The 288,358-nt window shown below is 31.1% G+C and overlaps 17 protein-coding genes and 3 long non-coding RNA genes across 28 annotated transcripts; 10 read left to right on the top strand and 10 right to left on the bottom strand.

Moving 5' to 3' along the window:
* Positions 1-26,554: 26,554 nt before the first annotated feature.
* On the bottom strand, positions 26,555-34,032 carry LOC142240851 (uncharacterized). 2 transcript variants are annotated; one of them, XM_075312596.1, is made up of 5 exons: positions 32,669-34,032; positions 27,305-29,564; positions 26,977-27,151; positions 26,663-26,919; positions 26,555-26,605 (listed from the first exon to the last, which is right to left on the bottom strand). In XM_075312596.1, the coding sequence occupies exons 1-4, from the start codon at positions 34,008-34,010 to the stop codon at positions 26,713-26,715; spliced, it is 3,984 nt and encodes a 1,327-aa protein (XP_075168711.1). In that variant the 5' UTR covers positions 34,011-34,032; the 3' UTR covers positions 26,555-26,605; positions 26,663-26,712. The 2 variants fall into 2 exon arrangements, with proteins under 2 accessions (XP_075168711.1, XP_075168712.1); XM_075312597.1 differs by lacking the exons at positions 26,555-26,605; positions 26,663-26,919 and having other exon boundaries at positions 27,021-27,151; positions 27,244-29,564.
* Positions 34,033-108,095: 74,063 nt separating this feature from the next.
* Positions 108,096-108,991, top strand: LOC142238894 (kunitz-type serine protease inhibitor taicotoxin). The gene has a single exon (XM_075310625.1). It carries the CDS (start codon positions 108,258-108,260, stop codon positions 108,627-108,629), a length of 372 nt encoding a protein of 123 aa, XP_075166740.1. The 5' UTR covers positions 108,096-108,257; the 3' UTR covers positions 108,630-108,991.
* A 15,811-nt stretch (positions 108,992-124,802) lies between these two features.
* LOC142238291 (dymeclin) lies at positions 124,803-129,056 on the bottom strand. Its single transcript, XM_075309898.1, has 5 exons — positions 128,183-129,056; positions 127,377-128,115; positions 126,827-127,318; positions 126,647-126,769; positions 124,803-125,050 (listed from the first exon to the last, which is right to left on the bottom strand). Exons 1-5 carry the CDS (start codon positions 128,773-128,775, stop codon positions 124,904-124,906), a joined length of 2,094 nt encoding a protein of 697 aa, XP_075166013.1. The 5' UTR covers positions 128,776-129,056; the 3' UTR covers positions 124,803-124,903.
* Positions 129,057-144,721: 15,665 nt separating this feature from the next.
* On the bottom strand, positions 144,722-148,089 carry LOC142237554 (uncharacterized). The gene is made up of 3 exons (XM_075308914.1): positions 147,897-148,089; positions 146,557-146,665; positions 144,722-146,075 (listed from the first exon to the last, which is right to left on the bottom strand). Exon 3 carries the CDS (start codon positions 145,879-145,881, stop codon positions 144,979-144,981), a length of 903 nt encoding a protein of 300 aa, XP_075165029.1. The 5' UTR covers positions 145,882-146,075; positions 146,557-146,665; positions 147,897-148,089; the 3' UTR covers positions 144,722-144,978.
* Positions 148,090-149,085: 996 nt separating this feature from the next.
* RpS24 (ribosomal protein S24) lies at positions 149,086-150,097 on the top strand. Its single transcript, XM_075310522.1, has 2 exons — positions 149,086-149,236; positions 149,497-150,097. The coding sequence occupies exon 2, from the start codon at positions 149,506-149,508 to the stop codon at positions 149,896-149,898; it is 393 nt and encodes a 130-aa protein (XP_075166637.1). The 5' UTR covers positions 149,086-149,236; positions 149,497-149,505; the 3' UTR covers positions 149,899-150,097.
* A 1,839-nt stretch (positions 150,098-151,936) lies between these two features.
* Positions 151,937-154,942, top strand: Dbp45A (putative ATP-dependent RNA helicase Dbp45A). Its single transcript, XM_075309399.1, has 6 exons — positions 151,937-152,093; positions 152,146-152,339; positions 152,399-152,746; positions 152,803-153,328; positions 153,397-153,550; positions 154,631-154,942. The coding sequence occupies exons 1-6, from the start codon at positions 152,018-152,020 to the stop codon at positions 154,908-154,910; spliced, it is 1,578 nt and encodes a 525-aa protein (XP_075165514.1). The 5' UTR covers positions 151,937-152,017; the 3' UTR covers positions 154,911-154,942.
* A 7-nt stretch (positions 154,943-154,949) lies between these two features.
* Positions 154,950-163,792, bottom strand: Nadk2 (NAD kinase 2, mitochondrial). 3 transcript variants are annotated; one of them, XM_075309401.1, is made up of 7 exons: positions 163,084-163,792; positions 157,493-157,799; positions 157,036-157,264; positions 156,627-156,970; positions 155,493-155,626; positions 155,297-155,422; positions 154,950-155,138 (listed from the first exon to the last, which is right to left on the bottom strand). In XM_075309401.1, the coding sequence occupies exons 1-7, from the start codon at positions 163,121-163,123 to the stop codon at positions 155,035-155,037; spliced, it is 1,284 nt and encodes a 427-aa protein (XP_075165516.1). In that variant the 5' UTR covers positions 163,124-163,792; the 3' UTR covers positions 154,950-155,034. The 3 variants fall into 3 exon arrangements, with proteins under 3 accessions (XP_075165516.1, XP_075165517.1, XP_075165515.1); XM_075309402.1 differs by having other exon boundaries at positions 157,036-157,261; XM_075309400.1 differs by having other exon boundaries at positions 157,036-157,276; positions 163,084-163,791.
* LOC142240754 (uncharacterized) lies at positions 160,991-161,954 on the top strand. The gene is made up of 2 exons (XR_012723377.1): positions 160,991-161,185; positions 161,279-161,954. It is a non-coding gene; the product is annotated as an uncharacterized LOC142240754 (long non-coding RNA).
* A 2,627-nt stretch (positions 163,793-166,419) lies between the features above and the next one.
* Positions 166,420-168,969, bottom strand: LOC142240589 (uncharacterized). Its single transcript, XM_075312281.1, has 4 exons — positions 168,818-168,969; positions 168,109-168,745; positions 167,111-167,528; positions 166,420-166,708 (listed from the first exon to the last, which is right to left on the bottom strand). Exons 1-4 carry the CDS (start codon positions 168,951-168,953, stop codon positions 166,589-166,591), a joined length of 1,311 nt encoding a protein of 436 aa, XP_075168396.1. The 5' UTR covers positions 168,954-168,969; the 3' UTR covers positions 166,420-166,588.
* Positions 168,970-170,479: 1,510 nt separating this feature from the next.
* Positions 170,480-171,006, bottom strand: LOC142241580 (uncharacterized). The gene is made up of 2 exons (XR_012723705.1): positions 170,731-171,006; positions 170,480-170,673 (listed from the first exon to the last, which is right to left on the bottom strand). It is a non-coding gene; the product is annotated as an uncharacterized LOC142241580 (long non-coding RNA).
* A 233-nt stretch (positions 171,007-171,239) lies between these two features.
* On the top strand, positions 171,240-173,237 carry LOC142240876 (uncharacterized). The gene is made up of 6 exons (XR_012723417.1): positions 171,240-171,338; positions 171,966-172,007; positions 172,191-172,242; positions 172,434-172,537; positions 172,802-172,847; positions 173,097-173,237. It is a non-coding gene; the product is annotated as an uncharacterized LOC142240876 (long non-coding RNA).
* Positions 173,238-174,236: 999 nt separating this feature from the next.
* Positions 174,237-175,457, bottom strand: Ctu1 (Cytosolic thiouridylase subunit 1). Its single transcript, XM_075312196.1, has 2 exons — positions 175,316-175,457; positions 174,237-175,251 (listed from the first exon to the last, which is right to left on the bottom strand). Exons 1-2 carry the CDS (start codon positions 175,361-175,363, stop codon positions 174,268-174,270), a joined length of 1,032 nt encoding a protein of 343 aa, XP_075168311.1. The 5' UTR covers positions 175,364-175,457; the 3' UTR covers positions 174,237-174,267.
* A 1,403-nt stretch (positions 175,458-176,860) lies between these two features.
* alc (5'-AMP-activated protein kinase subunit beta-1) lies at positions 176,861-179,559 on the top strand. The gene is made up of 3 exons (XM_075309945.1): positions 176,861-177,724; positions 179,017-179,247; positions 179,314-179,559. Exons 1-3 carry the CDS (start codon positions 177,107-177,109, stop codon positions 179,458-179,460), a joined length of 996 nt encoding a protein of 331 aa, XP_075166060.1. The 5' UTR covers positions 176,861-177,106; the 3' UTR covers positions 179,461-179,559.
* A 4,662-nt stretch (positions 179,560-184,221) lies between these two features.
* On the bottom strand, positions 184,222-213,302 carry Hydr1 (abhydrolase domain containing Hydr1). Of its 2 annotated transcripts, none has more exons than XM_075313478.1 (7): positions 212,957-213,302; positions 192,278-192,441; positions 192,047-192,216; positions 191,646-191,980; positions 187,580-187,666; positions 187,391-187,524; positions 184,222-184,854 (listed from the first exon to the last, which is right to left on the bottom strand). In XM_075313478.1, the coding sequence occupies exons 2-7, from the start codon at positions 192,380-192,382 to the stop codon at positions 184,387-184,389; spliced, it is 1,299 nt and encodes a 432-aa protein (XP_075169593.1). In that variant the 5' UTR covers positions 192,383-192,441; positions 212,957-213,302; the 3' UTR covers positions 184,222-184,386. The 2 variants fall into 2 exon arrangements, with proteins under 2 accessions (XP_075169593.1, XP_075169594.1); XM_075313479.1 differs by lacking the exon at positions 212,957-213,302 and adding an exon at positions 203,864-204,004.
* A 4,027-nt stretch (positions 213,303-217,329) lies between these two features.
* Positions 217,330-219,668, bottom strand: RnrS (ribonucleoside-diphosphate reductase subunit M2). The gene is made up of 4 exons (XM_075313480.1): positions 219,496-219,668; positions 219,173-219,424; positions 218,012-218,740; positions 217,330-217,945 (listed from the first exon to the last, which is right to left on the bottom strand). Exons 1-4 carry the CDS (start codon positions 219,547-219,549, stop codon positions 217,793-217,795), a joined length of 1,188 nt encoding a protein of 395 aa, XP_075169595.1. The 5' UTR covers positions 219,550-219,668; the 3' UTR covers positions 217,330-217,792.
* A 2,895-nt stretch (positions 219,669-222,563) lies between these two features.
* On the top strand, positions 222,564-224,056 carry rho-7 (rhomboid family intramembrane serine protease rho-7). 2 transcript variants are annotated; one of them, XM_075311025.1, is made up of 5 exons: positions 222,564-222,722; positions 222,779-222,992; positions 223,049-223,340; positions 223,408-223,828; positions 223,890-224,056. In XM_075311025.1, exons 1-5 carry the CDS (start codon positions 222,676-222,678, stop codon positions 223,972-223,974), a joined length of 1,059 nt encoding a protein of 352 aa, XP_075167140.1. In that variant the 5' UTR covers positions 222,564-222,675; the 3' UTR covers positions 223,975-224,056. The 2 variants fall into 2 exon arrangements, with proteins under 2 accessions (XP_075167140.1, XP_075167139.1); XM_075311024.1 differs by having other exon boundaries at positions 222,776-222,992.
* On the bottom strand, positions 224,027-224,857 carry LOC142239246 (RNA-binding protein 48). The gene is made up of 2 exons (XM_075311026.1): positions 224,672-224,857; positions 224,027-224,557 (listed from the first exon to the last, which is right to left on the bottom strand). Exons 1-2 carry the CDS (start codon positions 224,852-224,854, stop codon positions 224,147-224,149), a joined length of 594 nt encoding a protein of 197 aa, XP_075167141.1. The 5' UTR covers positions 224,855-224,857; the 3' UTR covers positions 224,027-224,146.
* A 1,491-nt stretch (positions 224,858-226,348) lies between these two features.
* Positions 226,349-227,102, top strand: Chrac-16 (chromatin accessibility complex protein 1). The gene is made up of 2 exons (XM_075312172.1): positions 226,349-226,561; positions 226,623-227,102. Exons 1-2 carry the CDS (start codon positions 226,457-226,459, stop codon positions 226,833-226,835), a joined length of 318 nt encoding a protein of 105 aa, XP_075168287.1. The 5' UTR covers positions 226,349-226,456; the 3' UTR covers positions 226,836-227,102.
* Positions 227,103-228,933: 1,831 nt separating this feature from the next.
* Positions 228,934-279,116, top strand: 14-3-3zeta (tyrosine 3-monooxygenase/tryptophan 5-monooxygenase activation protein zeta). Of its 4 annotated transcripts, none has more exons than XM_075310799.1 (7): positions 228,934-229,047; positions 264,762-264,987; positions 265,153-265,266; positions 269,451-269,577; positions 273,903-274,026; positions 274,216-274,379; positions 277,596-279,116. In XM_075310799.1, exons 2-7 carry the CDS (start codon positions 264,926-264,928, stop codon positions 277,749-277,751), a joined length of 747 nt encoding a protein of 248 aa, XP_075166914.1. In that variant the 5' UTR covers positions 228,934-229,047; positions 264,762-264,925; the 3' UTR covers positions 277,752-279,116. The 4 variants fall into 4 exon arrangements, with proteins under 4 accessions (XP_075166914.1, XP_075166916.1, XP_075166913.1 ...); XM_075310801.1 differs by lacking the exons at positions 228,934-229,047; positions 274,216-274,379 and adding exons at positions 235,421-235,578; positions 274,704-274,867; XM_075310798.1 differs by lacking the exon at positions 228,934-229,047 and adding an exon at positions 235,422-235,578.
* A 5,284-nt stretch (positions 279,117-284,400) lies between these two features.
* LOC142240563 (CWF19-like protein 1 homolog) lies at positions 284,401-286,984 on the top strand. The gene is made up of 8 exons (XM_075312260.1): positions 284,401-284,525; positions 284,611-284,780; positions 284,836-285,158; positions 285,214-285,317; positions 285,376-285,592; positions 285,654-285,762; positions 285,819-286,305; positions 286,803-286,984. Exons 1-8 carry the CDS (start codon positions 284,506-284,508, stop codon positions 286,939-286,941), a joined length of 1,569 nt encoding a protein of 522 aa, XP_075168375.1. The 5' UTR covers positions 284,401-284,505; the 3' UTR covers positions 286,942-286,984.
* Positions 286,985-288,358: the final 1,374 nt, after the last annotated feature.

Below are 288,358 nucleotides of genomic sequence, written 5' to 3'. Positions count from 1 at the left end.
TCTATAGAAAATTTTGTCAATATTTTATTTCTAAAGAAAACGTTGTCAAAATTTTATTTCTATAGAAAATTTTGTCAAAATTTTATTTCTATAGAAAAATTTTTTAAAATTTTATTTCCACAGAAGATTTTGCCAAAATTTTATTTCTACAGAAAATTTTGACAAAATTTTAGTTCTTTTGAATTTTTATTTGAAAATTTTGATTTTATAGAAAATTTTGTTAAAATTTTATTTCCATAGAAAATTTTGTCAAAATTATATTTCTATATAAAAATTTGTCAAAATTTTATTTCTATAGAAAATTTTTTCAAAATTTTATTTTTATAGGAAATTTTGTAAAAAATTTATTTCTATAGAAAATTTTGTCAAAATTTTATGTCTATAGAAAATTTCGACAAAATTTTATTTCTATAGAAAATTTTGCCAAAAATTTTATTTCTATAGAAAAGTTAGTCAAAAATGTATTTCTTTAGAAATTTCTTTGAAAATAATATTTCTATAGAAAATTTTGTCAAAAATTTATTACTATAGAAAATTTTGTCAAAACTTTATTTCTATAGAACAATTTTGCAAAATTTTATTTCCACAGAAGATTCTGTCAAAATTTTATTTCTATAGAAAATTTTGTAAAAATTTTATTACTATAGAAAATTTTATTTCCATAGAAAATAAAATTTTGTCAAATTTTATTTTCTTTACAATTTCACATTTTGGTCAGAATAACTCTATATAGAGTTATTGCGATGAAAAAGTACCAAATGGTAGGAGGTCGTGCCACGGTGCTTTTGGCATTCGAAATGTATCAAAAAAAAAGCATAAAAGTGCCAACTTTATCAACCCTGGCGACGTTTCATAATGAATATAAGCCCCATGGAAATGAGTAATTCATTTAGGGTTTGGTGCTAATTTGATGGGCTCCATATTCATAGCGCCACCCCAAACACCTACATGAAATAGGTCCCCAAACAATTATATGGAAAACAACTACACCAAATTTTTATGTGTTTTCGTATTGTATTCAGAGGTGCTTCACAAAAATTTCTATAGAAATAATATTTAGACAAAATTTTCTACAGAAATAAAGTTCTGACAAAATTTTCTATAGAAATAAAATTTTGACAAAATTTTCTATGGCAATAACATTTTGTTAGATTATTTTTGGCTCGAGTGGCAATCGTGATTATTCTGTGATTGGGGATCGGTTTATCTTGGTGCTATTTATAACTATAAATCGATACGAACCAATTTTGGCATGGTTATTATCGGCCACATACTAGCGCAATGTACCAAATTTCAACCGGATCGGATGAATTTTGCCCCTCCAAGAAGCTCCGGAGATCAAATCTGGGGACCTTTTTATATGGGTGCTATATATAATTAAGAACCGATATGGAGCAATTTTTACATGTTTATTAGAGACCATATATTAACACCACGTACCAAATTTCAACCGGATCGGATGAAATTTGCTCCTCCAAGAGGCTTTGGAAGTCAAATCTGGGGATCGGTTTATATGAGGCCTATATATAATTATGGACCGATATAGATCAATTCTGGCATGGTTGTTAGAGACTATAACTAACACCACGTACCACATTTCAAACGGATCGGATGAAATTTGCTTCTCTTAGAGGCTCCGCAAACCAAATCTGGGGATCGGTTTATATGGGGGCTACACATAATTATGGGCCGATGTGGACCAATTTTTGCATGATTGCTCGAGACCATATGCCAACACCATGTACCAAATTTCAGCCGAATCGGATCAAATTTGCTTTTCTTTGAGACTCCGCCAGCCAAATCTAGGGATGGGTTTATATGGGGGCTATATGTTACCGATATGGGCCGATATGGACCAATTTTTGCATGTTCGAGACCATATACCAACACCATGTAACAAATTTCAACCGGATCGGATGAATTTTTTTTTTTTTGAGGCTCCGCAAGCTAAATCTGGGGATCGGTTTATATGGGGGCTATATATAATTATGGACCGATATCGACCAATTTTTGCTTGTTTGTTAGATACCAAATACTAACGCCATGAACCAACTTTCAGCCAGATCGGATGAAACATGCTTATCTTAGAGGCTTCCCAAGCCAAATCTGGGGGTCCGTCTATATGGGGGCTATACGTACAAGTGGACCGATATGGCCCAGTTGCAATACCATCCGACCTACATCAATAACAACTACGTGTGCCAAGTTTCAAGCCTATAGCTTGTGTTGTTTGGAAGTTAGCGTGATTTCAACAGACGGACGGACATGTTTACATCGAATCAGAATTTCACCACGACCCAGAATATATACTTTATGAGGTCTTAGAACAATATTTCGATGTGTTACAAACAAAATGCACCCACCGTGCAGGTTTTGCACGGTGGGTCCAGTTAAAGTTTTGTTTCCAATTGGGCAAACTGACTTTCAAAATATTGCAGAAAAACTAAAATTTATGGGATGCTTTGGAGATTAAAAGCTACACGGTTGAAAAAGACTGTTTTTCATATGTTTGGCTATAAACATTATATGTTTGGAGCACTAATTTTTAAACACAATATTTTTGAGTGCAAGCATATAATGTTCATAAACTAGCATAACATGTTTGGGACATATATGTTAATATGTTAGAACATATTATGTTTGGGACATAAAATGTTTGTAAATATAATATGCTTGAATGCAAACATATATTAATTTAGAAATAGCCTATAAACATATATGTGTTTAGTAGCTTGGAGCGCTATTTAACAGGGAGCGATATTGAATTAAGTTGGTGGTTGTTGCTTGTTATTACAAAATTAACATTTTATTTTTCCTTGGGCAATTGATCAGCTACTTCTTTGATCCTTACAAACTGTGTGGTCCGCTGTTCGAATCCCCGTCCGGCAAAAGGTAAAATTAAAATAAAAAAAATCATACAATTGAATAATTTCTTCTAAAATGTTTGTACTACAGAAAAAGGTGCTAATAACTAAAAAATCTCGTGGAAGTGAGAAAGATGTGGGGGAATATACAATTGGGCAGAAACAAAATTTGGAGCATTCAGGTCGAAAACCTATGTTGTTAGCATCTATATTACCTGTTTATTTTCATAATTCGTTATGATTGTAAATATATAAATAAATAAAATTTTGAGCACAATATTGTTTGGGAGAATTTTTTTAAGCATATAATATTTTTGGGTGCAAAATGCTTCCAAACATATTATATGGTCACATAATAACATATTCTTTTTTGGAAGACAACATTATTGAATTTGGATGCAAAAATACAAAATGTTTGGAACTTAGACTACCCAAACATATATTGTTTAGACCAATATGCTTTCAAACATATTATATATTGGTAGAGATCAAACATATAAATGTTTGGGCAATACCCAAAAATGTATATGCTTGAAGCAAAATATGTTTGGGGGTATATGTTACAGAAGCGATTTTTTGTGAGGGTGTACTTGTGTTTGTATGTTATATTGCGTAGATATAGTGGAAAGTACTGATTTTTATTAAATATTTGGTCTCCCCAAATTGTAATTAACCCATTATGTGGACAGGCAAGAACTACCTGGTTTGTGTCTCGGCTAGATAAATTTACAATTTATCTTCACGCACATAATTTAAAAGATGGGGATCCTCACTCAACACGATACAATGAATAAAGGCTGTCATAAGGGTTTGTTATGTCTATAAAAAGATAAAATCATGTTAAAATTTAGTTTCCCAGTTTATTATCTCATTTTTCGCTTTTTAGCATTCTTCACATTTTTGTTTTTGTTTTTGCACCCGGAAACATTCTTTACATGTAATTGAATTTCACTCACCATAAATCCATAGAAAAACAACAATGCCTAACGAATTGTGAAATCATTGGGAAAATGAATGAAATGATTTATGTTAAACTGGTATTTCGCGTTTTGGACACCATCCGTATGGTTCGGTTTGTTTAATGGTTACAAATCACTAAAAATCCCCCCTCCCCCAATGAACATTATCTACAAATGATATCCTGCTAGTCCTGCATGGATAGAGAGAAGGAAACGAAAACAGAAAAAAAACTATCCACAAAATAAATGGTTGTTGAATGGACTTAGCTCAAGCTGAAGACTTAAAGGAGGATATGAATGAAGTTGTACAAACAAAGATAATATTGGCAAATACCACAATGAAAGCAAAAAACAAAAAATTAAAACATTCCTTTCTAGCATCTCCAATAGAGGATTAGACAGCTACTATATGCTTTTGTATGGGGTGGGGGGGAGATCATCATCTATTGTCTTTGCTAAGAACATTTAAATTACAAATAATCTGCTAGTAGTTCATCATTGTTTGGTCATTTTTGAAATGCCGAAAATGCCAAACTAAGTGAAGGAATCGCTCTATTTGCGGGAGTTATTTTTGCATTTATCTTCCATGAGAATATACTGAAAAAATTATTCACCCAAGAATAAAGATTATGCAAGCTACATTTTAGGATAACAAATTTACACAATATTAAAGACAAAATTAAAAAAAAAAAAAAAAAAAAACAAAAACAAACGGCCGTAAGTTCGGCCAGGACGATTCTTATATACCCTCCACCATGGATTGCGTAGAAACTTTTACTGAAGACTGTCATCCACAATCGAATTACTTGGGGTGTGGTATCTTAAAACTTCTTAACATCGTTTTCTAAGTTGTGAGTTAGTCCATACGTGGTATACAAAAAAAATTTCGAATCGACATGGACTTTTGCACGGTACGTAGAGAGCCAGAATTGAAATATTGGGGTCGCTTATATGGGGGCTATATAGAATTATGAACTTGATATGGACCAATTTTTGTCTGATTGGGGATCGATTTATCTAAGGGCTATATATGTATAACTATAGACCGATATGGACCTAGTTAGGTATGGTTGTTAACGGCCTTATACTAGCACAATGTACCAAATTTCAACTGACTCGGATGAAATTTGCTCCTCCTTGAGGGTCCAAAACCAAATCTCGGGATCGGTTTATATGGGGGCTATATATGATTATGGACTGATATGGACCACTTTTGGCATGGTTGTTAAATATTATATACTACCACCATGTACCAAATTTCAACCAGATCGGATGAATTTTGCTTCTCCAAAAGGCACCAGAGGTCAAATCTGGGGATCGGTTCATATGGGGGCTATATATAATTATTGACTGATATGAACCAATTCCTGCGTGGTTGTTGGATACCATATACTAACATCACGTACCAAATTTCAACCGAATCGGATGAATTTTGCTCTTCCAAGGGGCTCCGGAGGTCAAATCTGGGGATCGGTTTATATGGGGCCTATATATAATTATTGACTGATATGGACCAATTTTTGCATGGGTGTTTGAGGTCATATATTAACACCACGTACCAAATTTCAACTGAATCAGATGAATTTTGGTCTTCCAAGAGGCTCCGGAGGTAAAATCTGGTGATCGGTTTATATGGGGGTTATATGGGGGTTATATATAATTATGGACCGATGTGGACCAATTTTTGCATGGTCATTAGAGACCATATACTAACACCATGTACCAAATTTCAGCCGGATCGGATGTAAGTTGCTTCTCTTAGAGGCTCCGCAAGCCAAATCGGGGGATCGGTTTATATGGGGGCTATATATAATTATGGACCGATGTGGACCAATTTTTGCATGGTTGTTAGAGACCGTATACCAACACCATGTACCAAATTTCAGCCGGATCGGTTGAAATTTGCTTCTCTTTGAGGCTCCGCAAGCCAAATCTGGGGATCGGTTTATATGGGGGCTATATATAATTATGGACCGATACGGACCAATTTTTGCATGGTTGTTAGAGACCATATACCAACATCATGTACCAAATTTCAGCCGGATCGAATGAAATTTGCTTATTTTAGAGGCTCCGCAAGCCAAATCTGGGGATCGGTTTATATGGGGGCTATATATAATTATGGACCGATACGGACCAATTTTTGCATGGTTGTTAGAGACTATATACCAACACCATGTACCAAATTTCAGCAAGATCGGATGAAATTTGCTTATCTTTGAGGCTCCACAAGCCAAATCTGGGGATCGGTTTATATGGGGGCTATATATAATTATGGACCGATGTGGACCAATTATTGCATGGTTATTAGAGACCGTATACCAACACCATGTACCAAATTTCAACCGGATCGGATGAAATTTGCTTCCCTTAGAGGCTCCGCAAGCCAAATGGGGGGATCGGTTTATATGGGGGCTACATGTAATTGTGGACCGATGTGGACCAATTTTTGCATGGTTGTTAGAGACCGTACGCTAACACCATGTACCAAATTTCAATCGAATCGGATGAAATTTGCTTCTCTTAGAGGCTCCGCAAGCCAAATCTGGGGATCGGTTTATATGGGGGCTATATATAATTATGGACCGATATGGACCAATTTTTGCATGGTTGTTAGAGACAATATACCAACATCATGTACCAAATTTCAGCCGGATCGGATGAAATATGCTTCTGTTAGAGGCTCCACAAGCCAAATCTGAGGGTCCCTTTATATGGGGGCTATACGTAAAAGTGGACCGATATGGCCCATTTGCAATACCATCTGACCTACATCAATAACAACTACTTGTGCCAAGTTTCAAGTCGATAGCTTGTTTCGTTCGGAAGTTAGCGTGTTTTCAACAGACGGACGGACGGACATGCTTAGATCGACTAAGAATTTCACCACGACCCAGAATATATATACTTTATGGGGTCTTAGAGCAATATTTCGATGTGTTACAAACGGAATGACAAAGTTAATATACCCCCATCCTATGGTGGTGGGTATAACAAGTAAAGACTTAAGTGGGGCGTAGCCCACTATATTATAACCTGTATCACTTTCGATACGATCTCAAATCCTTCAAATTGAAACCTGCTAATGACTTGGGACGATGCACAATGTTAGTAAAATAAATCGGAATAAAACTATGGGCTCGGTGGTCATATGAGTGTAGATCGTGCCAAAGATATATGTATATGGGAGCTATATCTAAATCTGAACCGATTTGGTTGATATTTTTCAGGTTTGGTTGAAACCACAGAAGGTGACCTTGGTTAATAAATCAGGCCACATTTCCCACGAATTATGGTCTTCGAAAGGTTGACAAAGCAACCTCTGCATGAAAGTAGACCTGCCATTTTTTGGTCCATTCCCGGCGAAGCGTCGTCATGTTATAATAATACACATGTATCATCGAAGGAATAAGGTGGGAAATTTTCAACTATAATAGCACAATGGTAACACTGGCTGCCTTTTTGGAAGGCACAGGCAGACATATCATCTTGAAATTTTATGCTGATCGCGAAAATATAATATACTTATATATTCAGAATAGATAACACATAATGCCCACTTTCTTTTTGTCGATCTGTGCATAAAAAAGGTGTCTCTAAAATATTTACGATTATTCCACGTTATGCATATAAAAATTCCAACTAATATCAAAACCATAAAAGTGATGCTAAAGATTACAACAAATTGACTATTTTGAAAATAATTCATTTAACGATTATTGGTATCAACAATGATGGAAATAAACATCAAACATGTGATAAAAGCTATTCTAGAAGATTTACTCTATGGTGCGGTGTGGTATGGGAGGTGTAATCACTAATCTATAGCTTATGCATCATTCCTGCTCTTCAGAGAAATACAAAAAAAAAAACAAAATCTACAACACTTAGATACGGATACTTAACAAAGTCAAGAGTAACTTCTTAGAGTCATACTACACTCGCTCACTCACTCTTACTCTTTGGCACAAACTCTCACACATATGTGTTTTTTCTCCCTCCTTCTCTCTCATACTCTTCTTCTGGCAAATTTAACAAGGAGTTTATTTTTAAATTTGATGCTATTAAGAAGATAAGACAAAGATGCCATGAAACCATCGACAGTCAGTGTGTAAAGGCACATCACATCAGAGGAAAAAAGCAAAACCCCAAAGAAGGCTCCTTTTGGAAATTTTTGCTGACGAGGATAATGATGAGACCAAGGATGTTGATACTGAGTACTGGAGTAGCAATGAACAAAATAATGAAAGGGTGGCTATAAGAGGTGTTTAAATGGGAGAGTTAGTATGTGATGTGATGTGATACTCTTCCTTCCTCTACTTTCACACACAAACACACACAGGCTGGGGCATTCTCTCACACATGACAATGGTGTAAAGTCGCAAGCCATATCCTGGGTATAAAATAGTAGCTTAAACGAATATTGTCATTGTTTGTAAACTTGTAATTGGAATTAATTATGCATTCGCACTTCGAAGGCACACAACAACAAGCAAGTAAGCCAAAGTATAGCATGAAGGTAACGACAAAAGCGATGACATTTTTGGTGTTGTGGTGAGAGAGAGAGAGGTAAATGAAGAGCCACCCAGAGAAGTTTGTTGTTGCTTGGTATGATTTTTGGCCTAAGCATTGGCATTGAGACCATACTCGTAGTCTATGGTATTGTCCTTTAGTGAGTGGCACTCTAGCCTTGATTGCTTACCATACCACAAAAGTGTTAGTGTCAGTGAGCAAGAGATTATATCTTTCAACAACAACAACAACAACAACATCCAATAGTCATTTCCGTTCTATTCTTGAGAGCTCATAGAAGGCGTAAATAGGGTTGCGATATCACCCCCATCCCCCATGTTTTTGTCTCAATGTTGACTGTAGCCTTCAAACCTCCTATGGCTTTTGAAGAATACATGAATGTGTGTGTGTAGTTCACTGTTATTATGTTCATTTTAACTTTGTAATGAACTTAAGTGCAATTTGCACTAATCGTATATCTTTTCTTTGGGGGGTTTTCAGAGTTTTTTTTTTGTCTAAATTGTATTTGGCCAAATGTTCGATATTTTGTTTGCAAAAGATTTCCTAGGAATATTATAAAGTGTTATTATGGTAGTTTCATTAGCATCATGGATTATTATAGATTCTATTATGCTAGAGCATTTTTAAATTATGAAAAAATTCACATGAAACACCTGCGGCTAAGGTAAATAATTTTCTTTAAAAATGGAAAATGGTTCGGTGTCCACTAAGGCATGGATGGTGACTTCAATATGGAATATGAAAATCAATCTAAACGTTGAGTTGAACCTAAGTATTTCTAATCATCGGAAAATGATCGCCGTAATAGGTACTACGTAATAAAGAATTTCTTGTGTGGTAGCTGCCATGCTATAAACTGCCACGCCATTGAGTTAGACCGATGCTTTTTAATCATCGGAAAAAATATTTTTTAATTATCATCGTAATAAGTACCTATTACGAATTTCTAATGAGGTAGCACAAAAAGCCACCATACAATAAACTGCCACGCCACCTACTAGACAGTCCACGTTAAAGCCCTATTGTCGGGCTTTAACGTAAACAGAGCAACCGTTGTGTTAAACCGAAGTGTTTTTAATCATCGGATAAGGTATTTTTGGAATTGATTGTCACCGTAATAGGTACTAATAACGAATTATGTGCAAGCACAAGAAGTCACCATGCAATAAACTGCCACGAGGTTCAGTTAACCCGAAGATCAACCGACTTCTTGTATTTATCACCGTAATAATTACCTTTTGCGAATTCCTAGTGAGGTAACACAAAAAGCCACCATGCAATAAACTGCCACACCATCTACTAGACATTCAACTTCAGAGCCTTATTATCGGCTAAACTGAGCAACCGTTGAGTTAAACCGAAGTGTTGTCATTCATCGGAAAAAGTATTGTTGTAGAATTTATTGTGACCGTAATAGGTAATAATAACGAATTAAATACCACGTTGAGTTAAGCCGAAGGCGGCAAAGGTATTTTTTTAATTCATTAGCAATAGGTACATATTACGAATTTCTAGCGCAAAACATCAACATGCTACGAAATGCCATGCCACCTACTACACTGCCAATTTCAGAGTCTTATTACCGGTTAAACAGAAAATCCGTTGACTTAAACCGAAGTCTTGTTAATCACCGGAAAAAGTATTTTTTTTTAATTGATTATCACCGTAATAGGCACTTATTACGAATTTTAAGTGTAATACCGCACGGCTTACTAGACAACCAATTTCAGAGCCCCATTGTCGGCTTAAACGAGCAACTCCTTAGCAGTGCTGCCGCTACTACTTCAATCGAAGTATTTTGCTTCATTTTCACAAAATTTACTTCGTCACTCCTTCTTCTAAAAATCTGCTTCACTTTTTGTTCTGCTTCAAATTTTTAAAATTTTCCCCATATTACCTAATTGTTTTTCCTATTCCTTTAATCACGATGAACATAGCGGTTTTAATCATTGAATTATTAACCGATGTGGACCAATTTTTGCATAGTTGTTAGAGACCATATACTTATACCATGTACCAAATTTCAGCCGGATCGGATGAAATTTGGTTCTCTTAGAGGCTCCGCAAGCCAAATCGGGGGATCAGCTTATATGGGGGCTATATGTAATTATGGACCCATATGGACCAATTTTTGCATGGTTGTTAGAGATCGTATGCTGAAACCATGTACCAAATTTCAGCTGGATCGGATGAAATTTGCTTCTCTTCGAGTCCCCGCAAGCCAAATTTGTGGGTCCGTTTATATGGGGGCTATACGTAAAAGTGGACCGATATGGCCCATTTGTAATACCATCCGACCTACATCAATAACAACTACTTGTGCCAAGTTTCAAGTCGATAGCTTCTTTCGTTCGGATGTTAGAGTGATTTCAACAGACGGACTACTTCAATTTTATTCAATCTACTCCACTTTTTTCCAAAATCTACTTCACTCAATTTTTCACTAGCGGCAGCACTGCTCCTTAGGTTATGTTAGGTTATGTGGCAGCCCGATGTATCAGGCTCACTTAGACTATTCAGTCCATTGTGATACCACATTGGTGAACTTCTCTCTTATCACTGGGTACTGCCCGATTCCACGTTAAGCTCAAAGAGAAGGGACCTTCTTTCTATAGCCGAGTCCGAACGGCGTTCCACATTGCTGTGAAACCACTTAGAGAAGCTTTGAAACCCTCAGAAATGTCACCAGCATTACTGAGGTGGGATAATCCACCGCTGAAAAACTTTTTGGTGTTCGGTCGAAGCAGGAATCGAACCCACGACCTTGTGTATGCAAGGCTGGCATGCTAACCATTGCACTACGGTGGCTCCCATCGTCGTAATAGGTACTAATTACGAATTTCAAGTGTAGTAACACAAAATGCTACGATACCTACTAGACAGCCAATTCCAGAGCCCTATTGTCGACTTAACCGAGCAACTCCTTAAAATGAGAGGTATGAATTTTTAAAGCTGGCAAGAAGGAAGAAGGCTGGGACACCAACTCCTAAACGAGATCTCTTTTGACTCAGTTGTCAGAGATTGAGGAACCACAAATTTAAGAGGAATTAAGAGGCGTATACTTTATTGTGCTCGAAAACTTATCTGGTCCATGTTCTAGACGTCAAGATGCTAGTTAGGTTCGAGAACCTTTTGCGCTACTTCTTATTTGCGCACCTAAGCTGAAAGCTATTCGTTTATGAAGCTCCTGGTTCGGAGTTAATCGAGAACAGAGATATATCGATAAGACCAAGTGCAAACCATACCTTTGAGCAGCTGATTTGGAGTTAATCGACAACGATTACTTCTACACGCTGGGGGACTTTTTTCTCAGCAGGGACCTGAACTTGCTAAGATCTAGGTTCATCAGGGTTATCACGCCGTAGTTCGGAGTTAGGCTTCACCTCGGCAATTCGACCAGCAAGTATGAAGCGAGTGACTGCTGCGTTGATGATGTCCCGGAATACCCTCTGGAAGACGGGAGCTCACTAAAACGGCGATCCGTGTATTCTCTAAAGCCGTCTTGGTAAGTTTTCGTTTGGTTGGTAAACATCCGGCGCTGAGATGTTATGAAATCGGAGGGTCGGTCAATGATGAGAATTATGGGCAGGTGGTCTGGTTGCCAGGACACGTCATTTATCAGATCAGGCAACGCTAAGGAAAAATCTGGAGAACTGCTGCAATCGCCCATAGTCTTCGTAGAGGCCTCTTCATTGCAATGTGAAGTAATCGATATGCTCTGCCAAAGCTATTTCTCTCTGATCATTACCTAGGAGAGCATGCCAAAGTTCATGGTTATGCCCACACAATAGTCACTCAATGTGTTGCCTATGACCTGGAGCACAACTACCAACCGGCGGTATGTACGCAGAGATATACACTCTATCTCGACAGCCGCAGACTATATTCCATGTAGGGGTCACTAGTGTCTGGCGCAGGCGAGTTTGGTCTATGCAATATGAAAGCTAGTCCACCACCTCTACTTCTTGTGCGATACTGTAGCTTGCGCCATTGTGATGGATGCAATGGCTCAAGCTACAGGTGTCATTTAGCTCCCTCTCTTGGATCGCAGCGACCTTGATTCTCTTCCGATTCAAGAAGACTACAATCTCACTACCTTGGGGCCAGTTCAAATTAAATTGCAAAAATGACGCGCTTTCCCGAACTGATATTAGGTGTCAGCAGCTGCGGCGGAGAATATTGTTGTGCGGAAGATCTCGAGGTTGTCGCGTAGTCTTTTGACCCACTGCTGCTGTCGTGCCACAGCATTCTGCCACGTAGTCAGTATGACTATTCTCCCGCTGAAATGCTAATCCATAGCAATTCTGGTAGTGTACCCACTCCGGGCATCGGTTATACCTCACCAAAACCGAACGACTGTGAATCTGGTTTCGGCAAACTGAACAGTACCAAGGTCTGAGGGTTTTCTCTATCCCAGTTCGACCAAAAGCAAACGGAGAAGGCTTCCCGGGATGTACATCCTCATATACAAAAGAGGGAAGAAACAACACGTACACTAATGTGGCAGCCGCTTGGTAATGAGTTGGTCAAAAAGATAGGATTGTCAAGAAGCGGAAGATTGACGATTACTTCTACGCTCTAAGGAATTTTTTGCCAGCAGGATTCTGCAACTTTCTGCCTCCAAATCGGCCACAACTCTAGATAGAGCACTAGAGAAGTGAACCAGTTGCTCAATATCAATAACTGTGAACATAGCATCCCCACTTCATAGAACCCTCTTGCACCACGATAACGCATCGTCACTCGTTGCCATCGCCATCCGTGAACACTAAAAACGACACGAACATCTTTTAGCACCTTATCAACAGGGATCTGCAACTTCTACCCCGAAATCGACGGCAACCACTAGAGAAGTGGACCAGTAGCTCAATATCAGTAATCTATGTTCATGGTATCTCCACGTCCTACAACCATCTTGACGACCATGCTGTCGCCATCCGAGAACATTTGGCTAAAAACAACCTCCTATTCGGAAGACTCAAGAACGCTCTGCGGAATGCTTTTCGATACCCATCATGAGGTCATTGGGAAATGGAAGATGGCCATACCGCAAACGAATATGAAAATGTTTTGGATCAAGCACTAACATAAGTACGTTGCAATCGATGGAGAGTACTTTGTAGGGGGCATTATCGACTTTGATGTATAATTCTACTTTTTCTTTATTTAAATATTGACACGTTTTGTGGCACTATTTACAAAGTTTGAACGAAGAGGAATTTCCGCAACTTTTTAGCGATGATGACAGACGGCTACCATTGTCATTATCCCAGGTATCTCTATTTACCGAAACAGTTACCTCTATAGCAAGATGTATGGTCGAAGAATGGACGTTCGGAAAATTTGCACAAATAGGATGCATACTCAGTCTACTACGCTGCAATCAAATTCTTGGATTTTGGGTTCATCAATTAGACAAGGAAGATAAATTCCCTCAAATTTGTAAACGAAATGGTTCACAGGTAATTCATATATAAAGTCACATGTTATGAGTTATCGAAATGCACCGTTAGGCTATTTCCACTCTCCAAAACAATAGTCCTTGACTTAGGACTACATCCCTTTCTTTGCAACAATTTTGTAAAAATTCACAATAACAACCAGTGGTCCTCCAAATCCGAATTTCCAGGAACCATATCACTACTTAACATTCAACCATTTACTTCTCAGGTATCTATAGATCACCCACTTCCATGTTTTTGTTGTTTTCATAGCAAGTTAATATAATTTTTGCAAATTGATTGAATTTTCATCTTGTCTGTTTTTCTGCACAAACGATTTTCTGTAGATTTCGTGATAACAAACGTTTTTGGAGTCATTGCTAATGGATTTTACTTTGTTGTTTGTCAACGAAATCGATTACAAGAAGAAGCGAATAAACACAATGAAATTATAACTTTGTAACGACAGCAGAGTAAATATTCAAATCAAATTTTGAAAATCTGCCAGCAGGGCGAGGAGGAGAAAGAGATGGTAGGTAAATCACAGAACAACACAACAAGGCAAAACATCTTTTGTTTGCAAATTCTCTGACACAAGTTAACGAAATGATTTAGATACTTACCCTTCTCACGCCTCGCAACCCTCACCCTAATCACTCCTAAGCATATTTTTCTACTTCCGTGGAAGAGCTTTGGGTATAAACTTTTCGCATATCCATTCATCCATATGTCGAAATCATAAAAAACGATTTCCTTTTTGTTTGCAGGCGTTTTGTATTTTATGTGATTTTAAATGAAAAATTTAATGTGAATGAGAAACTTTGTATAAATATGGCAGCTGCAGCAGCAGTAGCAAGAGAAGCAAAAGCAAAGAGAATGAGAACATTAACAAACAATGGAGTGGGTATAAAGGCAACAGGCAAATCTATTTTAGTTATCTACAGTTATGAAAACACAACCGGGTTAACGGTTATAACGGTATTCAGTTCAATCAGGTCGATACCATTAGGGTTTTCTTAGCAAATCTCTAACAATTTAAAAATTACAAAAAAAAACAAACTTAAAATTGACATTTACATTTAAAATGTATAATTAAATTAACATTAACATTAAAAATAAAAATTACAGTTAAAATTACAATTAAAATAAAATTAAAATTATTTTTGTAGTGATCAACAAAAAAAAAATAAAAATTTAAGTTAAATTATAATTTAAAATATAAATTAAAATGAAAAGTTAAAAAACTTAAATTAAAATTACAATAAAAAATTAAAAGTTACGAATTAATAATTAAAAATTAAAATTAAATAAAATTCAAATTAAATAAAATTAAAATTATAATTCAAATTAAAAATGAAATTAAAATATAAATTAAAATTAAACGTTAAAAATTAAAAATTAAATTTAAAATTAAAATTACAATAAAAAATTACAAGTTACAAATTAACAATTAATACATAAAAATTAAAATAAAATTAATATTATAAATAAAATTAAAATTGAGATTGAAATTAAAATTAAAATTAAAATTAAAATTTAAAATTAAAATTAAAATTAAAATTAAAATTAAAATTAAAATTAAAATTAAAATTAAAATTAAAATTAAAATTAAAATTAAAATTAAAATTAAAATTAAAATTAAAATTAAAATTAAAATTAAAATTAAAATTAAAATTAAAATTAAAATTAAAATTAAAATTAAAATTAAAATTAAAATTAAAATTAAAATTAAAATTAAAATTACAATTACAATTACAATTACAATTACAATTACAATTAAAATTGAAATTAAATATAAAATTAAATTTATAATTAAAATAAAAAATGAAATTGAAATTAAAATTAAAATTAAACGTTAAACATTAAATTTAAAATTAAAATTACAATAAAAATTAAAAGTTACAAATTAAATATTAAAATAAAATAAATAAAATTCAAAATAAAATTAAAATTACAATAAAAAATAAAAAGTTACAAATTAACAATTAATAATTAAAAATTAAAATAAAATTTAAAATTAAATTAATATTTTTAATATTTTATTTTATTTTAATATTTGTAATTTAAATTAAATATTTTAAAATTAAATATATATTATAATTATATTCAAATTAAATAAAATAAAATTAAAATTAAAATTAAAATTAATATTAAAATTTAAATTTAAATTTAAATTTAAATTTAAATTTAATTGAAATCAAAATTAAACATTAAATTATATATAAAATTAAATTTATAATTAAACTTAACAAGTATATACGGCCATAACTTCGGCCAGGCCGAATCTTGTGTACCCTCCACCATGGATTGCGTAGAAACTTCTACTGAAGACTGTCATCCACAATCGAATTACTTGGGTTGCGGTAACACTTGCCGATGGCAAGGTATCTTAAAACTTCCTAACACCGTCTTCTAAATTACAAGGTAGTCCATACGTAGTATATATTAATAAGTTTAAAGTTTCTATAGAACTAAAATTTTGACAACATTTTCTATAGAAGTAAAATTTGGAAAATTTTTTCTATAGAAATAAAATTTTGACAAAATTTTCTATAGAAATAAAATGTTTACAAAAATTTCTATAGAAATAAAATTTTGAAAAAATTTTCTATAGAAATAAAATTTTGACAAAATTTTCTATAGAAATAAAATTTTGACAAAATTTTCTATAGAAATAACATTTTGACAATGTTTTCCATAAAAATAAAATTTCCATAAAAATAAAATAAAAATTTGGATTATTTTTGGCTCGAGTGGCAACCACGAATATGAACCGATATGGACTAATTTTTGTGTGATTGGGGATGGGCTATATATAACTTTAGACCGATATGGACCAATTTTGGCATGGATATTAGCGGCCTTATACTAACACAACGTTGCAAATTTCAACTGGATCGGATGAATTGTGCTCCTCCAAGGGGCTCCGGAGATCAAATCTGGGGAACGGTTTATATGGGGGCTATATATAATTATGGACCGATATGGACCAATTCTTGCGTGTTTGCTAGAGACCATATACTAACACCATGTACCAAGTTTCAGCCGGATCGGATGAAATTTGGTTCTCTTAGAGGCTCCGCAAGCCAAATCGAGGGATCGGTTTATATGGGGGCTATATGTAATTATGGACCGATATGGACCAAATTTTGCATGTTTGTTAGAGACGATATACTAACACCATGTACCAAATTTCAGCCAGATCGGATGAAATTTGCTTCTTTTGGAGCAATTGCAAGCCAAATTTGGGGGTCCGTTTATATGGGGGCTATACGTAAAAGTTGACCGATATGGCCCATTTTCAATACCATCCGACCTACATCAATAACAACTACTTGTGCCAAGTTTCAAGTCGATAGCTTGTTTCGTTCGGAAGTTTGTGTGATTTCAACAGACGGACGGACGGACATGCTCAGATCGACTCAGAATTTCACCACGACCCAGAATATATATACTTTATGGGATCTTATTATGGGCCGATGTGGTTTTTTGCATGGTTGTTAGAGACCATATACTAACACCATGTACCAAATTTCAGCAGGATCGGATGAAATTTGCTTCTCTTAGAGGCTCCGCAAGCCAAATCGGGGGATCGGTTTATATGGGGGCTATATATAATTATGGACCGATGTGGACCAATTTTTGAACGGTCATTAGAGACCATATACTAACACCACGTACCAAATTTAAGCAGGATTGGATGAAATTTGCTTCTCTTAGAGGATCCGCAAGCCAAATTTTGGGGTCCGTTTATATGGGGACTATACGTAAAAGTGGAACGATATGGCCCATTTGCAATACCATCCGACCTACATCAATAACAACAACTTGGCGCAAGTTTCAAGTCGATAGCTTGTTTCGTTCGGAAGTTAGCGTTATTTCAACAGACGGACGGACGGACGGACATGCTCAGATCGACTCAGAATTTCACCAGGACCCAGAATATATATACTTTATGGGGTCTTGGAGCAATATTTCGATGTGTTACAAACGGAATGACAAAGTTAATATACCCCCATTCCTATGGTGGAGGGTATAAAAATGTGGTGAAAGCCAGCCAATACCATGATATTGTTATGGGACCAGTGAGCGTATGGGTATTTCAAATAAATTAATATTGATTATACGCATACAAGCCAATTAATTGGGGTTCACTCAAGCCACCAATGAAAATTGAAGACGAGTTTACGAAGACGATGCAGTATCAATTCGTGTAGCACAACAATGGTTCGTTTACATTCTGGAAATTTCGATGTGAAATATGCCCTTCGCTTTACTCTGGAAAATGTTGACCCAACCAAGGATCGCCTAATTCATCATCAAATGATTTTGGAACCATTTCTAAAAAAGACTGGCTACAAAAAATAGATCGAGTACCATATAAATTGTGTACCACCACCATATAGCCCTGATATGCACTATCGGATAACCATTTGTTTCAGTCATTGCAGAACTTCGTTAATGGATTAATGTTTGCATGTTTGTTAGAGACGATATACTAACACCATGTACCAAATTTCAGCCAGATCGGATGAAATTTGCTTCTTTTGGAGCAATTGCAAGCCAAATTTGGGGGTCCGTTTATATGGGGGCTATACGTAAAAGTTGACCGATATGGCCCATTTTCAATACCATCCGACCTACATCAATAACAACTACTTGTGCCAAGTTTCAAGTCGATAGCTTGTTTCGTTCGGAAGTTTGTGTGATTTCAACAGACGGACGGACGGACATGCTCAGATCGACTCAGAATTTCACCACGACCCAGAATATATATACTTTATGGGATCTTAGAGCAATATTTCGATGTGTTACAAACGGAATGACAAAGCTAATATACCCCCATCCTATGGTGGAGGGTATAAAAAGGAAAATGAAATTAAAATTAAATCTTAAAAATTAAATTTAAAATTTAAATTACATAAAAAATTAAAAGTTACAAATTAATAATTAAAAATTAAAATAACATTTAAAATTATAAATAAAATTCAAATTAAATAAAGTTAAAATTAAATTAAAATAAAAATTTAAATTTAAATTTATAATTAAAATTAAAAATGAAATTAAAATTAAACGTTAAAAATTAAATTTAAAATTAAAATTAGAATAAAATTAAAAGTTGCAAATTAATAATTAAAAACTAAAATAAAATTTAAAATTAAATTAAAATTAAAATTAAAATTAAAATTAAAATTAAAATTAAAATTAAAATTAAAATTAAAATTAAAATTAAAATTAAAATTAAAATTAAAATTAAAATTAAAATTAAAATTAAAATTAAAATTAAAATTAAAATTAAAATTAAAATTAAAATTAAAATTAAAATTAAAATTAAAATTAAAATTAAAATTAAAATTAAAATTAAAATTAAAATTAAAATTAAAATTGAAATTGAAATTAAAAAGTTAAAATTAAGAAATAAAATTTAAGTTTAAATTAATTTTTAGGTTTAAAACTCGATTTCCAATTTTTCATGCGATTTATACAACACTAACACCCTGTAAAAATGTTGATCGTATTGAAAACATTCAACAAATTTCAGCAAACGAGGGGGGGGGGGGGTTGGAATATTCGGAAATAAGTAAAAATATTACTACTACGCTGCTCCATACTTTGCTCGGTGTTTAGTAAATGTTAGTGCCTCCTCCACTTGAAAAGGTAACACATTTGCCATTTTAATTATTTAACTTTGATTTCAAACGTTTTTGCTTTTTATTTTGCTACTCTCATGCCACCGATTTAGCTCAAGGATAAACTTTTTCAATGAATATGTTCATTTAATGTTTTCTGTATATATGTGACGACTATTATTATTATTATTGGTATTAACTTTGGGCATAACTCTTTTGCCTATGGCATACGAGACTCAGCGATAATATACCTTCTACTTTATATCCTTCAGAAGTGATTTCATTGTAAGTCAATGATTTGAGTTTCATTTCATTTAACATGAATTGAACGATTCTACACACACACTCTCTCTCTCCCACTTTCGTCTCTATTGAAACTTATGAATCGCAATATGCTGAGTATTATTCGAAGAACCTTATGCTTTGGGAAATTTACATTTGTTGCCAAAAAGTTTCCTTCTATGCGATTGAGTACGAGCATAGGATACAAAAGGTTTTACTGTTATTAAAAAAAATTCTAAAATCTAGTGTTTTATGTTCATTGAAGGATAAATTATTGAAATGGAGTTTTAAAAGCGAAATCTATTTAGAAAAATTATTATAAAAAAAAAAAACAAGTATATACGGCCGTAAGTTCGGCCAGGCCAAAGCTTATGTACCCTCCACCATGGATTGCGTAGAAACTTCTACTGAAGACTGTCATCCACAATCGAATTACTTGGGTTGCGGTAACACTTGCCGATGGCAAGGTATCTTAAAACTTCCTGACACCGTAATATATACCACATAGTCCATACGTGGTATATATTAAACTAAAAAGGCCGATTAAATACGTATATAATTAAGATTAAAGTTTCTATAGAACTAAATTTTGACAAAATAAAATTTTAACAACATTTTCTATAGAAGTAAAATTAGGAAAAAATTTTCTATAGAAATAAAATTTGGAAAAAATTTTCTATAGAAATAAAATTTGAAAAAAATTTTCTATAGAAATAAAATTTGAAAAAAAATTTCTATAGAAATAAAAGTATGACAAAATTTTCTATAGAAATAAAATTTTGACAAAATTTTCTGTAGAAATAGCATTTTGACAATGTTTTCTATAAAAATAAAATGTTGGTAGATTATTTTTGGCTCGAGTGGCAACCATGGTTATGAACCGATATGGACCAATTTTTGTGTAATTGGGGATCGGCTATATATAATTATGGACCGATATGGACCAATACTTGCATGGTTGTTAGAGACCATATACTAACACCAGTTACCAAATTTCAACCGGATCGGATGAATTTTGCTTCTCTTAGAGGCTCCGCAAGCCAAATTTGGGGGTCCGTAACGTACGTAAAAGTGGACCGTTATGGACCAATTTATACAGGCTCGATTTACATCATTACCAGTATACTGCAATAGTTTGAACCCCGGAGTACTTAATTCACATATTTTGTTTCTATAAACATATGGTTCTTGAATAAGAACTATATCTATGTCCCCTTTCATCAGGAGAACTTTTAAGGCAGCACATGCAGCCTTACAATGATGAAGATTTATCTGGAGGATCCGTAGGACCATCGAGATTTTCAACAACCGTCACATCAGCCGCTTCAATCGAGTCATCAAGAATGTTCTCTTCAGAGATCTCGGTGACTCTCGCAATAACCATAGGTTCAACTTTGGTGAGTTCTGGGGCAATAGAAACCTCCTCTCGCATACGGTGTCTATCAATGTCTTCAACTTTGGTATCTCCCTCGACTTCGCAAGAGGATCCGCTTACTTCTGATTCAGACAGAGGCTTGTCCATTTCTGAATCCTTTAGCTGATCGTTTTTATATACCTTCATTTGGATATAATGAAAGCCATAACATATACTAACACCATGTACCAAATTTCAGCCGGATCGGATGAAATTTGGTTCTCTTAGAGGCTCCGCAAGCCAAATCGGGGGATCGGTTTATATGAGGGCTATATATAATTATGGGCCGATGTGGTTTTTTGCATGGTTGTTAGAGACCATATACTAACACCATGTACCAAATTTCAGCAGGATCGGATGAAATTTGCTTCTCTTAGAGGCTCCGCAAGCCAAATCGGGGGATCGGTTTATATGGGGGCTATATATAATTATGGACCGATGTGGACCAATTTTTGAACGGTCATTAGAGACCATATACTAACACCACGTACCAAATTTAAGCAGGATTGGATGAAATTTGCTTCTCTTAGAGGATCCGCAAGCCAAATTTTGGGGTCCGTTTATATGGGGACTATACGTAAAAGTGGAACGATATGGCCCATTTGCAATACCATCCGACCTACATCAATAACAACAACTTGGCGCAAGTTTCAAGTCGATAGCTTGTTTCGTTCGGAAGTTAGCGTGATTTCAACAGACGGACGGACGGACGGACATGCTCAGATCGACTCAGAATTTCACCAGGACCCAGAATATATATACTTTATGGGGTCTTGGAGCAATATTTCGATGTGTTACAAACGGAATGACAAAGTTAATATACCCCCATTCCTATGGTGGAGGGTATAAAAATGTGGTGAAAGCCAGCCAATACCATGATATTGTTATGGGACCAGTGAGCGTATGGGTATTTCAAATAAATTAATATTGATTATACGCATACAAGCCAATTAATTGGGGTTCACTCAAGCCACCAATGAAAATTGAAGACGAGTTTACGAAGACGATGCAGTATCAATTCGTGTAGCACAACAATGGTTCGTTTACATTCTGGAAATTTCGATGTGAAATATGCCCTTCGCTTTACTCTGGAAAATGTTGACCCAACCAAGGATCGCCTAATTCATCATCAAATGATTTTGGAACCATTTCTAAAAAAGACTGGCTACAAAAAATAGATCGAGTACCATATAAATTGTGTACCACCACCATATAGCCCTGATATGCACTATCGGATAACCATTTGTTTCAGTCATTGCAGAACTTCGTTAATGGATTAATGTTGGCTTCATAAAAAAACCTGTGAAAATTACTTGCCGCAGTTTTTCTTCCTAAATATGCATCCTAGGGCGAAAAGGACATTAATTTATAACCATTCAAAAAAAATCCAAATTTCAAAAATTTAAAAAGCTCATTTTTCTCATAATCACTTAACCCTCTAATGCCCCAATTTTTTGCCAGCTGATTAAATTTTCAATGTTAACGACACAAAAGAAAAAGGACTAAGAAAAAATTATACGGTAAAATTCAGCATATGCTGCAAGCCTCTTGAATAGTTTCAAATAAATTTTCTTTTTATTTTGCCCATTTTTGTTGTCTTAAGGTGTGTTTTACTAAAAGCTTCCTTATTAAATGAAGCCCGCCTAAAGGCGGGCTTGGGCATTAGAGGGTTAAATCTGCATCCCCGAATGAAAACGACGTTTATTTGTCAAACCTAGTTTGACAATGTCACGTTGATTCGTGACCATCTTCAAAAATCCAAATTTTAATGGAAATCTTAAAAACCTACATTATGTCAAATACTATTCCTGTTCTAATACACACATGTGTAGCTTTTGTGAGGCATCGCACTTAAGAGGTGTCCTGGACTACACATTACAAAAACTTGAAACATGTACACGAACATTTTTTTCTGTGGGCCAAGTTGTGTGGGCCATGCAAAGCTAGTTTAAGTAGCTGTGTTTCGTAACTCACTCTCATGCCGGCAATGATCTCCGTCACAAAAGCAGTGCTGCAAATTTTGCCGATTTATCGGCATTTTGACGATTTTTTACTCAAAAAATAGCAAATGCCGATTTTTGCCCCAATTTTTTTTTTTTTATTTCTATATAAAACATTGTCAAAATTTTAGTTCTATAGAAAATTTTGTCAAAATTTTATTTCTATAGAAAATTTTGTCAAATTTTATTTGTATATAAAATTTTGTCAAAATTTTAGTTCTATAAAAGATTTCGTCAAAATTGTAGTTTTATAGAATATATCGTCAACATTATATTTATATAGAAAAATTTTATTTCTATAGAAAACTTTCTGAGTACTTTATATCTGTAGAGAATTTTGCATATTTTTTAGGATGTTCTTGAAAAAATTTTTTCCATAGAACATTTGTGGCATTTTTATACTCTCCATCATAGGATGGGGGTATATTAACTTTGTCATTCCGTTTGTAACACATCGAAATATTGCTCTAAGACCCCATAAAGTATATATATTCTGGGTCGTGGTGAAATTCTGAGTCGATCTAAGCATGTCCGTCCATCCGTCCGTCTGTTGAAATCACGCTAACTTCCGAACGAAACAAGCTATCGACTTGAAACTTGGCACAAGTAGTTGTTATCGATGTAGGTCGGTCGGATGGTATTGAAAATGGGCCATATCGGTCCACTTTTACGTATAGCTCCCATATAAAGGGACCCTCAGATTTGGCTTGTGGAGCCTGTAACAGAAGCATATTTCATCCGATCCGGCTGAAATTTGGTATATGGTGTTGGTATATGGTCTCTAACAATCATGCAAAAATTGGTCCACATCGGTCCATAATTATATATAGCCCCCATATAAACCGATCCCCAGATTTGGCTTGCGGAGCCTCACAGAGAAGCAAATTTCATCCGATTCGGCTGAAATTTGGTACATGATGTTGGTATATGGTCTCTAACAACCATGCAAAAATTGGTCCACATCGGTCCATAATTATATATAGACCCCATATAAACCGATCTCCAGATTTGGCTTGCGAAGCCTCAAAGAGGAGCAAATTGCATCCGAACCGGCTGAAATTTGGTACATGGTATTGGTATATGATCTCTAACAACCGTATAAAAATTGGTCCACATCGGTCCATAATTATATATAGCGCCCATATAAACCGATCCCCAGATTTGGCTTGCGGAGCCTCAAGGAGAAGCAAATTTCATGCGATCCGCCTGAAATTTGGTGCATGATATTGGTATATGGTCTCTAACAACCATGCAAAAACTGGTCCACATCGGTTCATAATTATATATAGCCCCCATATAAACCGATCCCCAGATTTGGCTTGCGAAGTCTCCAAGAGAAGCAAATTTCATCCAATCCGGTTGTAATTTGGAACATGGTGTTAGTATATGATCTTTAACAACCGTGCCAGAATTTGTCCATATCGGTCCATAATTATATATAGCCCCCATATAAACCGCTCTACAGATTTGACCTCCGGAGCCTCTTGAAGGATAAAATTCATCCGATCCGGTTCAAATTAGGAAAGTGGTGTTAGTATATGGTCGCTAACAACCATACCAAAATTGGTCCAATCACACAAAAATTGGTCCATATCGGTTCATAATCATGGTTGCCACTAGAGCAAAAAATAATCTACCAAAATTTTATTTCTATAGAAAATTTTATCAAAATTTTATGCCTAGAGAAAATTTTGTTAAAATTTTATTCGGTCCATAATAAAATTTTTATCATTGTCAAAATTTTATTTCTATAGAAAATTTTGTCAAAATTTTATTTCTATAGAGAATTTTGTTGAAATTTTATTCGGTTCATAATCATGGTTGCCACTCGAGCCTAAAATAATCTACCAAGATTTTATTTCTATAGAAAATTTTGTCAAAAGTTTATTTCTATAGAAAATTTTGTTAAAATTTTATTTCTGTAGAAATTTTTGTCAACATTTTTATTTCTATAGAAAATTTTGTGAAAATTTTATTTCTATAGAAAATTTTGTTAAAATTTTATTTCTGTAGAAAATTTTGTCAAAATTTTATGTCTACTTTGTCAAACTGAATTATATACGTATTGGATCGATCTTTTTTGATTTAATATATACCACGTATGGACTTACATACAATTTAGAAGATGGTGTTAGGAGGTTTTAAGATACCTTGCCATCGGCAAGCGTTACCGCAACTTAAGTGATTCGATTGTGGATGGCAGTGTTTAGATGAAGTTTCTACGCAATCCATGATGGAGGGTACATAAGCTTCGGCCTGGCCGAACTTACGGCCGTATATACTTGTTTTCTATAGCAAATTCTTCAAAATGTTATTTCTCAGAAAATTTCGTCAAAATTTTATTTCTATAGAAGATTTTGTTAAAATTTTATTTCAATAAAATATTGTACATCTTAATTGGAGATTTATGTTCAAATTGTGGAAAATGTTTAAATTCAAATCTTACTGAATTAATAACTCTATATTAAAAAAATAATGTTTATATTATTTTTTAATTGCATAGCATAGCATTGCATATAATTTTTAAGTTATTTTTATACAATGCCGAATTCATTGTGATTTTGTTGTTGAAATGCATAATGGGATATATTAATTTTCTGTTCTTTATATGAAATAAATATTTTTGTTTTTAACCAAAAAATTAGTTTGGTTTTAATATTATTAACATTGCAGATTTTTCGACGATTTTTTAAATGGAAGGGATGATTATGACGATTTTTTCGGAAAAAAGTGACGATTATTCTTGAAATTTTATTGGCAGCCCTAGGTCTCCGTCACGCAAGCACAACAAAAGCCAACACACAAAACCACTATAAGTCTCTTGTGATTGTGTTGCGAAAACAATTTGAGAGTAATTTGGAGATCATTGACAGCAAGAGAGTGTGTTAAAAACCACAGCTACTCCAACTAAAGGGTGATACGGTAAAAATTTGGTCAAGGGAAAACGCGTGTAAATCGGTGAAATCGTTTATTTAAAAAATCAAATTAAATTTATTTTTCAAGTTCAATTAGTATTGACCAAATTTTGACCGTATCACCCTTTAGTGCATTAACTACATCAAAGGCACATTTTATTTTGTGTCCAAAAATTGGAATCAGTAATAAACAGAGCTGATGGTGTGAAAATCCGAAAACCGAATTTCTTCTCGACATTTTAAAGAGCATTTTTATTTGTTTTCCATAACATGAAAAAGTAATAACAACAATATGGGATATAAAAATATATTAAAAAAAAATAAAACGTAATTTAAGAAAAATACTTATCAAATAAATTCTGCTACGTCATCCCTTGGGTTATTTCATTTGTAGAAGAGTTTCAAGCTTTTTGTAATACGAAAATTTTCGTGTATAAAATTTCTTCATAAATGCAATATCTCCCTTAGGTATTTTCTCGATTTGCGTTCATCTTAATTAGAATGAATTTTATAATGATTTGTATTATTATACGACTCTCTTTTATTATTTGCGAAACTTGTTTACTCCTATAAGAAAGATTTTATTAATATTCATAACTACTAACACAGATGTGATATAGCTACATTTTTAAAAGGCTTCTCTAAGTAATTTCTCTCTCTCTCTCTTTGCTTGTTTAATTTCTCTCTCTGCTATTAGCTCGATTTTCTCTCAATCTTTTTTGTTCTTCGTTACTCTTCAAAATCTCTTGGTAAAACTCTGCTAAATCAGGTCTCAATGTCAAACAAGAATGGGAATGTAATTGTTCATCAATAGCATTATTTAGAGCATCCATGGCTTGTTTCATTAATTTTTCACTATGTTGTAAGTCTGCTTCATTATCCTGATATAGAAGGAAATTAATTTTGTATTTATCATACGAGTATAACAATAGGCTTGCCTCATTCCTTATGCTATAAAAGTTAGGGATTTCTTCCTTCTGGGCTTGGATTCGATTGTTCTTCAAACTTGGCCATAGGACTTTTAATTTAGGATTATCTCGAACCAAACGAAATATGTTTTGTACAATGTTGGAAGAAAATTTACCAGAGATAATATCATTTTCTACTACAGACCTGGGGGGATGGAATATAAGAAAACAATAATACAAATAAATAAATGACCTAATTTCCAAAAAATCGTTCGCTTTTATAGGGTAAATACTTACTGAAGCACCCACGTAGATTGTTGTCATTTATTCGCAATTAATGTCCCCTCAATCTACATACCTTTCTCCAGTTTCCAAGTGGTTGCCGTTATTATCACTTCTCAATCTTTGATTGTATGATCTCGAATCTCTTCTATTGCGATCATCTCTATAGCCGGGTTTAATATCAATGGAGCCTTTACCATGGAAATGTTTCCGTTTCGAATTGCCTTGAACATTTGCATTTATGGTAATGTTTAATTTAACATCATTATTAATTTTTGATCCAAGAGAGTCTAGAGGTATAGGATAAGGTTTTTGAAAGGTATCATTTGGAGATTGTGTTGAAACCTCATCCTCATCATCATCATCATCAGTTCTCGGAATAAATGGATAATTCTCATCATAATCATCGTTGGGGTATTTATTTGGTAATTCCCCAATAGGATCCTCACATTCTGTTGTATCATCCAAGTTATCTTCATCAGAATAGGTATCTGGTTCCATATCCTTGCGAGAGTTTTTAGATATTATATTTCTCATTGTTGTTTTATTACTGACAGGAATTGTTTTACCCATCGACTCTGGCATTTCCTTTAGAAAATCGGGTATAGGCTTTGTGGTAAATTCAATTTTAATTTCATTAGAATTATTTTTCAAAAACGTTGTCTCATTTTTTGGTAAAGCATTCAAAAAATCTTCCAAACTTGAGAATACTGTACAATTAAGAATTTCATTACGAAATTGTAAGGCAAGAGTTCGTACTTCATCAGAAGAATTCAGTTTGGGCTTTATAGAGCCGTTTCCAAATATAGTTGTGTTCATATTGTGGAGAGTATTTAACCATGCCCTGGTATTTGGACGATTCTCATACAGATTACTAGCCCTATCAGGATTTAATTTCTCTTGCGAAGAGTGTAAATAATAATCATTCTCATTAGTTGGTCTTCTGGCAGAGTTTTCTCTTTGATAGGGATATTGAAGAGATTTCTCTTTGTTATATGTGGGATAGCTTCTAATTGATTCAGTTTGATTCAACCATGTCCTCGTATTTGGGCGATTCTCATAGAGATTACTAGCCCTATCAGTATTTAATTTCTCTTCCGAAGGGTGTAAATAATATTTATCATTCTCATTAGTTGGTCTTCTGGCAGAGTTTTCCCTTTGATATGGGTATTTAAGAGATTTCTCTTTGTGATATGTGGGAGAGCCTTTATTAGATTCAATATTTGGGCGATTCTCATAGCGATGATTGGCCCTATTAGAATTGAATTTCTCTTCAGAATAATGTAAATAATAATCTTTCTCATTAGTTGGTTTTCTCGCAGAGTTTTCTCTTTGATATGGAAATTTAAGAGATTTCTCTTTGTGATATGTGGAAGATGCTTTATTAGATTCAGTTTTATTCAACCATTCCCTGTTATTTGGGCGATTCTCAAAGAGATGATTAGCCCCAATAGGATATAATTTCTCTTCTGAAGAGTTTAAATAATAATCATTCTCTTTAGTTGGTCTTCTCGCAGAGTTTTCTCTTTCATATGGATATTTAAGAGGATTCTCTTTATGATATGAGGGAAAGCTTTTATTTAATTCAATTTTATTCATCATTTTATGATTGTTTCCTTCACTCTCTAAATTACCGCTATTGGAAATGCGTTTATTGGGATAATATTGAGCTGTGTTCTCAAAAATGTCCTTCGTTCTTCCCATATATGAACCTTTATGGAATTTGTATTTACTATGTTTTTCATTTTGCTCATTTTGTTTCTTACTATTCCATTCTTCATTTAAATAATTCGATTTTGAAATTTGTGAATTTTTGATTTCTCCACTCGTTAAGGAATCATGTTCATCAAAATTGTTTTGATGTCTAGATTTTTGTAATCGCTCATAATTTCTATACCTAGAAGATGGTTGTGATTGCTCTTCGAATGTCCCTTTACTGAATTCAGAGTTTTTGATATAGTTCATCTTATCATTATTATTTCCATTAAAATTCCTATTCCTTGGTGTCTCCGATTTCATAGACATCTGAGGTTGATTTTTATAATTATCCAATTCATTAAAATATACCTTTTGGTCAAAGTTTGGTCCATCTGTATCATCGTAATATTGCAGTGAAGATAAATCCTCTTCATTATCGTGGCCAACTCGACTGTTTTTAATGAGATTATTGGAAGAGCGTGTATAACGCTTTTGTAGATGATGTTTTATGAAATTTTTACGGGGATATTGTGCCATTTTTGAATGTGTTAAGTTCTCTTTGTAATCTCTGGGATTGGCGAAATGTCTTGATGATGAAGCCATCTCTTCCTCTTCCAAAGGTTGTATATTTTCCATTCCTTTTGAAAAAACAAAAACAGATATTTTCAACTAATTAAATAACTGTTATACAATTATACTTATAAATAAAAATGTATTATACATTTTTCATTTTTGTATTATATAGACAGGAGAGAAAATAGCCCCACTGGCTGAACCTCTGTGTTCATAGTTTATTATTATAATTCCTATAATATCAGCTTTATACATTAAAAACAAACTGTTATACAATATCTACAATGTCTTTCCTATGTGGATAATCATCTGGACATATGCCCTGACCTGATACCCTATTATCTTTTGCTATTTTCTTAATTTTTAAAAAATAATCGTTCTGCATAAGAATCAGTAATAAATTGTTATACCACGTTTTAGGTAAAAATAAAGTAACTTCTTTTATTGTCACCTGTAAAGTGGATAGTAGATGGCAAATCTGTCTTACTCCCGTTCCCATTTTGCAATTCCTATAATAAGTTTTATAGTATTTTTTTCTCTTTAAATATACTGCCTACAATAAGTGTTCTACCCATAAAAAAAACTGTTATACAAACTTTTCATATGAAAAAAGTGTACCTCATTTCTACTTGTCTGGACTATGAAAGTGAAATCGCCGCTCTGTATAGTTCCTCTTATTATACCCACTCTATCCGATTCACCTTCTTCCTTAGCTCCTTTGTGAAATTCCTAAAATAACTATTGTAGACAGCCATAACAAAACTGTTATACAATATATATTAAAATGAAAATAGACTACAAAGGAGAACAAGTCCGTTGTCCATCTGATTCTTCTAATAATTGTTTTCGTTATTAAATATCATTCCTACAAGAAGAGTTCAACATCTTAAAAACTGTTATACAAGTTATTCATATGAAAAAATAGTATCCCATTTCTTATTTTTTAGGCTATGCAAGTGAAATCGCCACTTTTTCTAGTTCCCCGTTTTTATCCCCCAATCTATCTTATTCCCTTTGCCCCTAGCTACCCAATAACAAACTGTTATACAATATATTAATATGCAACCATACAACAAAGCAAGGAGATTCCCCATGCCTATTTGACTTTTTGTCTTTTTAAATGTAATTCCAACAAGAAGTGTTCTGCATATAAAAAACTGTTATAAAAATTATTCATATAAAAACCGAGGTACATAATTTTGTTGGTCTGAACTATGCGAGTGAAATTGCCATTCTGTCTAGTTCCCTTTTTTAGGCCCACTCTTATATATTTTCTTTGTGCTTAGTTCCTTTGTGAAATTCCGAAAATACCTTTTACAGATGTGAAGAAGTATTTAACGTATAACAAATTGCTATACGAATTATTCATATCAAAAATGTATCTTATATCTTCTTGTCTGGACTTTGGAAGTGAAATCACCGCTCTGTCTAATTTCCCTTTTTATCCCTTCCTTGTCTGATTCCCTTTGTACTTAGCTACCTTGCGAATTCCTAAAATTACTATTGTAGACAACAATAATAAATTGTTATACAATATATTAAGATTGAAATAGTTTATAAAGGGGGACATAACTCTTGTCCGTCTGATCCTTCTATCTTTTTTGTCTAAAAAAACTGTTATACAAATTATTCATATAAAAAAAGTACCCCATTTATTTTTTCTGGACTATGGAAGTGAAATCGCCACATTGGCTGGTTCCCCTTTTTCATCCCCAATCTTCCCTTTGTCCTTAGATACCTCGTGAAATTCCCCAAAAAAAAACTTTTGTAGGAAACTATAACAAACTGTTATACTTAAGATGAAAATAGACAACAAACGAGGGATATTCCTTTTGTTGTTTTTTTCCTTTTTAAACATAATTCCTACAAGAAATGATCTACATATAAATAACTGTTATACAAATTATTCATATGAGAAAACGGTATCTTGTTTACTTCTTGCCCAAATATGGAAATGAGATCGCCACCCTGTCTAGTTCCCTTTATTATCCCCACTCTTTAATATTCTCTTTAGCATTAGCTCCTATGTGAAATTCCGAAAATACTTGTTGTAGACATTAAGAAGTATTCTACATACAAAAAAAACTGTTATACGAATGTTTGGACTATTGAAGTGAGATGGACGTTCTGTCTAAGTCTCTTTATTATACCCACTCTGTCTGATTCCCTTGTTAAAAGCCCAAAATAGCTTTTGTATACTACAATAATAAACTGTTATACAATATATTAATAGGCAAATAGACTACAGAGACATTCCACTTGTCCGTCTGATCCTTCTAATTTTTTTTTTCCTTTTTAAATATCATACCCACAAGAAGTGTTCTACATATAAAAAAACTAGTATACAAATTATTCATATGAAAAAGGGTACGCCATTTCTTCTTTTTCTGGACCATGGAAGTGAGATGACCGCCCTGCCTAAGTCTCCTTATTGTCCCCCAATCATTTTGATTTTGTGCTTAGCTCCTTTGTGAAGGAGCTACAATACAAACTGTTATAAAATATATTAAGATGAACAACGACAACAAAGAAGGAACATTCTTCATCTATCTTATCCTTCTAGTAATTTTTCCCTCTTAAATATAGTTCCCATAAAAAATGCTCTGCATATAAAACACTGTTATAGAAATTCTTTATATGAAAACAAGGGTACTTAATTTCTTCTTTTATGTGCTATTGAAGGGAAATTGCCGCTCTGTCTAATTCCCCTTTTTATCCCCAATCTGATTCCCTTTGTCCTAGCTATCTTGTGGAATTCCAAAAATAATTATTGTAGACAACAATAACAAACTGTTATACATAGTATTAAGATGAAAATAAACTACAAAAATACGTTTTCTTTTTAAATATCATTCCTGTAGGAAGTGTTCTACGTATAAAAAAAAACTGTTATACAAATTATTAAAATGAAACAAGGGTACCTCATTTCTTCTTGTATGTTCTATGGAAGGGAAATCGCCGCTCTGTCTAGTTCCCCTTTTTTAATTCTTACAATAACTGTTATATCAATAACAATGTGTTATACCACATTTTAAAGTGTAAAGATTTTTTTTTTTAATATTTAGACAGGAGAGGATTATCACCTATATCAGATCCCCCTAGATATTTTTGCCTTCTTATTTTAATTCCTAAAAGTGTTATAAATTTTCTAGAAGTGACAACTACTTACCCCTATACAACTCTTTTTCAAATTTTGGAAACAATTCTTTAAAATCGACAACTACATTTCGTTTCTTTCGTGCTAAGAATGACTCATCATGAGCTTTCCGGTTATGCCTATGACGTCTATATAGAGGACTTTGAATTGAAGTTTGAGCTGAATCATCTCTATTTTCAATATCTAAATATCCAGCAGGATTCATTAGGACTTCCTTCCGTTGGGTATCTAATTTTCTATTTGAAATAAAATCTCTTTGATTTGCATTCTCAGAATAGCTGGGAAGATATGAACCATCGAACCCTTTTCCCATCAAATGTGATTTTGTTTTTCCATTTATGGTATTACCGAAAGGTTGCATTGATCTTTTATTCAGACACCAAGGCCATTTCCAGAAACTTGTACGATTGGGTTTAACAGCCTCTTGTTCTCCTTTAGAGAGTTTATAGTTAGCTTCATGGGAGAGATTATTTTTATAACCTTCCGATTTTTTATTATAGTCTTGGGTATTCTCTTCTTCCCTGCTGCCATAATCTTCTTTATTTATGTCTCTATCAAAGGATGTGTTAGTAGGTTCATAGTCACTGTAGATACCCAAGGGATAGTTATCATATTTCACAGGTTCCTTAGTTGTAGTATCCAAACCTAATGGTTTTTCTGTTGTCAAGTTCATATCCACCATTTTATGATATTCATAAGGGTTATGCCTTTCACTTTCATAAAGTGTTTCATGCTCATGGTCATGTATTTCATCCAACTTTATGGAATGTATGGAAACATCCGCTTGTAGTCCCCTATTATTTGCATTAAGGAAAGATTTTCCCTTTGGAGAAAAATTGGTATCATATTGATTTTTTCTTCCCATTGTAGGTTTATTCCGATTCAGATTTCGATTCCTATACATTTGGTGTCTTCCACGAGATCCTTCTAAATAATGATCATAGTTTTTCATGGGATCCTCCAAGGAACTTTTATCTTCATTTAGTTCATCATATGTATCAATATTATTAAATTTTTTCTTATCTTGTAATTTTTCGTAGTCCTTATCAAAATCTTTTAAATTCCATTTATTATTCTTATATCGCTGTAACTCCTCAGAATCCTTTTCCATGTCAGAGTTTCCCTCTACAGTGCGAAATTTAGTCAAAAGATTATCAATTTCCCTTCTCTTTTCTTGCAATAACTCCTCTCGATATTTGCCATTAGGAAAATTATTTCTCTTTGGAGAATCACAGTTACAAGATCTGCAATAACATTTGAAGGGACTTTCAAATGAATTCGTAGATAGTGGATTCACCATAAAATCTGCCAATAATAGCAAAATCGAGATGATGATAAATTCATAAAAATACATTTTAAAATGACAATAATGAAAAATTCAGATTTACTAGGGAAGAAAACTATTTTTTTTTTGACAACAAAGAATAAGGCAGTGGGACTACAAATCATGTTACAAATATCATAGAAAAGAGAAAATCATTATTTTTCCAATAGATGGAGTTATCTATCTATATCTCGAGATGTTTTTCATACAACCTATGGGCTTGTCCGCATAGTCCGAACCTCAGAAGTATCGTCCCTATTTTTTGGGACTAAGCTTCTGCTATCTCTGATTCATCGTATTCGCTTAGTTCGGATTGAGGGAGCACTTCATCTTTCTATCTCTTCTACAATTATTTTCTCTTTCTACAATTCTCTTTGCAATGATTACATGTGAAGAGAGCGTTCTAATGACAATCGACCACCTTTCATTAGGGATGGGCAAAGAGACTGAGCGACGTTTCGCTCTCACTCTCCTTAACGTTCTCCCTCTCCCTAAGTAAGACCAACAATTAATGTTTATTATACCCAAAGATAATTGGGAAGAAGATGCAGTCTTGTCATAGCAAAAATGAAGCACCAGAGGACTCTGTCAACAAAATATCATAAAGTTTGCGTCGACGTGTCTCTCAAATGTACTGCCGTTTGCGTCGGAAAATATCAAAACATTTGTGTTTTTCATACATTTCTGAATAATAACCCACAAAAGCAGTAACGAAACGATTGTAGAAAATTAAAATAAAACGTATATGTATTTTAAAGCAAATATTCATTATAGTTTTATTGCCGTTTAAATTTATTCCTGGCCAGAGCTGCTTTGGAAAAAAATTTACAAATAAAACAATTTTTTTCTCATAGCCCTCTACACCTTGACATTTGTTTTCTCTTTATAAGAGCACTATGCTTAATCTTGTTATACTCAATTATCTTTGATTATACCTTAAAACCAGGGATGCAAATTTTGCCGATTTATCGGCGTTTTGACGATTTTTTACTCAAAAATTAGCAAATTCCGATTTTTGCCCCGAAAATGACGATATTAGCTCCGTTCAAACATTTTGAATAGAAGCAGTTCAGATCCAGCAAAAAAGAAATTTTGCTGGAAAATTCATACATGTAGGAGCTATACCTCATTTTATATATACAGTATTAGTACCACTGTTGCCATACGTGCCAAAAATAATCCGCCAAATTTGAAGGAAATTTAACCAAAAATCTACCAAATCAAAAAAAAAAATATATTTTGAAGTTGTTGATCAAATTTTTGTGGTTAGTATATAAACAAATGTTGTTTTATTCGAGAGAAATGTTTTATATTGAATTTATAGACAATTTTGTCAACATTTCATTTCTACAGATAAAGCCAAAATTTTATTTCTATAGAAAATTTCGTCAATTTTATTTCTTTTATATCTATAGAAAATTTTGTCAAAATTTTGTCGGGTTTAATATCGATGGAGCCTTTACCATAGAAATGTATCCGTTTCTATATAATTTTTTTTTCAAAATTTTATTTCTATGGAAAATTTTGTCAAAATTTATTTTCTATATAATTTTTTTTCAAAATTGTGTTTCTATAAAAAATGTTGCCAAATTTTATTTCTATAGAAAATTTTGTCAAAAATTTATAGAAATAAATTATCAAAATTGTATTTCTATAGAAAATTTTGTCCAAATTTTATTTCTATAAAAAATTTTGTCCAAATTTTATTTCTATTGAAAATTTAGTCAAAAATTTATTTCTATTGAAAATTTTGTGAAAATTTTATTTTTATTGAAAATTTTCTCAACAATTTACTTCTATGGAAATTTTTTTCAAAATTTTATTTCTATAGAAAATTTTGTCAACATTTTATTTCTATAGAAAATTTCGTCAAAATTTTATTTCTATAGGAAATTTTGTCAAAATTTTATTTCTATTGAAAATTTTGTCAAAATTTTATTTCTATTGAAAATTTTGTCAAAAATTTACTTCTGTAGAAATTTTTTTTCAAAATTTTATGTCTATAGAAAATTTCGTCAACATTTTATTTCTATAGAAAATTTTATCAAAACTTTATTTCTATAGACAATTTTGTTTCTATTGAAAATTTTGTCAAAAATTTATTTCTATATAATTTTTTTCAAAATTTTATTTCTATAGAAATTTTTTTCAAATTTTATTTCTATAGAAAATTTCGTCAAAATTTTATTTCTATATAATTTTTTTTTCAAAATTTTGTTTCTACAAAAAATTTTGACCAAATTTTATTTCTATAAAAAATTTTGTCAAAAATGTATAGAAATAAATTATCAAAGTTTTATTTCTATAGAAAATTTTGTCCAAATTTTATTTCTATAAAAAATTTTGTCCAAAGTTTATTTCTATTGAAAATTTTGTCAAAATTTTATTTCTATTGAAAATTTTGTAAAAATTTTATTTCTATTGAAAATTTTGTCAAAATCTTATTTCTACTGAAAATTTTGTTAAAATTTTATTTCTATTGAAAATTGTGTCAAAATTTAATTTCTATTGAAAGTTTTGTCAAAAATTTACTTCTGTAGATTTTTTTTTCAAAATTTTATTTCTATAGAAAATTTCATCAACACTTTATTTCTATAGAAAATTTTGTCAAAACTTTATTTCTATAGACAATTTTGTCAAAATTTTATTTCTATTAAAAATTTTGTCAAAAATTTATTTCTATATATTTTTTTCAAAATTTTATTTTCAAATTTTTATTTCTTTTGAAAATTTTTTCAAAATCTTATTTCTATTCAAAATTTTGTCAAAATTTTATTTCTATTGAAAATTTTGTCAAAATTTTATTTCTATTGAAAATTTTGTCAAAATTTTATTTCTATTGAAAATTTTGTCAAAATTTTATTTCTATTGAAAATTTTGTCAAAATTTTATTTCTATTGAAAATTTTGTCAAAATTTTATTTCTGTAGAATTTTTTTTCAAAATTTTATTTCTATAGAAAATTTCATCAAAATTTTATTTCTATAGAAAATTTTGTCAAAACTCTATTTCTATAGACAATTTTGCCAAAATTTTATTTCTATTGAACATTTTGTCAAAATTTTATTTCTATATAATTTTTTTCAAAATTTTATTTCTATAGAAAATTTTATCAAAATTTTATTTCTATAGAAAATTTCGTCAAAATTTTATTTCTATATATTTTTTTTCAAAATTTTGTTTCTATAAAAAATTTTGGCCAAATTTTATTTCTATAGAAAATTTTGTCAAAAATTTATAGAAATAAATTATCAAAATTTTATTTCTAAAGAAAATTTTGTCCAAATTTTATTTATATAAAAAATTTTATCCAAATTTTATTTCTATTGAAAATTTTGTCCGAATTTTATTTCTATTCAAAATTTTGTCCAAATTTTATTTCTATTGAAAATTTTGTCAAAATTTTATTTCTATTGAAAATTTTGTCAAAATTTTATTTCTATTGAAAATTTTGTCAAAATTTTATTTCTATTGAAAATTTTGTCAAAATTTTATTTCTATCGAAAATTTTGTCAAAATTTTATTTCTATTGAAAACTTTGTCAAAATTTTATTTCTGTAGAATTTTTTTTCAAAATTTTATTTCTATAGAAAATTTCATCAAAATTTTATTTCTATAGAAAATTTTGTCAAAACTTTATTTCTATAGACAATTTTGTCAAAGTTTTATTTCTATAGAAAATTTCGTCACAATTTTATTTCTATATAATTTTTTTTCAAAATTTTGTTTCTATAAAAAATTTTGACCAAATTTTATTTCTATAGAAAATTTTGTCAAAAATTTATAGAAATAAATTATCAAAATTTTATTTCTAAAGAAAATTTTGTCCAAATTTTATTTATATAAAAAATTTTATCCAAATTTTATTTCTATTGAAAATTTTGTCCGAATTTTATTTCTATTGAAAATTTTGTAAAAATTTTATTTCTATTGAAACTTTTGTCAAAATCTTATTTCTACTGAACATTTTGTCAAAATTTTATTTCTATTGAAAATTTTGTCAAAATTTTATTTCTATTGAAAATTTTGTCAAAATTTTATTTCTATTGAAAATTTTGTCAAAATTTTATTTCTATTGAAAATTTTGTCAAAATTTTATTTCTATTGAAAATTTTGTCAAAATTTTATTTCTATTGAAAATTTTGTCAAAAATTTACTTCTGTAGAATTTTTTTTCAAAATTTTATTTCTATAGAAAATTTCATCAAAATTTTATTTCTATAGAAAATTTTGTCAAAACTTTATTTCTGTAGACAATTTTGTCAAAATTTTATTTCTATTGAACATTTCGTCAAAATTTTATTTCTATATAATTTTTTTTTCAAAATTTTGTTTCTATAAAAAATGTTGTCCAAATTTTATTTCTATAGAAAATTTCATCAAAATTTTATTTCTATAGAAAATTTTGTCAAAACTTTATTTCTATAGACAATTTTGTCCAAATTTTATTTCTATTGAACATTTCGTCAAAATTTTATTTCTATATAATTTTTTTCAAAATTTTGTTTCTATAAAAAATTTTGACCACATTTTATGTCTATAGAAAATTTTGTCAAAAATTTATAGAAATAAATTATCAAAATTTTATTTCTATAGAAAATTTTGTCCAAATTTTTTTTCAATAAAAAATTTTGTCCAAATTTTATTTCTATTGAAAATTTTGTCAAAATTTTATTTCTATTGAAAATGTTGTCAAAATTTTATTTCTATTGAAAATTTTGTAAAAATTTTATTTCTATTGAAAATTTTGTCAAAATTTTATTTCTATTGAAAATTTTGTCAAAATTTTATTTATATATAATTTTTTTTCAAAATTTTGTTTCTATAAAAAATTTTGACCAAATTTTATTTCTATAGAAAATTTTGTCAAAAATTTATAGAAATAAATTATCAAAATTTTATTTCTAAAGAAAATTTTGTCCAAATTATATTTATATAAAAAATTTTATCCAAATTTTATTTCTATTGAAAATTTTGTCCGAATTTTATTTCTATTGAAAATTTTGTCCGAATTTTATTTCTATTGAAAATTTTGTAAAAATTTTATTTCTATTGAAAATTTTGTCAAAATCTTATTTCTACTGAACATTTTGTCAAAATTTTATTTCTATTGAAAATTTTGTCAAAATTTTATTTCTATTGAAAATTTTGTCAGAATTTTATTTCTATTGAAAATTTTGTCAAAATTTTATTTTATTGAAAATTTTGTCAAAATCTTATTTCTATTGAAAATTTATTTCTATAGAAAATTTCATCAAAATTTTATTTCTATAGAAAATTTTGTCAAAACTTTATTTCTGTAGACAATTTTGTCAAAATTTTATTTCTATTGAACATTTCGTCAAAATTTTATTTCTATATAATTTTTTTTCAAAATTTTGTTTCTATAAAAAATTTTGTCCAAATTTTATTTCTATAGAAAATTTCATCAAAATTTTATTTCTATAGAAAATTTTGTCAAAACTTTATTTCTATAGACAATTTTGTCAAAATTTTATTTCTATTGAACATTTCGTCAAAATTTTATTTCTATATAATTTTTTTTCAAAATTTTGTTTCTATAAAAAATTTTGACCACATTTTATGTCTATAGAAAATTTTGTCAAAAATTTATAGAAATAAATTATCAAAATTTTATTTCTATAGAAAATTTTGTCCAAATTTTTTTTCAATAAAAAATTTTGTCCAAATTTTATTTCTATTGAAAATTTTGTCAAAATTTTATTTCTATTGAAAATGTTGTCAAAATTTTATTTCTATTGAAAATTTTGTAAAAATTTTATTTCTATTGAAAATTTTGTCAAAATTTTATTTCTATTGAAAATTTTGTCAAAATTTTATTTCTATAGACAATTTTGTCAAAATTTTATTTTTTATAAAAAATTTAGTCCAAATTTTAGTTTTATTACACATTTGTCAAAATTTTATTTCTATTGAAAATTTCGTCAAAAATTTATTTCTACATAGTTTTTTTTTTTAATTTTATTTCTATAGAAAATTTTTTCAAAATTTTAGAAAATTTTGTTTATATAAAAAATTTTGTCCAAATTTTATTTCTATTGAAAATTTTCTCAAAATTTTATTTCTATTGAAAATGTTGTCAAAATTTTATCTCTATAGAAAATTTTGTCAAAAAATTTTATAATTTTTAATACAGTGATATTTATGAAATGCAATTTCTTAAAATCTGTTGTAGATCTCCTGAAAAAGCGATTCAATATGGCAATCGCGAAATATTGGGAAAAATAAATAAAATATTCAAAAAAGACCTCGAGCTTGAAAAATCATTAATTTATTATTATAACATAAGAAGAAATCAAAGAAAATAATAATTTATTTTTATATTTAAATAAAAATCATAAAATTTTTTTATTATTTTCATACAAAACTGAATTCATTATGCTTTTGTTGTTGAAATGCATAGTTACGTATGTAAATTTTCTGTTCTTTATATGAAATAAATACTTTTGTTTTTAACCAAAAAATTAATTTGGTTTTAATATTATTTACAATGCAGATTTTTTGACGATTTTTAAAATTCTTCGGAAAAAAGTGTCGATTTTTTTTTTTGAAATTTTATGATAAAATTCTAGTACAGTATAAAAAATAACCACATATAGACGTATCTATCGGAAACACCATAAATAATCACCTGTTTTGGAAAACACGGGACTTTTCCTTAGTTTCAAAATATTTAATTTTCAAATAAAAATGTTACTCAATTAATAACAAAATTCTAGAAATATATATATTTTTGATACAAAAATTACGAAATATTTTTGTTTAACCAGAAAATCATTTTTATGGTAATGTTATTTTTATATATTTTTATACCCTCCATCATAGGATGGGGGTATATTAACTTTGTCATTCCGTTTGTAACACATCGAAATATTGCTCTAAGACCCCATAATGTATATATATTCTGGGTCGTGGTGAAATTCTGAGTCGATCTAAGCATGTCCGTCCGTCCGTCCGTCCGTCCGTCTGTTGAAATCACGCTAACTTCCGAACGAAACAAGCTATCGACTTGAAACTTGGCACAAGTAGTTGTTATCGATGTAGGTCGGATGGTATTGAAAATGGGCCATATCGGTCCACTTTTACGTATAGCCCCCATATAAAGGGACCCTCAGATTTGGCTTGTGGAGCCTCTAACAGAAGCATATTTAATCCGATCCGGCTGAAATTTGGTACATGGTGTTGGTATATGGTCTCTAACAACCATGCAAAAATTGGTCCATATCGGTCCATAATTATATATAGCCCCCATATAAACCGATCCCCAGATTTGGCTTGTGGAGCCTCTAACAGAAGCATATTTAATCCGATCCGGCTGAAATTTAGTACATGGTGTTAGTATATGGTCTCTAACAATCATGCAAAAATTGGTCGACATCGGTCCATAATTATATATAGCCCCCATATAAACCGATCCCCAGATTTGGCTTGCGGAGCCTCAAAGAGAAGCAAATTTCATCCGATCCGGCTGAAATTTGGTACATGATGTTGGTATATGGTCTCTAACAACCATGCAAAAATTGGTCCACATCGGTCCATAATTATATATAGCCCCCATATAAACCGATCCCCAGATTTGGTTTGTGGAGCCTCTAAGAGAAGCATATTTCATCCGATCCGGCTGAAATTTGGTACATGGTGTTGGTATATGGTCTCTAACAACCATGCAAAAATTGGTCCATATCGGTCCATAATTATATATAGCCCCCATATAAACCGATCCCCAGATTTGGCTTGTGGAGCCTCTAAGAGAAGCATATTTCATCCGATCCGGCTGAAATTTGGTACATTGTGTTGGTATATGGTCTCTAGCAACCGTGCAAAAATTGGTCCACATCGGTCCATAATTATATATAGCGCACATATAAACCGATCCCCAGATTTGGGTTGCGGAGCCTCTAAGAGAAGCAAATTTCATCCGATCCGGCTGAAATTTGGTACATGATGTTGGTATATGGTCTCTAACAACCATGCAAAAATTGGTCCACATCGGTCCATAATTATATATAGCCCCCATATAAACCGATCCCCAGATTTGGTTTGTGGAGCCTCTAAGAGAAGCATATTTCATCCGATCCGGCTGAAATTTGGTACATGGTGTTGGTATATGGTCTCTAACAACCATGCAAAAATTGGTCCATATCGGTCCATAATTATATATAGCCCCCATATAAACCGATCCCCAGATTTGGCTTGTGGAGCCTCTAAGAGAAGCATATTTCATCCGATCCGGCTGAAATTTGGTACATTGTGTTGGTATATGGTCTCTAGCAACCGTGCAAAAATTGGTCCACATCGGTCCATAATTATATATAGCGCACATATAAACCGATCCCCAGATTTGGGTTGCGGAGCCTCTAAGAGAAGCAAATTTCATCCGATCCGGCTGGAATTTGGTACATGGTATTGGTATATGGTCTCTAGCAATCGTGCAAAAATTGGTCCATATCGGTCCATAATTATATATAGCCCCATATAAAACGTTCTCCAGATTTGACCTCCGGAGCCTCTTGGAGGAGCAGAATTCATCCGATGCGGTTCAAATTAGGAAAGTGGTGTTAGTATATGGTCGCTAACAACCATACCAAAATTGGTTCAATCACACAAAAATTGGTCCATATCGGTTCATAATCATGGTTGCCACTAGAGCCAAAAATAATCTACCAAAATTTTATTTCTATAGAAAATTTTGTCAAAATTTTATTTCTAGAGAAAATTTTGTTAAAATTTTATTCGGTTCATAATAAAATTTTCATCATTGTCAAAATTTTATTTCTATAGAAAATTTTGTTCAAATTTTATTCGGTTCCATGATTATGGTTGCCACTCGAGCCAAAAATAATCTACCAAGATTTTACTTCTATAGAAAATTTTGTCAAAAGTTTATTTCTATAGAAAATTTTGTTAAAATTTTATTTCTGTAGACATTTTTGTCAAAATTTTCTTTCTATAGAAAATTTTGTGAAAATGTTTATTTCTATAGAAAATTTTGTGAAAATTTTATTTCTATAGAAAATTTTGTTAAAATTTTATTCGGTTCATAATAAAATTTTCATCATTGTCAAAATTTTATTTCTATAGAAAATTTTGTTCAAATTTTATTCGGTTCCATGATTATGGTTGCCACTCGAGCCAAAAATAATCTACCAAGATTTTATTTCTATAGAAAGTTTTGTCAAAAGTTTATTTCTATAGAAAATTTTGTTAAAATTTTATTTCTGTAGAAAATTTTGTCAAAATTTTATGTCTACTTTGTCAAACTGAATTATATACGTAGTGGATCGATCTTTTTTTTTTGATTTAATATATACCACGTATGGACTTACATACAATTTAGAAGATGGTGTTAGGAGGTTTTAAGATACCTTGCCATCGGCAAGCGTTACCGCAACTTAAGTAATTCGATTGTGGGTGGCAGTGTTTAGAAGAAGTTTCTACGCAATCCATGATGGAGGGTACATAAGCTTCGGCCTGGCCGAACTTACGGCCGTATATACTTGTTTTTATTAAAATTCATAGTTATGTACATTAATTTTCTGTTTTGTATATGAAATAAATACTTTTGTGTTGTGTTTACCCAAAAATATGTTTAATTTTAATATTATTTATATTGCCGATTTTTTTTGACGATTTTTACAATGCAAGTGCCGATTATGATGATTTTATCGATATCGAAAAAAGTGACGATTTTTCTTGAAAATTTATTGGCAGCCCTGCTCACAACCTATAGTATCGTATTGAACTAAATGGTCAAAGTGAGTCTGAAATAACAGAATGCTATTCAAACCTCACCTCACCTTAACCTTGCCTTTGATCATTTTTGTAGTTGCTCGATTTTAATTTAAAAACATGATAATCACCCTATTTTATTTAATTGAATTTATTATAATAGTTAATAGTTTAATTTAATCCATTAATTTTTTTTTTCATTATTTTATTCTTAATTAATTCAATTCAATAAAACATAATAAATATGAACCTCATATTATTGTGCTTGTTTTCATTTCGCCCAATTAAACTACTGTTAATACGATTTCCAAAAAAAAAAAACCAAACAAATATTGTTTCTTTCTATTCTAAGATATAAAACTCTTTTGCTATTGATTTCAAGTGTTTGCTCTAAAACTACAACTGAAATGTACTTTGCTACTTGTGTGTTTCAGAGTTTCCATTGAATTGAACGAAAAACTTCAATGAAAAAACTTGTTGTTTTCAACACAATAATAATAAAATGAACATCACCAAAATCAAATACTCTATGAATCTCACAACATACATCCATTTAAAACCCCTCTCTCTCTCTCACACACACACCCATGACTCTTCTTTTGCCTGGCTGGTTGAATTAAATCTTGAGATTTGCAGTGAATGAGAATTGTTTTGGGGAATTGAAACAAAAAGTTTGTTTTTTTATTCACAACAACAATAATAAAAGAGAAGGGGAAACTCTTTTAACTTTTTCTAAACGAATCAACGCCTATAGTTAGTCTTGCTGGGTGCCTGAGATGTTACAATAGTGTGTAGCTTAAATGGGGGCATTGTTTGTTGATGTTTCTCGAGCTTATTGTGGTGAGAAATTAATGGAAGGAGAGAATGTGAATTCAATTTAATAAAACTCAACAGGTGTTTACAATGGAGTGTTAAATTAAATTATATTCTTTGCAAAAAAAAAGTGTTCATACGCTCCCATGTACAAAGGAAACATATAGAGCTGCTTACTGTTAAACGGTAAAGTGTGGATTTAGTGTGTAACTTAACCATACGCTCTCTCTCTCTCTCTTTAACAATTATATCAACAAACACGACAAATGTATTGTTAAATACATATAGAAAACTATAAATGCATTGATAACTTCGTTAAAAAGCCACGAATCCGTTAAGGCAATACTGGCGAGAACGAGAGTAGGAGATAGTAGGATAGGTTGTATTTACTTTTATCATTCCTAGCATTACTCTTTAAATATATTTGCATTTAAACAAACTCATGTGATAACATGTGAGTGTTTGTGTGTGTGAGAACTCTTATTCAGTCAGCAATTGATAACAGAAAGTTTGACGTTGTTTCCGTTGAGATTTCAATAGCAAAAAATAAACTGTAATCATATCATGGCTGCTGAAGTAAAGTTCATTGTTTTCAGCACTTCCATTGAGCAGGTGTAACCGTTTTGTATGTTGTTTTGTGGACTTTTGTGTCTCTTAACTTTTCGAAGCATTGAGTTTTAGTTTTTTTTTTTTGCGTTATTTCATTTTAAAAAGTCCCTGTATTTACATAACAAATGCAATCAAATGAGCAATAGAATAAAAGGCTGTTGAATTAAATGATTGCAAGGGTTGGCATGTGAAAACTTCAATTACCACTTCATTGAAGAGCGAAAATTTCCACGATACACTAAACACCACATGATGTTTATTTGGAATATGGCTATTTTTTACATTTTCTATATAAGTTAAATAAAAAGAATACTTTTATGGAAATTTTAAAGGTGAAAATCTAAAATTACCTGAACATTTTTTGTTGCACTCAAATTTTGGAGATGAATAGAGATGAAATTTTGTCAACATTTCCCATAGAAATGAAATTTTGACAAAATTCTTTATCATAATGAAATTTTGACAAAATTCCCTATAAAAATGAAATGTTGAAAATAATTCCTATAAAAATGAAATTTTAAAAATATGTCCTATAAAAGATGAAAATTTGAAAAAATTCCTATAGAAATTAAATTTTGACAAAATTTCCTATAGATATGACACTATGATAAAATTTCCTATAGAAATGAAATTATGTCAAAATTTTCTATAGAAGTAAATTTTTGACAAAATTTCCTTTACAAATGAAATTTTGACAAAATTTTCTTTAAAAATTAAAATTTCCTATAGAGATGAAATTAGGAAAAAAATTCTTATAGAAATGAAATTGTGACAATATCCTATAGACATTAAATTTTCAAAAAATTTCCTATAGACATGAAATTTTCACAAAATTTCCTATAGACATGAAATTTTCAGAAAATTTCCTATAGACAAGAAATTTTGAGAAAATTTCCTATAGATATGAAATTTTGATAAAATTTCCTATAGATATGAAATTTTGAGAAAATTTCCAATAGATATGAAATTTTGACTAAATTATCTTTAAAAATTAAATTATGACAAGATTTCCTATAGAAACAAAATTTTCAGAAAAATTTCTATAGAAATGAGATTTTGACTATATTTCAGTTAAAAATAAAAAATTGACAAAATTTTCTTTTGAAATGAAATTTTGACAACATTTTCTTTAAAAATGAAAATTTCCTATGGAAATGAAATTATGAAAAATTTTCCTATATAAATGCAATTGTGACAAAATTTTCTTTAAAAATTAACTTTTGAAAAAATTTCCTATAGAAATGAAATTTTGAGAAAATTTCCTGTACAGATGAAAATATGAAAAAATTTCCTATAGAAATTAAATTGTGACAAAATTTCCTATAGAAATGATTTTTTGACAAAATGTCCCATAGATATGAAATTTTGAGAAAATTTCCTATAGAGATAAAATTTATCCAAATTTCCTATAGAAATAAAATTTTGATAAAATTTCCTATAGAAATGAAATTTTGACAAAATTTCGTATAGAAATGAAATTTTGTCAAAATTTCGTGTAGGAATGAAATTTTGACAAAAAATCCTATAGAAATGAAATTTTAACAAAAATTTCTATAGAATTAAAATTTTGATAAAATTTTCTATAGAAATAAAATTTGGACAAAATTTTCTACAGGAATAAAATATGGACAACATTTTTTATAAAAACGAAATTTTGACTAAATATCCTATAAAAATGAAATTTTGACAAAAAAATCTTTAAAACTGAAAATTTCCTATGGAGATGAAATTATGAAAAAATTTCCTATAGAAATGAAATGTGACAAAATTTCCTATAGAAATGTATTTTTGACAGAATTTTCTGTAGAAATTAAATTTTCACAAAATTTTCTTTAAAAATGAAATTTTGACAACATTTCCATAGACATCAGAAAATTTCCTGTAGATATGAAATTTTAAGAAAATTTTCTATAGATATGAAATTTTAAGAAAATTTTCTATAGAGATGCAAGTTTGACAATATTTCCCATAGAAACAAAATTTTGAGTAAATTTCCTATAGAGATGAAATTATGACAAAATTTCTTATAGAAATTAAATTTTGACAAAATTTTCTATAGACATGAACTTTTAAAAAAATGTCCTATAGACTTGAAATTTTCAGAAAATTCCTATAGATATCAAAGTTTAACAAAATTTCCTATACAAATGCAATTTTGGCAAAATTTCCTATAGAAATGAAATTTTGACAAAATTTCCCATAGAAATGAAATTTTGAGAAAATTTCGTATAGAAATGAAATTTTGACAACATTTCCCATAAAAATAAAATTTTGACAAAATTTCCCATAAAAATAAAATTTTGACAAAATTTCCTATAGAAATTAAATTTTGACAAAATTTCTTATAAAAATAAAATTTTGACAAAATTTCCTATAAAAATTAAATTTTGATAACATTTCCTATAAAAATGAAATTTTAACAAAATTTTCTTATAGAAATGAAATATTGATAAAATTTCCTATAAAAATGAAATTTTGACAAAATTTCCTATAGAAATGAATTTTTTACAAAATTTCCTATAAAAATGAATTTTTGACAAAATTTCCTATAAGAATGAAATTTTGATAAAATTTCCTATAAAAATGAAATTTTGATAAAATTTCCTATAAAAATGAAATTTTGACAGCTCTTTATACTTACGTAATTGTCGGTGGCATGAATTCAATTGTGTTCTTATAGGGTATCACATGACTTTTTCTCTCTCTCCCTCTCTCTGACTTTTTCTTATTCAATTTTGTGTGCAAACAAAAGTTAACATTGTGGTTTCGATATGCATCAATGTGTGTGTGTGTGTTACTGTGCGATTGTGATTACAAGTTTGAGAAAAGTAGCAACGTACAACAGCATATGTACGTAGAACACATGTTAACAGTCGTAAGTTTAACAATAACTTCCGATTTCTGTCAGGATATTTTAACATTTCCTTTTTGGCACCAAGCATACAAGCGAACATTCCGCATAGGAACCTTCCTTCATTCAAGATGTCTGTTAAATACTAAATGCCATAGCGCACATTCACACACACACGCACCGGCACTCATGGGTTTTGTAATAGAGTAAGGTGGAAATAAAATCAGATTGCATATTGGTGTTAAGAACAGGCAATAAGTTACATATTTTTAAGGGAGCTATAAAATAATTGAAAATTTGTATTTGTAAAAAACCGTTCTGTATACTTGTATAATTCCTCAAGGGTTGATTCATAGGCAACTAGGAACCTTTCTGATACCCCAGATGCGGTGCTTCCTTAGTTGGAACATTACTTTTCACCCAATTTTCCACCTATTTTATTGCTAACTAGCAGAACTCAGCGCGCTTCGCTGTGCCTTCTCGGTTATTTTTTAAACTGAGAGACTGTTTGTTAAAAAAATACTAAATCAACCATATCCTTTACAGAATATTTCGCAGGATAGGATAATCATTCTGAAATAAATGTCATAGGATTTTAAGTTTTTTTTTTCGAAATTTACATGAATACGGATTTCAATTTATTGGTGGAGCTTTTTACGTTTAAGGAAAAAAGATAAAAACCTCGTAATATACAATGGTTCCGGGTGAACACAACCTTTTTCTTTTAGCTACGGTTTATTTCCCTTCAAGCGGTGTAACACATAGCATTATTAGTCGTTCGGCAGAAGTAACATTGGCCCGACAATGCGTTACCCAGTTTTTATCGCTGGATCCCTTTAAATGAAACTTTAAAATTGCTTGACTCTAACAATAAATCGGAGTAGGGCCTGGGAAAGTCGTCCTACTGGCGCAAAAAAAAATTAAGTACACATTTTTCCTCCTGTCTAGAATCCATGGGAAGTATCCTATTTCAAAACACTCTAGGTTTCCTTTCAAATAAATGAGAGAATGTAAATATATAAAAGTTCTTAAAAAATTACCATTAATTTAATTTCAGTACTTAGTTCCTATACAGGGACCACCCTCTATCTTCTCTGCACATTTCAAAAAAATCAGAATACTTGCAATTTTCAAAAACAAAATCAGGCAAGGAGGATATGTTTCAGAAAAATTTTCAATAGAAGTGAAAATTGCACAAAAGTTCCTATAAAACTTGAATTGAAAATTATAGGAACATTTTTCACTTTAATAGGAAATTTTGTCAAAATTTTCTGAAAATTTCATCTTATTTCATAAAAATGAACAATTTCACAAAGAAAGGGAATTTTCAGAAAATTTTTTATAGAAATGAAATTTTGAGAAAATTTCCTATGGAAATTAAATTTTGAGAAATTTTCCTATTGCAGCGTAACTATAATCAGGCAATCACGGGTCACATGACACGCGTCAACTTTTCACTTGCCCCCTTGATGTATCCCATTTTAGTTGCAAAATGCCTTGATCTGGATACAAGCTGATGTACCAAAAGCGTAACACAAAATAAAACAAACAAGTATATAAGGCCGCAAGTTCGGCCAGGCCGAATCTTATGTACCCACCACCATGGATTGCGTAGAAACTTCTACGAAAGACTATCATCCACAATCGAATTACTTGGGTTGTGGCATCTTAAAACTTCTTAACATCGTTTTCTAAATTGTGATTTAGTCCATACATGGTATATATTAGACAAAAAAGTTATGTATAGTTAAGTCTAAAAATAACTACGAATCGATATGGACCTTTTGTACGTAGAGAGCCAGAATTGAAATATGGGGGTCGCTTATATGGGGGCTATATACAATTATGAACTTGATATGGACCAATTTTTGTGTGATTGGGGATCGATTTATCTGAGGGCCATATATAACTATAGACCGATATGGACCTAGTTAGGCATGGTTGTTAACGACTATATACTAGCACAATGTACCAAATTTCAACTCACTGGTTTAAGGAACCGGAGGTCAAATCTGGGGATCGGTTTATATGGGAGCTATATATAATTATGGACTGATAGGAACCAATTCCTGCATGGTTGTTGGATACCATATACCAACATCACGTACCAAATTCTAACCGAATGGGAAGAATTTTGCCTTTCCAAGGGGCTCTGGAGGTCAAATCTGGGGATCGGTTTATATGGGGCCTATATATAATTATGGACCGATATCGACCAATTTTTGCATGGGAGTTTGAGGCCATATATTAACACCACGTACCAAATTTCAACTGAATCAGATGAATTTTGGTCTTCCAAGGGGTTCCGGAGGTCAAATCTTGTGATCGGTTTATATGGGGGCTATATAATTATGAACCGATGTGGACCAATTTTTGCATGGTCATTAGAGACCATATACTAACACCATGTACCAAAATTCAGCCGGATAGGATGAAATTTGCTTCTCTTAGAGACCTCGCAAGCCAAATCGGAGGATCGGTTTATATGGGGGCTATATATAATTATGGACCGATGTGGACCAATTTTTGCATGGTTGTTAGAGACCATATACTAACACCATGTACCAAATTTCAGCCGGATCGGATGAAATTTGCTTCTCTTAGAGGCCTCGCCAGCCAAATCGGTTTATATGGGGGCTATATATAATTATGGACCGATGTGGACCAATTTTTGCATGGTCATTAGAGACCATATACTAACACCATGTACCAAAATTCAGCCGCATAGAATGAAATTTGCTTCTCTTAGAGGCCTCGCAAGCCAAATTTTGGGGTCCGTTTATATGGGGGCTATACGTAAAAGTGGACCGGTATGGCCCATTTGCAATACCATCCGACTTACATCAATAACAACTACTTGTGCCAAATTTCAAGTCGATAGCTTGTTTCGTTCGGAAGTTAGCGTGATTTCAACAGACGGACGGACGGGCATGCTCAGATCGACTCAGAATTTCACCATGACCCAGAATATATATACTTTATGGGGTCTTAGAGCAATATTTCGATGTGTTACAAACGGAATGACAAAGTTAATATACCCCCCATCCTATGGTGGTGGGTATAAAAAGGGTGGTATATCGGGACCACCCTCTACATTGCCTGCGCATTTCAAAAAATCGGAAAACTTTCCATTTTCAAAACAAGTATATACAGCAGTAAGTTCGGCCGGGCCGAATCTTAAATACCCACCACCATGCATCAAATATTACGGTTTCCTTTGAAATTTCAGGGGGGTTTGAGGACAGATCAAACAGAGCAGTTCAACCAGTACACTTCCCGAAGATAAATTTAAAGATTTTACATATGAAGAATATCAGATTCTGGATTTATAAGAACCGTTTTTGTTTTTAGAGGATCAATAACATTTCTTAAGTGTGCAAGAAAACATGGACCGGTCCATATTTTGGGCTATACCAAAAATACCTCTAGATTGCCAATTTCAGGCAAATTGGATAAAAACTACGGCTTCTATAAGCCCAAGACCGCAAATCGGGAGGTCGGTTTACATGGGGACCATACCAAAACATGGGCCGTTACACACAATTTTTGGCACAGCTCTTTATGGTCCGAAATACCTCTAGATTGCCAATTTCAGGCAAATTGGATAAAAACTACGGTTTCTATAAGCCCAAGACCCAAATCGGGAGATCGGTCTATATTGGGGTCTTGGGCTTATAGAAATCGTAGTTTTTATTGGATTGTTTTGACATTCCAATAATATGAATATACCAAAACATGGATCGATGCTCACCATTTTTGGCACACCTCTTTATGGTCCGAAAATACCTCTAGATTTCCAATTTCAGGCAAATTGGGTAAAAACTACGGTTTCTATAAATCCAAGAAGTAAAATCGGGAGATCGGTCTATATGGGGGCTATACCAAAACATGGACCGATACTCACCATTTTTGGCACACCTCTTTATGGTCATAAAATACTTCTAGATTTCCAATTTTAGGTAAATTGGATAAAAACTTCGATTTCTATAAGCCCAAGACCCCAAATCGGGAGTCGGTTTATATGGAGACTATATCAAAACCTGGATCGGTATAGGCCATCTTCGAACTTGACCTGCCTGCAGACAAAAGACGAGTTTGTGCAAAATTTCAGCACGATTGCTTCATTATTGGAGACTGTAGCATGATTACAACAGACAGCCAGAGGGACATGGTTATATCGTCTTAGAATTCCTCCCTGATCAAGAATATATATACTTTATATAGTCGGAAATCGATATTTCGATGTGTTACAAACAGAATGACAAACTTATTGTACCCCCGTCACCATTCTATGGTGGTGAGTATAAAAAGGAGGATATGCTCCTCTCTATCGTTCCCAGTTCAAGCTAATCAGAGATGTTTCAAGAAAATCTGTAAACATTCACGTTTCAAAAAATCGGGCCAGGAGGTGGCCACATTCCCAGCAATTTTCATGTAAATCGAAGAAGTTTAGATTGCTCTATTGTTATAAAAAAGGGACGTCCCCTTTACCGATGAAATATCGAATAACCAATTAAGCGTTATTTTCCAGAGACAACCCTAAACATCCGTAAAATTTCAAGAACATCGGGAAACTTTTCTTCAAGTTTCAAAATGTCTGTCAGCAGGAGGTTCCCCTCCCTGATCAAATATCGAAAAATAAAGTAGTTGATCTTTGCCTATGCAACACCCCCAAGATTCTCAGAAAATTTCAAGCAAATTGGAGAACTTTGGTCCAATTTTCAAAATGTCGGGCGAGGTGTGGTCACCCTCCTGGAACAGATATCAAAAAATGAGATACCCTATATTAACTTCATAACCTGCCTCCACGTCCTCTGTAAATTTCAAGTAAATTGGAGAAGTTTAGTTTTTGTTCAATGAACTTAAAAAAAATCGGGCAAAAGATAGGTCTCACTCCCCCACTCTTTGTCTAGATGCCCTCAAAAATAAAAATTATAATCTGTGCTATGATAATTTCTCGCCAATTAGTTAATCAATTAGTTTTACTCAAAATCGCGGAGCTTACGTTACGATCCAATATCTAAAGGCAGTGGATGCAATATGACTCCTAAATGTCATGTGTATCTGTCTTAAAGGGTGATACGGTCAAAATTTGGTCAATATAAACTTGACGTATTTCTTTCAATTTTGCATTTAAAAAACCTGAACACCCCACATTTTGAAGGTGTGTGTATGTAGAATGTTGCTCCTATTTTGATTTTGGAATTCACTCTTCAGTTGTCAAAATGCCGTCCAAGCAAGAAGAGCAGCGTATCAAAATTTTGCTCGCGCATCGCGAAAATCCGAGCTACTCGCACGCAAGGCTGGCAAAATCGCTAAAAGTTGCCAAATCAACCGTTACAAATGCAATTAAAGTGTTTGGGGAACGTTTGTCGACAGCCAGGAAGTCTGGATCGGGGGAAATCGAAAACCGGAAGCCGCTGAGACGACAAAGAGAGTTGCTGGTAGTTTCAAGCGAAACCCTAACCTCTCTCTCCGAGATGCCGCAAAAAGGCTGGGTGTATCGTCTACAACCGTGCATCGAGCCAAAAAACGAGCCGGACTATCGACTTACAAGAAGGTAGTGACTCCAAATCGCGATGATAAACAAAATACGACGGCCAAAGCGCGATCCCGGAGGCTGTACACGACGATGCTGACGAAGTTTGACTGCGTCGTAGTGGACGACGAAACCTACGTCAAAGCCGACTACAAGCAGCTTCCGGGACAGGAGTTTTATACGGCAAAAGCATGGGAAAAGGTAGCAGATATTTTCAAGCACAGAAAACTGTCAAAGTTCGCAAAGAAATATGTGGTTTGGCAAGCCATCTGTACCTGTGGCTTGAAAAGCAGCATTTTCATAGCTTCCGGGACTGTCAACCAAGAAATTTACGTGAAAGAGTGTTTGAATGAACGTCTGCTGCCTTTCCTGAAGAAACACGGTTGTTCCGTACTGTTTTGGCCGGATTTAGCATCTTGCCATAACGTAAAAAGGCCATGGAGTGGTACGCCGCCAACAACGTGCAGGTGGTTCCCAAGGACAAGAACCCTCCCAACACGCCAGAGCTCCGCCCAATTGAGAAGTACTGGGCTATTGTCAAGCGGAACCTAAAGAAGACCAAAAAACTGCTAAGGACGAGCAGCAGTTCAAGGCAAACTGGCTTTCTGCGGCGAAGAAGGTGGACAAGGTGGCTGTACAAAATCTGATGGCAGGTGTCAAGCGTGAGGCCCGGCAATTCGGATTTGGAAAAGCGAAAGCCTAACTGAATATTTTTCCTGAATTTTATACTAATTGAACTTGAAAAAGAAATTTAATTTGATTTTTTAAATAAACGATTTCACCGATTTACACGCGTTTTCCCTTGACCAAATTTTGACCGTATCACCCTTTACTTATACACAAAGAACTCTATCTAAAATCGTCAATCGATCACACCAACATTATGGATCTAGGTTCGATATAGGGACAGCCCGTTATATTGGGCTCATGTAGACTATTCAGTCCATTGTGGTACCACAGATGGTGAACTTCTCTCTTATAAATGATAATTTCTCGCCAATTAGTTTATCAATTAGTTTTACTCAAAATCTCGGAGCCTACGTTACGATCCAACATCTAAAGGCAATGGATGCAATATGACATTTAGGAAATATGTATCTGTCTTACTTATACACAAAGAACTCTATCTAAAATCGTCAATCGATCAAATCAACATTATGGATCTAGGTTCGGTATAGTGACAGGCCGTTATATGTTATTAGGCTCATGTAGACTATTCAGCCTATTGTGGTACCACAGGTGGTGAACTTCTCTCTTATAAATGTATGTTACCCGATTCGATGCTTAGCTCAATGATCTCAAGGACTTAAAAACTGCAGATAATGCCAATGACCATTATTGGATTTTAGTCCCCACAACGGTGGGCTCTCAGTATGATAAATCTAAAATTTATCTTTGATTTGTGAGGAGAGCAAACAATTGTTTGTAGCAATATTCCAAAGTAAAGGTGATAGGACTTTTTGTGTTTTATATTGTTCCATATCATATCAAACTCTTAGTTATTTCGATCATCAAAATGTCTACGATTTTAGTCTTTAACGATTTTTTACATTCTCTGCGCCGTGGTCTAAGCCTCGCCCAAATCCTTTCGCCCAAACTAAACTCCCAAAGGACCATAAACCCCAAGGATAACAATTTCAAAAAACAATGCTTTTGTTCCTTGTTTTTTTTTCACATGATATTTTGCTCTTAATAGTTTTCTTCACCTTTGATCTTAGAACGTGAATCTCACAAATACCATCAATGTACCGGCAGAATTATATATCCCGCAGAGCATCAGCCTGCTGTCTGCATTCGATTTCATGTTTATTTAATTTGATCAATTGCATCCAAAGTGTCACATAAATTTCGAAGAAACGAAGAAGAAAAACAACCATTGAATATTTACAACTAAAACGCTTTAGAAGTGAAGAAAACTATTAAGCCTCAAGACCAATTCACCAGTTTTGTGGCTAACACAAGGAGTGTAAACAAGTACCAGCAGATGAGTCGTGCCATACACCTCTTGGATGGAAATTTATATTTTCTTCGTTTTGGAATAAAGTGAATGCAACATTGAATTCAAAAGTACGAGTTCAAGGAATGAATAAATATTGAAAAGAGGTAAGGTAAGACAGTTGGGAATACAAAATTAAGTAAAGGGAAATAAAAATAAATTTGATTTCGAATATTCTTTTGATTCAATTTTGAATTGAATATTCTTTTGATTCAATTTTTTTTTTGGAATTTATAAAAATTTGAAAACGGCCAACAAATTCAAACATTTTATTCAACGCAAAACAAAAAAATAATTTCAATTTTGAAATCAATAAATTTTTTGATGGATTCAAATTTCAAAACAAAATTTAATTAATTTGAAAGAACATTTTTCACATCGGTATTAACTGAAAATGTTTATACCCACCATTATAGGATGGGGGGTGAAATTCTGGTGAAATTCTCAGTCGATCTATTTAAGCATGTCCGTCAATCCGTCCGTCCGTCTGTTGAAATCTAGCTAACTTCCGAACGAAACAAGCTATCGACTTGAAACTTGGCACAAGTAGTTGTTATTGATGTAGGTCGGATGGTATTGCAAATGGGCCATATCGGACCACTTTTACGTATAGCTCCCATATAAACCGACGCACAGATTTGGATTGCGGAGCCTCTTGGAGGAGCAAAATTCATCAGATCCGGTTGAAATTTGGTACATGATTTTAGTATACGGTCTCTAACAACCAGGTCAAAATTGGTCCACATCGGGGCCTAATTATATATAGTCCTCATATATACCGATCCGCAAATTGGGCTTGTGGAGCCTCTAAGAGAAGCAAATTTCATCCGATTCGGTTGAAATTTGGTACGTGGTGTTAATATACGGTCTCTAACAACCATGCAAAAATTGGTCCATATCGGTCCATAATTATACATAGTCCCCATATAAACCGATCCGCAAATTGGGCTTGTGGAGCCTCTAAGAGAAGCAAATTTCATCCGATACGGCTGAAATTTGGTACATGGTGTTACTATATGGTCTCTAACAACCATGCAAAAATTGGTCTACATCGGTTCATAATTATATATAGTCCCCATATAAACCGATCCGCAAATTGGGCTTGTGGAGCCTCTAAGAGAAGCAAATTTCATCCGATCCGGCTGAAATTTGGTACATGGTGTTAGTATACGGTCTCTAACAACCATACAAAAATTGGTCCACATCGGTCCATAGTTATATATAGTCCCCATATAAACCGATCCGCAAATTGGGCTTGTGGAGCCTCTAAGAGAAGCAAATTTCATCCGATCCGGCTGAAATTTGGTACATTGCGCTAGTATATGGCAGCTGACAACCATGCAAAAATTGGTCCACATCGGTCCATAATTATATATAGTCGATCCCCAAACATAATCTACCAAAATTTTATTTCTATAGTAAATTTTGTCAAAATTTTATTACTATAGAAAATTTTGTCAAAATTTTATTGCTATACAATATTTTGTTAAGATTTTATTTTTATAGAAAATTTTGTCAAGATTTTATTTCTATAGAAAATTTTGTCAAAATTTTATTTCTATAGAAAATTTTGTCAAAATTTTATTACTATACAAAATTTTGTAAAAATTTTATTGCTGTAGAAAATTTTATCAAAATTTTATTTCTATAGAAAATTTTGTCAAAATTTTCCTTTTATAGAAAAATTGCCAATTTGATAAAAATGTCATTTGTCCGAACAACATTTTTAGGTACAATTAAATAATTTCTACAAATTGTTACAAAAAAAAGGTTTGTCTTTGAGGGTATCTAATATTCGGCCATACCGTTTTGTCCACATTGATGTAGAAAATTTTATCAAAATTGTATTTCTATAGAAAATTTTGTCAAACTGAATTAACATATATACGTATTTAATCGGCTTTTTTATTTAATATATACCCCGTATGGACTAACTTACAATTGAGAAGACGGTGTTAAGAAGTTTTAAGATACCTTGCCATCGGCCAGTGTTACCGCCACCCAAGTAATTCGATTGTGGATGACAGTCTTTAGTACAAGTTTCTATGCAATCCATGGTGGAGGGTATATAAGACTCGGCCTGGCCGAACTTACGGCAGTATATACTTGTTCTTAAATTATTTTTAATTACTCAGTGATAAGAGAGGTATTACAATGGACTAAATAGGCTATGTGAGCCTGAAATAACGAACTGTCACTATGCCTAACCTAACCATCACTTGACAGTGTACTTGAATTGGTATTTAACCTCAAATAAGTTTTTAAAATACAAAAAATTGGATATATATTTTCTATTATTATTAATTATTATTAATAAAAATTATTTTGCCTTATCATTTCTTACCCTCCTTCGTACTTATAACGAAATTATTTCTTTGTTTTCCATTCAATCGAATCCAACACCTGTATGTATCCTCCTTTGCAACACCCAAAGATAAAGAGCAAAGGAGTTGAGAACATTATGCCCATATTCAATTTAAGAATTTGAGGTAAACATCTCTATTTGCTAAAGCAATTGAAGAGAACTCGTGTCGGTTTCGATAGAGGATATCAAGAAAAGAAAATGGACTTCGTCAATCCTGAGCCAAAAAAAAAATGTGGACAAAACGGCATGACCGAATATTAGATACCCTCAAAGACAAACCTTTTTTTAACAATTTGTAGAAATTATTTAATTGTACCTAAAATGACATTTTATCAAATTGGCAATTTTTCTATAAAAGGAAAATTTTGACAAAATTTTCTATAGAAATAAAATTTTGACAAAATTTTCTACAGTAATAAAATTTTGACAAAATTTTCTATAGAAATAAAATTTTGACAAAATTTTCTATAGAAATAAAACTTTGACAAAACTTTCTACAGTAATAAAATTTTGACTAAACTTTGTATAGAAATAAAATTTTTCAAAAATTATCTACAGAAAAAAAAATTTTTTTCCAAATATTCTATAGAAATCAAATTTTGCAAAATATTTCAATAGAAATCAAATTTTGCAAAAACTTTCAATACAAATAAATTTTTGGAAAAATTTTTATCAAATTGGAATTTTTTTAATTTTTCCACAAAAGTAAAATTTTGACTAAATTTTCTATAGAAAATTTTATATAGAAATAATATTTTGACAAACTTTTCTATAGAAATAAATTTGTGAAAAAAAAAATTCTAACAAAATACAATTTTTAAAAAATTTTCTATAGAAATCATAGTTTGCAAAATTTTTCTACAGAAATCAAATTTTGCAAAAATTTTCAATAGAAATAAATTTTTGGAAAAATTTTCCATAGAAATATAATTTTGACAAAATTTTCTAGAGAAATAAAATTTTCAATAGAAATAAAATTTTCAGAAAATTTTCTATAGAAATAAAATTTTTACAAAAATTTTCTATAGAAATAAAATTTTTACAAAAATTGTCTATAGTAATAATATTTTATAAAATGTTCTATAGAAATAAAATATTGACAAAATTTTCTATAGAATTATAATTTTGGCAAAATTTTCTATAGAAATAATATTTTGACAAAACTTTCTATAAAAATAAAATTTTGACAAAATTTTCCATAGAAATAATATTTTGACAAATTTTTTAACGAAATAAAATTTTGACAAAACTTTCTATAGAAATAAAATTTTTCAAAAATTATCCACAGAAAAAAATATTTTGCAAAATCAAATTTTACAAAATTTTTCTATAGAAATCAAATTTTGCAAAAATTTTCAATAGAATTAATTTTTGGAAAAAAAATTTATCCAATTGGAATTTTTTTCAAACTCTTCTATAAACGTAAAATTTTGACTAAATTTTCTATAGAAATGAAATTTTGAATTTTATTAAAATTTTTTATAGTAGTAAAATTTTGTCAAACTTTTCTATAGAAATAAAATCTTTAACAAAAATTTCTATAGAAATCAAATTTTGACAAAATTTTCTTTAGAAAAAAATTTTTGCAAAAATTTTCTACAGTAATAAAATTTTAACAAAATTTTCTATAGAAACAAAATTCTGACAAAATTTTATGTAGAAATAAAATTTTGATAAAAAATTTCTATAGAAATAAAATTTTGAAAAAATTTTCCATAGAAATAATTTTTTGGCAAAAATTTTTAACGAAATAAAATTTTGACAAAACTTTCTATATAAATAAAATTTTTCAAAAATTATCCACAGAAAAAAATATTTTGCAAAATCAAATTTTACAAAATTTTTCATAGAAATCAAATTTTGCAAAAATTTTCAATAATTTTATTCTATTGAAAATGTTTGCACAAATGTTTGGAATTGGATTTTTTTTTTCAAACTTTTCTATAAAAGTAAAATTTTGACTAAATTTTCTACACACAAAAAAAAGTGACCCCACCGTGGAAGAAAATGTAGGTTTATTTTAGAAAATTTTAACTAAAATAGTTTTCTAATTGCAACATGTTACAAATAAGTTAATACTTTTTGTCAAATTGAAGAAATTTTTTTAAAAATAATTAATTTTTTTCTGTTGTTTAAGAAAATTTCATATGTTGGAAGGAAAAAATGGATTTAAAAATTGTTAAAATGTCTTTAGTGCTGTACAAAGTTCAAGATAGGTACAATTTTAGTAAAATTTACTCATTTCAGATGACAAAATTTCCTATAGAAATAAAATTTTGACCAAATATTCTATAGAAATAAAATCTTGACAAAATTTTCTATAGAAATAAAATTTTGATAAAATTTTCATAAAATTTTCTATAGAAATATAATCTTGAAAAAATTGTCTATAGAAATAAAATTTTTAACAATTTTTCTGTAAAAGTCAAATTTTGCAAAAATTTTCAATAGAAATAAATTCTTGGAAAAATTATCCACAGAAATATCATTTTGACAAAATTTGCTAGAGGAATAAAATTTTCCATAGTAATAAAATTTTGTCAAAATTTTCTATAGAAATAAATTTTTGACAAAAAAACAATTTTGTTAAAATTTTTTATAGAAATAAATTTTTGCTAAAATTTTCTATAAGAAAAAAATTTTGGCAAAAAATTTCTATAGAAATAAAATTTTGACAAAATTTTCCATAGAAATAATATTTTGACAACATTTTTTAACGAAATACAATTTTAACAAAACTTTCTATAGAAATAACATTTTTCAAAAATTATCCGCAAAATCAAATTTTACAAAATTTTTCTATAGGAATCAAATTTTGCAAAAATTTTCAATAGAATAAAATTTTGGAAAAATGTTTATCAAATTGGAATTTTTTTCAAACTTTTCTATAAAAGTAAAATTTTGACTAAATTTTCTATAGAAATAAAATTTTGACAAAATTTCCTATACAAATAAAATTTTGACAAAATATTCTATAGAAATAACATTTTGACACAATTTTCTATGGAAATAAAATTTTCTATAGAAATATAATCTTGAAAAAATTTTAAGAATTTGAGGTAAACATCTCTATTTGCTAAAGCAATTGAAGAGAACTCGTGTCGGTTTCGATAGAGGATATCAAGAAAAGAAAATGGACTTCATCAATACTGAGCCAAAAAAACGTGGACAAAACGGTATGGCCGAATCTTAGATACCCTCAAAGACAAACCTTTTTTTTAACAAATTGTAGAAATTATAAATTAAGCCCAAAAATGTTGTTTAGACAAATGAAATTTTTATCAAATTGGTAATTATTTTTTTTTAAGGAAAATTTTGACAAAAATTTTCTATAGAAATAAAATTTTTACAAAAATTTTCTATAGAAATAAAATTTTTACAAAAATTTTCTATAGAAATAAAATTTTACATAAATGTAAAATTTTGATAAAAAAAAATTCCTATAGAAATAATATTTTGACAAAATTTTCCATAGAAATAATAATTTGACAAAAATTTTTAACGACATCAAATGTTGACAAAACTTTCTATAGAAATAAAATTTTGAGAAAATTATCCACAGAAAAAAATTTGCAAAATTTTTCCATAGAAATCAAATTTTGAAAAATTTTTCTATAGAAATCAAAAATTTTCAATAGAAATAAATTTTTGGAAAAATTTTCAAAGAAATAAAAAAAAACCTTTTTTCGGAAGGTTCAAGTGTGGTTCATTGGTGGGTTTAATGAACTGCCTGAATTTATTCTGATAATTGGTTGATAGTTTTGCTGCAAATAGACGATGCTGATGAGGAATGTTGGTAATTCCGAAACGTGCGTCCATCCAACCATCTTGCAGTCTATAGGGCTTTGCCGAAATAAATTTGACAAACATTCTTTTCCTCTGTTGGTTAAGCTACACTTGTAGTTTATTCAATGTATGGTTTTAAGCTGAAATAAAAAAACTACAGAAATAAAATTTTGACAAAATCTTCTATAGAAATAAAATTTTGACAAAATTTTCTATGGAAATAAAATTTTGACAAAATTTTCTATAGAAATAAAATTTCACAAAATTTTCTATAAAAATAAAATTTTGACAAAATTTTCTATAGAAATAAAATTTTTACAAAATTTCCTATAGAAATAAAACTTAGACAAAATTTCTATGGAAATAAAGTTTTGACAAAATTTTTTATAGAAATAAAATTTTCTATAGAAATAAATAGAAATACAATTTTGACAAAATTTCCTATAGAAATAAAAATTTTAAACAATTTTCTATAGAAAAAAATTTTTGACACAATTTTCTATAGGAATAAAATTTTGACAAAATTTCCTATAGAAATAAAATTTTGCAAAAAGGTTTTATATGAATAGAAGAAAATTTTGCAAAAAATTTTATATGGAATTAAAATTTAAAAAAAATACAGTTAAGTTCATTTTTTCGATATGTTACAAATAAAATGACTAAGTCACCTACAGCCCCACCCTATGATAGAGGATATACAAAAAAAAACTGAATTTGATGGGACGACTTGGTTTGTCTTTTTCCCATTTGTGGTGATAGGACCTACATGTTTGTTAGCCTTCTGTTGTTGGTTTTAAAATGTGAACTTATTTTTGTTGGTGGTTGCTTCGTTGTTGGTTGCATGTGTTTGAGCCATGAATTCAATTCATAAATTATGCAAAATGCCAAAATATTTTAGTAAAGACGACTCTCACTTGCTCGTGATGAGTTTGGGTTACTTTGCTTGGTAGCTAGCTAGCTGGTAAGGTTTCATCTGGTTTTTCTGTTCAAGTCGTAAGTTTTTTTTCTCGTCTCGATACAACAGGAGTTAGAGAATTTGGGGATTTTTTGGGTTATCTGGAAAAATTGTTAGGTTTGTTTTGTTAAGTACTCCATGCACTTCATGTACTGACGACATTTTAGTCTTTCAAATGGCCATACTTGTACGTTTGTATAGGAATGTATGGTACAGAGGGAGGGACATACGGACGGACGGACGATTGGACAGACGTATGTACTTTCGTTGATATTAAGACAATATTGTAATCCAAAGAGCATATAGCAACTGTCTAAAAGCACGAGTGCCATTTGTTCATTTCGAGACCCATAAAATGAAATGTTTCATGTTGTAAATATTGCGGAATGGTAATGAAACTGCAACATGAGTGTAGGCGAATAGTTGACGCAGTACGAGTTTATTCTAGGGGTAGGCTAGTCGTAAGTGGTGGTGGTATGCACTGTGGAATATGGAGGGAAGTTGGGAAGCTATTTATTAATTGCAAGGAAAGAGGAAACATGATGATCGTAATAATATTCGTAGAGGTAAATAATGAAAAAAGTTTCTTTCTTTTAAAGTTTCATGAACATGGAAAAAATCCCAGCAGACACCCGGCGATTCCTTCTCATATCATCGCGTCCATGTCAAACCTTTTTCTTGCGGATAATGTGTTCTTCAAAACGCCTTATTGCCTCCATCTTTGTACGATCTTGTGGTTTATATTTCTCAGGGATACATGGTTAGGTTAGGTTGTGGATGATAACAACAATTCTTGAATCGAATTTATGTCCAATTAGAACACTATACACTCAAAAAAAAGTTTACTTGGATTCAAAGACTTTGACCTTCTCTTAAGGATTTTGGTATTGATTCCGAACCAAAGATGCGGCTTTTTTAAAATAAAGAACATTTTTAGCGACCCATCTGGCTTTAAATCTAGGACCAATAAAATTAAAATTAGGATACAGATCTCATTTATCAAGTTGTCATTCTCTTTTAGCGGTTTATTAATAAAGCTATTCACGTACATACAAATGCCAAATTATAACGGATACTTCAAAGTAAAAAATGTTTTCTTAATTCTAAAAAAAACTTTAAACCAAAGACTCTAAATCCTCAAAATAAGTCTTAGCCTATATTTGAAGCGTTTTTATCTTAAATCTAAAGTTTCAGTTAATTTAATGACAATTTCTTTAAATCAAAAATGTATTTCTTTACTTTAAAGAAAATTAGCCTTAGTTCAAAGATACGCGAGTTTAACGGAGGGGCGCAAATTTACAAAATTTGTGTCCTAAATTTAACGAAAAAAAATTCTAAATCAAAATTATAATCTTTATTTTAATTAAAATTTCATTATTTATGTATCTTATTTCGGAAAGCATGTTATGTTTGACGAGAAAAGAATATTTTTGCGACAAAAATGCTACCTGGTCGCCGCGAAAAAGTAACATGGTGCTCTTGAAACATGTTTGAGGTGATCATATTCCTTCTCTGGGTGCACCCGTTGTTTCGTTTCTTCATCGTTCCTGTCATCTATCTATGGTATCTTTTTGCATGTTCGGTATCAAGTTTGTAACGTCTTCTTGTCAATCGCCTGGACGGTAGTGCTTCTCAGTATGGACACGGTATTTCGACATATATATTGCATTCCAGAGATCTGATCCGAGAATTAAGCCTGGTGTAGCACTTGAGGTTACTTCCATTTTTCTTCGGCCCTGTATCAAATCTCAAAAAAAACATCACATTTAATTATAAAAACTTTTTCTGTTATCATACCAAGTTTTCTTAACTCCCATTAAAATATTGAATCGTATGTATCCACTGTTTAGAGTCTACATGAGGTGCATTTACATCTCGGAGACCAATGAGGCCATAAACTGTCGGCAAATGCAATGCTACACCAGCAACAGCATCAGCATCATCAGGCAAGGAAAAAGTGCCTGGGAAAAATGTTACCTTAAATTTTATTTTTCACATTTACTAGACAAAGCCCACTTGAAATCAGAAGAATATAAAACCCCCATATCCAATTCCTTTAGTCTTTAGGCATTCTGTTAGTGTTTATTAAAAGATAGAGAAATCGTAAAGTTCGAATTGAAAACAAAGAAAACACGTAGATTTTTATACCCTCCATCATAGGATGGGGGTATATTAACTTTGTCATTCCGTTTGTAACACATCGAAATATTGCTCTAAGACCCCATAAAGTATATATATTCTGGGTCGTGGTGAAATTCTGAGTCGATCTAAGCATGTCCGTCCGTCCGTCCGTCTGTTGAAATCACGCTAACTTCCGAACGAAACAAGCTATCGACTTGAAACTTGGCACAAGTATTTGTTATCGATGTAGGTCGGATGGTATTGAAAATGGGCCATATCGGTCCACTTTTACGTATAGCCCCCATATAAAGGGACCCTCAGATTTGGCTTGTGGAGCCTCTAACATGCAAAAATTGGTCCACATCGGTCCATAATTATATATAGCCCTCATATAAACCGATCCCCAGATTTGGCTTGCGGAGCCTAAAAGAGAAGCAAATTCATCCGATCCGCCTGAAATTTGGTACATGGTGTTGGTATGTGGTCTCTAACAACCATGCAAAAATTGGTCCACATCGGTCCATAATTATATATAGCCCCCATATAAACCGATCCCCAGATTTGGCTTGCGGAGCCTCAAAGATAAGAAAATTTTATCTGATCCGGCTGAAATTTGGTACAAAATGTTGGTATATGGTCTCTAACAACCATGCAAAAATTGGTCCATATCGGTCCTTAATTATATATAGCCCCCATATAAACCGATCCCCAGATTTGGCTTGTGAAGCCTCTAAGAGAAGCATATTTCATCCGATCCGGCTGAAATTTGGTACATGGTGTTGGTATATGGTCTCTAACAAATACAAAAATTGGTTCACATCGGTCCATAATTATATATAGCCCCCATATAAGCCGATCCCCAGATTTGGCTTGCGGAGCCTCAAAGAGAAGCCAATTTCATCCGATCCGGCTGAAATTTGGTACATGATGTTGGCATATGGTCTCTAACAACCATGCAAAAATTGGTCCACATCGGTCCATAATTATATATAGACCCCATATAAACCGATCTCCAGATTTGGCTTGCGAAGCCTCAAAGAGAAGCAAATTGCATCCGATCCGGCTGAAATTTGGTACATGGTATTGGTATATGGTCTCTAGCAACCGTGCAAAAATTGGTCCACATCGGTCCATAATTATATATAGCGCCGATATAAATCGATCCCCAGATTTGGGTTGCGGTGCGTCAAAGAGAAACAAATTTCACCCGATCCACCTGAAATTTGGTACATGGTATTGGTATATGGTCTCTAACAACCATGCAAAAATTGTTCCACATCGGTTCATAATTATATATAGCCCCCATATAAACCGATCCCCAGATTTGGCTTGCGAAGTCTCCAAGAGAAGAAAATTTCATCCAATCTGGTTGTAATTTGGAACATGGTGTTAGTATATGATCTTTAACAACCTTGCCACAATTGGTCCATATCGGCCCATAATTATATATAGCTCCCATATAAAACGTTCTCCAGATTTGACCTCCGGAGCCTCTTGGAGGAGCAAAATTCATCCGATCCGGTTAAAATTAGGAACGTGGTGTTAGTATATGGTCGCTGACAACCATACCAAAATTGGTCCAATCACACAAAAATTGGTCCATATCGGTTCATAACCATGGTTGCCACTAGAGCCAAAAATAATCTACCAAAATTTTATTTCTATAGAAAATTTTGTCAAAATTTTATTTCTATAGAAAATTTTGTCAAAATTTTATTTCTATAGAAAATTTTGTCAAAATTTTATTTCTAGAGAACATTTTGTTAAAATTTTATTCGGTTCATAATGAAATTTTCATCATTGTCAAAATTTTATTTCTATAGAAAATTTTGTTCAAATTTTATTCGGTTCATAATCATGGTTGCCACTCGAGCCAAAAATAATCTACCAAGATTTTATTTCTATAGGAAATTTTGTCAAAATTTATTTCTATAGCAAATTTTGTAAAAATTTTATTTCTGTAGAAATTTTTGTCAAAATTTTCTTTCTATAGAAAATTTTGTCAAAATTTTTATTTCTATAGAAAATTTTGTGAAAATTTTATTTCTATAGAAAATTTTATTAAAATTTTATTTCTGTAGAAAATTTTGTCAAAATTTTATGTCTACTTTGTCAAACTGAATTATATACGTATTGGATCGATCTTTTTTGATTTACATACAATTTAGAAGATGGTGTTAGGAGGTTTTAAGATACCTTGTCATCGGCAAGCGTTACCGCAACTTAAGTAATTCGATTGTGGATGACAGTGTTTAGAAGAAGTTTCTACGCAATCCATGATGGAGGGTACATAAGCTTCGGCCTGGCCGAACTTACGGCCGTATATACTTCATTTTCATTTTTATTTTTTCTCGATTCATGAAATTTGTGTACCTTTAAATATCTACAACATCTCGCCATACTATCCACATGCCAAGTTTGAATAGAAATAGATCGTTTTTCTTTGTTTTTTTTTTCTATTTTTGTTTTTTTTTTTAGTTTTGGTTTTGGTTTTGGTTTGTGAAATTTTTCTTTTGGGCAAATTTTTGCAATATGGATAATATTTCTTATTATTACCATCAAATGTCCTTATTTGTCCTGTTTGTAAATGGGACCAACAAACATCAAATTTTACTTTAGTGCCTTCGCTTAATACAAAAGGACATTGCTTCAAGAAATGTAGGCAAAAACAAACGAAAAGAAAAAAAACGTGAAAGAAAAATGAGACATGTTGTGACATGATAATTTTTCCGTTGAAATCTCTACTAAAACTTAGACGAGGGTGTTACACATGAAGAAATTATTGGACATATTTTTTTGGGAAAATTTTACAAAAAAAACCCAAACAAAAAATTTTAGAGGCTCATAATACTTATGAAAAAAAAATATTTCTATAGAAAATTTTGTCAAAATTTTATATCCATAGAAATTTTGTCAAAATTTTATATCCATAGAAATTTTGTCAAAATTTTATATCCATAGAAATTTTGTCAAAATTTTATTTCTATAGAAGATTTTGTCAAAATTTTATATCTATAGAAGATTTGGTCAAAATTTTCTTTTTATAGAAAATATTGTCAAAATTTTCTTTTTAAAGAAAATTTTGTCAATATTTTATTTCTATAGAAAATTTTGTCAAAATTTTATTTCTATAGAAAATTTTGTCAAAATTTTATTTCTATAGAAAATTTTGTCATCAGTTAATTGTAAAATTTTGTCAAAATTTTATTTCTATAGAAAATTTTGTTAAAATTTTATTTCTACAGAAATTTTTCACAAAATTTTATGCTAATAGAAAATTTTGGCAAAATTTTATTTTAATAGAAAATTTTGTCAAAATTTTATTTTAATAGAAAATATATTCAAAATTTTATTTCATAGGAAATTTTGTCAAAATTTTATTTCTATAGAAAATTTTTCAAAATTTTATTTTTATAGAAAATTTTATTCTTATAGAAAATTTTGTCAAATTTTATTTTTATAAAAAATTTTGTCAAATTTGTTTATAGAAAATTTTCTCAAAATGTTATAGAAAATTTTGTCAAAATCTTATTGTTATAGAAAATTTTATCAAAGATTTATTTTTATAGAATATTTTGTCAAAATTTTATTTCAATAGGAATTTTTTTCCAAATTGTATTTCTATAGAAAATTTTGTCAAAATTTTATTCTTATAGAAAATTTTGTCATATTTTATTTTTATAAAAAATTTTGTCAAATTTTTTTATAGAAAATTTTTCTCAAAATGTTATAGAAAATTTTGTCAAAATCTTATTTTTATAGAAAATTTTGTCAATTTTTTTTATAGAAAATGTTATCAGAGATTTATTTTTATAGAAAACTTGGTCAAAATTTTATTTCAATATGAAATTTTGTCAATATTTTATTTCTATAGAAAATTTTGTCAAAATTTTATTTTTATAGGAAATTTTGTCAAAATTGTATTTCGTTGTTGTTTTTTATTTCAGCTTAAAACCATACATTGACTAAACTACAAGAGTAGCTTAACCAACAGAGGAAAAGAATGTTTGTCAAATTTATTTGGGCAAAGCCCTATAGACTGCAAGATGGTTGGATGGACGCACGTTTCGGAATTACCACATTCCTCATCAGCATCCTCTACTTGGAGCAAAACTATCAACCAATTATCAGAGTAAATTCAGGCAGTTTATTAAACCCAACAAAAACCACACTTGAACCCTCCGAAAAAAGGTTTTACATTGATAGCCGGCTTATGCCGAAATAAATTCGAAACAAACATATCTCTTTTCCTATGCCACTGTCAAATCATCGATTTGAATTCACATGGCTGGGTTTATTTTGAGCGTGCCTCCTCTTCTTTTTCCATCAATGTAAAACCTTTTTTCGGAGGGTTCAAGTGTGGTTTTTGTTGGGTTTAATAAACTGCCTGAATTTACTCTGATAATTGGTTGATAGTTTTGCTGCAAGTAGAGGATGCTGATGAGGAATGTGGTAATTCCGAAACGTGCGTCCATCCAACCATCTTGCAGTCTATAGGGCTTTGCCCAAATAAATTTGACAAACATTCTTTTCCTCTGTTGGTTAAGCTACTCTTGTAGTTTAGTCAATGTATGGTTTTAAGCTGAAATAAAAAACAACAACAATGCTTAAAGAACAAAACCAACAATAACAAAACAAAACAAAATTGTATTTCTATAGAAAATTTTGTCAAAATTTTGATTTCTACAGGAAATTTTGCCAAAATTTTATTTTTATAGAAAATTTTATTTCATAGGAAATTTTGTCAAAATTTTATTTCTATAGGAAATTTTCTCAAAATTTTAGTTCTATAGAAATTTTTGTCTAAATCTTATTTTTATAGAAAACTAGCGTAACCCGGCCCGCTTCGCTGCGCCTTCCGAAGTGTTTTTGTAGGAACATTTTGCGTTAACTTAGGCAACCATATCCTTCGTGCTGAAAACAAATTTGAAAAGGTTTGAATTCTTTCAAACAAATCGGACTACTTGCTTTTTCGTTTATAGGTCTTAAAAAATGTCGGGGAGAGGGTGTACTCTTTCCTCCAAATTTTTTAAGTAATGTTCTGTATTCAAGTAGTTGGACAATCTTCTATATTTCTTGTGAATTTTATGTGTGGAAATGTATCCTTCTCCTCAACATATCTGAAAATTAAGCACTATATTATAATAACATAACATACAAAGAATTAGTGTTTCCAATTCAATAAATCGGAAAAAGCAAAAGTAGTAAAAAATTTAACCACATTAACATTTGCTAAAATGTTGGAAAATGATGTACCCTCTACGTTGGCTGCCAATTTCATGTAAATTTAAGTTCTTTACTAAAAAGAAGTCTGGCAGAAGCTTGTTCAAAAATCATAAAATTATGTACCGAGTTCCCATTTACGGACAACCCTCTACTTTCAATTTAAGAAAAAACAAGTATATACGGCCGCAAGTTCGGCCAGGCCGAATCTTATGTACCCACCACCATGGATTGCGTAGAAACTTCTACGAAAGACTATCATCCACAATCGAATTACTTGGGTTGTGGTATCTTAAAACTTCTTAACCCTTTCACTACCGATGTCCACCTAGAAGGACATTCGAAAAAGACACCAAATTCTATTTTTCCAGTTAGTTTCGATTTATTTCTCGATGTTATTTTAAAGTGGAGGCTTTAATCTAAATAAGTTATAAATATTTTCTTTATTGGTGAGCACTAAAATACATTTTTATAAACTTCTTTAACAATACACGAAAAATATGAAAATTTGAGACAATTTTTCTACTGTATGTTTCTATTAAATGGACATTCATACAAAAATTATAGCTGATACTTTTTCGGGTTCTTTTTTGCATTTTTTCTCACACTATGAAAAATATTATAGGCGAAATAGTGCCTATTTTTGTAAGGTCATTTGGTCACAATTCAAGAATCAAGTTTTTAGAACAAGTTCATATAGCTCTTGAAGTAATTGAGGTAGGTTCTCAAAATGACAATTTTTCTTCTACATGCCGTTAGTACTAGTAAAAACAGATGAAAAATTAAAGTTTTTAACATCAGGTTTATTTCGGTAGTGAAAGGGTTAACATCGTTTTCTAAATTGTGATTTAGTCCATACATGGTATATATTAGACAAAAAAAGTTATGTATAGTTAAGTCTACAAATAATTACGAATCGATATGGACTTTTTGTACGTAGAGAGCCAGAATTGAACTATGGGGATCGCTTATATGGGGGCTATATACAATTATGAACTTGATATGGACCAATTTTTGTGTGATTGGGGATCGATTTATCTGAGGGCCATGTATAAATATAGACCGATATGGACCTAGTTAGGCATGGTTGTTAACGACCATATACTAGCACAATGTACCAAATTTCAACTCACTCGGATGAAATTTGCTCCTCCAAGAGGTTCCAAAACCAAATCTCGGGATCGGTTTATATGGGGCTATTAAGATTATGGGGCTAGTACGATTATGGACTGATATGGACCACTTTTGGCATGGTTGTTAAATATCATATAATGACCTCCGGTGCCTTTTGGCTTCTCCAAAAGGCACCGGAGGTCAAATCTGGGGATCGGTTTATATGGGAGCTATATATAATTATGGACTGATAGGAACCAATTCCTGCATGGTTGTTGGATACCATATACTAACATCACGTACCAAATTCCAACCGAATGGGAAGAATTTTGCTCTTCTCTGGAGGTCAAATCTGGGGATCGGTTTATATGGGGCCTATATATAATTATGGACCGATATCGACCAATTTTTGCATGGGAGTTTGAGGCCATATATTAACACCACGTACCAAATTTCAACTGAATCAGATGAATTTTGGCCTTCCAAGAGGTTCCGGAGGTCAAATCTGGTGATCTGTTTATATGGGGGCTATATATAATTATGAACCGATGTGGACCAATTTTTGCATGGTTGCTAGAGACCATATATTAACACCATGTGCCAAATTTCAGCCGGATTGGATGAAATTTGCTTCTCTTAGAGGCCTCGCAAGCCAAATCGGGGGATCGGTTTATATGGGGTCTATATATAATTATGAACCGATGTCGACCAATTTTTGCATGGTTGTTAGAGACCATATACTAACACCATGTACCAAATTTGAGCCCGATTGGATGAAATTTGCCTCTCTTAGAGGCCTCGCAAGCCAAATCGGGGGATCGGTTTATATGGGGGCTATATATAATTATGGACCGATGTGGACCAGTTTTGGCATGGTTGTTAGAGACCATATACTGACACCCTGTACCAAATTTCAGCCGGATCGGATGAAATTTGCTTCTCTTAGTCAAAATTGTATTTCTATAGAAAATTTTTTCAAAATTTTATTTTTATAGAAAATTTTGTCAAAATTTTATTTCTACAGAAAATTTTGCCAAAATTTTATTTTTATAGAAAATTTTGTCAAAATTTTATTTTTATAGAAAATTTTGTCAAAATTTTATTTTTATAGAAAATGTTGTCAACATTTGATTTTTATGGAAAATTTTGTCAAAATTTTATTTCTATAGAAAATTTTGTCAATATTTTATTTCAATAAAAAATTTTGTCAACATTTTATTTCTATAGAAAATTTTGTCAAAATTTTATTTCAATAAAAAATTTTGTCAACATTTTCTTTCTTTAGGAAATTTTGCAAAATTTTATTTCAATAGGAAATTTTGACAAAATTTTATTGCTAAAAGAAATTTTGTCATAATTTTATTTCTATAGAAAATTTTCTCAAAATTTTATTTCTATAGAAAATTTTATCAAAATCTTATTTTTATAGAAAATTTTATCAAAGATTTATTTTTATAGAAAACTTGGTCAAAATTTTATTTCAATATGAAATTTTGTCAATATTTTATTTCTGTAGAAAATTTGTCAAAATTTTATTTCTATAGACAATTTTATCAAAATTTTATTCTTATAGAAAATTTTGTCAAATTTTTATTTTTATAGAAAATTTTGTCAAAATGTAATTTCTATAGAAAATTTTGTCAGAGTTCTATTTCTATAGAAAATTTTGTCAAAGTTTTATTTCTATAGAAAATTTTGTCAAAATTTTATTTTTATGGAAAATTTTTCAATTTTATTTCAAAGAAAAATTTTCAATTTTATTTTATAGAAAATGTTGTCACAATTTGATTAAATTTTGTCAAAGTTTTTTATAGAAAATTTTATTTCTTTAGGAAATTTTGTCAAAATTGTATTTCATAGGAAATTTTGTCAAAATTTTATTTCTATAGGAAATTTTGTCAAAATTTTATTTCTATAGGAAATTTTGTCAAAATTTTATTTCTCTAGAAAATTTTCTAAAAATTTTATTTAAAATTTTAACAAAATTCAAAATTTTATTTCTATGGAAAACTTGGTCAAAATTTTATTTCACTATGAAATTTTGTCAATATTTTATTTCTATAGTAAATTTTGTCAAAATTTTATTTCTATAGGAAATTTTGTCAATATTTTATTCCTATAGAAAATTTTCTCAACATATTATTTCTATAGAAAATTTTGTCAAAATTTTATTTCTATAGAAAATTTTGTCAAAATTTTCTTACTCCATCCATTGGGACCCCTTTATAATTGGTGCCTATCATTGCATGATAACACAAACAGACTGCACCCATTGATACCAGACTCTGTGACCCTTTTGGAATTTCCTTAAAATAATTTTTATTAATTTTTGTAGTGTATAAATAGAAAAAGACATATGTATATTCTCGTAATCCACTATGGGTAAACGGTGAGCGTGGAGCAGGAGGGGGATATTGTAATACGATATTGCATTTAGCCTGACTGCCTGGATGGACCCATCATTTCATGACCAAACAAACAATGCAATGGAATGAGATGAGATGAAATGCAATGACTGAACTACTCGAGTGTGAGTCACCATCGCAAGTGTGCCCGGAAATCTTAAGGGTATGCCAGGGCTTGGTATTGTATTCTCGGCATTCATTCATTCATGGCCTCATCTCATGACATTCGTTATGTTTGCATTTTTCTGGCCATTAGGCATAAAATTGTCACCACAACCCAATCATTCAAAAAAAAACACCGCCAACAGCCAACCAACATTTGGCTTCCCCCAAAACTCGACAGCATCCTTGTGCACTCCATCAAAATTCAGGACAATAGCCAACAACAAAACAATGCTACTGGTGGTCTTCTTTGTTCCTTGTTAGCGTTTCGTTTTCGTGTAATGTTGTCGCATTTTAGAATGTTACGGCTCTACATTAAGTGGAAATTGCTGTTCGTCGTTTTTTGTTTCTTCTAGTGGGGGTTTTTGGTTACAAACAAATTTTTCTGTTTTTTTTTTCTTCCGCTATTTTCTTTAGTGAGTCCTTGTATAACAAAATGAAATGGACATCGAACATTTATAAGAAAATGTTGGAATAGTGTAAAATTACAAAAGTTTTGAATGAAATATGTTTTTGTACAATTTCCTCAAATTTGAAACTAAGAACAAGGGCTAAAAAGGATTAGGCTGGAGTGGAAAAGTTCGTCTTTTCTTTTGTACCAACATCGAATGTGGAGACAATGCCTTCATTGAGATGCACACAAAAAGTATAACATCTTTTGTTTCTCGTACCACTGATCGGTTTACCATGATAATCACAATGCTTCATCGCGTCCAAAAAGTAGACTACAAAAGTCGGTAACAACACCAGAAATGATCCGATAACTAACGGCCAGATTTGATCGAAATCCACGCCAGATTCCATTGGTAATATATAACCAACTGATAGAGTGGATTATCAACATTTTAATGAACACGCACAGAAATAGCATGTTTGGACGTGGTTGCCGCATCCATTTAATGCTTATCTAGAGTAGGTAATTGTCGCGAAAACCATGTACTTTGTCTTTGTAAAAATAATTTTCGAGCGGAGAAAATTATATGTTGGCAATAAGCATTTAAATGGTTCTCAAATGCCGCAAACATGTTCTATTATTTAAATGATAGAATTTGAGACCATTTCATGGTCGGAAAAATCATGTTTCTGACCATTCAATTTGTTTACTTTTTTGCAGAGAAAAAAGTATTTTTATAGGTTACGTATAGACATGTCTAGAACCATTACATGGCCATAAAGACCATTTACATTTTTTCGTGACCATTTAATTTTTTAATTTTTTTGCAGCGAAAAGAATTTTATAAAAACATTGAGCAGGTACACTCGATTTGCATTTTGCGCGTCAGTCGTGTGTTGATTGTTTCTTGGAATGGACGGAGAATGTAGAATTACTGTGTTTTGTGTTAGTTTATTTATTCCGAAGTGGCACGTGGTTTTATGTGAACACAAAAAAGGAAAGTGTAATTGAAAACAATGTACCTGTTTTTGGTCTGCATTTTGATATATGGTATAATTTATTTTTATTTGCAGTTACATGATGTCTGCATTGGTACATTTGATGGGCACGAAGTAAATATGGAATGATTACTTATTGTTGAAATTGAACCAAAATAGTGTGTGTAAAAATATAATGTCGTGCTTGCACGACATTACAAATACAAATAAACAATGAATTAGATTATAAATAAATAAAAATAATTTTGTGTTTTCTTTTGTCAAGTGGCGTCATTTTTCTACGACGAAAAAAGTTTTTTCATAAAACTCAAAACATTTTAGGTTGTGACCATGTTCTTTTAACTGCAAGAAAAACATTTTTAACGAAACCATAACATTTTAGATCGTGACCATTGTCTTTTAATGGAAACAAATTTATTTTTATCAATATAATAACATTTTAGATGAGAACAATTTTATTTTTCTTAGAACCACGTTCACTGAGCCAACATGGTTGCAGGTGAAAATTTTACATGGTCGGCGCAAAAATAGCGTCTATCATATTATTTTGCTCTTCGAATATGATTGTGACAATCATGTTTCTTCTCAGCGTGAACAGGTATCCGTAATCTGTTCCAAAACGGAGTCAAAAATTCATTTAAACCTTTCTAAATCTTTCATCTCTCACAGATGAGTTAGGCTCACAGGGCTTTGCAGGCTATGCCCACAACCAAAAAAGCAATATGATAACATCAAACATGTTTCAAAATGTCGAATATTATTTATCAGATTTGGGAAAAGCAGAAAGTCTTGTTTTACAAAATTTTATTTCTATAGAAAATTTTATAAAAATTTTATTCCTATAGAAATTTTTGTAAAAATTTTATTTCTATAGAAAATTTTGTCAAAATTTTATTTCTGTAGAAAACAATTTCATTTCAATAGAACATTTTCAATAGAACATTTCAATAGAACATTTTGTCAAAATTTTATTTCTATAAAAAATTTTGTCAAAAATTTATTTCTAGAGAAAATTTTGTCAAAATTTTATTTCTATAGAACATTTTATCCAAATCTTATTTCTATAAAAAACTTTATTTCTATAAAAAATTTTGTCAAAAATTTATTTCTAGAGAAAATTTTGTCAAAATTTTATTTCTATAGAACATTTTATCCAAATCTTATTTCTATAAAAAACTTTGTTCAAATTTTATTTCTATAGAAAATGTTGTCCAAATTTTATTTCAGTAGAAAATTTTTGCAAAATTTAATTATATAAAATGTTGTTCAAATTTTATTTCTATAGAAAATTTTGTCCAAATTTCATTTCTATAGAAAATTTTGTCCAAATTTCATTTCTATAGAAAATTTTGCAACAATTTTATTTCTATAGAAAATTTTGTCCAAATTTTATTTCTATAGAAAATTTTGTCAAAATTTTATCCAACTGCTGCTTCTATAAAAAACTTTGTCAAAACTTTATTTCTATAGAAAATTTTGTCAAAATTTTATTTCTATAGAAAATTTTGTCAAAATGTTATTTCTATAGAAAATTTTGTCAAAAGTTTATTTCTATAAAAAATATTGTCAAAATTTCATTTCTATAGAAAATTTTGTCCAGATTGTATTTCTATAGAAAATGTTGTCCAAATGTTGCTTCTATAAAAAACTTTGTCAAAACTTTATTTCAATAGGAAATTTTGTCAAAATTTTATTTCTATTGAAAATTTTGTCCAAATTTAATTTCTATAGAAAATTTTGTCAAAACTCTATTTCTATAGGACATTTTGTCAAAATTTGATTTCTATAGAAAATTTTGACCAAATTTTATTTCTATAGAACATTTTATAAAAATTTTATTTCTACAAAAAATTTTGTTCAAATTTTAGTTCTATAGAAAATTTTGTCAAAATTTTATTTCTATAGAAATTTTTGTCAAAATTTTATTTCTATAGAAATTTTTGTCAAAATTTTATTTTTTTAGAAAATTTTGTCAAAATTTTATATGTATTGAAAATTTTGTCGAAATTTTATATCTATAGAAAATTTTGTCAAAAATTTATTTCTATAGAAAATTTTGTCAAAATTTTATTTCTATAGAAAAATTTGTCAAAATTTCATTTCTATAGAAAATTTTGCCAAAATTTTATTTCTATAGAAAATTTTGTCAAAATTTTATTTTTGCAGCAAATTTTGTCAAAATTTTATTTTTTTGGAAAAATAAAGATATAAAAAATTTGTGATGTACCTTTTAGTTGGAGAGGGATATTTTGCAAAATCTACAACATCATCAGGAATTCTACCAATCTACCAAACAGTAAAAAAATAAAAGTAAAAGATTTGCTAGAATTTTTTAAAAACAATCTCCGGTGGTGGTGTCTTTGCTAAAAAAAAACAAGTATAAACGGCCGTAAGTTCGGCCAGGCCGAATCTTATGTACCCTCCACCATGAATTGCATTGAAACTTGTACTAAAGACTGCCATCCACAATCGAATTACTTGGGTTGCGGTAACACTTGCCGATGGCAAGGTATCTTAAAACTTCCTAACACCGTAATGTATACCACATAGTCCATACGTGGTATATATTAAATTAAAAAAGGCCAATTAAATACATATATAATTAAGTTTAAAGTTTCTATAGAAATAAAATTTTGACAAAATAAAATTTTGACAAAATTTTTGGAAAAAATTTTCTATAGAAATAAAATTTTGACAAAATTTTCTATCGAAACAACATTTTGCTAGATTACTTTTGGGGATCGGCTATATATAACTATAGACGGCTATGGACCAATTTTGGCATGGTTGTTAGCGGCCATATACTGCACAATGTACAAAATTCCACCACGTACCAAATCTTAACCGAATCCAATGAATTTTGGTCCTCTAAGAGCTCCGGAGGTCAAATCTGGGGATTGATTTAAATGGGGGTTATATAATTAAGACCGGCATGGACCAATTTTTGCATGGTTGTTAGAGACCATATACTAACACCACGTACAAAATTTCAACCGGATTGGGTGAATTTTGCTCTTCCAAGGGGCTCCGGAGGTCAAATCTGGGGATCGGTTTATATGGGGGCTATATTTAATTATGGACTGATATGAACCAATTCATGCATGGTTGTTGGATACCATATACTAACATAACGTACCGAATTTCAACCGAATCCCATGAATTTTGCTCTTCCAAGGGGCTCCGGAGGTCAAATCTGGGGATCATTTTATATGGGGGCTATATATAATTATGGACCGATTTCGACCAATTTTTGCATAGTGGTTAGAGACCATATACTAACACTATGTACCAAATTTCAGCCGGATCATATGAAAATTTCTTCTCTTAGAGACTCCGCAAGCCAAATCTGGGGATCGGTTTATATGCGGGCTATATATAATTATAGACCGATATGTACCAAATTTCAACCAGATCGGATGAAATTTGCTTCTCCTAGAGGTCTCGTAAGCCAAATCGGGGGATCGGTTTATATGGGGTTTATATATAATTATGGACCGATGTGGACCAATTCTTGCATGGATGTTAGAGACCATATACTAACACCATGTACCAAATTTCAGCCAGATTGGATGAAATTAGCTCTCTTAGAGGCCTCGCAAACCCAATCGGGGGATCGGTTTATATGGGGGCTATATATAATTATTGACCGATGTGGACCAATTTTTGCATGGTTGTTAGAGACCATATACTAACACCCTGTACCAAATTTCAGCCGGATCGGATGAAATTTGTTACTCTTAGAGGCCTCGCAAGCCAAATTTGGGGGTCCGTTTATATGGGGGCTATACGTAAAAGTGGACCGATATGGCCCATTTGCAATACCATCTGACCTACATCAATAACAACTACGTGTGCAAAGTTTCAAGTCGATAGCTTGTTTCGTTCGGAAGTTAGCGTGATTTCAACAGACGGACGGACGGACGGACATGCTCAGATCGACTCAGAATTTCACCACGACCCAGAATATATATACTTTATGGGGTCTTAGAGCAATATTTCGATGTGTTACAAACGGAATGACAAAGTTAATATACCCCCATCCTATGGTAGAGGGTATAAAAAAATAATAATAATATAATTGCTTTTAGTCAAATAGCAAGAAATGAAGGAGAAATGTGTTTGAATTTTTTTTTTTATTGAAAAGTGAATTTTAAAAACTCCCTGATGGTGTGTAACTTGACTAAAAAACTTAAAAAAAAACCAACTTTAAATTTAAACTCGTTCGACTTTTGTTTACCTAATACTCACTGATATAGTAGAAGTGCTTCTTCTTCATAGATTATCACAGGGAATTAAGTGAAACACCTCAATCGCCCTTTTGAACAAAAAACACCAAAACTTTATTTCCGATCCCGACCATTTTCAATACACATCCAATTGTTGAGCATAATTATGAAACATGTAGTACGAATATGTCATAACGTTTAATAACTGCATAATCTCCATAATGGCATAATTGACGAGTTATCTCGTATGGCCATTTTAAATAATCGACGAATACAGGAATACGTATACGTGTGTATTTGTGTTTGTGTTTGTGAGTCTACTCCATTGAATGGACGACGCATTGTGAATTTACCAGAAAATTCGCTTTTACTGCATAAATTCCAGCAATTACGATTGAATGCCTGAAATTGAGATGCCTTGTTTAAAAACGGAAATTCAATTAAGCAAATTAAAATCATAATTATATTACGACAACGAAGAGGACAAAACTCTCGTGTACTATCAAACCAACATCAGCCGTACGTAGTCAGTATTTCATGCATTCACATACATGAAAATGCAGTGGCGCTCATAATACACACACACACACATAAGCAAGAGAGGTAGTGCTAGATACTGAAAGTCCTCTGGGGGTCTCTTCGCAACTGCATTGGAACATTGAAAGCTCTCAATTATATCAATATTTTTCGGAGTGAAAAATCACTACATACTCTCAATAGTCCTATGGACATATTGAGACGTTTTAGTAGTCTGAAGTTGCCAAGAAAAACTGGTTGCAATGAACATTATAATTATGGAAATTGAACGGAAATTTTTGAATTCGCCCATATGCATTTGATCGGAAACGGGTGTAGGTACTCGCGGGTTGATGAGACTTTGGAGAGGGTATTAGTTGGATTCCGCACTGTTTCGAGCGGCTACAGTTGGTCGTTGTTTCGGTAGGGGAACTGTAGCCCTACAATTTCTCAATAACAGGGCTGTATGATAAATGTCTCAGTAATTAGGCTAAAGGCGCGAAGGTATCAATAAGAGAAGTGCGAACCTGAAAGCTTAGTAGGAAAGCTGTAAGTCAGTAGGTTCCAGTAGAGGAAGAGTGAGTACCAAGACCTCAGTAGGATAGTTGTAAGTCCGTAGGTCTCAGTTGTGGAACTATAGGCCCGCAGGTCGCAGAAGGGAAATTGTAAACCTAAATGTCTCAGTAGAGGCCTGTAGCATCGACAGTTTGTGGTCTCGTTTGTGGAACTATAGGCCTGACGGTCGCAGAAGGGAAACTGTAACCCTAAATGTCTCAGTAGAGGCCTGTAAATGTCTCACTAAGGGACCTATAGGCATGTATGTTTCAGTAAGGTAACTGTAAGTCGGAAGACCTCAGTAAGAGAGCTGTAAGTCCGTAGGTCTCAGTAGGAGAACTGTCAGCCACAAGCCCTCAGTATTGGAACTCTAGGCCCGAACGTTTCAGTAGTGAAATTGTAAGCCTAAAGGTCTCAGTAGGGGCCTGTAGCATCGAAGGTCCCAGTAGGAACTGTGATCCGGAAGGCCTCATTAGGGGAGAAGTACGTAGTCCTCGGTAGGGAAACTGTGAGCCACAAGGCCTCAGTAGGACAGCTGTCAATCCGTAAGTCTCGGTAGTGAATCTATAAGCCCGAAGATTTCAGTCGGAAGGTCTCAGTAGTATAACAGTAAGCCAGAATGTTTCAGTAGGAGAACTGTAGCCCTAAAATTTTTCAGTAACAGGGATGTATGATAAATGTCTCAGTAATTAAACTAAAGGCGCGAAGGTCTCAATAGGGGAAGTGTGAACCTGAAGGCTTAGTAGGAAAGCTGTAAGTCCGTAGGCTCCAGTAGAGGAAGAGTGAGTCCCAAGACTTCAGTAGGATAGTTGTAAGTCCGTAGGTCTCAGTTGTGGAACTATAGGCCCGCAGGTCGCAGAAGGGAAATTGTAAACCTAAATGTCTCAGTAGAGGCCTGTAGCATCGACAGTTTGTGGTCTCGTTTGTGGAACTATAGGCCTGAAGGTTGCAGAAGGGAAACTGTAACCCTAAATGTCTCAGTAGAGGCCTGTAAATGTCTCACTAAGGGACCTATAGGCATGAATGTTTCAGTAAGGTAACTGTAAGTCGGAAGACCTCAGTAAGAGAGCTGTAAGTCCGTAGGTCTCAGTAGGAGAACTGTCAGCCACAAGGCCTCAGTATTGGAACTCTAGGCCCGAACGTTTCAGTAGTGAAATTGTAAGCCTAAAGGTCTCAGTAGGGGCCTGTAGCATCGAAGGTCCCAGTAGGAACTGTGATCCGGAAGGCCTCATTAGGGGAGAAGTACGTAGTCCTCGGTAGGGAAACTGTGAGCCACAAGGCCTCAGTAGGACAGCTGTCAATCCGTAAGTCTCGGTAGTGAATCTATAAGCCCGAAGATTTCAGTCGGAAGGTCTCAATAGTATAACAGTAAGCCAGAATGTTTCAGTAGGAGAACTGTAGCCCTAAAATTTTTCAGTAACAGGGATGTATGATAAATGTCTCAGTAATTAAACTAAAGGCGCGAAGGTCTCAATAGGGGAAGTGTGAACCTGAAGGCTTAGTAGAAAAGCTGTAAGTCCGTAGGCTCCAGTAGAGGAAGAGTGAGTCCCAAGACCTCAGTAGGATAGTTGTAAGTCCGTAGGTCTCAATTGTGGAACTATAGGCCCGCAGGTCGCAGAAGGGAAATTGTAAACCTAAATGTCTCAGTAGAGGCCTGTAGCATCGACAGTTTGTGGTCTCGTTTGTGGAACTATAGGCATGAAGGTCGCAGAAGGGAAACTGTAACCCTAAATGTCTCAGTAGAGACATGTAAATGTCTCACTAAGGGACCTATAGGCATGTATGTCTCAGTAAGGGAACTGTAAGTCGGAAGACCTCAGTAGGAGAGCTGTAAGTCCGTAGGTCTCAGTAGGAGAACTGTCAGCCACAAGGCCTCAGTATTGGAACTCTAGGTCCGAACGTTTTAGTAGTGAAATTGTAAGCCTAAAGGTCTCAGTAGGGGCCTGTATCATCGAAGGTCTCTCTAGAAATTGTGATCCGGAAGGCCTCATTAGGGGAGCAGTAAGTACGTAGGCCTCGGTAGGGAAACTGTGAACCACAAGGCCTCAGTAGGACAGCTGTCAATCCGTAAGTCTCGGTAGTGGATCTATAAGCCCGAAGATTTCAGTATTGAAAGTGTCGGTCGGAAGGTCTCAGTAATATAACAGTAAGCCAGAATGTTTCAGTAGGAGAACTGTAGTCCTAAAAATTCTCAGTAACAGGGCTGTATGATAAATGCCTCAGTAAAGAAACTAAAAGCGCTAAGGTGTCAATAGGGGAAGTGTGAGCCTGAAAGCTAAGTAGGAAAGCTGTATGTCCGTCGGTTCCGGTAGGGGAAGAGTGAGCCTCAAGACCTCAGTAGGATAGTTGTAAGTCCGTAGGTCTCGGTTGTGGAACTATGTTATGGACCCGCAGAAGGGAAATTGTAAACCTAAATGTCTCAGTAGAGGCCTGTACCATCGAAGGTCTCAGTAGAGGAACTTAAAGCCTGGAAGTCTTAGTAGGAGAACAGTAATCCCCAAAGATCTTAGTAGCGGAACTGTGGGACATATGTCTCAGTTAGTAACTAAAGTCACGACGGTCTCAGTAAGGGAACTGTAAACCAAAAAACGTCAGTAAGACAGCTGAGAGACCATGGGTCTCAGCATGGGAACTGTGAACCACAAGGCCTCAGAAGGTCTACTGTAAGTCCGTAGGTGTCGGTAGTGGAACTATAAGCCTAAAGGTCTCAGAATTGGAACTACAGGACCGAAGGTCTCTGTAATGGAACGGTAAGCCTAAAGGTCACAGTAGGGGACTGTATTACCAAAGATATCAAAATTGTAGAACAAATGCTTCACGAAGGAAACTGTTGGTGTGAACTGTAGGGAAGTTGTGAACCAGAAGTCATCAGTAGGAGATTTGTAAATCCGTACGACTCAGTAGGGAAACTGTGAGTCACAAGGCCTCAGTATCACAGGTGTAAATCAGTAAGTGTCGGTAGTGGAGCTATAAGCCGGAAGATCTCAGTATTGGAAATGTAGGTCCAAAGGTCTCAGTAGTAAAACTGTAATCCTAAAAGTCTTAGTAGGGGACTATAGCATCCAAGATATCAATAGAAGAACTGAAAGCTAGAAGGTCTCAGTAGGAGAACTGTAGCTCTCAAAATTCTCAGTAGTTGGGATGTAGGATAAAAGTGTCAGTAAAGAAACTAAAAGCGCTAAGGTGTCAATAGGGGAAGTGTGAGCCTGAAAGCTAAGTAGGAAAGCTGTATGTCCGTCGGTTCCAGTAGGGGCAATGTGAGCCTCAAGACCTCACTAGGATAGCTGTAAGTCCGTAGGTCTCGGTTGTGGAACCATAGGCTCGAAGGTCGTTGAAGGGAAATTGTAAGCTAAATTTCTCAGTAGTTGCCTGTAGCTTCGAAGATCTCAGTAGAGGAACCAAAAGTCTGAAGGCCTTAGAAGGAAAACAATAGTCCACAAAGTTCTTAGTAGCGGAACTGTAGGACAAATGTATCAGTAAGGAACTACAGTTAGCCGTAAGTCCATAGGTCTTCGTAGTGAAACTATAAGCCCAAAGGTCTCAGAATGAGATATATAGGCCCAGAGGTCTGTGTGGCCAATAGTTACTATAAGTGAACAAAACTTAGGATCAAGATAGTGTAAGAACTGTAGGCCGGAAAGTCTCAGTAATGAAACTGTAAGTCTAAAAGTCTCAGTAGGGGACTGCAGCACCGAAGATCACAGAGGGAGAACTGTAAGCCACAAGGTTTCAGTAGGAGAACTGTAGCCGTCAAATTTCTCAGTAGCTGGACTGTATGATAATTGTCTCAATGAGGTATCTATAGGCACGAATGTTTCAGTAAGGGATGTGTAAGCCAAAAGACCTCAGTAGGAGAGCTGTAAGTTCGTAGGTCTCAGTAGGAGAACTGTGAGCCACAAGGCCTCAGTATTGGAACTCTAGGCCCGAAGGTTTCAGTAGTGAAATTGTAATCAGTAGGGGCTTGTAGCATCGAAGGTTTCAGTAGGGGAACTGTGAACCATAAAGCTTCAGTGGAAGAGTTGCAAGTCCGAGGGTCACAGTAGGCGAACTGTGAGCCATAAAGCCTGAGTAGGATAGCTGTAAGTCCACAGGTCTCGGTTTTAGAACTATAAGCTAGAAGGTCTCAGAATTGGAACTATAGGCCTGAAGGTCTTTATAGTGAAACGGTAAGCCTAAATTTCTGTGGGGGCTGTATCATCGAAAACATCAGTAGGCGAACTGTAAAGAACCTGAATGTCTGAAAGTAAGGAATTATAGGCGCTATACATCCATAGGTCTCCTTAGGCGATCTGTGAGCCACAAGGCCTCAGTAATAGTTTTAAGTCCGTAGGTCTCGGTAGAGGAAATATAAGTGCGAAGGTCCCAGAATTGGAACCATTGCATAACAGTGGCTCCCCAACTATAGACACAAGGTGTCAGTAGGGGAACTATAGGCGCGAAGGTTTCAGAAGGGGAACTCTGAGCCGCAAGGCCTCAGTAGGGCGGTAGTGGAACTATCGCACTTTAAACCCGTAAGTCTATGTAGACGAACTGTGTGACTAAAACTTACTATAAGGGAACAAAAATTATGATCAAAATCGTTTTCTCTTCCGGACATTGCAGACATAAATTTCCAACCTATCGATAAAATTGTCCATAATTGTAAGCCCCCGAAAATTGTTAAACACCCAGAAATGAATTGTTCATATGCCCATAGACCCATTGACAAGCTCTCTTCATAGTAGAAGTTCGTGAATAACACCATGAAAAGTACATGGACCATTGTTCTCGTCAGAATATCACCACGGGGGAGTTATAGTGAAATGGCTCCATGATTTGCTTTGGTGTTGACACCCAGCTTTTGTTGGTTGATGTTGGGTGTTTGGGGATGGGGAGATGGCTGTTGGTTATTGGTTCTTTGTAACTGTTGCTTCGACAACAATTTTATTATTGACTGTTATTAATACGCGTTAATCCACACGCAAACACACATACAGACACACACACATTTGCATATGCATATGCACATCAATAGGCAGAGATATATCCATGTGTAGGCATATTGTACGAGTGTGTGTCAATTGAATATCATCAACACATGAACTACAAATAGGACATTGCATTTTTTTGATAGTACTGAGGAAATTGGGATCGAATTTACTACATGGGGCTGAGTGGATACAAGCATTTAAAGCATCTGAAATTTTTGTTGGCATCATAATTTTTTGGAAGGGATTTGGCGCATTATTTTATTTTTTTCTTTTGGTTTCAATTTTACAATTTTTTTTTTCACTCACTTTTGATGTTTGTCCTGCTTTTGTGCATGGCTTATTAGACATTGCAGTGCCTGTCAACTGTAGTCATCGACATTTTTGAAGTACATATTTAAGGGGTTAACATTGTTGCATTTTATGTGGGGTATTCCAGAATTCAAATTAACTTTCAAAAGATTAAATATGTTATTTTCGAGGACTAGGAGAGGGTACTTGTCCCTTTATTAAATTTTCCCAAATTCTTTGATTTCTATGAAATTTTGAAAACATAATAAAAAAATACAACAAATCTACCAAACTTAAAAAATCTTAATTTGAAGCTTTGCATCAAATTTTTTTAGAAAATATATTTCTATTGAAAATGTTGTCAAACTTTTATTTCTATAGAAAATTTTATCAAAATTTTATTTCTATAAAAATTTAGTCAAAATTTTATTTCTATAGAAATTTAGGCAAATTTGTATTTCTATAGAAAATTTTATCAAAATTGTATTTCTACAGAAAATTTTGTCCAAATTTGAATTGCATAGAAAATTTTGCCAAAATTTGAATTCCATAGAAAATTCTGTCAAAATTTTATTTCTATAGAAAATTTTATCAAAATTGTATTTCTATAGAAAATTTTATTTCTTTCGAAAATTTTGTCAAAATTTTATTTCTATAGAATTTTTTTCAAAATTTTAGTTATATAGAAAATCTTGTTTCTATAGAAAACTTTGTCAATATTTTATTTCTATAGAAAATTTTATCAAAATTTTATTTCTATAGAAAATTTTATTTCTATAGAAATTTTGTCAAAATTTGAATTCCATTGAAAATTTTGTCAAAATTTGAATTCCATAGAAAATTTTGTCAAAATTTTATTTCTATAGAAAAATTTGTCAAAATTTTTTTATATAGAAAATTTAGTCAAAATTTTAGTTCTGTAGAAAATTTTGTCAAAATTTTATTTCTATAGAAAATGTTGTCAAAATTTTAGTTATATAGAAAAGTTTTTTCTATAGAAAATTTTATTAAAATTGTATTTCTATAGAAAATTTAGTCAAAATTTTATTTCTATAGAAACTTTTGTCAAAATTTTATTTGTATAGTAACTTTTGCATCAATTTTTTTAGAAAATGTATTTCTATTGAAAATTTAGTCAAAATTATATTTCTATAGAACATTTTGTCAAAATTTTATTTCCATAGAAAATTTTGTCAACATCGTATTTCTATAGAAAATGTTGTCAAAATTTTATTTCTATAGAAAATTTTACCAAATTTTGTTTCTATAGAAATTTAGTGAAAATTGTATTTCTATAGAAAATTTTATTTCTACAGAAAATTTTGTCAAAATTTGAATTCCATAGAAAATTTTGTCAAATTTTTATTTCTATAGACAATTTTATCAAAATTTTCTTTCTATAGAAATTAGAGTCAAAATTGTATATCTATAAAAAATTTTGACAAAATGTTAATTCTATAGAAATTTTATCAAAATTGTATTTCTATAGAAAGTTTTATTAGATTTTTTTTCTATAGAAAATTTTGTCAAAATTTTAGTTATATAGAAAATTTGTTTCTATAGAAAATGTTGTCAAAATTTTATTTCTATAGAAAATTTTGTCAAAATCGTATTTCTATAGAAAATTTTGTCAAAATTTTATTTCTATAGAAAATTTTATCAAAATTTTATTTCTATTAAAATTTAGTCAAAATTTTATGTCTATATAAAATTTTATCAAAATTTTATTTCTACAGAAAATTTTGTCAAAATTTGAATTCCATAGAAAATTTTGTCAAAATTTGAATTCCATAGAAAATTTTGTCAAAATTTGAATTCCATAGAAAATAGAACATTTTATCAAAATATTCTTTATATAGAAATTTTGTCAAAATTATATTCCTATAGAAAATTCTGTCAAAATTTTATTTCTATCGAAATTTTTGTCAAAATTTTATTTCTATCGAAATTTTTGTCAAAATTTTATTTCTATAGAAATTTTTTTCAAAATTTTAGTTATATAGAAAATTTTGTCAAAATTTGTTTCTATAGAAAACTTTGTCAATATTTTATTTCTATAGAAAATTTTATCAAAATTTTATTTCTATAGATCATTTTGTCAAAATTTTATATCTATAGAAAATTTTGTCAAAATTGTATTTTTATAGAAAATTTAGTCAAAATTATATTTCTAAAGAAAATTTTGTCAAAATAGTATTTCTATAGAAATTTTGTCAAAATTGTATTTCTATAGAAAATTTTGCCAAATTTTATTTCTATAGAAAATTTTGTCAAAATTTTATTTCTATAGAAAAGTTTGTCAAAATTTTATTTCTATAGAAAATTTTTTCAAAATTTTAGTTATATAGAAAACTTTGTCAATATTTATTTCCATAGAAAATTTTATTAAAATAGTATTTCTATAGAAAATTTTGTCAAAATTTGAATTCCATAGAAAATTTTGTCAAAATTTGAATTCCATAAAAATTTTGTCAAAATTTGAATTCCACAGAAAATTTCGTTAAAATTTTATTTCTATAGAAAAGTTTGTCAAAATTTTATTTCTATAGAAAATTTTGTCAAAATTTTATTTCTATAGAAAATTTGTTTCTATATAAAATTTTGTCAATATTTTATTTCTATAGAAAATTTTATCAAAATTGTATTTCTATAGAGAATTTTATTTCTATAGAAAATTTTGTCAAAATTTGAATTCCATAGAAAATTTTGTAAAAATTTTATTTCTATAGAAAATTTTGTCAAAATTTTAGATCTATAGAAAATTTAGTCAAAATTTTAGTTCTGTAGAAAACTTTGTCAATATTTTATTTCTATAGAAAATTTTATCAAAATTGTATTTCTATAGAGAATTTTATTTCTATAGAAAATTTTGTCAAAATTTGAATTCCATAGAAAATTTTGTCAAAATTTGAATTCCATAGAAAATTTTGTCAAAATTTGAATTCCATAGAAAATTTTGTAAAAATTTTATTTCTATAGAAAATTTTATCAAAATTTTAGTTCTATAGAAAATTTTGTCAAAATTTTAGTTCTGTAGAAAATTTTGTCAAAATTTTAGTTATATAGAAAAGTTGTTTCTATAGAAAATTTTATTAAAATTGTATTTCTATAGAAAATTTTGTCGAAATTTTATTTCTATTGAAAATTAAGTCAAAATTTTATTTCTATAGAGAAATTTTTCAAAATTTTAGTTCTGTAGAAAATTTTGTCAAAATTTGTTTCTATAGAAAACTTTGGCAATATTTTATTTCTATAGAAAATTTTATTTCTAAAGAAATTTTTGTCAAAATTTTATTTCTAAAGAAATTTTTGTCAAAATTTTATTTCTAACGAAAATTTTGTCAAAATTTTAATTCTATAGAAAATTTTTACAATTTTTTTTAACAATGGGTCTTTGAGCGCATGCTAGATAAAAGAAAGACATGACAATGGAATTTTATATAATTTTTTGTAAATTTGTCACAAATTTACTTGTATAAAAAATCGCTCCATTTTTTTCAAATGGAATAGACTTTTATTTTATGAATGCCTCATATGTATGCCTCTATGTGTGTACATCTATTCATGTAAGCCCTGCCAATTTGTGTGGTGGTTTTATGAAAATATTTGCTAATTTAATTTGAAGCCACAAATAAATTAAATCTGTCAACACCGCATAATCCTCCGCCAATAAAGAAAAATGTGTTTTTCGGCTTTCCTTGTAAACGCCGCAATTGTCAAATTTGTAACATATTGTTGTTGTTGGTGTTCTTGTTATGGTTTTTGTGTGTGGGAAAATATTCATAATCAAATTATTTGATGGCAAAATTTTTTCCAAGCGGATGAAAGCACCCTCATAATATTTTCTGATGATTTAAAATGGTTTACATTCCGGGGTAAAGTTTTTCCGGACCCCCATGGGGAGGTAATTGAAACTCAATTGAATTGGCAAATTGAGCATTACGTCGAAGCTTAACATGAATATGAATAAAGGAACATATTAGGAGTCATATCATGGTATGGGAAAGTGTCTGTTAAACTGATTTACAAATGCGATTGGTTCCAAGGACACCAATTCGGTAGTGGACAAATGGGAGAAAGTTCTCCATTACTCCTGTGGGATCATATCTCCGGTATTCGCTATCGCCCACCCACAAGCCATTCCAACTAGCCTACATTATTTTTCTGTTGGTGGTGATATAAGATCAACAGAAAATAAACTGAGTTAAAAAAATTAAATTTTTAGATCCCGGATGCCGGATCTTGACTGGGATAGGACCGTCTTTCTACCCAGCACAACGCTGCATTGGTAAAATGATATCACCATGGTTTGGTTTGTTTGCCCCTCTGCACTTTATCAGCTTCTCAGGGGTATGGAAGTCACAGTGTTACCTCACCTAGGGCATTTTGAACTCATGCTGTTCTTGTGTCTTTGAGTGACATCCGCATCGCAGTATTCTGCACCGTTTGAAGATTTATCCATTGGGTCTCTCTTATAGTGGATATACAAACGGGGATAGCATTATCAATAAGAGGATGACCAATGGACTAATAGGTTTCGTTGAATCGTCTCTTTATCTTAGCCCCAAGTGCGTCCAGTCAATGCCTTCAGAATGTTGTTCTATTCCCAACGTTTTTAGCAACCATTTCCGCATGCTTTCCAAAGAGGAACAGGCTGTCAAAGGCCACATCAAGAAGAAAGAGGAGATGCCGGATCTTGTCTGTGGTATATATGGTGGTTTTCCACCCACCACAATGCCGCACTGGTTGGAAGAGCCCTTATGCCCTCATCGTCATCGTTCAAGTGATGAAGTTACTGTAGGTCTGAAGTCGAACCGGCAACCATTTCCGCATTCACTCCAAAGAGGAACAGGCTGCGAAACGCCACACCAAGAAGTGAGAGGTGACGCCGGATCTTGTTTGGGGTAGCACCGATTTGGTCTCTCTAGGCAGCCCACTCGTCGTCGCTGGTAGACGGGTCTTCCACCAAGCACAACGCTGCACCGGTAGGAAGATATTGCCTTCAGAGCTTCTGAACGTGTGCACGGCCTCCAATGCCGCCCTTATTCCATCATCACTGTCATCGCCGGTCGGGTGAATAATTGACTGTAGGATTTAATAACACCGAATGGTGTTATTTCGTACAAATGAAGCCCTTCTGGATGTGCCATGGTTTGGGTGGTTTGGCCCTCTGCACATTATCAGCTGCTATTGGATGGGGAAGTTACACCGACGGCATTTTGGACTCATGCTGAAGATACTGTTTTGGTGTCTTTAAATGACATCCAGCCCCTATCCGCAGCGCAATATTCTGTCCCGTTGGAAGATTTCTCCATTGGGTCTCTCTTATAGTGGGTATGCAATGAGGGACCGCATTATCGATAAAGGGATGACCAATCGACTAATAGTTTTTTCAATATGCTCTATTTATCTTTCCGCCAATTACTACCGGTCAATGGCTTCAGGATATTGTTTCTACACCCAAGGTTTTTTGTAACAACTTCGGCATACATTCCAAAGAGGAACAGAAACGCCATACCTAAAATTGAGAGGTAACTGTCCTGGTACTTGGAGATGCGGGATTTTGGCTGGGGTAGCACAGATCTAGTCTCTCTAGACAGCCCTCTCGTCGTCGCTTATCTTGCACTGGGGTCTCCCACCATGCCGTGTGAACGGCATCCAATGTCGCCCTTATTCCGTCATCACTGTAATCGCCGATCAGGTCATTAATTGACTGTAGAACTTTTCTTAAGTCGAACCGGATGGCCTTGGCTCGTTCAGATCCTGCTCTCATGGATCAGGTGTTGATGGGTGAGGAGGTCACAGTGTTAGTCCTCCGAGAACGTTTTGGATTCATGCTACAGATACTGTTCTGGTAATATCCAGTGGCAATAGCCACCGCAGTCTTCTGCACAGTTTGTGAGACCATTGGGTCCCACTTATAGTGGGCGTCCAATCGGTGGCCGTGTAATCGTCAAAATCTTGTTTCTACTCTCAAGGTTCGTTTGCAACCAGTTCCGTCGTGCTTTCCAAAGACGAACAGACTGTCAAATGTCACACCAAGAAGGAGATGCCGGATCTTGGCTGGGGTAGCACAGATCTAGTCTATCTAGACAGCCGTCTCCATCTAATGCCGCTCTTATTGCCTCATCACTGTCATCGTCGATCAATATAATTGATTGTAGATTTTTTCTGAAGTCGAACCGGATGGTTTTGTTTCGTTTAGATCTGTTCTCTCTGGGCAGCCATCTCTAGACGTCGCTTGAAGATGGGACACAGCACAGCACTGCACTGGTAGAAAGTTATTGCCTTCAGAACTTCTGAACATGTGCACGGGGTCCAATTTCGCCCTTATTCCATCTTCGCCGATCATGTGATTAATTGACTGTACGTCTTTTCTCAAGTCCAATGGCCTTGTTTCATTCAGATGGAGCCCTTCTGGATGTGTCAAGGTTTGAGTTGATTGCCCCTCTGCACTTTATCAACTGCTGATGGGGGAGGAAGTCATAGTGTTGTCTCACCGAGGTCGTTTTGGACTCATGCTGAGCTGGTGTCTTTGAGTGCCAACCAGTAGAAATCCGCTGCGCAGTATCATTGGATCTTGCTTATACTGGGTGTCAAATCGAGAGACCCATAATCGACAGGAACTGACTTTCAAATGTCACACCAAGAAGTCAGAAGTAACAGTTCAGGTACTTGGAGATGCCGGATCTTGGCGGGGATAGCACAGATCTAGTATCTCTAGGCATTCGTCTCCATCCAATGCAGCTCTTATTCCCTCATCACTGTCATCTGTTAGATATTTTCTGAAGTCGAAGCCCTTCTGAATATGCCAAGGTTTGAGTGGTTTGCCCCTCTATACTTTATCAGCTGATGATGGGAAAGAAGTCACAGTGTTGCCTCACCGAGAGCATTTTGGACCCATGCTTTTCTGGTGTCTTTGAGTGACATCTAGTGGCAATCCGCAGCGCAGTATTCTGCTCTGTTTCTCCTGATTTCTCCATTGGGTCTCCCTTATACTGGGTGTCCAATTGAGAGCCACATAATCGATAAGGGGTCGACCAATTGACTTATAGGTCTTTTGAATCAGCTCTCATTATATTTCCCCCAATGCCTTCAGGACCTTGTTTCGACTCCCAACTATTTCCGAGAACTTTCGCCCGTATCTACTTGTTTTTTTAGCTAAAGCAAATAAAATCACTTTTTCTCTGCATGTAGCTTCACAGCTTCGACTAAAATTGATTTATATCTTCGTTCTATTTGGAATCACATGGAAAATCTAACCAAGATTTATTCAGCACTCCTCTCCAGATAATACCATCCCTAATAGTTAAGACGCATGACATATTTCTAGAAATTCTTTATGTCTGGTGGTTTCTTAGAATACGTGTGAAATGCTTTGTATTTACCCTTGAAGCAAATGTGTGTTTGACATCGATGTGGCTGTCGTGTGTGCATGCAAGTGATACGATAGCTTTGTGGAAATTAACTGAATTGATAGATAAATACCAGTGATGCATCAGGTGCAATGCCAAGATGAATGAGAGAGCGTGAGGGATTTATAGTAAAAATTCATCATTGTACTCTAAGAGGAAGATATTACACGGAAAGAATTCACTTTGTAAAAAGAACGAATTATGTCAGTATTTTACAAGCAAGGAAACATTTCATTAAATATAAGAAATTTTACCTTCTTCTCAAGAAGTTTGTCATAAAAACATGTTTTTACATAAAAACTATAACCCTTTTCGTTAAATCAACGTAACAAACTTTCTTTCGTTGTAAAACAATGCAATATTTAGTTTCCACTACATGGGTTAATTTCAAAAATTTTTTTAATCTGTTATAGTCTTAGATTATTAACATTATAGCCAGGCGTCCGAATTATTCGAATTTTGCTGAAAACCTTCCTTTGTCCAGTCCAGCTAAAGTTCACCTCAAAGGATGTTACAATTTATTTTTTTTTTCTTTACAGATCCCCATATCTAACCCATAATAATTTTCACATCTTTTTTGTGTGAACTATCTGTAGGTATGATATAACAATTTTATGCCTTCTTGCTTTCTATTCCCATAAAATGTTAAAATTATAACCGAAATGAGAGTTTAATCGAAGTACGTGAACAGAAAATATGAGAATTCGACTGCATCTGGGGAAATGCACGTATTTCAGTTGGATACATTTGCCACATAACAGAAAACACACACACATCAACAGGCCAAGAAACCCACCTGCAATAACATCTTTGGAAAAATTCTGCCTGGAATTCTATGGTTGGTTGTCTTGCTTTACTATGCTATGCGTTCCAAGGGTGTTGGTGTTGTATAAGACTTCCTGTCTTGGTTAACAATCTTTCAAATACGGTGTACCTTAGTGAGGTGAATAAAACAGAATTTAAGAGCACAGTGATCTAAAGAAAAGATAAAAAAATAATTTAAATATAATAAAAAGAAGTAAACTAAAACAACGTAAAATAAAATAAAATAAAATAAAATAAAATAAAAAACCAACTGAATGGTATTATATTAAATAATAACTTTTAATTAATATATAACTTAAATTTCATTTTAATTCATTCAACAGAACTAATAATAAAATATATTAATAAATAGTAAATATAATAAATATTATATACATATTAAGATATAGTGAAAGATATAGCAGCGTTGAGAAATGGATCCTCAGACTATGGACATGGAAACGTAAATTCGAAGAAATTGATCGATGAAGTTATGGAAAGATTGATGGTCACGATTGAGGATTCGAAAAGTTATGCTGAGTTTTTTGTGGGATTGTGAAGTAATCATCCACAATGTGCTGCTTCTGCCTGGTCGAATGATTGATTCTACTGATCAACAACTGATGAAATTGAAGCAAGTAATCCAGAAAAGACCGGCCAAACCTGATCAACAGAAAGGGCTTAAGGACAAAATTTAATTACTTAAAATTTTATTTATATTTTATTATATAGAAAATTTTGTCAAAATTTTATTTTTATGGAAATATTTTTTGTTGAAAATTTTGTCAAAATTTTTTTCTATAGGAAATTTTCAAAAAATTTCATTTCTATAGGGAATTTTGTCAAAATTCTATTTCTATAGAATATTTCGTCAAAATTCTATTTCTATGGAAAATTTTGTCAAAATTGTATTTCTATGGAAAATTTTGTCAAAATTTTATTTCTATAGAAAATTTTATTTCTATGGAAAATTGTGTCAAAATTTTATTTCTATGGAAAATTGTGTCAAAATTTTATTTCTATAGAAAATTTTATATCTATAGAAAATTGTGTCAAAATTTTATTTTTATAGAAAATTTTGTCAAAATTATATATACAGAAAATTTTGTCAAAATTTTATTTCTATGGTAAATGTTGTCAAAATTTTATTTCTATAAAAAATTTTGTCAAAATTTTATTTCTATAGAAAATTGTGTCAAAGTTTTATTTCTATAGAAAATTTTATATCTATAGAAAATTGTGTAAAAATTTTATTTTTATAGAAAATTTTGTCAAAATTTTATATCTATATAAAATTTTGTCAAAATTTTATTTCTATAGAAAATTGTGTCAAAGTTTTATATCTATAGATTTTATATCTATAAATTTTGTCAAAATTGTATTTCTATAAAATGTCAAAATTTTATTTCTATAGAAAATTGTGTCAAAGTTTTATTTCAATAGAAAATTTTATATTTTATATCTAAAATTGTGTAAAAATTTTATTTTTATAGAAAATTTTGTCAAAATTTTATATATATAGAAAATTTTGTCAAAATTTTATTTCTATAGAACATTGTGTCAAAGTTTTATATCTATTGTGTCAAAATTTTATTTTTATAGAAAATTTTGTCAAAACTTTATATCTATAGAAAATTTTGTCAAAATTTTATTTCTATGGAAAATTTTGTCAAAATTATATTTCTATAGAAAATTTTCTTAAGATTCTATTTCGAAAAATTGCATTTCTTTAGAAAATTGTGTCAAAATTTTATTTTTATAGAAAATTTTGTCAAAATTTTATATCTATAGAAAAATTTGTCAAAATTTTATTTCTATGGAAAATTTTGTCAAAATTATATTTCTATAGAAAATTTTCTTAAGATTCTATTTCGAAAAAATGCATTTCTTTAGAAAATTTTGTCAAAATTTCATTCCTATAGAAAATTTTGTCAAAATTTTATTTCTATAGAAAATTGTGTCAAAATTTTATTTCTATGGAAAATTTTCAAAAAATTTCATTTCTATAGGGAATTTTGTCAAAATTCTATTTCTGTAGAATATTTTGTCAAAATTCTATTTCTATGGAAAATGTTGTCAAAATTTTATTTCTATGGTAAATTTTGTCAAAATTTTATTTCTATAGAAAATTGTGTCAATGTTTTATTTCTATAGAAAATTTTATATCTATAGAAAATTGTGTCAAAATTTTATATCTATAGAAAATTTTGTCAAAATTTTATTTCTATGGAAAATTTGGTCAAAATTATATTTCTATAGAAAATTTTCGAAAAATGTAATTTCTATAGAAAATTTTGTCAAAATTTCATTCCTATATGAAATGCCAAAATTTCATTCCTATAGGAAGTTTTATCAAAATTTTATTTCTATAGGAATTTTTCTCAAATTTTCATTTCTATAAGCAGTTTTCTCAAAATGTCATTCCTATAGAAAATTCTGCCAAAATTTCATTTCTATAAGAAATTTTGTCAAAAATTCATTTCAATAAGAAATTTTGTCAAAAATTAATTTCTATAGGAAATGTTGTCAAAATTTCATTGTTATAAATTTTTTTTTCAAAATTCCAATTCTATAAAAAATTTTGTCAAAATTTTATTTCTATAGAAAATTTTGTCACAATTTTATTTCTATAGAAAACTTTGTAACAAGTTCATTTCTATAGTAAATTTTCTCAAAATTTCATTTCTATAGGAAATTTTCGAAAAATTTCATTGTTATATGAAATTTTGTCAAAACTTTATTCCTATATGAAATTTTGACAAAATATCATTTCTATAGGAATTTCGTAAATTTATGGAAATGATTTACTAGGACCGTTTCACAGGCGGCCATAACATCGTCAAGGAACTAAAGATTTATCATCAAATATCTATGGACCATTTCAAATAGCTGGCTACAAAAAGAAGCTCGTTGTTTGGGTATGACATGAATATAATGGTCCAAGGGATGGAAATCAATAATGAAAAGATATAATTTTGATCCATGCCTTATCATCATCCTAAAATTTACAAATTTCTTTCTTTTCTTTTACATAAAATTTGAAATTTTCTTCATAACCTTCACAACTTTTGGAACAACCGTAATCTATTTTTAACATCTCCGAATTTCTTTTAGTTAATAAAAGTTTGAAATGTCGACTTTCCGTCACAATATGGTATGACACAATGTGATTGGTAGCACTGGAGATAGACGACTCCAGCGACATCTATTAACAATATACAAAATTAATGTACTGGCTATTGTGTTTACATCACAGGACAAAAACCACTGTTCTCCTTAATGTATTTATATTCTTGTTAGCGGTCGGTCGTTGTTGGAACATTTTTGTTTTTTGCATCATAAACAAACAACGGTGAGCTGAATTCATGCATTTTTTAGAAATCTCTTACACTCTGGTTGGTTGACTAGATGGTTGGTGTCGCATATAACATCACACATAAACTCAAAGAAAACTGTTGCTCCGTTTCTTCGCATCACTCTGTGAAGTGAAGCTCAGACCCCCCGTAGGACGTGTACACAGACAATCACACTTACTTTTTGCACCTAGAAGGGCATGGGTGGTTTTCCTGAATTCCTGAAGTCGTCATTGTCGTCCTGGTTATATTTGTTTTTGATTTTTGTTTTGTGAGTGAGCAAGGGTTTCCTATGCTTCAGGGATATACCAGAATAAAGAAAAAAAACAAAACAAAATAGATACAGTTGTACAATTGAAGACAAAAGGATTTACTACACATAGAGAAAAGGATTTGAAACTAAAGTCAAATATTAGGTGTAGTAAAAAAGAAATGTATTATTTTCTCAATAGATGGCATTATTTAAATGTATCTCTCTTGTTATATAAGCCCGATTGGATCCGATGGATGATGCCATCTATTTGGAAAATAAAATCACGCCCTAATACAAAAGCTGTTTTTGTAGAAAATTGTCATCTGTATACCGCTATCTAGCGGAACACTTTTGGACTTCTGAAACGCAAGATAAAGATAAGTAACGACAGCTGTTGGAAAAGTAATGGATTTATTTTTACTGCACCTAACATGCAATCACGAGTCTATGATTTGAGCTATGGATCGGAATAGAAGCAACAGCCGACAGATGTTGAATTCTGTTACCTTAGTACCTAGGAGTGACATTCCTCTGAAATGGCTTTCAGGATTATGTCACAGCAGCTGCCGTCGCGTTAAGACCCAGGCAGGGCTTGGAGAACGCTTTGTGTTACATAACCATTAAGTTGGCAATGTAGATTCTGTTGGTGTGACATCCAGATAACTATCATGTGTCAACCCTCGCGAGGACCTCACTGCTTGCATAGGGACCATTCGGGACACTCCGAAGGGCTATTACATTATCGGACACATATAACGATTCCAAGTTGGCATTCCAAATACCAAATACCATCTTGAACAAACAATGCAACTGATGGGAGTGTAGGAGATAGAGAGCTAGCGTCAATCTTTAGAAGCAGCTCTAGGATAATGCGGTCGCCGGTGAAAACGACTCGTTCCACCGGTGCGGTACCAGTTAATGAAGGAGAGGCTGGTGTAGATATGTCACGTAAGATTGTAGTGGTTCCCAATGCTGAGGAATGTGAAACTCCGAGCAATTGAAAAGAAAACGGGCAGATCCCAGCCGGTGAGAACTTTCTCAAATTACTGCTCCCCAAACCATGTTCATTATGAAAATGAAGAGAAAGCCCTAGCTAAGTGCCAGTTAACACTCCGCTAGATAAAAGCGACAATAAGTAGACAAATGAACAGTAGTATAGATGTTCAAAATGGTGTCTCCGATATAGGCGAATTACGTGACGCTATCGGTAACTACCGGAAAATCTGTAAGATAGCGGAGAAACGAAGCAGGCATACCGAGAAGGATTCATGAGGATCTTGCGGTTTATATCCCGACAATTCAGACCTTCACTTCCCGAGCAATTCAAAGGAAAACGGAGCAGATTCCAGTCGGTGAAAACTTTCCCAACTTACAGCTCCCCAAAACGAGTTCATTATGAAAATGAGAACATCTGGAGAGAATGTCCTAGCTTAGTGTCAAGTAACACTCCGCAAGATGAAGTCGGCAATAAGTAGAGATGAGAGAACATTATGTATGGACGCTCAAAACGAAGTACCCGCGATAGACTTACTTGCGTTATCGGCAACTACCGGAAAATCTGGAAGATAACGGAGAAGGAAAGTGAAGCAGGCATACCGAGAAAGAGACTTAAGGATCTTGCGATAGACACCCCGGCACTTCAGACCTTCACTTCCCGAGCAATTCAAAGGGAAACTGAGCAGATCCCAGCCGGTATCTAAAATTGCAACTCACCAAAACAGGAGTTCATGAGAACATCATTTGTATGGATGTTCAAAATTGAGTCTCCAAGGCGAATTACGTGATATTATCAGTAACTACTGGAAAAGCTGGAAGATGGTGGAGAAAGAGAGGAAAGCCGAGAAGCATACCGAAAAGCATACATCAGAGTAATGCAGTAGAAAACCCGTAGAAATTAGAACATCATTTGTATGGATGTTCAAAATTGAGTCTCCAAGGCGAATTATGTGATGTTATCAGTGACTACTGGAAAAGCTGGAAGATGGTGGAGACAGAGAGGAAAGCCGACAAACATACCGAAAAGCATACATCACGGTCATGCGGTGGATACCCCGACACTTCATACCCCCAAAAACAAGCGAAATGCTCCCAGCCTAGCAGAAACAAATTCCGGAAATAAGCTAAAAAAAATCGAAGTGTTGGCTCCTACAGAGGTAAATACAGCCTCGAAAATAAAACTTTCAGGCGCGAAAGGGGAAACCCCGAAGAGGAAACTGCGACCAAAAGGGCAGAGTGATAAAGTCCTGTGACGGACGTTTTGAGTAGTTTGAGGAATTAAGTGAATCCAAGGAAAGGAGAAGTTTGAATAACCAAACCGTTCGGAACTCTAAGGCTGGTCCATTCTCTTACTAATGAAAAAAGGAGGAGACAAAGAAACCTTCCGTGGCTCTATCACGGGACGTTGTAAAAACCTTTAAGATTAACGCCACAATAGAGTTCAAAGCCCTGGATGTACTCACGACAGAAGAGTAAGAGTGTGTGTTTGGGTAGTGACAAAGACGCCTAATGAAGACATTGCTGTATGACTTACAGCGACAAAGAGGGCCTTCGTTTCGCTCCCGGCACCCGATGCAAATATGCTTCTTAAAGAAACAAACATCGTACCAGGATAGACAAACTGCCACGGTGGTGCAATGGTCAGTATGCCCGCCTTGCATACAAGGGTCGTGGGTTCAAACTCAGTTTCGACCAAACACCAAACAGGTTTTCAGCGGTGGATTATCCCGCCTCAGTAATTCTGGTGACATTTCTGAGTGTTTCAAAGCTTTTCTAAGTGGTTTCTCTGAAATGTGGAACGTCGTTCAGACTCGGCTATAAAAAGGAAGTCCCTTGTCATTGAGCTTAACATAGAATCGGTCAGCACTCAGTGATAAGAGAGAAGTTCACCACTGTGGCATCACAATGGACTGAATAGTCTAAATAAGTCTGAAATATTGGGCTGCCCCTATACCTAACCTAACCTATGGACAAAATGTCCTACGTGGTATGTTTCCGTTGCTTTGAAACGGGACATTTGCAATGGGATTGTCATACCAGACAATAAGGGAATTGGTCTCTGCATAAAATTTGAAAGAACGGGCCACAGGATGAAGAAATGCGCAAACACCATGAAATGTTGCATTTGCTCTAACCTAACCTAACTACCTGCTCTACGTAACCTAATCTATGGACAAAATGTCGTATGTTTCCGTTGCTTTGAATCGGGACACTTTCAATGGGTTTGCCATACCCGACAAAAAGGAAATTGGTCTCTGCATAAAATTTGAAAGAACGGGCCATAGGATGAAGGAATGCGCAAACGCCTTGAAATGTTACATTTGCTCTAAGAGTGAGGGCAAAGCAACAGATCACATGTCATGCGCCCGCAGATGTATCCCTACTGCAAATAACAAGTAGTGAAATTCCTACAAGCAAACATGCACAGAGAAAAATTCGCACACGCTTTCCTGCCTCAGATTATGAAAGAGGAGGAAGCAGATTTTGTTATTATCAGTAAGCAATATAGGAGTATGACAAATGGGTTTTGGATCGAAGACAAGACTGGACAATATTATGTATGGAACAAAATATCGACCAAATGGGCGCCGCGACCTCGGTGGCTCACCTTCATCTGATGGTCCAAATTTTCGATGACGCTGAGGCATAATGGAGGTTCTATGCCGTTAATGTGCCGAATTATCTCATCCTTTAGCTTTTGAATTGTTGCTGGCTTATCGACGTACACCTTTTCTTTCAAATAACCCCAAAGAAAAAAGTCCAACGGAGCCATTGTTTCGTTAGCTGTGTGGCAAGTGGCACCGTCCTGCTGAAACCACATATCGTCCACATTCATATCTTCCAATTCGGGCCATAAAAAGTTCGTTATCATCTCACGATAGCGAACACCATTCATAGTAACTGCCTGACCGGCCTCATTTTGGAAAAAATACGGCCCGATGATGCCGCCAGCCCATAAACCGCACCCAACAGTCACTCTTTGTGGGTGCATTGGGTTTTCGACAATCACTCTTGGATTCTCATTCGCCCAATTTTTTTCAATCAATGAAATGAATGGATATTTTCTTCAGTGTATGTATGTGGACTTGTTTTTGGTTTGCTTGCAGCATCTTTAACACGACTACTAACACTGTTTATACAATGGAAAAAAAATCTCAAGTTATCTCTGAGGAGGCGACATTGCCCATTCCATTTATACAACACCAATTTACAGTCCCATTGCCGAAGGATAGCTGCGATACGCCTTTTTATGGCAAAACGTGCGAGTGTTTTTTCCACCAGCAATTCCAAGTGTAGTAACCCTCAACATTAAGCCATTGGCAAAATGATTGTCCAACATGCAACAAGCAACCAACAGCCACAGAAACTTCAGCCAACAAGTGCAAGTTTAGCACCGCAGAGTCATTTTCATCATCCTTTCGCTGTGAAGTAAGAAAAAAAAACATTCAACAAAATCATATTAAATATGCCCGAAGAAAGAGTATCAAAGTCATTGCCAGACATTGACCGGAGGGAGTCGATAGATGTGCAATGAAAAGAAAAGGGCATTGCATGAAATGCACAATTCTCTAATGATTGCCCCCCCCCTAATAAAATTGTTTATTTTATTGATATGTAATTTAAAGTAATATGCTTTTTTTATTTTTCTCTTTTTGGAGAAATGCAGAGTCTATTTGAATTTTAAAATTTCCAAAATTTTTTTAACGAACATGAATTGTATATATAATTTTACTTTTCGATTAAAATACATTTTGTTGAGGCTCTGCATCTAAATCGATAGTATCAAAAACATAAAAGTAATAAATATTTCAAATTGGATGTGGGTCCTAGCTCACATCATGTTTTAACATGAGTGCAACCTAAATATTTTTTCTCAATATTAAGGACTTTTTTTAAACAAATATTCTTTAAGTAAAATAAAGTTTATAATCTTAATTTTAAATAATTATAAGATAATTATAGGAAAAAGAGAGGATTCGTTTGGAACTTCCAACGTCATCTAGAAGATCCAGACTTTTCTGATGACATTTGTCTCATGTTACACGAGTTCTTCGATGCAAGACAATTTAAACATCCACGGTTGCCACTCGAGCCATAAATAATCTACCACAATTTGCACAATTTTATTTCAATAGAAATTTTATTTCTATAAAAAATTTTGTCAAAATTTTATTTCTATATTTTCTATAGCAATAAAATTTTGACAAAATTTCATTTCTATCGAAAATGTTGTCAAAATTTTATTTCTATAGAAAATTTTGCCAAAATTTTATTTCTATAGAAAATTTAGTCAACATTTTATTTCTATAGAAAATTTTGTTAAAACTTTATTTCTATAGTTTGTTTTTTCAAAATTTTATTTCTATAGAAAATTTTGTCAACATTTTATTTCTATAGAAAATTTTGTCAAAATTTTATTTCTATAGAAAAATTTTTCAAAATTTTATTTCTATTGAAAATTGTGTTAAAAGTTTATCTCTATAGAAAATTTTTTCAATATTTTATTTCTATAGGAAATTTAGTCAAAATTTTATTTCTATACAAAATTTTGTCAAATTTTTATTTCTATAGACAATTTTTTCAAAATTTTATTTCTATACAAAATTTTGTCAAAATTTTATTTCTATAGACAATTTTTTTCAAAATTTTATTTCTATAGAAAATTTTGTCAACATTTTATTTCAACAGAAAATTTTGTCAACATTTTATTTCTATAGAAAATTTTGTCAACATTTTATTTCTATAGAAAATTTTGTCAATATTTTATTTCAACAGAAAATTTTGTGAACATTTTATTTCTATATAAAATTTTGTCAAAATTTTATTTCTATAGAAAAATTTTTCAAAATTTTATTTCTATTGAAAATTGTGTTAAAACTTTATTTCTATAGAAAAAATTTTCAATATTTTATTTCTATAGGAAATTTAGTCAAAATTTTATTTCTATAGAAATTTTGTCAAAATTTTATTTCTATAGAAAATTTTGTCGAAATTTTATTTCTACGGAAAATTTTGTTAAAACATTATTTCTATAAAATTTTTTTCAAAATTTTATTTCTATAGAAAATTTGGTCAACATTTTATTTCAACAGAAAATTTTGTGAAGATTTTATTTCTATAGAATATTTTGTCAAAATTTTATTTCTATAGAAAAATTTTTCAAAATTTTATTTCTATGGAAAATTGTGTTAAAACTTTATTTCTATAGAAAAATTTTTCAATATTTTATTTCTATAGGAAATTTAGTCAAAATTTTATTTCTATACAAAATTTTGTCAAAATTTTATTTCTATAGACAATTTTTTCAAAATTTTATTTCTACGGAAAATTGTGTTAAAACTTTATTTCTATAGATTTTTTTTCAAAATTTTATTTCTATAGAAAATTTTGTCAACATATTATTTCAACAGAAAATTTTGTCAACATTTTATTTCTATAGAAAATTTTGTCAACATTTTATTACTATAGAAAAATTTTTCAAAATTTTATTTCTATGGATAATTGTGTTAAATCTGCTATAGAAATTTTTTTCAATATTTTATTTCTATAGGAAATTTAGTCAAAATTTTATTTCTATAGAAAAATTTATTTCTATAGAAATTTTGTCAAATTTTTATTTCTATAGAAATTTTGTCGAAATTTTATTTCTATAGAAAATTTTGTCAAAATTTTATTTCTATAGAAAATTTTGTCAAAATTTTATTTTACTATTTTGTCAAAATTTTCATTTTTTTCAAAATTTTCATTTTTTTCATAATTTTAATTCTATAGAAAAAATTTTCAAGATTCTATGGAAATTTTGTTTAAACTTTATTTCTATAGAATTTTTTTTTTCAAAATTTTATTTCTATAGAAAATTTTATTAAATTGTTTCCTTACAGACTTGTTTTTATTGTATTCGACCTCGAGCTCGATTTTATCAATAATTTATTAATTGAAATAATTTGTTTTCTATAGTAAATTTTATCAAAATATTTCTATAAAAATTTAGGTACCTCTTAATTGGAGAGGAATATTTTACTAAATCTACCAAAACATCAAGAATTGTACCAATGTACCAAACAGTAACAAATCTACCGTTTTAGGCAGAATTCTACCAACTGTGGCAACCGTGAGAGAATACAAATGTAGGTTAGGTTAGGTTAGGTGGCAACGCGATGTATCACGCTCACTTAGACTATTCAGTCCATTGTGATACCAAATTGGTGAACTTCTCTCTTATCACTGAGTGCTGCCCGATTCCATGTTAAGCACAATAACAAGGAATCTCCTTCTTAAAGCCGAGTCCGAATGGTGTTCCACATTGTAGTGAAACCACTTAGAGAAGCTTTGAAACCCTCAGAAGTGTCACCAGCATCACTGAGGTGGGATAATCCACCGCTGAAAAACTTTTTGGTGTTCGGTCGAAGCAGGAATCGAACCCACGATCTTTTGTATGCAAGGCGGGCCTGTTAACCATTGCACCACGGTGGATTGTTATATATACACTAAATGTATATACATCGCAGTTTCACTTCAAATGAAACCTTTTTCAAACCAAATGAATCCTGTTTCAAATCAAATGAATCCTTTTTCAAATCAAATGAATCATTTTTCAAATCAAATGAAACCTTTTTCAAATCAAATGAAACCTTTTTCAAATCAAATGAAACCTTTTTTCATTTCAAAAGAAACTTTTTTCAAATCAAATGAAACTTTCGAATTTTTAATGAAATTTTGATCCAGATTTTTATTCGAATTCATATTTAGATCATTGATGGTTGGGGTATAATTACATGAAGGAAACAAATGACACGACTAAACAATTTATACTTTAAGACTGAAGAAAGAAGATGAGCGAAAAAAACGTAGCCAAAAACGCAATCATAATGTTCTTTGATATGTCAGTATTTTAGATTTCATTTAAAAAAACAAATAAGGAAAATCATAAAAAAATATTAATTTGATATGAAAAAGGATTCATTTGATTTGAAAAAGGATTCATTTGATTTGAAAAAGGTTTCATTTGGTTTAAAAAAGGATTCATTTGGTTTAAAAAAGGATTAATTTGGTTTGAAAAAGGTTTCATTTGAAGTGAAAATGCTATATATCCTATATTTCAACACAACATATAGCAAAACACCGTCAAATTATCTACAACTGTCAAGCTTTTCTCTCATAGCTCTTCATTTTCTTCGGAAATCCCCCAAGTAATTTTTTAATTCAATAGTTTCTGCATATTTACACGTTACTGTAATAAATGAAGATACATATTAATATAGTCACCTTTTACTGCAGAGCCTATTTGTAAAAAGATATGCACAAAAACACAACGAACAAACAATGAATAATTATCAGCAAATGGTAATGTACTCTCACGCACATATGACGTCACAACAGAGACCAAACTAATGGACCCGGTAAAGCCCCAAAACACAACCGATAAAAAAAATTGTTGATTGTTATGCACTTGTATGTGTTTGTTTATGGTAAAAACCCCATCAAAATAAAAACAAACTGAAATGTGTGACGTGACGCATGTGCAATTGACCATTAACATAGATGAGTAGCTTTAACTAAGAGGGATATAGATAGTGAGCATAAAGTTAAAAAAAGAGTCATTATCTCAAAAAAAAAATACACATGCTGTCATTTGCATAGGAAAAGAATGGTCATGAAACGAGGGGGTGGGGAAGGGGGAACACGAGTGGGTTCGCCCATAGACCTTATAATACATAGATGAGCCATGGGTGTCAAACTAGGTTTGACAGTTCCGAAGATTAAGAATAAACGAGAAAAATAAGAGCACGCTTACAATCTCTTTCGTTTTCCTTTATGTAGTTTGCCAATTTTACACAAAATTAGAACTTTTATGATGCAACAGAGGATTTATAAATAAATTAATATATTAACAGTTCATATTTGAACAAAAAATTGTGACCAAAACCGCGAAAATACGAAATTTAATTTTGAGCAGCATTGCTCTTTACGAACAACACAAAAGCAAATGCGCGAAAATTAATGTTTGGGACTGACTCTTTAAGAAAAAATCAAAACGAAATGTCAGAAAATTAATTTTTGGAACTGACACATTTTTTTTAAAGAGAATAGTGGATCATCTATGTATTAAAAGGTCTATGGGTTCGCCAGTCCACTAAGCTCACAAACAATGACGAAATTTTATGAGCGAATCTTATTTGCCCACATTGAAGTTGGAAAGGTGTGAGCGAAGTGTGTCGATGTTTTTTTTTTTTGTTTATTTTGCCTATCACATATGTAGGGATGTCATGGTCTGTTTTATACCCTATAACGAACGTAAAACTCAACTTTTCACGAAAGCAACTTTTTGTATGATTTATGTATACTGCAGATCTTTTGATTTATGAAATAGGCTAAAAATTCAAATGAAAAAATGATCCCCATGGATAGCAAAAAGTGGTGAAACACGGTCTGTTGTTAATTTAAAAGCGTACTTGGCTTTTAGCGAAAATTCGATTCGCCGAAAAAATCCTTTTCGCCTTCTGTGTCTCTAGCACATTCAAATAAGGAATATGATCACCCTAAAGATCAAAATATCATTTTTGTAACATGTTTGTGGCAACCATATTATAATCTCGGAGGAAAACAACATTTTTGGCACAAAAATATTTCTGTTCCTCGTCCAAAAATAATATTTTTTCCAATAAATCAAATACGACAATATCTAGAATTAGATTTTTTTTAGACGGCGAACATGGACAATTGTTGTCGGAAAAATATTTTTTCCCGTCAAATATAGACATGCATGCTTGCATAATTTTCTAGAGGATAACATAGTTTCGACAAAAATATTCCCTTCCAAAAATAAGATTATGCTCTTGACACATGTTTGTGGTAATCACTAGGGCTATTACCCGGGATAAATCCCGTCCCGAAATCCCGGGATTTATCCCCAATCCCAGGATATTTTATATTGAATCCCGTGATATATCGGGATTCCGAAAAAATAATTCCACAAATTTAGCAATTGTGGCGTTTTTAGGATTGTTTATTAATAAATTGGAGTCTTCATTCAGTGTAAACGGCCCTTAGATTTCATACCCGACAAATTGAGTTAATAATCATTTATGGTACATCTTGAGTAAAAATTTATTATACATGAGGTATACAAAACAGCACAATTTTATAAAAAATTAAAGTTAAAGGTAAGGTCTCTTGAATAATGAGTTATTACTTAAAATATTTAAAGAATACCGAAAATTTCGGAATCCCGAAAAAATCCCAGAAAACCCCGGAATTCTGGGATTCTATATTTTGATATCCCGAATCCCGGGATTTTTAAAAATCGATCCCGAATGGCAGCCCTAGTAATCACATTACTTCTTTAGGTGATAAGGATTTCATAATCCCAGAATTTGAATGGGATCCAGAATGGCAGCCCTAGTAATCACATTACTTCTTTAGGTGATAAGGATTTCATAATCCCAGAATTTGAATGTCCTTTAATTACTTGTATGACATCCCTATATACCAATGATCAACATCGTTGCTCATGGTGCTGCTAGTGGAGGCTTGCGGATTCGATTAGCACTGAGGGTTACCTTTACAACATCACGTCACTTGGTTATGTTTTATTTCTTTGTTTTGCATTTTTGTCAGTCTTTTTTTGCAAAGTGGGCAAAAAGTATATAACCACACGCAACGTTAGCCTCTGGTTTAGTTGATTTATACAATTCACCTGGTTAACCAAGGAAATCAAATCATAAGTCTAGTAAATCATTACCCCACAACATTGTTTACGGTTCTCCATAGAAGTACATATATTTTTGAAACTTTCCAAAACTGAATTGCAACTTATTCGAAAATGTTCTGGAAACTTCCTAACAAAGTAATTTGCCTGATCTTTGTCATAATTTTGGCCATAATGTGTCTACAAATTGCCCCCTCTACGGCCAAACCTTGGGATTTATACGATGATGTTTCCGAACTCTTTGAGGCTATGTCTTTGGATGATGTCCCCGGTGCCAAAGGTGAAGAGGAGGACACTGCCAAAAATGAACCCAAAGATTTTTGCCGCATGCCTGCTCGCAAAGGAGTATGCCGGGCTTTGATACCACGCTGGAGTTATGATGTTGAGAAAAAGGATTGCATTGAATTCAAATTTGGTGGATGCGATGGTAACGACAATAATTTCTCCAGTTATAAATCATGTATGGCCACTTGCCAAGGCATGTAAGGATAGTTTTACTTTTAAGAATTGAATTTGTGGGTTCATTTGACCTGTGTATGAGAATATTTAATTTAAATATTTATTATTTTTATTAAATTAAGAAAAACTTGTTCGCATTCTTGTGTGATAATTATATTTAACGCCAGTTTTTAAGGCGTTTGTTTTTTATTTAGTAGCTTTAGGGATATAATCCATAGCTTTTTAGAATTGTATTTCAAATTTTGGTGGCTAATAATCACAACGATTAAAAAAGATTCAATGAGCCCCTTCATCCTGTACTATTATATTTAGTTTCATTAATGGACTTTATTTTTTTTTTTAATAATTTATTATGATTAAATATTTTTTCAAATAAATATATTATAAACAAAAAATTGTTATATTTTTTATTCAACTTTTGTGGGAAAGAAAATAATCATTAAAGCATTAAATACTCGTATGGTAAAAACTCTCACATTTGGACACTTGGAAATGAGTATAACTCCCAAAAGTTTCGTGAGACATATCAAATGTCAAATATCAAATGTGAACAGCAAATTAGGCTACCATGGGTGTCAACTTTTTGAAGCTTTCACTGTGTATTGGGAATCTTGACCACAAATTATCTTGCATATTAACAGGCTTCTTGTATCATTTACATAACTGTGATTCCACTGTAGTATCACAATAGAGTCTAAACTAATCTTCCATTCGACGGGACTGTCCGAAGCTCAAAAATTTTTCAATAACCTATAGATTGGATTCTACAAATAAAATCGACTACGTCAAAAATGAAATTTTGACAAAATTTCCTCGACAAATGAAATTTTGACAAAATTTCCTATAGAAATGAAATTTTGACAAAATTTCCTATAGAAATGAAATTTTGACAAAAGTTCTTATAGAAATTAAATTTTGACAAAATTTCCTATAGAAATAAAATATGACTAAATTTCCTATAGAAATGAAATTTTGACAAAATTTTTTGCAGAAATGAAATTGTGACAAAATTTCCTATAGAATTGAAATTTTGACAAAATTTCCTATAGAAATGAAATTTTGACAAAATTTCCTATAGAAATGAAATTTTGACAAAATTTCTTATAGAAATTAAATTTTGACAAAATTTCCTATAGAAATAAAATATGACTAAATTTCCTATAGAAATGAAATTGTGACAAAATTTCCTATAGAAATGAAATTTTGACAAAATTTCCTATAGAAATGAAATTTTGACAAAATTTCCTATAGAAATGAATGAAATTTTGACAAAATTTCTTATAGAACATAAATTTTGACAAAATTTTTTATAAAAATGAAATTTTCTATAGAAATGAAATTTTGACAAAATTTTTTGCAGAAATGAAATTGTGACAAAATTCCCTATAGAAATGAAATTGTGACAAAATTCCCTATAGAAATGAAATGTTGACAAAATTTCCTATAGAAATGAAATTTTGACAAAATTTCTTATAGAACTTAAATGTTGACAAAATTTTCTATAGAAATAAAATATGACTAAATTTTCTATAGAAATGAAATTTTGACAAAATTTCCTATAGAAATGAAATTTTGACAAAATTTCCTATAGAAATTTAATTTTGACAACATTTGCTGTTGAAATGAAATTTCGACAAAATTTTCTATAGGAATGCAATTTTTACAAAATTTCTTATAGAAATGAACTTTTGAGAAAATTGCCCATAAAAATGAAATTTTGACTAAATTTCCGACAACAATGAAATTTTCACAAAATTTCCGACAGCAATGAAATTCTAATAAAAAATTCCTATACAAATGAAATTTTGACAAAATTTCTTATAGAAATTGACAAAATTTCTTATAGAAATTGACAAAATTTCCTATAGAAATGAAATTTTGACAAAATTTCCTATAGAAATGAAATTTTGACAAAATTTCCTATAGAAATGAAATTGTGACAAAATTTCCTATAGAAATGAAATTTTAACAAAATTACCTATAGAAATGAAATTTTGACAAAATTTCGTATAGAAATTAAATTTTGACAAAATTTCTTATAGAACTTAAATTTTGACAAAATTTTCTATAGAAATGGAATTTTGACAAAATTTTTTGCAGAAATGAAATTGTGACAAAATTTCCTTTAGAAATTAAATTTTTACAAAATTTCCTTTAGAAATTAAATTTTTACAAAATTTCCTTTAGAAATGAAATTTTTACAAAATTTCCTATAGAAACGAAATTTCGACAAAATTAGAAACGAAATTTCGACAAAATTTCCTATAGAAATGAAATTTTGACAAAAATTCCTATAGAAATGAAATTTTGAGAAAATTTCCTATAGACATGAAATTTTGAAAAAAAATTCCTCTAGAAATGAAATTTTGAATAATTTTTCTACTCAAATGAAATTTTGACAAAATTTCCTATAGAAATGAAATTGTGACAAAATTTCCTATAGAAATGAAATTTTGACAAAATTTCTTTTAGAAATTAAATTTTGACAAAATTTCCTATAGAAATAAAATATGACTAAATTTCCTATAAAAATGAAATTTTGACAAAATTTTTTGCAGAAATGAAATTATGACAAAATTTCCTATAGAAATTAAATTTTGACAAAATTTCTTATAGAACTTAAATTTTGACAAAATTTTCTATAGAAATTAAATTTTGACAAAATTTTTTGAAGAAATGAAATTGTGACAAAATTTCCTATAGAAATTAAATTTTGACAAAATTTCTTATAGAAATTAAATTTTGACAAAATTTCCTACAAAAATGAAATTTTGAAAAAAATTCCTATACACTGAAAAAAATATTGTCATGAGGTCAAAGATTTCATGTCTTTAAAATACGAATGCAAATTTTGCTTAGCATAGAAGACGCATTTCTCTAATATAAAGTTTTTTTTCCTAGTCAAAAAGTCGATAAAGTTTTCAATGAAGTCGTATTATCCTTAGAATTAAATGATTTCACTTAAAAATGGGTATCATAACATGAAAGAAAAAATGTTTGGGTCAACTTGACTTAATAATTCAGGAAAATTCTTTAAATTTAATTAAATTGTCTTTAAATTTGTTGTCTTTTAGCATCTTTGCAACAAAGCAAAAAATCGTCCAAATATAGGACATGTTTTTCAAAACTTTATTTTAAAGACGTTTTCTACTTGAAACATAGCATAATTTCTACTGGAAGTCGAGTCTTAATTTAGAAAATAAAGTTGTCGTTAACTCGTTTTTAAAGGACTTTAATAGCATATGAAGAAAAATAGCTAAAAAAGCGAAATATTAAAATTTGCTTCCTAGAAGCAAGTACCCAAAACCCAAATTTAAAAGAGAATTGTGTCTTAAAAATATCCTTACTTGTATTCTCCGCTACTTTGGCTCGGAATCAATACCAAAATTTTAGAGTAAACACAAAATCTTTGGAACCGAACATGCTTTTTTTCAGTGTAGAAATGAAATTGTGCCAACATTTCCTATAGAAATGAAATTTTGGCAAAATTTCCTATAGAAATGAAATTTTGACAAAATTTTCTGTAGAAGTGCAATTTTGAAAAAAAAAATCTTATATAAATGAATTTTTCTACAGAAATGAAATTTTGACAAAATTTCCTATAGACATGTAAATATGAAAAATTTCTTATAGAAATGAAATTTTCACAAAATTTCCTATAAAATATAAATTTTCACAAAATTTCCTATAAAATATAAATTGTGACAAAATTTGAGAAAAATTCTTATAGACATGAAATTTAGAGAAAATTTTAGAAAAATTCTAATAGAAATGAAATTTTGAAAAAAATTCCCATAGAAACGAAATTTTGACGAAATTTCCTATTGAAATAAAGTCTTGAGAAATTTTCGTATAGAAATGAAATTTTGAGAAAAATTCCTATAGAAATTAAATTTTGTGCTAAGTTGCTATAGAAATGAACTTTTCTTATAACAATCAAGATGTGCTAAGTTCCTATAGAAATTAACTTTTCTTATAAAAATCAATTTTTGAGAAAATTTCCTATATAAATGAAATTTTCAGAAAATTTCCTATAGAAATGAAATTTTGACAAAATTTCGTATAGAAATTAAATTTTGAAAAAAAAACATTCTACAGAAATGAAATATTGGCGAAATTCCATGTAGAAATTAAATTTTGACAAAATTTCCTATAAAAATGAAATGTTAACAATATTTCTTACAGAAATGAAATATTGGAGAAATTTCCTATAGAAATTAAATTTTATCAACATTTCCTAAGAAATGAAAATTATGGGTATACGAGTATTTGTAAGTGGATATTTATTTTAAAATAATTATCATAACCAAATTAACCATTTATTTTTCGGCCGATACTGCTCCTGTTATTTTTGTTTTTCTAGAATCATCGGACACGGCTTTTTATATACTCTAGAAAGATATAATTTAATTAGCTTCCGAATTGAATTCAAAATCGTTTCTATTCCACAACTTAACAACTTTTAAACAATAACAAATGAATCACATATTTTGATGCAGTTTTAAGCTCCAAAAAACCATCGCTCACAAACAACTATTAATTATTTCATTGTTTATAAACATTGGTTGATCCCACCACAGCCAGTATTGACGATGACGATCACTTTGAAAAATAAACATCGCTTGAGATAGGTCTAGGCTAACAACACCATATTCGCATTGATTGTATTTTTAAATTAGATTCATACATTTTTTTTCTAAATAACCAAGAAAAAGAAACACAAAAATAAATAAACTAACAGTATAAACAAATAAAACCATCACCATAACCATTCACATATTTTTAATAATCGCAGAAAACGGCAAATTTATGTCACACATAGTTAGCCATTAGTCATATGCGTCCAATAACCGGCCGGTCAGATCGTAAATTGCTTTAACGAGACAATCTTCAGACATCAGAGTCTATCTGTATTGGTACATACCAGCTTGATCAATATATTTCATTTTTTCGGTAAAAACATCTGTATAACATATTGACACAAGCGTTAAAATTTGCCCATCTTTTCCACTCCAAATAACCAACCATAAATCATTCATTAAATCATCGACCCAAAAAAACACTAAACTTCATTCATTCATATATTTTGACCATAATCACAATGATTTTGTTTGTTTATCTAAACCATGTCTCCACTGGTTGGTTACGGGTCCATTAGTTTTGCTAATTTACACTCTAATTGAATATTTCCAGAATATACATAATTCGCCATAGAAATTAAATTTTGATAAAATTTCCTATAGACATGAAATTATAAAAAAAATTCCTATAGAAATGAAATTTTGAAAAAATTTCCAATAGAAATGAAATTTTGACAAAATTTCTATAGAAAAGAAATTTTGACAATATTTCCAATAGAAATGAATTTTTGACAAAATTTTCTATGGAAATAAAATTTTGACAAAATTTCCAATAGAAATGAATCTTTGACAAAATTTACTATAGAAATGAAATCTTTACAAAATTTCCTTCAGAAATGAAATTTTGAAAAAATTTCCAATAGAAATGAAATTTTGACAAAATTTCCAATAGAAATAAAATTTTGAAAAAATTTCCAATAGAAACGAAATATGACAAAATTTTCTATAAAAATGAAATTTTTACAAAATGTCCTATAGAAATGAAATTTTTACAAAATTTCCTATAGAAATGAAATTTTTACAAAATTTCCTATAGAAATGAAATTTTGACAAAATTTCCTTTAGAAATGAAATTTTTACAAAATTTCCTTTAGAAATGAAATTTTTACAAAATTTCCTTTAGAAATTAAATTTTTACAAAATTTCCTTTAGAAATGAAATTTTTACAAAATTTCCTATAGAAACGAAATTTCGACAAAATTAGAAACGAAATTTCGACAAAATTTCCTATAGAAATGAAATTTTGACAAAAATTCCTATAGACATGAAATTTTGAAAAAAAATTCCTCTAGAAATGAAATTTTGAATAATTTTTCTACACAAATGAAATTCTGACAAAATTTCCTATAGAAATGAAATTTCGTCAAAATTTCCTATAGAAATGAAATTTTGACAAAATTTCCTATAGAAATGAAATTTTGACAAAAATTCCTATAGAAATGAAATTTTGACAAAATTTCCTATAGAAATGAAATTTTGAGAAAATTTCCTTTGAAAAAACTTTCCTCTAGAAATGAAAATTTGACTAAATTTTCTACACAAATGAAATTCTGACAAAATTTCCTACACAAATGAAATTCTGACAAAATTTCCCATAGAAATGAAATTTTGTCAAAATTTCATTTCTATAGGAAATTTTGACAAAATTTCATTTCTATGGGAAATTTTGTCAGAATTTCATTTGTGTAGAAAATTTAGTCAAAATTTAATTTTACAAAATTTTCTATAGAAATGAAATTTTGACAAAAATTCCTATAGAAATGAAATTTTGACAAAATATCCTATGGAAATTAAATTTTGAGAAAATTTCCTATAGACATGAAATTTTGAGAAAATTTCCAATAGACATGAAATTTTGAAAAAAAAATCCTCTAGAAATGGAATTTTGACAACATTTTCTATAGAAATGAAATTTTTGCAAAATTTCCTCTAGAAACGGAATTTTGACAAAATTTGAAATTTTGAGAAAATTTCCTATAGACATGAAATTTTGAAAAAATTTCCTATAGAAATGACATTTTGACGAAATTTCCTATGTAAATTAAATTTTCACAAATTTCCCCATAGAAATAAAATTTTGACAAAATGTCCTATAGAAATGAAATTTTCATAAATTTTCCTTGAGAAATGAAATTTTGAAAAAAACTATAGAAATGACAATTTGAGAAAATTTCCTGTAGAAATGAATTTTTGGACAAAATTTTGTAAAGGAATTAGTTTCAAAATCCCCAACCCTGGTATTATAAACTATGCTAAACAAATGTTAATGGGGACTTAAATAGAAAAGGTTATTGATCTTGGGAAACTTGGAACTTTACCGCCATAGCCAATGGTAAACATATTTTTTCACGCCAATAGGTAATTAAATTGAAAAAAAAAATAACAAATATGATTGTGTCGTTTCTATTTTTGTAAACAAATTGTATGATTTGGCACAAACTTTTGATATAAATATCTCAATAAACATTTACAAAAAATGCGGGTGAAAAAAGTTTATTGACTTCAAAAATCCCCTGTATTATGCCTGGGGTGGGTGGAAAACAAATGTAAACAATTTTTACAATATAAACGATTCAAACAACGTACGACCGTTACGTTTAAAAATTGTAAATTCTCGTTTTTTCCCAGAGCAGGTGTCTGTCGGTTCGTTCATTGGACCATTACCCCAGAGTAACATGACGAACGAACCTCCAAGCTAGCTGGTGCATAGATCGATACGCCTAAGTTATATTTTGGCCAAAAGCCATGTTACTAGAGATGCCATGTACAAATAAAAACAGATAAAATTCAGTTGCTTGATTTCTTGAAATTCAGATATTTTTTCCACAAATTCATTTTTATGCGAAATTTTGTTAAAAATTCAATTCCATAGGAAATTTAATTTCTTTAGGAATTTTTGTCAAAACTTCATTCCTACAGAAGTTTTTTCAAAATTTAATTTTCATAAAAAATTTTCTCAGAATTTCATTAGTGAATGAAATTTTAACAAAATTTCATTTCTATAGAAAATTTTATTAAAATTTCATTGCTATAGGAAATTTTGTCAAAATTTCATTTCTATAATAAATATTCGAAAAATTTTATTTCTCTAGGAAATTTTCGATAAATTTAATTTCTATAGGAAATTTTGTCAAAATTTCATTTCTATAAGAAATTTTGTCAAATTTTCATTTCTATAGGAAATTTTGTCAAAATTTCATTTCTATAGAAAATTTTGTCAAATTTTCATTTCTATAGGAAATTTTGTCAAATTTTCATTTCTATAGGAAATTTTGTCAAAATTTCATTTCTATAGGCAATTGGTCAAAATTCCATTTCTATATGAAATTTCTATAGGAAATTTTGTCAAAATTTCATTTCTATAGGAAATTTTGTCAAAATTTCATTTCTATAGGAAATTTTGCCAAAATTTCATTTCTATAGGAAATTTTGTCAAAATTTCATTTCTATAGGAAATCTTGTCAAAATTTCATTTCTATAGGAAATTTTGTCAAAATTTCATTTCTATAGGAAATTTTGTCAAAATTTCATTTCTATAGAAAATTTTCGAAAAATTTCATTTTTATAGGAAATTTTCGAAAAATTTCATTTCTATAGGAAATTTTCGAAAAATTTCATTTCTATAGGAAATTTTCGAAAAATTTCATTTCTATACGAAATTTTGTCAAAATTTCATTTCTATAGGAAATGTTGTTAAAATTTAATTTTTATAAGAAAATTTGATTTCTATAGGAAATTTTCTCAAAAATTGTATTTCTACAGGAAATTTGCTCAAAATTTCATTTCTATAGGAAATTTTGTCAAAATTTCATTTTTATAAGAAAATTTTCTCAAAAACATCTTTCTTTAAGAAATTGTCTAAAAAAATTCATTTTAACAGGAATTTTTCTCAAAATTCCATTTCTATAGGAAAATTTATAAAAATTTCATTTCTATAGGAATGTTTCTCAAAAATTTTACTTTTATAGGAAATTTGGTCAAAATTTCATTTCTATAGGAGCTTTTCGAAAATTTTCATTTCTGTAGGAAATTTTGTGTAAATTTAAAATTGTTAAAATGATATTTCTATCTTAAATTTTGTTAAAATTTTACTCTATAGAAAAATTTCATTTCTACAGGAAATTCTCTTAAAATTTCATTTCTATAGGAATTTGTCTCAAAATTTCATTTCTATAGAAATTTTTCTCAAAATTTCATTTCTATAAGAATTTTTCCCAAAATTTCATTTCTGTTGGAAATTTTGTCAAAATTTCATTTCTATAGGAAATTTTGTCAAAATTTCATTTCTATAGGAAATTTTGTCAAATTTTCATTTCTATAGAAATTTTTTCAAAATTTAATTTCTATAGGAAATTTTGTCAAAATTTCATTTCTATAGGAAATTTTGTCAAAACTTCATTTTTATAATAAAATTTGATTTCTATAGGAAATTTTCTCAAAAATTGTATTTCTACAGGAAATTTGCTCAAAATTTCATTTCTATAGGAAATTTTGTCAAAATTTCAGTTTTATAAGAAAATTTTCTCAAAAACATCTTTCTATAAGAAATTGTCTAAAAAAATTCATTTTAACAGGAATTTTTCTCAAAATTCCATTTCTATAGGAAAATTTATCAAAATTTCATTTCTATAGGAATGTTTCTCAAAAATTTTACTTTTATAGGAAATTTGGTCAAAATTTCATTTCTATAGGAGCTTTTCGAAAATTTTCATTTCTGTAGGAAATTTTGTGTAAATTTAAAATTGTTAAAATGATATTTCTATCGGAAATTTTGTTAAAATGTTACTCTATAGAAAAATTTCATTTCTACAGGAAATTCTCTTAAAATTTCATTTCTATAGGAATTTGTCTCAAAATTTCATTTCTATAGAAATTTTTCTCAAAATTTCATTTCTATAAGAATTTTTTCCAAAATTTCATTTCTGTTGGAAATTTTGTCAAAATTTCATTTCTATAGGAAATTTTGTCAAAAATTCATTTCTATAGAAAATTTTGTCATAATTTCATTTCTATAGGAAATTTTGTCAAAATTTCATTTATATAGGAAATTTTGTCAAAATTTCATTTATATAGGAAATTTTGTCAAAACTTCATTTTTATAAGAAAATTTGATTTCTATAGGAAATTTTCTCAAAAATTGTATTTCTACAGGAAATTTGCTCAAAATTTCATTTCTATAGGAAATTTAGTCACAATTTCATGCCTATAAGAAAATTTTCTCAAAAACATCTTTCTGTAAGAAATTTTCTAAAAAATTTCATTTTAACAGGAATTTTTCTCAAAATTCCATTTCTATAGGAAAATTTATCAAAATTTCATTTCTATAGGAATGTTTCTCAAAAATTTTGCTTTTATAGGAAATTTGGTAAAAATTTCATTTCTATAGGAGCTTTTCGAAAATTTTCAATTCTGTAGGAAATTTTGTCTAAATTTAAAATTGTTAAAATTTTATTTCTATAGGAAATTTTGTTAAAATTTTACTCTATAGAAAAATTTCATTTCTATAGAAATTTTTCTCAAAATTTCATTTCTATAGAAATTTTTCTCAAAATTTCATTTCTATAAGAATTTTTCTCAAAATTTCATTTCTGTAGGAAATTTTGTCAAAATTTCATTTTCATTTCTAGGTTGTCAAAATTTAATTTCTATAGGAAATTTTCCAAAAATTCCATTTCTATAGGTAATTTTCTCAAAATTTCATTCCTACAGAAAATTTTGTCAAAATCCCATTCCTATATGAAAATTTCATTTCTACAGGAATTTTTCTCAAAATTTCATTTCTATAAGAATTTTTCTCAAAATTTCATTTCCGTAGGTAATTTTGTCAAAATTCCTTTTCTATAGGAAATGTTGTCTAAATATCATTTCTATAGGAAATTTTGTTAAAATTTTACTCTATAGAAAAATTTCATTTCTCTTCGCTTAAAATTTCATTTCTAGAGTTAATTTTCTCAATATTTCATTTCTCGAGGATATTTTCGCAAAGTTTAATATCTACCGGAAATTTTTTCAATATTTGAATTTGTGAAAAAAATGTTCGCAAAATTTCATTTCGAAAGAAAATTTTATTAAATTTCATTTCTCGAGGATTTTTTTTTTCAAAATTGAACTTAAGTTACCAACAGATACCCCTAATTGAGATTGATGAACTTGTCCAACAATCCTCACTTTAATATGGATATATTTTATATGTCTCGGTTGAGGTGCTTGTCTATTGCCACTGCATTTATGATTAACCATAGAAAATACGAGAACAATGGCTTTAAATGAAAAGCAAATAAACTAAGTGCAATTTCTGGGGAAAAAGCTCAAAGAATGTGATGATTTAAAATGGATTGTTTTATGCCAAGGGTAAAGGGATGGATGACTACCATGGTATGATTGGCTATAATGGAAGAGGAACAGAGGGTATTCAATGTTTAGAGTATATGGTATCCCAATGCCTTGGTCTATGGCCGCAGCCACTACTTGCTTCATCCAAATACGAATGTTCAAAGCATTAAAACAAAAAACAATAAAATAATGTGTTGCAAAAGATCTTTGCAAATACTACTCGAATAAATAACAAAACACCGACCATATTAGCTGATGGTGATGGGCAATAGCTGTTGTTATTTGCGGTTGCTTCTTGGTATCGTAGTAATTATGAGTTATGGTAATGTTTACCATAACCAATACGAGGAGGAGGGCTATAAGGGCTATTTTGCTGCAAACGATGAATGACCGGGTACACAGTGGGTGTGAACTCAATCATTTCAGTTGGCAGATTTTACAAATTTTAAATCCTAGTCTAAAATTTAATTTCCATTTAAATTAAAATTTTATATATGGTATATATTTTTGTAATTTTATTAAAAATTACATTGTCTTAGCAAATTTTATCAAAATTCTATTTCTTATGGAGATTTTGTGCAAATAGAAGAATATCAGCAGGAACTTTTGCCAAAATTTAAAAATTTTTATTTGTAATAAAAAAGTTGTAGTGCAAGAGCATGAAAAATATTAAAAAAAAAAAAAACATATATCAGCCATTGTATATAGTTGTTTAAGGCATCAAACCAAAGTGAAAGAGTAACACAAATAATAATTATACGGATAGTAATTATTCACATCATCATCCCCATCACAACACTTTTACTTCACTCTTCGAAACAAACAATGGAAAGAAATAAGGGAAAGCGCTACTTAAATATGGGTATGAAAAAAATCCCTAATGTGGTGAGATGCACTTTGTTGAATGATAAAATCTATAAAATAGTTTTCCAAGGTTTAACTCCTATTTAATGAAGAATACAAACATTTCTATCATAGCAACGGCAGATACGTTTTGCATGCTTAACAAATTAAAAACTCATTTCTCAATTATCGTCACATTTTATCAAAATTTCATTTCTATAGGAAATTTTCTGAAAAGTTCATTTCTATAGCAAATTTTCTCAAAATTTCATTTCTATAGTAAATTTTTTGAAAATTTCATTTCTATAGGAAATTTTGTCAAAATTTCATTTCATTTGGTCAACATTTCGTTTCTATAGAAAATTTAGTCAAAATTTCCTTTCTTTAGGGAATTTTCTCTAAATTTCATTTTTATACAAACATTTCATTTCTATATGGAATTTGATCAAAATTTTAATTTCTATAGTTAATTTGGTCACAATTTCATTTTTATACGAAAATTTCTATTTAAATTTTCTCTAAATTTCATTTTTATAAGAAAATTTCAACTCTACTGGAAATTTTATAATAGTTTCATTTCTATGGGAAATGTTTTGAAAAATTTAATTTCTATAGGAAATTCAGCCAAAATTCATATCTACAGTAAATTTTCTCTAAATTTCATTTCTACAGGAAATTTTCTCAAAGTTTCATTTATATAAGAAAATATCTTAAATTTTGTCAAAATTCCATTTCTATAGGAAATTTTCTCAAAATTTCAATTCTATAGGAAATTTTCTCAAAATTTCTATTCTATAGGAAATTTTCTCAAAATTCCCTTTCTATAGGAAATTTTCTCAAAATTTCATTTCTATAGGAAAATTTCTGAAAAATTTCATTTCTATAGGAAATTTGGTCAAAATTTCATTTCTTTAGGAAAATTTCTGAAAATTTCTATTGGAAATTTTTTGAAAATTTCATTTCTATAGGAAAATTTTGTCAAAATTTCACTGCTGTAGGAAATTTTGTCAGCATTTCATTTCTAAAGAAACTTTTGTCAAAATTTTATTGTTTCGTTTCGTTTTTTCGTTTCTATAGGAAATTTTCTCAAAATATCATTTCTATAGGAAATTTTCTCAAAATTTCATTTCTATAGGAAAATTTCTCAAAAAGTTCATTTCTATAGGAAAATTTCCCAAAAATTTAATTTCTATAGGAAATTTGGTCAAAATTTCATTTCTATAGGAAAATTTCTCAAAAATTTCATTTCTATAGGAAATTTGGTCATAATTTCATTTCTATAGGAAAATTTCTGAAAATTTTATTTCTACAGAAAATTTTTCAAATTTTCATTTTACAGGAAAATTTCTCAAAAATTTCATTTCTATAGAAAATTTGGTCAATATTTCATTTCTATAGGAAAATTTCTCAAAAATTTCATTTCTATAGGAAAATTTCTCAAAAATTTCATTTCTATAGGAAATTTTGTCAAAATTTCATTTCTACAGGAAATTTTCTCAAAATCTAATTTCTATAGTAAATTTTCCCAAATTTCATGTTTCTATAAGAAATTTGGTAAAATTTCATTTCTATAGGAAATTTTCTTAAAATTTCATTTCTATAGGAATTTTTCTCAAAATTTCTTTTCTATAGGAATTTTTCTCAAAATTTCATTTCTATAGGAAAATTTCTCAAAAAGTTCATTTCTATAGGAAAATTTCTCAAAAGTTCATTTCTATAGGAAATTTGGTGAAAATTTCATTTCTATAGGAAAATTTCATTTCTACAGAAAAATTTTCAAATTTTCATTTTTATAGGAAAATTTCTCAAAAATTTCATTTCTATAGGAAATTTGGTCAAAATTTCATTTCATAGGAAAATTTCTCAAAAATTTAATTTCTATAGGAAATTTGGCAAAAATTTCATTTCTATAGGAAATTTGGTCAAAATTTCATTTCTATAGGAAAATTTCTGAAAATTTCATTTCTATTGGATTTTTTTTTTTTAATTTCATTTCTATTGGAATTTTTTCAAATTTTCATTTCTATAGGAAAATTTCTCAAAAATTTAATTTCTATAGGAAATTTGGTCAAAATTTCATTTCTATAGGAAAATTTCTGAATATTTCATTTCTACAGAAAATTTTCATTTTTATAGGAAAATTTCTCAAAAATTTCATTTCTATAGAAAATTTGGTCAAAATTTCATTTCTATAGGAAAATTTCTCAAAAATTTCATTTCTATAGGAAAATTTCTCAAAAATTTCATTTCTATAGGAAATTTTGTCAAAATTTCATTTCTACAGGAAATTTTCTCAAAATCTAATTTCTATAGTAAATTTTCCCAAATTTCATGTTTCTATAAGAAATTTGGTAAAATTTCATTTCTATAGGAAATTTTCTTAAAATTTCATTTCTATAGGAATTTTTCTCAAAATTTCTTTTCTATAGGAATTTTTCTCAAAATTTCATTTCTATAGGAAAATTTCTCATAAAGTTCATTTCTATAGGAAATTTGGTGAAATTTTCATTTCTATAGGAAAATTTCTCAAAAATTTCATTTCTATCGGAAATTTGGTCAAAATTTCATTTCTATAGGAAAATTTCATTTCTACAGAAAATTTCTCAAAAATTTCATTTCTATAGGAAATTTGGTCAAAATTTCATTTCTATAGGAAAATTTCTCAAAAATTTAATTTCTATAGGAAATTTGGTCAAAATGTCATTTCTGTAGGAACATTTCTGAAAATTTCATTTCGATTGGAAATTTTTTGAAAATTTCATTTCTACAGGAAATTTTCTCAAAATCTAATTTCTATAGTAAATTTTCCCAAATTTCATGTTTCTATAAGAAATTTGGTAAAATTTCATTTCTATAGGAAATTTTCTTAAAATTTCATTTCTATAGGAATTTTTCTCAAAATTTCTTTTCTATAGGAATTTTTCTCAAAATTTCATTTCTATAGGAAAATTTCTCATAAAGTTCATTTCTATAGGAAATTTGGTGAAATTTTCATTTCTATAGGAAAATTTCTCAAAAATTTCATTTCTATCGGAAATTTGGTCAAAATTTCATTTCTATAGGAAAATTTCATTTCTACAGAAAATTTCTCAAAAATTTCATTTCTATAGGAAATTTGGTCAAAATTTCATTTCTATAGGAAAATTTCTCAAAAATTTAATTTCTACAGGAAATTTGGTCAAAATTTCATTTCTTTAGGAAAATTTCTGAAAATTTCTATTGGAAATTTTTTGAAAATTTCATTTCTATAGGAAAATTTTGTCAAAATTTCACTGCTGTAGGAAATTTTGTCAGCATTTCATTTCTAAAGAAACTTTTGTCAAAATTTTATTTTTATAGGAAAATTTCTCCAAAATTTCGTTTCTTTAGAAAATTATGTCAACATTTCATTTCTATACGAAATTTTCTCAAAATTTCATTTCTATAGGAATTTTTCTAAAAACTTCATTTCTATAGGAAAATTTTTCAAATTTTCATTTCTATTTCATTTCTATTTCCCAAAATTTTAATTTCTATAAGAATTTGGTCAAAATTTCATTTCTATAGGAAAATTTCTGAAAATTTCATTTCTATTGGAATTGTTTTTGAAAATATCATTTCTATAGGAAATTTTCTCAAAATTTAATTTCTACAAATTTCCCATATATTTTATTTCTATAGGTAATTTATTCAAAATTTCATTTCTATAGAAAATTGGATCATCATTTCATTTCTATAGGAACTTTGTTCAAAAATTCATTTCTATTTTATGGATTCATTTTCCCCTAAACTTAGTTTTAACCTATTGTCAAATCACCATTTTTGAAAATTCGTATCTCAAGAATTAAAAGTCTACGATTATAGTTTCCAAAGTTAGTTTTTAGTTCTGATTTGTTTTAAATACATATGCATTTTTTTGTGTTGTATTGCTAAATATAAACTTAAATCTAATTAGATCGAGTGTATATATTTTATATATATTTAAATAAATGTTTATTTATATATATAATTATATTTTTATAATATTATAAGTGTATCCAATTTATTCTACAGCTGAATTTCAAAGCTAAAGAAAATAAGATAAAAGGAGGATTTTATAATAAAGGCTGAATATGAAATGCTTACAAAACAAAAAGCATTCGAAATTAAGATTTCTCTAAAACCAGGACTTTTGCCCAGCTAGCATAAATAATTGTAGACATATTTGGGACAATAATTAAATAACATTTACAATAACATCGAATTATTTAAATAAACATAGAAGACCACACAAAGCTAAAGAGAATAGATATTTGCAGCCCAGCGATGTACACTATGTACACATGGGGAGACGATAGAAAATTTAGTTCGTAATACAAAGTTAGATTGGCATTCTTCAAAACTTGCGTGGAAAAAATATAAAGAGTTGTTTTTTGTTTAATAGTCATATTTCTATTGTTATTAATTTTTTTATTATTTTAGTTCTAATCGTTCGTCTTCTTTTAGAAATGCTTTGAAATCGATGTATTAGCAGGATATTTCAGTTACACCTTTAATGCTTTCCGAACTAAAGTGAACAAGACCATATTTACACACTAAAGTCCAAACGTATGGAATGAAAAATTCTTCCGGTGCATCTTCTTCAACATATTTGAATTTTAAGTCAGGGAATTTCTGAAAAATATGGAAAAAAAGAAAAGATGTGATTAATTTAAAATAATACAAAGTAATTTCGAATTAGTCATATTGGAAAAGGTAAGAGTGAATCAATGGGGTTTTGGTATTGCTAATTTATTGTCAAATCTTAAAAACTCCTCGAACTTTGGCCGGACACTAAACACTTTCGGCGACGCAGATAAGTTAAAGTTGCCGGCTATTTCAGACTCATTTAGACAATTCTGTTTATTTGTAAAAAACTTCGTTGAGTTTTTAAAAATTAATAGTCTATTTTCTAAACTTAAAAAAAAATTAAGGGAAATTATTAGTAAGGTTAGGTTAGGTGGCAGCCCGATGTATCAGGCTCACTTATGGCGTTTTCTTTTCTTGTAAAAAATGCACACTTTTTTTGCATTTTGCCCGGAAAATGTACTCTTTAGGTTCTTTTCTAAAAAAACAGGCAAAAGTGCGAAAAGGCTTCGAATTCTGTTGTGAAAATAGCGCCACGCATAGAGGCAAATTACGGGCATTTTCAGCACTGCCAACAAACGAGAGTGCTGCGATTGCCCTGTTTCCTTCTTTGAATTCTTTTCTGCTCGCTGAAATGATAGCATTTTTTTAGGTTTCTGGTAACATTTTAAAAATGCGCATTCTGTACAGACAAAATGAAGGCAAAGCACTTTTTTCAGAAAAGAAAAAACCATTAGACTAATCAGTCCATTGTGAACTTCTCTCTTATCACTGAGTGCTGCCCGATTCCATGTTAAGATCGATGACAAGGGACCTCCTATCAAACCGAACATAGAATTATCAAATTCGACTAATTTACTTTTATTGATTTTTTGAATTTAGTCAAATTGATTAATCGATCTTTGGTGTTGACCATTGACTGAATAACCTTCTAATGCCCAATCCCGCCTTTAGGCGGGCTTCATTAAATAAGGAAACTTTTAGTATAACACACCTTCAGACAACAAAAATGGCTAAAAGAAAAATAAAACTTAGTTGAAACTGTTCAAGAGGCTTTGCAGCATATACTGAATTTTACCGTATAGAATTTTCTTGTATAGTTTTCTTGCTTTTGTGTCGTTAACATTAAATATTTAATCAGCTGGCCAAAAAATTGGGCCATTGGAGGGTTAATCGTCTTTTGATACTGACAATAATCGAACAGTCGAATTTGAATCGGAAGAGGAACTTGATGTAGATATTTTATGCTGACAATTCATTAAAATCACGATGTCAAAGTCGACTTTTCAATAATCGTAAAAGACGGTGAATTCATATTTTTGTATATGAACATAAATGTGGAGCGAAAATCGGCTATTCGATTTTTTTTGTAGTATTCAAATTCGTCTTTACAAATCGCATTTCAATACTAATTTTTAACGAAAACATTAAAAAGTCGTCTTGGGATTAAAAGAAGAATATTAAACAAACATGTACAGACATAGAGCGAATATGATTTTGTAAAACTATCCGACGGTATAATTTTTTTTTTTCAAAATTCGCGGGGTCCAAAAATCGATTAAAATTTTCATAAAGTCGAAAACTGTAAAAATAAGCTTTAAAAAACTTTTAACGTAAACAAATATATAGACATAATTAAATTACCCTTAGGCGATCACTCGACCATTGACTGGCTCCTTTCGATATAACCTCAAATACTTCATTTACTCCCAATTCTCCTCTCTGCTCTTGGACACGTTGCAGACGTGAGGAAAAGAAACCAACCACCTAAAACAATTCAAAAGTCATATACACAATAACAACATAAATACTACATAGTTATACCATATCGATATTCTGTATTATATCCTGGAAAGCATGATGTGATCGAAAACCCTCAAAGACACTACGTTTGTACAGCAGAGTATAGACCAAATTCGGACAATAGACCAATTGATTTGATAGGCAAGAGTTTAGAATTTCCAAAACCATACGTAAAACTTCTTCCAACACCGTCAAATCCTGCAGCATATCTTCAGTCGAAACGTTAACAATAACAGCACTATTCACAGGTTCTTTGAGTTGGGCATCTAGTCTTGTGTGTTTCTTGGCTAATGTCTCAAACAAAGATACTAAACGCTGGGCCACATACGGATGTAGATTACGAAATTGACCCGACATATTAGCCAGAGCAGCCAGACAATTTGTATGTAAGTATTTATCACGCATCTTTAGCATATTGTATTGTATGGTACGAATTACGACCAAAATCAATAGACCACCTAAAGAGATTTCTGAAATGGTTCTTTCTGTATACCAGGTAATATTTTTCATCATCTGAAATTTAAAGAAAAATAAATCACTTGAAGCTATAATCCTTCTCTAAACTACTTACAATGTTATGGACATTTTTATTGAAACTCTCATCCTCACTCAAGATCAACAGCACTATCAGAGACATGTAAATATGATGTGAAGTACTATCGGGAGCATGATATAATGTCTGTAGTATGGGTGTTACCAATTTCTCTAAATCCTGTTGAGCCATTACAAAACGATAAAAACGTTCATTACGATGCAAAAGCAAGTACAACAGTAATGTAGCTTGATCAATGGTCACTATGCGACATAGGGTTTCATAGACGGCATTAAAATCAATATGAAAAGTGGCTCCACCCTCTTTAGCTGTAGCATCTTTGGAATCGGCACAGCCGAATAATGATGAACGATATGAGTTTTCCTTTGTTGTGCAGTGATTCGTTAATATTAAAATGAGCAGAAGACTTTGATTGGCCAGCGGATAGTGTGTTCGAAATTGTTGCGATAACTCTGCACCCGTAGAATAGGTCTGCAATACGTCCTGCTGTTTGCGAAAACTAAATATTGACCATATCGATTCGGCTATGCCAAACACAAATGAACCCGCTGACGAAGAACCAAACATGGTCTGTGGCACTTCAACTAAACGTGACACAAAATGTAATAAGGCAGACATCAGGACATTAGCATGTTGGCATTTATATACCGTACGGAAGATTATCGATTTCTCTGTGGGCTGTTGCGAAAACAAATGTTCGGATAGTAAAGTAATCAAAGTATTAACCGCCTCCAGGTGTAAATGATATGTGAATTCTCTGCAATGAACAAATATTATTTTTAACATATCCTCTAATGGCTGGGACATTTAGAATACAAACTTACTTGACCGGAATCACAACTATCAAATTGAATATGGCATCTATGAAGGTTTCAAATCGAGAGCCATCAACCATGACAGCCGCTGCCGCTTTCAAGGTTTGTGTAACATCATTATTCATTTCCACGGCTTCCACAGCTATTGCGGTATTCTCTGCTACAGCCGATTCCTCTGCTCTTAGGAATTCCTCATTGGGCATTGCCTCAAAATGTTGCAACAATTGAAATTCCGATCCGGTCTCTATGATATATTTAATCAAAGACCTTATTATGAAAAGGGCATTAAATGTTTGCCATATGTGTGTGTTACTCTCCTGATCAGAGAGCGACAATAGTTCAGATGCTTTTGTCAGGAAAACTGTTATCAATGACCCAAAATTTCCTGTCTTCAAATTGTTGCTTATAAACGACTGACATAGCGATTCTAGTCTTGAATCCAAATTCAACTGGTCCTGAGTATCTTCGGGCATACTTATATTGTAGTTTAATAAACTCTGCCAATAGTCAACATCACTACTTGATACGTGGCTTCGCCCAACAAACTTCTGCAGTAGGAGGTTGCTAGCCAAATCGGCTTGACGGCTAACATTTATTCCCATTCTGTAGAATGAAAATTCTCACCGCAATTCCTCAAGAAATTATCCAATAAAAGTTGCTAGTACCGACAAGTCTGTATTTATTTATTTATAATATTTATAACCATAATAAATAATGACAGAAGATAGGGTACTAAGAAAGTCTATATTGTTCTGGTAGTAAACGGACAATTTACAATCGTTTCACAAGTTTTTGAGTAAGCAAACAGACATTTCTTAATTTTTTAGTTCTTAATTATGAGACAGCTGATCCGACTTCACAACGTCACCACTAATAGCCCGTCCTATATGTTTGCGTGTTTTCATTGTAGCTGTCAAAAACTCAGTGATGCCAATTCGGTGCTATTAGCACTGTTTGGTGATTTTATTTAAAGAACCTGTCAACGCTGATTTGAATCCTAATGATTTTTATCTGTTCAAACCTGCTTCTTCGTTTAAATAAATTAATAATGTGAACGGTGCATTAATCAACGATTTAATACAAGACCATTTGTATTAGAGTTCGACCGTTAAAAGATCGATTATTTGAAGCCGAAGCTTTTTTAATAATTCATTCCATATCGAATTTGTGATGAAATGGATTCTTTTTCAACATTTAAGAGCAGAGACAATAAAATATTTAACACCCAGCGACCAATTAGTCAGTGCATCTGGACGTCTTTTTCCGATCGAAGATAAAGTTTGCATGGAGAAAATGTACAAAAAATTTTCGTTTCAAAAAGAAAAACGCTCCAAACGTCTTTAAGTAGACTATTCAGTTCATTTGATACCACAGTGGTGAACTTTATTTTTCAAAAATGTATTTCTATAGAAATTTTTGCCAATATTTTATTATTATAGAAAATTTTGTCAAAATTTTATTTCTATAGAAAATTTTGTCAGCATTTTATTTCTATAGAAAATTTTGTCAAAATTTTATTTTTATAGAAAATTTTCTCAAAATTTTATTTCTATAGAAAATTTTGTCAAAATTTTATTTCTAAAGAAAATTTTGTCAAAGATTTTTTATGGAAGATTTTGTCAAAAGTTTATTTCTATAGAAAAATTTGTCAAAGGTTTTTTTTATAGAATATGTTGTCAAAGTTTTTTCTATAAAAAATTTTGTCAAAATTTTATTTCTATAGAAAATTTTATCAAAATTTTATTTCTATAGAAAATTTTGTCAAAATTTTACTTTTGTCAAAATTTAATTTCTATAGAAACTTTTGTCAATTTTTATTTTTATAGAAAAATTTGTCAAAATTTTATTTCTAAAGAAAGCTTTATTTCTATAGAAAACTTTATTAAAATTTCATTTCTATAGAAACTTTTGTCAAATTTTATTTCTATAAAAAATTTGGCAACATTTTATTTCTATAGCAAAATTTGCCAAAATGTTATTTTTATAGAAAATTTTATCAAAATTTTATTTCTATAGAAAATTTTGTCAAAATGTTATTTCTATAGAAAATTTTGCCAAAATTTTATATTTATAGAATATTTTTTTTTAAAATTTTATTTCTATAGAAAATTTAGTCAAAATGTTATTTCTATAGAAAATTTTGACAAAATTTTATTTCTATAGAAAACTTTATTAAAATTTTATTTCTATAGAAACTTTTGTCAAATTTTATTTCTATAAAAAATTTGGCCACACTTTATTTCTATAGCAAAATTTGCCAAAATGTTATTTTTATAGAAAATTTTATCAAAATTTTATTTCTATAGAAAATTTTGTCAAAATGTTATTTCTATAGAAAATTTTGCCAAAATTTTATATTTATAGAATATTTTTTTTTAAATTTTATTTCTATAGAAAATTTAGTCAAAATGTTATTTCTATAGAAAATTTTGACAAAATTTTATTTCTATAGAAAATTTCGACAAAATTTTATTTCTATAGCAAAATTTGCCAACATGTTATTTCTATAGAAAATTTTGCCATAATTTTATTTTTATAAAAACTTTTGACAAAATTATATTTCTAAAGAAAATATTGTCAAAATTTTATTTCTATAGAAAATTTTTTATTTCTATAGAAATAAAAAAAAATTATAGAAAATTTTGTCAAAATTTTATTTCTATAGAAAATGTTGTGAAAATTTTATTTCTATAGAAATGTTTTCGTGTGTGTGACTCATTAGTAGTCTATGGACTAAACTACAAACATTGAAGGATGGTCAATTCGATTTGTTAACATTTTTCATATAAACCTCAAATAGTAGACATTACGTCATCTTGCTGTGGTTTAGATAAATCACCTGTTGTTCTCGGATTAGAAGAAACAGTGGTTGGGTTTTTTTGTAATAGTTTGACGTTTTGGAACCTATTAGAAGGGGACGTAGAACCTCATTAGGACGGGAATGGTTCTTTTTTTTTAGAGTACACTTAAAAACCTCAACTTTCTTGAAATTCAAAGCGAGTTCATGTTAGGTTAGGTGGCAGCCCGATGTATCAGGCTCACTTAGACTATTCAGTCCATTGTGATACCACATTGGTGAACTTCTCTCTTATCACTGAGTGCAGCCCGATTCAATGTTAAGCTCAATGACAAGGGACCTCCTTTTTATAGCCGAGTCCGAACGGCGTTCCACATTGCAGTGAAACCACTTAGAGAAGCTTTGAAACCCTCAGAAATGTCACCAGCATTACTGAGGTGGGATAATCCACCGCTGAAAAACTTTTTGGTGTTCGGTCGAAGCAGGAATCGAACCCACGACCTTGTGTATGCAAGGCAGGCATGCTAACCATTGCACCACGGTGGCTCCCAAGCGAGTTCATGTAGTACATATTAGACGTATCGCTTTTTACATCTGAGCGGAGTGGGGACACTCTTTACTTTATACTATAAATATGGCAATGATCCACTAAAGTTTTCAGAATATTCAATGGCAAAAGGGTTACTTTCTATAGCCTAATTGTTTTGAAGTTAAATTGGTCTTGTCCACCCCATTTCTCGATGTGTTTAAATTATTGAACGGGATTACATAATGTGGACGAATTATATTACCAAGAAATAAAACACATTGATTTAAAAATAATAATACCGCTTCTTTTAAAGAGGCTTCCATTTAATATGCAAATATAAATGTAATAATAAAAACCAAAAATAAGAATTGAATAGTTTTCAGAAAGAACAGAAAAATATTTAAGCCAAACGCACAGGGTAATTTTTTCACAATATGTTAAGCAAGTTGTTTGTTTTTTTTTTGTTTTATATAAGACTAGTAGTGTTGAATATTTCTTAAAACAAAAGACATTTCCCGTCTAGAGTCCGATATTTAGTTTAAGACAAAACATAGATTATAGCAAATGACATCCCTACTTAAAATAAGACAATTAAAGCTAAAATAAATGATAATGATACGATGACAAATGAAAATATATATTGGCTAAATGTAAATCATTAAACTAAATATATGTGCAAGGAAATATACAAAGTGTCTTTTGTTTTAAAAATCAAAAAATATATGTGCATATATGTACATGTTGTTTCCACCGTCTTAGCCTTCACTCCTTATTATTTGTTTGCTACATAGTCCATTGTATTTTACAAAACCTCAAATTTACAATAGGTGCCATATCATGTTTTTTTGTGCTCCCGCTTCCATTTTAGTTAGTGGACTGTCTTCTATCCATAGTAGTTATTGATATTGCTGTACATTTTTTTACAATTGCAAAACTTTCATGTCTATTAACAATTGTCATTTGCCATCAGTTTAGTGCAAAACGAACTGCTGCTGTACTTTAACAAATTTTCTAACTTGTTCAAATTGTGGGAGTTCATGGAATATTTTTTTTTTATGAATTTGATGTAGTGCTGTTTGCTAATTGATGTCCTTCCTTCCTTCCTTTCTCCTTATGGCACACGCACAGCACTTTCCTCGTCTGTTCCAAACAATTTATCAAAAGGGCAAAATAATAGATAGATAATATTCCAAGAGGGACTCATACAAGCATCTTCAAGGCTCTAAGAGCGGCACATTTTCTAGTTTAAAATTTACGCATGGGTATCGATGACTTATTAGCACTGCTGGCCAACATTTGCTTAAGGCTGAAGGAGGAAAGAGCAATTCCGATTAAAGCCAAGCATGTCGCTGATCGTGTAACAACACGATCTGGATTTGCAGGTGTGGCAAATCCTGATGCCGGTGTCGAAGACTGTAAGAGAGTAAAAAAAATATTATTTAGTATTATTTTCAAAAGGTACTAGTGAGTGGAATAAAGGATGTTTTATTAAACTTGTGTTAACGGTTCATCAGTTTTCATGTTGAAATGAAGAGTCGGTCGCTCAAAACGCCAAAGCAAAAATTAAAATAAGAATACGGTTTCATACACCAATTATGAGATAATATATAATATATATACACCAATTATGAGATAGAGGTAGAAAAAATTCTTTGCATACTTTTAGGCGGATACTATGGAAAAGAAATGCTCTCCAATAAAATATTCGACTCGTAAACAAAAAATATTACAGTACAAATGAATATAAAAAAGTGACACAGTATAACAAACAAATAAGGAAAGTCTTAAGTCGGGCGGGGCCGACTATATTATACCCTGCACCACTTTGTAAATCCACATTTTCGATACTATATCAAATCCGTCAAATGTGTTGGGTGATATATATAAAGGTTTTTGTCCCAAATGCATACAGTTAAATCTGACTCCATCTGAACAAAATTTATAATCTATAGACTTAAAATTTAAGTCGGCTAATGCCCTGGGATGTACACTATGTTAGTAAAAAACAAGTAAGGAAAGTCTAAAGTCGGGCGGGGCCGACTATATTATACCCTGCACCACTTTGTAGATCTAAATTTTCGATACCATACCACATCCGTCAAATGTGGGTGCTATATATCAAGGTTTGCCCCAAATACATACATTTAAATATCACTTTTGGGCAGAATTTGATAGACTTTTACAAAATCTATAGACTCAAAATTTAAGTTGGCTAATGCACTAGGGTGGAACACAATTTTAGTAAAAAAATATGGGAAACATTTAAAGCTGAAGCAATTTTAAGGAAACTTCGCAAAAGTTTACTTATGATTTATCGCTCGATATATATGTATTAGAAGTTTAGGAAAATTAGAGTCATTTTTACAACTTTTCGACTAAGCAGTGGCGATTTAACAAGGAAAATGTTGGTATTTTGACCATTTTTGTCGAAATCAGAAAAACATATATATGGGAGCTATATCTAAATCTGAACCGATTTCAACCAAATTGGACACACATAGCCACAATACTAATTCTACTCCCTGTGCAAAATTTCAACTAAATCGGAGTAAAAAATTTGCCTCTGTGGTCATATGAGTGTAAATCGGGCGAATGCTATATATGGGAGCTATATATAAATCTGAACCAATTTCAATCAAATTTGGCACGCATAGCTACAATGCTAAATCTACTCCCTGTGCAAAATTTCAACCAAATTGGGCCAAAACTCTGGCTATTAGAACCATATTAGTCCATATCGAGCGAAAGATATATATGGGAGCTATATCTAAATCTGAACCGATTTCAATCAAATTTGGCACACTTAACTGCACTACTAATTGTACTCCTAGTGCAAAATTTCAAACAAATTGGGCCAAAACTCTGGCTTCTAGGACCATATTAATCCATATCGGGCGAAAGATATATATGGGAGCTATATCTAAATCTGAATCGATTTAAACCAAATTTGGCACGCATAGCTACAATGCTAAATCTACTCCCTGTGCAAAATTTCAACCAAATTGGGCCAAAACTCTGGCTATTAGAACCATATTAGTCCATATCGGGCGAAAGATATATATGGGAGCTATATCTAAATCTGAATCGATTTAAACCAAATTTGGCACGCATAGCTACAATGCTAAATCTACTCCCTGTGCAAAATTTCAACCAAATTGGGCCAAAACTCTGGCTTTTAGGACCATATAAGTCCATATCGGGCGAAAGATATATATGGGAGCTATATCTAAATCTGAACCGATTTCAATCAAATTTGGCACACTTGACAATACTACTAATTGTACTCCTAGTGCAAAATTTCAACCAAATTCGGCCAAAAATCTGGCTTCTGAGGCCATATAAGTCCATATCGGGCGAAAGATATATATGGGAGCTATATCTAAATCTGAACCGATTTCAATCAAATTTTGCACACTTGACTATACGACTACGTGTTATGTTTGTACAAAATTTCAAGCAAATCGGTATAAAACTCTGGCTGCTGGGTCCATATTAGTGCATATCGGGCGAAAGATATATATGGGAGCTATATCTAAATCTGAACCGATTTCTTCCAAAATCAATAGGGTTCTATTCTGACCCAAATTAGAAACATGTGCCAAATTTGAAGGCGTTTGGACTAAAACTGGGACCTAGACTTTGATTACAAAAATGTGTTCACAGACAGACGGACAGACGGACATGGCTATATCGACCCAGGAGCCCACCCTGAGCATTTTTGCCAGACACCATGTGTCTATCTCATCTCCTTCTGGATGTTGCAAACATATGCACTAACTTATAATACACTGTTCCACAGTGTGACGCAGGGTATAAAAAGGAGGCACATGGTAACAAACAATATATAACGAATTAAAATAGACAATTAATAATAAATGAAATGAAAATTAATAATTCTAATATTATTAAATGGCCTAATTTATAATGACCACCCCATTTATAAATTGCTAACCATACATTTATTTTATATTCATTTTGTAATTTCCGTAAATAATCAGTCATTAATCTTTTAATAATTAATATACCTAATACCTATCAAAAACCACTTGCAGTCACACAAAGCACGTGAAGGATTTTCTAAAATCATGCAGCGATATAGTGGCTAACTAATTATATTTTGTAGTCTATAATCAGAAACCCCTTTACGCTACGGATTATCAGCTTCAATATGAAATTATAAATTAATTATAAGAAAATCCCAATGACATAGATTTAAATATATAAAATTGTTGATATAGTTATGTTTACTATACAATACTCGTAAGTTCAGACTGCGTAAGACTACGTTACAAAAACAATTTGAAAAAAATGTAAAAAACAATCTAACTGCCTACAGAAATAATGAATATAAAATAAATTCGGAATTAATGACTACTCTCAAATGCCTACTAACGCAGGATTATTTAGCATACAGTTTTAAATATTTACGACTACAAATTTAATATGTAAAATAATATATTTTTTGTTGTTGTCAACAATTTTTAATCTTTGAACTTTATATATTTATATTATGTTTTATTTTTTTTTTTTATTATTTTCATCATGTAATTTGAAGCCACTTAGCGGCCAATTTATATAAATTACAATTATTTTATTTAAATATTTTTTTATTTATTTGTATTGTTTTACATTTTATTTTTTTATATATATAAACTATTTGTTATAAAAAGCATAAAAACCAACTGCCTACAGATATAATGAATAAGAAAAAAACATATTAGGAATTTATTACTACTCTCAATTAATCAGAAGTACAACAAAGTTGATTTCATAGAATTTTTAGTTAATTAATTTAGTTAAGGGTTAAACACTTAAATTTCTTTTTTGACACAAGAACGAACCACTATTCAAACAAATTGATCATATTTAGATATAATTCCCATATAAGAAACGTCATCTACGTCAGATGTAACTTCGAAATATGCTTAACTTATAAGGTGGGTATTAAGTTCGAGTTTAGCCGCTAAAATCGCCATTTTACGGGTACTTTTCTCTAATAATCCGTTAAAAAAATATAAACTTTGTGAAAAATTTGCGGTATAGTTTTATAATGTTTTTACTATTTTTTTTTTATTTTAGCGGCTCAATTCGAGCCTAATACCCACCTATATGGAGATAAACCTTTTGATAATGAATTAGTTAATTAATCATAAATAATATAAAAACATTTATTTTGTATGAAAATAATTAATTTTGTCTGCTTAATTCTACTCAGTTGATGTATGCCGTATTTATACCCAGCACCACACTGTGGAACAGGGTATTATAAGTTAGTGCATATATTTGTCTTTGGCAAAAATGCTCAGGATGGGCTCCTGAGTCGATATACCCATGTCCGTCTGTCTGTGAACACATTTTTGTGATCAAAGTCTAGGTCGCAGTTTTAGTCTAATCGACTTCAAATTTGGCACAAGTATGTGTTTTGGGTCAGAATAGAAATAGAAATCGGCTCATATTTAGATATAGCGCCCATATATGTATATCTTTCGCCCGATATGCACCCGATATGTACCTTGATTTGTTTGAAATTTTGCACAAACATAACACTTGGCCGTTTCGGTTCAGATTTAGATATAGCTCCCATATATATCTTTCGCCCGATATGGACTTATATATGTCCAGAAGTCAGATTTTTATCCCGTTTTGCGTCTTGTCCTGGCTGTCGACAAACGTTCCCCAAACACTTTAATTACATTTGTAACGGTTGATTTGGCAACTTTTAGCGATTTTGCCAGCTTTGCGTGCGAGTAGCTCGGATTTTCGAGATGCGCGAGCAAAATTTTGATACGCTGCTCTTCTTGCTTGGACGGCATTTTGACAACTGAAGAGTGAATTCCAAAATAGGAGCAACATTCTACACACACACACCTTCAAAATGAGGGGTGTTCAGGTTTTTTAAATGCAAAATTGTAAGAAATACGTCAAGTTTATATTGACCAAATTTTGACCGTATCACCCTTTATGTAAGGACTAATGGAAATTTGTTCTTCTCTCTTCGTCATATTTTTATAATTTAAAATTCGAACATCGGTAGAAGTAGACTTTAACCTTTCTAGACACTACGTTTGGACTCGGCAAAAGGAGACGAAAGATATTCCCACTTATCTCTTCTGACGTATGTATATTCATCAAATATAAAGGTTAAACCAATTTCAAATCCCTCAAGCAGTTTTTATCTGATGGTATAAAAATACAAAAAAAATTATATATATAGTATTTTGTAAAACGCCTTCACGAACCCATCTAAATTAATAATAGAATTATATTATTATTGTAATTAAAAATAATTCAAATATATTTAGTAAAATTAAAATCATTGTGTTTCCCATTAAATGTCAAATGCCTGATAAATTAAATTTCAACGTGAACTAACAACAGCTAATATTTGAAACAACTTATGGCATATAGTACCTCTTCATATCCACTTGTTGAGATAAAAAAAAAATTACTAAAATTTTTCAATTGACTTTTTATGCACCCATAAAAATGCAAAAATTTCAAAACAGATAGTAAAAAATTATCAACATTCCAAACAAAGCTAAAAATAGTACAAATCGCCCCCCAATGTTGTTTTTGTTTTTGGCTCATTGCCGGCAAAATGAAAAACAACAAATTATCAACGTTAAATTATACTAGAATTGAAGTATTTAACGAAATGGCAAAAAAAAACAAATCTACAATCGATAATAACAATTGTTAAGGAATTAAGTATAACAAAATTCAAGTTCATTTATTATGTATACATGTGACGCCATAGACATACTAATTGTGTGTGGTCGCCGAACTTTTATTTCCTTAAAATAAACACAAAACAAAATACAAATTTACAAAAGTAAAGAATGACGACAAGGAGATAACGTAATGGCATTAACGGTCATAGCTAGTATGTCAACAAGTACAAATCACAACAAAAACATCAAAATAAAAACAAATATTTTATAATTAAATAAAATCTTGGGATGGCAACAAAACAAAAACAAACAATTTAGATTGTAATTATATAATATGGAATTTTCTAAGAGATTGTCACAACCAACAAGTGAAAAAGAAAATTCACATGACAACAAACAATTGTCCGAAAATATATTTAAAAATCTTCAACCAGGTCAAATTTCTCAATACAATTCCGTTCATAAAGAGCATATGAGCAGTTTATACATTTTTTTTTTTTGAATTTTGGTAAGAGCAAAATCTCCATGACAACGAACAATTGCCCAAAAATATATTCAGAAAAATTGTGAATCAAGTTCAATTTCCCAAAATAAAAATCTTATTTTTATTTTTTTTTTTTTTAATTTTCTTTAGGTTTGTTTATCATATCTTAATATAAAGGCCTATGACTTCTGTTGTATTTGTAATTTGTACATATTTTTATATATAAACATTTGCGCCTTATATTTATCTTTCAGTTAAAATATATAATACATAATTAAATAATAAAAATATAATTATAATGCGTATTTCAAAAATTTGCCTTATATTATTATTTATAAATATATATTGCTTTCTTATTTTGTACCAAATTATTACCTAGTATCTTTCTATATATATAAAACTGTTCATGACTTTAAATCAAATGACGTCTGACGCCAATGGTTTTTATATACTATTGTTGTATTGTTGATATCCTGGCCCATTAAAAAGTTTATTTACATTTTTCCCCCACTGATAAACATTTGGCAAACAAATGGTCGCGAAAGTTTTATATGGCACAATGCAAATGTCACCATGTGTGGAGAACATGGATGGGTTTTTTCTTTATAAATTCCATATCAAATACTAGAATTTTAGTTATTTTTGTTTTTTCTGTTATTACTGCAATGAAAGTCACATGATATCTTTGCACCTTTTTAAATAGAAATTATTAAGAAATTAATTTAAAAATTTTAAATGCATGTATTAAAAATTAAATGTATTTATAATTAAATGTATTGATAACTTAGGGCGTTTTCGTTTCGCAAAAAATATGTTGCCTTGGTGTTACACAACATTTTTCCTCATTGCATTTTCGCCCAAATTATAGTGCCATTCCAAAGTTATTGTTAATTCATAATAATGTGAGGGATGCAGGATCCAAAATCTATGACAGTATCCTTCGTATTTAGCAATAAATTTCGAGAATGATGCATCTTTTTTCCCAATCGAAATCGCCATTAGTGATTCTATTACAAAAAGTATAGATTTCACATTAGTTAGGATCAGTGGTGCCAACTGTTTTGGGCTAAAAATCGTCCATTTTTAAAATATTTTTCGTCAAAATCGTCAATTCGTCCAAAAAAAATCGTCAAAAATTCGTCACCCCTAAAACAGCTGAAAAAAGTTTTAGGAACAAATTAAAAGTTTTATTCAAACAAAACCATGACTAATGAATAATGCCGTTTAACTCTCTAACTAAGTAATCAAGTTTCCAGTTTTTTAAACGAAGATTAATTAAATTAACCTTTTAATTAATTTAAAGTAATATTTCTGATTGTGACGACAACATGTATTACATTGTTTAATAAAATTTTCTTGACAGAAAAATTTCCTATTCTCCAAGCGAATTTAAATCCTTATTACTGGCTCGAGTATAATTTTTATTATCATTTCTATTATCGGTAATGAATAAAGAGAATTTAACTAAACTGGCTTCTTAGCAATCAGAATTATTTAGCTTTAAATAGTTTTTAGACATAAAGAATACCTTGCAATGTTTAACAGCCTGTTTCTGTATGTCGAACGAGCTCTGTCGATCGACTGAAATGCATAGAAACAGCTGTTTTTTGGTTATAAATTCAGAAACAGGCTGTAAGTTTCAAAGGAATTACACATTTTAGGTTTATTTATATTGATTGCTTTGAAATTTCTTTCTACATTGGAGACGGAGATTAAAAAAGTTTTTTTTTAATTACAACTTATGAAAATCGTCAACTTATAACTACATCACTTTCAAAAATCGTCCAATCGTCATGAAAAATGTTAAAAAGAAACACTTGTGTAGAGCATTTAAAAAAATCGTCAACTCATAACTACGTTCTTTAAAATCGTCGTGAAATCGTCAGAGGCCAAATAAAATCGTCAAAATGACGAAAAATTTTCAGAGTTGGCACCGCTGGTTAGGATAGGTCCATTTTATTTATTTTATGTCCCTGAGAATAAAAATTAGAGTTGGCGTGCAACCACACCATGTCGAGTGATATTAATAGGAGAGATATTTTTCCGCCGCCAACAATTTTGATTTGACGACACGCGACAAGCCGATGCAAATTTCTGTATCGTATGTTAGGGTTTCATTTAGAAAAAAATAGCTTTAATTTTTTTTTTCAAAATCGAAATTTGGCCTATAACTTCGTTTTTATAATCGCCAAAATTAACTAATCGACTTATCAGCGTCACCTCTACGCAAAAAATATCTCAATTGTTTTTAATTACAATCTTAATTAAATTAATTGTTTTTTTTAGATCTTATTTTTTTTTTAATAAAATACTGAGTATTATTAATTTTTTATTTCATTTTGATTGACGTTGATTATTCATATTATTATTTTGTGAAGAAGAGAAATACTTTTCTAATACAACTACATATGACTCACGAAAATGGATGCAGCACAGCATACTCAGAAATACTAAAGAAAAGAAAATCTTTCGATTTTTTTCGGTTTCTAGCACTTATTCAAAATAACAAGCATATCCGTTTACCATAACTTTTGATAAACGGATATTTTCACAAATTTGGGGAGTTTTGTGGGCATTTTTTTACCCACCACCATAGAATGGTGATGGGGGGTATAATAAGTTTGTCATTCCGTTTGTAACACATCGAAATCTCGATTTCCGAGTATATAAAGTATATATATTCTTGATCAGAGAGGAATTCTAAGACGAAATATACATGTCGGTCTGTCTGTCTGTTGTAATCACGCTACAGCCTTCAATAATGGCGCTGAAATTTTGCACAGATTCGATTTTTGTTTGCAGGCAGGTCAAGTTCGAAGATGGACTATATCGGTCCAAGTTTTGATATAGTCCCCATATAAACCGACCTCCCGATTTGGGGTCTTGGGCTTATAAAAACCGTAGTTTTTATCCAATTTGCCTGAAATTGGAAATCTAGAGGTAATTTAGGACCATCAAAATGTGTGCCGAAAATGGTCCCTATCGGTCGATGTTTTGTTATAGCCCCCTTATAGACCGATCTCACGATTTTACTTCTTGGGCGTCTAGAAACTGCATTTTCTATCCGATTTGCTTGAAATTGAAAATCTTGAGGTATTTTGAGACCACAAATAGATGTGTCGAAAATGGGGTGTATCGTTCCATGTTTTGGTATAGCCCCCATATAGACTGTTCTCCCGATTTTACTTCTTGGTCTTCTAGAATTCGTAGTTTTTACCCAATTTGTCAGAAATGTTAATTCTAGAGGTATTTGAGGACCATTAAAATGTGTTTCGAAAATGGTTAGTATTGGTCCAAGTTTATTTTTACCGGTCCATTTGGTAAGGCATCGAAATAGACCGATTTCACTTCTTGAGGGTATAGCAGGCGCATTGATCATAAAAGCTGCTTGAAACTGAAAGTAAAATTTCCAGATTTTACTCCTCGTAATCATTTAAATAATGGCGATAAAAATCTACAGATTTAAGATCAAATCAAGGCTTTATTTCATCATTTACACAATATGTTTATGATTTCTATTAAAACTCAAACAAAATTGGTTCTTACAAATCCAGATTCTGATCTAGTCTTCATAGGTAGAATCTTTAAATTTATCTTCGGGGAGCGTACTGGTTGAACTGATCTGCTTGGGAGAATATCTGTCATCAAACCCCCTGAAATTCTGGCGTAACCCTCTACGACGAAGAGTTTTCAAAGTAAACTATTATATTTGATTCATGGTGGTGGGTATTTAAGATTCGGCCCGGCCGAACTTACTACTGTATATTCTTGTTTTTTAAATCGGTATAGTATATGAAAAAGCTGGTTTACCTTCACATTAATCTACCATTCCAATTTTATTACTGGAGTATTTAGAATTAAATTTTCAAACTCCCATTTTCATTTCTCAAGCATTTGGTTCTCTTGATTTTATGTTTTCAAATCTTGATATTATTGCAGCCAGCAATAGGGTATGACAAACAATTTATATTATTTTCAATTTTTAAATTATTCATGATTTTCTACAGCAGAGCCTATATCTTCATCCTTTTTGTTTGTACGGAAACAAACTTGTAAAAAATTTATTGGTGAATCAATTCCACGATTTTCGTGTCCTACAATCCACTTTCACCGGAATTTTCGTGAAATCAATTCACTTGCAAAAGTCTTGGTGAAAGTTGAATTATGGCCAAGATAGATGTATATCCGGTTAAAAAAAGTACTCGCGTAAAAATTTTGAAATGTTTTATATTTAATACATGAGTTTTATTAAAACTGCGTCATTTTTAATTTTAAAAAAAAATATATATATATATAATAAATTAAAATAAGTCTATTGATTCCACTTATTTTGATTTCCGCCTTAGTGAATTTTTGGGTGATTTGTGCAACCCAACTGGTTACAGAAAAGTTAAAAAAGAACATGGAATTAAGAACACCAAATTTTCACGTTCGTGGATTTGACGTGAATAGTGGAAGTGGAATTGAAGTGGATATCGGAACATGGGTGTAAGTCTATTGATTCCACTTATTTTGATTTCCGCCTTAGTGAATTTTTGGGTGATTTGTGCAACCCAACTGGTTACAGAAAAGTTAAAAAAGAACATGGAATTAAGAAGACCAAATTTTCACGTTCGTGGATTTGACGTGAATAGTGGAAGTGGAATTGAAGTGCCTATCCGAACATGTGTGATTAAAGAAAATTAACCGTGAAAATGTTGCGAACTTAATACCCACCATAAAATGGGAAATTTGGGAACGAAAGCCTGCCGATTTGGGAACAAGAGCCGGACAAACACGGGCAACACTTATTGCTTTTTGCCTCCAATTTTTATGGCATTTCTAGCATATCGGTTATTTGAGGTTTGATTTTAATTAACACAGATTTTTTAGACCAAATGTCATTTAGGGGATATTATTGAATATTTTACTCTTATTGTGAACTTAATACCCACCATAAAATGGGAAAGCCTGCCAATTTGGGAACAAGAGCCAGTCAAACACGGGCAACACTGATTGCTTTTTGCCTCCAATTTTTTTGGCATTTCTAGCATTTCGGTTATTTGAGGTTTGATTTTAATTAACGCAGAATTTTTAGACCAAATGTCATTTAGGGGATATTATTGAATATTTTATTCTTAGACCCACTAACTAATCGCCAAAAGAAACACTTAGCTATTATATAACATAACATTTAAATTGATGTTTACCAATCGAGTAGTAGCAATGCTTATAGAAATTTCTAGATCTCGTTTTATTATGGCGTCAAAGAAAAAGCAAAAAAAAAACTTTTGTTTTTCATTCAAACATAGATCCCCAAACACTTGTTGCTTTTAAAATAAAAATAAAAACAAGGGTGTTCTAAACTATTGATTATATACATGTATTTGCTAAATTCAATTTGCTTTTTCAATGATTGCTTTTGCACTGTTTTTGGTTTTGCCATCAGATAAACGCAATTAATGTTTTTCTTTTTTTTTTTTGTTGTTATTGGTTCACGCTAGACAATGTTTTTGCTATACGTTATTCATTAATTGTATGGCGCATATACACAAAAAAATGCGCATTGCATTATTTTATGTGTAAATAGACACATAACGAGGGAGAGGGCTATAAACTGTATTTGGTCATCACGCGGCAATGAAGTGAAAACCTGTGGCAGAATATAATCTACAAATGGTTGCACATTGGAGCTATATTATTTAATATTATTTATATTTTATACACAATAAATGATAAGAATATGTATTAATAACAAAAGAAAATAATTTGTGCTGAATTTTCAACAAAAAAAATTGTATATACTTTCGCTTTATAGGAAATGCTCTGTTATGGCAAAATTTCTAATCAGTAAATCTTCATATTATATATTAAAAACTTATTTAATGATTCATAAAAAGCATGCATATTGTAAATGGAAATGTATGTATATATTGACATGTAACAAGTCTTACAAAAATAAACAAAAATTTTCAAATGGTTTGATATTTAAAAAAAATAAATATCGAAATTTTATAATTTTTAATATAAAATTTAGTTTTTAAATGCAATTTTAAGAAGACATTTTGTTTGAAAAAAAATTTTTATGTGCATTTTTTTCATAAATGCATTACTCTTTACAAAAATGATAATTTAGCATAGAAAATTGTATAAATTAAAATTTAATTACAAATAAAAACGAGTAAGGAATGTCTGACCTAGTCGAATATATTTGGGTATATTATATACCCTACATCAAGATATAAATGCTAAAAATAAGTTTTTATAAGAATAAATAATTAATAAATATACAAACTTTAACCTAGGCTATTAATATTTCTCCATGAGCGTGATTATGATATCTGATTATTTTTTTGATTTTTTTACAGCGTTTGATTTTATTTTTCGGCTTTTTACATTAACATTCTTCTGTGTTTTACATAGGCTGGCCTTTGGTATCTCATCACATTTCGAGACATTTCCTTCAGATTTTAAAAGACTGGCCTTTGGTATCTCATCGAATTTTGAAACATTTCCTTTAGATTTGAAAAGACTGGCTTTTGGAATACTTTCGGTTGACGAGGAAAACTCAACATCCTTAGAAGATTCAGCTTTTGTGCTTGAAGTTGGCAATAACATATCTTTGTCCGATTTGGTGGTTGCAATTTTGCTTTGTGGCTGACATGAAAGTTGAGATTTAAATTTGAACAGCGAAGCACTCTTATGGGCCTGTTGTTTATTTTCCTCTTGTTTTTTTATTGATGGAGTTTTTATATTGGTTTTACTCTTATCATCTACGACGTTTATTTTAGTTGGGGATTTTTTGTTTTGTTTTGAGTTTTTGGGTATTTTTTTGATGGCATCATTTGAGTTCGATTCAAGTTTTATAGAATTTGCATTTGCTGCATTAGGGTATGTTAAATTATTCGAAATACACGTAGATGTTCCTGTTTCATTCGGCCACAGTCGTTGATTGCTAAGAATCACGCTTGGTTCACATGATTTTCCCTCAGATTGCGATGGTGATGGCGACGTATTCATAAAATTGAATTCAATTTCGAAATTGTCAATGGTTTTTTCTTCCTCGTCTTCTGAAGATGAAATTTCATCATTGTGGGGATACATACAGATATCGCTTTCACACTTTAGTAAGGTATCTTCATTTAAATTTATAAGGAAATATCGTAAACGATTTGTAAAACCTTTTTCTTGACAATCGAGGCAAATATCTCCTACTTTATGGTTTTGGACGGAGGACGATGACTCCATTGTGATGATGATGTGATATGATGAATATGTTTACATATATTTGTGTGATGTCTTTAGTATGTGTTTAAAAACAAGTCATGTACAGAATACACTTAAGGTCAGTTTTGTTTTGTTTCATAGATTATAAAACCAGTAAGAAGTTCCTATAGCATCATTAAAGTAGCTCCAATGCACAATTCATATGTTGAGTATCCCTAAAACCGATAATAGGTAGTTTCTGGGTTACCACAAATTTTTGGAATTGGACACAAATATTTTTGAAGGTATTCAGAGTGGTGTATTTCCATAAAATAATTTTATTAGAGCTATTTTTTTTACAGAAAATCAGATTTTATTTTGGAGATTTGTTCTACTATATATGAATTATAAGAAACACAATAAAATAATTCTTAATTATTTAGCTACAAGCGATTTTTGTATACTAGTTATTAGAGATTTTTTTTACAGAAAATCAGATTTTATTTTGGAGATTTGTTCTACTATTTATGAATTATAATAAACACAATAGAATTATTCTTTATTATTATTTAGCTACAAGCGATTTTTGTATACTAGTTAAGGAGTCCGAATTTTGGTTATTATCAATTTTCAAACTTGAAATGACTGATGTGAAAAAACACAAGTTCATAAAACCAATCCTTAACACACAATTCATCTATATCGAAATAAACTTACCTGTCCAAACGTTAAACGCAATGCATATCGGCTCACTGTGGAAGTTCTCATTTTATATTGAAATTCTTTGGAAATGTGATTTTTTATAGCTTAAAATATTCAATTTTCTCTGCAAATAAAAATATATAGAAATAAGTAAAAAAAATGAAATTTTCGGACTAAATATTAAATCTAAATTTAGGCCTCGGTCAATAAAAATGACACATTGACCGAATTTCGGTAATATTAATTTTAGTTTGTTATACAAGCATATGGGGTGTTTGAGCATTGGTGTACTCGCAATTGTATGTGAAAATACACCCAAAGTAATTTCTTAGAAGTTACCGCAGAAGCCTGCTGAAACTGCAAACCGTCTGCCAAAAATGAAAGTTTGCCAAAAGCAATGTTTGCTGAAATAGCAATCAGTGTCTGCCAATTTTAAACACAATTACAAAATGTCTTAGACCGATGGAAACAATCAAACATGTAAAATCAATCCCAATGGCGGTTTCTCTGTACCGGATTGACACAATGGGTCAAATTCCTCGGCCAGCAGCTACCATATTAGTGTACATTGTTTGGTCCGTTTTTTTTTTGTGTAGGGAGAGGTGAATACCGGGGAGCCTTTTACGCTTGCTGTTGGTCCGAGTCGGGATATAGGTTAGGTTAGGTGGCAGCAGCCCGATGTATCAGGCTCACTTAGACTATTCAGTCCATTGTGATACCACATTGGTGAACGTCGGGATATAGGAAAACTCAGTCTGCTGAAACCAAATTCACAACCGTTCGGTGAGGTTTAACCGGTAGAGTGGGTGCACTTCCGGAATTGCTACGGCTTCACTACTGACTACGTAGCAGGATGTTGTGTCAACGACAGAAGCAGTGGGACATCAGACTATGCAAAGGACACTGATGTAAGATTAGTGAGACTGTAGACTTGATGAATCGGAAGAGAATCAGATTCACGGAGATCCAAGAGACGAAGCTGAATGACACCTGCAGGTTGCGCGATTGTGATGGATATAATGTGCTACGTAAGAATCGCAAACGGAATTCTGATCAGTGCTCTTTTATCCGTACCAGACACTAATGACTCCTACATAGAATGTATGAGGGTAGCAGTCTAGTCTGGCACTGGGATATACGGAAACAGCTGCTATGAAACATCCAAACATAAAACGTGTTTACCCCTTATGATTAAACGTTTATGTCTTTGTTTTATAATGAACTGAATTATTAATTATTGATTTATCCAGACACGATATCTTATGTAAGAACTCCACTCACTTTTTTTGATTTTTTATTTTGCCTTATTTTTCTTAATGTTTCTTTTATAAACGCAATCATATTTTTTGACATACCTTATACGAAAAAACTTCAATGGGATGATTTTTAAAATTATAATTTTTTTAACAACGTTCCCGACGACCTTTCAGTTTAATTTTCTTGAATTGAATAATAAAATAAATTCTCAATTCTCTTTCTCGTAGGCTGAAATCTGAAATGTGTAATTAGTTGCACAGGTAATGCAACGTTACCCACTTGACGTTATATACATTAAGGGCGCGTTCAGATGGTCCAGAGTCTTTAAAATTACGTTCATATTACGCTGGAAATTTCCTTACTTGACATTTGAAATCATCACAATATTCACATTATGCTCGTTATTTCTCTTTTTCGAGATTTTCATATCGCTTTTCCACAAAAAAGAGCGATTTTAAATGTGAAAAACTTAGACAAGATCCAATGTTTGTTCTATTAGAATTTCTCATATCCGAAACGAATGTTTTCGTTCGACTAGAATGCCCAAAACAGCTGAATTTATAAAAGAAAATCATCTGTTTTTGGCATTTCAGTCGAACGAAAGCGTTCGTTTCGGATATGAGAAATTGACTGTTAATCCCACAGTACATGGCAGCATACGGTTTTTGAAAGATAATTCGTTGAAATCCTCTTCGAGCCAGCTTTTATATCCAAGGCATGAAATGAACATACTACAAGAGATCACTTGTACTACGTCAATTTCAATTTGAATTTGAATGTTTTAAACAAATTAAAAATTAATACAGATCTAAAAGCAATATTTTTATGTAATCTTTATGAAAGTTCCTTATTGGGTACTCCTTATTTTCCGAAATAGACCATGGAAAAGATACTCTAAATATGCTTTAATGTAGTACCTTTTTAAGGTAAAGGTCAGTATTAAGTTGACATTATCGCGCTAAATTGGTCATTTTTCCACCCTTACTTTTCTTTTTTAATCGAAAATAAAAATTTTCAATTTTTGCATTGGATCATTCCCCATCAAGTTATTATAAAATTTATGTAATTTTATTCTGTTTTTGCAGATTTAGTTTTGATTTTAGCAGCTAAACTCGAACTTAATACCCACCTTAACATAAAACGCGACAGTATTTGATTTCAGCCTGTGAAACATCAATTTAATAACGGTCCTTGACATGGAGGGCCTAATATGAATAAATTTGTTCTCGCAAACAAATATTAAGAATCTGGCAACCATTCGAGACACCTTGTTAATTGCCATCAATTATTGTGAATATCATTCATGGTTGATACCGTAAGTAGTAGCTCTGTCAAAAAATAATACCTTTTTTGCAACGTTGTTGACGTCAATCTTCCTTTCCTAATAAAATTTTTGTCTGCTAAGACGTGTTTTAATACTTTTTAAGTGTTTTAACAGGTAAAAACTATGATAATTGTCTAATATTGTTTGCGTTAAGTGAGAAAATTTCTACAAAGCCATCCTGTATAGAATTTGTATATAAATATATATTTTATCTCCAATAATGACATACAACACGTGGAGTCGCTTGTTGTACCTCGCACAAAGACACCACAATATGTGAGGTTATGATTGGAGACAATTTTCCAAGCAAAACAACAATTTTACTGCACAAGCAATTTGTGACCAATCTAATTTTGTTTGGTTTTCTTTTTTAGTGAACAATCATGTCTACAGCCACAATCCGCACTCGCAAGTTCATGACCAACCGCTTGTTGGCTAGAAAACAAATGGTTTGCGATGTCATCCATCCCGGTTTGGCCTCAGTCAGCAAAACTGAAATTCGTGAGAAGCTTGCTGCCATGTACAAAGTAACTCCTGATGTATGCTTTGTCTTCGGTTTCCGCACATGCTTCGGTGGTGGCCGCTCCACTGGCTTTGCCTTGATCTACGACACTTTGGACAATGCCAAGAAATTCGAACCCAAATACCGTTTGGTTCGTCATGGTTTGATGGAAATCAAGAAACAGACCCGCAAACAACGTAAGGAACGTCGCAACAGAATGAAGAAGGTCCGCGGTACTGCCAAGGCCAAGATTGGTCAATCCGCCAAGAAGTAAATAGACTCGTCATCTTAATGCAGACACAATAAACATCCAATTCCAAATAGTTGTGTGTTTACATTTACTTTTGGAGAGATGTAGACATTTTCTTCAAGAAGAAAGTGCTCGCAAGTGAAAACAAAATGTTTTTTTCTATTTTAAGTAAATAAAGGAGATGATGTTCAAATTGTTTTGAATATACAAATTTCAAATATAACTTTTTTCGATTTCGAATTATTATAGTAGGCATTAACGAACAATCCTCATGATTTTTTTTTTAGATTAATACTGCCTGCTCTCTCACAATTAATCTTCAGTTTTCTGAAATTCGTTCTTGCGGCTCCAACGAATTGAATTTTGAAATAAGAAAGGCTTAATGAAATATTGACTTGAAGTCCATGTAAAAACGTAAACTTCCTTTTTGATATTAATAAATTCATTTGTCGTAAATTAGAGCTACTAAACTAATGATCTGATGCTAAAACAGGAATGTTTGTAAGCAGACTGACATGGTTCTTAAAGAGAATCTTAGAAAATCGTCAAAAAAAACATCAAGATACCCAAGAAGACAGACTTCTCATGTTAACAAAATGAGCTCGACAAGCTTATAGAACATTGGTCTTCATTCTAAATAAATCAGGTAAAAGAAAGGCTTAAAGGTTCGATGAAAAATATTATAAAAGTACTTCACTTTTTGAATGTCGGGGCGAGCACCTAATAATATCGGTTACTATGTATTTCTACGTATTATAAAAAATTGGGTGGGAATTTGAGTTTATACACTCTAGAAATATAATGGGAAAATTTAGCCCAAATAAGAACCAAAAAGTCATCGTACTAAACGTTAATTTTTAAAATATCTACATTCGACTATTGCAAAGTAGATTTTTTAAAATCTTGGGAAAAATCCACTTTCGACAAATGGGACTTTTTGATGATTAATGTGTGCTATAGATCTTTAGAGCAATTTAAGCATGTTCATCATCTCAGATAAACGTGAGTATTAAGAAATAATTGTTTCCTATATTAGACGCTGGTTAGTAGGAAGCCTTTATCAGATTTTCCAAGTGGTGAATAGACATGAAATAAATAAATGAAATGTTGACTATATTAGTTGCAAGATCTCGGAAGAGAATACTATAAAGACAATTCCAAAATATTTTCCTTTGATTAAACCAAGTGGTAGCTAACACCCTTTGTTGACGTTAATAGAAGAAGCCTTGGGAATGAGTTACCTTGTCATTTAAATAGGAAGAAGAATCGGACAGATCTCGTTAATATAAGACAAGTTCCTCTCGTCCTTATTGAAATATACGAAATATTTATATTTATACTTTTAACTGCAATAAGTGGTGGAGATGTAAAATATATAATGTCAGAAGAACAAAAGGGAGATTATATTTGAATAAAAAAAATTAAAACATCCATTGGAAATAGCTTCATGTAAGTATTATCTTGTTTATATAGGAAGGGGTAAGCACTTAAAGGGTCTGACACCTCTCTATAATACAAACTTTATTTTCTTTCAGTTGAATGCTATATTTAGGTCAGTTTAGGTATAGTGGCACATAGACTATTCAGTCCATAGTGATACCACAGTTGTGAACTTCTATATATTTAGCTCAATGACAACGTTAGTATAGGGAATTTTGGCTTGTGCAACATTTAAAAATAACATGTTAAAAGCTGACTAAAATGTATTTTATGTGTATTAGCCGGCTAATAGCCCCCATCTACAAGTCTAATATATATCTAAATGATTCATGTAACAATGTAACGTTCAATTTTCTGTTCCGATTTGAAAAAATAAACTATTCCACAATTTAATGCCTAGTAACTTTTAGTAAGTTTATTATAATATGCTATATTTCTAGTACACGAATTTTGTTTCCAACAGACTTTTTTTTGCATTCCTATAGTTGGCTAATTAACGCAAACTTCAAAAAATTGAATGCAATTAAATTTTATTAAGATACATTTAAAATAGAGTTGAATTCCAATATGTTTCAAATGTTTGTTTGTACAGTGACCAGCTGGTATTTTTTTGACAGCACTTTGTTATTGTTTTCGTAGGAAGCACGTTGCCTTTTATGTTTTTCGTAAACAGACAAAAACTGATTCGTATATTCCATTGGAAATGTTAAAAAAGGAAACAAATCCTTTTGCTCAGCTAGGCCTCCGACCATGGTTGACAAAGCAATTAACAAAACTTGGTAAGCAAAATATTTCCTTCTACAAAGAAGTTGGTTTCATTGTTACTTCTAGGTTTGAAACAAGCTACTCCAATACAACAGGCATGTATACCTGCTATACTGGAAGGAAAGGACTGCATTGGTGCTGCAAAAACAGGATCGGGAAAGACATTCGCATTTGCTCTACCAATTTTAGAGAAACTAAGCGAGGAACCTACAAGTCATTTTGCATTGGTCCTTACTCCGACACATGAATTGGCCTATCAGGTATAGATACAATCATATAATCTGCTCGATTTACCATAACTAAATGTATGTACTTCCAGATATCTGAACAATTTTTAGTAGCTGGTCAACCGATGGGTGTACGGGTTTGTGTTGTTTCTGGAGGTACTGATCAAATTGTTGAGGCTCAAAAATTAATGCAAAGGCCTCATATTGTGGTGGCTATGCCAGGACGATTGGCTGATCACCTTACGGGATGTGATACATTTTCATTTGATAATCTCAAATTTCTGGTAGTTGATGAAGCCGATAGAATGTTAAATGGCGATTTTGATGAGAGTCTTAGTATAATTGAACAATGTATACCGAAGAAAAGGCAAAATTTGTTCTTTTCAGCCACAATGAAAGATTTCATGAAAGAGAGTAGTATATTCCCCATTGCCAGCGATGTAAGTTAATGTATTTGCTGTTCGAAGATTTTCAAATTGCATTAATTTATTTTCAGTGTCTGGAATGGTCCGAAGAATTCCAAGTTGCAACAGTGGAAACATTAGATCAACGTTATTTATTATGTGCTGACTATGACCGTGATATGGTTTTAATAGAGGCCTTACGCAAATATCGGGAAGAAGATGAAAACTCAAATGTTATGATTTTTACCAATACCAAAAAGTATTGCCAGCTTTTGTCCATGACCTTAAATAAGGTGGGCATAGAAAATGTATGCCTTCATGGCTTCATGAGACAAAAAGAACGTGTGTCTGCATTAAACCGTTTCAAATCTCGTCATGTTCGTACCTTAATTGCCACCGATGTAGCTGCCCGTGGTCTAGACATTCCTAGTGTCCAATTGGTCATTAACCATCGTTTACCACGTACACCTAAAGAGTATATACATCGTGTAGGACGAACAGCAAGAGCAGGACGTAAAGGTCTGGCTATATCCATATTTCGTTTTCCTCGAGATTTAGAATTGTTGGGAGAAATTGAGGAAGCCATTAATACAAAGCTAACAGAACATCCCATTGACCGTAAATTTTATTTTTGGATCATTTTATGTGTAGCTTAAGCAGTGATATTGTTGTTTTTTTTTTTTTAGAACATATGGTGGAGAGAATATTTATGCAAGTTAATGTATCTCGCCGAGAGTCGGAAATACAATTGGACAATAATGACTTTGATGAAAGAGCTCAGAACTATCGTCGGAAACAATGGATATTGGAGGGAAAAGATCCAGATGAAATGGAGAACTTGTAAGTAGATAGTAGATGTTTGGCAAAGCTAAATCTTACTTTTTAATGTCGCTTCGTAATTTTCACGCATAATTTGTATACCCTGTGCCTAGTGCTAGCTAGGGCATATGTTTGCAACACCCGGAAGGAGACGAGATAGACACATAGTGTCTTTGGCAAAAATGCTCAGGATGGGCTCCTGAGTCGATATAGCCATGTCCGTCTGTCCGTGAACACATTTTTGTGATCAAAGTCTAGGTCGCAGTTTTAGTCTAATCGACTTCAAATTTGCCATAAGAATGTGTTTTGGGCCTATGCTCTGGATGGGCTCCTGAGTCGATGTAGCCCTGTCCGTCTGTCTGTGAACACATTTTTGTGATCAAAGTCTAGGTCGCAGTTTTAGTCTAATCGACTTCAAATTTGGCATAAGTATGTGTTTTGGGTCAGAATAGAACCCTATTGATTTTGGAAGAAATCGGTTCAGATTTAGATATAGCTCCCATATATGTTTTCGCCCGATATGCACTTATATGGGACCACAAGCCAGAGTTTTACCTTGATTTGCTTGAAAGTTTGCACAAACATAACACTTGGCCGTATAGTCAAGTGTGTAAAATTAGACTAAAATCGGTTTAGATTTAGATGTAGCTCCCATATATATATATCTTTCGCCCGATATGGACTTATATAGCCCCAGAAGCCAGAATTTTACCCTAATTTGCTTGAAATTTTGCACAAGAAGAACAATTAGTACTATAGTCTAGTGTGTCAAATTTGATTGAAATCGGTTCAGATTTAAATAAAGCTCCCATATATATCTTTTGCCCGATTTATACTCATACGACCACAGTGGCTAATGCTTTACTCCGATTTACTTGAAATTTTGCACAAAAAGTAAAATTAAACTTCTGACTATCCATACCAAATTTGGTTTAAATCGGTTTAGATTTAGATATAGCTCCCATATATAGCTTTCGGCCGATTTACACTCATATGGCCAATAGGGGGTCAGTGTGCTAAACACAAATAAAAATGAAAAAAAATCTCTTTGTCTATAACTATTGAATTGTTTGTTATTTTTTTAACTTTCTTTTCAAACAGATACCGGAAAAAACAAAAGGATAAAATTCGTGAAATAAAAAAGAAACGGCGAGAACAACAAAAGGATCGAGAAAATCAAGAGGGTCCTGCTCTAGCAAAAGACGAAAGATTTACCAGCGTAGATGTGGAACGTTTTAAGAAAAAATCAACAATCAATAATGACTCATCCAAAAATGAGGGAAAGCAAAAGAAAACCGCTGATAAACGTTTTAAAACAGCATTACCAAACAAGAAATCTAAAAAATTGTTAATAGGACAAAAAATAAAAAAGAAATCATAACGCCTTGATTTTTTTGTTTAGATTAAAAACTATCACGACTTATTTTATTTTGGTAGTATAACTTTTAACTTACATATATTTTATAAAAAATATATTATTATTATTTTATACATAAAATCGGGAATCAGTCCAAACTTATGGCTAATAAAGCATCTTCGGGGTGAATTTCTAATAAAACTTTAGCGCCATCATTGAAAGGATACGATATGCTACCATCGATAACTAAATCTGCAATTAGGAAAAAAAGATAATTACAAATGTAATTATAGGAAAAAATTAAATTAATAAAAAAAATAATTTTTTATTGCAAGAACAATGTAAAAATTTACAAATTTAGCGAAGGAATTTATATGCACTTTAGAAAATAAATATTTCAATAAACTTACTTGCATCGATGCAACGAGATTTCACAAATAAATTCTTAACAAATCCACGTGATTCAAAATCTTTGGGGCTAGGCCAAACACCAACACAGATCTGTTCTCTTATAGAATAACTTATGCGAGGATCATCTGGAATTTTATAAAATATACATATATGTGTTGATAGGGAAGTAATATTTGCAAAAATTAAAATATATACCTGGAGGAAAAAGTAAATTCTGATTGTATATATTAACCAATTCATCAATGCTTACGCCACGTAGAGCATCCTTAGCAGAATCTGGTAAGACTTGAAATAAATCTTCCATATGCTTTCTGCTAATTCGATTTATGCTATTAAAAAAAATAATAATAATGAAAAAAGAAAATTGTAGTACAAAATAATATACAAATTTTTATATTCAACACGAAGAGCCCAAAATTTTCTACACCTCTAGTTTTAGGGATTAGTTTATTTTTATCGCAAATAATTAAATCAATTAGACTATGCAGTCCATTGTGAAACCACATATGGTGAATCTCTTATCAATAGGTTAGGTGGCAGCCCGATGTATAATGCTCACTTAGACTATTCAGTCCATTGTGATACCACATTGGTGAACTTCTCTCTTATCACTGAGTGCAGCCCGATTCCATGTTAAGCTCAATGACAAGGGACCTCCTTTTTATAGCCGAGTCCGAAAGGCGTTCCACATTGCAGTGAAACCACTTAGAGAAGCTTTGAAACCCTCAGAAATGTCACCAGCATTACTGAGGTGGGATAATCCACCGCTGAATAACTTTTTGGTGTTCGGTCGAAGCAGGAATCGAACCCACGACCTTGTGTATGCAAGGCGGGCATGCTAACCATTGTACCACGGTGGCTCCCATCTCTTATCAATAAGTGCTGCCATATTTTATGTTTAGCAAGGGAATGACAAAGGACCGAATGGCGTTTCATATTGCGATGAAACCGTTTGGAAAAGCTCAGAAATATCATAAGCATTACTGAGAGGGGATAATCCCCCGCTGAAAAAGTCGTTCGTGTTCATTCGAAACCGGGATTGCTGCCATGACCCTTTGTACGCAAGTCGCATCCTAATCATTGCACCACGATAGATATCTTGTTAATTTTTTAATTTTATAACATTTCAACAATTATTAAGGCATCCATTACATTAATAAGTCCAATAATTAATCTCTTGCCAATATCAACTACGAATATACAGCCAAATTAAACACCAAAAACTGTCATTTTTTAATACAACTCATTAAAATTTAAAAAAAAAATGTTAGAACAGGTTACAAATTTTAGGACACCATGTGCTACATTAAATCTTCTTTCAAACCTTACCTTGTATGCCAAGAAGTAGAACCAGTTCCAGTACTAACACAAAGGCCCGAACTTTTAGTTTTATTCACCACATTCTGATGATCCACTACCAATTGTAGATGGGAAACACGAGCCGACAGGGATTCTCCTATAAATACTTCATTCAGGGCCAAATAAGGCAAAATTCTTTTCATTTTCGCTTTATATTTTCGTGACATTTCTTTACTCAGGAATTGGGGTTCAGTCTTCTCTTGTTCCATTTTCGAAACACAATGACGATATAAATCCGTAGATTCTGGTATCTTACCATTGTTTCCCAATATTGTGGTACGAATGCGTGAACGATTCATCCATTGGAAATCTCCCTACGCATAAAAACAAAAATTATAAATAGAATTGTAGTAAAACAAAAATGCAATAAAATCCTTACGCATTTTATTTTTCCCACAGCATCTGCGGGATTCTCCGAGTAATGTTTCGGTAACATGAGACGGCCCTCTGATCTTTTGGGATCTGAATTGAAACCAACAATCGGTGTTTTTTGCTGCGATTGAGCGAATAATGGACTAGCACGACCAGCAGCCAGTAGGAATGTACCATCGCCACCAATAGGTACTATAACATCAGCCCAATGCATAATGTCCTTGCTTAAAGAGCTTCTAAATTCGACTCTGATTAGATTAAAGGTATTTGTGTGTTTAGCCATACACGTATGTTACACGCACAAGGGTATGTAGAATGGAATTGGTTTGTACAATTAATGGTTTAGTTGTATGTGCGTGTGTAATTATGGAATGGAAAGACATAGAAATCATATTTACACGGTCAAATTTTTTTAGTGACTTTTTGATGACATCTAACATACAAATATCCCCATATATACATACCGGTTTGCCAATTTCACCTCACAACCGACATCCTGAAAACTACGCACAATAGTACGTTCAAAATCTTTATGTAGATTATGTAAATAAATTAAAGCATCAAAATCGGTTCCACGATCACGTAATTTTGCCTCAAGCTGGTCGGGACTAAGATGTGGATGTCGAAGCTGTTCAAATTCATAACGTGACAATTTCGAAACTAATAAGGCCCTTTGAAGTTTAAAATGTTTCGGATCTATAGGGACAGGACCAGAGCCTATCGATGTTGATGATGATGATGATGATAATAATCGCTTTGCACAAAAAAATTCTGAAAAGTAAGAGCAAAGATTTATTTATTTATTAATATGTAATACCAATAATATGTCAAGGTAAAGAAATGCAATAATAATTTTTAACTATAATAATAAATATAAAAATGAATATAATCATAGTTATTAAAATAAATATTAAAATTGTTGAATATTTTTCTTTTTTAAGTAAAGGTAGGTATTAAGTTCGAGTTTGTTCGCTAAAAGCGCAATTTTTTCACGATTACTATTCTCAATTAATACATTTTAAAGACTAAAAACTTTATAAAGAGTTTGGGTTATTCCTCATCAAGTTATGTTAAAATTTGCATCAAAGACATATAATTTTATACTTTTTTTTTTACTGATTTTTTTTTTGGTTTTAGCGGCTAAACTAGAACTTAGTACTCACCTTAAGAAATAAATTCTAATACCTTATACACATTACACTTCCAAAATCCACATTAACTAGATTTTTACTGTCATTTGTCTTATAAAAAGGGATTTCAAATCCACTTTTAGTAGATTTCGAGCCTAATGTGAATGAGCTATAAAGGTTCTTTCTATAGATAAATTTGTCCAAATTATATTCCTCACACAAAGCTTTCGGTATCCCACTTTTCATGGCTTTGTAGAAAAAGGCGAGATTGATACATTCAACAAATGTGGAAAATGGTAAGCCAAGATTTGGCATCAATTGCAATATAAAGAGTTCATAAAGTAGAAAAAAATATATTCCTATGTATATATGCAATGTTTTTTGTTTGCATCGACTTTCTTTTGTTATTTCATTAAAAGTTAGTAGAATGTGTGTAATCGGTTTGAATGACTTTTGTAAAAGTCATCGGCCATGCAATGTTTCCTATTAAACAAAAGAAATTACGTCAATATTTTGAAAAAGAAAAAACATCTATAAAGAAAATTATATCATTGTTTAACTGGGATATGCGTATTAATGTTGTCATAAAATCCATAAATTTACTCGCAATTTGTTCGAGGTGTGGGTACTGGTTTTAAAATATCCAATTCCTATGGATGTTGGACAGGTTCCTGCTTCTATTATAGCTCATTCACATTAGGCTCAAAATCTACTAAAAGTAGATTTGAAATCCCAGTTTGGTAGTATAATGTAAATGAGGTATTAGTCTATAAAACACGGATTTAGTGCTAAATCTAAGGTCTCTATGTTGGGTTAGGGTTTAATACAATCGACCCCGACAATATTTTCAAATTTAGGGTAATCCAGATGAAAATGATTGGAAATTAGCACAAATCTGTGATGAATGGAGATTGGGGCGTGATTGAAGACGTCACATTCAATAGATCGTCTTTAGGTTAGATATCGATTTTCCGAAGGTTTACAAATGGAATAATAAAGTTAGTACCAGGGATGTGTAATCGAGCCAAATTCCATTTAATAATACTCCATTTGCAATTGAATGGTGGAGGGTACCAAAAATGGAACGATATAAATCATCTTTTTATTTATGCGTGTGAAGGAGCTCTAAATTTCACATTTGACGTCAACTGCACAACGAAAAACCTTAGCATTTTTGGGTATTAATGCACCTCTAGCGAAAAATTTCATTCCCATAAGAAATGCATTGCTATTCATGCTAACGAAATTTTCGGTAGCGTTCAATTTCGTAAGCTTGTACGCACCTCTAATGAAAATAACAGGGTTGTCAAAAGCATATTTTGGCAGCAAACATTTAATTTATTACAATCATTGTGTGCGTAAAAGTTTTAAAAGGTCTGTAAATAATAAACAATTTATTTGAGGAATATTTGGAACATATATTAACAATTTTTAAAAGCAATTAGCTGGTTTAAAATTTGTGTACACAGCCCTGTTTTTTTGTTGTAGACTTAAATAAATTTTTGCTACCGAAAATTTCGCTAGAGGTGCATACCGGCCTTTAAAATAACTCTTCATATAAAATTTAAGGCCTATGTTCAATTAATTAAAATAATGCCATAAGTCTATATAGAGGCCCGTCGTAACAGATACCAACAATCTTCAGTATAAACTCATAAAAAAGTCTGCTAAAATAGCAGCCAATATCTGCTGTTATATATTTGTACTTCAGGGTCTAGTGAACAACAAATTATAAAATTTTTAGGTTATAAATTTTTCCCCAAAGCATATTTAAGAACCAAATGTAGTGTTTGGTATATTTTTGCACTGTAATATACTTACAAGCTCCTAAAGGCGATCAGCAAACATTTTGTATGTCCCAGTTTGATAAATATTCAGATTTTTGGGCAATATTCAGATGTTTTAGTGTAATCTAGCTTAAAAAATAGCAGACAATGTTTGCTATTTCAGCAACAGTGACTGCTTTCACTTTCTGTTTTAGCATACTTTTCTGCTATTTCTACTAACAAATTTCTTTGGGTGTAATTTTTTTTTTAATTTAACTAAAATTAGTACTTCCTAGAATTTTGAACTGCATGTTAAAATAATGATGGCATTGTAACACTTCTACTTATGTATCGAACCCAAATATTAAACACTTTTTGTGTTTGCAATACAGATCTACTTTTTCTATGTTAATGCTGACAAACGCATTGCAAACAATTTCTTATTTAATTACAACCCAAAAAAAAAAAAGTAAAATATAAGAGCCAAGTGGACCAAATAATTTTACCATCAAGATACAAAAGCGAAAGTATTAATATATATTTTTAGATGTGTATTAGCCTATGTCGAACAACTACAACATGCTGCCATTTTTATTAAAAAAAAATAAATTAATTAAAACGCCTATTTGTTGAATTCTCATTTAATCCTATGTTTCTTTGATATGGTTTTCTTTTCTTCTTATTTAAATAAAAAAAAAAAACTAGAAAATGTTTCTTCTTTGTTGAAATGTTTCTCTTTTGTTTAGAAGAAAAACTCAACATTTTGCCTAAATTAAATATTTCTAATCAATTGAAATTATTTATTATTGGAATTCACATACAAACGAATAGGCCGCATATAAATCATATTCCATAAACGCAATCTATTACAGTAAAAATAATAATCTCGAGTTTTTTGCAAACACTTAATATTGGAATAAAAATAATAAGGAGTCATCCACTAAGTTCACATTATCTCTATACTACTACTAATGACGTTATAGAGTTGATCGAAAAAAGCAATACTCTCATTATCTTGTACAGAAGGAATACAATTTGGCCAGTGTTATTATTATATCTAGCTGATTATAAAACAATAATAGTTTTTTAAAATATTTTCGCACTATATTTGGATTGAAAATTATTCGACGTTTTCTAATCTCAACATCTTAATGTAGCAAAGCATTCAAATTTGAAAATGCAAAGAATTTACTTCTTAAAATTTTTATTGATATGCCCCACCAATATCCCATTTGGTTCAAAAAGAAACTTCTATCTATAGGTGAGTATTAAGTTCGAGTTTAGCCGCTAATTTTCACTAAAGTGAAAACTAAGTCAGGAAAAAAAGTCCTAAAATTATACATATTTGTTGCAGATTTCATTATAACTTGATGGTGATGTCGGTGATCTTGTATGGTATGGAGGTTTATGCAGGTTGTGCTGGTTATAACTTAAATAGGGTACAGGTTGCGTTCAATAATGCAGTAAGGTTTATTTATGGGGTCAATCGATTTTTCTCATATAGCACCATTTGTTGAGCGCTTTGTGGGGTGTTCGTTCCACAGTCTCGCATCTATTCGTAGCCTGATGCTGTTTTATAGGATATGGAGGAATCAGTGCCCTTCGTTTTTGACGCAGTCATTTGTGTTCACACATTCACACACTCGCGGAGCAATCAATTGGTCGTACCAAGGGTCGAAAATGGGCTGGTTGAGAGATCTTTTGAGGTGAGAGTTGCGCGAGCTTTTAATGTCCTTCCTGACGCCTTGAGGATGTTTGGTGCCTCGGATTCGGTGTATTCGGTGTAGTAGGCTATTGCAACACTTTGGTTCTGAGAGCTTTTGACGCGTGGGTATTTTTAGTAACTATTTTTTGTTAGTTTTGTGATTATTGTTTGCGGTTAATTGGGGACTCTGGTGGCAATATTATAATTACTGCAACTACTATATGAACTATTGTTAATTTGTCAGGGGGTTTATTGGTATATTGAAATTTGTTACTACATATATTATTACTATTGTTATGGGTTTAGGGTAAGATAAAGATATTTGCTATTTTTGTGTTGGATTATCAATTTCTTAGTAGTATAGCGAACTGCTTTGTATTCTTAGGGCTATATACATATCTACTTTTAAGAATTTTAGGGTAAATATTAAGAATTTTGCAATTCTGTGTAATTTTGTTATAATTGGCCATGGGGCTTTGAAATTACAAATAAAGTATGAATGAAAGTTTGTATTCTACAATATCACAAAGTTTGTATTCCATAAAATGGATTATTAAAGAAAAGTAATCGTGAAAAAAATGACGATTTTAGCGGCTAAACTCGATCAATGAATTTTATTTCATTTCCATTGTAAGTAGATTTTCCTGTTCAAACAAATTTAAGCCAGAAAATATCTGCGAAAATAGTTACTGTTTCTCAGAATACCAAGCTCAATCTGATATTTTTAACATTGTCCCAAGGATTCTACATCAAAATAATGGAATTGTGGCTGGTCTGTCCGTCTTGTATCAACAAAAGAAATCAGAGATTCAATTCCAATTTTTGCCGAACAGTAAAAAGTTTTTCAGTGGTGGTTTATCTATTGTAGTCGGCTTTGTTTATAGGTGTAATAGAAATCCTCCTAGGACGTACGTGGGGGGAACCCATTGCCCCAAAATATTGGGGTTTGGCTAGCCTGCACGTTTCTTTTTTATCGAACAAATCAGGAGACTCAATTTCAGAAGAACAGTAAAATGTTTTTCTATAAAGGTGTGTCTGTTGTAACCGGCTTTGTCCTCTAATATACTAATAGAACTCCTCGTGAAAACAAGACAAAGATTTGCCATTTGGAAACAATGAAAATCAAATTGCTTCCTGAATTCACTAATATAGGGTTGGGTATACTTCTCCTCAATAAATCCAATAAACCATAAGTGAACAATGGTCAAACTTCCCCCTATGACAAACGATTACAGTGATTCTGATGATAATGGACGAATGTTTATGTCCATGTGTTGGAATGAATGAATTTTCGAGATAAGAAGTAAGTGGTAACGACAAAATTAAATGTATACCTCCTCAATGCGCATTAGAAATTTGCTATATCACACATAGCCCTCCTTACCAGCCGACGACGGCCGGTTAAAATAGTAATGGGGGGAAAATAAATCCAATTAGTGCTATATTGAACCTACCTTTGGCAAAATTCTGCAGAATATTTTTTGACTTAAGCATTTCGATTTGTTTTTAACGCGCTGGTGCTGCTGCTATTCTTATCCTCTGTATATATTGGTATTGTCGGATGCCGTACATTTGTCAGATACCAAAAAATGAATAATGACCTTTGGTCGATGTCCACCACCAACAGCATCAGATTTCACAACAATGTAGGCCCTTGTCATCGATGACAATATCCTTTCGGCAAGCTGCTTTAGCTACTGATTCTATTTTTTTAAGCTTTCTATTTTTACATTAAATTTTTAAAAATAAATCGTTGGGGCACAGGGTGAGATGGGACGGAATACCGAATACCGGTAATGTTCATAAATCAATATATGCAATTATTTGCACAAGATTCTTGCGCTCCGATGTTTTTTGTATTTGTTGTTGTTCTTCTTATAACCGCCGATTTTATCACCATCGAGGCGTCAAACACACACTGCCTCTCCCACTTCCAAAATCAAACTGTTGAAATAACAGGCGCTTTTAATTTTTGTCAGATTCTTTTTTTTTTTTGTAATTTCTTATCAGTACATATGTTATTTACAGTATGTTCAACGAAACAATTACTCTGGGGTCTCTTATACGCATTTGTAACGTATGTGATGTTGCCCGGTGTGTCGAATGAAATTCAATAAAACCAATATTGGTACAACTGGCGACTGTGTAGGATTCCCTGTCTCAATTAAACTGTTTTTTTAAATTTGGCAAAGTGTTGTATGACACCCCTTTAGTTATTCACCCATCCATCATCATATGTGTAGTCATCGTAATTATAGAAATTATTGTTATCGGTATCTCGATGACCTGCCGAAGTTCGGCTTACAATTTTATATTGTATATAAAAATTTCGCAAAACTTATAGATTCCATTTTATTTTAATTTTCCACATAATTATCGTAATTACGAAATTATTGTTATCGGTATCTCGATGCACATATTTAAGAAGCCTACCGAAATTCGGCTTAAAACTTTATAATGTATTAAAAAATTTAGCCGAATTTACAGATCCTACCTATATTGTATTTGAAAATTTAGCCAAATTTAAATATTCTAATTTAATTTGATATGCCACTTAAATATCGTAATTAAAGAAATTATTGTTATCGGTTTCTCGATGCACATATTTAAGAGGCCCTAAAACGTTACAAGATATAATAATAATTCAATACTCCTAATGACGCATATTGACAATAAACACCAAACATTAAGCAAAAAAAAAAAATATAACGCTCCCATTCGATTCACTTTGTAAGTTTATTACCAAAATGGAAACTGCAATTTTTTTAAAATTGGTTTCACAAAACAAATTTTAGTTTGGTGAAAAGAAACGAAAATTAAGCGATATTTAGGAAGGTAATTTCAAGCTATCAGGTGATTACAATTTTTTCATTTGAGCTGAACTTTGATTGTCGATATTTGCATAGGCGTAGCTAAAGGGGTTTATGGGTTTGTCATCTCCCCCTACCGAATTCCATGCAGTATTTCTTCAAACTATGATTATATATCATTGAATTAAATATTCTGGTTTCTTCCCATTTACAAGAATTTATTTTTTTCCCTTTTTGAGGTATATTCACAAGTAGCACACATTATAGCTTTTACCCCTTACGAAAATATTGCTACCTACGACAATGTTTAATTGACAATTGTGACAAATAAAAATTCAAAATAAAATTATTTATATACCAAAAATTTTGAAATGTTCAATTTGCTTTAAATTTATGATAGAAAAGTATTGAAATAAATGGTCCTCATAATTGATGGTAAGAACTACTTCAATTATTCTTGCGAACCGTAACACATTTCCTCATATTTCACAGCATACATCGATACATTTCCATATTTTCTCTATTTTAATTTTCACACATTGTTCAACAAGTGGGAAATTTAAGTCAATTTGACTAACAATCAAAGTTTCAATATGGAGAAACTACCTTACTAAATATGCCTTGACTGGAGCTATTGTAAAAAGTAATATGGGTCTTGCATTTGATAAAAAAAATCTGATTTTTTTTCGAATTAAGAAATAACATCATTCGAAACCGGTATGATTTGAGAATGTTTAAGGCAAGGCTTTCTGCCGTATCAGACACTCCCTGTACCAAATTTCACATAAATCGCAGTAAAACTTGTGGTCATATGAGTCTCAATCGGACGAAAGATATATATGGGAGAAATATCTAAATTTGAACAGATTTTAATGAAATTTAGAACACTTGATACTGTTAATTGTACTCTTTGTGCAAAATTTGAAGCAAATCAAGGCGAAACTATGGCCCTCTGGGCACAATTGGTTGGATATCGGGCGAATAATATATATCTAAATCGATTTCAATGAAATTTGACATGCATAGCTAGACTATTAATTCTACTCCCTATGTAAAATTTCTCATAAAAAGGGTAAAAATTAAAAAATTAGACCCTGTGGTCATTTGAGTTTAAAATATATTGGAGCTACATTTAAATCTGAAACGATTTCTTCCAAAATCAATATGGCGATTTTCCGATCAAAAATACATTCTTGTAAAAAATTCAATTGGACAAAAACAGCATCTAGACTAGAGATGTGCGCGTGGGTGAAATTTCACTCCCACTCACGCACATTCACGAAACAAAATTTTTATTCACGCACGATACGTGTGGTAGCCAATCACGCTCACGCACATTCACGAAATGAAAACCTGTACTCACGCACGAACTACTTTTAAGGACTCACACTCACGCAAGATTAACGACAATTCACGAGACTCACGACATTTTCTAACCGGAAGTGTGCAAAGGCAACAAAATTTAAAAATAAAATATAGTTCGACAGCTAAATTAATTTCAATTAACACACGAATAAGAATTAAATATTAATTTTTTTCGTGAATGTGATTTTGAATTTTATTCATGCACATTCACGAATCGACTTTATTTCTCACGCGCGACATATTTATTTTAGTCCCATTCACGCACATTCACAAGAGTTGCTTTGGATTTTGTTCACGACTCACGTGACTCACGAGAATTTCGTGTCACGCGCACACCTCTAATCTAGACTTTGATTACAAAAATGTTCTCAGGGACCGGTCCCGGGCAATATTGCCAATGACACCATGTGTCTATCTCGTCTCCTTCTCGGTATAGCAAACACATGCACCAATAGTCCCTGTTTCACAGAGTGGTTCATTATATTCATAGTATTTTCAAGAACAAGATATTTATTGCATATTTCATCATGTATAAAAACAACTAAACCACTATACATTTACCACAACGTTTAAGCATGCCTCAATGAAACCGAGGAAATAAAATATTATATAGCATTAATTACAATGATTTTTGTTTTATTAAAAAATTTCACGAAAAAATATTGTTAATATGATAAAAATTAAAGTAATTTTATTTCATTTTTTAATCCTAAAAATACAAAAAAAAATAAAAGAAGATTTATAAAAATTCATTCGTATATATATATTTATTAAATGCTGAACTTTAAGCGAATCGACAATTTAGTGAAATACCACTTGTGCGTGGTATTATTTTACAGTTGACACCAGCTCCATCCGAACTCACCACTTCGCCACCAGGGCACTTATAAGCAAGTGGTTTATTCTAAAGGAAATATATTTAAAACGAGAAAAAAATTGCAAAAATGTTTATCACATAATTTCAAAAATTTCGAAGCATATCATTTCATAATGCCACAGTGTTTAAAGAAGCAACAAATTAAGTTCGACGGAGTCAACTATACGATTCTATAACGAGACAACGAAATTGTCGTTGTCATTACCTCCGCCGACAAAATATATGGCCTTATGAAACTAGTCGGCTATTTTTAAGCAATGATTTTTAACTTGTTATCCTGAATTGATAAGAAATTTTTATATATATATACTTGGCTCATTTTCATACGCACCAAGTTATTACATCCTGACCCTATAGTGGCAAACATACATACTAAGATTCAAATGTGTGCTTCGATATTTCTTTTGGTAATTTCACTCTAATATTTACCTGGACTTCATGGATTTCTTTTTGTATTTTCATATCGTATACTGGCTTATGTACTGGAGGCTGTACATTATTCTTTATAAGATCAATTAAACGAGAAGCAAATACTGGCATCATGTCTCCAGCCAAATTACCTTGGAATCCCAATAAATCTTTGAGATTATCACCGGTTCCTGTGGAAATTTGATTAGTGTTTGACTCTAAATTTAATACTGCCTGAGCCTGAGGAGTAAGGCCACCAACTGGTATTCTCTTGTTTCCCATGTCTCCTGTAACATTTGTTGGACGTTGGAAACAAGAATTGAAATTAGGACTTGAACTTAAATTTATTGAGTCACTGGGACATTCTATAACCATATTCTTGGGATGAGATGGTGGTGTCATAGGATCGTTGCAGTTAAGAGTTAATTTTAAATTTTTGCTGAAAAAAAAATTTAAAACTAATTTAAAACAAATATGACCATAATTTAGTTTTTGTACATAATTTAGTTTTGAAAATAAATTTAGAAAATTGGCAATGGGAACATTTTTGTTTTAAGCCTAATACGCTGGTACTTTAAACCACCAGGTCCAGAAATAGTTGGGTTGAAATGCTTGATGGGATTTTTTTCATCGAAGCTATGAAAACAAAGCTATATCATTTAAATATAATAACGAAAAATTCTTCAATATTGAGTTTTTGTGTATAGAAATCATTGTTTTAATTTATCGAATAAAAAGAAAATATCAAGATTCAATTCTAGCAATATATGTGTGCGCGAATTTACGTAAACTTGAAAACGTTTTGTTAGGAACAACATGAGGAAAGTGCGCTAATTTAGACTTGTATATGACTTAGATTTACAAATCATACTATATATAGGAAACGGGAAACCCAATGTTTTTGCCCAAGAAAGCCAAGGCAAATCGACACCCTGAAATAATTGGTATTTTGTCTAAAATATTTGAAATTGCCTACAATATGTCGGGTAACAAATTTTTAGGGTATCTATTTTACCTACCTCATATTCTGATTTCTATTACGTTGAATGCGACCGTTATTTATCATCCCCATAGAATTTCCTCCTCCATAGTTACCATTATTATTGTAACCATTATTATTATTCATTCGTCCACGATTTCTATTGCGATTACCTCCTCTTCCTCGATTGCGATAGTTGTAATTGTTATAACCATCGTTTTGTTTTTTAACGTAGGCATCCAGTGGTAGAAGAGTGGGTAATCCACGTGGACGATCAGCTGAAATATTGGGAGCCTTTAACCGATATTGTATAGCAGAAACAGCAAAACGATTATTATTGTTGTTGTTGTTGTTATTATTATTATGGCTATTATTAGTGCTGTTTAGACGCTCGCGTAAATCATTTTGTTTGTTGTTACAATCCAAATAGGCAATCGATGAATCTGGTCCTTTCCATATAGCTGATTCATACAATGTGGACGATGTTGTATCCTTTGGTACATCCTCATCATCCATTAAAAGAGCATCCTCGTCCTCTTCCTCGTCATCCATATTTTTTCGTCGCCCAAATTTGGCGTCATTTGACACTGTTCCTTGGCATTTGTTTTTATTACTGTTTTTACCAGTAATACTAATGCCACCATCATTTGACTTTTTACTCATCGCAATATATTCATCTGCATATATAAGCAAATTATATTCGTTAAAAACTAATAAACCCTGGCATGTGTAGTGATTGATATACTCACCCAAAGACATGTCCATAGCCTCCTCTATTTTTAATGCCATATAAAAGATTTTGTAAAAAAAATTTGATGCTGACTGCAAATTTAGGCGATTTTTGTGACGCGATTTAAAAGTACCGTTTGAAATGAATATAGCCATATCGATAGAAATGCTGCATAAAGCTTAGCCATATCGATCGAATTAAATAAAAGGATTGCCGTTTTACGCGATTTTGATGTATAATGCGCTTTACAGACTATCAGTTATTCCGGACGACAGTGCTCGTGTCGAACATATCCCATATTATAATTTAAGTCCGAAGGCATAATCGATTCTGCTGCATGTTTATGAGATCGATAACACATTTACCGATTATTTAGTCATCGCCGACATGTCGTATCGATCCGACACACTGTAAAGCGGACTTTAGACGGTCGGATAAACACTCCGACAGAGGTTCGTCTATTTGTTGTGTGTTCGTTCAAGTTTTGCCCTTACACTGCAGGAACAAATGTAATGACTACATGAAAAAATAAGAAGAAGCATAAACAAACAATGAAGTTATACAAAGATTTATGGGTGAAACCATTTTTTACTGAAAAAATGGAAGAAAATAATAAAAAAAAATCCTGATATATGTGTCAAAACAATGATTCCTGAAGTAATCCACATTTAATATATTACTAAATTACTTGATGAATTTCAAAATACTTGTCGCCTGGTTTCCCATTGATTCGAAGTGGAATTTTTCCACGTTTTTGCCACAATACTGGTTTAGATTTATATATTTCTTTAATTTTGTACCACCCAACCAGAAAAAATCAAAGTTATTTTGATTTTATGCCAACACGTCCCCGCGACAGCCGAACACGACCTTATACAATCGGATTTGTCGCCGCAACGTGTTGTGTCGCAGGTTTATCCGACCGTATAAGGTGCCCTTAAGATTCTTTACAAACACCGACAAATTAAAAGTTTATCCGGAGGGAAGGTGTGTTTTTGTAAAGAATCTTACGTATCATTCAGAGTATAACGTTATCCGGACGAAATGTTAAGAATCTTACAATGTGGTCAAACGTTACGAATTGTCAGTGATAGCTAAAATATCGATAAATGAATTATCGATCACATTAACAAGCTGCAGTACCGATTATGGCTTCGAATATAACTTATAACGTGGCCAATATCTGGGATATGTCTCCAAAAGTTGGACACAAGTATTATCGTCCGGATAAATTAATAGGAACGAAGCATTGCAGTGTGACCAAACGCTACAAATTGTCGGGGATAGTAAAAATATCTAGTTATCGATCACATTAACAAGCTGCAGTATCGATTGCGTCTTCGATTACATAACTGTAGTGAGACCACTATCTGGCATATGGTTCGAAATGTTTGACATGGGCATTACCCTGCCAACATTTTTTGAATTTGGGGACTCTTTTGAGAATCCCCACTACGTCGAAAACAATCATATACGACATCAAAAACTCGTCGGAAAAGCGCCGTCACTATTGAGAAGTTGTACCACGCCAAGTTACTACAAAAATGTTTCGCATGAGTGCAATTATTAGGTGCCTTTATAGGTCAATTTAGAACGACGCCAATAAGGGACCCTCCAAACAATCAGAAAAAGTGCATTTTAAGATAGTTGTAAAAGAATCATTGTGGTCGAGTAAAACACGTTTGTTTAGATATTTATTAATTTGATTAAACATTTACAAATTCTTAAAAATATAACATTTATACCACTATCACATTACATTTAACATAATTTTTGGCATTAATGATGATGTTGAGTTACAAGTAGCGAGTTACATGTTGCTGCGTCTATCAACCAGTGTTTTTATTCCATGGAGGCAGCGTGTCTGTAAAATATCTGAAAAACAATCACTTTATTCCATTTGGAAAATCACCAAATTGTTCACCAATATACCTTTCACATTTTTAAGCGTATAATCTATGTTTTCAGAACTTTATTTTCGTTTCTATTTAATTAAAATATAACAAGCTGGTTGCGCTTGGCGTTTCACAAAAAAAAAATGGCTTTTTTAACAGTAGGGATGGCAAATTACTTGCATGTACTTTTTGATGTACCTTTTCATGATGGTTGAAGTGACATTTACGAGTCTGTGGTAACGATGAGGTTGAAATGGAACTTTGAAATGCTGGCAGGGTATCGTCCGTGTAAACTTATTGTATTAACGACGCATAAAAAACAGGTGGTAAATGCAATTGTCAAATTTTCACTGGCTTTATTTTTCTGGATTTTGGATTAAACGAACGACTTCCACAAAAAGTTTGTGGTAAATAATAATTATTTGTCATATAAATTGTAAAAAAATGTGTACGCGAACGGTACTAATGTCGCAAATGTGTACTTGTGGCTAAAAATCGATTCTGACCGATTACTAAATAATCGATTAATATGGTATGGTGTAATGTTTGTATGCCTCTGTCTTTTTATATTCGCCCATCGTGGAAGAAACACGTGTTTCACTAGTAGTGAGAAGTACTGAAATGGACATTTCTTGATAATAAACTGTAAGTGTTAAATATTTATTACGCCCGTATGGCGAAAATTATATACCATTGCTAGACTTTATGTGTAACAATGGACAAACGTTTCGCCATATTAATGCTTATAGTTTGAAGGGCATATTTCGAATTTTCTCAGATGTGCTCTATAGAATTAAGCAATAATGAATTCAATAAGTACATTTACCTGCAGTGCTATATAATACATTCCATGGACTTCAACCTGGAGGGTAAAACTCATTGCTGCTAGAGTAGATTTGCTATATCTATCGCCGTAGAGAGAACACCAATATCTTTCTTGCGGTCTAGTATCTATCGCTACAAAAAGAGCTTCCAAAAAAGTATATCATATACATATATAATGAATTTTAATTGTGTAATTAAATACTTCGATACAATTGCTAAACGAACATGAGTCGCTGATATGAAGGTACTTTCTTCAATTAGTGCTTTGTTTCTTTGTTCGTAGATGAAATGTAAACTTTTGTCCAAGCAATACCCAAATTTCAAATGTAATAAATTTGCGGAGCATATGTATTTTGCAAAAGTTACATAATTTTCTCTATATATTTGACATTAGCTCTGCTTTTATTTATAATTTTTTTAATCTAACAATTTTCTTTCTATTTTTAGATGCAGTTGAACTGTACCGGATGTAAAGTTTCAGCAGCCGAGGTAAGATAATGCATAAAAAACAAATACTTTGTGTTAGGGCACTGATGAACTGTTTTAAAATTTTCTGACATCTCTTATGAAAATATTTGATTTCATTTAAACTAAACTGAAGTAATAAGTTATAACTTGCCCGAGTATAACTTTTTTTGTCCAAGTACTAATTATTTTTTCTTTAATTTCCAGGCTTGTTACTAATGAAAGATAAGTCGAAGCAACACAGGAATGTATGTCCAAGGTAATTTGAAATTGCATCAATATAATATGCTATCCACCGGCAATGATGATTAGTTTTATATTTTCTGACATCTCTTATGAATATTATTGATTTTATATAAACTTTGCTGATTTTATTATTTTATGATTTTTATTTTTAATATTTCCAAGTTTTCCCACCATTAATAGAAAGTATTATTCTTTTCATTTTAGAAATGGACAGCCAATGCTCAGAGATGACATGTGTCTAGCGTGGTTTTTAATTGTATAAGAATGTACTATTAATTGAGCTTTGTAGAACGCCAAACAATTTGCAGGTAACATCTCATTACCAATATTTTTCTACTTATTTCATTTAGAGCGAGTTACAGAGTCGCTGTTTAATAGAATTTCTACTGTCTAACAGTGCTAAATATGTGCTCGTATAAAAAAATTCACTTCACACAAGCAATTCCCAAATTAATATATTAATTTGCGGCGCATAATTTACGTGGAGAGTACATAGATATTTTGTATAGCTATAATAAACATAGTAATTGTAGTAAAATGTGTTCTCAAGAAGATTGTTTTCTTTCTTTTAGGTGACAGTTATATATGCCCAAAATGCTTGGCGATTTCAAAATAAAGGTGAGCAATATATTCTCTTCCATAGAAACCAGTAACTTTATCATGATGATCTCATAAACCATTCACAGACACCACATAACGTTTTAATCAAGGCGACTATTTCCAATATTCTTTTGGTATATGGAAGTCTAGTTTAAAACAATTGTGGACCATGGTTAGATATTGGCACTGATATTATAGAAAATCAAGAACAAAAAAACTTCGCCTTTAATATAGCAACTAAATAATGAAATTGTTTTTCAATTCTAGGATCGCATGCCATGGGTGACCCCACCAGATGAGGACTTGAAGTAGCCTTGTCATTAAGAAAATGTTTATTAAAAAAATATATATGCTGTACTGTACGAACAAGAATGGCAAAAAATAAAAAAAATAATGGAAATCAATATACCTATTTGACTTTTGTTTAGCTTTCATTAGTTTTACGACTATATTCTATAAAGACCCATGTGAAACGATTAGGGTTCTACAATCAATGAAGTTGAATATGCATTTGTTTAGGTTAGGTGGCAGCCCGATGTATCGGGCTCACTTAGACTATTCAGTCCATTGTGATACCACATTGGTGAACTTCTCTCCTATCACTGAGTGCTGCCCGATTCCATGTTAAGCTCAATGACAAGGGACCTCCTTTTTATAGCCGAGTCCGAACGGCATTCCACATTGCAGTGAAACCACTTACAGAAGCTTTGAAACCCTCAGAAATGTCACCAGCATTACTGAGGTGGGATAATCCACCGCTGAAAAACTGTTTGGTGTTCTGTCGAAGCAGGAAACGAACCCACGACCTTGTGTATGCAAGGCGGGCATGCTAACCATTGCACCACGGTGGCATTTGTTTAGAATGTGGCATTATTTAGATCTTCACGATGGTGTATCTGTTGTGGTCTATAAATAGTTCGTGCCTGAATTTTTTATAGCTATACATAGATATGCATCAATTTTAGAATACGATTAATTCTGGACCCATAAGTAGGCACGGTGAAGAGATATAAAACATTTGCATCATGCCTACTAGTGAGTCATACATATTTAGAATGATTTGCCGGGAATGTAGATATTTGTGGTTGTTTTTAATGTGGACTGATTCAGCGATTTTACATTTTATGCATTTTTGAGCCATAATTGTTGTTCCTTGGCTCATCAAAATTTGCAATGATAGTCCATATTCATGACTAATGTATTTTAACTGCGATATAATCTACTCAAAAAAAGTACTCATTTTCTAGAGCTTTCAAAAAAGGAACATGAATGAAAATAATATAGCAATATTTAAGATTTTAAATTATTATATATTAATTAAAATATCATTTTTTTAGAAAGCTCAATATTATTAAATGGTTGTAAAACATGAATAAAATACATACCTTAAGGTATAATAGAAATGGATTAAATATAAATATATAAGATTTTTATTATGCTAAAAATCATTTTTTACAAGATTTGCCTTTTCTCTTAATGCCAATTCCTTTTCCTGATTAGCAATCATTCGATCTCCTTTAGACTTTTTGCCAATTCCCAACTTGGGCAATCCTCGGTTAAGGCCCTCCAAAAGAACGCATGCTTTGCAAGGCTGTTGCGATGAAACAAAACCACAACGCTCACAGATACCCCTTTTTGGTTTCTTCACAGTATCTTTAAATCGTAGCTGTTCTCCTGAATGTATAATATCCATTATCACAGACGGTCTAACCTTCTCCAAATCCTTGAGGAATGCTCGGGCATGTCCTCTATATGCATTAGGAGCAAAAACACATTCTGTGGAGAAATAAACTAATTTCTTGTAGTGAGCATACATTACTATCTCTTTTTCATAGGTGTATTTGAGTGGTTTAACCCTTGGTATAGAATCTTCACTTCCACCAGTCCTGATATCGGTACATCGACTCAAACGTGCTGTATCACCACGTAAAATATTCATTAGCACAGTCTCTGCTATATCGTCTGCATTGTGACCCGTTGCTATACTGTCCACTCCCAAGAGTTTAGCTCCTCTGTCCAGTGCCTGTCTTCTAAATACACCACAAAAAGTGCAATTATTAGATCTTCCGATTTGAGCTACAATTCGATCCATTGTCCATCCATATAGTTCTTCATATGATAGAATTTTTAAAGACATATTATAGTCATCTCGATTTTGTTTAACTGTCTCCAAACTATCATCGCGATATCCAGTTATACCTTCGTCGATGGAGAGTAAAATTAATTCCAGACCATAATTGTGACGTTCATTCAATAATTTCAAGACATGAGCCAATACTGTCGAATCTTTGCCTCCACTAGCTGCCACAGCTACTTTTTCCCCGTGCTTGAATAATTTGCTGGTGGTTATGGTATGATGAATTTCGGCTTCAAAGGCAGCAAAAAAACATTCCTTGCACAAAGCATCTGCAGTTTTAGGACGCTAAATAAGTATAACAAGATACAAATTATTTATGTTCTCTGAAAAGAAAGTTTCTAAATTTTACCTTAAGAACTGCTTTGTTTCCACAATTAGATTTACAAAGAATAGGCATATTTATTTATTATATTTATTTTCTATTTTTTGTATTGTATTTCTTATCCACATGTTATTTACATGCTTCTTCTTGTCTTGTTTTATGTCTGTCAAAATAATTTTAAAAGGTAAGATACCAATGGTAGAGCTTTGTGCATACCATAACAAATACATTTCAAAACTGTTTTATCGACCGCATAAGGAATTTTCATAGAAGCTACATACCATGTTTAAAAATATTTTTGCTATTCATAAAACCTATATTGTTGTTTCTGTTTGTGCAAAACCAAATGGAACGTTATTGTCGAAATTTTTATTTTCCTCCCATAAATATAATGCAGGTTTGCAACACGATTTTGAAGAAATACGAAATTTCCACTAGGACGATTTTATCTTTTGTTTAGATTTCAATTCAATCTTTATTAATCAATTAATGCCCATTTGACTACATATTGATAGAAATACAATTTATGCGACTTATATATTGTTACGTTTTTATATTGAGGCGTGTTTAATAACCCGTTAATAAAACACAGTTCTTTTCAAATAACGACAATCTGTTTAGGAAAGTACTACAAATAAAAGAAATGATTTTGACAATGATGACGTAATTTGACCGTTACAGTTTGAAATTTTAAATTAACGGAAACTAATTTGAATAAACTTAAATCTAGAATTATCAAATTCGTAACAATATAGATATCCTAAACTAAAATCAAAACGCACTTTGCCTAATAAAGCCAATTATTAAATATTTAAAAGCAATAAAATTAAAATTGTTAGCGACAACAGTTATGATAGGTTTAATTTAACTCACAGAAATGCTGAAGAAGCTTTTTATTAAAATTGCGAGGACTCAAAGTCTTCTTCCATAAAGCCCGGCATGTACCGAACATTTCTTTTGCATGTCAATAATACAGTTTTGCTAATCATTTCTTATAAGAGCAAAACGTAAACAATCGATAACAGCGTTTCTCGTTATTTTTTTAAGCAAATATAGCTTTGCATTTTTTATGGGTTTTCAAAATAGAGTAGTATCCTGTTGTTGTATTATTGTTATGGCCAGTTTCTCATCCTCCGATTAATTTTAACCGGTGGATAGACCTCCGGTTAGTAAAATTTTTGTATGGGATCAGCTGTTTTATCGACACGATAAATAATAACAAGACAATGAGAAACTGGCCCTTAGTATATTAATGTTAGAAATAAGAGAATTGTTTTGAGTAGTATTTAAAATGTTGATTTAAGTAACTGTATAAGGCCTTTGTAAGGCTTAGTTACATATGAAAATAAAATAAATTAAATTAAATTAAAAAGTTTTTTTTTGTCGGCCAGACCTGTATACTGGGATTTATTGGAGAAAATGTAAATAATTGGTAACATCGTTCGCTATCATAACATTCGCTATCAAAATTGTTTTTGTTTATCATGCACCTTACTTATTTCACCATGGCAATGTTTACATGAAGTTGGCTGTGGTTTGGGATCCAATTGTGTCAAAATAGAGAAAAATATTCAACAGCTGTTTGCTTGACATTGAAATAAAAACCAAAAACGACAATAACTTTTGTAAAAACCTAACAAACGTAATACGAAACCTTGCAAATATTGCTGCCAAAATAAGAAAAAAAGTGCCAAATTTTAGCGTCCAAATGATTTTTGATAAATAAGAAAACACGGCCTGCAAAAATTGCTCTAATATCTTTACAATTTCAAGCAAAAGGTTCCTATACAATAGAGTATCTCTATACAATATCCCATTATGGGCAATGCAGGAAGTTCTAGTATGCATAGCAGGGAGCGTCACAAGTCTAGTGACCTCTCTACTCCTAATTCTCCTTTCCAGCGAGGGGATGTAGCAGCTGTAAGTGCTGGTCAGGCCTTTACGTTTGATAAAAAACGCGATTCAGTATTGCAAGGGTCGTCTCAAGAAGACGACGAAAGTACTTCCGAACCCTATTACACGAAGAGCAAAGCAACGAACGAGCAAACTGCTGTTGTCGACCCTGAGTTTAGTTCAACTGAAACGCGCATACGTACTAGTACAACATCATCAGAGGGAACAAACGGCAAAAAGGAAGAGATGACTTCACAACAAAATGAGCCCAACACAGATAACGAGAAAGATGACGAATCCTTGAAAAACCAGGAAGGCGGTGACGATTTGGATCCCCAGGATCCCAAGAACACGTCCTTACCTACTGTTCTACGTTGGGATGGTGGTGGTCAGAATGTTATGATTTGTGGCACATTCACAAAGTGGAAGCCAATTCCGATGGTCCGGAGCCATGGAAACTTTGTGACAATTATCGATTTGCCAGAAGGAGATCATCATTATAAATTTTTTGTCGATGGCGAATGGAAACATGATCCAAAATTGGTGTGTTAATAATGCTAATCTATTGAAATTTGACATAAATCAATGTTATTGACAGAATTATAAGACAAACAACGTAGAAAAATGTCAATATTTGTTTTTGTTGTTGTTCACATTATTCTTTGTTGTGCAATAATCAATTAACATGATGGGGAGGAGAATTCTTTACAAACATAAACAATGTAGGTTGTTGTTCAATTTTGAAAGAAAAACGATTTGGCTAAGAATGTAATTTAATTAAAATAATATGTAGAAGTTGCTCCAAACCAAGAAATGAGAAATCTACGTAATTAATGTTGGCTTTAATACCAACAAGCTCAAAAGGTTGCATAATGGCTATATCAGCAATATTTTAATGTATTTTTGCATTTTCAGTTTTTAGAAAAATACAATAACATAATACAAGATTGATAAATACATGCGTCTCGATAAAACAAAAATTTTGTACCTCAAAGCTATTATTACAATGTAACAAATGGCAAAAGGTTTAACGCCACTGGACTAACAGAAAAAGGTAGCCTCTGTGACTCTTCTCCTTCGATTGCTAACGTCACAAATTGGTTTAAACAGTTTCAACTTGGTCGCACGTCAGTTTTTGGTGAGTCTAGTCTAGGCTCAATTTCCTTCATTTCTCATTGGCACACTGCCCACGAGGTACATCTGAATCGATTGGGCCAATATCATTTTTGTGAACAACAAAGGTGTCGGCGTTATGCCTTAACTATAAGATAATTTCAAAGGTTTGATGTGTTTAAAAACAATCCAAGTAAGTTTCAGTGACATATCCTGGGAGTAGACGAAACAAGGTTCCATTGATAATGAATGGAGACCAAGGTTTGATTCTATTAAGCACAATACAATCAAGTTTCCGAGACATTCCATGCGAGTCAACGAAACTAGGAAATCAATGGAGGCCAAGAAAGAGTTTGAGCAGAAAGTGAAGACTGTTCTATCTGTTGGAAAGCTGATGACAAGTTGTGATCCACAACGACTACATGCCTTAGGGTAAAGTAATTACAGGGTATGACTACACGGAATTTACTACTACTGGATAGATTAATAGAAACAAGAACCTCTTGGCGAAGAAAAAAAGCAATTTTGAAATACTGGTCTTTTTTATAGAATGAAATCACCATAAACGCCTATTGCGCGGTACAAAAAGGATATATTAGATCAGCTTTAGTTATAGCTTAGTTTAGGTATTTTTCTTAAAACTGATTTTATTCCAAATAATCGTTACTAGCATTTATTGATATTATTAATAATTAATTATAATATTTTTATTTTGTTCACAGAAAAGCGTAGAAAATGAAGCTGGCGAAACTACAAATTTAGTATCAGTGCGACAATCAGATTTTGAAGTATTTCAAGCATTGGCTAAAGACAGTGAGAATGCTGTTAATAATGCTGACAAAGAATACTCGCAAGATGTACCACAAACAAAGCCATGGGAAAAGGTATCCGGTCCGCCAATATTGCCACCACATTTATTACAAGTTATCTTGAACAAAGATACACCTTTGTCGGTAGGTTTGACAATTATTCGCTCAGATTTACCATATGATTTATCCTTTCTTATGTTTATTTCACAGTGTGAGCCTACATTGTTGCCTGAACCCAATCATGTAATGTTGAATCATTTGTATGCCCTTTCGATTAAAGATGGAGTTATGGTCCTAAGCGCAACACACCGTTATCGTAAGAAATATGTAACCACTTTGTTGTATAAGCCAATTTAAGTAATTATGTGGTTAAGGCTATTGCTTCCACAATATGATAATGTTAATATCAGTTATTATACATTTTAAATATACTAATATATTCAAATAACTAACATATATATACATATCAATTTTCTTATTAATAATAACCTACAACAATCTGTAAAACCAGTAGTAACATTATTGACTTCGGAACAAAATTGAGCCTTTTGGAAACTCAAGAAGAGTTTCATACCGGGCTGCCACAACAGCATCAACTATAAATATTTACCATTCACCACATTGAGACTTTTTCTTCAACATGAACTTATTGTTATCAGACCCAAAGGCGATTCTTTTCACATACTTGATTAAAGAAGAAAAACATGAACTTTGAAATCCACATTTGTGGCTAGAAGATACTCACTGTTAAGAATCCTAAAATTGTAAAAGTGGGGTTTCAATTCCATGTTCCTTTTTTTGGCATCCATGCAGAATGGGTTGCTAAAGAATGTTGGGTGAAGAAACAAAGTCCTGAAGGCACTGGCTGGCGACACGTATGCCAAAAGTGGGTACTAATGTAGAATGTATATACATGAACTATAATATTAAATTTCATAGTATAGGTTACTTCATATATTTGCAACTGCATCTTAGGATATCGGGTTAGGTAAGCTTTGGTGTTATAAATAATAGTACAAACAGAAAAATCTTATCAGGTAGCATGTATCAACGTAATCTGCTGAATTAAATTACATATGACGTATTCCAATCTATACTTCAAAACACTGCGATTTTCTAGTTAGTATAGTACTAACTAGAAAATAGCCTTTAATCGTCGATTAAAGATAAATTTAAAATTAAAACTCCACAACCTATTGGTAGTATTAAATCAGAGTGTATAAATTCCTCAGTTTATATTTATGAAATATGGCGTTTGGATGAGGCTCATATGCGTAAAACCACGATTTATCATCTGTCACGATGTCGTAAAAGTGCTTCGAAGCACCATGATCGTATTGTTGGAGCATTTCTTTCGACCAATCGACACGAGCTTCTTTTGAGCTATGGAATAATTGTGTGGGATCCAATCACGGTTGCCACAGTTGGTAGAATTCCAAAAATGGTACATTTTTTACTATTTGATAGATTCGAAGAATTCTTAATATGTTGGTATATTTTGCAAAATATTCCTTTCTAACTAAGATATACTTCTATACAATTTCGACGACATTTTCTATAGAAAAAATGTCGACAAAAGTTTCTATAGAAAAAAATATTGACAAAATTTTCTATTGAAAAAAATTTTACAAAATTTTCTATATAAATAAAATTTTAACAAATTGTATATATAGAAATTTTAACAAAATTTTCTATAGAAAAACATTTTGACAAAATTTTCTATAGAAAAAAATTTTGACAAAATTTTCTATAGAAAAAAAATTTGACAACATTTTCTATAGAAATAAAAATGAAAAAAATTTTCTATAGAAAAAAAAATTACAAAATTTTCTATACAAAAAAATTTTAACAAAATATTCAATAGAAGTAAATTTTGACAAAATTTTCTATAGAGGCACATTTTGATAAAATTTTCTATAGAAAAAAATTTTGGCAATATTTTCTATAGAAAAAAATTTTGACAAAATTCTCTAAAAAAAAAATTAACAAAATTTTCGATAAAAGTAAATTTTGAGAAAATTTTCTATAGAGGTACATTTTGACAAAACTTTCTATAGAAAAAAATTTTGACAAAATTTTCTATAGAAATAAAATTTTGACAAAATTTTCTATAGAAAAATATGTTGACAAAATTTTCTATAGAAAACAAAATTGACAAAATTTTCTATAGAAATCAAATTTTGACAAAAGTTTCTATAGAAAAATGTAGACAAAATTTTCTATAGAAAAATTTAGACAAAATTTTTTATAGAAAAATTTTGACAAAATTTTCTATAGAAAAAAAATTTACAAAATTTTCTATAGAAATAAATTTGAAAAAATTTTCTATAAAAAAATGTCAATTTTCTTAAAAAAAATTTAACAAAATTTTCTATTGAGGTACATTTTGACAAAAATTTCTGTAGAAGTAAAATTTTGACAAAATTTTGTATAGAAAAAAATTTTGACAAAATTTTCTATAGAAAATAAATTTTTTGACAAAATTTTGTATAGAAAAAAAATTTACAAAATTTTCTATAGAAATAAATTTGAAAAAATTTTCTATAAAAAAATGTCAATTTTCTTAAAAAAATTTTAACAAAATTTTCTATTGAGGTACATTTTGACAAAAATTTCTGTAGAAGTAAAATTTTGACAAAATTTTGTATAGAAAAAAATTTTGACAAAATTTTCTATAGAAAATAAATTTTTTGACAAAATTTTGTATAGAAAAAAAAAATTGACAAAATTTACTATACAAAAAAAAACTTAACAAAATTTTCGATAGAAGTAAATTTTAACAAAATTTTCTATAGATTTGCAAATTTTTTCAAAATTTTATTTCTATAGAAAGAAGAAAATTTTGAAAATTTTGTCAAAATTTTCTATAGAAAAAATTTTGTCTATACAAAAAAAAATTTTAAAAAATTTCGATAGAAGTAAATTTTGACAAAATTTTCTATAGAGGTACATTTTGACAAAACTTTCTATAGAAAAAAATGTTGACAAAACTTTCTATAGAAATAAAATTTTGACAAAATTTTCTATAGAAAAAAAATTTTGACAAAATTTTCTATAGAAAAAAAATTGACAAAATTTTCTATAGAAATCAAACTTTGACAAAATTTTCAATAGAAAAATTTAGACAAAATTTTCTATAGAAAAATTTTGACAAAATTTTCTGAAGAAGTAAATTTTTGAGAACATTTTCTATAGAAAAAAATTGACAAAATTTTCTATAGAAATCAATATGAAAAAATTTTCTATAAAAAATGACAAAATTTTCTTAAAAAAATTTTAACAAAATTTTCGATAGAAGTAAATTTTCTATTGCGGTACATTTTGACAAAAATTTTGTATAGAAATAAAATTTTGACAAAATTTTCTATAGAAAAAAATGTTGACAAAATTTTCTATAGAAAAAAAAATTGACAAAATTTTCTATAGAAAAAAAATTTTTTGACAAAAAAAAATTGACAAAATTTTCTATAGAAAAAAATTGGCAAAATTTTCTATACAAAAAAAATTAACAAAATTTTCGATAGAAGTAAATTTTGACAAAATTTTCTATAGAGGTACATTTTGACAAAATTTTCTATAGAAATGAAAGAAAAAAATGTTTACAAAATTTTCTATAGAAAAAAAATTGACAAAATTTTCTATAGAAATCAAACTTTGAGAAAATTTTCTATAGAAAAATTTTGACAAAATTTTCTATCGAAAAAAAATTTTGACAAAATTTTCTATAGAAATAAAATTTTGACAAAACTTTCTATAGAAAAAAATTTTGGCAAAATTTTCTATTTAAATAAATTTTGACAAAACTGTCATAGAAAAAAAAAATGTTGACAAAATTTTCTATAGAATTAAAATTTTGACAAAATTTTCTACAGAAATCAAATTTTGACAAAATGTTCTATAGAAATAAAATGTTGACAAAATTTTCTATAGAAAAATTTTGACAAAATTTTCTATAGAGGTTAATTTTGACAAAATTTTTTATAGAGGTAAATCAAATTTTGACAAAAATTTTCTATAGAAATAAAAATTTGACAAAATTTTCTAAAGAAGTAAATTTTGACAAAATTTTCTAAAGAAGTAAATTTTGAAAAAAATTTCTATAGAAATACAATTTTGACAAAATTTTCTATAGAAATAAAATTTGTACAAAATTTTCTATAGAGTAAATTTTGACAATTTTTTTTAATGAAGTTTCATGTAAATGGGAGTAAATGTAATAAACTGAAGTTTTTGCATAGATATATGGTTACAGTGAATGGAACGTGGCCCCATCATTCTCTCCGAAATGATCCTCATCAAATCATGGTAAAACGGAAATAAAACACAATAGAATTTTGTTTATTTAATATGTTTTTTGATTGCTATTGTAATTTTTAAATACTTTATTTATTGTTTACCGTCATCAAAATTTTTCTGTATAATAATAATAATAATAATTAAGTTATTAATATTTGTAATATTGATTATATGTTAGTTAAAAACTAGACTAGAATATTGACTCTTTAGCAGAAATTTAAAATACTGAGTTATTATTTCGTTTTCTATTCGTTTTAAAGCCTTGTTTGATCACAAATTATGTGTTGTCATATTAGAGATATGTGCCTAAAATGAATAATTTGAGGGGGAAAAAAACTAATAATTAATTTAATTGAATCGGTTAAAACGCCAGCTGGTTCCATTTCTTCTTTTCCGAATTAAAATATTTGAAATATATAATCTAATATTTATATCATATGACTATAGGTAAGTTTTTCTTTCTTGTCTTTTTTAGTAATTGAACAATAGATCTAGAGTTTTATCTAACCTTCAATGGTTAATAAGTCATAACCATTAAATTATCGTATAGGAGAGTTTTGTTTTCTTTGTGTTTGTAAACATGAGAGTGGTACCTTCAGAGGGATATTCTTTCGTTTTATTACTTTACTATTTAAAAATCCAAGCATGAAACAGACTTAAGAGGAACAATTTGTCGTATCGTCGATGTGTTATTATTGAAATGTATGCATTGCTAATTAATAAAATTCTTATAATTATTTGAGTGTATGTTCTTAGTAGTTGTTCATCTATTTATCACTACAATTTCAAATAATTGAATATGACTAAAAAATAAAAGTGCAATTCTTTAGTTTTAAAAATGTTTCTAAATTTTCTTTTTAATACAACCAAGCCAACTTCAACTCAAAAATACTATTAAATAATCAATACATTTTTGATAACTGGAAACAAAACAATATAGCAACATAAAATTACCAAAATTATTTATTAAATTTTAAAATCTACCAACTACATGTCTTTGTACTTCATCTCTTCATTACTACTCGCTGCCACAACCTCATCAATGCTACTGGAGGGAGTTAGGTCAGCTTTAGGGCTTTGATTATAGTCTTCATACATTTTCTCTGTCACATCCTGAAATTCATTACGTTTGTCGCATAAAGCATTTATGAAAAATTCAGCAAATAGGCGACACATATATTGTTCCTTAGATGATGGCCACCATCCTTCAAGAAAACCAATATGGCCTCCTCGGGCTGTGATCACAATGGCAACATGGGAGCAAGATTCAGCCGCCTTAATGGGTATCGCATCCAAGGGCTGGAATGGATCATCGGCAGCGCTTAGACACAATGTGGGCACTTTTATATGATGAAGTTTGTCATGAAGTGTCGCATCAGTATAGTAGTCATCCACATGCTTATATCCAAACTGTTTGGATGTAAATAAGGCATCGAACTCTTTAATGGTTTTACACTATTAGGGGAAGAAAGAAAAAAAAAAACCAAAAGAAAATTAAGGACCATCAGTCGTATATGCCTACTTAATTTAGTTTAAATAATAGCCTACTTAATTTAGTTTAAATAAAAAAAAATCAATTAAAATTAACGATAAGTTAATTTTAATTTATTTTTTTAAATAAAATTTTTAATGATTTAATTAATGAGGCTGTAAAGTTAAATTTCAAGTTAAATATAAATATAAAGTAATTTATTTGTAGCAATAACAGTTTTCCAGTTATTATTTTTTTTATGCAAAAAGGTTTGCTAAAACATCAATCTTACACTCGTAGAAAAAAATCTGCTAACAACAGCAATCAGTGTTTGCTGTTATATTTTTGTATTTTGTGGTCTAGAATTCTACCAAAAATGGTAGATTTTTTACTGTTTGGTAGATTGGTAGAATTTGCAACTAAAAGGCACATCTCAAATTCATAATCTTCATTTTCCTATAGAAATAAAATATCTAATATAGAAATAAAATTTTGACAACATTTTCTATGGAAATGAAATTTTGACAAAATTTTTTATAGAAATAAAATTTTGACAAAATTTTCTATAGAAATAAAATTTTGATTATTAATTTTGTTCGGCTTGAGGTCATAGAAACAATCGATTATTGATTTGTTTTAATATTTATTTCCAATATTTCGGTTAGTGCCACTAACCATCTTCTTGGATTTTGTATCTACATAAAATACAAAAATTAAATTACATTTAATGTTCACAAAAATCACAATTGTTATTGAAAATATATTTTATCGAAAAATAACTAACTTGAGTTCTTGTGCTGCTGTTTGTTTCGCAATTCACCGTACACTAAACTTCGTTTGTGTCGATGCTTGTTTATAATATGTCGATACATTCTGGCGCATTCTTCCGTGTCTTTTTTGAAATTCATTCTTTTGTCAGGAGAGAGATCTATTATATTGAGCATCTCAAGAGTGTATCTTCGTCTATGATTATTCTCTTTTGACAAAATTTTCTATAGAAATAAAGTTTTGACAAAATTTTCTATAGAAATAAAATTTTGACAAAATATTCTATAGAAATAAAATTTTGACAAAATTTTCTATAGAAATAAAATTTTGACAAAATTTTCTACAGAAATAAAATTTTGACAAAATTTTCTACAGAAATAAAATTTTGACAAAATTTTCTATAGAAATAAAATGTTGACAAAATTTTCTACAGAAATAAAATTTTGACAAAATTTTCTAAAGAAATAAAATGTTGACAATATTTTCTATAGAAATAAAATTTTAACAATATTTTCTATAGAAATAAAATTTTGACAAAATTTTCTATAGAAATAAAATTTTGTCAAAATTTTATAGAGAAATAAAATTTGGACAAAATTTTCTATAGAAATAAAATTTTTACAAAATTTTCTATGGAAATAAATTGTTGACAAAATTTTCTATGAAAATGAAATTTTGACAACATTTTTTGTAGAAATTAAATTTTGACAAAATTTTCTATAGAAATAAAATTTTGACAAAATTTTCTACAGAAATAAAATTTTGACAAAATTTTCTATAGAAATAAAATTTTGCAAAAAAGACTTTTTGATTTGATAGTTTTTGGTAATTTTTTTTTTTTTGCAAAATTTGGAAGATTATTTTTGACTCTAGTGGCAACCGTGACTACAAGTCGTAAAATGTTAAGGCTCTAAAATTTTACCAAAAGTATTTTTAAGAGCCAAAAAGAGAATTTTTTATATTCCTGCCCTATAATGATCCTTAAAAGTTCCTAAATGAGATCAGCAAACAAAATGTTATGCCATAAATTGATATTCCTAATATGTTATTTTTAAAGTGTTATGATAGTTTAACGTTTTCTGTTTCAGACACACAAAAACATGTTTAGGGGTAAATGAGTTTTAAAATAGCAGACAATGTTTGCTATTTCAGCAAACAGTAACTGTTTTCCCCTTTTCAGCGGGCTTTCTGCAGTTTTAGCAGATTTTTCTGCTGTGTCTACTAACAAATTTCTTTGGGTGTACTATTGATGCTACGACTGCAAAAAGTTTTCTACTTCAGCCTTTTTATGCCATTACATTTGCTATTACATAAATGCAGATGTGTTGCTTTTTCAGAAAATATCTGTTGAAATAGCAGTATTATTTCGTATTATTAATCTGCTTAATGTACTGCTTGCTTTGTTTTGCCACATATTGCTGAATATGTTTGAACGAAAAGGAAAAATGTGTCTAATTTTCCTTTTAGCATTTTGTTTTTGTTTTTCTAGAAATGTTTTTCTGGGGTGACCACTTACACATTTGAGAGATTTCAAAGACCTTAGATTTATTCTTTACTAGCCTAAAAATGCATAGTACACTCAAAGAAAATTAAAAATATTTGATAAAACAAAAAGTCTACAGAAAAAGAATGAATAGAAAAGCAGTTACGTATGGCCTTTGAGGGCACTTCTTATAACATACAAGCCCGTTACATTCGTTGAGATTATAAAATTCTTAAGTTACACGAATGAATTATTACGGAAAATATTACCATTAAAATCCTATCCATATCAACGTCATCACACATTTTAAAAATTTCACAGCTTTTCAAAGTATTGCAAAGGCTATTTGTTAAATGTCTTCCTAGAAGATTATTCAATATGGGCTTCTCTATGCTGGCAGTTCCTGTGAAATATAATTTGTTAAGCATACGAGAAATATTTTCGTAATTTTACAATACCTTTATGAACATCCCAAGGCACTGAAATTATTTTAGCGGCACCTAGATATGAACGAGCTTCTTCACTTTTACGAACCAAATAATTACCTGTCGAGGAAACGTTAAATATGAAATTTATGTATATAAATTAATTATAAAACTAAAATAAATAAGATATATCTCTAATAATTGGCAAATTACTTAGTTTTTTTTTACAGAGAAATATGTATATAAATTTTTTTATATTAGTTATATATACATATTGTTATTGTTGTTCTCATATTAGACACATGACATGGCAATATTCTGTTTGTCGGGACTGCTAAGCGTATAAGCTTGCCTAACAACGTGGTATAGGTGGTCTCCTTGAACCCATGGATGTTCCTTTACTTACGGCCATTTTCATGTAGCTCCGTTAGGCTTTAACTGCCTGCAATATCTTCTTTCCCGTTAACTTTAATTTTTCAACAGTTAAGTTCCTAACTGGCATATGGATGACAGATATGTTCATAGAGCGGTTTAAAAGTTCGTTAGCTAACGTAGCACTAACGGAGCTTCATGAAAATGGGGGTAAGAAGTATAATAGGAGTCTTTCTGTGATTTCTATACTTAGGCTTCATGAATATCCGCATAGAGATGGACGAGGCTGGGGTTTAATTACGGTGATTAGTGCAGGTAGGACAATGGACGGGACTGGTGTCTGACGCGGTCTGAGGAGGTGGGCAAATGTCTGACATATTGACTTACGGACGTAGGAGTTTGGGGATTTCGCAAAGTGTTTGTATTGAGTCCTTGGAATCCAATGTCTATGTGGGGATATATCGGACGTGGGAATCTGGGGCCTGCATGGCTATACTTGGAGGTAGATGTAGGAGTTTTTCGTAAGAAATGTGGAAAACTTTTTTTAACTGTTTGGGGTTGGTGTAAGTGATAGGTTTGATTGGTAGGGATAATAAGACACACACAAGCTATAGAGCTACAGAGACCGAATATGTCGGCCCCGGCTCATCTATGTGGTTGGTCAGGATGCATACTATAACTGGGGTGAGGTGAAAACTATAATCTAAAATGATTTGCATTGGAAAATGAGGAACAACTTTAGGTTAGGTTAACTGCCATATACTCAATTTTTTTTTAAGCAAAATCTGCTAAAACTGCATATAGTCTTTTGAAAAAGGGAAAACAGTCATTGTTGCAAAAATAGCAAATAATGACTTTTTAAACTCGATCACCCCAAAGCATAATTTTATAAGTACGAGGCAGGGTTGATAAAGTTGACACGTGTGTGCTTTTTTATAAATTTCGACAGCCAAAAGAACCGTGGCACGACCGTGAGCCATTTGGTACTTTTTCATCACGATTATTCTGTCCTATATGTAAACGTTTCTCAGATATCAACTCAACTCTAAAAATTATAAATAGCGGACACTGAAGAAATAAACATATTCCAAAATGAGGATATTTATGTTAGTGTTTATTACAGGATCTCCACATTTGTCAGAGGAATATTGTCTATACCACATTCGTCCGCAAATGTGAAACGTGAAATGTGATTTTTTCCGTCACACTGAGGAACAGAGTATTATAAGATATTTGAAACGCCCAGGAGGAGACGAAATACACACATGCACTAAAAAAAAGTATTTACGTGATATTAAAGATTACGCAACCTCAATTTTAGGATGCACAATTTACACACTATTAAGGAAAAATTTTATAGATCCTAAAAGCCAGATAGGTCGCAAAAAAATTTCCTTATTTTAAAAAACCCGCATCTTTGGCTCGCAATCAATACCAAAATCCTTAAAGGAGGTCAAAACCTTTGGATCCAAATATACTTTTTTTTTTGAGTGTGGCATCTTTAGCAATAATGCTTGCAGCCGGCCCCTGTGGCAACCGGCACAGTTAGTAGAATTCTACAAAAAATGGCAAATTTTTACTGTTTTGTAGATTGGTAGAATTCTTGTTTTTGAAGATTTTGCAAAGAGGTACTTTCTTAATAAATTTTCTATTGAAATGAACTTTTGACAAAATTTTCTATAGAAATAAATTTTTGACAAAATCTTCTATAGAAATTAAATTTTGACAATATTTTCTAAAGAAATTAAATTTTGCCAAAAATTTCCAAAGAAATAAAATTTTGACAAAATTTTCTAAAGAAATTAAATTTTGACAAAATTTTCAATAGAAATAAAATTTTGTCAAAATTTTCAAAAAAAAATAAATTTTGACAAAATTTTCTGTAGAAATAAAATTTTGACAAAATTTTCTGAAGAAATAAAATGTTGACAAAATTTTCTGTAGAAATAAAATTTTGACAAAATTTTCTATAGAAATAAAACTTTGACAAAATTTTCTGTAGAAATAAAATTTTGACAAAATTTTCTATAGAAATAAAATTTTGACAAAGTTTTCCAAAGAAATTAAATTTTGACAAAGTTTTCCAAAGAAATTAAATTTTGACAACATTTTCCAAAGAAATTAAATTTTGACAAAATTTTCCAAAGAAATTAAATTTCGACAAAATTTTTTATAGGAATAAAATTTTGACAAAATTTTCCAAAGAAATTAAATTTCGACAAAATTTTTTATAGGAATAAAATTTTGACAAAATTTTCTATAGAAATAAAATTTTGACAAAATTTTCCAAAGAAATAAAATTTTGACAACATTTTCCAAAGAAATTAAATTTTGACAAAATTTTCTATAGAAATAAAATTTTGTCAAAATTTTCCAAAGAAATTAAATTTTGACAAAAAATTCCAAAGAAATTAAATGTTGACAAAATTTTCTATAGAAATACATTTTTGGCAAAATCTTCTATGGAAATAAAATTTTGACAAAATTTTCCAAAGAAATTAAGTTTTGACCACATTTTCCAAAGAAATTAATTTTTGACAAAATTTTCTATAGTAATAAAATTTTGTCAAAATTTTCTATAGAAATAAAATCGTATCAAAATTTTCTACAGAAATAAAATCGTATCAAAATTTTCTATAGAAATAAAATCGTATCAAAATTTTCTATAGAAATACATTTTTGACAAAATAAAATTTTGACAAATCTTCTATGGAAATAAAATTTTGACAAAATTTTCCAAAGAAATTAAGTTTTGACCACATTTTCCAAAGAAATTAAATTTTGACAAAATTTTCCAAAGAAATTAAATTTTGACAAAATTTTCCAAAGAAATTAAATTTTGACAAAATTTTCAATAGAAATAAAATTTTGTCAAAATTTTCAAAATAAATTAAATTTTGACAAAATTGTCCAAAGAAATAAAATTTTGAAAATAATCTATAGAAATAAAATTTCGACAAAATTTTTTATAGGAATAAAATGGTGACAAAATTTTCTATAGAAATAAAATTTTGACAAAATTTTCCAAAGAAATAAAATTTTGACAAAATTTTCTATAGAAATAAAATTTTGTCAAAATTTTCCAAAGAAATTAAATTTTGACAAAATTTTCCAAAGAAATAAAATTTTGACAAAATTTTCCAAAGAAAAAAAATTTTGAAAAAATTTTCTATAGAAATCAAATTTTGACAAAATTGTTACAAATTTTCTGGCAGAAATAAAATTTTTACAAATTTTCCGGCAGAAATTAAATTTTGACAAAATTTCCGGCAGAAATAAAATTTTTACAAAATTTCTGACAGATATAAAATTTTGACAAAAATTTCTATAAAAATAAAATTTTGCAAAATAAGATTCTTTTTAGAAAATCTAAAAACAAAAATGTCCAAATCTGTCTAAATGTAAATAAACGTATACTTTTACAATAGTCTTTTTAATTTGATATGTATATGTAATTTTAGCACCTTTTGGCTACGAAAAGTACATTTTTTTTGTCAAAATCGTTTATCATCCTTGGTACGAGGTCTGACAAAAAATAGCCGTTATTTTTAAATTTGTTCTATTTGCACACATGTCTGTTATTTTGAAATCATTTAGAAAATATTTTTTTTGATCCGATTTTTTTATTAGTAAATATTTTTCCCAGAAAATCCTAGAAATTGAATCGGGCAAGTTTTTTTAACGGGTTTTGCTATTTCTCAAGAAAAAAGTTGTGATGCAAACTTACCTAAAATTAAACCTCCCATTGATATGCCAGTAGCTCCCAATTTATCTTTAGGTACACTTTTGCCTACATGACGTACAACTTCGGAAAGGTCTTCACAATTCGAAGCACAGTACAAACGTGGCGTCTTTAATTCGATACCACCTAAACCTCTATTATTAAAAACGACTACACGCAAACCAACTTGACTGGCTGCCAACACTAAACATTTTATATATTCTGCTTGAGATTCACCCGTTAAACCGGGCAATATAATGACACATGAGCTGTCTTCGGAGCAGCCTTCTTCCATCCAATCTAAGGCTACTTCACCACCGTCGGGTAACGTTAAAATTTCCCTGCAAGAATATTTAAAGGATTGTAAGTAAAAATGTTATTATTGCTAAATGAATGAATGATCTTACCTACGATAGTTAATATTGGGTAATATTTGAGATCTAATAATACTGGCAAATACAGTTTGAGCCCTACTTTCGAAACACCAAAATGTTGGCCAGTATTTCATTTCTAATGTTGGTATATTACGATATAAAAACTTCTTAAAAGGTCCATCTGAGCAGGCTAAAATAGGACGCTATAAATGGAATAGTACAAAATTAAAATAATTCCCAAATGTTTTGAAAAATAAATCTTACCTTAACTACTTGTATTAAATAATAAATAATGTAGCCTAATATGGCAAATCCCCATAAATGTAGACGAGGAATATTTGTCAAATAAAATATTATAGAGTACAGCATTTCGAATGTTTTAGATTTTTTTTCGGGAATTCGCAAGAATCCAAAGATTTTGGAGAGATCTGAAATTAAAAACAAAAAATTGCTAATTTTGTTTTGTATTTTTATTTACATTTAATTTTATTTATAAATTAATTTAATTTTTAATTCTATTAAAAAGAAAAATACGCCTGTCTTTAAAAGAAGACACCTGCTTATACATAATTTTGATATTTAATCTCAAGTCTTCAAATTAAAATTTTTATTTTAGTGTAATGGAAAAAATAGCATACAATGTTTGTTATTTCAATAAACAAAGACTGCTTTCCCTTTTTTAGCAGACTTGTTGCTGTTTTAGTAGACTATTCTGCTGTTCTACTAAAAAATATCTGTGGGTTTAGTATCAAATCGTTTATAGGTTTTATATTCAGATTTCTACACCCATAGAAAAAAGTTTACTAAAAACAGCAGTCGATGTCTGCTGTTATATTTTTTTACACCAGGGTCTAACACAAAACAAATTATAAAATTTTTAGGTTAAAAATTTTTCCCCAAAGTATATTAAGGGGCAAAACGTAGATTTTGATATATTTTTGCAAAATCTAAATGCGATCTGCAAACATTTAGTTTGCTGTTATGCCTCAATTTGATAAATATTCAGATTTTTGGGCAAATACTATAGATATAGTTTTAATTGTGTTACGGGCTATCGTAACATAAGTTGACATTTTTATTTGTTTCAGCCAAACTAAAATATGCTTTAGTGTAATCGAGCTTAAAAAATAGCAGACAATGTTTGCTATTTCAGCAAAAAGTGATTGCTTTCCCTTTATCAGCTGTTGTGTTAGTAATAATCTTAATTTTAATACACCCAAAGAAATTTGTTAGTAGAAGCAGCAGAAAAGTCAGCTAAAACACACAAAAAGTCAGCTTTCTGTTTTAGCAGACTTTTCTGCTGTTTCTACTAAAAAAATTTCTTTGGATGTATTAAACTTAAGTTTATTGCTACCAACAGCTGATACAGTTGTGCTATTCCAAGTTTGTCAAAAAATTTTTACCAAACAAGTTTGCTAATTGCAATAATTTTTGTTACATTTCAGCAGAGGGAAGATCAAATAAAATATGCTAAATATAAGTTGACATTTTTATTTGTTTCAGCCAAACTAAAACATGCTTTAGTGTAATCGAGCTTAAAAAATAGCAGACAATGTTTGCTATTTCAGCAAACAGTGATTGCTTTCCCTTTATTAGCTGTTGTGTTAGCAATAATCTTAATTTTAATACACCCAAAGAAATTTGTTAGTAGAAACAGCAGAAAAGTCTGCTAAAACAGAAAAAAGCCAGCTTTCTGTTTTAGCAGACTTTTCTGCTGTTTCTACTAACAAAGTTCTTTGGGTGTATTATACTTAAGTTTATTGCTAACAACAACTGATACAGTTGTGCTATTTATTTCAAGTTTGTCAAAAAAATTTTACCAAACAAGTTTGCTAATTCAGCAATAATTTTTTTTACATTTCAGCAGAGGGAAGATCAACTAAAATATGCTAATTGCTAACAATTACAACGACTGATTTTCCTTTTTCAACAGACAAAAAGTTATGTGTTAGCAAAATGTTTTGCTGTTATGAATAACAAAATTCCTTGAGTGTAGTTTTTATAAATATTATTCAGAATTTTGATTACGTGTTCTTAAACCTCTAATACCGGTTTTTTACATCAGCAAATGATTTCACACATTGTTCCATTATACGTTCAAGTTAACCTGATACCACCACTTTTGATAGGTACTCCTAACACTTAACTGAGTTTGTAAAATATTATAAAATATAGAGCACCAATATAAACCCAATGTTGTCGACCGGCCTTCGGCCAATATGAGCATATACACTCAAAAAAAAAGTGAACTATTTATTTCACTAAAGCCAATTTAGCTTTATTTTAGTTCATGGAATTATTACCTTTGAAGAAAGTTTCGTTTACTCTAATAATTTTTTGTGTACGTTAGTTAAATTAACTAAAATCTAGGAAAAAATATACTCAAATGAAGCATAAAGATTAACTAAATTCGTGTCTTCAACAAAATAGTTCAGAATTTCTTTAAATTTGTAAATTTTACCAAAAATGCGTCCATCTGAACTTCGTATGTCACTAAAGACATTCTTGCAATTTTGAACTCCAAGTTTTTCCTTCAAACTACAAAATTTTCTTTAACAAGTGATAATAAATTTTCTTGAATTTGTCGAAAAATATTTACTTATTTTTATGACATCGGCGTGATGCCAGCGTTTGTAATACTGTTTAGTTAAAATTTTCGACAAATATTAAAAATTTTCTAAAATTAACCGAAAGTTTTCTTCCTGGTGGGTTCACTGTTTTTTCAGTGTAGGAGTCTAAAAAATCATATACAAAAAAATGAAAATTATTTCCTATAGGAAAAATTATACAATTGGTGCAAAAATGTAATCGATTTCGGTTATTTTTACAAGTTTTATGAAATCGTTCTTTTCGTCATCAAAGAAAATGAACTAAACAATCTACACACACAAAAAAAGAAAAATCCAAATTGATTTGATTCACAGCGCGCTTATCTCGAATGGGGCCGCATACCATTTATGGGAACAGGGCATCACTATTTTCCCACTCTCTTAGCGTTACATACAAATGCATACATCAAAAAATGTTGCTCGTCAATATGCATTGATAATCTCGTCAATTTTATTATTGTTTTTTTTTTTCGAAATTTTCTACGGTCCATTACAGCTTTACTTACCCTACACTCATAGAAAAAAGACTACTATTAATACACCCAAATTAGTTTGTTAGTAGAAACTGCAGAAAAGTCTGCTAAAACAGCAAAAAGTCTGCCGAAAAAGGGAAAGCAGTCACTGTTTGCTGAAATAGCAAACATTATACGCTATTTTTTATGATCGATTACACTAAAACCTAATTTAGTTTCGCAGAAACAAATAAAAATGTCAACTTATGGGGCTATCGTAACACAATTTAAACAATATTTTATGAATATCTATAGTATTTGCCCAAAAATTTGAATATTTATCAAATTGAGGACTAACCGCAAACAAAATGTTTGCTGATCGTATTTTGGAAGCTTGTAAGTATATATTACAGTGCAAAAATATACCAAAAACTACTTTTGGTCCTTAAATAGGCTTTGGGGAAAATTTTATAACCTAAAAATTTTATAATTTGTTGTTCGTTAGACCCTGAAGTACAAAAATATATAAGAGACATCGAATACTGTTATTAGCAGACTTTTTTCTATGAGTGTAGCAAACAGTAACTAATGTTATTCAACAGACAAAAATTTTTTAGAAGTTTGTTTTGCTAAAACCACAAATAATTTGCTACACCAAACAAAAAACCTATTTATTTCAGCAGAAATGTTTGCTAAAACACCAGTTTTTGTTTGCTGAAAAAGAAAACGCAGTAGTAAACATCCGTTAGTTGAAACAGCAAACATTTTAACTGCTGAAATAGCAAACAAATACTGCTGAATTATCAAACGTGTATGCTGAAATAACAATTTGCTTTAGTTGAAATAGGTAACGTTTTTCTGCTATAAACAACTATAAATGTTTGTTGTGCTAGCAATAAACTTTGCCATTTTTATACCCACCACCATAGAATGGTGACGGAGGTACAATAAGTTTGTCATTCCGTTTGTAACAGATCGAAATATCGATTTTCGATATAAAGTATATATATTCTTGATCAGGGAGAAATTCTAAGCCGATATAACGATGTCGTCTGTCTGTCTGTTGTAATCACGCTACAGTCTTCAATAATGAAGCAATCGTGCTGAAATTTTGCACAAACTCGTCTTTTGTCTGCAGGCAGGACAAGTTCGAAGATAGGCTATATCGGTCCAGGTTTTGATATAGTCCCCATATAAACCGACCTCCCGATTTGGGGTCTTGGGCTTATAGAAATCGAAGTTTTTATCCAATTTGCCTGAAATTTGAAATCTAGAGGTATTTTATGACCATAAAGAGGTGTGCCAAAAATGGTGAGTATCGGTCCATGTTTTGGTATAGCCCCCATATAGACCGATCTCCCGATTTTACTTCTTGGGCTTATAGAAACCGCACTTTTTATTCAATTTACCTGAAATTGGAAATCTAGAGGTATTGTAGGATCACAAATACGTGTGCCAAAAATTGTGAGTATCGGTCCATGTTTTGATATAGTCCCCATATAAACCGACCTCCGATTTGGGGTCTTGGGCTTATAGAAATCGAAGTTTTTATCCAATTTGCCTGAAATTTGAAATCTAGAGGTATTTTATGACCATAAAGAGGTGTGCCAAAAATGGTGAGTATCGGTCCATGTTTTGGTATAGCCCCCATATAGACCGATCTCCCGATTTTACTTCTTGGGCTTATAGAAACCGCAGTTTTTATTCAATTTACCTGAAATTGGAAATCTAGAGGTATTGTAGGACCACAAATACGTGTGCCAAAAATTGTGAGTATCGGTCCATGTTTTGGTATGGTCCCCATATAAAACGACCTCCCGATTTGGGGTCTTGGGCTTATAGAAACCGTAGTTTTTATCCAATTTGTTTGAAATTGGAAATCTAGAGGTATTTTAGGACCATAAAGAGGTGTGCCGAAAATGGTGAGTATCGGTCCATAGTTTGGTATAGCCCCCATATAGACCGATTTCCCGGTTTTACTTCTTGGGCTTCTACACTAATAGAAAAATTGCGTTCCACAATCGTGAACGGACGGTGACAAAATGAAACGGAAACGTTCACAAAAAATCAAAACGGAATGTTCACGATTTTGTCCACGGGCGTTCACGATTTCATGAACGGCATTCGTTTTTCTTTTTCCATGAAAATTCTTAAAATAATCGTTAGACGTTGTTATGGCAATTCCGCCGGTGGTGCAATGAGTTAAAGCGACTGTTAACGCGTATGGTGCACACAACACAGGTTCGAGTCACGGTGGCGGAAATCTTTTTTTTTTTTTTAATTTTGTTTATAAATTCGTAACCATTACGTTTTCAGATCATGAACGCTCGTTGTTGTTTTGACAACGGATGGTGTCATTTTAACGTTGTCAGATTGACCCCGTCTGTTCTCAGTTTGACAACACATGTGTGTTGATTCACTTTCATGAACGAAACGTTTTGAAATGACAACGCCGTTCATGATTTTTTCTATGGGTGTAGAATCCGAAGTTTTTATCCTATTTGCCTGAAATTGGAAATCTAGAGGTATTTTCGGATTATAACGAGGTGTGCCGAAAACGGTGAGTATCGGTCCATATTTTAGTATAGCCCCATAAGAACGATCTCCCGATTTAACTCCTTGGGTTTCTAGAAACCGTAGTTTTTATCTGATTTGCCTGAAATTGTAAATATTCTGGTATTTTAGGCTCACAAAAACGTGTATCGGATTAAGTTTTTATCGGTCCATTTGGTAATGCCTCCACATAGACCGACTTCACTTCTTGAGGGTGTAGAAGGCGCACTGATCATGAAAATTGCTTGAAACTCAATGTAAAATTTCCAGATTTTACTTCTACAGATTTAAGATTTCAAATCAAGACGTTATTTTATAATTTTCTTGCACACTTACAAGAGATGTTAATGATTCCTCTAAAACTCAAACAAAAATGGTTCTTATAAATCCAGAATCTGATATAGTCCTCATAGGTGAAATCTTTAAATATATCTTCGGTAAGTGTCCTCAAGTCCTCAAGCCCTCCTGAAATTTCAAAGGAAACCCTAATATTTAGTTCATGGTGGTGGGTATTTAAGATTCGGCCCGGCCGAACTTAGTGCTATATATACTTGTTTATCGACATTTTGTTCGATGAAAAATAACATTTTTACAATAATAATACTAAACGCAAATGTCATCAAAGTAAAAACAACAGTAAAATTTAATTAAATTTACTACAAATATGAAGAAAAATAATTTTTGCAGTCACAGTATACCCGATTCCATCGGAAAATGATCTTGACTAATGAGTCAATAAGCAAAATTGTCCTATCTGAGGCTCGGAATCCCAAGGAGGTATTGTGGAGAATCCCCTCAACATACGAACGGTGTTTTTAATGTTTTGGCGCAGCTACTGGATCAAAAAATTAAATTATTCTTCGATTACGAAAATTGGAAAATCCTTTACAAACATATAGAGACCTTTTGGAAGTTCTTCATGGAGTTTGGTTTTTCTGTGGCTGTTATTGATGTGAAATAATCTTAGGCATTTGTAGAACAGACTTCACCATGTGAAATTTGGGGTCGGGACAAATATTTATGCTACACCCAGAGAAGGTAATATGATCACCTCAAACATGTTTTAAGAGCAAAATGTTATTTTTGGGTGGTGACCATGTAAAATGGTTTTCGCAACCATGTTATTATCTCGGAAATCATGTAACTGATTTCGGCAAGCAGGTTATATTTGACGAGAAAATAACATTTTAGTGACAAACATGTTACATGGTCACCATACAAAAATAACATTTTGCTCTTGAAACATGTTTGAGGTGATCATATTCCTTCTCTGCGTGTATCCACATTTTCATAGAGATTTAGCCTATACAAATCCCAGGGTCCGTTTAATTAAAAAAAAATGTTTTAACTTAAATGTAAATTACTATCTCCCTGTGAGTCATATAGTAAAATTGTTATTTCATAATCAGAAAATACTAATTGTTTTTGTAATGTTTGAAATTATTTAATGTGTACCACTTGACCACTACCACTACCCTTTTTCAGCAGACAAAAATAACAAAATTTTTTGGGTGTAAGTATGTATCAAAAATTTTATGCACTAACACAGAAAAAATTTTCACTAACATTTTTCCAATTAAAGTCTTATTTGAGTCTTAAAAAGTATTCAATTAAAAATTTAATTGATTCAACAAATTTTTTAATTGAAATTGCAAAATCAATCACAAAAATTAATAGTATCAACTAATTTTTTTAATTGACTTTCAATTAATTTTTTAATTGACTTTCAATTAATTTTTTAATTGACTTTCAATTAATTTTTTAATTGATACTATATCATTTCTGTGATTGCAGACATTTCAATTAAAAAATTAATTGGATCAATTAATTACGTGATTGAATCAGGAACTGTTTTTTTGGGTAAAGCATCGGTATAAAATTCAATAAGCGTATAAATAAGATCAATGTAAACTAAAGCACAAGAAAAATTTCGTATGATTCCAAAAAAATATTGTAGTTAGAACTAATCCACGGTAAAGGGTGATACGGTCAATATAAACTTGACGTATTTCTTTCAATTTTGCATTTAAAAAACCTGAACACCCCTCATTTTGAAGGTGTTTGTGTGTAGAATGTTGCTCCTATTTTGATTTTGGAATTCACTCTTCAGTTGTCAAAATGCCGTCCAAGCAAGAAGAGCAGCGTATCAAAATTTTGCTCGCGCATCGCGAAAATCCGAGCTACTCGCACGCAAAGCTGGCAAAACGCTAAAAGTTGCCAAATCAACCGTTACAAATGTAATTAAAGTGTTTGGGGAACGTTTGTCGACAGCCAGGAAGTATGGATCGGGGGGAAATCGAAAACCTGAAGCCGCTGAGACGACAAAGAGAGTTGCCGGTAGTTTCAAGCGAAACCCTAACCTCTCTCTCCGAGATGCCGCAAATAAGCTGGGTGTATCGTCTACAACCGTGCATCGAGCCAAAAAACGAGCCGGACTATCGACTTACAAGAAGGTAGTGACTCCAAATCGCGATGATAAACAAAATACGACGGCCAAAGCGCGACCCCGGAGGCTGTACACGACGATGCTGACGAAGTTTGACTGCGTGGTAATGGACGACGAAACCTACGTCAAAACCGACTACAAGCAGCTTCCGGGACAGGAGTTTTATACGGCAAAAGGAAGGGGAAAGGTAGCAGATATTTTCAAGCACATAAAACTGTCAAAGTTCGCAAAGAAATATCTGGTTTGGCAAGCCATCTGTACCTGTGGCTTGAAAAGCAGCATTTTCATAGCTTCCGGGACTGTCAACCAAGAAATTTACGTGAAAGAGTGTTTGAATAAACGTCTGCTGCCTTTCCTGAAGAAACACGATTGTTCCGTACTGTTTTGGCCGGATTTGGCATCTTGCCATTACGGTAAAAAGGCCATGGAGTGGTACGCCGCCAACAACGTGCAGGTGGTTCCCAAGGACAAGAACCCTCCCAACACGCCAGAGCTCCGCCCAATTGAGAAATACTGAGCTATTGTGAAGCGGAACCTAAAGAAGACCAAAAAAACTGCTAAGGACGAGCAGCAGTTCAAGGCAAACTGGTTTTCTGCGGCGAAGAAGGTGGACAAGGTGGCTGTACAAAATCTGATGGCAGGTGTCAAGCGTGAGGCCCGGCAATTCGGATTTGGAAAAGCGAAAGCCTAACTGAATACTTTTCCTGAATTTTGTACTAATTGAACTTGAAAAAGAAATTTAATTTGATTTTTTAAATAAACGATTTCACCGATTACACGCGTTTTCCCATGACCAAATTTTGACCTATCACCCTTTAAAAATGGGCACATTTTTTCTTTCATGATAAGGAGTAGGTTAGGTTAGGTTAAAGTGGCAGCCCGATTAAGTTTCAGGCTCACTTAGACTATTCAGACCATTGTGATACCACATTTAACTAAAAGTATCTATTACATATGGGTACTTCTAGTTTTAACCACTGAACCTTCACTATTATTTTCTTTTGTTGAACCAACCAGATTGTTCAAAAAACATTAACAGACTGCTTAAGTTAACGTTTTCCAGGTCCGCCAATAATTTAAAGCTATATGCCCCTAAAAGTCGCTTACGCCTTACACAAAATGCAGGACACTCACACAAGAGGTGTTTAATTGATTCCTTTTCCTCCACATCATGACAGCTCATATGTTACAGTAGTCATTATACTTCGCACCAATAGTTTTTGCAAATTCGCCTATCAGGCAGCGACCCGTTATTGCAGATATCAGAAGTGATATCTGACGTCTTGAGAACACTAGCGTATCTAGTGTGCGGTTCAAGCTTAAATGGGGTCATATTTGCTTGGAGTCGTTAGGTTAGGTTAGTCCATTCAGTCCATTGTGATACCACATTGGTGAACTTCTGTCTTATCACTGAGTGCTGCCCGATTCCATGTTAAGCTCAATGACAAGGGACCTCCTTTTTATAGCCGAGTCCGAACGGCGTTCCAGTGCAGTGAAACCACTTAGAGAAGCTTTGAAACCCTCAGAAATGGGATAATCCACCCCTGAAAAACTTTTTGGTGTTCGGTCGAAGCAGGAATCGAACCCACGACCTTGTGTATGCAAGGCGGGCATGCTAACCATTGCACCACGGTGGTGTCGTTACAGCCCTTGCAATTCTCCCATCGAACATTTGCCATCATGACAGCCTTCTCACGCAGTAAGAGCTTGAAGGTAGCCAAAGACATACCAACAGATTCTAGTTCCCCTGGAATATGTAAGGTAGTTCCTAGCCTTGCTAACTCATCTGCTTCGCTGTTCCCCGGTATGTGATAAGGAGTAATTTCATTACATTAAATTTTTCTTTTTTTAACAATTCCCAGCAAAAAAAGAGCTTCCAAAAAAGTACCTTGGATTCCCAATTTGTGATCCGGAAGTTGTACAAACTTGAATCATCTCCAATGAATTTTACATGGGCTTGTCATAGGACAGAAGTACTCAATTTTTGGATACTTTACATTGCTTAAGAAGTTGTGCGTTGGAAGTTCATTTGGATGAAGAAATTTAAAAAGTTAAAAAACAAATTTTTTTTTTTTTCAATTTCACTTTTTATTTTTATCAGTATTTTTTGTAACACTTTTATTTTGTTATTATCAAATTTTTACAAATTGAACCTGGGTCTGTTGGCACCAAAACAGAATGCCTTAGCACAGTCCGCCATTGAACACGATGAATCAAAACGTCTATTCAATTGTTTGTGATATGAACCTAATATGACACCACGGCATGACATTCTAACTACTTCCTGAGATGTTCATTATTATTATCAATAAAAAATAAAAAACGCTTGTTCAAATCTCACCAGCGTCAATTTTTTTTTATTAAATAGTTTTCTAAAAAAATATGTTTTTTATGTTATACATCGTTTTTATTTATTTTTTTTTTCGTATATTGTATAAATATATTTTTTTATTAAAAATCAACAAAAAATTAAAAATTCTCGCAATTTGCAAAACCTTCTCAAAAGAACTTCCATGGAAGTGAAAAAATCAAACGGCACAGGTTCGAATCCCAGCGGGGATATTTTTTTTTAATTTTTCCCCCTTTTTATTGATTTTCTATTCTTTTTGCGAAATTTAATTGTCCAAAATATTAATTTTCACTTAAAACGGCCTAATTCCTTACTTTCTAAGACTTTTCCAAAAGGAAGTGGAAAAAATCGATAGGGGATCCCGGGATGCGCTTTAAAAAAATGTTTGTAAACTTGTCTAAAAGGACTCCATCGAAAATGGAAAGAAATTGATGGGGGATTCCGGGATACGCTTCAAAACAAATGTTTGTGGAACAACTTCCAATTTTTTTTTGCTGCACAGTGAACCCATCATAAAGAAAAAATTTGGTTAGTTTTAGAAAATTTTGAATATTTTTTGAAAATTTTAACTGAACAGTATTACAAACGCCGACACCACTCCGATATCACAAAAATAAGTAAATATTTTTCGACAAATTCAGGAAAATTTATTAGAATTTATTAACTTCTTAAAGAAAATTTTGTAGTTTGAGGGAAAAAATTAGTGTTCAAAATTGCAAGAATGTCTTTGGTGTCATACGAAGTTCATGATGGTTAGGTTAAAGTGGCAGCCCGATTAAGATTCAGGCTCACTTAGACTATTCAGTCCATTGTTCATGATGGGCGCATTATTGGTAAAATTTACAAATTTTAAGAAATTCTGAACTATTTTGTGAGATACACGAATTTAGTTAATCTTTACGCTTCCTTTGTGTATCATTTTCCCCTGCTTTAGTTAATTCAACTAAAGTAAGCAAAAAATTATTAAAGTCATGGAAACTTTCTTAAGACGTAATAATTTCGTGAACTAAAATAGAATTAAATCAGCTTTAGTGAAATGTAGGGTTCACTTTTTTTGAGTGTGGGTGATAAGAGAATTACTGTTGCAGTAAGCCCAAAACTTACGCATTTTTTCTGCTGTTTATGCTACCAATTTGTTTTGTAATTGTAACAACTTTATGTAATTGTAAAAACTTTATGCCCGTATCATGTACAACCTAAAAAGTCGATAAAAAGACTTAACAAATTTCCCTAATTATCTATAGTTTTATAGTTGTTTCATAACTATAAACACACACACACAAACATTCATGTCCGCAAATTAAATAATCTTTGTTCTACAAAAACACACGCATACACACAATCAAGTTCAATAAACACTTAATTATAGCATTGAAAATAATGAAATTTGTACCCATAACTTAAGACTTAAAGGGAATTTCTCGTTGTTTTTATCATTACCCGATTGACAAAAGTTATATCATTCAAAAGTTATCAATCACTTTCTTAGGAAGAATTAAACACCGAAATGTATTACCCCAAGTTGAAAACTTTAAAACTAATGGTTAATGCATTGAAATAATAAAATAAGTACAATGCGCTTTATAGAATGAACGACGATTAACCTTTGCCTGTTATTGCCTTTACTATTGCTGAGATCATACATTTCTCTTATCACGTTTATGGCTCAAAAGTCGACGACTTGTAGCTACTAATATTATTATCTCTCAAATGCAGGCGTGAGAACCAGAGATATTTTTGTGCAAGAGCAGGCAGAGCCGTAACCGTAAGTGGGAGCAAGAAATGGCAGTGCTGTTTTTGTCTGCTGAAAAATGGAAAGGTGTCAATGTTTCAACAAAGATCCGTTAATTAAAATAGCAAACAAATCCTGTTGAATTAGCAAACATGTTGGCTAAAAATGTTTGACAAATATCCTTGCTGAAATAGCCACCGGAGAAAAATGTTTGCTGTTTCAACTAACGGATGTTTGCTGAAACAACTACATGCTACTGTTTTCCCTTTATCAGCAAACAAAAACTTCTGTTTTAGCAAACTTGCTTGCTGTGAATGAAGAACAAAATTTTTTGAGTGTATCAACAAACTTCGTAGTTTTTTTTTTTTTTTTTAATAATATCCGTAATTCATTGAATGCTATGAATTCTACATTTATTAACAAGTATATAAGGCCGTAAGTTCGGTCAGGCCGAATTTTATGTACCCTCCACCATGGAAGACCTCCATCCACAATCGAATTACTTGGGTTGTGGTAATACTTCCCGATGGCAAGGTATCTAAAAATATTCTTAGCATCGTTTTCTAAAGTATAAGTTAGTCTATACGTGGTTTATATTAGAAAAAAAAAAAAACAAGTATATACAGCACTAAGTTCGGCCGGGCCGAATCTTAAATACCCACCACCATGAACCAAATATTAGGGTTTCCTTTGAAATTTCAGGAGGACTTGAGTACACTTCCCGAAGATAAATTTAAAGATTTCACCTATGAGGACTATATCAGATTCTGGATTTATAAGAGCCATTTTTGTTTGAGTTTTAGAGGAATCATTAACATCTCTTGTAAGTGTGCAAGAAAATTATAAAATAACGTCTTGATTTGATATCTTAAATCTGTAGAAGTAAAATCTGGAAATTTTACCTTGAGTTTCAAGCAATTTTCATGATCAGTGCGCCTTCTACACCCTCAAGAAGTGAAGTCGGTCTATATGGAGGCATTACCAAATGGACCGATAAAAACTTAATACGATACACGTTTTTGTGAGCCTAAAATACCAGAATATTTACAATTTCAGGCAAATCAGATAAAAACTACGGTTTCTAGAAACCCAAGGAACCCAAGGGGCTATACTAAAATATGGACCGATACTCACCGTTTTCGGCACACCACTTTATGGCCCGAAAATACCTCTAGATTTCCAATTTCAGGCCAATAGGATAAAAACTTCGGATTCTAGAAGCCCAAGAAGTAAAATCGGGAAATCGGTCTATATTGGGGCTAGACCAAAATATGGACCGATTCTCACCATTTTCGGCACACCTCTTTATGGTCCTAAAATACCTCTAGATTTCCAATTTCAGACAAATTGGATAAAAACTACGGTTTCTATAAGCCCAAAACCCCAAATTGGGAGGTCGTTTTATATGGAGACCATGCCAAAACATGGACCGATACTCACAATTGTTGGCACATGTATTTGTGGTCCTACATAAAAACTGAGGTTTCTATAAGCCCAAGAAGTAAAATCGGGAGATCGGTCTATATGGGGGCTATACCAAAACATGGACCGATACTCACCATTTTTGGCACACCTCTTTATAGTCATAAAATACCTCTAGATTTCAAATTTCAGGCAAATTGGATAAAAACTTCGTCGGTTTATATGGGACTATATCAAAACCGATATAGCCCATCTTCGAACTTGACCTGCCTGCAGACAAAAGACGAGTTTGTGCAAAATTTCAGCACGATTGCTTCATTATTGAAGACTGTAGCGTGATTACAACAGACAGACAGACGGACATCGTTATATCGTCTTAGAATTTCTCCCTGATCAAGAATATATATACTTTATATAGTCGGAAATCGACATTTCGATGTGTTACAAACGGAATGACAAACTTATTATACCCCCCGTCACCATTCTATGGTGGTGGGTCTAAAAACAGATGAAATACGTATATAATTCAGTTATTGACCGGTATATATAGATAAGTCTACAAATAAATACGAACCAATAAGAACTTTTGTGCGGTAATTAGAGAGCCAGATTGAAAAAAGTTGGGGATCACTTACCAAATTTTAGCCAGATTGGATGAATTTTGCTCCTCCAAGAGGCTCCGGAGGTCAAATTTGGGGATGGGTTTGTATGGGGGCTATATATAATTATGGACCGATATTGACCAATTTTTGCATGGTTGTTCGAGACTATATACTAACACCACGTACCAAATTTCAACCGGATCGGATGAATTTTGCTCCTCCAAGAGGCTCCGGAGGTCACATCTGGGGATCGGTTTATATGGGGCTATATATAATTATGGACCGATATAGACCAATTTTTGCATGGATATTAGATACCATATACTAATACCATGTACCAAATTTCAACCGGATCGGATGAAAGTTGCTCCTCCAAGAGGCTCTGGGGATCGGTTTATATTTATGAACCGATATAGACCAATTTTTGCATGGTTGTTAGAGACTATATATTAACACCACGTACCAAATTTGAACCGGATCGGATGAATTTTGTTCCTCCAAGGGGCTCCGGAGCTTAAAACTGGGGATCGGTTTATATGGGGGCTATACTAACACCACGAACCAAATTGTCTAAGAGGCTCCGCAAGCCAAATATGGGGGTCGGTTTATATGGAGGCTAAAGGTAGTCCGATATGGCCCATTTGCAATACCATCCGACCTACATCAATAACAAGCCAAGTTTCAAGTCGATAGTTTTTTTCGTTCGGAAGTTAGCGTGATTTCAACAGACGGACGGACGGACATGCTTGGATCAACTCAGAATTTTAAGAAAGTCTTTTGACATTGCCAAATATTTCAAATTCCAGAAATAATTGAAATATTAAATATTTTATATTTTTTTTGCAGCAATGCTGTGTACTGTATGTATGTATACTTTGCAAAATACATAATAAAATATTTTTTAAAATTAAAATTAATTAAAATTAAATTAAACAAAACATAATTTTTATCCTATTGTCTAAACACTTTCTTGACATACTGTATATACTTTAAGGGGTCTTAGAGCAATATTTCGATGTGTTGAAAACGAAATGACAAAGTTAATATACCCCCCCATCCTAAGGTGGAGGATATATGTGAAATAAATTGTTTTCACTCAAAGTCAGTATTTGTTTGCATTTTTAACAAAGAAAATTGTTTGCTTTTATAAGTACAAAAACCGTTGTATTTTTCAGCAGACAAAAACTGCTGTTTTAGTCTAACTTTTTTGCTGTTACAAATAAGAAAAATGTTTGAGTGTACACCCAAAGAAATTTGTTAGTAGGGACAGCTGAAAAAGGGAAAGCAGTCACCGTGTGTAAGTATATTATGCTTTGGGGGAAAATTATATAATTTGTTGTCCATTAGACCCTTAAGTACAAAAATATAACAGCAGACATCGACTGCTGTTTTGGCAGACTTTTTTCTATGAGTGTATCTTATTAGAGATAATATTTTTTGCTACGGCAATGTGGCACTAACGGTTTTATTTCATCATCAGTACACAGTCCATCTAACATATTTTAAATAGCTCCCTTTCAGTTATTATTTTATCTACGCTTTTATGTGTTGTTTGGAGTGTAATCTAGAAACTAAATCGATTCGCGAGAATGTTATTAACAAAATAAAATTAAGTCATTTTTATTATTTTTCTATGGGCTCTCATGTATTGAAGTTCCAGATTTGGTTAATTGTTTTGGTGTTTAGTCATTTGTGTATATATTTTTGATTTCAAACAATGAGTAATAATGATTTAAATGTTATCGTTATTCAAAGGGGTAGTCATTTCGTGCTATTATTTGGCTTTCCATTATTCCCAATCATATGGTATTTCATGAGGAGCATCATACAAGTGATTTTTGAGAGCAGTTTGTCATTTCAACTACACAGAAAAAAATCGAGCTCGTAATTTATAACAAGTTTTCCAAAGAAGTTTATTTCAGCACACATACAACTAGTTAATTCGATTTTCCAGAAATTAAAGAAAATCTGGTTAAAAATTGTTTTGAACACAGTGTCTACTTAAATGTACACTTAAAAAAAATTTTACTTAATATAATATATTAAGGACAAATTTTTAAATAAAGAAATCTTAAATAAAAGAAAGTTACATTTAGACCATGATTTTTAAAACTTTGAGTTATTGGGTTAGGTACATCCCGATATTTATACCCTGCGCCACACTGTGGAACAGGGTATTATAAGTTAGTGCATATGTTTGTAACACCCAGAAGGAGACGAGATAGACACATGGTGTCTTTGGCAATAATGCTCAGGGTGGGTTCCTGAGTCGATATAACCATGTCCGTCTGCCCGTCCGTCCGTCTGTCTGTGAACACATTTTTGTGATCAAAGTCTAGGTCGCAATTTAAGTCCAATCGCCTTCTAATTTGGCACATGTTCCTAATTTGGGTAAGAATAGAACCCTATTGATTTTGGAAGAAATCGGTTCAGATTTAGATATAGCTCCCATATATATCTTTCGCCCGATATGCACTAATATGGACCCAGCAGCCAGAGTTTTATACCGATTTGCTTGAAATTTTGTACAAACATAACACTTATTCGTATAGTCAAGTGTGCTAAATTTGATTGAAATCGGTTCAGATTTAGATATAGCTCCCATATATATCTTTCGCCCGATATGGACTTCTATGGCCCCAGAAGCCAGATTTTTAGCCGAATTTGGTTGAAATTTTGCACTAGGAGTACAATTAGTAGTATAGTCAAGTGTGCAAAATTTGATTGAAATCGGTTCAGATTTAGATATAGCTCCAATATATATCTTTCGCCCGATATGGACTAATATGGTCCTAAAAGCCAGAGTTTTGGCCCAATTTGGTTGAAATTTTGAACAGGGAGTAGATTTAGCATTGTAGCTATGCATGCCAAATTTGGTTGAAATCGATTCAGATTTAGATATAGCTCCCATATATATCTTTCGCCCGATATGCACTTATATGGACCCAGAAGCCAGAGTTTTATCCCGATTAGCTTGAAATTTTGCACAAGGAGTACAATTGGTAGTATAGTCATGTGTGCCAAATTTGATTGAAATCGTTTCAGATTTAGATACAGCTTCCATATATATTTTTCGCCCGATATGGACTTATATGGCCCCAGAAGCCAGAGTTTTAGCCCAATTTGGTTGAAATTTTGCACTAGGAGTACAATTAGTAATATAGTCATGTGTGCCAAATTTGATTGAAATCGGTTCAGATTTAGATATAGCTCCCATATATATGTTTTCTGATTTCGACAAAAATGGTCAAAATACCAACATTTTCCTTGTTAAATCGCCACTGCTTAGTCGAAAAGTTGTAAAAATGACTCTAATTTTCCTAAACTTCTAATACATATATATCGAGCGATAAATCATAAATAAAATTTTGCGAAGTTTCCTTAAAATTGCTTCAGATTTAAATGTTTCCCATATTTTTTTTACAAATTTGTGTTCCACCCTAGTGCATTAGCCAACTTAAATTTTGAGTCTATAGATTTTGTAAGTCTATCAAATTCTGTCCAAATCGAGTGATATGTAAATGTATGTATTTGGGACAAACCTTTATATATAGCACCCAACACATTTGACGGATGTGATATGGTAACGAAAATTTAGATCTACAAAGTGGTGCAGGGTATAATAAAGTCGGCCCCGCCCGACGTTAGACTTTCCTTACTTGTTTTTGGCTCACTTAGATTATTCTGTCCATTGTGATGAGTGCTGCCCGATTCACTCTTAAACTCATTGACAATGGACATCCTTATAGCTGAGTCCGAACGGTATTTCACACTACGGTTAAACCACTTACACTGAAAATAATATTGACGTCATATGCTTACAGCAATAATAATTTTCTTACCAGATAATCGGAGTTAATTTATAATTTTATTCGGATCAGCCCAAAATTTCAGCAAATTACGGACTTTCAGAAGTGCGTCTGATTGTTTGAGTATTTTAGCAAAACAAAAACTGCTAAACCAACTGTTTTCATAAAAACATTTTTTTCATAAAAACTTGTCAAAAATGTATCGGGATTTTTGTGAGAAATTTTAATTTAATTTGATTGTTGGGGACAAGAGCGCCCCAATTTGGGGACAAGAGTAAGAACTAGTATATACGGCCGTAAGTTCGGCCAGGCCGAATCTTACACGCAAAGAAAAAAAAAACGTTTGGAAAACGTGTACCGAAAACGTTTTTCTTTTGTTAGAGTTTTTTGAATTGCTTCGAAAATTTTTAACTTTTATCACCAAAAAAATTCGTTTGTTACAAAATTTTTATTTTTCAAATAAAAAAAGTTATTTTTGAAACAACAACACAGTCCATTTCGTCCAGTCCATCAAACACTGTTCTTTTCTGACTTTAGGTCTTTAATAAGACACATTTTACAGTTCACAATTTAATATAGTGCAATGTAATGTTGAACATTTTTTCGGAATCATCCGAATATATCTGGAATATATGTAAAAAAAAAACTTTGGTCGAGGCAGGGATCGAACCCACGACCCTTGGCATGCAAGTCGGACGTAGCAACCACTGCTCCACGGTGCCAAACTAAATGTTTGTTTCTGTTAAATAAACTTTGTTTATTCGATTCGTGGGCGCCGTAAGCTATGCTATATAAATATAGCTTATATGGATAATTATCTATTGATGACCATAACAGGTACATAGCTCAGTGGTTAGTGTGTTGGCTTACAAAGTGCATGGTCCGCGGTTCGATTCTCCGTGCGGGCGAAAGGTAAAAAAATTTTAAAAATGTATAAAATTGTATAATTTCTTCTACATTGTTGGTATTACAGGAAAAGGTGTTAAGAACTAAAAAACCTCGTGGATGTGAGGGAAAATGCAATTAGCAAGAAAACAATGATTTTTTTTTTTTTTTTTTTTTTGAGGTAGTCTACGAAATTGTTTTTACATCCTGGAAAAGAATAAACGTTTATCACAAAAAGAATATACTTTTCTTCCAAATAAACTTCCTTACAGCGAAAAGCAAATGAGCAACGAACTTTGTTTGTCTAAAATTTCGTTTGAGAGGAAAGAATTATTTCTTTGTGTGTATATAATTCAGTTCTTGGCCGGTATATATAGAGAAGTCTACAAATAATTAATTAATTAGAAAGCCAGAATTTAAATAGGGTGGTCGCTTCATATGGGGGCTATATACAATTATGAACCGATATGGATAATTTTTTTCATGGTTGTTAGAGACTATATACTAACACCACGTACCAAATTTCACCCGGATCGGATGAATTTTGCTCCTCCAAAATCTGGGGATCGGTTTATATGGGGGCTATATATATATAGACCGATATTGACCAATTTTTGCATGGGAGTTAGAGGTCATATACTAACACCACGTACCAAATTTCAAATAGATCTGATCAAATTTCCTCCTCCTAGAGCCTCCGCAAGCCAAATCTGGGGGTCGGTTTGTATGGATGCTATACGTAAACGTGGTCCGATATGGCCTATTTGCAATACCATCCGACCTACATCAATATAAAACTACTTGTGCTAAGTTTCAATTCGATAGCTTGTTTCGTTCGGTAGTTAGCGTGATTTCCACGGATGGACGGATATAGCTATATCGATTTCACCACGAACCAGAATATATACACTTTATTGGGTTTACGACCTATATTTCGATGTGTTACAAAGGGAATGACAAAGTTAATATACCCTCATCTTCTTTTTATTTATTGTAATTTTAATTATAATAAATATGCCAATAAATAAATAAATAAAATGTTTTTAAATCAACCTCTAAAAAATAAATAAACTAAAAAAACGTGTTTGGATCTTGTAAAGTTTTTTTTTCCGGTGTATATGTTCCAATAGAAGAGCAGTTTTATCGAGTATAAATCCAAAGTTTTTTTTTTGCCAAGAATAATTGTCTTCTCAATTGTAAGCAAAATCTTAGCGCAATAAATTTTCTATTCAAAACCATGAAAGATGTACATGTGAAAGAAGAACACAACATCCAAATTATTTTCAATGTCAATTGCACATGGATATCACAGCCAAGCCAATCTCTATTAATGACCAACGTAGAAAAAAGTTAGCTACAAGACACAAATGTCATAAAACATTCTTCGACAAAAGCCAAACTAAGGGTGGTAACAAAGAGAGCGAGTACCAAAGGGGATGTAAAAAAATAAAGAGAAAAACAAACAAGCTCCATCTTTACATATATATAATGACCATATAAGGATTTTCTTTGGGGTGTTAGAAGTGTGAGATGGGGTGTTTTTCATGTTCACGTGGAAACAGTGTGTTACAATACTCATATTTAATTCAATTTAAAATGTAGCAGTACTAACGAAACCTATATCTATTTTAAAACTGCAAGAATTGTTAATTTTTAAGTTTTCAAGTTTTTTTTTTGGTTTTCTTTTTTCATAAATTTTTCTTTTTCTTTGCGCCCAGTTAGAGGCCATACCAATAATAGTCACAAAGGTTCAATAATTTATTATTTTTCCACTTGCCTACTTCTGGGGCCTTAAAAAGGGCAAGGTAAAATCAATGCATACTTTTGGGCAATTCACCAAAACAATTTACCAATACAATGAAACGGCGTGGTAGCCCAAAGTCATATACTATATAGTACGTTCTTACAAATGTACAAATACTCATGTAAGAATAGTTATGTATGACGGGGGGTTTATCTGCATTTTCATCTAAAGTCCCAAACAATTTATTTAAGGTGGTTTTATATCTATAATAGGAGTTTTTCTTTCTACTACATTATAGGGGGAAAGTGTGAGGTATTATAGTTAAACCAAAAATCATACCCGAAATTGCGTGACACCAACTAAAGGGGGAGTTTTCACTATAGTACTATTATGTACCACTACACAAATGTTGGTAACTTTATTTTTTATAATTAATGGATTTTTTAGCTTTTACGTTTTCCATTACACAATTATTACATAAGTTGTTAATCACTTCATTTATATTATTTTGTAGACAATGTAATTTTCATTAAACACTTTTTTATTACTAGAAAAAAACATTTATTTGTTTTTATATAACTAAAAAATAAATTCAATTGAACAAGTGCCTCGATTACAAAAACTTTTTGCTTAATATATTGTTCTTGAGAGCAAGTGTTGTTCGGTTCTACCGCACTTAAACAACTGACTAGAAATTGCTTTTACCTTCCTTTTCAGACAAGTTGTAGACAAATGAATTCACATAATGTTGCAGAGAATAAGAAACCAAGAGATAGAGAGAGAGCATTTCAGGTATTCAGTTTTTTTTATACTCTTTCACCCACAGCAACCGGCTTTTATTGTGCTCTTACATGTTTATCTGTAGTATATAAAGCACATGCATTCAAACCCCTAACATTTCATTGGGTGTTGTTGTTGTTTTTTTATTTTTGCTTTTATTTTCTCTCAGTGGCTTTTGGTATTCACGTGCTGCTGACTTTGGCACGTTTTCTATGAAAGGCGCTTTCAATGCCACTATCGTGGCATATTTTTAGGTTTGTCAAACATCTATGGGAATATGTGTATAATATACTTTTCATTATAAATATGATATGTATGTATGTACAGTGGTTCACAGCTTATTTCAACCACCTTTAATTCGTGAATATAAGTCATTAAAACTGTGGCGTGGAGTAAAATAGATAAACATCTTTTTATCCTCAAATGACCTTAGCCCTGTTTAAAGAAACTGTGTAAAAAATGAAACAAAAAATCATGCCCACTGCGAGAGAGAGAGCGTAAAAAGTCTTTGCGAGTGTAATATCTACACCACTGCTTATTTCAACCAGCAAATTTCTAATGAATTTTATGTTACACATTCATTTGTATAACGGTACTTTTTGTGCGTGTGTGTACATTGTAGTTTTTGCAATGATCTACATAAGTTAATTAGTATGATTTCGTCATTCAAGTGATACGGCCGCAATTTTTTTTAATATGGGACGACGTACCACCATAGAACAGCGAGAATTGGTTCTGCAGCATTATAAAAAAGGCCATTCTCGGCGAAAAATTGCAGAAATGGTCTGCTTAAGTGACTCAACTATCCAAAGTATAATAACACGATTTGTTCGTGAAAATAGAATTCACGATAAGGGCAGAAATGCCCCAAACAAAATATTTAACGAATCTGACGAGCGGTATATTGTTCGAAAAATTAAAAAAGATCCAAAATTGTCGGCACCAAAAATTGTTGCACAGGTCAAAAATGAACTAAATAAAGAATGCTGTGCAGAAACTATTCGTCGTGTGCTGCGAAACCAAGATTTGCATGGTAGAGTTGCTAGAAAAAAGCCTTTCATTTCTAAAAAGAACCAACAAGCCAGATTGAAATTCGCCAAAGAACATATTAGCAAAGACTTCGCATTTTGGGAGCAAGTAATATTTGCGGACGAGTCTAAATTCAATATTTTTGGCTCTGATGGTCAAAAATATGTTTGTCGTAAGGCTAATACAGAACTACAAAATAAAAACTTAAAGGCTACGGTTAAACATGGCGGTGGTAGCGTTATGGTTTGGGCATGTATGTCTGCGAAAGGTGTCGGAAGCCTTGAATTTGTTGAGAGTACTATGGACAAGTATAAGTACCTCGATATTTTAAAGTCGAACTTGCTACAAAGTGCGGATAAATTAGGAGTAAAAGATGAATTTCGATTTTACCAAGACAACGACCCCAAATATAAGTCAGGTATTGTGCAGACATGGTTGATTTGGAACTGTCCTCATCTGATGGCGCCACCTCCCCAATCGCCGGATCTCAATGTCATTGAAAATTTGTGGGCGATTTTGGACCAAAATGTGCGTAAACATCAAATTTCGAACAAAAATGATCTCAAAAAGGCTCTCCGGGAGGAATGGCATAAAATAACAACCAATACTACTCGGAAATTAGTAGAATCCATGCAGAAGAGACTCAAAGCTGTTATTAATAAAAGAGGAGGTCATACAAAGTTCTAATATTAGTAACGAACCCATACAAATTCGCTTTTATTAAATTTTTGTAAGGTGGTTGAAATAAGCTGTGACAACTAAAGTTCCTTTATTTTAAATTTTTATCAAATAAGATTCCGTTTCATTTTTATGAGAATTGAATAAAATTAATTTTCTGTTTATTTGGACATAGTCTCTAAAATGACAATAACATTTTTTTGATATGTGTTTTTATTTCAATGTTATATTCGTTTTTATTTCTGAAAAGGCGGTGGTTGAAATAAGCTGTGAACCACTGTACTTCAAGAGGGCATCTCCAGAAGGAAACTTATAAAGCTAATTTAAAGATGAATTGTGTCTTGTTTTGTTGTGATATTAGCCAATAGCAATAGATATTTTTGTTACATATGATAAATTAAATAATGCCAATAGAGCAAGGGATTTTATTTTCTGTTTTTAATAATTTGTGCATCACAGTATGCATTCACACAGCCATGTCCAAGACTTTTCAAATTACGAGTACAATGTTCTTGTAGGAAACAAGTATATCCTCCTTTATATTTTTATACACCAATCATAATTAACACATATGTTTTTTAATATGTGAAAAAGTCTACAGGAACAATTATATACGGCAGAATGTTCGACGGGGCCGAATGGATATATCACTATGGGGCCAAATTCTATATAACCACCACCATGGATTTCGTAATTTCAGAGATGCACAGTCGCACCATGAGGCCAACTTTATATCTAATTTTGGACCAATACAGAATAGAGGAAAACTAAACCTTCTAAACCAGTATTAGGTTTTCTCAAGACATATGATCTCCCATCCGATCTAATATCATCTGCAAATATAACTGATTTCCAAAAAGAAACATCTTCATTAGGTGTTCCTTTGAAAACACAAGTCTGCGCTTTCTATTTATGTACTTCAAGAGGGCATTCTATTTCCATGGAGAATTCTTTCTATAATGTGTTGGACTTAACGCGACAATTTCAGCAACTATTCTTTGACTTTTTTCGTTTTCGAAGTGTCTAATGACATGCTCACATTTTTCAAGTGATGGTTTTTTTCCATGGTTTAAAAAATGTAAAATGTCTGCAAAAATACGCTTCTTTCACAATGTCAGTTCAAACGATCTTAAGTGTTGAATAACATAAAACACGTGTTAATTAAACCGTTATTTCTTTTATGTTTGTTGTGTGATTGAGTGCCTCATTTAGGGTGTGAGCATAATTTTTGTACGCATAACGTTTTTAAGTGGCAATACGGTTCTAATGTAAGTTTTTTAGTACACCGATTGTTGGGTTATAAATTATTTAATAAATTTAATTTAAATTGAAATTAATGTTTTTTCACATTATGTAGTTCCATATGAATAATATTCCATATATCGTATGATTTCTTTCTCATTCGAATAATTCATTAAAACAAATCCAATCTTAAGGTGGGTATTAAGTTCGAGTTTAGCCGCTAAAATCGCTAAAGTGAAAACTAAATCAGTAAGAAAAATGCAGGAAATTATACGTATTTGTTGCAAATTTTATTATAACTTCATGGGGAAAAGCCCAAAGCTAATTTTCACAAAGTTTGTATTCCTTAAAATGGATTATTAAAGAAAAGTAATCGTGAAAAAAATGACGTTTTTAGCGGCTAAACTCGGAATTAATACCCACCTTTAAGAAAATAATTTCCTGCATCAAATAAGTTGTGAAAGACTGTATATGTAACATATATAGTGCTCTATGTCCCATTTGTAATATGTGGTCTCTAACCAATATTTCTTTGCGTTACAAACATAATGTCATTATTAGATTTAATTAAATAAATCACATAAGGGTCTATTTTCATGAAAATGTTCAAAGTGCTCCTTGAAAAGCCCGATTAAAAATAAACAGAATGTAAGCTTTATTCAGGTCACACTGTCATATTGAGCTTTGCATGTGCTGTTCGTTATAGATATCAAAAAAAGCTTCGCAAGACTGAAAGATGACAAACTGATAGGTTCATATGAAAAGATAGAAATACTAACTGTAGTGATACTTGATGAGTCCTGTATAGAAATTGTGGCAGGCAATGATTTGAGTATGGCCATCTTATTATTTTCCACAAGTAGTATAAAGAACACAAACAATACAAAATTTGTATAGAATCATTCAATTTTTGAAGTCTGTTTCTGGCTACTATATTTAGTTGTGTAAATTAATTCACTTGTCTAAGAAATTCCAATGGTTGATTTAAGTTATGTTGAATTAGGTACTTGTTCAGTTTATTTTCTGTGTAAATAAATTTTGATAATTTCAAATATGTATAATTGTATAATGATGTAAATTATGTACATGGTTGTTTAATGGACCTTAAGTCAATTGGCTTGTATAATATACAGAAAAATTTAGTTCAAATGGAAATAGATCATATATATGGAAATTCCAATTGCTCAGTTAACTTTCAATGTTGCATTATAAGTATCGATAAATAGAAGTTCTACGTCAAATGAAAAAAAAAATAAATTGAAAATAAAAACTTAAAAATATATATGAATTGTCCGAGTTAAAATGATATGATATGAGTTTGATAAGTGTCTTAAAAACTATTAAATTATAAAATACACAAATACAGATATATATAAAACAATAAATTCTAGTATACTAAAAATTGAGATATTAATCTTTAGGGTGTGGAAGGAAACGACTATCATGTTAAAAATCAGCATCCAATGTAAATACGTTGTCTAAACGATTAGCTGTAACACCCCACTTTTGGTATTCCCCTACTTTTCTTTCGAAGAAATTTGTTTTACCATCCAGTGAAATCATTTCCATGAAAGGGAAGGGATTTTTTGTATTGTAAATCTATTCAATGTAAAAAAAATATAATCAGAGAAATAGGTATTTGTTATGCAACAATTAGTAACCTACCTTGCCCACATCCAACTCAACCAATAGACGATCTGCTACAAATTCGATGTACTCGGACATAAGTTCACAATTCATGCCTATCAAATTGCATGGTAATGCTTCAGTCAAAAATTCTTGTTCGATCTTAACTGCTTCCCTTATAATTTCAATAATACGCTCCTTGCTGGGCTTTTGTACCAAATATTTAAACATCAATACAGCAAAGTCACAGTGCAAACCTTCATCACGTGAAATAAGTTCGTTGGAAAATGTCAAGCCGGGCATCAGTCCTCGTTTCTTCAGCCAGAAAATCGAGGCAAAACTGCCACTGAAAAATATACCCTCAACAGCGGCAAATGCTATGACACGTTCACCAAAATTGGCCGATTCAGATGCTATCCATGACAAAGCCCAATCAGCTTTCCTCTTCACAGCAGGCATGGTTTCAATGGCATTAAATAGATAATCACGTTCTTCGCGATCTTTGATGTAGGTGTCGATAAGAATACTATACATTTCAGAGTGAACATTTTCCATAGCAATCTGGAAGCCATAGAAACAACGTGCTTCGGTCACTTGAACCTCTTGCGAGAAACGTTCGACCAAATTTTCATTGACTATACCATCGGAAGCAGCGAAGAAGGCCAAAACATGAGAAATAAAATATCTCTCATTGTCGGTAAGCTTCTCCCAGTCAGTCATGTCTTTTGAAAGATCCACTTCTTCCACTGTCCAAAATGATGCTTCGGCCTAAAATAAAATAAAAAAAAATGGGCTTATTACATTGCATTATCTTTTTTTTAAGACTCCGTGGACATTATAACCTGCTCAGAAAAACTTGGGCAATGTCTACAATTAACGCCTCACGAGGCATGTAAGAGCATAGTCATGGTCCCAAATTCTGTTTCCAATTCATAAAAAAATTTAATCGCAAAGAAAATATTTCTGCACAATCGACACAATAAAAATCAGCTTGATACACAAGTATGGAATGTCTAAAACCATATCAAAATTGGAGGCAAAATAATAAAAGCCCAACTTTTGGAGGGAATATTAATCACTACATAGTAAACACAAAAAAACCCCCACCTCCTTACAAGGGAAGTTCCCGCGCTTTTTTCGAAGATACTGACGTCACTTCCACAGAAAGCACTTGGAAGTGCATACACACTACGTACTCACCTTTTTATACATTTGCCAGATGTCAAGGTATTGAATGGGAAAGATAACAAAACGCTTTGGATTTTCTTTTAATAAAGGCTCAATTGTAGTATCAAAGGGTACAGCTGCTTTGTTGGCCAACGAAGTACCTGCATTGCAGCTGGTAGTTTCCGTCACACTGGATAACTCCTTGCCATTAGTAAGGGACTCGTCTGCTCCAATAGACATTTTACGAACATTATTTACATTTTCGGCAAGAATTTTTCTCGGACTCTGCAAATAAAATAATGCACGTCACATGGTTTATTGCAATTTTAATACGTCTTTTCCTCCTAATAACATACCTTCAAAGCATATTTATCCATGTTGTCAATATTTTCTTTTCCTGCCAGGGACATAATAGAATATTTGGATTTGTGTTTTTTGATGTAAGTGTTATCCGATCGAGCTTTTCAGTTAGAATGAAGAGAGATGACGCTGATGTTCAATAATCTGGCGGAAAACTTTGTGTAACAATTTCACGTTTTTGGCGGGACAACAACAACAAAATAACAAAGCCGAGAAAAAAACTGACGCCGTTCGCAGTTATCATAACAAAAGGCTGCCAGATTCTCTTGCAATAATTTCGTTCTTAAGGTAAGTACTATGTTCGCTTTTCGAGTTGAAATTTTCGCGGTTACTTTATTAAAACAGTTCAATATAAAGCAGATAAATTAGTTCAATTGATGCACAGTTTCTTGTTCCTCTAAATTTCGGCAAGATATTATGGGAATATGTTTGTTATCATTTACAATATCGATTATTTAAGGAAAAGTAATCGCGAAAATAAAGTGGTTCTCAACTCGAAAACAGGACATAGTACACACCTTTAAAGGTGGGTACTATGTTCAGTTTTCTAGTTGAAAACCACTTTAATTTCGCGATTACTTTTCCTGAAAATTATAAATGAAAACAAACGTATTCCTGTAAAGTCTTGCCGAAATCTAGAGGAACAAGAATTTGCGCATCAATTGAGTTAATTTATACGCTTTATATCGAACTTTTTTGATAAAGTAACCACGAAAATTTCAACGCAAAAAGTACTGACCGTTAAAGGCCAGTACTATGTTCGGTTTTAAGACTTTATAAAAATGTAATTTAATTAGTGTTTTGTTGGAAAAGCCGAACATAGTACTCAACTTTAAAAGTTCAGTTTTTGCGTCGAAAACCAGTTAGTATTGATTACGCAAAAATGCCATTTTCATATCCATAATTTGACAAGAACTGATAAAAAATTGAATAGATAAGTTTTACCACTCCAAGTTACTCAATTGAAGGGTCGTTAAGGTTCTATAAGTGTACCCGGTAAGGACATTTCAAAAATATATATTTATACTTTCATAAAAGTATTGCTTTTAGTTCTATAACCGTTTAATTAGAATGTCCCTATCACTACAAAATCCACTACGTTTTTTCGTTTTCCTGCACACAAAAGTGAAATACCTAAGACTGTGTAATATTTTTTTTAAAGTAAAGTTCAACCTTTTGTAACAGCTTTTGCACATTTTAAAAAGTAAATTTGATTCATCAGTTTCCATCCATAACCTAACCTGTTCATCCTCCATAACCTAACCTGTTCATTCTTAGTTCTCTCTTTCATAATATTATCATTCTAATTATATTTCCATAATTCAAAAAGTAAGTAATCATCTATTCCTACAATGAAATAAGGAAACAAATGCAAGAATATAATAAATTACCATTTCGAATTTCGCACCGAAAACAGAAACTCGTTAAATTGTGTACGGCAACCTACAATTTTTAAACAGGTGACGTAAAAAGAAAAATGTATAGAAATGATTTTGTAATGGCGTAAATTGTTTTTGAATTCTTAAGGTGGGTATTAAGTTCGTGTTTAAGGTAAGTACTACGTTCGCTTTTCGCGTTGAAATTTTCGCGGTTACTTTAATAAAACAGTTCAATAGGAAGCAGATAGATTAATTCAATTGATGTACAGTTTCTTGTTCCTCTACATTTCGGCAAGACTTTACAGGAATATGTCTGTTTTAATTTATAATTTGGATTATTTCAGGAAAAGTAATCGCGAAAATAAAGTGACTTTAATACCCACCTTTGTTATTAGTTTGCATTTTCATTTGTTAATCTGTTCCATTTTTTTAATCATTAAATTATTATAGAAATAAAATAAAACCTCTCAAATATGGAGACTGCTAAAAGCAGGACAACTTTCATGAGGCGTTCGTTTGTTACATTACCACATTAAGGTGTTTTACAGACTATCAGTTATTCCGGGCGGAATGTCGGTATTTGTTAAGAATCTTACAGTGTGTCGGATCGATACTTACCTTTAGTCCGAAGGCATAATCGATACTGCTGCATGTTTATGGGATCGATAACACATTTACCGATTATTTAGTCATCGCCGACAAGTCGTATCGATCTGACACACTGTAAGATTCTTTACAAACACCGACATTCCATCCGGAATAACTGATAGTCTGTAAAGCGCATTACAGACTATAAATTTTTCCGGATGGAATGTCTGTGATTGTAAAAAATCTTACAGTGTGTCCAGTCCAAAGGACAATTCGTTGACTAAATAATCGGTAAATGTGTTATCATCCCATAAACATACAGCAGTATCGATCAGACAATGAAGCAGACGAGTCGCGCCGCCGATTTCAGTCGCAGCTGGCCATTGTTTGGCAGTCGACGCCGCCGCCGAATATGTCGGCTCATCTCGACTCAAATTTAGCCGCCAATTAATCAAAAATATTAGTTTAAATCAAAAAACTTTATTAATAATTGTAGTAATTTTAGTGAAAATTTTGAGCCTTTCACCCCCAATCAATCTATAATTGTATAATTAGCTATTTCAAAGTGTTATAATAATTTTGCAGAAATTTACCTCAGAAAATTTGAATGAAATGTAAATTGATTTTAAGATTGGTTGTACAACTAATCTCATTACCATTCGAATAACTTCAAATTGATTTTATAATGGATAATTGTCCGCCGCCAAAAAGACTTATTTATATCGGCTTAGCCGTCAAGCCGCCGGATGCAAAAATGTAATGTCAGCCGCCGACGACAAAAATGGGTCGGCTTCATTCTCTGGTATCGATTATGCCTTCGGACTTAACTTATAATGTGGCCAATATATGGGATATGTTCGACCACTGTCGTCCGGATAAACTTATAGTCTGCAAGGCGCATTATTTGATCGATAGATCGTCGTTTCCTCCCAAATATGGACAAATAGACTTGAATTAGTTTGGGTCTATGAACTATAATACATATTAATTGGCGTCTAGATTTCAATGGAGATTAGCCTATAAAATCGAAGACACGACCCTTCGCATTCATTCTTTGCCTTTAAGTGGCAAGTAGTCGTAAGAAAAGACCTCATGTACATTCGACCCTGTATTTGGTTCTGTTTGTGTATTCAGCTGTCTGTTTAACAGCTGATATTGTAAAATTCCGAATCTTAAAAAAATTTGTTTTGTCAAACTAAGTCACTTAATATGTTATTACGACGCCTTAGCACATGTGCTTGGCAATCTCAGTTGAGGTAAGTGAATTAAGATGCCTCTATTTGCTATTATTAAACATAACCGCTCTAAGCAGGGAGACACAATACCAGTTGGGACGGGATACAATATTATTGCATCATGGATTAAAAGGTACAAAGAACACAATAAAAAATGTTGGGGTGCTGAGATCAATACGTAATTCATCTCGTCTAAACTATTCGACCCGCCCAGCCTTACAGCCTCTGGGAGAAACTGGAGGAAATGTACCCTCTGGAAATGTTATCAAAGCCCTTGTCTTCACTGGGGCGGTAAGGATTAAACATTTCAATAATTTGAACTTGGTTGATTGGTGTGTATTTTTTAGTTTAGCTTTGGCTCTTTTGTGGGAGCTACCGTTATGGAATATGAAAACACTCGCAATATGATGCTCGAAAAGGCTAGACAGGCAAAATTGGGTTGGATTAGAAGAAAACCGAGCGATGAAGATTCGTGGGAGAATATTAAGCGCGATATAAAACGTTTGTGGGAGCGACTTTCGCCAGGAGAAAAAGTATTTGTACCTATATGCGCAGCTAATCTTTTGGTGTTTGGCCTTTGGCGCGTTCCGTCATTAAGAACACCGATGATGAAATACTTTTGTTCTAATCCAGCAGCAAGTACGTAAAATGTTGTTGCACTTTCATAGGTATTTTTCATGACAGTCAATTCTTCTTTTGTTAACAGGGACCGTTTGTTGGCCCATGTTCCTATCTACTTTTAGTCATTATTCGGCCTTTCATATATTTGCGAATATGTACGTTCTGCATAGTTTTTCAAATTTGGCCGTTTTGTCTTTGGGTAAAGAACAGTTCTTAGCGGTATATTTAACAGCTGGAGTTATAGCTAGTATGACCAGTATTTTTTACAAGGCTTTAACGGCGCAAGCTGGACTCTCCATAGGAGCCTCAGGAGCCATAATGGCAATATTAGCATATGTATGTGCACAGTATCCCGACACACAATTAAGTATATTATTCCTGCCTATGTTTACATTCTCTGCGGGCACAGCAATAAAGGTTATAATGGGTATTGATTTGGCCGGTTGCATCATGGGATGGAAATTTTTTGATCATGCTGCACATTTAGGTGGAGCCATGTTTGGGCTGTAAGTTACAACTTATATTTATAAAATCTTAAAATTTAATTCAAAAACCGTTCAATTTTAGATTTTGGACATATTATGGACCTGAGCTTTGGCAGAAACGTATACCGATTTTAACGATGTACCACGATTGGCGGAAGACTAAATAAAATAGTAGAATTGGCTTCAACTAAAATGACATGCATAAATAATAGTAAAACATTTATATGTAAATAAATATATTTGAAAATATTTTTTTTTTTGCTACAAAACGATCTTTATTTCTGCAGTAATGGACTGCCTATTATGGTTAATGCTTACCGTATGTCGTAGCAGTGGTCTTCAAGTTTTTAGCTCAACATCCAGTTCATCAGTTTTCATGCGTTTCAATTGTTTCTCATTAGTTTTCATACGGTATTCAACTTCAGTTTTCCTCTTATTCAGTTTGTCTCTCAACTCCTCTATTGTCTCATATTCTGGGGCATAGGAAATGTGCAATATTCCACCATAAAACGATCGAGCGTCCGAAAATTTCTTGAATTTACGAGCATCTGTAATTTTTTCAAATGATACCAGAAATACTTGAGTAAATGGCTCTATTTCGCATCCTTTATTTAGCAATTCAGTGGTGACATCGCTAATATTTCTTATATTGCCAAATTTTCTAGCTTTCTGTTTTAATTCGTTTTGCAGATTGATCTTGGGAACCCCAAATACCAGTAAATAATTTGATTCATTTGCTACAGTATAGACCTATAATAAATAGGATTAATAACGATATGAAACGAATCATCGGTATTGAATTAAAGAAAAATAACATATGGTACTTCTCTATCAAGATACCAAAAAGGTTTTCCTTGTTCGTACCTTTACCGCCTTTAGTTCTCGCCCCTGCCGGTATTTTAATCGGGTTGTACAATATTGGGAACGTTTGTGGTGGGATACACATTCAATATTAGTATTCATTAGCCTAAACAATGTTATTCCAGTCCTCAGGAACTGAATAAATATTTGAACTGCAAAACTCAAACATTCCCCAAAAACATACATATGTCAAAGAACAGAGCAAACATCGATAGTTGTGTGCAGTGTTGCCAACTCCCCAAGGCCAAAAATCACCAAAAATATATTATAAATTGTAACATACCACTTCCCACCACAAAATCGAAAAAATCTACTAAAAAAAATCCGAAGATGTATTATAGAAATTTTGTGTATTGAATTTGTAATTTTATGAAGTTATGAACCGTTATTCAAGTATACACCTTGATCAGTTTTAATGCTTCATACAATTCATTTTGATTTGTCTTTCAACTTTCAAATTATTTATATATGAAAGGAGTTTATTGCTTATTTCAGTTGTGCGTGCTTTTATGAATTCCATACAAACGTTTTTAATGACATCTTTATCAAATTCAAAAATTCGGCACTCGTCGCTAGACTTTTCTATAGAAAATAACAATCTTAATTAAAAAATAATCAATACCACCTTCATAACAATCAAATTCTATATTTGGCAATAAAGTTGAGTTTATTAAGCCCTTGAAAGTCTAATCCAACTAAACTTAATACTGTTCAAAATGAAAAAGCACTAAATGAAAATGCCAGAAAGCACAAAGTTGTTGCTATTTTTGAAAAAGCACCAAAAAGGCAATTTGGTGTTTTTTTAGAAATCAAAAAGCACCAAATTGGCATCCCTGGTTATGTGTTTCTTTTTTCTAACGCCGTGGGTGGCCACGTAAATAATGGCCCGTTCAGACATAAATTTTATTTGGGATTTATATTATGTTCACATTATGATCAAGACCTCAGTATTTAACAATCTCGGAAAAGCTGCATTTAGAATGCAACATTAAGATAATATCATAAAAAATATAAATTCCAATACAATACCACAATTTTATGCTGGAATTCTATATAAAATACATGGTAACCCTAATTTGATTTGGGAAAATAAGCGAATATTTCTTATTTTGTGCTTACAATTTTAGTTTCCACTTGTGTAGCATGGCCTTAATGTGAAGCACTTGAGCTAAGTATGGAATCGAGCATCACTCATTTATAGAAGAGAAGTTTGCAACCTGTGTTATCATAATGGAGTGAATAATCTAATTGAGCCTAAAATATTGGTCTTCTACTAAACCTAAGACTGCAAGTATATTTTTACTGTATTTGGTTTTTTAATAAGACAGTGGCTATGTTAATTGTATTAAAATCATTAGGAATTAATAAGATTTTCCACATTTTTTATAAAATCCCCATGTTAACAGCCTGTTTCTGTATGTCGAACGAGCTCTATCAATCGACTGAAATGGAAACAAACAGCTGAAGTTATAACCAAAAATCAGCTGTTTGTGTGCATTTCAGTCTATCGATAGAGCTCGTTCGACATACAGAAACAGGCTGTAAATTTCAAAACCTCCAGAAGAAGTACATCAAATTATCTATGTCTAAACGGCCCATTATATAAATTGCCTACGTTACAACACGAGTTTCATTAAGCACCATAGACGAAGTGAGGCCGTTGCTAGTTATTGCTCGCCTCCGAAGTTATATTATATATGGCATCATAATTTCTTGGCTCTCAATTCTTGTGAAAATATATTAACAGAATCAACGCTTGTTTTGGATTAAGTATTAGAACAAATTAGCATGGAAACAGAATTACCGCATACAAGGATTCGAACTATCATGAAGAGTTCATTAGATACAGGCCAAATAAACAATGAAGTACTATTTTTAATGACAAAGTCGACGGTAAGAAAACATACATTGTTTACATTTATGAATTTGTGAGTTAATTTACATTATTTTGCAGGAAATGTTTATTAAGCATTTCGCGAAGGAATCATACCAACACGCAAAAAAACCAAGCAGTTTGGCCTATAATCATTTGGCCGATTTAGTCCAAGAAAATGACAATTTAGAATTCCTTCTCCAGATTATACCACAAAAGATAAAGGTAAAAAAATTCAAAACTCTTTTGGAGCAGGGAGATGAGAGCAGTGAATCGTCTTCCGACAGTGAATAACAATTCTGATGTCGTGATATGATGGACTACGTCGTTCAACTCCAACTACATGAACATAGAAGATATGCCCAATGTGCTAAGATTGATATCTAACACCTATAATTCACATGATTGCAGAACTTAAATTTAAATATAGTATGTTAAAATAATAATATTAATAATCAATGTAAAAGAATGTTGTACTATTATACATAGACAAGATTTTATACAGTCCGTATTGTTTTTAAACATTAGTCGCCAAATATAAAAAAGCCATAAAAATGTCAAGCATTTAGAAAAAAGAAATACTAGGAGACACCGATATGGAGAAACTATCATGCAAAGATTAATTGGGAAATCCCATATAAATGTGAAAATTAAAAATAGTTAAAGATATTTTTATAGCTGAAAATAAACAAAACTGTAAAAAAACTGATGTGCATAATTTTTTGGCAAGTTTATAGCTTGAATAGATGTGATCCATAGCAATAATTCAACTTGCTTGTAAAGGTGGGTATTAAGTTCGAGTTTAGCCGCTAAAGTAAAAACTAAATCAGTAAAAAAGGCATGAATTTATACATATTTGTTGTAACTTTTATTATAACTTGATGGGGAATAGCCCGAAGCAAATTTTCACAAAGTTTGTATTCCTTAAAATGGATTATTAAAGAAAAGTAATCGTGAAAAAATGACGATTTTAGCGGCTAAACTCGATCTTAATACTCACCTTAACCCTGAAACAATGACTATTATAGCCTTTATTAATTACTTCAATATTTCCAGCTGTGAAACCCAAACTTAATATTGGTTTTATTTGTTTGCCCAACACTATCATTGAGTCGAAGATCAGAAATTAACTTTTCCAAATAGTACGATTGGGCTAATATGCAACAACGACCTCTATTGGGTTCTGCCTGCAATGTAAGTGCGACATCTTCGTTTCTCATGTAAAATATCGACTGTCTACGTAATGCGGTATCTCGTTTACGCTCCAATTTAAAGCGTTTTTCTTCAAATGTGTATGCAAGGCTACACGCCGTCGCTTTATTTCCATTCTGTATGCGATTCGCGTAGTGTTGGGAATGATTACTTTTGACTACTCGTTACTACTCTATACTTTTGAATTGAGTACTCGTTACTTTAATAAAAAGATTCAAAAAACGACATTTTATGTATTTTTTAATAATATTTTGTTGTTTCATCTTGAAGGATTCATCTTCATATATATTTGGTGCTTTTTGCATTTACTTTGAAAGGCGTCAATTTTTTTGTAAATATGTATGTTTGTATGTATGTTAACTGAACTGAAAAAAATTTATTTGTTTGTATTTCATTTGTTTACTTACATCCCTCCAATGATTGATCATTGGAATGACTATTTTATGACTCCGTCTGATGTTCACCCTGCCAGCATGTTCAAAGTACAAAATGTACATGAAAGTATTTTGCCACCACTATTGTTAGAAGAGCCATTTTATATTTTGTGAAACGCCAAGCGCAACTAACTTATTATAATTTATTTAAATAAAAACGAAAATAAAGTGCTGAAAACATAGTTATTACGCTTAAAATTTAAACAATTTTCGAATTTCCAAATGGATTAAAGTGATTGTTTTTTCAGATGTTTTCCAGACACGCAGCCTCCATCGAGAATAAACAAACGGCTGATAGATGCTTCAACACGTAACATCAACATCATTATTTTTATTAATGCAATAAATTATGTTAAATATGATGTGATCGTCGTATACATTTTATATTTATAAGAATTTATAAATGTTTAATCAAACTAATTAATAATGATTCTTTTACAACTACCTTAAAATATAGTTTACGATGTCGTTTTTATGTTTTTGTTCGATTGATAGACACATGTGGGTACTTTAACATATTTAGGCATCATTATCCAAATTTCGGTGGGATTTTTTATATTCTAACGGCCTTTTGATTATATTCTAACGGTCTAAAATTAACTTAAAACCTGAAAATAATTAATTAATTGTTTCAAAAACATTTGAATTTTAGCATTTTTCAAACGGTTGTGTTTATTGGGATTGTATTGAAGATATTGAGTACTCATTTAATTGTAACGAGTACTCAAAAAATTAGTCAGTAACGAGTACTTGTAATCAATTAATCGTTACTCTCCCAACACTAATTCGGCGACTTTCAGAAAGACTATTTGCGTTCACCAACCAATAAAATAAGAAAAATTGAGAAAAATCTTGATTGGGTGAGTTGAAAAATACTCTAATATTATGGAATTAATATAAAATGATATGAAAAAATGTTGCAAGCAAATAGAAAAAGGCGTGCTTGTAAATTGGAAAATTAGTTCTGTTGCAAATGAAAAACTGTATGAGCTACATACAGTGGTGAGAAAGAGATAGATAATTTTGTGAAAAAGAAAACGCTTCAGACTGAAAATATGTGTGGTGATGCCGGAATTCGGAATAGAATTTTTTCGCAAGCATGTAATAATTGCAACATTGGGAGAAATTATATTGATGTTAATTTATTTTCTTCGTTTGAGTTGTGCATTCAATTTTCATTAGTGTGGTGTTATTCACTTCTTTTTCATATGACGACACGATGACGTAATTTTCTATACATTTTGCCGATGACATTCTTATTGGAACAGTGTGTCTGTGTTGCCATCTCTAATTTTCCTGCCAATGTGAATATAGTTCAATGCGGTAATTGTTGATGTCCATAAACTTCAATGAATGAATGGCAAACTTCATTGTGGAAGTTGAATATGATATTTGGTATAAGAACCAATGAGTGATGTAGTTTTGTTATCTATTATTTACCAAAATATTTCGTGGAAACCTCCCTACCAAAATTTTTTGAATTTGACGGCACTTCTGAGAATCCCCAACACGTCGAAAACAGTCCTATACGATATCCAAAACTTCTCGGAAAAGCGCCGTCACTATTGAGAGAAGTTGTACCACGCCAAGTTACCACAAAAATTTTTATGTGCATTTTTAGATAAATTTAGTACGACGCCAATAAGAACACATTCACACAGAAAAACTGCATTTTAAGACAATTCTAAAAGAATCATTGCTATATTCGGCTGATCCTCCAGCGTGTCTGGAAAAATATCTGAAAATCTATTACTTTTTTCCATTTGGAACATCGAAAAATGTTCACCAATATACCTTTCACAATTTTATACGTAATAACTATGTTTTCAGCACATCAATTTCGTTTTTATTTAAATAATTTATATCAAGTTAATGGCGCTTTTGTTTCATTAAATAACTGGCTTACAAGCAAAATATATATGTAGATGATGGCAAAATACATTCATGTACATTTCGTACTTTTTGATACCCCCATCACAGTTGGCAATTGTAGTGTCTCTTACGAGTCTGTGGTGACGATGAGGATGAAATTGGAGCTTTGAAATGCTGACAGGGCTTTCAAAACTTATTATTCTTTGGTTGTTGTTAAAACAGCAAGGTCCTAACATTCCTAAGCCTATGATTGAGCTATGATTACTTTGATAATATAGTCTCAATTTTTATTAACGTCAATCTCATGAATGATGGTTTTGTTGTGGTTTTTATGTTAGTTTGTTATTCCCCTTTTTTCGATTTGTTTATATTTAGTAAATGAATATCTAATAGGATTTGAAATAAAAAAAAAAAATAATCGAAGTACATCCTTACGGAATGGGGTAATGCAGAAAAGGAATAAACAGAGATGTATTTTGAGATAAAAAATTATACATGACATTACTCATGATATATAAAAAACGAAACCAGTCCATACTCCGACACTCAGAAACAAAGCTTGACAACTTTACTTAAATTGGAGCTATTAATACAAATTGTGCCTCTATTGAAAAGTAAGAGGATGACCCTTAAAACAACAAATAAGCGAGGATTTGATTCAAAATACTATGGTAAAAATTGTTTTGATTGTTTGTTATACCCACAATGGTCTGATTAGACTGAGTGAGCTTGAGATATCGGGCTGCTACTATACCTAACCTAACCTCATAAAGTTTACTGGTTATTTTTATAAAAATGCACTTATCAATTTTATGTTTTTGTTGTTAAATGCATTTGGAAAAGGTTTTAATATATCACACATGGATCGTACGATAAATGACTGGGATTAGGGTGTCCAAATAACTGGTTTTTATGAAAAGACATTCTTCGGTTTATCCGAAATTCACATTTTTTCGGTCTTCGGTTTATCCGAAATTCACATTTTTTCGGTGTTTTATTTTGCTCAAAACCGCTTAACCGGTAGAAAAACGAAATTATAGAAATTAGTGAAAATGAGTTTTAAATAGGGATTTTATTAAAAAAAATAAATTGACAGGAAAATTGAATGCTGTTAAGGTGCTCCTTCTTGCGCTGAAAATACTCGTTGACTTATTGTAGATATCCGACTATAGGTTTTCTAAAAGAAATGTTTTCTTTTCTGAGGACCGACATTTTAGACAAAAAACATTGTCTTTACAAGCAAACACAAAAAAGATTTGAGACTATGTTAAAGAAAGGACGTTACAATTAAATGGAATGTCGGTTGGCTAAAATCTCTTCATTTACTTAGTGAAACTGTGTTGTAAGTACCCTACGGGAAATGGATCAACCCCAGGACCGGTACAAGGTTAGTCCCTGGTGTGTATGGACCGATCACTTTAACATGTGTTTGTCAGTGGCTGGGGAAATTTACACTTTAGGACACGACTTGGACTCATATCAAAGGACACGTCCTGGAACAACTTGATAACCTGGAGCACTAGGATCAGTCCTGTAATGGGTCCATTAGTAACAATTTGCACTACTTTCCCGTAGGTTAGTCATTTGTTTCTCACCTTCAGTATATCTCTGCAAAAAGTTCCACTTTTGGAAGAAATATATGAAAAATAGAAAGAAATTTCGTTGAACTACAGAAAACCGGTTAGCCGATGGTCAAAACCCGGTTTTCGCGGTTAACCGAAAATGTCAGTTTTTTCATTATCTGGTTTCGGTTTGTGTAACTGAATCCGGTTAATCGGTGTCGGATTTGGACACCCTAAAGGTGGGTATTAAGTTTGAGTTTAGCCGCTAAAATCGTAATTTTTTTCACGATTAGTTTTCTTTAATAATCCATTTTAAGGAATATCAACTTTGTGAACACTTGCTTCGGGATATTCCACATCAAGTTATAATGCAACAAATATGTATAATTTTATGACGTTTTTACTGCTTAAGTTTTCACTGAAATTGTGAAAATTAGCGGCTAAACTCGAACTTAATACCCACCTTAACTCTGGGATATACGAGATTTTTTATTAACCCTTTCGAGGTCTATTTGTCAAGAGCCAGATATTTCTAAGGCAACATTTTTACCTTGCTACAATCAGCACATCGAGCTACATAACATACTCCAAATGCAAGCAATTCGATAAGGGCCATAAACTACATTTCAACAAGGGACATCCTCCTTGATGCTGAATCTGAACGGAATGTCTTCTATTTTTAACAAATTCTAAAATCTGTGTACACCGAATTTTGGATTTCTAGGGAAAATTTTAAGAAAATAAGTCAGGTTGTATTTGTATCAATGTTATAATTGTTGATAATTGATTATATTACTTCAAATAAAAATTAATTTCGTGATTAATCTAAATTTTTCGTGTATCTAGGTACCATTATTCTGTATAGACTTAGATTAAGGATATCATTCAGTTGGGTTTACCCTACATAAAATCTATTTCACTCTTTTTTATGTTTCTAAAATAATTACTATTTTTGTTACTTAAACAACATATTTAATGCCTTTAATACATTAAAAACTTTGAAATATCCAACCCCTTAACTGAATTGTATTTAAAACTTAGGGCAGATAAAGACATTCTAAATTTTTTGATCGTTTGGATGTCTATTTGAAAAATATTTCACTATTTATGTCGAATAGAGTTTTAGTTTATACTGAAAGTAGTTCATGTCTTCTGTAGTAGTATATAAAAATAATAACCAGCTATTTTTTATCAAAAGTTGATTAGATTCAAAGCCTAGCCATTTTACAGAGAACTAATAAAGGTGCATAACTACATACTATACTCAAAAAAGCATGTGGTTAGAAAAATTCTTATCGCAAATTATTGAAAATCTTAGCATAGCTATGCCACAAAAATATTGAAGCCATTAATGTTCTAACAAAAAATATAGAATTTGAATTTCCCTATTTGCCATACAATGAAATTTAATATATTTTATTGTAAATATATAAAATTTAGTTAATTGTTTACTTCGATCGACTTGGATACATTGCGTTTACTAAAACCCCTAATTCAATGTCTAAATTAGGGTCCGTTTAACAAAATCATATCGAAAGATTCTAATCGTAAATTTGAGTGATCACTACACAGAGTTTTGGTAATTTGAATGAATCAATTACGCTACAACAGTACATTATTTGTTTCAGAGTTTAGTTTTCTGCATTAGTCGTCATACTGATATATGACACATTATGTGTAAATATAAAGTTTATGTAAATATATTTACCTTCATTAGATTTCCGAGAGATGTGTTTAAATATTTGCTTAAGGAAATATTTAAATATAAATGAATTATTAATATATTTTTTTGCATTAAAAAAAAAAAGGTTCAAATGCAATCAATCTTTTTTGTCGAAATTCAAATTTTTTTAGATTTAATAAAGGCTTCTTTTGATTATATATTTTAACGCTGTCAAATGAATTCATAAAAACCTACGTGGATGGACCGATCAGTACTTAAACTATAAAAAAAAACAACGAACGATAACGAAAGTCTATCAATTTTGGAAACAACAAAAACAGCAGAATACTGTAGATTCCCTGTCTTAGTTAGTGGACGTGATTACGATTTTTAAGATTGAAAATCGACGTGGGAAAGTTTACTTTACACAACTGAAATCCTTATTTTAACGTAAGCTGGAGGTAAAATAGATTTTAATATGAATTTTAACGAATAGTGAGTCATTTATTCGTTTTAAAGGTCGTGAAAAGCTGATATTGACTTCCCTAGGTTGTTAAAAAAAAACTTTCAAAATTCGACTTTTTTGACACCAAGATTCTTGACATATAAATTGAATTTCTCACAACAGATATTACTTGCATTGTAGTTTTGAATTACGTGACTAAATGCAAATTATCATTATTGAAAATGTCTCTATTTCTACTATATACTAAAATTAAAAAATATTTTACCTTTTTAAGTTTTTGATTTATTTCCGCTTTGGTAGAAATTGTGGTGTATATGGGAACTATAATTAAATATTAATCGAAAGTAAGGACAAAATCGAACTTTTGTAATCTGACATTTCGGTGGCTGTCAATTCAATGCTATATGTTGCCCAAAATTGACCTAATGGAAAGTCTTTTGTAGGCGAGAGAATTTGATGTAATCGGATATTTCGGTGGCTTTTGTAATCTGATATTTCGATCTTTTTATGCCAACTGCCAAAGTGTTTTAAGATATATTTTTCTTACCAACCAATGATTCTTAGGGAACCAGGGATTCAGTTCATTATGTTCTTCAATAGCAAAGAGAAGAAAAATTGCAAAATTGCTGATCTATATTCTATATCAGTTTTTTTCCACATAAACCGATTAGGAATCCTGTGCTATATATAAGTTCATAAGTTGATGGGGTGAAAAACTTCTTGAGAAGTTACATGACACTGGGGTTATTCTAGACCCTTTAATATCAAGGCTTTCTACAGAAGATGTTATTAATGCATTCCTCGCTGAGAAATGTAACTGCTATTAACGTATGTAGTTGCACACACAAAAATAATACTGGTTGTTGTTCTTGACGGTCATTTAGTTGGTATGGTATTATTATGTCCGTTTGTCGTTACCAAGTGGCGATTCATCTGCATTTTCCCATGTCACGTGGTATGATATACTATAGGCTTGCTGTTTTTATAAACTAAAGCCTTTATAAAAAGGAAGCACATAATGAAATCTGCAATCTTAGAAAAAAATCCTAAAAAAAATTTAAATAATTTCGGTTTGTAGAGCAATTCAATGATTTCATATCTGTAAGATATTCATAAAAGTTTCATATTACTAAAAAATTGTTAAAGTTTTTTTGTTATAATCGACAGCCAATAAAATATAATTCAATTAAACCAACTTATTGAGAAATATCCGTATTCATGGGTTCTAAAAAATCCATCTATAAAAGAATATTAATCAACATGTTTTCATACATACATATGGACGGTTCTTCCATATATGCGGTTCTTCCATCAAGTTGTTGTTTTTTTTTGAAGGGGGCAATAGCAGTGGCGGCAGCATTGCCAGATTAGATAAAATCGAGTCAATTTGAAGCGCATGATTATTTCTGAGTGTATGTGTTTCTATTTATTGCCGCTCTCTCTCTCTTTACTTTTGTGCAACTAACTTGGGCTTCTCTTTAATTCCCATAAATGCCATTTTTACAAGAGTAGGAGTATCTGCATTTCATTTTATTCCCTATGAATTTTAGTTGCTAACCATAGTTTTTAGATACTTGGGTTAAATAGTTCTTTCTCTACTATGTGTGTGTGTGTGCGTGTGTGTGAGTTTGTGTCAAATGAAGAGAAGAGCTCCACTTTGAGAGATGCCAATGCTTTTGTACAATTGGAGCCAATGATTACTCTGAGCGTATATTCCGAGTGTTCTCCCAGTTTGTGGAAAAAAATATATTGAGTTCTGTGTCGCCTTCAGTCGTTTGTCTTCGTTGTGTTGGTTGTAGTCGTCGTCGTCATTTCAATTGAAGCAAAAGTAAGTAAAAATTTTCCAATTTTTCTCACTTGCCTGCCATGATGAACAATAAATGAAATAAAAACTGGTGAATAATCGTAATGAAAAACTAATTGTATAGAAAAACTGAAAATATTTACTTGTTACAAGAAAAAGTGATTGAATGTTTGAAATAATTAAAAAAAAAACACACATTAATAAATGATATGTGCGAAAAAATCAAAAATTTTTTGCCAAAGTCTGCCTATTGCTGCTCTATACACAGCGAGTGACTCGTCGTTTACGTCGTCGGCCAATCGATAAAAATACTACGCAAAAACTTTTTTTCATGGTTGTAAAAAAAATATATGTATGCCTGCCGTTTTCGTATCCATGCACTACAATATAAAAATATCTACAAAAGTTGAGAGTGTCCATTAAATACAATATAGATATTTTAATGAAAATTAACCTTGATTAATTCATATTGCCCTATTGCAAAGGAATGCGCAATGGTGGTTATTCCTGCAGAAAAAAAGTTAAATGAAATTGTCATAGAGTATGAAAAAGAAAATGTGACTGCCTTGAGAAGAAGAAAAAATCTCAAAAAGTATAAGTATTGATGTATGTGCGTGTATGTATATGGGGGGAGATATTTTTCGTCTGTGTGTTTGTGTGCGAGCGTATTCACACTATATGGCGCATTCCAACATACGTATTTTTTTCATTCTTTTTTTTTTTTTGCTGTCACTTTTGTCTTTCCTCTGTGTGTTTTATTTCTATAACATCGTTAGATAAAATCCAATCTATCCAATATACAAAAAAAATTACCAAGTTGTTCACAATTCGTGTGCCGTTGCTTTCTGTTAGTTGGATTGGCTTTGAGATGTGCTTTGCTTACTATAGTTGTTGCCATCTTGTTAAACGAAAGTTTAAGATAAGATGTGAAGGTATTTCTTTGAGTAAACGCCAGCAAGATTGAAGGTATTCTCAACTAGTTTGAGCCATAGAGCCATGTATGGAGTTATTACCCAATAAACACAAACGTTTGAAAAATGCTAAATTTCAACAATTTTTCATACATTTTTTCAAAGGATTAAGGTAATATTCAAGTTGAGAAATTGTTGAGAAAATCGCGTTCTCAACAAAAAACAGACATTACCCTCAACAGTGAAATTCAACACATTAGGAATAATATCTCAAGTGTTCTCCTCAAATTGAAATACATCGCTACTCAATACTTTGTCAAACAATTTTCGATGCGAGTCAAATTCAAAATTGACATCGTTGCAAATACTTTTCAACCTAAATTTGTATGAATGATATCCCCACTTCAAATTGAAAGTCAAAGCCAAAATTCTATGAATTTTGTATAATTTATTCATTTTCATCAAAATAAAATATATAATAATACACTACACTGCATAATACACTACAATACCAATTGATAAATAATAATCTTATTAAACATATCAACAAATAAGAACAAAAAAAAAAAAACAAACAACAAAAAAAAATATCTTCAACATTATTAGTAAACACTTTTGCATTGATAATTCGATTTCCTTCCTTTTGGTGTCATAAAACAGCATTAAAATTTATTAACATGCGGGCAATTTGAAATTAGGAACGTCCATTTTAAACTGTTAATAGCATATGAATTAAACTGACGATGTGATGCACATTTTCGTCCAGAAGTTGTTGATTTCAACAATTTGTTGTTTTTAACAATTTTAATTGGTTGCACTTGTAATGTTTCTGGAAACTTTTTCTTGTCGATAAGCCACTCATTTTTCATTGGTCAGCTTCTTAATGTTTGCAAGAATGTAGCATCCAAAGATCTTAGTTTTCTGCAAAGAAATTTAAATTTAGTGACTTCTCAAAAGTGTTGATTTAATTTTTCATATTGACGTACCAATTATTATAAACTATTTGAAGCAGTTCCAGTTAATTGTCCACCATTTTCTCTTGGGTCAGCTTTTTAATGTTTTCAAGAACGTAGAATCCATAATTTTAGTTTTCTGCAAAGAGATATACATTTAGTGATTTCCTTAAAGTTTTATTTCATTTTTTATTTTCACTTACCTACTTTTATAAACTATTTGGTTATTTGTCTAAAATTTTCCATTTTTTTAATTTCTTGCAATTGACCACGAACTTCGTTGCACAAATAAGTATTGAAAACCACATGGTTTTTTCGTTGCATTTTAGGGTAGTGTTTTGTCAAAGTTTTCTCACATTATCTTCAACACCTTTTCAAAGATTTCGTCAACAGTTTGGCAAATTGGAAGTAATTCGCAAACAATTTGAAGATGTATTGAAGATGAGCTATTTCAAGTCAAGTTGAATTTATGTTGAAAATTATATTTACACTCAAACTGAAAAGTTGTTGCATTTGAAAAACGCTCATCCTGTGTTTATTGGGTAGGACCACTGGGTAGTACAACTTTAAGATAGTAAATCTTTGTTTCCCATATATTACAAATATTCTAATTGCTCCCATGAAAAAGAACAGTGTGGCATCTCTCCTTTGTTCATCATATCTATGTTCACATGTATAGGTATTTAAGTTCTTTTTAGTGTAATTGTGTTGTAGATCGCTCTGCGTAATTTTTTGCGCATGCCTGTTTCTAACATGATTTTTTCTTCTTACATTGTATATTGGGTGTAGTAACTAAACTTTGCATATCTTATGGTTTAACGAATACATTATTCTCTTCCCCTATTTTATAGGAGACCAAATTTAAGAGAATTTTCTACTTAGCGAGTTTGTATAAAGAGAAGTAGAACCGAGCCGCTTTTTAATGTAGTATTAGAGTACTTTGTTGATTATCAATTTTTTAGGGCTTGCTTCAACATTTCAAAAAATGTGCGCGAATTTCATATAACTATAGTTGTAGCTAATCAGCAGTTCTCTTATTATCTCTTTTTTTTCCTCATGCAAACTCTCACCCATACATTTGAAATCTAGCGTATCTCATATTAAAATCATGACGCATTTTCCAATTATTCGCTATTTTAATTTGGAAAGGGAGTGGTTGCCCGGTTGTTAATTGAAATAACGGCTTTTCTTTCTTTTATTCCTTTCAGTTCAATTGCACAAAAAACCAATGATTTAGTCGGAAAGACAAAAGCTAATTTTCTAGTGTTTTTTACATTTTTTCTTGCCAATTGACCCAAAAACTAACGGCGCCAAAATTTCTCTGATGTCATTGAAAGGAAAGAGTCAAGAGATACGGCGCCGGCGGCAAATGCATTCGTGAACTACTTAACAACTCATTCGCATCTGAACAGAGAGGATATAAAAAAAAACACCAACACAATCCTATTGAAACAAAATTGTCAAAGTTTCATCTAAGATGGGTTTAACAAAAAAATTGCATGGGAGCTAAACTGACAGGTTTCAGGAGGTCTTCTTCATTCTCATTTAGTTTAGGGACAGTCGAAGAGAAGATACCAAACAAATGTCAATATATTGTATTTACTAGTGATGGTACCCTGATCTTGAAACTATATTATTTACGCAAGCATATTGTCATTCTAAAGACCTACATCATGCATTGAGAGCATAGAGCAAAGAACACAACAAAATCAAAATGAAAATGAAAAAATAAAAGGGAGGTACATAATTTATTTAAATTAGCCGGCATTCAAATTCTCAATTCTCTTCTTGGTTTAACGAACAACGGCGATGATCTTTATGCATTCATTCCCTTTGTCGGTGTGGCGGAGGTGGGGGGAGGGAGTGGTGTTGTATGTTGTTTGTAAAGTCGTATAATATCTCCCCCGCATTTTGTAATTAGCCCATAGCTTGGGGCTTCCCTATTGTTTGAAGATCAATAATAATACCCACTACCTAGTTGCCTCTTCAGATGGTTTATGAAGAGTCTTGTATTTTGCCGCTAAATATTACTCGGGCAAGATCATTATTGTTTTTGTCTCTTCTCTTCTCCCTCTTATAAGAAATCACGCACACACAGTAGTAATTTATTTTTAACATTCCCCATATATTTTTTTTTTCATGAATTCTTTGTTGTTTTATCTGCCAGTCATTCTTTGGATGTTTAATTCTTTTCTACTTTTATGTTTTCTTGAATTTATTTTTCTGTTATTCGTGCCTTCTTTCCTAGAGCATCCCGCCGCTTTATCGAACTTGCTAGAAACCCACATATTTAATACGTTTGCCCCTCAAACACACGAACACGTACATACATACATTCATGCATACATGCATAGGAAATGTTTGACGGAGAAGGTTTTCTTGTAAGAATTTGCTTTCTCTCAATGGATCATTCCAATTGATACCTTTTTCCATAGATATACTCTACCAGTTGCCGATTAATTTAAATTTTGTATGAAAACGTGATCGCAGTACTAAGATCATGTTTGCACATGAAAAACTGTTTTTTTGTTTTCGAATTTTATCCAACCCCCAATTGATGCACCTCTGCAGTTTTATTTTGAATAAAAATTAACCTTGATTTTGATGCACTGCAAGCTGTCTTAGGAAGGCAAAAATTAATCAAATGAACATACAGGCTATTCTGTCCACCGGTGATATATCCACTTTTACAAGATCTTATGGTTATGGATATTTGAGGAATACATCAAAAATTAATGAAAAGAGGCACATACGTATAAGCACAATTGTCTAGAAACAACATCCCCCCGATGTAAAGATATCGGTTGGGAATACCCCCACATACATATACGAAAATCTCCACAAAGTTGGCATAATAGACTAAGTGTCTCGGCCAACCTTTCAACCGTACTGGCACAACAGATGTTTGTGTCGGAGGAGAAGAAGATAATTGAATTTCGAAAAATCCAACTTTTATACTAAACCAATAATTCAACACGCTTTGAAACATGAGACAGTTTTCAACAAAAAACACAGACAGTTTTCGATGTGAGACAAAAAAAAAACTAACATTGTTGCGAATATTTTCAACCATAATTTGTATAAAAGCTGCTAACCCTTATTCTAACTGAAAGGCAATACAAAATTTCTACAGATTGTGTATCGGGGATGAAAAATTCAAATTTTCAATTATACCAAATACCTTTTGTGTTCAAATTGTCAAAAATTTCAAAAATAATGTATTGGAATATAGTAACCGAAAAAAGGAAAAATGACAGAAACCATACACTGGCTGACACCTCGAACAGGTTAGGCTATACCATGGCTTGGCATGAGAGAAGTTCCCACTGTCCCTCGATACACCCACAGAAGGAATATGATCACCTCAAACATGTTTCAAGAGCAAAATATAATTTTTGGACGGTGAGTATGGAACTTTTTTCTCGCAACCATTTTTTTTCTCGAAAATTATGTAACTTATTTGGGCAACTATGTACCTGTTTTTCGATAAAACAAAATTTTTGAGAGTAAAATGTTCCATGCTCACCGTTCAAAAATAATATTTTGCTCTTGAAACATGATTGAGGTGATCATATTCCTTCTCTGCGTGTAGTCATGGGAAATGATTAAACTCATCCGTTGATCATATCGAGTCAAAATTCTAAATCAGTTTCTTTTCAATGTGTTTGTTATCAAAGCCTTCATCATATTTTCGTATGAAAAATTCAATCGAACCTGTCACAAAATTGGCGATTTGAACACGAGCAATACTCGAAATATCACAATACTTGCAATTTTGGCGCAAAATATGGTAATAAAGCATTCAATATTGGAAATTGAGTGAAGAGCATTTTTCACTCAAGAGTTGTCCATGATCTGGCAGAAATTTCAACAAGACTAAAGGCTAAAGATCAATGGAAATGTATCATAAAATCCTCAATAAATTTCTTTATTAAATTATTTAATCTCCCGTAATATTGTATTTTATTGTCAGATGGTAGATATCAGACAATTATTGCCAATTATTGTAGGTGTACCCAACATGCCGTAGTCCAGATTTTAAATGGAAAATTGTTTATGCCATTTGACTGTAATTTGGTGGTCAGTACTTAAAATATATGAACAATAATAATAATGTAATATAATAACAATGTTTTTAAAAATCGTACAATTTGAAATAATTACTATGGCTAAATTATAACATTAATAAATTATGAATTATGTATTACAAATTAAATTATAATTCGTTTTGTTTTGTTATTGTTGGTTTTGTTCTTTAATCATTGTTGCATTATAACATAAAAAAATCCTAGATTTACTTCGAGGGTTTATTCTCAAAAAAAAAAAAAATGTCGATGTGGGGATTAAAACGCACAATTGTGTAGTGGCTGTAAATAACTTATATGCTATCGGGTAGCACTTAATTTCTGGGAATTTAACCCTCTAATGTCCCATTAAATATGTCCTGATTAAATATTCAATGTTATCGCAAGAAAACTAAACAAGAAAAATGTAAAATTCAGGCTGCAAAGCCTCTTGAACAGTTTTAACTAAGTTTTCTTTTTTTTTTTATCCATTTTTGTTGTTTTAAGGTGTGTTTTTCTAAAAGCTTCCTGATTTAATGGATTGGGCATTAGAGAGTTAATAATAGGGGGATTCCTGAAAAAAAAAATATTCAGTAGATTGCAGTAGAATATTTCAATTGTCACTTGGTATGTGACCTATTCAGTTAGGGTTAGTAAGATATAAAGTATATGTTGAACCCACACAGAAAAAAATATTACCAAAATATGTCCAATTAAAACGTTGATTGAAGTTGAAAAAAAAATATTTAATAAATTATTTGATACAAACAAAAAATCTTTCATTAATAAATTATTTGATACAATTAACATTTAAAATTTTTAAATAAAAATTTATTTCAAACTATCAATTTTTTAATCAAATTTAAAACACAAAGTTAGATAGCAAAGTAATTAAAAATAGTTTTTTTTTTTTTAATAGGTTTTTAATACAAAAAATTAATTGAGTTTTGCAATCCACATCAATTAAATTTTTAATTGAATCAATTAAAAAATTAATTGAAAATTTAAAATCAATTCAATATCTTTCTATGCCCAATTAAAACTGCGATTGATGCTAACATTTTCGTGATTGAAGACAAAAACTTAATTGGATCAATTAATTTCGTGATTGAATCAGAATTTTTCTGTGTGCATCTAAACATATAACTGTTCTTAAGATTATTCTGATCTTGAAAATAAACTTAAATTAAAATACTATGAATCACGATTTGGTTCAAATGACATGTTTTTTTGTGAACATTGGTTGAGTGATGGGGGGAGGGGTAGCAGATGTAAATTTAGCCAGATGTTATTGGTACGTAAGGGCAATGCAATAGTGTTTTATTGCCATTCCTCGAATCTTGTGTCTTACAAGTCATTTCTAATTATTGTAGTAGGTGACCATAGCTTTGCCTTTCAAATTTACGAATACAATTTTGTGCAATAATGTTTTTACATTTCATTATTTAATAGTAGAATATACAATATTTATAGTAATAGTAGAGTATTTATCATAATGATAAAAATTATCTTACGACATTTTCAAATATTGACATAAAAATCACCACATAAAATTTTTCAAATGACAAAATAGTGCTGCGACCACATCGTCTACGTCACATAGCCTACATAAAATCTAAAAAGAATATTATGGTACCACCTGCAAAAAATAAAATTTTGACATGCTTCAGCTTCTACACGCGTCTTTCTACATATAAACTTGATTGTCTTATTATCAACACAACCGTACCATACATACCTACACGTCAACTTTTAAGTGTATTTGTCTACAATGACCAATCAACCAACCAACCGAACCCAACCATCCATATGTTTTTTTTTTAATTCACTAATCGTATTCTCTTTTATTCCCACTATTGACAATTGAAAATGAATCAGTGGATAAGGCAACGCTAGCAAAATTTATTATTGACTGAAAATATGCGGAAACATTTAGGTTAAATTTTTGTTCTATCTGTGTGCAGCACACACAAAAATTTTGTCAATTGTTTGATTAGGTATAAATTTACACTATGGCTTATTAGAAGATTTCATTAGAAAGGTACTAATTGAGCGATATATGGAGGTTTATTGAAGATATCCATGATCATTTATATTTTTAAATTCATGAAGGTATGTCGAAGGTGTCAAAAAAAGGAATATGGCGGGATATAATTTGATTTTGTATATTGATAGTATTTTGACTTTAGGCGAAATAAGTAAAATTAATTAATTAAATAAATTAAATTAGCATCAAAATCAAAGTATAAATATTTGTTTTAAGAATTTCAATTGAAAAAATCTTCCATACGCATTAACCCTTTGACTACCGATGTCCACTTACACACAAAATTTTTTTTTCTGATTCAATCACGAAATCAATTGATCCAATTATTTTTGTGATTGATTTTTGTTTCAATTAAAAAATTTGTTGAATCAATTAAATTTTTAATTGAATATTTTTTAAAACTCAATTAAAATTTTTTCGTGAACTTTTTTTGTGTGTAGGAGGACATCCGAAAACAACACCAAACTCTATTTCCCCATTTAGTTTTGATCTATTTCTCTATGTTATTTCATTTAATTTATTATTCTCCAAAGTAATATATACAAAACCAAACCTGGGTCAATTAACAATATATTACAGATTTGTGTAGTAATAAACTACAATAACAGGATTATTAAGAAAAAATATTAAAAATTCTATACGAATTTAATAACAATTAAGCTAATAAATACATATAAAATAAAAATATTAGAATTAACATAAAAAATTATAAAATTAAATATTTCTACAGTATGTCTTCTAGTAAATGGACAGCCATTCAGGGGAAATAATTAAATTAAATTAATAAAATAAATTAATTAATTAAGATTTGTGCAGTAATAAACTACAATAACAGGATTATTAAGAAGAATTATTATTATTAATAATTAATAACAATTAAGCTAATAAATTAATATAAAATAAAAATATTAGAATTAACATAAAAAAATTTAAAATAAAAAAAAACTTTATTTTAAAGTAAACTTCTTTCACAATAAACGAAAAATACGAAATTTTGCGTCCATTTTTCTACTGTATGTCTTCTAGTAAATGGACAGCCATTTACTAGAAGACATTCGGCTTCTTTTTTATATTTTCTTCTCACCCTTCCATACATATTATAGGACAACTGGCGTTTATTTTCGTAAGGCCATTTGGTCACAATTCAAGAATCAAGCTTTCAGAACAAACTCATATAGCTCTTGAAGTAATTGTGGTAGGCCTTCAAAATTACAATTTTTTTTCTACATGCTGTTAGTACAAGTAATAATAGCATTAGGTTTGTTTCGGTGGGGAGAGGGTTAAAATCCTTAAACAAATGTTCAGCGCTTAAGGTTCGGCGGGGCCGAATCTTAAATACTCACCAAAATGAAAATAGTTTCCTTTCAAAACTCGTCGTCGTAGCTTAATATAGAATATCAGATGGATTGGATGACATATACTCTCCACAGCAGATCGTTTCAACTATTACGCTTCCCAAAGCAAAATTTAAAGCTTCTACATATGGAGACTACATATGGCCCATTTGTAATACCATCCGACCCATATAGCCCATTTGTAATACCATCAAGTCGATAGCTTCTTTCGTTCGGATGTTAGCGTGATTTCAACAGACGGACTACTTCAATTTTATTCAATCTACTCCACTTTTTTTTCCAAAATCTACTTCACTCAATTTTTCACTAGCGGCAGCACTGGACTACATCAGATTTGGATTTTATAAGAACCATTTTTGTTTGAATTTTAGAAGAATCTTAAACTTGTCGTCTAAAAGAGCGCAAGAAAATCCGATGAATCTTATTTCAAATTTAAAATCTATAGGCGGCTCTGATAAAAAATGCGATTTCTAGGGGACCCGGTCTAAATGAGGGCTATATCAAAACATGTACCGATACGTCATATTAGGCATCTCTATTTGTGGACCCATAACACCTCTAGTTTTCCAATTTCAAGCAAATCGAAAGTCAAATCGGTGGATTGGTCTAAATGGGGCCTCTGCAAAAACTTGGACCTATACACACACAGTCTATACACATGGCATAACTATGTATAGAGCTAAAGTACTCCAGGATTTCCAATTTCAGGCATATGGGATACAAATTGTAGTGTCTAGAAGTCAAATCGGTAGATTGGTCTATATGGAGGTTCTATCAAAAGGTGATACACACCTATCTTTGGCTGGCACACATATTTGTGGACCTAGAGTACCTTTATATTTTAAATTTCAGTCAAATCGGATAAAAATTGCGGTATCAAAGATCCCAAGTAGTCAAATCGGGAGATCGGTCTATATGGGGATTATGGACCAATGCATACCATATTCGTCATACTTGTCTATGGGCCTTTAAATTTCCAATTTCAGGAAAATCTGGTAAAAATTGTGGTATTTAGAAGCCATACCTGTTTATGAACCTAAAGTATCGGAAAAAATTTCGGTGTCTAGATGCTACAAATCCCCAAAGATGTCCCAAATCGGGTCGGTTTATATGGAGGCTAACTGGTTGGCTGATAAGTCCCCAGTCTAACAAAGAAAAACACATTTGTCAAAATTCGTTTTTATTATTCAACATAGTTCCTTTCAAGGGCGATACAACAATTATAACGACCTTCCAATTTTTTTGATACTATTTTGGTAGTACTCCTTCGGTTTTGCCTCAAAATAGGCCTCAGTTTCGGCGATCACCTCTTCATTGCAGCCAAATTTTTTCCCTGCGAGCATCCTTTTGAGGTCTGAGAACAAGAAAAAGTCGCTGGGGGCCAGATCTGGAGAATACGGTCGGTGGGGAAGCAATTCGAAGCCCAAATCATGAATTTTTGCCATCGTTCTCAATGACGTGTGGCACGGTGCGTTGTCTTGGTTGGACAACACTTTTTTCTTCTTCATATGGGGCCGTTTTGCCGCGATTTCGGCCTTCAAACGCTCCAATAACGCCATATAATAGTAACTGTTGTTGGTTTTTCCCTTCTCAAGATAATCGATAAAAATTGTTCCATGCGCATCCCAAAAAACAGAGGCCATTACTTTGCTAGCGGACTTTTGAGTCTTTCCACGCTTCGGAGACGGTTCACCGGTCGCTGTTCACTCAGCCGACTGTCGATTGGACTCAGGAGTATAGTGATGGAGCCATGTTTGATCCATTGTCACATATCGACGGAAAAACTCTGGTGTATTACGAGTTAACAGCTGCAAACACCGCTCAGAATCATCAACACGTTGTTGTTTTTGGTCAAATGTGAGCTCGCGCGGCACCCATTTTGCACAGAGCTTCCGCATATCCAAATATTGATGAATGATATGACCAACACGTTCCTTTGATATCTTTAAGGCCTCTGCTATCTCGATCAACTTCATTTTACGGTCATTCAAAATCATTTTGTGGATTTTTTTGATGTTTTCGTCGGTACGGTTCACCGTCCTCCGTGCTCATTTCACCACGCTTGAATTTTGCATACCAATCAATTATTGTTGATTTCCCTGGGGCAGAGTCCGGAAACTCATTATCAAGCCAATTTTTTGCTTCCACCGTATTTTTCCCCTTCAGAAAACAGTATTTTATCAAAACACAAAATTCCTTTTTTTCCATTTTTTCACAATAACAAACTAATTGACTTACAGACGTCAAATTTTGACACAAAGGTTGGTACTATATAAAAATAATATGCATTTAATACTAGCGACGCCATCTATGTGTCAGACCGGGGACTTATCAGCCAACCTGTTAGTTCTCTTTAACGAAAAGTTCAAATTTAAAGTGAATAGAAGTCCGAAAGTATATTCTTTTTTTCTATTCATAACAAAAAAATAGTGTGTCACCTTTCTTATTTTTTTTTTCAAATAAAACAGTTTTATATTCCACACAATTTACATCAAATGTTTTTCTTTCAAATCAAAATCTTTTCAACACTAACAAAGTCATCTCAAAAGCATTAAAATGTTTTATGTCGTTATAAATAAATATTATTCACAAATATATTTATATACATTTTTAGGTTTTTCTATTAGGAAAAAGTTCATTATTCTATGCCCCATTCTTTTTGGAGGAACTAGCAGTTACATGAGTTTGAAAAGTGAAAATCATTCAGGCGTGTTTATACCCTTGGTTTTCAGGGATAAGAGAGAGGGAGAATAAGTTAAATAGAAATGTTTCTAAGTGTGTTGGTATACACTTATAATTTTAGGCGCGTGTTAATTTTTAAAGGATACAGATGACTGGATATCCCAAAACCATTTTGGTAGCCTCATTAACAAATTCCCCTAAACACAAAATTTACCCACCTCGGTCTACACAGAAACATTCTATATGAACATGAGAGTATATAGCAAAGGGAATCTTATTATTTTGCCTTCTGAAACCAAATATTATTTCGACCCAAAAAAAAAAAACTCAAAGCCAAAAAAATATTTGAGTCTGACAAACAGTAAAATAGACCAAGCCAATGACTAAATGTCCTTAGAGCCACAAAAGTCTCTTAGTATTTGTTTAAAGTAGAAATATGTATGTATGTGGATAGATAGAAGAAGCTTGCATCAAGCTTTGTAAGTATATCTAAATTTCTTTTTAACCATGGCTGACGATGATGATGAATTTGTTTGTCTGTCTGTCTGGTTGGTTGGTTTGTTCGTTCGTTGGTTATTATAGCCAGAAATTTTGTGGGTGGCTGGGATCCGTAGAAATGTTACCGCCCATATACACCGACCCTGTCAAACCTGCCACATGTTCTTTAAAGATGATTGTGAGTTTGGTGCTTTTGCCAACGTCTCGTTGCGATGTCGATGAGTGATGATGTTCATTATGTTAATGATGAAATAAGAAAAAAAATCAATAAACTGTCCTTGCGCAATTACTAATTTTGGTTTCATATTAAGGTTTATTTTTTTTTTACACAGACCTGAAGCAGCTAGGCCATGTATAAGTAGCCTTGTTTTACGAGTCCTATTTTTAATCATAATGTTTAACAACTTACTTTGCCATGAAATAAGCTTAATTGGAAAATTTTCTATATATTGAAATCATGGTGTAAAGCGTAGTAAAATGAAAATGTAAACTTACATGTAGTATCCAAGGGAGAAGATATTTGCTTTTTTAAATTAAAAAAATATTTGCAAATGTATAGTCATGGTATATTGACAGGGATTCCAATTCTATATGTTAAGATCTTAGGTAGGCTCTTGGAAAAAAATTGGTTTACTACACTCAAAAAAAGTTTACTTGAATCCAAAGATTTTGACCTTCCCTTAAGGATTGGATTTTGGTATTGATTCCGAGCCAAAGATGCGGCTTCGTTAAAATGAAGAAATTTTTTACGGACCTACCTGGCTTTAAATCTGGGATTTTTATTCTCAGTTTTCTTAATGCTGAAAAAACGTTAAACCAAAGATGCAAATCCTTAAAATAAGTCTTGGCCTATATTTGAAGCGTTTTTATCTTAAATTTAAAAATTCAATATGTCAGTTGAGTTAAAGACGATTTTTTTAAAATTAAAAATGTTTTTCTTTATTTTAAGAAATATTTGCCGTACTTCAAAGATTTACAACTTCAGCAGAGAGACTTAAAATTTAAAGATTTGTGTCCTAAATTTAATGAAAAAAATTTTTCAAGGTAGAATTATAAACTTTCTTTTAATTAATATATCATTGTGTTAAAAAAAATTTGTCCTTAACATTGCGTAAATTTCGAGTCCTAAAATTTAAGTTACATAATCTTCCATATTAGGTCAATATTTTTTTCAGTGTACATTTAAAGTCTGTAGTAGAGCTTAACATCAAGAGACCGCCTAACCGAAGCCGAAGTTTTTTTAACTATTTTTTCCTATCGAATTGAATTTTGTCCCAGTCAAAGTACAAATAAAACGAAAAGTCAAAGTCCTCCATATGTGAAAAACATGACTCATTGCCCAATAAAATGAAAATAGTAAAAAATATTTGATGGTGTCAATAAAATATTTAAGAGTTCCACTGGCAAGTTGACCACACACAAAAAAATATTTATTTTTCTTCAATCACGAAATTAATTGATTGAAATGTCTTCAATCACAGAAATGATAGTATCACAATCACAAGTCAATTAAAAACGTAATTGTTCCAATTAAAAAATTAATTGATACTATTAATTTTTGTGATTGATTTTTATTGCAATTAAACAATTTATTGGACCAAGTAAATTTTTAATTGAATTATTTTTAAAATTCAATTAAAATTTTAATTGGATAAATTTTTAGTGATATTTTTTCTCTGCAGCGGACGATTTTTCAGTACAGCGAAAATTCTTTTTTTTTCGAAAGACTGTCGACCTTGCATGGGGAAAATGTACAAAATATCCTTTGAAAAATTTTACAAAAGTCCTACTGAATTTTTGAGTATGTATTAAAAAGTATGTAAGTTCTAACAGAATATTCCAAGGCATGGATTGAATTAATTTCCATTGTTGTTGTTTATGCCTTTGTTTAATAAAATATGCCAATATTTAACTAAAACACTCCAAACTTCTTTAATTACAAATTTTGGGAAAATATTCGGCTTCGGCAGATTATTGCTTTTTTGCCGAACATAGGATTCGGATTCTGCAAACTCATATTCGAGCCTAGAGTATGTACAAAACCTCCAGTATTCAACAAAAATCATTGTGATTTCTATACCCAATTTAACTTTAATTTAGTTCATAAAGATTAGATTATTTTAGTTCCTTTTAATTAGTTATGCTTACTTTAATGAAAAATGAGAAAAAATTTTTATACAAGTTTACTAAATTCGAAATTTGCACAAAATATTTTTTTCTATAAAAGTGATTTTTTTTTGTGTTCATAAGTTTCTAAAATGAGTAGATTTTACTTTTTTCATTTCAAACATTTTTTCTTTCAAAATATGAAATCTTCCACAAAATCAGAAATAGAATATTATTTGAGAAAAAAATCTTAATTTATTTGTTTTCATTTTGCCATTATATTTTCTTTATAAATTCTTGAAATCCATAGTTAAATTATCCAATGGCTACCAGAAAAAAAAGTTCAACCTGTCATTTCCCAACAGGTATTGCCATGTCGTTATGTCCTTGACAAGGTTTTTTTAATATCGTTTTCAGTTTGTTGGATAAACACCAGCATGTTAGGCTCAGTTTAATAGACTGCAGAATAATCTATGTACAACGAAAATATTCATACACACACTAAAACACATGGGTGTGTTTTTGTGGGGTGGGGAATATGTTATTTCACCTCGCTCTTTTGCGCTCTTATTACTAACCATAATAAAGAATGTTATCGAGGGTCATATAACATATTGAATAATGATGTATGTACATATATTTGGATATATAGTGGCTTGGCATTATTTGTTGTTGCAATTGTTTTAGTCAAAGGGTGGGTTGGATAACTGTTATACATTATTATTATTGTTGTTGTTGTTAAGTGTTGTTTCCCAAAAACCTGCGGGATTGCTGTTACCGCACCTAGGTTTTTTGGGGGGTGGGGTGGCGGCACTGTTCTCGCATGTTAGATGACAGTAGGAGAGCTGTACACAAGTGAATTGTATGTTAAATGTTGTTGTTGTTTTCGTTTCAGCCACTTTGTGCAAAAAGCGATCAAAACAAATAGAAAAGAAATAACAACAAAAGCAAATTCAATTTGTTATATTTCGCCTGTATGTATTTTATTTTATTGTAAATATGTGTTTGATACTTTTTATTTAATCCGAAAGGTATTGAGTTTAATGTCATTCATGGTATTCTGGGTCGTTGTTATTTAAAATTGTTCAAGTGTACAAAATGTTTGTAATATTGAAAGTGTTAGTACAAAAGTGGGTGAATTTCAGTGGGAATAGTCTGGCTATTGAGCATTTTGTTATTTTTTTAATGCAAAGCAACAACAAAAAATACATAGGCGTGCATAGAATTACCCTGCCATAAGTTTATCCCCATACCTTCTTAAGACTCAGGAGAGACAAACAGGTTGTTACTCCAAGGACAGGTATACTGAGATTGTTGCACTGTATAAACTAATCAGATTTATTGAAGGTGAACTTCTCTGAGTGCTGCCCGATACTATGTTTAGCTCAATGACAAGGACTTACTTTTTTATAGCTGAATCCGAAAGGCGTAAGCTTTGAAACACTCAGAAATGCCACCAGTTTACTGAGGGGATAATTCACCGGTGAAAAAATTGTTTGTGTTTAGGAGATGACTTGAACTCTTTCCAAAGGACAAGTACTGGGACAACTTCGTAGAACTACACCATAGACAGTTCTCCAAAAACCATTCGGGGGACAAACTCTTAGGAAGCTGTTTCAGTTTGAGCACCCGAATTGTACCAGAAAGGAAAAAAAACTTTTGGAATGTACTGAACAATATATTATTTGAATAATTATATTTCAGTAAATATTTAGATCCATACAAAGAATCAAGAGAGTATAGAAATCAATAAATTAAATAAAATTTTAAAAATTGGGACAAACTAGAGCACAGGTACCTGTCCTATGATAGGTCCGATAGAATTAGAAATTCTCATTGTAAATCCAATCCTTTCTTGCCTCGAAGACGGCAATATATACAGGGCAATTTAATATTCACCTAAGTAGTGCATTGTGCCTAGAGAATTGAAGCGTATGCGTCAGCAATACTTGGAATGGTATAGCTCACACAAAATTTTTTTTCTGATTCAATCACAAAATTAATAGATCCAATTAATTTTTTAGTTGTAACGTCTTCAATCACGAAAATGATGGTTTCAATCACAGTTTTAATTGGCCATCACAAAAATACTTGATTAAAAAATTAATTGATTTCATTAGCAAATTTTTAATTGATTCAATTAAATTTTTAATTGATGATGATTGCAAAGTTCAATTAATTTTTTAATTAAAAATGAAACTATTTTTAATCACTATACTATATTCCAATCACTTTCTATAACTTTTTTTTAATCAATTTTAGTTTGATTCAAAAATTTATTGTTAAAAAAAAATTATTAAAAATTAAAAACAAAAAATATCCATAATTTTTTAACTGACTTACTCTTCCGAGTTTGATTAAAATGTTAATTGTATCAATTAAATTTTGAGTTGAAAATTGAAAAAAATTTCAATCATTGACTTAATGTTTCTAGTTTGATTAAAAGGTTAATAATATCAATTCATTTTTTAATTAAACAAGTTTTCAACTTCAATCAATATTTTGGTAATATTTTTTTCTGTGCTTATATTAACTGCTCTATTTTTTCTTAATTATATATAACTTTAGAATGATTACCCTTATGTGTTTCATTATTAATTTTTTCTTCACATTCATATTCCAAGAAGCTTTTTTTTCGAAAATGCTAATTAAACCATTGAGGTCTAGATTATATTTAGCATTATATGCAAAAATAAAACCAAACATTTTAATTTGAACTGAAGTTTTTATTAACCCAAGATGGTCAGACTTATGGTCATATTTTCGCTAACCACATTAATAAATGATAAGAAATAGGTGTAGCTTTAAATTGATTAGGAAACAAAGTATATAAAACAAAGTATACATTTATTAAATATGTTCAGAATAAAAAATCTATTTAGATTCAAAGGATCTCCTCCCTAAGGTATATTTTTGTGTGTTGGATTAGACATTTTGAAAATCATGTATTTATTGTGTGCGGTTTAGTGTAGTGTTGAATATTTTAAATTTCCGGTAAAGATAAGTGTTTTTTTTTGTGAATATAAACGTATTAAGAATACCAATACTCTTGTATTATTATTATCTTGTTTGTCTCTTTCATATTTTTTCAAAATATGTACTGATGTAATTTAATTTATTATTTTGTTTTATAATCTTATCTAACGAACTTATCTTAATTTGATTCGTTTTAACAATTTCGATTACTTGTTACCAAGTACAAGAGCTGCTGCTGCTGCTATGTAAGAATTTTAACATTTCCTTAATCTGACATAGACTGCCACATATGATAGCTGAGTGTAGAATTTTGGTTTTCCCTTATTAAAGTCTTGCCTTTTTAATTGACATTTATATTGGCTACAACATAAATACATACACACAAAAAATTTTTTTTCTGATTCAATCACGAAATTAATTGATCCAATTAATTTTTTAATTGAAATGTCTTCAATCACGAAAATGATAGTATCAATCACAGTTTTAATTGGGCATAGAAAAAATTCTTGATTAAAAAATTAATTGATTTCATTGCAAAATTTCAATTAATTTTTTAATTGATTCAATTAAAAATTTAATTGATGTTGATTGCAAAACTCAATTAATTTATTAATTAAAAAAAGATAACTATTTTCAATTACATTCTGAATTGGCTTAGAATTTTTATTTGGATTAACAATTGATTGTTTGAAAAAAAATTTTAATTAAAAATTAAAAAAAAAATGTTCATCATCATAAACTGACTTAGTCTTCCGAATTTGATTAAAAATTAATTGTATCAATTAACTTTTTAATTAAAAATTTTAAAATGTTCAATCATTGACTTAATTAATTTAATGTTTCTATCTTGATTAAAAAGTTAATTGTACCAATTAATTTATTAATTGAAAAAAATTTCAACTTCAATTAAATTTTTAATTGGAAATATTTTGGTGATATTTTTTTCTGTGTATGTTGCCACACTCAGAGTAGACATTATGGCGTCTCGTTTAATATATCTACATACATATGTATATAAAAGAATAGAGAGCAATGCGGGGCAAATTGCCAAAACTGATTGAGTGATAAAATTAAGAGGTTTTTTTCGTTTACATTATTGCCGAAAGTCCTCCCATGATAATTTCGATTTAAACAGTTCATACATACATTCGTACATATTTGCAATATGTGTGTTATGTTAATCAATAACAGAAGTATGGCTAACGGTTTTTTTGTGTGTGGCTCTAATGCCAAACAACAAAGAGCACAAGGATGAAGTAGTATGGGAGAGTAATATGTTATTTACATAAATGAGTATAAAACAAGTGATAGTTCTCTTTCATTTTATTCTCATTCAGTTTAATCAAATATATACATTTCCTATGCTCTTTTTTTATTGTAAACCCAATTGAAATTTGACTCAATATGAGTAACCTTACAAATTAAACATACAAAGACGATATTTGCCGCATTGGATCTTTCTTAATATTCATATTCTATGGCAAAATATCTTTCATTTCTTTTAAGGAATCGAAATAGATTTTTTTATCTCAAAACAGATTTTTATCTAAAATAAAACGTGTACAAGACGATGGAGACAATTATAGATTCATTTTTCCTGCTATTTCTAATTTATTAAATATATATATGTACATTATTATCAAATTATCTTTACTTTGGATTTAATTTCTGCAGGAAAGCTACATAATGTTTATGTTATGTTTAAGCTTGGAAATATACAATAACTATGTCCTTGTGTTTCATTGTTGTTAAGATATGTCTGGGTTGTCAACCTAAATTGTATATTGTCTTCACTCATTCCTACTTTCGTTTGTATGGGTCATCATATAACACACATTATAGCCACATTTATTATTTTATGTTTTTTTATGCTTGTGAAGATTTCATCAGAAAACTGCAAATTGCGCATGCGGAAGTTTTTTCCTCCTCTTAGTCACCATCACAGCTAATACAAGTAAAATTGAATAACATTATAGACTTTTCATCTCACTCTCTCTTCTTTCACAATTATCTCTCTTAAGGGAAAATGTCTCTGGGTTTTTGTCTGCGCTGTCATTTAGGCTATGATGATTATAAAGGCAATACTGAGGGTTGAGGGTGGCGCCAATAACATGGGTTGTGCAACTTTTTCTCTAAATATGCTGCAAGTCTTGTCTGAACCGTTGGTCTATTAACACAAAATTCTCGCATAACACAACTATAGTTGAAAAAAAAAAAAAAAAAAAAACAAAATATATATACAGACATATACATTTATATTTGTTCTAGAAAAAAAAATACATAAAATAAAGTTTTGAAAATACAAATATAAAAAATAAAAACCAAAAACCATATTCAAAAGTGGCAAACGAAAAAAAGCATACATTCCGTCTTTATTATAAATAATATTAGCTAGTTAAAATTCATAAATCTGAAGAAGAAGAAGAAAAAACATTTTAAAAATGTTTAATTAAAGTCATTAAAAAAAAACAATAAATTTCTTAATGGTGCTAAAGAATTAAAATAAATTGCACAAAAGGAAAAATTAAAGAGAAGGTAAACAAAATTTAAAGGTTTTCAAAAATAATGATGTGTCCTATTTAAAATTAAAATTCTGCTTATAAAGAAAAATTCTTAGTGTCCTTTACACTCCAAATCCAGAATACACTAAAACCATTTTTATTAAAAAAAAAGCATTGTTAAAAACATGTATACTCATCATTGTCCCTTTATGGCTTTGTTGGAAAATTCTAACAAAACCTCCTTAGCACTAACCTAGACATGCAAGAAAATGTTTATGTATGTCCTCTATACAATGATGGGTGGGGGTGATAATACTTTTAGAATTAATTTTCTTTTCTTCTTCCCCAACTTCATCAGGTTCATGCTTCTTGGATTTTATTTTCTCCTGGCGACACAATTTTTCATTTGTAATATACACGCACACGCCAAGAAAAAAAAATAAGAAAATTTTCTTTGTCATAATGAAGAAGATGACGGTGGAAAAATGTCTTTCGATTTTTTTTTTTCGTTTTTCACAGTTTAAAATGTGTTCTCTTTGTTGTTGTTGCTAGGGGGTGAACAACACTCAAAAGAAAGGAATATAAATTTTACAACACCAACAACTAGAACAAAAACAAAAGTAAAACGCATAATACGCCCACTTTTGTTTTATAGCACATAGAAAATAAAACTTAAATTTTTTTATATGAGCCGTGCGGTGTGTACCATCAATGTCTGGAGATGGATGTTGGATGGATATGATGAGATGATATATGCATACACACTCACCAAATATTCTTGGTAGACGGGAATATGGGAATATAGGATTCGAGTAATAGAGATCGAAAAAAAAACAGAAAATCAAATTGAAGACAATTAAAAGAAAAGAATAAAAAGTAGGTAAATTTAAACATTTAAAAAATGTGGCTATTTCGATTCGAATAAAAGGTGCAACAACTTCGATTTTGTTTTTCGTATAAAAACGACTTTTTTTATATATATTATGCATTATGGATTGTAACTTTTGGTTTTAAAGTTATTCAAGTACATGTCCTTTTTTATTTTATAATGGAATAACGATAAGGAAATTTAATTTTATTAAAAAAATATATTAAAAAATAATAATTATGTCAAAAAATTGAAAAAACAAATATAGATATGTGTTCTAAAAATTGGTATTAAAATTTATTTTTAATTGAATTTCCGTTAGTAGTTTGAGTCTTTTTCCATAAAGTCATGTCTTTAAGTTACAGCTTATTCTTCTTGGTTGAAAAAAATACTCACTCGAATATTCGGAATTGCCCAAAGCAATATATTATTTTTCTTATAACGAAAAAATCGATACACAGAAAAATATATCACCAAAATATTTCCAATTAAAAATTTGATTGAAGTTGAAAATGTAATCAAATTAAAAAATAAAGTCAATTATGAATATAATTGAAAATTTTTACTTTTTTAATTAGAATAGTAATTAAATTTTTATGAAATTAAAAATATTTCCAAATAAAAATATATGGAATTGAAAATTCTCTTTGAAATATAATTAGTTTCTATATGCGTAGAATCGTTAAAATTTGGCTCAAATCCAAAGATTAATATAAAAAAATCTTAAAAAAAAACTTTAGATCATATGAAAATTACAAGAAAATTAATTAATCTGAAGGTAAAATAATTATTAATAAATAAATGATTATTTCATTTAGAAAAGTAATTGAGCTTTGTGGCAAAAATCAATTAAATTTTGAATTGAACCAATTAAAAAAATAATTTATTGAAAGTGTCGGAAAAAATCTATTTCTTTTTTTTGTTTATCAAGAATATTTTTAATTTCCAATTTCAATTAAAAAATCAATTTCAATTAAATCATTAATTGGATTAATTAATTTTGTGATTGAATCAGAAAAACTTTTTGCTGCATCATCCTAAACTATAAACTAACCTACATCAAAAGTACAGGGGTACCCCTCCGCCTTCTACTCTCTCAAAAGCTTATAAATCACAAAAATGAGACTTTGATATACACAAATATGTGCAAAATTTAACCAACTTCTGAGAGGTTTTAATGTGCATTAAAAACCTGTTTCAGATTTAATAAAGGCAGGTGTTAAAATGCCATTTCACCGTGGTGCAATGGTTAGCATGCCCGCCTTGCATACACAAGGTCTTGGGTTCTATTCCTGCTACGACCGAACACCAAAAGGTTTTTCAACGGTGGATTATCCCACCTCAGTAATGCTGGTGACATTTCTGAGGGTTTCAAAGCTTCTCTAAGTGGTTTCACTGCAATGTGGAACGCCGTTCGGACTCGGCTATAAAAAGGAGGTCCCTTGTCATTGAGCTTAACATGGATTCGGGCAGCACTCAGTGATAAGAGAGAAGTTCACCACTGTGGTATCACAATGGACTGAATAGTCTAAGTGAGCCTGATACATCGGGCTGCCACCTAACTTAACCTATCAAAATTTTATTTCTATAGAAACTTTTGTCAAAATTGTATCTCTATAGAAAATTTTGTCAACATTTTATTTCTACAGAATACTATAGACAAGTTTGTCAAAATTTTATTTCCATAGAAAATTTTGTTAAAACTTTATTTCAACAGAAATTTTTGTAATAATTTTATTTCAACAGAAAATTTTGCCAAAATTTTATTTCAACAGAAATTGTGTCAAAATGTTATTTCTATAGATAATTTTGTCAAAATGTAATATCTATAGAAATTATTTTTTTTCAACATTTTATACAAATTTTATTTCAATTGACAATTTTGTTAAAATTTTACTTCAATAGAAAATTTTGTCAAAATTTTATTTTAATAGAAATTTTTATCAATATTTAATTTTGTTCAAAAATTTTGTCAAAATTTTATTTCAACTGAAAATTTAGTCAAAATTTTATTTCAATAGAAATTGTTTTCAAATTTTTATTTTATACAAAATTCTGTCAAAATGTTTTTTCAATAGAATTTTTTTAAATTTTATTTTAATAGTAAATCTTGTCAAAATGTTAATTTATATTAAAGTTAGTCAACATTTTATTTTAAAGAAAATTTTGTAAAAATTCTATTGAAATAATTTTTTTGTCAAAAATGTATTTCTATAGAAAATTATGTCAAACTTTTATTTCAATAGAAAATTTTGTCAAACTTTTATTTCAATAGAAAATTTTGTCAAAATTTTATTTCAATACAAAATTTTGTCAATTTTTTTTAATAGAAAATTTTGTCAAAATTTTATTTCAATAGAAAATTTTGTCAATATTTTATTTCTATAGAAAATTTTCCCAAAATTGTATTTCTATACACACAAAAAAATTTCACGAAATTTTTCCAATTAAAATTTTAATAGAGTTTTAAAAAATATTCAATTAAAAATTTAATTGATTCAACAAATTTTTTAATTGAAACAAAAATCAATCACAAAAATAATAGTATCAATTAATTTTTTAATTGGATCAATTAACTTTTTAATTGACCTTCAATTAATTGACCTTCAATTGATACTATCATTTCTGTGATTGAATACATTTCAATTAAAAATTAATTGGATCAATTAATTTCGTGATTGAATCAGAAAAAATTTTTTTTGTGTGTAGAATAGTTTTGCAAAATTTTATTTCAATGATAGTCAGTGCCAAATTCCAAAAAAAAAATGTTTTCCTTAATTCACTTCATGACAATTAATTACCCAATATGAACAAATTTCCTTGAATTTAATTACTTTTTGTTTACTACAGTTTTACGTTTTTCATAATTTTGTAAAATAAATCTAAATTGTATCCGCCTTGAACTTTGTATAATGCCAAGGACATTTTAACAAATTTAAAATTACATTTTTTTTCTTAAAATTAACTTAGTTGTAACATACCGTCACTGCCTATATATTGTGGTTAAAATAAAAACCTTCATTCTCTTTCATTATAATAAATTAAAATTCTATAAAATTGAATAAAAAATTTCCAGAAATTTATATGTACATAGATATTTATATGTAGGTAGCTATAAATTTAATTCATATCCTTTAGGCTCCCACAACATTATACCTCCCATTTCGTTTTCTCTTTCTCTCGTTTCATCCCTGTTGTCGTATTGATGCCACATATGAAATGATTAGGATGAAGAAGACGGGACAAAATGGGAGAAATAAGCTATGGGGATTTATGAAACCTATTTTAGTAAATGTCGTTCATGGATGAAAACGGTGGGCTGGCAACTAGATACCTAGCCTGTCAGTCAGTCAGTCAGTCGTTCATCCATCCATCCTCCAATATACGCACACATTTGCTTCAGACAAACACCCAACAAGTGGGATTTTCTTGCATAGTGATGAGTATACATGAATGAAGCTAGAGTGTGGGCGTAATGGTTTTTCTCTTGCTTATTGTATAGTATTCCGAATGCGTGGTACTATGGTTCCTAACGTTGTCATCGTAAATTTCTTTTTTTTTGCATTTGCCATTAAAAAAGTGTTGTTTGATGAGTTTGTGGTTTTCACAAATGTAAACTTTCCTAGATGGCTATATCGTTTAGGTTCTTGGACATTTGAGGAAATTTTGTAAATTTACGTTCCTTCGTTAAAGTCGCAAGGAGTCGCATTTTTGGCTTGGAATCAATAAGGGGAGGTCAAAATCTTTGGATCCAAGTAAACTGAGTGTAACCATTGAACCACGTGGGTTCCACATCTAATAGTAATAAAATGTTAAGTCAGAAAGTTGATAATTTTATTCCTGACATCAAATTACAAGGTGGGTTTTAGGATATTGCAAGTCTGTAACTGTACAGAGTTGCAATATCCCAATCCACTGTGATACTAAATTTAAGCTGTGTTTTTGTGTACATTTTTATTTTAATTATATATACAGATTGTCCGTTCAAAATCTATGTTTAAAAACTGTGATACTTATATTAAATGTAAATTTTGAGAAAATTATTTTACAAAATCCCCAGGAAGAAGTCAACAAGTATTGACGAAACGATTGGATAAAAATATAAAAAAAAAGTTTTCTTCTTCACATCAATGAATTTAGGTCCAATTAGCTAAGTAAAATAAAAAAGGATAAATAAATATCTTCTTTAAATTTAGCACAAATTCTTCAGTTTAAAAATAATCCACAAATTTGCTACTAACACATTAAGTTACCATTTGATAGTTTTGAAAAAGAAAATCCATGCAGATAATCGTGTGTATATCAGTAGTTTTCTGCATTTGTAATTTGCTAACAAAGAAAATTTATTTGTATATATTTTACATATGCTTGTTAATTTTTCTTGGTTAAAAGGGGTGGCTGTCATACGGGGGGTTTTATTGAACATGAGCTGGTTACCTTGAACTCTAAATGAACGTTTTGCTATATGAAATATGAATAATAAATATTTTTTGTTTATTATGAATAATGCACATTGTATGTCTAAGTTTACACATCACCACCGACTGTGTCTACAGAACATTATTGCCACAAAATAAATACACATGGCAACATTTGAGCAACATATTTGCATTTACATTCGCATACACAAATTTCTAGTAAACCCTTGATACAACCTTAAATTGGTTTTCCACTTCCTGTGTGAGAGGCTGGTTGGTGGTTACATAGACTATAGACTTTAGATAGATGAGCCATGAGTGTCAAACTATTTTTGACAGTTCCGAAGATTAAGAATAAACGAGAAAAATAAGAGCACGCTTACAATCTCTTTCGTTTTCCTTTCTGTAGTTTGCCAATTTTACACAAAATTAGAACGTTTATGATGTACCAGAGGATTTATAAATAAATTAATATATTAAAAGTTCATATTTGAACAAAAAATTGTGACCAAAACCGCGAAAATACGAAATTTAATTTTGAGCAGCATTGCTCTTTACGATCAACACAAAAGCAAATGCACGAAAATTAATGTTTGGGACCGACTCTTTACGAAAAAATCAAAACGAAATGTCAGAAAATTAATTTTTGGAACTGACACATTGTTTTTAAAGAGAATAGTGGATCATCTATCTAAAGTCTATAGTCTATGGGTGGTTATAACAATGTGATTACGAATATAGTTTTGTTTTTCTTTCTTTCTCTTTTATATGAAATCTCGATTGTATGGGAGGAGAGAGATAGAGAACATGCATTTAAAATGCCATAATTGACATTTTTAAAAATGTATACAAAGTGTATGCATACAAATATAATTTGTGTGCTCTTGTGGGTGAGAGTGATGAAAGAGAAGGCCTTCACATTCACAATTTGACATAATCTTAAGGTCGTTTTGTTCATTATAATAATCTTGAGAAATACCGTTATAAATGATCAGTTTTAAATGTCTTTAGAATAATGAGATATTATTATTCAATGTTTTATTATGTACTTGAAGCAAAATCAATTGTCTTACATATTGTAAAATGCTAAATATTAGGTGTATTCTTTTACTTTACTCTTAGTTAAAGTAGTAAATGAGGGAAATGTCAAAAATGTTCTCAGAGTAAAAAAAATTGGTTAAAAGTACTGGAACTGGTAATAGTAAAAAATTGTACGTACAAAATGTGAATTGTTGCCTTTTAAAGTGAATTATTTATAAATGGAAAGTTTTCGATTTTATTTATTATAGTGAATATAAAATCCAAACAAATATCTACTAGTTTTACTCAGAAAATTTTGTCGAGTAAAACCTTAAAGTCTTTACGAAACTGCTCTCCAGTAGAAAAGAAACGCTTTCTAGTAAAAGAAATAACAAGTTTAAATTTAGAGATTAATATTTTTTAAAAATTTTCACCTTATTTCTGTTTTTTTTTTTTAAATAATACCAATCACTGAAACACGAGAAAATACTGAGATCCATAGAAAATTACCCGCCCTATCATAGCTTCATATAGCTTTTAAAGTCAGACTATTTAATTTCTTTGGCCCGGAACTTCTATACCAAAATCTTTCAATGATGAAATTGATGATGGTTGGAACCAAGTCAATTTGTTTAGTGTACGCTGGCATATGAATACTATTAGTATATGTGTCATAACTTGTGTGTGCTAATGCATTCTAATTTTTTTTTTCTAAACTCAAAATATTCAGTGATGACTAAGCACAAATATGTAGGAAAATGGAAATGAAGATTTCCGTATGAATCATATTTGTATCATAATTGATGTTCAAAATGTTGGTATAGAAAAATATGGTATACCATGACATTACTTTTATGAAAAATAGTTGCACAATTTAATTATAATATTACAAGTTTAATTCCATATATAAAGTAATGGTTTCTTTATTTCTAACCTAACCTTTTATAACTCTATTCGTAACAAAATTTCAAGTTTAAAAAAAGTAAACTTAAAAAAATTGTTTTTGCAAGCACGTCTCGATTAGTGTTTTTTGCTCTGGCTTTTTCCATTTTCCCAGAAAATATCATCAAAAAAGTTCACATATTAATAAATTATCCAAACCGAAATATTTTGTAATAAAAGAACATGGTTAAAATGGTTAGGACAATCTCATCCTATATAGAGGCTCACGTATTTCAAAAGATTTTTTTGCAATTAAAAATTTGTTTTGGATACTAAAAAAAATCGGTTGATTGTTATTATTTTTAATATCGATCCATGAATCGATTGTGAACGTCACAAAAACGAGAATAAACTTTTAGGCCAATCCCAACCCCCAAAAAACTTGAAATTGAATTTTTTTAATATTTTTAAATTTTTTGATTGGATTGCGCTCAAAAAAAAAAATACTTGGATTCAAAGATTTTGTGACCTTCCCTTAAGGATTTTGGTATTGATTCCGAGCCAAAGATGCGGCTTCTTTAAAAAAAAGAAATTTTTTAGCGACCCATCTGGCTTCTAGCATTTATCAAATTTTCATTCTTTTTTCGCGGTTTATTAATAAAGCTATTCACGGACATACAAATGACAGTTTAAAAATCCAAATTATAACGGATACTTCAAAGTAAAAAATGTTTTCTTAATTCTAAAAAAAAAAAAACTTTAATGCAGAGACACTAAATCCTCAAAATAAATCTTAGTCTATATTTGAAGCGTTTTTATCTTCAATCTAAAGTTTCAATATTTCAGTTAATTTAATGACAATTTCTTTAAATCAAGAAATGTGTTTCTTCACTTTAAGGAAAATTAGCCATAATTCAATGACACTCGGCTTTAACGGAGCGACGCAAATTTACTAAATTTATGTCCTAAATTTATTGAATTTTTTTTAAATCAAAGATTATTAGCTTTAAAATATTTAAAATTTCATTATTTTAAAGAAAATTGTCCTTAATATTTTGTAAATTTCGCATCCTAAAATTTAGGTTGCGTAATCTTTAATATCACGTAAATATTTTTTTCAGTATGCGAATTTTCTTTAAACACAAAAATATTTAATTTATAAATTTAAACAATTTAATAGCTATTCCTAAACTTGAATAAAAATTATCTGAGTTTCTTTACCTATACTTGCATTGGTGGAATCATTAATTATTTAATACTTCCATAGTAATGGACATTTTTTCCGATATAGACCATAATAGCCAACTTATATGCATGTCAGGTTCAATAACTTTGTTCATATTTAATTATATAGTATGTTCGATAAAAAAAAACCTATTATTCGCACATTGTCCATCACCTTAACAAAATTTTGATACTAAAAAGAGACTACAACGTAATAATAAGCGGCAAGTCATGATGTTTATTAGAAAAAATCGTCTCAAAGAAAAATATTAGAAAAAAAACAAGCTTAAGTAGACCAATCAATGTAGCTATGAAGTCATGTGTGGAGTGTGTACGGACTGAGGAAAAAAAAAACAAACAACATTGAACTTGTGATGACTTTGAAGTAATGATGACGAAGTAAACTTTTTTTCTGACGACTATATAACTATTGCGTATGGGGATTTGTGTCCGCTGAAAATGATCTGTTAAGTGTTTAATTACTTGAATTAAATTTTTAAATATGTGTTTTATATGTATTAATCAATTTTATATGACTAATAATAGATAAGTTCACGTAGGTACGTGAATAGAACTTTAAATGTAAAAATTACAGGGGACATTATATACAATTATTATGAAACTTATTAAATTTAGTATTAAAAATACAAAACTTGCATTATATAATACTAATTATTATTATATTTTCATATTTATTTGCAGATAGTCATACTGTGAGCGACGCATTCAGTTTTAGATTCCTTACATTATAATCTCTCTTAAGCGCGTACTGTAGTCAAGAAATTTTTGGGCTACCGTTAACCCATAAACACAAGTAACATTTTACATTTCTAAGTTAAACAAAAAACAAACAAAAACACATCAAAATGTCGTCAGTCGATAAAGAGGAATTGGTCCAAAAGGCAAAATTGGCCGAACAATCCGAAAGGTAAGATATAAAATTAGTAAAAATTTTCAACAATTCTAGTATGAAAAATACATTTTTATGTTTTTTTATTATTAATAATTAATATTTTATTCTTTAAAATTTTGTATTATTGTTTCGTATGTATTTCTAATCAATATCTAATTTTTATTTTATTTTTTTTTTTAGATACGATGACATGGCTCAAGCTATGAAATCAGTCACAGAAGCCGGTGTCGAACTGTCAAATGAAGAAAGAAATTTGCTCTCAGTTGCTTACAAAAATGTTGTTGGTGCCCGCAGGTAAGTTTTCAAATACTAAATTAAAATATATGCGTTTGGGCAAGTTGAAGTACAATACCTTTGATTTTGAAGAATTTTGTGAAAAAATCATAGCGATGTTAACCAAATGTATTTTGATCTCAAGAGAAATTTTCGCAAGTTTTAAACGATTGATTAGGAGCACAAACCTTTCATATGAATGGGAATTAACACGAACCTTTCATATGAATGGGAATTAACTGGCCAAAGGTGTTAAACCTTAAGTTAGTGATGATTCCTGCAGTTTTCTCCATTTGTGAAAAGATTGCAGTCAGTGTTGGGGATTTTGTATAAATTGGGGATTTTTTCGTAGATGGGAACCAAATTGTTGAATTTAGGGATTTTTCGAAATTTATTCAGTACAATAAATCAGGCTTAGAATAATGGTTTAGACGAAATTATTTTTTTTCTATATTCTGAAAACGGGCAAATAGAGCATCTGGATTAAAATTGGGCGCAGGATTTTATTTGAGGAGTCCAGGGGCTAATTTACACTTTACTTTGCTTGGCTAAGACATTTTTCTACTATTGTGAAATGATTTCCTCACGAAATCGGGTCGAAATATTGACAACATTTTCCATAAATATAAATAAGATGAATGTCCAATTTTACTTTTTGAGTATTTTGAAGTAATTTTTGCTACGTATTTATGCTGACCGAATTTCTCCAGCATTTAGAAGACGATTTGCATAAAATAAATATTGGATGCTTCTTTATGCTTATAAATGAATACCCATAATTAGTTCTGATGACGGATTTTCTATAGAGGAGTCTATTCTTTTATTTTTTTTTATTATAAAAACTTGTCAAAAATTTATTGGAAATTTTTGTGAGGAATTTTAATTTAAATTGGGAATTTTTAGGCAAAAAGCATCCAAATTTGGGGACAAGAGTCTGAAAAGTACTGACAACACTGCTTGCAGTTATTAGTTCATAGTCCAGTTCAGTTGATTGCAAAAACGTTTAAATGAATTACAGTTTTATGGTATCTGTGGCAGTTTATTTTATTGGACAAACACTGCTGCTATTTATTAGAGAATCTATAATTTTCAGATTGATATTGAAAAATCCAAATTATACAAAAAAAGAAACAACGTTTCACATATAAATATGCTTTTTATCTAATGCATAAAAGTAAACAAAACGGTTGCTGATCGCATTCGCGAGATTTTAGAATACTGGAATATACATACAATATTGGCCAAAAGCTAAGCACCCCCTCATTACAATTTTGTGCAATGATGATTTTTTTTTAAGAACACAGGGTTATTAAAATTTTTACTTATTTTTTATTTATATATATATCTATATTACCGAAAAACACAACATTTAAGGAATTCAAAATTTTATAAAAAAAAATTAAAACTCAAAAAACGCAAATATAAGTGGACAAAACTAAAGCAGCAAGCACCCCCATTATAAGGCACAAAATATAACTGTCGGAATCAATATTTCGTTGCGTATCCTTTATTATGGATGACACACGCTCATCTTTTAAGCATAGAAGATGGCTAGGTTAGGTTATGGAGGATGAGACTAGCCAAAAGGGCTGCCTCCCACTTAGACCACGTTGATCCATTGTGTTTCCTCATAGTTGTTCTTCTTCGTCCTAATCAATCATTTGAGTTTGCAGGCGAGTTCCAAAGAAAGTTTTCCAAGGTCTTCCATCGCGAGACCTTTATGAAGGCAAGTATATCCTTCATGTTGCAGTTCCTGGGCTCCTGAAAGAAAAAGGAGCCCAGGATAATGCTGGACACTGGCACAGAAAATGGTAGGAATCTTCTGTTGCCTCTGGGTCCATACACAACCATCTACAAATATCGTCAGTCATTAAGCCAATCCTTACCATGTGTTTTCCAAGGGTGTTGTGTTATAATGCCTATCAATACTCTCAGATCATCTCTGCGTGTCGCCATCAGAAAAACAGAGTTTTTGCGGCTCTTGTCGTCCATATCAAAGATTATAGATTTGAGGAAGATGGGAGATTGGCTTGCGTCATACCAAATGTTGCATTTACCAGATTAGTTTAATACATGTTTGCAATCTTTTAGTTGTTTTTCGTTTTTATTTTTTAAATGAAAAATTTAATTTTCTTAATGAAACAATGTTAAATTTTAGGCAACAACAAACATTTTCCCCTTTATGGAAATTTATTTCGTGCTCTTAATTTCTTTTCATTTGCATTTTAATGCTATGTCAATACTTGTCGTATACGCTTTTGGTTCGAGTATTAAACTAATGTAAATGGTTTGATGTGCTCAGTAACCAATCTCCCATCTTCTGTAATCTATAATCTTTGGTCCATATCAGTTTGGTTTGCTTGCAGGTCGCAGAGAAAGCACAACGTTCCTTCCATAAATCATCGTATCTTACAGTGATCCTGTAAGTATATAAAGCTAGCGGAGGGAAGACATCTGTAACGATGTAGTTCGCAGCCTTCGCAATGGCAAATACCTCCGGTTGAAAGATGCTGCATCCGTTATCCATCTTGTATGAATCCCTAATACCCAACTCTTTGCAGAAGATACCACTGCCCGTGCCCTCATCCATCTTCGAGCCATCCGTATATACATACATTCAGGTCTCCAAAATGTATGCGTCCCTCTCTCCACTGCTCTATACTTGGTGTAATCGATCTCAGCTGTCCCTCATATACATGCTGAGTCGCCATAAGGTCCGTCCGAGTTCCGTGAATATATTAAGTTATTAATTATTTCCGGAGATATTGGTTCCTAGGCTTTTTCACGGCTTCAAATGGGTCGTCTTTGGTTTTGCAATTCTCTCGCCTAATTTTTGAGTTAACGATCTCCCACAAGTTCTCGATTGGGTTGAGATTTGGGGATTGTGCAGGCCAAGGGAGAACTACAAATTGTTCTGGAACCACTCATTAACCACTTTTGGCGTATGTTTAGTATCGTTGTCTTGCCAGGAATGTCCATTTAAGTGTCATCTCTTCTTCAGCAAAAGGCAACATCACGTCTTTTAATATGTCACGATACATGAAACAATCCATAGTTCCATCAATATTATGAACTGGTCCAATCCCTTGTCCAGAGAAACAACCCCAGACCATTATGCTGCCGCCTCCGTGTTTTAGTGTGCCGGTTAGGATTCAACCGTTGTCCACTTGGTCTGCGTATAAGCCTTATGCCGTCAGAATCCTTTAAATTAAACTTAGATTCGTCAGATTCATTAATTTTTGTACACTCCAGTTGAGATAGCTTTGGCGCATACAAGTCTGGCTTTTTTTATTTTTGGAGGATATAAAAGGTTATTATGCTTGTCTTCGACTGTATAATCCGGCCTCTACCGCCCTTTTGTGAATTGTCCTCTCGCTAATTTTTAAATCTACGCGGTTTCGTATATGACTAGACGACGCTGTGGTCTCATTTTGGATTGTCATTTTAATTAAGGAGTCCTCATGTCGCGAAGTTCCACGTGGCCTTCCCCCAGAATGAGTGGAAGATGTGCGACCCGTCTGCAAAAGCTTTTTAATTAGCCTTGAAATTATTGATCTGTTCATCGAATATTTTGCACTAAGGGGATGTCTGGATACACCAGCTCTCCAATCATCAATAATTCTAATTTTAAATTCACTTGAGTACTTATTGCGGGCCATTACTCCTATCTCAACGAAATCTTTACAACAATGACAATTTTCGCACAAATTGTACCAAGTTCTTCTTCTTCTTAGCACATCAGCTTAACATGTGCTAGTTTTATGGAATGTACCGTTAAATTAAGCAAAATATCGCAGTATCGTAGTAAAATTTTCAACACACACTATTATTGGGTGTTTTAGTTTAGTCCGCTTGTATTTGCGACTTGAAATGTTTTTTGAATTTTAACTTTTTGTCTATTATATTTTGAATTACCTATGTTGGTGTTTTTTTTATTAATAAAGACATATATAATTAAAACAAACAAAAACAAAAAATGTTTAACAACTTAATTTTCTTAAAATAATTATGAATTGAAAAAAATGTATGAGGGGGTGCTTAAGTTTTGACAAAATTTTTTTTCTTCATGAAAATCTATTGGGGAAAAATTTTAAATTCTAAAAATTTTAGTAAATCCACTAAGTTAAGAGTTACAAAAAATTAAGAGCAATACGCAATATTTTCTATCAGTGTATAATAAATTTTACTTATTTATATTTCTCTAGATCATCATGGAGAGTAATTTCCTCCATTGAGCAGAAAACCGAAGCCTCCGCCAGAAAACAACAACTCGCCCGCGAGTACAGAGAACGTGTGGAGAAGGAACTTAGGGAAATCTGTTACGAAGTCTTGGTAAGTAAAAATATAGAATCTCAAAAAAAAAAAAAACATCTAAAGATCATCATTTGACTCACAGTTAAAAAAAAATAAAAATTTTACATTAATCTCTTTCATAGAGCTAATTGTAATATTGGCGATTATATTCTTGACATTTATTCAGACGGCTTATTAATAAGGTTTTGATACTATAAAAATTCATAACTAAATATCTATGTATGTATGTAATGTATACAATTTATATGGGGTTGTGAAATATAAACCAACTAACTCCCCTGCTGTGAAAGCAATTTTATAATCCCCATTCGGTTTCATTTCACGACCTCGTAGCGTGTTTTCCTTTTGTACATGTACATAATAACGTATACTAACGTACGTATAGACTTCCATATACACGATATGGTTGCTTTGATGACATACATACAAACTTTTATTTGAGGACTTTACCATCGTCTTCTTAGGCATTCACCACCACCCAGCCAGTTGAATGGTTTTTCAATCAATAATTCTATTTTAAAATACACGTATCTACTACGTATACTATATGTATACAAAGTTGCCCAACATGGCCTGTGGGCTATAAGAAAGAAATGAAGGTATCTATTTTTCATTTCCTCTGATCCAATCATAACTAGGCTATTTTAGTAATTTTTCCCACTTAATTGGAAAATATGCTATTTGATGTTAAATCCACACACCCACCCCCACCCCCGCACTTCTATATGGACAGGGTGATTAAAATTAATCTGATACAAAGTTGAACCTTCTTTAATGAATAATATTGCCCTAGAGGCATTAATTCATTAAATTGAATTAAATAAAAAAATAACTTTAATGTGAACTAAGAGAAGTTAGAAAGGTTTAGACTATCCATGGCAGAGAATATGAAAACTTACACCAAACATTATGGATTTTTTTTTGTATTCGGCATATTTGTTAAACGGGAACTACTTTTAAATAAATGACAAAAACTGAATTCCCGTTTTTTTCAAACTCCTCTTTGGATGTTGTCCAAAATGGATTAATCGACTTTGTGTATTGGTCAAACTCGACTTCTAATTTTGGAAAAAATTTATATTCAAGTCTCTAATATCACAATGGACTGAATAGTCTAAGTGCAATATCAGGATGCCACCTAACCTAAGCCCCTAATAATTGATTTGCGAATACCGGATTCCATCTACGATAGCATTACCAAAGAAGGTGGATTCTAGGACTTTTTTTATGTTCGTGACTTTTGTAATGGTGTAGAAGTCGTACAAGTCCAGGTACACGATGAAATTGTTTCCAAAGTAGTAAATCATACAAAATAGGTTATACGCCGAAAACAATCTTGTCAAGCGTCCCACTTATATTTGACCATACGGGTGTCTTCCATTTCTTCAGTATTTTTTTAATTCCCTTCAAGGAAATATATCCTTATTATAGCTGCCGCCTTAATATTTATAGTACGATTTTTCCTTCGAAGAGGTGATCTTCATCCTGTAAACATTTTTTCGCAGCGAGTTCTGAGAAGAAGAAAAAGTCGTTGGGGACCTAGACCTGGAGAATATTAATAAGACCCACTACTGATGTCGTTGGCACAGCATCCTGCTCAGTGTTGCTCAGTGTATTGGGGATTTTCCCCCAAATTGGGGATATTTTTTCGTGAATTGGGACGAAATTTCTGAGTTAGGGACTTGGGGATTTGTTGAGGAATTTCCATAATTTTGGGGATTTTTTCGTTAAATAAATTTAATCTTTTTTAACAAAATTTTATTTGTATTGAAAATTTTCTCAAAATTTTATTTCTATAGAAAATTTTCTCAAAATTTTATTTCTATAGAAAATTTTCTCAAAATTTTATTCTCATCTAGAAAATTTTGTCAAAATTTTTTCCTATGTGGACATCAAAATTTTATTTCTAGAGAAAATTTTGTCAAAATTTTACATCTATAGAAAAATTTCTCAAAATTGTATTCCCATATAGAAAATTTTGTCAAAATTTTATTCCCATCTAAAAAATTTTGACAAAACTTTTTTCCTATGTGGAAATTTTTATCAAATATTTTTTCCTATGTGGAAATTTTCGTCAAAATTTTATTTCTATAGAAAATTCTGTTAAAATTTTATTTCTATCGAAAATTTTGTCAAAATTTTATTTCTATAGAAAATTTTCTCAAAGCTTTATTTCTATAGAAAATTTTCTCAAAATTTTATTTCTATAGAACATTTTATTAAAATGTTATTTCTATCGAAAATTTTGTCAAAATTTTATTTCTATAGAAAATTTTGTCAACATTTTATTTCTATAGAAAATTTTCTCAAAATATTATTTCTATAGAAATTTTTCTCAAAATATTATTTCTATAGGAAATTTTGTCAACATTTTATTTCTATAGAACATTTTCTCAAAATATTATTTCTATAGACAATTTTCTCAAAATATTATTTCTGTAGAAAATTTTCTCAAAATTTTATTTCTATAGAAAATTTTCTCAAAATTTTATTTCTATAGAAAATTTTCTCAAAATTTTATTTCTATAGAACATTTTCTTAAAATGTTATTTCTATAGAAAATTTTCGCAAAATTTTATTTCTATAGAAAATTTTCTCAAAATTTTATTTCTATAAAAGATTTTGTCAAAATTTTAGTTCTACAGAAAATTTTGTCAAAATTTTAGTTCTATAGAAAATGTTGTCAAAATTTATTTATTTATTTTATTTTCATTATGTAATTTGAAGCCACATAGCGGCCAATTTATGTAAAATTGTATTTCTATATAGAAAATTTTGTCAGAAGTTTATTTCTATAGAAAATTTATGAAATACCTCTTTGCAAAATCTACCAAAACATCAAAAATTCTACCAATCTACCAAACAATAAAAAATCTACCATTTCTGGTAGAATTCTACCAACTTTGGCAACGTGTTACCACCAAATCTTACTACTTGAATATTTAGAAGTAAATTTTCGTTAATGCAAACAAGGTGACCGAACTCCTATTTTCATATCTCCAGCATTTGGAAGACGATCCATCAGTTTCTTGGTGTTGTGGTTCGAAATCTTGCTGGATATGATAAAATTTTAATTGTTAAAGTATTAATGATTTTCTACAGTAGAGCCTTTTGCTTTATTTGTTTTTTTGTTAAAAAAAAAAAAAACTTGTCAAAAATGTATTGGAGATTTTTTTGACGATTTTAAGTTTAATTTTGGTATTTTTGGGGACGAAAACATCATAATTTGGGGACTAGAGTCAGAAAAATACCTGCTACGTAGCCAGTATGACTATACTCCCGCAGCGATGTTAGGTCGGAACTGTTCCGGAAGTGCTCCGACTCCAGGCACACGTAAATCTCACCGAAATCGAACGATGACGGATCTGGTTTAGGCAAACTGAAAGGGGTATCTCTCTACCCCGACTCGGACCAAAAGGAAATGGAGAAGGCTCCCCGGTATGTACCTCCTCCAATACAAAAAGACAGACGAAATAACATATACACTGATGTGGCAGCAGTTGAGCTGGAGCCATCGGATCAATCCGAGAACCCGAGAACGCCGTTGAATTGAGCCCAGGGCATTGATTTGGGGTGTCTTGGCGAAGCAAAGCCAAGACAATGCAACCGTTCAGTCTTCCAAACAATTAACGTTGTTGATTGTCCTTCCTTTTTTACGGTATTCAATGGAAACCATTGACCCCATAAAGTTTATGCCATTCATTTAAAGTTATGTAATTCATATTTCCTCGCTTTGGAGAAGGGATTGTAAAAAAGGGAATTTTTCTACTTTTCCAAAATTTAAAAGTCGACTTTCTCCAATTTTGGAAAAGCTATTTTCTAATTGTCTTGGGATTCTTGCGAGTATTGAAAAATAGACTTATGACATTGCTAGACTATTTCCAATTTTGGAAAAGTCAATATTTCAATTAAAGTCCACTTTTTTATGTAGTACAAGAAGACCTAAATCATCATATTCCCTTTTCAGTTTCAATTCGACCTTTTAGTAAAAGTTCGATTTCGGTTACAATAAGGTCGATTAATCGCTTTTGGCCAAAATCAATAGTTGATTTTCAAAAAAAAAAAAAAAAAGATCATGGGTCGATTAATAGATATTTAGGGGACTACAAAATGTCGACATCGACTTCTCTCTTTTATTACAAAAGGACGACTAGTCGAAAAGTTTATTATCGACATTTAGACTTTATTGTATATTGTCTACTCATTCTTTTAACATATTTTTTTAATTTGCTTTAAAAGTATTTTTATAACACTAGGTTTGGTGTGGACATTTTTTTGTATAGTTTTTATTTATATCAATTTTTATTATTTCTAAAATTGTGTTTTTTTTTTTTTCATTGCAGGGTCTTCTTGACAAATACCTAATTTCTAAAGCTAGCAATCCAGAAAGCAAAGTTTTCTATCTGAAAATGAAGGGAGATTATTACAGGTATTTAGCTGAAGTAGCCACAGGAGATGCCCGCAACGGTAAGTATTCAAATTCTATATGTTATGTTCATATTTTTTGTTAGAGTTCTTTTAAAGAAATTCAAAAGATTTATTCCCATTTTACATATGTGTGTGTGTGTGTGTTTGGGAAAAAATCGTTTGCAATATGATTGATAGAATTGTTTTCTTCTTCTTCTAATAATTGAACATTTTTTAATAAAACTTTAGCCGTTGTTGACGACTCCCAAAACGCTTACCAGGATGCATTTGAAATTAGCAAGGGTAAAATGCAACCAACACATCCCATCAGATTGGGTCTTGCACTTAATTTCTCTGTCTTCTACTATGAGATTCTGAATTCTCCAGACAAAGCTTGCCAATTGGCCAAACAGGTTAATAATTTTAATAAAATCGAAAACAACAAGCAGCACAACCAAATAAAGAAATATTTCAAAACTACAAAATATTTTCAATATATATATGTAAAAATTATAATCTACTATATATATAGAATGCATCATGTATAAATTGCAATTTCAATGGGAAGAGTCTTAATTATTTTCAAATAGATTTTAGCTCTTACTCAGCAGATACTCTGTTTATTTTTTTTTTCTTCTATTTTTTGTTTATTAGATTTCTTTCATACGATCAAAATAACCTCATCCTATATGTCTTTGTTTAAAATATTCTATTTTATTTTTAATTTTCAATTGTAGCCGTGGTAGAGGATTCGAAAAAGGCTTATCAAGAGGCTTTCGATATTGCCAAAACAAAAATGCAGCCCACACATCCCATCAGATTAGGTCTTGCTCTCAACTTTTCCGTCTTCTATTATGAAATTATCAATTCGCCAGCGAGGGCTTGTCATTTGGCTAAACAGGTTTCGTCATTTTTTTCTATACTACATATTTATTGAAAGCTTTATTGCTGGGCCTGAGAATTAAATGTTTACCAAAGCGTGCCGCCTGTTCCAAAGAAAAGCAAATGGATTTCTGTTGAGAAAAAAAAAAATAATAAAACAACCCCAAAATATTATTGTAATCCATAGTCTAACTAAACACAAACAAACACAGTTCATTGTCTAACCCCTTTTTGCATAAATAGTGAATTTTACCTAATGGCCCTTGTATTTATATTTCAAAGAGACATGCCTATTCAGCGCCCATTTCTTACTGCTTGCCTTATTGATAACATTTCTACGAGTCCCTCAATTTTATTTACTAATGAACCACTTTCTAGTTGAAAAATAAAATGCATGTTTCATTTGTGTTTACTAAAATTTTGTAATTGTTATACCCAATCTCATAATCCGTGCCTTAGTGATTGTTGAAATTCTATTTTTTCACATTTTTATCTTCCCAAATTAGGTGTATATAACTGAAACAAGCAATGATATTTTCTAAAGTTAATTTCCAAAGATGGCATGTCTGGACTTCTATATGGAAGCCTTTTATTTGGTTAGAAAGTTTTTAATCCAATGAAATGTTTAATTCAAATAGATTTTTCACATAATAGATCAATAGGAAAGTTCCAGACTAACTATTCAAAATCGATGGGTTTGATAAAATTTGATTTTTTTAATTCAACAATTTACAACAAAAAAAAAATTTTTTTGTCAACATTTTATTTCTATAGAAAATTTTATTTCTATAGAAACTTTTGTCAAAAATTTTATTTCTATAGAAAATTTTGCCAAAATTTTACTTCTATAGAAAATTTTGTCAAAATTTTATTTCTATAGAAAATTTTGTCAAACATTTTATTTCTATAGAAAATTTTGTCAAAATTTTATTTCTATAGAAAATTTTGTCAACATTTTATTTCTATAGAATATTTTGTCAAAATTTTATTTCTATAGAAAATTTTGTCAAGATTTTATTTCCATAGAAAATTGTTTCAAATTTTTATGTCTATACAAAATTTTGTCAAAATTTTATTTCTATAGAAAATTTCGTCAAATTTTATTTCTATAGAAAATTTTGTCAAGATTTTATTTCTATAGAAAATTTTGTCAAAATTTTATTTCTATAGAAAAAATTTTGTCAAAATTTTACTTCTACAAAAAAAATTTTGTCAAAATTTTATTTCTATAGAAAATTTGGTCAACATTCTATTTCTACAGAAAATTTCAAAATTTTATTTCTATAGAAAATTTTATTTCTACAAAAAAAATTTTGTCAAAATTGTATTTCTATATAGAAAATTTTGTCAAAATTTTATTTCTATAGAAAATTTTGTCAAAATTTTATTTATATAGAAAATTTTGTCAAAATTTTATTTCCACAGAAAATTTTGTCAAAATTTTATTTCCATAGAAAATTTTGTCAAAATTGTATTTCTATAAAAAATTTTGTCAAAATTTTATTTCTATATAAAATGTTGCCAAAATTTCTATAAATAATTTTGTCAAAATTTTATTTCTATAGAAAATTTTGTCAAAATTTTATTTCTATAGAAATTTTTGTCAAAATTTTATTTCTACAGAAAATTTTGCCAAAATTTTATTTCTATAGAAAATTTTGTCAAAATTTTATTTCTATAGAAAATTTTGTCAAAATTTTATTTCTATCGAAAATTTTGTCAAAATTTTATTTCTATCGAAAATTTTGTCAAAATTTTATTTCTATAGAAAATTTTGTCAAAATTTTATTTCTATAGAAAATTTTGTCAAAATTTTAATTCTATAGAACATTTTGTCAAAATTTTATTTCTATAGAAAATTTTGTACAAATTTTATTTCTATAGAAAACTTTGTCAAAATTATATTTCTATCGAAAATTTTGTCAAAATTTTATTTCTATCGAAAATTTTGTCAAAATTTTATTTCTATAGAAAATTTTGTCAAAATACCCCTTTATGAAGTTTATCTCTTATTCGATTCGACTTGAAGGCTGGCAATCACCTAAAGATTCGTTGGAAGTTTTAATGCTTTCGTCGGCACGGGGTCACCCACCTGTAATATCAAAATACACTTTAACTAGATTTCGTTCGCTTTTTTATTACAACCGGCATCGAGCGCAAAAAATATTAGGAGTATTTTTTTTCTTATAGTCATTGTTTTATTATGAAAATTCATATATACCAGGCAAAAACTTAATTGAATTATTCAATTCTGTGGACACAAATCCTATCTGGACTCTGATCTGTCCTATGGCAAATAATTTTAAATTGTAATAATTCTAACCAAGCGTCTTTTGAAGGCTGCCTTATAGAATATTTTTTTTATTTTTGTTATTTTAATTTAATTCTTAAATATTTTACTTCGTATTTAAATTTTCATATATATTTTTATTATTATTATATTTTATTTTACTATCAATATTACATTAATTTACGTACTAATTGATGTAAAGATTCTGTTGCATATTAACTAACACCCCAAATGTTTATTGTTAAATTCCATTTTGTGTTTGATTATGCCAAGACCATTAAATTTACTAATCCAATGTAAGGTGGTTATGTTTTTGGTATTTACTTCTTTTGATATAGTCGCATCAAACAAATCAAAACAATTTTTTTTTGAAATATTTCTTTATTCGTTGTTGCACTTAATGCCAATTTGAGTAATTTGAATATATACTAATAAAAATTTTTGTTTATATGTATAGGCTTTCGATGATGCGATAGCTGAGCTCGATACCCTTAATGAGGATTCATACAAGGACTCAACGCTCATCATGCAATTGTTGAGAGATAACCTGACCCTCTGGACATCAGACACCCAAGGCGATGGCGATGAACCACAAGAAGGTGGTGAAAACTAACAACCAAACTAAATTGTTTCCTTTTTAAAATGACTATGATAAAACAACAACAACAAAATTAAAACAAGAAAATATTTTTAAACAAAAATCAACAACAACAACAAACAAAATCCAAAAATTCAGCAAAAATATTTTAAATTAAAATTCAATGCATAAACAACAGCAACAACAACCAGATCATTTTAAATGAAAACCAACCAACAAGAGAAATAACTCAGAAAAAGTCCTGGATCTTCTAACAATAACAAATTACCAAAACAACAACACATGGTCAATGAAATTATAAATCATCCTACAGTTTTCTTCTTCACAATAAAAAAAGGAAATACCTATGTTTTTATAAGGAAAAATTCAAAAGCAAACATAGAGAGGAAGAACGAAAAGCTAAAGCAAGGTAATGGTGTTGGCAGAAGGCAATTTGCGCTGTAAAGAAAGGAGTAAAGGAGTTAGAAGGAACTTCAGTATTATTGCTTGTCCAATTCTCTCGAGTTGAACAACCAATAAATACAGAGCCAAGTGTATCAAAAAACAAAAACAACAAACTCATAATAATACGTCATTTGAGATTTAGCGCAGTTTTCCACTCTTCTTTACTTTTTTCTTCTAACAACCAACACCACCACAACACATCCTTTGTCCACCTACCTTTGTTCGTCGTACGTTTTTCGTCAGTAATTCTACCAAAAATTGCATGAGTAATAACAACAACAACAGCAAGAACAACAGAAGAGCTACAATAACAACCATTAGCAATAAACAAGTGCAAAACAAACAAAATTGAAAGAAAAATCAACAGTTTTTATGATCTATATTAAAAATATATTTCTTTTATTGTATATTTTTAACTAAAACATAATTTTTTTCTTTGTTTGCAACAAAAAAAAAAAAAGAATCCACAACAAAACTTTATACATACAATTCGTGAAACAAAAATTGATTGAAAAATCATAATGTAATTTTTTTTTGTTAGGCAGAGCATTATTATATTATTTATTATTTTTTTAATAAATAATTTCATTTTGTTTTTTATAATAACCAAAAAAAACTTTAAAAATAAAACAGTTACTGTTTTGTCGTTTTCATTCATTATTTTGCAGTAAGATATAAAACAAAACAAGAAAAAAAGCAGAGCTTCTATTTCGGTTTTGAAACTCCCCAAGCCCGTGCTCCTAAAGCAGGGGCCAAAGAACTGCAGAGAAGTAGAATAACAACAAAACAAATCAACAATATTGTGTTTATATAGTTTATCCTCTTTTCTGTGTTCTTCTTTTTTTTTTAATTTTGGCATAATTTATCAATTCATTTTTTTATTATTATTATTAAATTTCTAAATAAACCAGTTATTTACGTTGTCTTTACGTAAAATTGTTTTTGTTGTCTTTTTGAATAAGTGTGTCTCTCCATTATAAGCCACGCGCGCATACGTTTGTTTTTTTCTTTTTTCAAATTTGAGTTTTGAAACAAAACGAAATGGAAAAAGGAACATAAACAACACTCATCCATACACAATATCCTCTCTCATATGCATCAGGGGCGACTGAAGCTACCGCCTGCGCCGTCGCCGCCACCACAACCAAAACATCCTATTCTATTACTACGTTTATTATGATTATTCAATAATAAAACCCGCTAAAAATCCTTAAATAAACTATGTTAACACATAAAAAAAAAACTTGAAAATCCAATGTTATTTTTATTTGAAAAGTTTCCCTTATCTCTCTCTGCAAGGTTCATAACGTATGCGGAGTTATAAAATTGTAACTTAAGCTAAGGCCTAATTAAAAAAAAATTGCAAAATTTCTAGGCAAACAATGTAAGACAAAAAGTCGTCATTGTTAAAAACAAATTTTTTAAAATGTCATTAAATTTCATAGCTTTACCTTCTGGCTCTACTTTTTTTTATCAAAAGTAACGCCTAGATCTTTGCTTTTCCTAAATATAATGCAGTTTTATATTGCTGGTGACAATGGGCAGCATTAGTTGACTTGGCTTTAATGTACATACATAAACTCATATTAATGTTAAGCTTTTTAACATTAACATAAATAGCCGACAGCGCCTCTAGCAGGTAATAGTGGCAACTCATTGAATTGAAAATTGTTTGAATTTTTATAAAAAAAAATAATAATAATGGACTCATTTATTTAATTGCAAATCTTCAATGTTAAGTCGTTTACACACAATTCTATTAATTTAATTAAAATTGTAAAATTTAACACGCGTTTTTAACACATCGCGTCATTGAGGTGGATTTAAATAGTGATTCACTATGTTTTAAAAAAATTGTTGCAATTTATTTCCGCATACGTTTTTTTGCCCAAGACATATGAAAGCATCTTTCTAAGAAATTTTCTTGTCTTGTCTGTCTGTATAAAAACATTTCACGTTATTTCTTCTGTAATTTTCTTTTAAATTTTCCATAATTTCCTTGAGGTAAACTTCCTCTCATTTTCTATGTACTCAATATATAATTTATTGCCTATTCTCTACCCCATATATATAACATACTTCATTGCCTATTTCCCCAAATCGTACAGCATTTGTAAATTTTCTTAAGAAATTTATATTGGCAGGCAATTGATTAAGAAAATATTTTGTGAACATGAAGAATATTACTATTAATCTGCCATATAAAATAAATTTTAGTAATTTTGCTAAATGTATTTAACAAAATAAAAGGCAAATCATCCTTGTGTATTCAATGAATATAAAAAAAATCTCTGTGTATTTATAGATGTCTTATAAAAACACAATGTTAAAATTGAATGTATAAATGTTTATATTAATAGATAAAAAAAATTTTTGCATAAAAATTCCAGCAAAATAACAACTGCTAATGATACAGGTTTTCCTTAAGTTATTATAGAGAAGTACTCACAATTTCTCTATGGTAGATTCCCCCCTCAAACAATGTGGTACATATTTTGTTGTTGAATATTTTAGACTTTCTTACGATTAATGGTAAGTAAATGTTATTTGTTTTTTTTTTTCTTCTCTCTAGCTCTACTATATTCGATTAGACCACTTTTTGCAATTTAACACTTATTTCATAAAACTATTGAGTAAAAAAAAAAAAAACTACCAAAAAATGTTGCAAATTTCAAACCCAAAAGAGTATTGACTTTATATTATTATATACATGTGTATGTGAAATATCATATTTTCGTTTTTATACTGTATTTGTTAATAGAGCAAACATTGCTTCCTTAAAAAAGAATAAAACAAAACAAAAAGCAAAGCATCTCCATGAAAAATTCATTAATTACAAAAAAAAAACAAAAATTCAAAAATTCTCACTAAACATTTTTCATTACATTTTTCGTACCAAAAAAAATGTCATTAAATCAAAAAGATTAAACCTAAATATTTGCTTTATAAGATGACGACATTTTTATGCGAGACCGTCTTACGACTATCACGACTCGTTGCTCTCGTAAGACTCGTTCATGCGAAGGAACTCTTTTTTTACTCTGCTAAAAAAAAAGAGTTTTTGAATGCAAGATACATGCCTATAATTTACAAAACAAAACCAAAAATATGATTGTCCACACAGCAAGATAACACAAAAAATTAAATAAAATCATATTTTATTATAACACATACAAAAACCAAAAAAAAAGAAAACGTAAATGTATAAAACAACAACAAAAGACAAATTCACTTACTTGTGAATAGCATAATTTTTCATGAATTAAAACAAAACAAAAGACAAAAACAATTGGAGGAGAAGATTGATAAATTATTTAAGTTTATTGAAATTACAGTTTCTTAATTATCCAAAAAAAAAGAATAAATAAAGACTAAAATCGAAAAACTAAAATATTTTTTTGTTGGCTTTGCGGCGTGTTGGGTCACTTTTTGTTGGAAGAGAGGGGTCATTATTAAAAATATTTGCAACTCATCCCAAATTCCACTGAAAAAAGGTAAACCATGGCTGATTCATTTTGGTGTTTTTGTGGTTTGGAAGATTTTCCCGAAAGTCCGATATGTACCTCTAGCGAAAATTCCGCTACCCATCAGGAATAAAATTGTATTGCATGCAACAAGAATTTTTGCAATAGTGTCATATCGAACCTAAAGGCCGATATGCAGCTCTAACGAAATTTCCGCTACCCATAAGAAATGTATTGCTATATTTGCTAACGAAAATTCCGTGAGGCGTTATTATCGATAGTTTATATTTTGCTCTCATAAGAAATACATTACAAAACTGTGTTATTGGCACGTAAGTGAAATTTGCGTAAGAGCCGCATACCAAGCTTTAAGCCCTCTATGTTGTCACTTTTGCTACGGCATTTAAGACCATGTTATCGACTATAGGTGTGCGCGTGGCTGAAATTTAATTCATATTCACGAAATGAAAACCAGTACTCACGCACGAACTACTTTTAAAGACTCACGCGCACGCACGATTCACGACATTTTCCAAACGGAAATCAGCAAAGGTTACAAAATTCAAAAATAGAATATAGTTGGAGTGCTAAATTAATTTCAGTTAACATACGAGTATGAATTAAATCTTGATTTTATGCGCTTTACAGATTATCAGTTATTCCGGACGACAGTGCTCGTGTCGAACATATGCCATATATTGTGCACATTATAAGTCCGAAGGCATAATCGATACTGCTGCATGTTTATGGGATCGATAACACATTTACCGATTATTTAGTCATCGCCGACAAGTCGTATCGATCCGACACACTGTAAGATTCTTTACAAACACCGACATTCCGTCCGGAATAACTGATACTCTGTAATGCGCTTTACAGACTATAGGTTAAGTTACATACTATGCGTTAATGCGTCCGTTGATTGAAGAGTTGAATCTTCTCTTTGAAAGCAATAGTTTTGTTAGAGTGCTTCAAACTGAAAAATATCAACCCTTCCATCAACGCACGGATTGACGCATGGTGTGTAATTCAACCTTATCACTTATTCCGGACGACAGTGCTCGTGTCGAACATATCCCATATATTGTGCACATTATAAGTTAAGTCCGAAGGCATAATCGATACTGCTGCATGTTTATGGGATCGATAACACATTTGCCGATTATTTAGTCATCGCCGACAAGTCGTATCGATCCGACACACTGTAAGATTCTTTACAAACACCGACATTCCGTCCGGAATAACTGATAGTCTGTAAAGCGCATAAAGCGCATTATTCGTAAGCGTAATTTTGCAGAAATTTTATTTACGCACATTCACGAACCGATTTTATTTCTCACTCACGACATATTTATTTTAGTCCCATTCACGCACATTCACGAGAGTTGCTTTGGATTTTATTCATGACTCACGTTATTCACGCGTGTCACGAAAATTTCGTGTCACACGCACACCTCTATTATCGACTGTTCACCTTTTCTCTATAAAAAAACAAGAATTTTGTACGATCTTATTGATAGTTTACATTTTATCGCGGAAATTTCGCTTGCGTGCCAATAATGCGCTTTACAGACTATCAGCTATTCCGGACGGAATGTCGGTGTTTGTAAAGAATCTTACAGTGTGTCGAATCGATACGACTTGTCGGCGATGACTAAATAATCGGTAAATGTGTTATCGATCCCATAAACATGCAGCAGTATCGATTATGCCTTCGGACTTAACTTATACTGTGCACAATATATGGGATATGTTCGACACGAGCACTGTCGTCCGGAATAACTGATAGTCTGTAAAGCGCATAACACATTTTGCAAAATGTAAACAATCGATAAAAACGCCTCATGGAATATATAGCAATAGCGGAAATTTACGCTAGAAAATAAAAAAAGAAATAACCGATTACACGAGTCTAATGCGCTTTACAGACCATCAGTTATTCCGGACGACAGTGCTCGCGTCGAACATATCCCATATATTGTGTACATTATAAGTTAAGTCCGAAGGCATAATCGATACTGCTTCATGTTTATGGGATCGATAACACATTTACCGATTATTTAGTTATCGCCGACAAGTCGTATCGATCCGACACACTGTAAGATTCTTTACAAACACCGACATTCCGTCCGGAATAACTGATAATCTGTAAAGCGTATAATGCGCCGTCAAGAATATAATGGTGTTTTCTTTTCTGAAAAAAGTGCTTTGCCTTCATTTTGTCTGTACAGAATGCGCATTTATAAATGTTACCAGCAACCTAAAAAATGCTATCATTTCAGCGGGCAGAAAAGAATTCAAAGAAGGAAACAGGGCAATGGCAGCACTCTCGTTTGTTGGCAGTGCTGAAAATGCCCGTAATTTGCCTCTATGCGTGGCGCTATTTTCACAACAGAATTCGAAGCCTTTTCGCACTTTTGCCTGTTTTTTTTAGAAAAGAACCTACAGAGTACATTTTCCGGGCAAAATGCAAAAAAAGTGTGCATTTTTTACAAGAAAAGAAAACGCCATAAGTTTTGCGGACGGAATGTCTGTGTTTGTAAAGAATCTTACAGTGTGGCCAATCGATACGAATTGTCGGCGATGACTGATTTAGGTAAATGTGTTATTGATCCCATAAAAATGCATACTTTACAAACACAGACATTCCGTCCGAAAAAAACTTATAATCTGGACGACGCTTATCGTCCATCGCAATGGTTATATTTACACACTTAGCCGTCTGAACGGTCCATCACGTTTTTAATGACAAATTTGTTGACATTTGCAAATGTAAAAGTATGTAAAAGTATTTTATTTTTGTTTATTGTTTGGAACCAAAACAAAAAAAAATAAAACCGCTGATTTCGATTAAAAGCCACATGGATTCGAAAATAAAAGTGTAAGTTATTTTAGGGCGCTTACCTATATAATCAATACAAAATTAAGACTTCATGCCCTTTTTCTTTTAAAATAATACATGTTAGGTTGGTATGTGGTGATGTTAATGGCCACTTTAAGCAACTGTTTCAAAGGGTCGATAGCATTAACAAAAAAGCGGGACCCTTTGAAATCTTATTATGTGTGGGAGATTTCTTTTCTGGGGACGAAAAACAAAATGAGGAATTGATTGCCTATCAAAACGGGAATAAAATCAGTAAGTATTCGGAAAATTACATTCAAGCTAGTATCTAATAAGCTTGCAATTTCAGTTCCCGTTCCTACCTATATTTTGGGACCTAATAATGTAAACTCCTTGAAATACTATGAGGATATCGAGGATGGAGAAATATGTTCAAATTTAACATACTTGGGTAAACGCGGACTTTATACATTGTCAACGGGAACGAAAATTGCATATCTTAGTGGCATTGAAAAGCCAGAAAAAGAAAAAGATGAAGAATTCTATTTCAATTTAGAGGACATTGAGTCAGTGCGAAATTCCTGTTTGGTAAATAAATCCTCGGCTAGCGATTACCGTGGTGTTGATATATTGGTAACATCACAATGGCCCTATGGAATTCGGGAGGATGAGGTACGACTTTTAAAATTATATAGCAAAAGTTCCCATAATATCTAAATTCTTTTAGAACAGCAAAGCCTCAAAACTAATAGCGTTTTTGAGCCGAGACATTAAGCCAAGATACCATGTGTGTGGATTGAGTAAAAAGTATTATGAACCTCCTCCATATAGGTAAACCTTCAGATCTTCCGAAATTGTTTATCCTCTTTTATTTAACTGATTATCTTAGGTTACCCTCTGACCAAATAACCCAGTTGGAATTATGTACACGATTTATTTCATTGGCCGAGGTAGGAAATCCTAATAAAGAAAAATACATATATGCTTTGAGTCTAACACCTGTGGAAAAAATGCGAGTTTTAGAACTCATACAGAAGACTACCAACGAAGTTAAAAGCCCTTATGCTGAGCTTAATTTTAGCAATCTAAAACTTAAAGGCCAGGAGGTTTGAGCTTGTCTATATTTATTTTCTCAGTATATGTCGTATAAAAAAAATTATTTTGCAGACAGAAAGTAAACAATACTTTTTCGATATGGAAGCTAAAAATGAAAATCGCAAACGTAAAAGCAATGACCATCAACATAAAAAACCTAAAGTACAACAGTGGGATCAAGGTTAGCAAATTGACGATGTTCTAATTAAAACAAAGTAAATAACTTTAAATTTTCAGATATTTGTTGGTTTTGTTTGTCATGTCCGAATGTGGAGAAACATTTAATTATTACTATAGGATCACATTTCTATCTGGCCCTGGCAAAGGGACCCATAAATGATTTCCATATCTTAATTTTATCTATAACTCATATACCTTGTGCTGCCCAATTAACTGAGGATGATTGGAAGGAACTAACACGTTTCAAAAAAGCCTTAAAGAAATTCTTTAAGGAACAAAATCAAGTGGTTTGTTTTACCGAAAGGAATTATAAAACATCACATTTGCAAATCAATGTCTTTGGCATTGATGAAGGTTATTCATGGAAAATACAACACGCCTTTGAAGACAAATCAGAGGAGTATAATTTAGAGTTTGAAACCATACCACCATTGACATCGTCACAAATGTTACCCCAGCAGGGTCCATATTTTGTTGCGGAGTTGCCAAACGATACCACGTTGATCACAAGGCAGATGAAACATTTTCCCATTCACTATGCTCGGTAAGTATTTTAAATCTTAACATTGTCAATTGAAACCAACTCCCACTTTCCCGCATCATCCGACCGCGGGATCCATATCCGCATAACGTGGAATAGCGTATACATCATAAAGCAAAACGTCGAGCCTAACTTATAAATGGATGTATTCGATATTTTGAACACAGCAAAATTAAATGTATTTTTTTTTGTAAATTTCTTTAGACCTAAATATTTTATTTTCAAAGAAAATGTTCCCGAAATTGTTTTTTTTTTATATTTTTTGACAAAAAAGTGGATTTTTTTGTTTGGTATCAAAGCGTATTACGTATGTGTTGTGAAATTGTATATAATTTTTTTATATATTTTTTCTTATTATTAAGTTAAGGGAATTTGAAAAATATGAGACCACAGCTTTGAAAAATCTTTGCTCTTAGTACCACTTAATAACTTTGTAATTAATTGCTTAATGTTATTGCAATTAATTCAATAAAATTATAATGTTTTAATGATTTTTTCAGTGATGTTTTTTGCTCGGAGAACCTTTTAAATTGTGACGAAAAAACTGACTGGAGAGCTTGCAAGTTGGATACGGAAACCGAGACAAGTTTAGTTAAAAACTTTCGTGAAAAATTCGCTAAATTCGATTTTACATCATAGACATGTACGATAACAATAAATTTTTTTAATTTTATATAAAAAACATTTTATTATGTATGGAATGTATTATACGGTAATAATGAATTCAAATTATGTGACAAAAAAAATCAAAAAAAAATGTCGACGAATTTTTCGCATTTGTTTCCGTCGATTGTTTTGGTTGTCAATTAATAATCAGATTTTTGTGTACTTTTTATTTGCTTTGAAAAACGTGTATTTAAGTTTGCGATTATCTATATAGGCTTCACATATGCAACTGTGTTTTGAAATATCTTTGAATGGAAGACTAATTCCTAATTTGATTGCTTAAATCAGGGAGCTAATCACGGCATTCGATATCGAATTCATAATCGTATCGAAAAAATTGTCGATACGATTAAAAGTTTGGATCACGGGATTCGATCGAAATTTGATGCAATTTCTTAAGCGTTGCCAACAGCAAAAAACGAAGCAAAATGAAATGACAAAATTAAGTTAGCGTCACAAAATAGAATGTAGAAAAAACATGTTTTTGGAGGTTTCAAAGTAAAAAGTAAATTGTATTGCATTATATCTTATGGACTCATACATTCCTCCGAATTCCTTCCTAATTGGAGGATGAGATGAATATAAAATAATTCAGCGACAAATAAGGAATAAAAGTGCACATTGTTATTGGTGTAAGTACATGGGTTTGAAATGGTGTGCACTGTTAGAAAGTCACCTTTTGCAGGCTCAATGGACGATTTCGGCTGGCGTTCAAATGGGAAATAATTTTTGGTGGCATGTCAATTCTATCACTTTACAATTGTCTGCCGTCTTACAATTTGTTGCGAGTGGAAACCTTCATAATTCACTATTCTTACAAGGTGGTCCAGAAGCGTTATGTTGTCACGGAATGGTACGGTATTTGGTTGATCACAATCTCTTGGATATCGAATATCGATCTAGCATGTGCACTTAATATATGGTTCTTTGCCAAGCTAGGATGCTCGCTCCCGGACTCGACTATGACCAATTTTTGATTAACTTTTATTGGAGTTGCATTAGTCCTAAATATTCAAAATATGCTCATTATATGTAAATTTAATACAAATTTCCAACAATTCGAACTAAAACTAATATATTTTCTATTCCTATATGGCGAAAACAATGTAAAAAAACAAGTGAAAAATGTTATACGATTGCAATTTACCAATCGAAAAAATTGTCGATCCAAAAAACTCGATATCGACTCCCGTGATCCGAAAAATTTAGATTTCGATCAAAATTTCTCGATTTCTCGATATCGAATGCCGTGATTAGCCCCCAGGGCTTTATGGGAGCCCCAGCTAGAATTAGAAACGGGCTTAGTTATAAATATACCGATTATAAAACTATTTTCTATTAACAGTATTGATTTTTTAACGACGGGACGGGATGAAGCAATTATTAGAAA

This window comes from Haematobia irritans, chromosome 5 (genome assembly GCF_050003625.1).
Source record: "Haematobia irritans isolate KBUSLIRL chromosome 5, ASM5000362v1, whole genome shotgun sequence".
NCBI lineage: Eukaryota > Metazoa > Arthropoda > Insecta > Diptera > Muscidae > Haematobia > Haematobia irritans.
Note: the sequence above shows the minus strand (reverse complement) of the source record. Positions and strands in the feature narration are given on the sequence as shown.

Excerpts from the sequence above, each read along its gene's own strand:
- Hydr1 (XM_075313478.1), bottom strand. The coding sequence starts at position 192,382 with ATGCTGTACTCTATAATATTTTATTTGACAAATATTCCTCGTCTACAT. Across the intron at positions 191,981-192,046 it reads CCCAATATTAACTATCGTAG|GGAAATTTTAACGTTACCCG; the intron begins GTAAGATCATTC and ends ATATTCTTGCAG. Across the intron at positions 184,855-187,390 it reads ATATGGATAGGATTTTAATG|TGTAAAACCATTAAAGAGTT; the intron begins GTAATATTTTCC and ends TTCCCCTAATAG.
- LOC142240589 (XM_075312281.1), bottom strand. The coding sequence starts at position 168,953 with ATGGCTATATTCATTTCAAACGGTACTTTTAAATCGCGTCACAAAAAT. Across the intron at positions 167,529-168,108 it reads AATAGAAATCAGAATATGAG|CAAAAATTTAAAATTAACTC; the intron begins GTAGGTAAAATA and ends TTTTTTTTTCAG. Across the intron at positions 166,709-167,110 it reads AAGAAATCCATGAAGTCCAG|AATAAACCACTTGCTTATAA; the intron begins GTAAATATTAGA and ends TATTTCCTTTAG.
- 14-3-3zeta (XM_075310799.1), top strand. The coding sequence starts at position 264,926 with ATGTCGTCAGTCGATAAAGAGGAATTGGTCCAAAAGGCAAAATTGGCC. Across the intron at positions 264,988-265,152 it reads TTGGCCGAACAATCCGAAAG|ATACGATGACATGGCTCAAG; the intron begins GTAAGATATAAA and ends TTTTTTTTTTAG. Across the intron at positions 274,380-277,595 it reads CTTGCCAATTGGCCAAACAG|GCTTTCGATGATGCGATAGC; the intron begins GTTAATAATTTT and ends TTATATGTATAG.
- LOC142240563 (XM_075312260.1), top strand. The coding sequence starts at position 284,506 with ATGGATTCGAAAATAAAAGT. Across the intron at positions 285,159-285,213 it reads ATGGAATTCGGGAGGATGAG|AACAGCAAAGCCTCAAAACT; the intron begins GTACGACTTTTA and ends AAATTCTTTTAG. Across the intron at positions 285,593-285,653 it reads TAAAACTTAAAGGCCAGGAG|ACAGAAAGTAAACAATACTT; the intron begins GTTTGAGCTTGT and ends ATTATTTTGCAG.
- rho-7 (XM_075311024.1), top strand. The coding sequence starts at position 222,676 with ATGTTATTACGACGCCTTAGCACATGTGCTTGGCAATCTCAGTTGAG. Across the intron at positions 222,993-223,048 it reads CCCTTGTCTTCACTGGGGCG|TTTAGCTTTGGCTCTTTTGT; the intron begins GTAAGGATTAAA and ends TGTATTTTTTAG. Across the intron at positions 223,341-223,407 it reads TTGTTCTAATCCAGCAGCAA|GGACCGTTTGTTGGCCCATG; the intron begins GTACGTAAAATG and ends TTTTGTTAACAG.
- LOC142238894 (XM_075310625.1), top strand. The coding sequence starts at position 108,258 with ATGTTCTGGAAACTTCCTAACAAAGTAATTTGCCTGATCTTTGTCATA.
- RpS24 (XM_075310522.1), top strand. The coding sequence starts at position 149,506 with ATGTCTACAGCCACAATCCGCACTCGCAAGTTCATGACCAACCGCTTG.
- Nadk2 (XM_075309400.1), bottom strand. The coding sequence starts at position 163,123 with ATGCTTAAGTCAAAAAATATTCTGCAGAATTTTGCCAAAG. Across the intron at positions 155,627-156,626 it reads TCTACTTCTTGGCATACAAG|CATAAATCGAATTAGCAGAA; the intron begins GTAAGGTTTGAA and ends TTTTTTTAATAG. Across the intron at positions 155,139-155,296 it reads ATCTCGTTGCATCGATGCAA|ATTTAGTTATCGATGGTAGC; the intron begins GTAAGTTTATTG and ends TCCTAATTGCAG.
- Chrac-16 (XM_075312172.1), top strand. The coding sequence starts at position 226,457 with ATGGAAACAGAATTACCGCATACAAGGATTCGAACTATCATGAAGAGT. Across the intron at positions 226,562-226,622 it reads TTTTAATGACAAAGTCGACG|GAAATGTTTATTAAGCATTT; the intron begins GTAAGAAAACAT and ends ATTATTTTGCAG.
- Dbp45A (XM_075309399.1), top strand. The coding sequence starts at position 152,018 with ATGTTAAAAAAGGAAACAAATCCTTTTGCTCAGCTAGGCCTCCGACCA. Across the intron at positions 152,340-152,398 it reads CACATGAATTGGCCTATCAG|ATATCTGAACAATTTTTAGT; the intron begins GTATAGATACAA and ends ATGTACTTCCAG. Across the intron at positions 153,329-153,396 it reads AACAGAACATCCCATTGACC|AACATATGGTGGAGAGAATA; the intron begins GTAAATTTTATT and ends TTTTTTTTTTAG.
- LOC142237554 (XM_075308914.1), bottom strand. The coding sequence starts at position 145,881 with ATGGAGTCATCGTCCTCCGTCCAAAACCATAAAGTAGGAGATATTTGC.
- Ctu1 (XM_075312196.1), bottom strand. The coding sequence starts at position 175,363 with ATGCCTATTCTTTGTAAATCTAATTGTGGAAACAAAGCAGTTCTTAAG. Across the intron at positions 175,252-175,315 it reads GAAACAAAGCAGTTCTTAAG|CGTCCTAAAACTGCAGATGC; the intron begins GTAAAATTTAGA and ends ATACTTATTTAG.
- LOC142239246 (XM_075311026.1), bottom strand. The coding sequence starts at position 224,854 with ATGTATGTTTTTGGGGAATGTTTGAGTTTTGCAGTTCAAATATTTATT. Across the intron at positions 224,558-224,671 it reads GAGAACTAAAGGCGGTAAAG|GTCTATACTGTAGCAAATGA; the intron begins GTACGAACAAGG and ends TATTTATTATAG.
- LOC142238291 (XM_075309898.1), bottom strand. The coding sequence starts at position 128,775 with ATGGGAATAAATGTTAGCCGTCAAGCCGATTTGGCTAGCAACCTCCTA. Across the intron at positions 127,319-127,376 it reads ATAAAAATGTCCATAACATT|ATGATGAAAAATATTACCTG; the intron begins GTAAGTAGTTTA and ends TTTAAATTTCAG. Across the intron at positions 126,770-126,826 it reads TAATACAGAATATCGATATG|GTGGTTGGTTTCTTTTCCTC; the intron begins GTATAACTATGT and ends GAATTGTTTTAG.
- alc (XM_075309945.1), top strand. The coding sequence starts at position 177,107 with ATGGGCAATGCAGGAAGTTCTAGTATGCATAGCAGGGAGCGTCACAAG. Across the intron at positions 177,725-179,016 it reads GGAAACATGATCCAAAATTG|AAAAGCGTAGAAAATGAAGC; the intron begins GTGTGTTAATAA and ends TTTTGTTCACAG. Across the intron at positions 179,248-179,313 it reads ACAAAGATACACCTTTGTCG|TGTGAGCCTACATTGTTGCC; the intron begins GTAGGTTTGACA and ends TTTATTTCACAG.
- LOC142240851 (XM_075312596.1), bottom strand. The coding sequence starts at position 34,010 with ATGTATTTTTATGAATTTATCATCATCTCGATTTTGCTATTATTGGCA. Across the intron at positions 29,565-32,668 it reads TGAAAAAGAGTTGTATAGGG|GAATGGAAAATATACAACCT; the intron begins GTAAGTAGTTGT and ends TTTTTTCAAAAG. Across the intron at positions 26,920-26,976 it reads TTTATAGCATAAGGAATGAG|GATAATGAAGCAGACTTACA; the intron begins GCAAGCCTATTG and ends CTTCTATATCAG.
- RnrS (XM_075313480.1), bottom strand. The coding sequence starts at position 219,549 with ATGTCCCTGGCAGGAAAAGAAAATATTGACAACATGGATAAATATGCT. Across the intron at positions 219,425-219,495 it reads TGGATAAATATGCTTTGAAG|AGTCCGAGAAAAATTCTTGC; the intron begins GTATGTTATTAG and ends TTTTATTTGCAG. Across the intron at positions 218,741-219,172 it reads TCTGGCAAATGTATAAAAAG|GCCGAAGCATCATTTTGGAC; the intron begins GTGAGTACGTAG and ends ATTTTATTTTAG.